The sequence below is a fragment of the Scomber scombrus genome, chromosome 24 (genome assembly GCF_963691925.1).
Source record: "Scomber scombrus chromosome 24, fScoSco1.1, whole genome shotgun sequence".
NCBI lineage: Eukaryota > Metazoa > Chordata > Actinopteri > Scombriformes > Scombridae > Scomber > Scomber scombrus.
Window position 1 is genome coordinate 7,603,681 of NC_084993.1, and position 231,204 is coordinate 7,834,884.

The following is a 231,204-nucleotide window of genomic DNA, read 5'->3' on the forward strand; positions in this document are numbered from 1 at the left end:
CAACATCAGCAGGACGCAACCAAGTGAGATGACTTCCTGTGGTCATGATACTAATATTTCAGACAGAAGAGACAGTTGGAAGCATGTTTACCTAGGTGTAAAGTTTACATGACAATAACAGAAATAACTCACAAATTTTAGGCTGCTGGCTCACGTGAACAAGATTGAAAGGATTGAAGAATGGGCTTGCCCCGATGTCCCTGATTTTAAATATGATGGCCCTGCCCGCATCCAGAATCACGATTATATTCCATCTCCTGCAAAACCACATTCGGTCGTGATCAAGGTTCGCCCTGCTGCACCGGAAAACAGGGTGGAGTTGGAAAATGAGGAGAGTGATACCAGGTGAGAAGTCCTTTTTAAAAAGCATGATGTTTCCAAAGTTAATGGGTGATCGTGTTCAATAATCCTGACCTCAGTACTGACCAAAATAATGTGTGTGTTTAGTGTGAGGTCGGGGCTGAATACAATATCAAAGCCTTCAACTAACTTTACTGAAAGTGGCACAATACCTGCAGAATCTGCCACAACTAGTAAGAAATAGTCCCCTCTGCTTGTATCTGAATTGTTCTTTAAGAGGACGGTTGAGATATTTAACATCCTTTTATTTTCAGAGAACACGGCAAACGAGGAAGAGGAGGTCGAAGAGGAGCAGCAGCAAAAGACAAACAAGAAGAGCTGGATGAAGAAGAACTTGTGCTGTTGCTGTGCCGGAAGAAGATGATTTATATTATACCACATTGTTTCATTTTTTTTTTAAACATTTAACTCCTTCCATATTTAGTATATTTTTTACATTATATTATTTATTTATACCCCCTGTTCCTGCCCCCGTCCCACTTCCTAGTCCCATCCTCTTCCCCATCTCAGTCAGTCAGTCAAATCAAATCAGAACAAATCATGCAAACCAATTGTGTTAAAATCTTCAGACAGGCCTTCATATTTTATTAAACATCTTCAATATGTGTTGAAGATAATCATGTACAGATCACTGCACTCCTACAGGTTGGTCGGGGTGTTGCATACACAAAGGCTCTATTGGAAGGTGATTTTTTAAAGTTGCATTATAGTAAATGTATAATCCAGTATTTTTGGAGCTTGACCCATGGTAGGGACTAAAAGCATGGCTCAGGATATCTCATCCTCTGCTGCTTCAATTTTAAGTACCTCTTGAATGTAACAAAAATGGTATAAAAATATCAATGAATATTTAGGGTGAAAATCAGATTTTAAAATGACTTTGGCACACTATCAGCAGCTCATTAGCATTACTTTTGGGTGTTTGGGGGATGTACAATCCAGGTTATGATTCTTTTAATGATCTGATCTGCTGCTACCATCCAATCTAGTATTGTATTTGGTGAAAATTAGTAAATAAATCTAAGAGAGTACCCCAAATTACTGTTGGAGGTTTAAAGCAGCTGTAAACATCAGTGTTGATCACAATGAAGAGGAGAAAACGTGTCGCCTCTGGTGGACTCTGGGGAGATCAGGCTGCTTACTTCCCTCCAAACGCTGCTAAATTTTTCTGTCTGAAATTTTTTGTTATGTGGAGCAACCCTCAAGCTGTAACACGTTCATCTCGGAGCCACGAAATGCGCCATCTCTAAAGCAGCAGCAGTGTACAACACTGAGGATGAGCGATCCTGCCGAATAAAGGATATACTGTGCTGTCTTTTTATCGCACACACCACTGAGTCAATTAAGGACGACAACAGTTTAAGTTATGACAAGGCCACATTACCAAATGATCCATGAGAGGCATTAACACACACACATACACACACGTAGAGGGACGAGAAAACTGGGTCAAATGGACCCCGAGAGAGAGCGAGTGCAAGTTAGAAAAGCCACAGATAGATCCAGAGCCAATCGGCACCGGATCTTTATTTTCTCTCATCTCCACATTAGATGTAGATGAGAGAAAGAGTGGTGGAGAGGGAGAGAGCGAGGTGGATGGAGAGACTGTTGTTAAAGAGGTGTAAAAATCAAAGCCCAGGAGACCGAGGTTCCAGCTCATCTGCATTTCTAATCAAGAGCGAGAGTGAAAGAGAGATCGGTGTGATGCAGAGAAGTGGCGAGAAAGAGAGAGATGCAATGAAAGAGATGGAGATGGAGAAATGGAGCAAACAGCAGAGAGATGAGTGAAAGAGAGACTGGTGACAAAAGGAGGGAGAGAGAATAAACACACAGAAAATAAATCCCATAAGGCTAACAAGAGGATGGGAAGCACAGTAAGAAAGACATGCAGGCAAAGGGAAGACACATAGCTGCAGCCCAGTGTTGAATTATAAAACATTTATTCTGCTAGAAGTTTTTGAAGTTGTGTTTTTTTTTTTTTTTTTTCAGATGTTTGGAAGCATAGAAAAACCTGATTGATGGCATGCCCCGAGACGGAAAAGAAAAACCAAATTGGCCCACATTTGTCACGAGTCTCAGAGCAGGAACTCTGATCATGACCACATCAGATCCTGCAGAAAAACTCAGCAGCTACATTTTAAAACAGAAAGAAGGGGCAAATGTGTGCCAAACCCAAGGCTGAACACGGGTTTAAAGCCCAGTTACAAAATGCCTCCCACTTCACCACATTAACTTTGATTTTGTTCCCAAAATCTTTCAGGACAATTTCCTCTGGCTCTTGGGCTGAAAGAAAGAGAGAAGCTGATAAAAAGGTGAAATGTTCATCTGAGTCGTCTTCAATTATTATCAATAAGTTTAACAAGCTTAGTAGTTTTAGACTTCTGCCCCGGGCTTCATTTATTAGGCAACATGCAGGCCGCACTGTCGTCTTAGAGGAGAAAAACCTGCAGATTTAGGGGTGAAAATGTATATCTACCATTTTTGCATGTCACAATACAAGCACTTGATTTATGTTTTTATTTACAACTAATATTCTCCTAAAAATATACTATTTAACATCAATCAAGGATAAAGTAGTAAAGCAGAGTTCTTTGTGGTTAAATTAGAAATACAGCATCAGGTCACTGAAGGTGATTTTAGGTAGATTAGAGCATCTACAAACAGAGATTTAGATACAATTTCAAAATGTTCTGTTTTGTATTTCATTTTTAATATTCACTTTTGTTGACTTCATGGTCTACCCCTCACTTCTGAAACCATACCTACACCCATGGATATTTCTTTATTCTGTACTTAAATATATTATTGAAACACCGAGCAGAAGCTCTGATTGGCCAGCTGTTGAGGTCTCAGTTGGCCAACCTGTTGCTGCTCTGTGGATTGCATTTAACTGAACTTGTTACATAGTTTTTATGTCTATAAATGTGTGGTTATGTTTAAAACAACATATCAACATTTTGAGAAAAGAAGCTTATTTGCTTGATTTCCAAGAGTGAGATAAGGTTAATTTCATGAGTTTAGACTCAGTCTTTGTGTATTTCTATGTCAAAGCACCTGTACGCTTTTAACATTCTATTAGTTTGTCTCTGCAGTACTCATCACTTTTTCAACAGTCAATCATTTTAAAGATTAAGCAGCACACAGAGTTTAGTTTTTGCTTGTTTTTCATTTCCATTTTTAGCGCATGAAATATAAAAACCGCATGATTCAAAAAGTGGAGATCCTGTTTGATACTGAAAAACCACAATAATAACCAGAATATAATAAATAATTTACAAAATGAATACATCTTACAAATCTATTTATTTAAAAAACATCATGATTCATCATACTCATTGCAGTAAAATGACAAAATAAAAAGACACAGGGGAAGTCTTGCAGTGGCATGTTCAGTAGTGTGTATCAATGCTACTTTGTGTGCGTGTGTGTGTTAATTGTTAAGAGCATTTGGCACAAAGCCCTATCAGTCACCTGTGTTGTCAAGTACGTGTGAATATGTGTATGTGTGTATGTGAGGTGGGGGGGGGGGGGGGGGGGGGGGGGGTCTATGTGTGTATTAGTTGCAAAAACTATATTTGAATATTGCAATGCACGATCACAGAGAGGCACACACACCTGTGGAGTGGGTGTATGAAGACTACGGGGAAGCTTCTGGAATAACTGTCACCATCAATCAAGCCAAAACACACATTTGTTATCAATATTTGGACCACTTGTGTCTAAGTGAAGAAAATGAACCAGCATGAATGTCCAATGTCATCAAATAAGAATTTTCCTTTGCTGGATGAAATGCGCAGTTAATTTGATTTTGGCCAAATTCGATTTAAAAAGTAGAACAGAAGTCAAAAGTGCTGTTAAGTGTTTTAAAATGAAACCCAATATAGTAGAGCCAAAAGAATCTCACTATGGACTCAATTGTACATACAAGCATGCAGCGACATTTGTACAGGTGTTTCTTGGTGTTCTCTGTAGCATAATGTGTCATAAATTTGGGTGACTACTAAATAAATCTTTAGAGTACTGTCAGTCAGAGATGCAGTATTTATGGATTTGGAGTTGCAGTGTTGGCCACATCCAATCTGGTAACTGTTTTAAACTACACTTCAACTTTGAATATTTTAGCTCTGATTGAGGGTGAAAGATACGTTATGAGCACAGCTTTACATGAGCTGTGACATGACTATATTCTGATATTGCTCATTCATTTCTTATATTTGCTTAAAATACTTGTCAAAAACATCAAACAAAGCCCAGTCAGTTAAGGAGGAGATGCAGCCTGGCACATCTTTCTACAAATCTAACAGGTCTGCTTGGATCCTGCTGGGTTTGGGGAGAAACCTCCTCACTGTGTATGTGCAGTGGCTGAAACTGTAAGTGTATGTTCACACAGCAGTCAACATGATACAACAGTCACCACAAGTTCATTCATTTGCTATAAAAACACCACAGAGACCGATAAGATGTCAGCTGATATACGTTGGGTTTGTCATTTGTCATTTTTTCTATGGATATGTTTTTCTGTGCAAGTTAAGCTTCACGGTTTTCACTGAAAGAGTAGAGAAACAAATGTCTAAAAATGTTCGGGAGAGGGCCGCATCCATTGTTTTGGGTTGAAATCTCTGAACCAAGATTTCTGTAGATAGTTAGCCGCATTAAAAGGAAGAGTTCGACATTTTGAGAAATATGCTTGTTTACCAGGGATAGCTCTGAGATGTAGCTTAACTTAGCAAAAAGAGCATAGCTAGCATGGCTCTCTCTGAAATGAAAAAAAGCCTTCTAACATCTTTTTATCTTATGAATTAACATGTTATTTCTTGCTTGTTTTTCCACTTGAAGAGACCAGGGCTAGCTGTTTCCCTCCATTACAAGTCTTAATGCTAAGCTAAGCTAACCACCTGGGCTACATGAGATTGACATTGATCTTCTCAGCAAGACAGCGAATGAGAGTATTTCCCAAAATGTTGAAATGTTCCTATAAAAAGCAAACCTGAAGCTGACAGACACGAAGCTGCAAACCATATGAGCAATGTGAGCCTCTTGCACCACCCACACTCAAGACATTTTTCTTGCACTGTGAACACATGAAAGTCTAGATTTGCGGAATCTCAACTTGGTTAAAAAAAAAAAAGTTGGATGTAGGAGAAGTTTGACACCATCAAAATGTAACCTGGAAAAGTTGTGTGTTGCTCATGGATGACATCAGTCTGGCATTATAAAACACTACATGCAACTCTTTGTCTCACATACTGTAGCACAGCACTCACACAGTGTACGAAACACACACAAGACTGTGGCAAAATAACAGCTGGGTACATTTCTGAATATTTATAAAAGAAGAGTGCTTGCTGTCACCACTTTTAGTGGCTGTTCAAGTGTTGATCTGGCAAAATGAACCAAGCACACCTCCATTAGTTCAATGATTGGCACCAAGTATTATAGTACTGTCGCACACACAAACACACTAACTGCATATCTCCTTGTAAAGCTTAAAAATGTCTCTCATATTTTTTAAAATCTCTTAATTTTCAAAAAACTAGAATTGAGAATAAAGGTAAATATTATCCTTTTGTTAAAGTAGGAATACTCTGGGTTGGTAGTTGTAGTGCAATACCTCTCGTGTGGAAAGCACGCTCCTTTTCTACGACTTCTACTGCCTGTAAGAACAGAACGTGATGGTTCCTCCACAGTCTCCACAGATATGCGGCTCAGGCTGCCTAAACAGTCAAGTCGCTGCAAATACAAAATAACATTAGCATAGGTTGGCCATGTGACTTAACAGGGATATGTCGAGGTTTGGATTTCACCTCATGCAGATACAGTGCTCAATCAAACGAGTAAAATGCAATATTCATCGCTCCAACTCCAACCATCCTTTGAATTTTCCTCCAAAACGAGGGTGGTTGTAGTTTGCAGGGAGCCTTGGCATTAAAAGAAAGCAAGAAAAAAAAAAGAAAAAAAAAGAGTCCAGCCTGAGCCCTTCATTTGTTATCCCAAGTGTTTACAGAGGCAGCAGTTCTGTTTAGTGGTCCTTTATTCCCAAGTGGCAGTGATGACTCATAAGCCTCCTGTTCCTTAAAAAGTAAACTCTGGATTATTCATAGTTTCTCGTAGTGCTGTGGTTTTAACACGGAGTAAATACATCTGTGTGAAAACCACTGGAAGCGCCACAGATTTTCATTGATCTTCGTAAAAACAAAGTCTCGAAAGGCTATTTCCCAGTCGGTGTGAGTTAAAGTCCCCTGCTCCAACACTGCAGAGCTGAAAAACATCCTGAGCACCTCTTTTAAAAGCACTGCGATCGGTCAGTTAGGCATCTATTTCCAAAAAGTCTTTCTTTTTTTTTTTTTTTACTCCCAACGTCCGTCGCCCGGAAACAACTGGCTGTCCCAGAAATCGTCTATGGGCGTGTGTCTGTTGTGTGCGTGGTGTTTCCTGTGAGCGCTGCAGTGTGTGGGTGCGGGGGAAAGTGTTTGTCAGTCCATCTCCAGGTCCATCAGTTTGTTGCGTGAGCGGGGAGTGTGTGTGGTGTTGCGGCAGCAGCACTGGGCGCAAACCAGACCCAGGACCAGAGAGAAGAGTCCCACACCTGGAGATACACGAGAAGGTTAAAAACGGAGAAGACACCAACTCATCTAATGCTACTTGTAATACTTCTACTGCTGTGATTCCCACCGTCACTACAACTACTGAAAAACAACATGTGTAACCATCTAATTCCTATTACTAGTAATGCTACTACTCTATCTGGTACTGCCAAGAGGCTTTTTCACTGCAGGAACCTTTTTAGGAAGAATCTAAATTTAGTTCCTCAGCTTTTTGGCCCTGTATAGTCCCTGCTCTGCGGGTAGTACTTCTGGATGGCTCATGAGCCATTGGGATATGTTGTTGAGTGGACAAAAACAAACCTCGCAGTTCACAGTAAAAAAAAAAAAAAGAACAAAAAAAAAAGGACTGAGTGGAGCCAGAATCAATATTAGGATGAGGGACGGACAATTCTAGTGGTTAATTAACGGTATAAACAACTCCCCTAAAAATAGCAACATTGGAAGAGAGAGCGCCTGAACAAGAGATAGCACTGATCTCTACAACAGAAAATCATTAAGAACAATTGTTGTTTCTTCATGTGTGAAAATTGTCTTTTTCAAAATGTTTTATCAGATTAATTTTTGCAGTATATTCACAGTTGTTCGGATACAGTGTAAAATATGTAAAAGGGTGTTTTAGTTCGGAGCTCACTGATTGATTTGCAGCCGTTAATAGCGCAAACAGATCAGTTCCAATCTTTTTTTCTCAAACATGTGATGTCCCTAATAACACTTGTGCTTCATAAGGTGCCTCTGCACTTCCTGTCTCAATGTCCTGTCTGTTCATACATTAGTTTTGAGCTGATGCAGAGATTCTCTCATCTTCAGTTTATGTGGCTAATTAGTAGAAAAATGACTATTTAAGGGCTGTAGTACTACTAAAGTTAGTACTACTGACACCACAGAAGCCCAAGATTTTCATTATTAATAGCAACTTGGGATGTCTCCAGCAACATCCGTCTCAGTGCCAATTAAAACATATTTTATTGATTGTCACTGGCTATAATAAGCCTGATCAAATACAGATTCTTATCTTATTTAAATCCACTGTGCATTGGCAATGCCAGCTTGTCATTCAGGTGTCCTAAATAAGCAGGAGCTCAGCACTGTCAGCCAGTGAACGTCAGATCAGCACGAAGGAGTAATTATATAGTCTTGCCAGCAGTGTCGGTGAAGATATCCTCACTGATAAGAGCATCAGAGACCCAAGTGAGAAAGGCTCTTCTTTATTTTACACAGTTTCTGTCATTGCTGTTGGCTGAGAACTGCATTTAAAACTCCATGCTCTTTCAACATTACATCAACTAGCCTGCAAAAGCAGGCGGTAATAGTTTGTCATTCCCTATCAGAAAGCAATATATGGATGAGTAAAAGAAACTGTAAAAGGAAAGCTGTTTTTTATTCTCTTAGTGCAGAGCTGCTCACCTGTCAGACATGTATAAACGCTGAATCAGACTTGTTGGTTTTTATATTATATTGAACAGGATCTGGAATTTAGATCTAATAACTGAGGGCTGTCCTGATTTAGTTTTTTTTTATAATATTCATAAATCCCTAAATAGTTAAAAAGCTAGAAGAAAAAATAATGCTTACACAAGGGCTAAAGCTACAACCTGGAAATACAAGAATCAATCAACGGCTTTCACTTGAGAGTGTATGATGGTCATATTACCTATTGAGGCTGATACACCATACAAGAGAGGTAACTTTAGGGACTCCCACACTGGAGAAGGAGAGAGAAAAAACAGAGATTTGGTGTTTAATATGAGCTAATACTGTAATACATTCAATCACGGTGCAGACACAGCACTGGATTTATGTGTCCGCCACAAGGCAGACATTAGTCATCGTCATGTTTAAGTATGTAAATGTTAAAATAATTATCACACAGAGAAACAGAGCCACACACACACACACACACACACACTTCTCACCGGCAAATCTGACAGTGAGGAAGATTCGAGATGACGTCAGCTCTCCAGCTTGAGTCCAGGCTCCCGTTGAGGCCGACAGGTACCAGGGAGTGGCGATACAGTGATACTCTCCACTGTCACTGGAAGCCACAGAACACATAAAACACACAGTCACACACTGCAGCTGAGCTTTTGGTTGTTATCATCTTTATATAATGTAAATAAAATATATCATACAATAAAAAGAAAACACATTAGTTCACAAAAGAGCAAATATGTTCACACACTCACCTGTCCTGAGTGCCGTGAATGTTCAGCATGTAGGTGTGTGTGTCATCGCGCTCTATTGAAATATCACTGGATGAGTTGCGATCTTCTTTCTTCACAACGCCAAATCGGTCCACGCTGGCCAGCTCGGTCGTCGTCGCTCCGCCACGCAGCCGGGTGAAAAACCAACGCACCTCGTACGCTAGATCATCTGAAAGAGACACACAGAACAGATGGAGATAAAGTTTAATAAGGCCGTAATATGTTTATGTTGAAAACTGCACGGTTAGCTTTGTGGTTAGTAAATGCTGCTTTATTGTGTTTGTAAGGGGGACAGACATGCAATACTTGACATTATGTACATCAAGTCAAACATGCATTTGTGTTTTATAATCTTCTACAGGTTTCAAAAGTCAAAAAAATGACTTTACAAGTGTTTTCAGAGGCAGGAAATGCATCCAACGTGTTTGTATAGAATAAACCACATTAGTGTTTAGAGTCGAGGTGCTTTCAGACAGTGCCAGGGGTCGAGGAGAGGCGGTTCGGCTGCCACTCCCGTGAACGCACGCTCTATTTTAAGTCACAACTGCTCCATTTAGCAGCGTGGTGATATTATACTCGGTTGATAGCAGCAGCCTGCGGTATAGTCTACAGGCTGGTGGGATCGAAGGTAGCTGGGTGCATCGGCGGCTGTGTTGCGCCCTGCTGTCGGTGATTCAAAATACAGAACGTTGCTGCTGCCAGACTGCGAATTCGCTGTGTGAGAAAGCTCCATCAGTGTTTCTCACAACAACATTGTAAAAGTTTGTTTACCACAAAACTCCACAGAGTACATTTAAATCTAATTTTCACATAATTTCAGAAAGTGACATAATGCAAAATAAAGTTTATAAGCTACTTTAAGTTCAGTGATCTGCTGAGTTGATGAATTGCTTATGATGATTTACACAGTATGAGCAAAGACTCTGATGCTAAATAACTGACTTTTAACAACCTCAAAACACTGTTATAGCTAAAACAAAAATGCATAATGATGCGTACATGTGGGATATTAGCATCATATATACCTCAAGTGTAACATTGACAAAAAAATGTAACCTATTATATTATGTAAAATGATGAATGGAGTGTGTTTTTTTGGCCTTAATTTCGCAATGGTGACTACAGGGAAAAAAAACAAAAAGCAGATAGAAACAGTCCAAGATCAACCCCATTATCAGCCACACACACACACACTGCTGTTTATTTGCTCATGGTAAGATAAATTAATTAATATATACAGAGATGGACGCACGTAGCATAAAAAGAAGGATTGTGATAACAAAAGGAAAGAAAACCGGGACAAGAGAGAATTTGTGATAATAGATGTAATCTTTGGAAAGGGGGGCGAGTGAGCTAATTATTTCCAAGAACAAGACGTTGATAGAGAGATAGAGAGAGAGGGAGAGAGAGAGGAAGAGAGGCAGAGAGAGAGAGAGAGAGAGAGACAGAAGCACAAACTAGTCATTAGTCTGTCAGGAAGAGAGGGACTATTAGCACTGTACCTCCTACACACACACACACACACACACACACACACACACACACACACACACACACACACACACACACACACACACACACACACACACACACACACACACACACACACACACACACACACACACACACACACACACACACACACACACACACACACACACAATAAAAACCCCATGGAGCCTTAGTCATCCTCTGTCATTTAGGAGACAAATAGAGGATAGAGATGAAAAACATAAAGAGAACATTTGCGAACGACAACGTGGAGAGAATAAGAAGAAAAAAAAAAAAGACAAATGATGATGAAAACAATTATAGAGAAAAAAAAAAAAAGCAGGCAAGAGTGAGAGATGGAGAAATGAGGAGGAGGAGGAAAGAAGAGAGTGGAGCGAATATAATGAAGAGAAAGACCGAGGAGGAGAGGAGTGAACTCACCCAGAGCAGAGTAATGAATCACATCTCAATTTCTCTCTCCCTCTCTTCCCTAATGGTTTTAATATTCAAGTGCTACATCATTAACAATCAGGGGTAGTACTAGCAGCATTGGCAGCAGTAGCCTAGTAATAAAGGCCTTTGGAGTCCCTTGGTCTTAATATTGATCATTACCTGGAAACTCCAGAGCTAGATACAGTATCTCTACACCTACTGGCCAGGTGTTCATTGAGGTTTGTGGTGGATATTCATGCACTCAAGCACTGCTTTTAGTAACCTTCCATCAAGCACTACTAACAGGTCAAAATCTCCCCTTTAAACACATTTCAGTGAAGAAGAAAAGGGTCTAGTAATTTAAAAAACAGCAAGTTATTGAGAACATTTATGCTCCCTGAAGGACAAACCTTTTTTATTTTGAACACATCAGCTTTTCTCTCTTGCTACCTCAGGGCCAAATTTGGAAGTTTTCATCCCACTACTGTAGTGGTATTATAAGTAGGGCTTCAACTAACTATTATTTTAATTATCGATTTTCTACATCGACTGATTGATTGTGCCGTCTATAAAATGTCAGAACACAGTGAAAAATACCTGTCATGATTTCTCAGAGCCAAAGATGATGGATTCATATATCATGACTTATCTGGATTACATTAGTGAATATTTGTATTAAATGCATAACTAACTATAATTACACAGTATTCAACTACACTGTCAATACTGATAAATCCTGTCAAAGACAGAAAAGAAAAATGATTAGCATACATCAGCTCCTCATCTAAAGTAGAAATCATAAAAAGTATGACAGGGAAGAATGCCTCCTCCTTCACTGATGGCTATGATGATGATGGTGATGATGAAGATGCATTAGTACAGCGTAGAAAGGGGCCACTATTTTTTTTTTTTTTGCACTAAGACAAATACAGTATAGCCGAGTGCTTCATCCAACCAGAGGGGAGGAAACAGGAAGTGACACTGAGAGAGGGGGTGAATGGGTCGAGTGACCACATATACACACACGCACACACACTACACACTCCCTCCAGACTTGCTGACCAGAATCAACTGATGAGTAAAGTTCTGACAATGAGAGAGGACCAACGTGCCCCGTTAACATCCTGAAAAAAGCCCACATGGTTCCTCACAGCAACATCAAGACTCTGAAGCTCTTTAGGGAACCCAATAAATGTCAAGCACTACAGTTATGCAGTTGTGCTATATAAGGTTTACACAAGGCTAAGGTTCGCTGATACTGATTCATGTTTTCATGCTAATGAACGTAGTAATAGTTGTGAAATGTCCAACTTCTTAAAGAAAAAAATGCACATTCAGTCTCTTTATAATAAGGTAGGGGAATTACTTAACATTAAAGGCGACACAATTATAATTTCCTGGTCTACATTTATATTGTAAAATGCTCTACTGAGGCTCTTAACAGTCATAACAGTATAAAAATAACATAAAACCACAAAAAGCATGTTATGTCCCCTTTAAAACACATCACTATTACTGAATTGAAGGTTGTTTTTTTTGCAGCCATAGCCTTAATTTGTGTTACTGTTACACTGTTTAAAGCATGTTCTGCTATTACCACCTGTGGCCACAGTGGGCGCTGCAGTAGGCTCAATTAAGAGACACAGACACAGTATGAAACACACTTTAACTTTGTTGAAAATGGTGCAAAGTAATAATAAAGTAACCTCGCTTATTAAATCAAACACTTTTCTCTATTTGAACAGGAGTAACATGATATTAGGGGGGTAAAGGTGTCATTTCTTTGCTCACAGTGATTATGGACTGTGATGAACCAAATCCACACGGAGCCATCTTCACTGCTGATGGAAACACTATGAAGAGCCATTTTTAACGACCAACTCTGACACTGCATTTAGGGTGAAAAATAAGTGTTTCGGGACGTTTTCTTGTCCAACATATTGTCCACATGAGGCTTTTTGTCAATTGAAGACAACTGTACAAGCAGTGTCCATATACTGTATGACCATGGACCAGTATCAAGCCCTAAACTTATGACATTCATCCAAAAAGTTTAAATCTAAATCCACAACACAATGGCAGATAAGTTGCTCGGTATGCTGAAAATTTGGTACGTTTCCATGTTAATAGCAACATCACTAAAAAGAGGTTTGACGAGACAAAAACAACACGAGCAGTCTGATCAGAGAGGTCATAAACCTGCTGATTAAACGGACTTATTTAGAAGAGAGAACAAACAAGCTTCTGTATTTAAGGTAGTTGTGCACACCGTTTTCTTGAGTGATGACGGATTGTTGGCAACATGTCAGGTGTGCTCACCTTCAGTTTTACCTCCAAATAAAGTTGTTTAGATAACCTGGGTGAAACTGCTTGTGTTTTATTTCTCTAATGATCCTACTGTAGATCTATGTAATTACTTTAGTGAGTACAAAATTATCATGAAAAAAAATCAAAGCCAATCTGTAATAAACTTTTAAGTGGAGTGTATAGGAATAGAGACTTACACTCTGCAAAGCTTTCCTTTGAAGGTAAAGTTGTATTCTCATTTAAATATTTCTTTGGATGTGAGTGAAAATAAATGACATTATTGTTACAACAACACATTTACATATATTTACTTGAGGGGAGATGTTTTCTGACAACAGGATGTATCAAACCTATTTAAATCCTGTATATATATATATATAAAATCACTGACTAGATTCTTATACAACCACATCAGTTAAAACGGCCCTGCTGACAGTCAAAAGATGTGCGTTTTTCTGACGTTCTGATAACACTAGGTTAGTGTCTGACATTGCCGTTAATGATCAAAGACACATTTTGCATAATTCCACAGGACTGATGTGTGAACTTGGGTTGCTCCTTTCAGCGACGACACCAATATTCGAGGAACGGAGCTATAATTAGAAAGCCTCTGCTTTCTCACAGTTAGCCTCCATCCTTTACTTTCTTTGTTCTTGACGGCGGAGAGGACGGAGAAGGAGGGAGCGCAGATGAAGGGGAAGGGAAGAGGATTTGAAATACTTAGTGACTGAGGAGATTATTTTGTTTATCACATTGCCGTAAATCAACAGCAAAAAAAAAAAAAAAGGCACTCGGCAATGTGAACACATCTCAAGCTGTGTCTTTAGAAAGCGTGTAGTATAACCAGAGACACCTCCACCTCCTCCTCATGGGAGGTTCTATACAGTATGAACCATGTGATCCCCCACCAGCAGCGTGACACACAGCCTCTTACACACAGCTGTTCCTCTGATGAATGCAGCCTCTTGACGTTGCCCGATACGGACCTTCCTTTCCTTTCTAACCCCCTATATGAACTCACTGACTCCCATCCTATGCAACATGATAAGCTATAGGCTCTTTTTACACTGCCATCCTGTATACAGTGAGAGAACAGAAAGTGTGTGTATGTGTTACTTCAACAGCAGGTGTGACAGTGATGTAACAGTCTTTCAAAAAGGCAAAATTGTATGTTTATTTTTTTATATGTAGACATGAAAAGCCTTTTAGTGAATGAATATGCTATATGAAGACTCCGGTCATAGGAATTAATCCCTTGTCTACATTATGACAGTTAACATCACCTCCTGAAAAAGGCCTCAGTATGCTGGGAAGGAAAGGAAATACTTGTCGGATCAAACAGTGTTCAAACTTTTCTTCACACAGCTACTTCCGTTTTTTTTATTTTTTTAATGCGTTCAACTGAGTACAACGCTACGAATGCCTTCAAGGAGAGACTGTGAACGTGTGCGTCGTTATCCTCATTTCTACGATTGACACACAAAAGACAGACAGTGCGTTCTTGAAGAGAGATCAGGGAGGTAGCGGGATGCATTCAGGAGGATTATGATGGAAGGCTTTTCTCCCCACAGGTGTGAACGGGAACACATTTACCTTTAATCATGGTCAGACACAAACACGTTGTTTCAAGCATACTGAACCCATGGCGTGTTGTGAATACATGGCGACTTAACAAGTTTCCAAACACACAATTAAGCACAGTCTTGCCTGTATAACAGTGGTTTCAGAGACATCAGTACAAGCTGGCAGTTAGTAGAAAATTACATTGTTTTCTGGTTTGACGAGTCCTGTTTTTAAGTATTCAGAGTAATACAACAAGGGGCCATCATGCACAGTTACGACTGAGCAGGATGGTGCAGGAGATCTATACTAATGACTTCAAGAGGAGTCAGCTGGTTTTTCTGAGTCCATTATGACTGAATGGACGCCTTGAGACCAGGCAGGCAGGTTTCAGCCACTCGAGGCCACTGATGTTCAACAAGATACAGCTTCCTGTCACTTAGGATTGGTTTGGGAAACATTAAAGTAAAATGTTGTTGATCATCTAACCACCTTCATCTTGTGGTTACTGTCCACTGGTGGTGAAAACCATCTAGAGGAAAACACGAGTTAAATTAAGTGGAAAACGCATTTGGCAATGACTTGTTAGGGAACATTGCATAAACTCGATCAAAGAATTGAGCAAATGGTCCATAAAACGCAACAAACAAACAAAAAAGAATCTCAAAAACAAGTCTTAAATGGAGAATTTCACGACAAAACTCAAAACATGCTGTTACCTGTTGAGTTGAGTGTTTTCAATGTGAGAAATCTCTGGTCATCCCCCCCTCCTCTATTTAAATAATTGTATGCCTTTTGCTCAAATAAAATATGGATTCAAGAATCTGTAACAGCTGAAATCCAATATAATGCCTCGTGATGTTGAAAAGAGACCTCAAATTAAAGGATTAGAGGATAAGGCTGGTGTTATTCTAGAATTTATTTAGAGTCAAGAAATCACAGAAACACTGGTCCGTTACTTAATGCTGTGACTCTCAGGTTCACCTACTTTTTTATTCAAAACTTAAATCTTCTAAATCAGGTCACAAATGTGTAGTTTAAATGAAACTCAAACAGGAGTAAATAGTGCATTTGTTGGGGACTATTTTCAGCAGCGGATTAATACACATTTGGTGTACTAGTGAGTGTTTACAGCTCATTCATGTATTTTTAATAGTTTGGGACATCAATGGAGGAGTATGGAGATGAAAAACACATTTTACGCTTCACTATTTGTTAGTAGCATCAATCACTTGTTCTTTTTTTTGTCTTTTTATAGGATTTGTTGCTAACGTATCAGTCAAGCTCTTAACGCTGGTTACACAGCACAGTTACGGTGAAACGAGTATGTTCAGCGACACTAACAAAATCAGCTGGCGGGCGTAATTAACTGAGCTGTCAGCTGACAGATTTAGCCTGTCAGAACTTCACCAACTATGTTAGCTTCATTATTAATAACACAGTTTTAGGCAGTGCAGCAGCTTCAATAAGCAGGAAGAGAGGGGTGGGGTGGTTGGGGGGGGGTCTATTCTGGTGATTGAGAAACTACTGTGCATCTCTAATAGAATATCTGGCTCCTGTCTGAGCTAATAAACCTAAAATGGCTGTCTGTGGAAATGAAGACAGTCTGATTGGATTTCTTTGGATTAATCCCTAGAGGAGAGTCCAAGGCTTAAAACTGCCTGAAATACACACACAGACACACAAAAGACTGACAATTACCACCAGTGCTTCTAATGAAACTGTGTGTGTTCTCTGCTCCATAAAGCAGGACAGCACTGGTAGAGTGGAATACTAAACACTATAAAAACACTATTTAGCCTCACTGAAACAAAGCTACTGGGGAGCAAACTTTCCCTCGTTACTCGCTGCATATTTAATAAGACCTCCAGTTCATAAATAGAGATTTCACTTGATATTTGGCATGTTTTACTCGCAGAAACCTTTTAAGCAAATGGTCGCTGAGATACACTGATATTTAGATTGCTGATGTGCAAATAGTAGATTTGATTTCTTTAAAAACGAACGCTTAAGCTCGTCCCCTCAGATTGAATCATTGTCAGGGTGCAATAACCACCAAAGAGAATTTCATTAGTAAGGGTTGCAGCAGAGTTCAAATGTTGTTTTAGTCTTTTCCAGAGTGTGATGATTCAAAGTGTTATTTGGGGGAGGAAGCAGTTACATTTTAGCATGTGTTGAAATGAATAAATTAAATACCATTCACTGCTACAATTTCTAAATTGTAATAGTCCTACAAATGAACATTTACATTCCCATTTTGGTTTTAAATCTTAGTAGCATGAAGAAATTCATCGACTCTGCTTGATGTAATAATTAACAGACTGTGGCGTAGTGATGAATGTTAATATGAATGCTGATTTGGCTTTGCTTTCCCTGTTTCTCACACATGTATCTGTTATTTTGTACTGTAACCTCCTACTAAACTAGATCAATTTACTATACATCATGTCACACACTGTACTTGTTGTCTATTCATATCCAATCAGTTACTTTTAAAGGTGTGTGCAAACAGACATTAAAGTGACAATCTCAAAGATCTCTTTTTTTGTCCTCTTTAGTGGCACCGTATGGCCTTAAGCAGTAACTGCAGGTGTGTTTTTTGACCTCACTTGACCTCACTCCCAGAGATCCAAACAGTGTTGCTGTGAGACGTCATGCTAGTACAAGTGAAGGGCGAGTCTGTTGCGTTAGATCTGCCTGTCCTCTCAGGTGGATCAACCACTGGGTGATAGAAAACGTGTTACTAACCGATCCGCTTGTGATTTGAACACACAGCGGGGAAGTCGCCACTGACACCTGGTTTGTAATAATCCTAATAGTGCAAATATAACAGCTGTTCTCAGCGGCCAATAGGCTCAATCACCATTATATTACCTTTAAAATTCAGTCAAACCCTGTCTTTGCAACCCGTGACACTCGGGTTTCTCCTGTTAATTGTCTCCATTGACTTCCACCATAAACCGAAACACAACAACCTCCTCCTGTGTAACATGTTTTATCTTTGCACATTGAAAACCATCATTTCTAAGGATTCCTGTGAAGCTGCTCCTGTTCCTGTTTAACTAGAGGACCTAATGTAGTGAAAATGATAGCACTTCTCTGCCATTTATGACTATCTGCTCAACATTTTCACTTTGTGTTTTACTGTCACCCTGTTGTCACACTGTTCTCTCTCCTCTTCCAATCAAATTCACACTTTTATACCCCACTTGGCTACCATTCGCTCTAGTTTTTATCTACAGTATGAATATCCAGAGTTAGATACCGTTTGATGCTTTGAGTCAAGAATCTTCTTTCTCGTTTGCAGAACACCTGAATTTCTTTGCAGCCACCCAGAGGCCATTGAATATTAAAACAGATTTTTGACAACAAATGAATAAATTACTACTGAATAACTTGAGCATGAAACTTTTATCTGGTAGCTCCTGATGCACCTGGTGGGATTTTTGGACTAATAATGTTGCTACAGTAAAGTTGTAAAAAGTTATGCTTCTTGTGGTTGTGGAGTGAAAGAATTGGCCCACTATTCACCACATATGCTGTCACAAACCTGAATTGCCAGTTATTGAATTGATTCAGTTTAAGCTGTTACTGGTTCACCAGAAACAGTTAATGGAGTGAGAATCATTTAGTCTTTTAGTCATCCTCTCTCCTCACCAATTCATATTCTGTGCTGTCAATCCACTCTTTATCGCCCCTCACCCCTCCCCCTCCTCGCTGTTCAACAACTCTCCTCATTCTTTCTCTCGCCACTTTGGGAGAATTCGCTGCCATCCTCTCCTCGTCTCTCTGTTTTGGGAACTTTGCAAGCTGTTCTCGCCCCACTCGTCCTCCATTTACTGCCTCCTCTATTCACTCCCCTTCCACTCTTGCTCATTTTAACAATCTGTTTAGCTCCCCCCCCATTCACTCCCACCTTCTCTCCATCTCGCCATCTATTCTTTCTCTACCTCGTTCTGTCTCCCCGGCCGGCTAACAGAGCGTGAGATTGGCTAATTAACGGCTGCCTGTCGGCCCGGCAAAGACAGCTGGGTAATTTGGTGAGAGTGGAGAGGAGGGAGGGAGGAGAAACTGAGGAGGAAATTAGGAGTAGAGGAGCCAAAAGAGGGGAGAAGGACATATCATTATATTTATTGAACGGAGCTATTTTTAAAGTACGATTTACTTTGCCATGTGTAAATCATCTGTTTGGCCAATACAACAAAATCCTGTGTCCATGTTTAAAAACTGATGTTCTACTCATTAAAATGCAGGAACGTTGTTTGCTTAACTTTCATTGCAGACGTTATTGAGTGACCTACTCAGGATGGGAAAGCCTGCTTGAATAAAAGATAGGATCCTGGGATATGATCATGCAGGCAAAACTGAACAAGATCCATATAAAATATCAGCTAATAATAGGATATTTAACATTAGCTTCACATGAATCAGATTAAATTGCTTAAAGCTGCATTTCCTTAGCCGCTTGGGTGCAGTGGAACAAGCCAAACACAACATTTCCATATTATGACCGTATAAACTTGTTACAGCGAATGTGTTAGCCAACTGTTCAGTCTATTTCACATCCTAAAAAAAAGGGCAGACTTTAGCCTTCATCTGGAGTCGTGTTTCTGTCCAATAGCTCTCTCTCTGTGCTCTGTTTTTGAGAAATTTCTGACTTAAGCTGCTAAATACTTCACAATGTTCACCTGCTAGTCTAATCTTTGCCCGCTGATGCTGTTCAGTTAGTGTCGAGTTTGTTTATCAGAGCTTTTTCTTCTGGGGATGAGATTAATTAGAGCACTGACACCAAACAAGTGTGCCGTAAATACATCTGACAATCAAAAATACTAGGACTAATGTTTTACTCAGAACCAAAACTGTTTTGTTTTTTTTACCAGCTGTCATTCTCTGAAAAATAGGGGAAACTTGATATATTTGTGGCAGAGGACAGTTCAGTAAAAGTAGGATTACATTTTGGGAATTGAAATGACAGAATTTACCAGTAATTCTCGCCAATTCTCCTTTATTCTGGGGAAAATGCCTGCAGGTTTTGAGCACTTGTCTGCGTCTATGTGCGCCTACAAACTGCCTGTATCAGTTTAGCTACCATTCATTTAGAGATTTTGTCAACTACTCTACATATAAATGAAATCCTTTCTATGGCAAAAAATAACTAAATTCCTAATTTACATCACACACAATATACTTATAAAGGTATTTGAGAACAGTGTGTTTTTGTAAATACAGCGTGTATTTTTTAATGTGCATTAACATGATCACTGGTTGAGTTTAGCACCATTTGTTTTTTCTACAGTGAATCTGAATCATATTATCTCAAATCGAGCTTGATTTCTCACATTTTTTATAAGCCTGATGCCTTCTTTGGAGGCTGAAAAAAGACAGTATGTGTCTGTCTGTGAACCACTGATGTACAAAGCTTGATTTTTTTCCCCAGGAGGAACAGAGTGGTATGCAGTTACTTTAACAAAAGAATTTCAGAGCAGTAAAAAACAACGATATGTTGAAAAGACCCAAACTGTCACCATTTCAGCGGCAGTGGCAGTTCAAAACGGGGAGAAAAATATCTCTAATGGTGATGTAATCTCGACACCGCTGATTTGAGGACAAGTATGCAGTATCTCGCAAACACACACACACACATCCATGACAGGAATAACATGCCAGTCATTCCAGTGGTAATGAATGCTGTGTGTCTGCATGCAGCAGCACGCTGAGATAACACATCAAAGAAAAATAGCAACACAGAGTCAAAAAGACGGAGACTCATCCATGCATCATGCCTACGTGTCTACCGTTAGCTCAAATAGTATCGATAATTAAAAGAAATTCTTCCCACACGTGTTAATTAATTTGTTAATCATACATCACAGAGGATGGTTCTCTTGTTTGATCAGGATAACAGCTTTAAATTTAACTCTGATGACATATCCAGTCATCACTAATGGAAATATTGTTGCCTTGTAGTTAAATCTGTCTGTCAAGAGATGCCCACCAATAATAGCTGAATCTCCTCATGGGCCAACACATGGACTGTTATACCCCAAACTAGTCCTGGGACCTGAGTTGAGCTGTGTTCAAACTACAGTATATTAATATCAGTATATTACAAGAGTGGATCAAAGTGAACTCCATCAGCTCTGATCAGGTGGTGTGTTATAATTATCTCAGAAAAACTACATGTATTGATGCTCTTTTTGAGCCGCTGCTGGCGTAGCATCATACTGCTGCTGCTCTCCGTTTGGGTCAAATTGGGTCAACTGCTATTTGGATTGGGTTTAATTATCCTCGGGTCTGTAAACATACCATCTTATGTTTACAGACCCGAGGATAACCCAAGGTCATGCCTTATTCTCCTGAAATCCCTTTAGGATCAGGTCGGCTTTTCAAAAAAATGTATTTATGCATGGTTTGGGTAGGCTTTTCCATGGTCTGTTTGGGATTTGTGAATACCTCTAATGCCATTTTGCGACTTAGACATTAACATGAATTTAAGTCTAAAGTCGTAAAAGAAGCTCCTGGTGGCTGCAATGTTCATGAAACCAAACAAAAAGCAAGTGCTGGAGAGAATGAAGAACATAATAATGATTTATCGGTTCTAAAAAAGGCAAAAAGGCATAAAATTGCTCAAATGTTTCATGACAATACTTGTTAGATTATGATATAAAAGTATGTGGTGGTTGCTTTTACATCCGAGCATAGGGAAAAGCTTGTCTAATGAGTATGGAAACACACTCTTAGGAGTATTAACATCCGATCCTCATTAGATTAGATAGAGTTTCCGTCATGCTCAGAAAAACCGGTGTGTTATCCTAACTATGTTGACTTACGATGACTGAACATCGTGTTGGAGATGACGTTTTGGTCTCACAGTGGCCAGGATAACCAAGATATCAGGAGTTCATGAATCATAGTTTCACAGTCATAGTCATTGGTCTTGGGTAAATAATCTACTAGTGTGTGTCAAGAGGAAAGCTTTGGCAATGGGTCACTAAAATCATTCCTATGAGGACTGTGAATATCAAGACCAAAGTTTATAGCTTTATGAACTGTAGGTGACATTGTTATCTTGTTCCAGACCAAAGTGTGAGGGGTACTTTGTGTGTGTGAGTCTTTCTTCAGGCCCATTATACAGACAAGCCGCAACAGGAGAGCCGTTCTCTGCCATCTCCGAGGAATGTACTGCGCACACACACACACACACACACACACACACACACACACACACACACACACACACACACACACACACACACACACACACACACACACACACACACACACACACACACACACACACACACACACACACACACACACACACACACACACACACACACACACACACACACACACACACACAGTTGCTCAACCCTTCCAGTAATTTCCTGATCATATTGTGTCAGAACAATGAGCTACACAGGTGAGGTAGTAACTAATTAACAAACAATTTGTTTAAGCGTGCGTACACACATACACACACAAATCTTTGAGAGCTGTATATGACACAGATAATATTACACAAGTGGAATGACTGTATTTACCTGTGAAATGAGCACCAGAGCATTCTGTCACGCCCTATGAAACAATTTTACTTGTACACCTGAGGAAGTAAAGGTTTGGCTGTTGGCCAAACTTAGCTGACGAAAGTGCCACACCTTTGTTGATACATGTCACTCGATAGCAGTTCTGCTAATTGACACTCGTGACACTGTGGGTCACTTTCTTAGCCTGAAGTAACCCAGCCCCTCTCTCTCTCTCTATCTCTCTCTCTGATGTCACTTAAAGGCTTTATGAACTGGGTGTTCATGTACGGTTAGGACTGGGAGCACAAGTTACACTTTTTAGCAAAACTGTAGCTAGTGGAACTCTATAACATGATTAGCATTAGCAATATCTACAGTAAGACAATGGTGTGTTTATGTCTAGGTATGTGAAAAAAAACATATTTATAAAAGGATAAGGCTGGTGATATTCTATATTTAATTTTTGGCAAAGACCAAAATCAACAATGAATTTTCTGTATATGATATACCTTATTCCTCTGGGCCATAGACCTTGACTGTTGTCTGAAAACAATCTAAAACAAATCTATGAGCTGCACTATTGCAATAGTTGACATGTGACTTCATTACATGAACATGGACACTGTCATTTTTGAGTCAATCCCACACACACTGTCCTGCTGCAGTAAATACTCATAAACAAACTATATGTGTATTAATCCACAACTGAAAATAGTCCCTCATATATGCAGTATGTATTCCTCTTTGAGTAACATTTGCTAAAAGCTACATGCCCAGCTGTTTAAGGAAACTACTGAGCCTTTTTTTAAACTGAAACTATATTTGTGAGACATTTTAAATCAATCAGATTAGGGTCATAGACAGGGATGGGAAATTGGAGAGTTTAGAGAGACAGACACATTGTTGTTTTTTTGTATATTCATTGGAGTTATTGACATTAAGAAAAATGTAGAATAACACCAGACTTTTCCCTTATATTTATAAGAATAATGAGCCAAAAATTGCATTCTGACATAATGCTGTAATGATTTTTTGTCTCCCTGTTATCCTTTTGTTTTTGTATCTGGGTGAATTAAACACAAATCTGATATTATAAACTTATTTTAGATGTGAAAGGAAAATAAACATGTCACTCATTGCTATTATCATCTACCACACAATAACTAACCAGCATTTCAAGCCACAAACACACACCCACAGAAGGAGGTGAAAGACTTTAGTGTTCTTTGGAGTAAAACTACAGCAGTACTCTAATCTATTGTGTTAGGGTAAACAAGAGCAAGAGGGAGTCTATTTCATCTGTAAACCCCTGTGAAATACAGAAATCATGTAATTCTTATTAACAGTCCCTTATTTTTTTAAATGAACTGTTAGACCTTTTTGTTTTTTTCTGGGGGAAAGTAGACCTTTGTTTCCTTGGTTTATACTGCTATTATCAAGGATGTACCATGGCAATTTGTAAAAGCCTATCAGGTATTGTGTGGAACACATTTTGTAAGTATTTCTCACAAGACTTTCAACAGCATGCCAATTGGAACCAGATGCTCTACTGAGATTCAGGACAGGAGGCAGGCATGTCCATCTTCTCCACAGGCTACCAACAGTCTTCATTAGTAATTCAATGCGACGTCAACAAGTGTTCCTCTTCGTCCCAAACTCACAAACATGTTGTCAAGTGACAAATGATTTGTCAGAGTGTGTTCCCGAAATTCAGACCAGTTAGTTACCTGATCACACACACACACACTCAGACCAGTTAGTTACCTTGAAACCTGAACACACACACACACACACACACACACACACACACACACACACACACACACACACACACACACACACACACACACACACACACACACACACACACACACACACACACACACACACACACACACACACACACACACACACACACACACACACACACACACACACACACACACATGGAGCAACGTGAGTCACAGTGACTGTAAGTAGCCTGATGAAGAGGCTGGAATAATACAAACACCTACCATTTATGAAACAGGTTCATTCACTCACTACACCCACAAAATATGTCTCGCCTCTAGCGCTATTTTACCACACATTTAGTTTCAGTCTCATGTAGATTTTTGAGGAACTTGTACTGCCACCACTGAAATTTTTTTTAATTACAAATAAAATTTTCAACAGCATCATGTTTTTACAAACACAATGTCCCTGTCACTATGGGTGATCAACAGACTTTACTGGGGACACTTAATAGGGACTTTAAGTAGAAAGTAGTCCCCAATGAAAACTGCTCATTGGTACAGTACGCTTTTAATGCTTTGAGCAGCACAATTAAAGTTGTATTTACCTTTTACCTACATTGTATAGGGGTTACAGACATAACTAGATTATGAGACTGTCCCTGTAAATAAGAATGCACTTTTAGCTCCTAGTTTAGTTCCTCTGGTTCACAGATCATGGACTACTTGGCTGAAAAAGGTGTAAGGTGGAAAATGTACCATTTAATTCCATAACCTCCCTTTACTGACACAACTTATAAAAACACTATATTCACTATTACATGTCTACTGCCAACAATAATAATAATAATAATAATAATAATAATAGAGTATATTTATTTATTTTCCTTTCCTTCCTCCTTCCTTCCCATAGTAAACATCCATATGTAACTTCCCTATCAGCTGTGATGCTGGGGTAGGGGATCTTCTGTCCATGGTGCAGCTGTGTGTGAGTGAACATGTGTGTTTATGGCCCCATACATCACACACACACACACACACACACACACACACACACACACACACACACACACACACACACACACACACACACACACACACACACACACACACACACACACACACACACACACACACACACACACACACACACACACACACACACACACACACACACACACACACACACACACACACACACACATTCCTTTAAGGACACAGGTGCAAAGAAACATGTTCACATATGTACAAACACTACAGGACATGCTATTCCTCTGCTTGTGTTTGCAGAGGTGCACAATCATTTCCAAAGCACACACACACACACAAGTGCTGACTAAGGAGGCCTGTAATGTCTTTTATCTGCTCACTATGAGGATTTAATATAAAAACACATGTTGGACGATGAAAGTAAGACGTTACAGAGGAAGAGATTGTGACAGATGGGTCGAGGGAGGCGCTGAGCGATGCATGACGTCATGCGATGTGTTTAAGTTAAATAGCATGGTGTGATGAGGAAGAGGAGGGAGGATAGAAAAGATGGATGCATGTTTAGAGTGAGGGGGGAAAGATAAGATAGGTTGAGACTGAAGGAGAAATAGATGAATGGAGTGAGGAGGGGATAAGTGGCGGTTACACTGCAGATGGTTGCCAAAGAAGAAAGAAGTGGTGGAGGTTACACTGCTAATAATTAATTTATTTGAACAGCATTTCTTATCTGTGGGGAATTTAATACATTTATTCAACTAGAGTGTAATTTTGATGAACTTGAATGTTTTCCAATTTATTTTATTTTTGAGGGAAACACTGTTATTTTTACTCCACTTCTTTTATATTACAGGCATACTTATTACTTTCAGATTAACAGTTAACAATTAAGGTTTTAGTAATATTGCTACTTTTCCACTTCTTTTTCCACCAGTGGAAAATGTACATGCTGATGTTGCAAGAGGAAAGGACAGGAGGACACAAACATGAATAATTATTCCTGGGAACCAAGAATATCCACAGCCAAATAAGGGCAATGTAAAACACACACAGTTTGTTGCAGTGGATCACAGCATTAGACCAACAACCTCACTACATTTGTTTTATTTTTGTCCAAAATAAACCTAAAATTGTCTTATGACATGATGCTGTATTGATTTCTTTTTCTGTTTACCTTACGTCTGGATTAATCTGATTAAAAGCTCAGTAGATCTTATTATACAAGCTAATTATGGATGTGAAAGCAAACAGTTAAATTAAACATTGCATAATACAGTAACCTGTATTTCAAGCTTCAAGCACACACCCATACAAGATAGTGTAAGAATTCGCTGCTCTTTATGAGTGTGTGTTGAAAGTTTAAATGAAAGTGGGTCTGTTTGATCTGTTCAACAATTTGAAATGCATCATTCGTATTAGCAGTGCTGTTGACAGGTTGGCAGGTGAAGAACGCCACAGAGGTACAAAGTGTTTGTGAAAGAGAGATATGGCTGTTTATGACGTGTGTGTGTGTGTATAAAAGAAAATAGCAACACAATAGAGAAACAGAATCTGATAGTGAACTATGAGTGTATGCGAGGAAACATTTAGCAGTGAGTGTGATGTACCCGAGTGTGTTGTACCAGTTTTTGGTGAAGATCCAGAGACGCTGAGCGAACACTTCATCTTGGCCGTCTGCCACGGATAAACAGTGCTGGAGTCTGATTGGATGTCGATGGCGAAGGACGGGCCTGCAACAGCAACAATACAGCTCAAACAAGCTTTATCCAAAAAAAAACATTTGACATAGACGGCAAACATCACAGAAGCCCAGCTAAGATCAAAAGGATTCATTTAAACACAGACTGTTTTTAAACCTACACGTACTATAATTCTCCATTCACGTCCCCGAGGAAGATTTGAGTTTCCTGGGAGAAAATAGAGCTCTGCTTTCAGATGGTAAATACCACTTTAAAGTCACAGGCTGAGATTTCTCTGAGACACTGAAATCAACAAGGAAGAAACAGCTGTGGCGTAGTTAAAAAGCAAAACATTGATTTCAGAGTAATTAAACCTAAACAAATGACAACATATTCATATAAAATGCATATGCAAGACTGGTTTTAAAATGTTAATGCTGTCATATTGAAGATTTTAGATCTTCAACAAAACCCAACAAAATATCTGAAGTGTCACATTTAGGTGTCACATTTTCACTGAGGTGTTAGACAAGAAGCAACTTTTGAGGGGTTTATAACAGTGGGAATTATCCTGATCTAATGTCATTTCAATCCGCCATTACTTGTATTATTTTGCTCTGAACTCAAGTTTTGATGCGTCTGTCCATCAATCAATCAGTCTCCAACTGCCATCTTTAAACCACAATACTAGTGAGGCTGACTGTTAAACATTTAAACTCTTATAAATAAACTCACGAGATCAAGTTGGTGTGTTCAAGTGTGTAAAAGTTACTTAAAGTGAGTGTAGCTGCGGTCAGTGTGGATAGTTTCAGACCGTCTCCAACAACATCCAAGATACTGCTTTACCCGTGCTGTCATGTGCAAACAAAGCCCTGTATAATACATGCACTCTGGTTGCATAAACAGCAGAGATGAAATATGCTTTTGAGTCTTGGCCCTGGAGAAGCTCAAAGAGAGTCAGTCAGTCCTTTCTAAAGTCTAACAGGAACATTCAAGAAATAGTTCAGAGGATCCAGTCTCAAATCTTCTACAAAACTGGTGTTTCATTATGATTTTTTTATGTATGCTTAAAGTGTGTTTTCTCTAAAATGTGCTCTGTACTAGCTGTGTTTTTCAGCTGTTGCCATATGGGGACCATGTTTACTGTGATGCTGTGAACATCCTCCCTCAATCCAAACTTTGGGATGTTTGAGACATTATGTCTGGGTGACAATCGTTTTAAACTATTCGTCTTCCGCTCTACAAAATAATGTCTTCAGTGTTGATAACTTGTTTTGGCATGTCATCAATTTCACTGCCGTCAAGACGGAAAAGCTTTTGAGGTAGTTTCGCTCTTTAAATAACCTTCTTTTATTTACAGCATGAATCTTACAGTATGTTTGGTTACCGGTTATAATATTTACCCGCTAATTTCAGTGCTGAGATCTGAGAATGTCAAACGGTTTCAAACAAGTCTGAAGTTTAGCCAAATGATGTAAACCATTTATTTAAGAGTGATTACAAAAAGGGAACGCACCCCAAACAACTATGGTAACAACAGTGGGTCAAACCAGACAATACAGCATGATTTAATACCATTTATGTCATACCTGCATCTTTATTCTTACTTCCAAATGAGAGCTAGCCTCTATACTGTATATTATATGATTAAACTATGGCAGCAACAGATATTTTCATTATTGATTCATCTGTACATTTTTGTTGCCAATTCATTTTCTACTGATTAATCAATGCATTATTGCTGCTTTAGATTAGAACTATGGACTTTACAGTCACTTTGTCTCCAGATCTCAGCAGTGAGATTAAAGTCATAATAACTTAAAGGAATAATGCTGTAGATGTAGAATATGGAAATGGGACCCAGGGTGTAAAAATACAGAATTTGTGCTTTTAAACAAAAGTTTAAACCCAACTTTAGAAAGAGGACACTGCTAACTCTTCAGGGATGTGTAAAGAAACATTCTTAGCTTCCATGATGCTGAAACAATTCTCAATGATACTCAACTTGACTTTTATACACTGTTAATAATTTAATGCTGACAGAACTTGACTGCATTTTGGATTTAATAACTTAATAATTAGCTTTGCAAGACAACAGGTGGGGTGTTTTGTGACTAGCTGACACGCCTTCAAATATAAGCCGACCAACCAACACAGTGCAAGACTTTACCAAACTTCTTGCAGTTAACTTTTTAAAATAATATATAATATAATAATATTGTGATCATGACACATACCATCAGAAATATTCCCACCCTTTGAGATCAATATATTGGCCTTACTCTAGTCAAAAGATGACATGTTTCTCCTGCCGCCACTTCATATTTATGTTGCCATCGGTCTACAAAATCACATAAAACGCTGAATTATTTAACAGTGAATGTGCTGGTGAGACTTCACATCCCCATATAGATCCTCATAGAAGATCCCTGTACAGGCAGAAAGACCACAACACGTCTGAAACATTTAAGATACAGCTGGAACCTTCCGTCCCCAAAGGCAAGAATAAGAGATTCTTGAAAAACTGCTCATTTTGAAGCTTGAACACTGTCAGTGTGTTCATGCATGTGCGTGTGTGCGTGGGGGGGAGGGGGGTGGGAGGGTATGTGCCCTGTGTGGGGTCAACTCAAAATGTTCGACTTGGACGCACATACTTGAAAGATTACACACACACACACACACACCCTAACACACAAGCAGAGAAAGAAAAGGAGAAGCAGCGGTGCAGATCTCTGCAGCTGGCTGATTGGCCAAAGGGCTTCACTTTGAAGATGTCCCAGAGAGAGAGGGAGGGAGGGGCGAGAGAGGTAGAGGGAGACAGTTGGGGTGAGAGAGTGAAAGGATGGTGGAGAGAACGGGGGAGGAAAAATGGCAATTGAGAGAGAAACAGAAAGTGGAAGTAATGCTCAAGGGCTCCTGTCCTCCCCAGAGAAAGATACAACAAGATATTCTTCAGTCTAGCTATTTTTTTCTTCATCTTTTCTCTCTGCTTTGCCCTCATCTTTCTGTTTTACTGCATCGTCTCTTTGCTCCCATAGCCTTTTCTTTCAAACTTCTTTCAGGTGATTTCAAAAATGCTGCATCCATCTGCTACAAAAGGATGATTAACAAAGTGGGCGAGGCACATTACTCCACAGTGTTTAGAGGCTACCAATGAATTAACCAAGTACATTCACTCCTACTTCACCGTCAAGTCCGTTCTCAGTGTTTGTGCACTGCAGGTTTCTACTTTTCACATCACACATATGAGTGTGAAAACAGCTTTCTAGTGTCAAACTCTGCTCATATGTCATACACATCGGAATGAGACTTTATTCTTTGGAGATAAGCAACAAGTCTATCATTCAAACAATTCTGCTTATAATAATTCTGTACTGAACTAACTACTGAATAAAGCCTGCATTTACTGGTTTTGTTTCTGTCTATCTGACGCCAGCAAGCCATGTCCAACAATGTTTTATGATAACAGACACGACTCCAACTAAAAACACATTTGCAAAAAACATATTTTTTGGCATTTCTGTAGTGTAAGCTCTGGTCACTTATTGGACGACGCTATCACTAATACATGTGTGCCAATCTTTATTTGCCTTCGCTGTTTTTGGCCCTGAATTCTGGAATAAACTCAATACTAAAAACTCAACACTTGATCATCTGTTTTTATCCTGACATTTTTTAAAAACTTATCTACTCTTCCTTTTCTTTCCTCTACCGTTTTGCTTAGTTACTCTTCCATGCAGGAAGCATCGTCACCTCCTCCTCTCCCTATACCTCCACCTTTTCTTTACTCACCATTTTCCACCCTTCCGCTATTCTCCTTCCCTCTCTCCCCTTCACCCTTTGCCCCTGTCATCCTTCCCACTTTCCTCTCCTCCTCGGTCCACTTCACCACCACCTCCCTTCTCTTCCTCACTGTCGCCTCCCTCGTCTTCCTCGGTTTCCTTTCTGACGCTACTGTTTCTGTTCCTCCTCCCTTCTCACACTTCCCAGTCAGATCAAAGAAAAGTTAAGTAGGCCAGTGGCAGTGGTGGGCGTCAAAAGGGCTTAAAGGTGTGTGTGTATCTTTATTTTCACACTTTGTGTTGGTTGTCATTAACACTGTGTGGGTGGAGGATGTGTGTGTAGAAATGTACAGAACAGAAGCGCATACATTTATCTATTAATAGACACTACTCCAGGATTTCCAGGATAATTGCAAGGAGGAGATTTATACTGTGGTATTTGTTCAAACTGTTATGAAAATGAATAAGTGATTGAATGTTGTTTAAATTAATGATGACTCTTACGACAGTGTTTAATCTTCTCTTTGTGCTCCGAATACACAGCCTGCTTTCAGGAAATGTTATTACACAAGCACAAAGAGCCGCTTTCACTCTAAATTTACAAGTGAGAATTATTTAAATCAATTAGCTATAGTTATATGTTTGCATGTTAGACATGTTTCAACTTATTTCTAAGAATAACATTTACTTACTCTGACTACAGTACCCATGAGCCACTTCAATCACATCAAACAGCCAGAGGCATGAAATGCTGTTGCGTGTTCACAATGCTTCAGCTTTGAAAACAGTAATAAAATATGACACTATGTTATATGCTGAACTGACTCAGAATTGATGCAAATTTCAAAAGTGAATTGATTCCAGCTGTTTTACAAACCTTGGTCCAAAAAATGTCAACATTTTACTTCATCACATCATTATTCAAAGGGGTGGGCGAACTATATGTCACATTATGTTCTTCTATATTTCAATATCAAACACATACCACTTTATGTTCGTAAAGATTTTGGATATTCATCTGTTTATATAAAACAACAACAGGGGAGTGTATGGTTTGAGTGGTTGGTTGGAGTATACAGTTTGGAATATATTGTCTTATTTTACATCACTTAGAAGTGCAGAATAACTTGTTGAAGCTCACTGATTTGATGTCTTTTTAAAGCAATGCTCTGTGGGACTTATAGTTTGTCTCTCCAAATGTTATTTATGCAGTCTTATGGGTTTTGGGGAAATGTCACGCCCATCTAAGTGTTGGAAATATAACTTTATTATCCATTTAAGTGACTGGCCAATCATTACTAACCTAAAGCAGCAGATGGTTTGTTACATAGAGCCATCTGAGAAGTCATCCTTGGAAACAGTTTTGAAAAGAGTAGATACGTTCACAAACTACTTGGCACGTGATTGGATAAACCATCTATCACTGTCTATTGATGTCTTACCTTGCGAGGCAGCTGGATTACTGAGATCATGCAAGAATCCTCAGAGGAAACTCGTGATGTCATGATCTGGCGAATCCAGCTCCCTAACAAGTTTTCATTTTTTACGACTTACTAAAACACTTTTGACAGTCAGTGTGGACAGATGAACACCAAACACACTCGTGTACTCACCATTTTCTTGAAAGTCGATCCTGACTTTGTTAGACTCGGAGCTGGTGGCTTTGGTCCATGCTTGCCCCGGCTGCTGTTTTGTCCATGCGGTGATGTCGCACCAGTAGAAACCTCGATCAGACAACTGGACGCCTGCCAGTCGAAACCGAAACTCTTTTGGACCAGACTTAGCCAGAACCAGACTGTCTCTGAGTAAACAGACAGAGAGAGATGCATATTTAATATCATGAAGACAGTGCAGCATTAAAAAGTGAGTGTGAGTGTTTGTAACCAGGTATGTACCTCCTGTTGGGGTCCGTGGCTCCTCCGTGTTGCACAACATTATCGGGGCTAAGGGTCATGATGGTTCTCGTGGTGCTCCCCAGATTGTCTTGTGATTGGATGAGCACTGAGTAGCCCGCCTCCCCGAGGTTCTCAGTGGATACAGTGCAGTTCATCTCAAAGGTAGCCCCACCCACTGAAGCTTCACGGGTGCGCTTGGCCACCACGTTTAGAGATGGACCTGGAAAGACCGCCAATCGATCGATTAATCATTCAATCAACTTCAAGAAGAACATCATTGAGCCCGCCAGAGCGAGCGAGGAGGGAAATCCCCGACAGAAAGAGATAAGCGCCATGAACTTATTCTGATTCAAAGCAGACTCACACAGGCACAGAGAGATGTAGTTACATCATGGTTCAATTAGCTAAATTGAGGGCACTAAGTTCAGCGAGTGGGACTGAAATAGAGAGGAAGTGTGTGTGTCTTGAGAATAAGAGAGAGGAGGAGACAACAAGAGGTCTGTTGTTGTATGGAGGGATTTTTCTGTGATGTCTGGAGCTTATTCATAAAACTCAACAGACTTCATGACTGGATGCCAGCATATCACAGCTTTTTTAAATTATGAACATGAGTTAATGTTTCAATTTTTCTGAATTTCTTCCCAAAATACATAATTACATTACACAATACGCCCTGGAGATAAATGTTAAGATACAGCCTGCAGCTTCTCAAATGTGACAGTTTGATAGTTTCTGTTGGCCTGTTGATAGGACAAAACAACGCATTTAAAGACCTCACCGTAAACTCTGTGAAATTACAAACGGATATTTTTCACTCCTTTCTAACATTTCTATCATTTACAGACACAGCAATTATTTGAGATTGATGGATAATAAAAATCATTGTTTGTTTAGTGCTAATCACAAACTTTTTACTCTATGCAAGCATGGGAACAGCCTGAGATCCAAGGATAGACTCATTCTTACTAACCAAAAATCCAGATTAAAAATCAATCAAGTTGTTACAAAGTGTACATTAGAGCAGATGAGTATTGATGACAGGAGGGCAGATAAATAAAGCTTTCATACGTTTGGTATCCCATCGAACAGTCAGCGGCGAACTCTCGTACTCGGCAGTCTTCACCATGTCACCCTGGCTGCTGATTGTCCACGCTGACACTGTGCAAGCATACTCGCCCATGTCGATCTCCTACAGACAGACAAAGAAAAGTGATCAACATAACGTTATTATGTTCTTATATCTATATCTATATATAATGACCATTTTGAGTAAGAATTAAAGCTCAATTCATGTTTTTTTAACTCCTGTAGCAAGAAACTGGAGCTGCTAATAGTGACTGTTTCACACTGAAGTATAACTACTGCTTGAACTTAAATTAAAAAATGACACCTTGTTCTAAAATGACTCCTGATTAAGCAAAAAAATAAATCTTCCTTGTTGCTACCTGTGAGCGCAGAAATTGCAGTTTGAATGTGTTGGGCTGAACTCTGCTCAGTGACATCACTCCGCTCTTCAGCCTATCAGAATACGTCGGCCCCGGCAACAGGTTCCCCTGGCCGTCCAAGGTACCGATGGGATTCGAGTCCTGAGGTTCATCCCCTATACCTGCAGGTGATCGGACAGATTAAACCACTATACAGTACGACAGTTTTCTGGTCTTTAAAGAACATGTTAATGACTAAAGTAAGTGTACCAGGAAGTGTGGTGTGCTGCCAGGTCACGCCCAGTCGGCCTCCAGTGGGGAGGTGCGTGATGTTGGTCACATGACAAGCCAGCTCTGTGGGTTCAGCGGTCATCTGGGGACTCAGGATGGGCTCGAGGGTCAGCGAGAAGCTCGGTTCTGTGGAGAAAAGGTGAGAGAGAATAAACTTAAACTGATTTAAGATTGTGTAGTATTCTCAACTCAAGTCATTTGGGTTTTAGTGGGTCAATATGTGCATCTTCTTTACAATACGTAGACTACAAAAACATTAAGCGTCTGTCATCTTGAAGCTTTGTATTAGTGTTCACCACTTGTCACGATCTTTGACAGCTACTGAAGCAACATAATCCTACTTTGGACAAAGAGGGTGGAGCTGAGGTGAGACAAGAAAGCATCTGAATGTGAAACCCTGACACACTTGTCAGTACTAGAAAACACGCCACAAAAACAGACGCGGCCTAAAGAAAGAGACGAAAGCCCAACCTAAAACCTTTGTGAAGCCCAACAACTGCTGCTGAAAGGCAAGGTATTGTACCTCACTGCAGAATACAACAGCTTTATAAACGTAAGGTATGGTCATTGATTCCTGAACCAAGACCATAGTCATCACACAAATTGAAACACATACTTTTAAGATTTGTGCGAAGCCAATGTTGTTTCCAATTAACTTTTTCCTCTAAAGAACATTTTTTTACTTGCTGCCAAGAAGTACATTATTTCTTGCTTCGTGCTTTGTTTGTGCAGTCTTAAATTTCACCAGATCCATGAACTTCAAAGCAGGTGACTTCAGAAACAGCTTGTTAGTGTGCAGATATCCTGCTTTGTTTACTATCCTTATGGCACTTTTTTGTAGTATGCATAATGATTGTAAGGAGCTTTTGTACATATTGCCCCACACCTCAACACAGTAAATCAAATACAAGTGAACAATACAGTGTACAGTACTTTATGATCCAGGATGTGTCTCCTTTTTCCTGAACTGCAACACTATCTTAGGAAATTTCCAGCAGATTTCCACCCCAAGAAATGTATTATCTAAATGTATTATATCTATACAAATGGTTATTTATGAATCCATCAGTGACTTGCTTGAATTAAGTCATATCAATTATGTTTTATTCTTACACTTTCTAACAATGTGGATAATTATCTTTTTCTTTTAAAGCTCTCAGAAAAAACGGAGCTTGGATTTCTAGTTCTGCAATCCTCAACAGCCTCCACACTCCATCTCCATATTCCTTTTTGCATATCCTCATAATATTAGTTCACTTATTTTTGTATCTTTTATATTTATATTCTGCCTCCATAGTTTTATATTTTACGAATTCTCTATATAGGTTATTTTTTGCAGGCATTATGTAATCCCTTTGTGATCCACAGACTATCTGGATCATTTTGCTTCCTACTGCATTGTTTTATTGGAAAGTTTTTTTTATACATAATGATTTACATTTCACAGGCTTTGTTAATATCATTTTCCCCCCAGTTTTGTGTTAATAAATTACTTCTAAATGCATTTATAGATTCTTCCCATCTCACTCTCATGTATTTAATTTTATTTGCATCCTTCTCTTTCTCCATAATCACATCATAGATCACAAAAACTGGCAAATGGTCACTGCTATCATTCATTAGAAGCCTGCTCACTATGTTGTCTTTCTCATGTTATTCATGAATATATTGTCCATTAGAGTGGCACAGTGTGATATTATCCTGCCAGGCTTTGATCAGCGGATATAGACTCACACTAAACACAGCATCAATGAACTCATCAGTCATTATGTCCTTCATAGGATTTAGGTCAACATTGAAATCCCCACCTTGAACATAACTTTCTGATTTATCTTAAACTATCCAGCATTTCAATACTGGATCCAGGTGCTCTATATACACAGCTAACAATTACATCTTTCTTTTTTTCCCTTCCATGCAGATTTCTATGGTAATGCGTTCCAGCACATCATCAATAGCAGTTGTCACGCTTTCCCACTACCTTATAATTGAGCCTTTTATCCACATGCAGACCCACACCTCCTTTTTTGTTCCCCTATTCAATTCATCTCCATTCAACTCCAAATCCACACCCTTCTCAGAGCTGAGCCAGGTCTCAAAAATACTCACTATGAAACTGAATGGTTTCTTGAATTTTAATTTTCTTAAGTATTCTTTGATATTGAAAAGTGACAGATTGCGTGTAAGATATGTCGATGCTATATAAACGCCATGTATGTAACACCTGGCAGTTAGTAGATGGAAATATAAAGTGACAACTCATTTGTATGCAAGAACTAGTTTGTGTGGTGTAACTGGTTTTAATTCAGTAATATTTAAATCTCCACTTCTCTGACGTTATAACCAGGCTGCGTTTGAATTTATGAACAGCAGGTGCAAAAGGCTCCTGTTTGAATTAAATTGGTGACCTTCAGACGCATAATCAATTTAATAATTCCCTTTTCTGCTTTCTAATAGCAGCATTACATAGAATAAGAGATGAATCAGAGCCCTGTAGATCGAACAACAACTCAAACATAATAATGTCATAATTAGAGTTACTGTGCTACCTCAAGAGAAATGAATCCCATCCCAGCGGGGCGTTACATTCATCAGTCATTGCCAGGTTTTGTCGCTTTACAACAATCCAGCAGCACCAGACAATTACAAAGTGAAAACTCTCCTTTTTTTAAAGTGGTTTGGTCCTTAAATAGAGCTGCGTGATAGAGACAGACACAGAAATAGGCCTGAAATAACACTGTTTAACTGTGTGAGATGAGGTGTGTATCACAGTGTTAAATAGTGTGTGTGTGTGTGTGTGTGTGTGTGTGTGTGTGTGTGTGTGTGTGTGTGTAGGTGGTGAGGCAGGTCCTCTCAGTCAGACATCCAGATTGAACCTTTACGCGTCGATGAACAAGAAACACACACACACAGATTTCCACCTGCCTAACTGTGAGATACCCCCTCATACTCATACACACACACAGATATATATGTTAAGATATACAGTAAGTACTCAGCAACACAAACCACACACACACGTCACAATAGAGACACTATGAATTTAAGTCCATGCAACTCTGTGTGCGCATGTATGTGTGTTTGGCAAAGGAGGGGGTTTGCATGATGTCAACTGGACGTCACACACACACACACACACCGACTCATGCACTGTCACCATCTGCTGTGACACGCACACACACACACACACACACTTTGATGGATGGGATTGTGAGAAGCTTCCCTGCCAATTAACCACGCACGGCTCTCTCTCACTGTACGTCTGTCTCTCTCACACTGAAACGATGCCTTTTTTAGTGGAGCAACACAGGCTCACGTCACCAGTTCAAGAGCTCAGTTACAGTAAAACAGCACGCTGCGTTACACACGTTCATGTATGACGAGCCAACAGTGACACTGAATTTTTTTCCACTGATATTTTGTGCCAAATTTCTATAAATACATCTGACAATTTAGTTTTTTACCCCCAGAGTGGAACATTTATTACAAGACTATTAAAATTCCAGCATAACAATAAAAAAAAGCCTGAAAGTTTAATCAAATGAGGCTTTTAGTCTTTTTAAAAAGAAAAGAAAAATGAAACACAGCTACAGTACTAGTCTAGTGATTCACAACAGCAAAAAGTTTTGAATATTTAAAATCATTAAAAGCTATAGAAATTAGCGATTTAATCTAATTTAGTGGTTTTTTTGTATTATTTAAAGAGTTAAGTACATTCTTAAATCTTACATTTTATTGGTTAATCAGCCATTGGGCAATTAACAAGCAGTGTAGAGCTTTATTGATTAGTTGAAAGAAAATTAATTAGTAGTTAATACATTATTTATGTCATACATTAAGAAAACAGTTGCTGGGTAAAGCCTCTCAAATGAGAGATTTAGCAATTTTGGAGAATCAGTCAGACAAAATAAATAAAAAGTTAGAGACATAAACATAAACAAGCACGTACATGACAGATGTTAAATAAATATCCTGAAAATGTGGCATTACAATATATCACTATCCCAAATCCTGTAGATTCCTGTCATTATTAAAAAAACCTAAATCCCAAATTTAAGAGCCACTGATGCTTCTGACCTCGCAGTCACATGTCCCCACTACTGACACTCCGCAGAGTTTAGCAGAGCAGAAATTGTGCAAAAACAAGCTTTAAAAAAGAAGAAGAAAGGCTCTATTAGAGTGTGTCTGCGAGTGGCTCGGGGAGGCAGAGGGAGGAAAAAATAGGTCAATGTCAATAACACAACAAGCTGCTTTCATCTGCATCGTACTGCATACACTATGTGGTCATTTTAAGAAGCTACTCTCAGTTAGACACTCTTAGTTGCCATTAATACAGACGGGACACATTCATTTGCTACTAAATGGTATGTTTTATATGTTATGATGTCTCGTTCATTATTTTTCTGCTTTTCAAAGTGCACAAAATTAGCAAATATGCTGCTTGTTCAATTTAGAAACAAAAAACAAAAGACTACTAACCACCAATGTTGGATTAACCCTGTGGCCCCGTCGCTTAGGGGCCATAAAAGCACCAGGTTAACTGTTAACTGGCAGTTTGATCTTCTGAGTTATTCTGGATTACTCATCTCAATTTCACAACAGTAGATGATGTATCAAATGTGATTAGGCAGTATTGTGATTAGATTGTATTCTGCATGAGCCTACTATGAGCCTACTACGGCTTTTCAAATAAACATGGCTTTTACATAAATCATAAACCATTTGTCTCTGAGCCTGAATAAAAGTTAGCGGGTTAATCCAGTCCTGAAGCGCACATACACAAAAAGTTCATAACGCCTTTAAATGTATGCTCAAAACATCCTCATCCTATGGAGTGTTTGAAATGTAAGACGTGTGACCTATAGTCCTCACATCACAGAACACACACAGACACTCGCCCCGTCTAACAGTAAAAAAGGAAGTGCAGCCTCCAGCGCTTGTGTTTCTGCAGGGGTCCAGCAGGCGTGAAGCCGGCCTTTCACTGGAACGTGTTTGGTCAGTGGTTTCTGCACCGGCTCATTTACAGGTGGGCTGCCTGCCATGTTAATGATACGGCGATAACAAGCGGAGGAGAGGGAAGTGAACCACTAACCTTGGCAGCCACCGTGCCAATGAGCCGGGCAGGGAGTTGAACTCCCAACCATAGCAGCGTCAGCCGTTTCCAGGAGCAGAAGAATGTCGGATTTTGCCAAAACAACCCAAGGCACGTGAGACGCTCTGGTTACACCGGAGTGTGCAAGCCTGTTTGTGCGGTATGTGTGAGTGTATGTGAGTGTGATAGGAAAACCAGATATGAATAAGCCACTCGAGCTGTTCCCTGTTTCTGTCAACACTCTGTGATTCCCAGGATGGAGGGGAAGCACAGGCTGACACACTGAACAGATGTACTCTCTACGTAACAGCTGAAACAACATGTAATCTGATTACTGTGAGTGCAGTCAGATTACAGTAATCTGGTACTACTCATATCATGCTTCTGTTATAATTATCATTACAATAAAGACATGATTGATTGATTGGAAAAATATCAGAGCCAGCCAACCATCCCTACACATCTATTATCAGACGTCAGTAACAGTGCAATAAAGAAAAAAGTATGTAATCCCATTGAGAGGGGTGGGGTGTATTTATTACTTACATTTAAAAATGAAATATTAATCAGTGTTATAAATCATATCGTTCATGCTACATGTTAGGCAGATGTTCAAAGTGAGAAATGAGCCACATCTGTCTAAGCATACTGTAAGACATACAAAGGCTAAATAATGAATACTCATCAAATAATAGATGAGGAAGCATCTTGAAAAATCATGCCAACATTTATTCCACACAAACCAATCACACTGGTAAGCGGGAATGAAGGTGGAGGTTCTCGCACTGAACAGTGTACAGTAGATACTAAACATCATCAAACCACAAACCGAGGCTTCACACAGCCTGTGGCTCTGCACCACCTCCTTAATTTAGCTGCTTTAAATTTCTGAAGGATGGGTTTTTGTGAGTTTAGGAAAACTGGCTGAGAGCTGCTGGAAGCATCTTAAAACGGTTTCTTTGGGGAAGAATAATTTGTGGTTTTTAACCAGTCAATCCTGCGTAAAATACTTTACAGTTAACACCGACCTAACGCCGAGAATGATTACATGCTTGTCCCACACACTCTATGTACATAATATCCTTGAACACAGTGAAGATTTTTCTAAAAAGCAGGGTTTGGTCAAGCTGCTTGGCTTCTACAGTCACCAGGTGTCTTGTTCCAAACTGAATTTTAAAGGGGGCATACAGCATCATGCACATTACCAGGTCTATATTAATATTCCGGAGCTCTGCTGGAATATATTTGCATTATTTACAGTTTCTAAAATGATTTATCTTAGTGTGTGTGGCTCTTTATGCAGCCCTTTGACCATGTTTAACACTGACATTTAACATCAAAAATAACAAAAAATAACAGATAATCACAAAAAGCATGATATGTCTTGTTTAAGCAAAACTTACAAAAGATTAAAATGTTAATTACTAGCATTACCATAGGCTAGTTGCTTACTTTGCATGTTTGCTGTTTGGTGTGCAGTAAGCATATTAATGCCTGCAGCTTCTGCTGCTGCTGCTGGAAACGAGGTTGATAGGAGTCAAATTTGCAGGATGGAAAGGAGCTAAAAGAGGCTAAAAAGCTCTTTGGAGCTTAGGGGAGCAGCATAATTATCTGTTAGTGCAACATCTGTCACCCTTTATGAGATCCATTGTTTATGAAAAAACTATTGACTAATGCAGCTTTAATGTGAGGCTGTATGAAGACCAAATCATGCTGCTCTATATCCTTCTCTCCAGCAGTTTCCTCCAGCTCCACCTGACCAGTAGAGACCCTCCCTCCAGGGTGTCTGCACTGAGAACTCGGGGTTTCATATCAGTCATGCTGGAGCCCTTCCAGAGGAGTGGGGGGTGTGACCTCTCAGTGTGGAGGAGCAGCTGAACTGTACAGAGCTCTGCTCATATCACTGAATTTGCAGCATGAGGCCAGGCCGGCTGCAGAGAAACCAGATTCAACTGTTCATTAACAATCTTTGTTTTCCCACCAAAATGATCTCAGACATGGAAATGTTGAATCTCATCGAGATCATTTCCAGTATTATCTAAGATCACTGAGGACACTGACCTCAGTCAGTCCATGATTGTAGTGTGATTCCTCTAGTGACACAAACATTTTATGATTAATGCAAATGTTACTTCTTATGACAAAATGTTCGCTGAATATTTGTAATTTCTCCATTTTCTGATGAAGTCTGGTAACAGCGGGGACTACAGATGGAAAACACGATGAAAAGAAGCAGCAGCAGAAGGCTCAAGTTAAATTATACACAAGACAAATTCATAATACAGACGGCCATCAGCTTCCTTTTATATGATACAGATACCTGGGATAAACACACACTTGTAATATGACTCAAATTTGCACCTTCGTCCAACCCTTGGTTAAAAATGAAAAACACGGAAAAAATGTTCCTAATAACTTTGGGAATCAGCAGCATTTCCCATACATAGGCTGTACTTTGACACCCCGCCTAGGTAGATTAAGACCCGCCCTGATAGATAAAATCTAGACTAGAAGCTTCTCTGTGCACAGCCGTCCACTGATAGTCTGCATGTGAGGCGTTTAAAGGACATTGGTAAATTGTAGCATCTACCAAGAGATTGCATATGGCTTTTAAGGGACATCTGTAAATTGTTGCATCTACCGATAGCTTGCATGTGAGGCCTTTAGGCGACATCTGTAAGTTGTAGCTATAAAACATAACCTTACACTGGAATCACTATTAGGATATAAGAGATACAGACTGTCACAACCATATCGCTGCAGATACTGATGGTACAATTCAGCCGTCTGACAACAGCCTGCCTCTGCTGAGTACAGAACACATTCCTAACCCATAACATGCATATTTCTGTGGAAAAGTAGTACAGGACTTTTTTCCTTCATGTTTAATACGAGTAGAGTACAAATTGGTAGACAAGACAAGATGGTAAAATGTTAGCGAACACAAACCTTTAACAAGTACAAATGTCTGTTTTTAAGATCTCTCATTAATAGTTGGTTGGTATACTAAGTAAATATGAGCAAAGAGCATTGGCTACACAATATTAAAATATAAATATTCATATATTCAGTAATATTCTGATACACTTTGAAATACATGAAACACAAGTGTCCCTTTCTTGAGTAAAGTGGCTCCATCGACAACAATCCCAGCTAACACAACAACAGGCACACAGGGGAAGTGTAGCCAAGGGTGAGAGGAATTACACCCTGTTTAAGAGTGTGTGTGAGTGTGTGTGATGTTCCTGCTGTGGGGGGCCCCTAAACAAGTTCTCCAACTGTTTTTGTGCTTCCTGGTCGGCTGTGCTTATAGTAAAGCATCGTGGGAAGAGCGGTCAAGCTCAAGGCTGGACATCAATAGAATAGGAACTGACTGGTTGACGACACACATGCACAAACACACACACACAGTTTAGTTTAAGCTCAAGAAGAACAAGGATGAAAAATATGCACTATAGTCAATTAGAAATCTTGCTTTCATGGTGTGTGCATGCGTGTGTGTGTGTGTGTGTGTGTGTGTGTGTGTGTGTGTGTGTGTGTGTGTGTGAGCAGACGCAGTATGAAGGAATGTGTACCCTCAGGCCAAAATGTAAGAGTTCCACCAGTTAGAACAGCCTCATACCCTCAGTATGTGGGACACACACACACACACACACACATACATACACAGATAAAGACAGCGTTTGAAGCATGTATGTGTGTGTAGCATTTACTCTCTGGAGAAGCCCTTCAACAACTCACACACACACCCACACATTTGTAAAATGCCCTGCAGATACACACACACACACACACACACACTTATATATAAGTATGTAGATAACATGTGCACACTATCATCCATGTAAACACACACAGAGCAGAGATTGATGAAATCCTCTTGATCATTCCTTGATATTTCAGCTGTAGCCCCTCACGAACTCGCTGTGGTGTGTGTGTGTGTGTGTGTGTGTGTGTGTGTGTGTGTGTGTGTGTGTGTGTGTGTGTGTGTGTGTGTGTGTGTGTGTGTGTGTGTGTGTGTCCACAAAGCCTGGTTGATATTTGTAAATGTAACATGGGTCCTGAAGGCTTCTGGAAATTGTGTGTGTATCTAGAAAAGATGGCTGTTATTTTAACTAAAGGCTCTAGCTGACATACAGGATGTATTTCAACCAGCACTCACACTATGCACCATCCTCTGAGACTGACTAATGTCAGTTTCAATAAAATATTTTGGTCTAATCTTTGGCTAAAAACAAGTTAGCCAATGTGAGCATCTGTTTTTTTTTTTGTTTTTTGTTTTTTACAAATGTGCATGTCAGCATGTTTCTCATGTGAAAAAAACAGCATTGTTCTCTTTCGAAACTACCCTGGTTAAAGAAATGCTCAAATTAAAAGCTAGTATCAGTTCTGCAGATCTCCTGTACTGTCAGGTGGAAATACAACAACTACACTTCCCATGATTCCAATGTATGCTGCTATTTAAGAAAAGTCCTTGAAAAAAAATCTGTATGTAAAGATGTCACATGCAATGAAGGCTAGTTGAAACAGGATGCTCTTGCAGGTAAAACTTTTTTTGACACTGTTGTAAAAATGCAAAATGTTGCTTTATACTAAATACAGCCAAAAAAAAAAAAAAAGTAGTGCATTATTGCATATTCACTCTGTACATGCACATGCTACTCTGGCCAAACTAGAGAAAGCTCCATTTATAATGCAAATAATGCCTTATACTGCTACAGTCATATATGACATACACTCTCTGTAATGAGTGGTCATTTGCCATTCATGCAAATACGTCTTTTTTTTTGCAACAGACATTTAAAATAGGGCATGCATGACCAGGAACCTGGAACTGAGGTAGCTAAATGGAATTCAGCCATCGTTAATTAACACCTGCGCTTTTCCTACTGTGACATGTCAAACAGTGTTGGATAAAGAAAGGCTTGTGCTCTCACTCCAAGCATAACAAACACAATTTAATCTGCCAATCCTCCACTTGTAAGCACTGATTCTGGGTTTCCCCGAGTACTTAAAGCCTCTCTGACTGCAGTAAACATTAACAAAACAATTCCAAAAATGTCTGAAATATTTTGAAGTATTTTGAAGTTAAATGGAGAGGAAGCTGCTGGCCACAGGACAGGGAAGTCAGAGCAACAACAATAGAGAAAAAAAGCAAGCGAGGAAGTGAAAACCAAAGCAACAAAAACACAGAATCAATAACAATCAATACCAGACATCAGTAATTATGTGGTCCTTTTTGATTTCATGAGGGTCCCTCCTCACCACAGATGTCAAATATAGTCCGCAAAGGCTGCAATGACATTTGAATCATTTTTATTCTGTAATATAATAAATTTGTACTTAACTTGATCAGCATATTTGTTAAATCATTTTAATGTTTCCCCTGCCAGTGAATGGGTGTGTTTAGTCTCTACAGTATGCTTTCATTTTATTAGTGTGACTTCAGTGGAGAGCTTAAGTGTCTCATGATGATGTAAATTCTGATTTCTCACAGACTTGTTGTGTTTTTCGACTGCATGTTGACAATAAAAACTGTCAGCAGCTTTAAAATGACAAATTGCTTATTGACCCAAACAATCAAACCCTAGAAAGAGAAAAAGGGGTGAAGAAATCTGCCCTGTCAAATAAAACTAAATGCTTTATCATTTATAATAAATCTGTTCCAATGTGCTGGATTCACGGGTTTATCTAATTTCCCTTTGACATCAGTATTATATGGCATCCATTATTTCTAAACTCCATGCAGGGAATGAAGCACTGTGAGGAGCGTTTGATCAGAGTTAACAATATTATGGCCAAAAAGCAGCAAAGCTAAGTGGACTCCATAAATATCATTAGTTCTTTTATTCTGTGCATACAAGGGTTTACCCAAAAAGAGAAAAAGAGTGGGACAAAGACGACTAATTGCCAATTCCCTGAAATAAAACGTCTCTTTGAGCTCACAGTAAACTTTCAGCAAGTCAATCTGCCAAAAACACTTCTCGGGAATTCCCAAAAGCATTAAATATAGTGCTGTAGCTGAACTGAAAGCAATTATGTAACAAGTATTTATTTATTCATTAAAAGGGTATTCCGTTCATTAAGATATGGGAATTGGGAGTTTGTCAGAAATCTAACTGCTATGGCAAAACAGCAGCTGGCTCCTTCAATCTGCTCGTCTCTGCCACTAACACCGTCAGCGTTTCTTTCTGTCAAAACTGACATGAGTCTTGAATAAAAAGGGTGTAACGCTACATAAAAGATGTGGTTGAGTTTTAGAGTCGAGGCTCGGTAGGTTTTCGGTAAACAAAAGAAATGCAGAAGGTGATATTTTTGTCATTTATGTTAAAAAACAAGCATTAAATTGTGGCTCATTGGCTTTAATTCTTACTATAAAAACAGCAACGATTAAATGTTAAGTATACGGTCAATAAGAATATAAACCTGCACAAATAAAGATGTTATTATGGAAGATTGGTTACACACCTGCACACTAAAGTTTCAGCCCATAAACTCACCATAAAACCACAATCTGACATTTTTACCCTTCTGCTTTAATACAGGTTAAGCAAATGAAAGGTGCTGGTGGGCAGATTGTATAACCTTAAGGCAGTTTCAAGTCTGTATGTTAAGCTAAGCTAATGGACTACTAGCTGTAGATTAATAAGGATAATTCAGCTGCAGTTTTTTGGTTTATAGGGTAGATCTAATGAAAGAAAGTCACATTCTAAAAGATTCAGTATGTAAACATATTGTTACACCCCTCCTTGAATAGCATTTTGTGGTTTATTGAAGCTGTGAAGCTAAATTTGCAATCAACAGACATGAAGAAAAAGTTGATCTGGGAGCTTTCAGTAAAAAATATTCAAGAACAGAAATGGTGAGTGTATTGGATCAGCTGATTGTAATCACATTAAGCCATTTAATGTGATTAAGATAAGACTGGAACATCCCTCTTATGAGTCCAAATGAACCAGAGCATTAAAAATGAAGGCATGAATGATCTAACCCTAACCCACTTTTTGTTCGCTTCGGAGGAAACAGAGAAGCTAATTCCATATCGAAATGCATATCCAACACATCACTTTGCAAGCCAACTGCAGTCAACATGATGCAAAAAGTTCAAAAACACGCTGAACGATGGAGGGAAATAGAAGAAAAGACAGACAGACAAACAAAGAGACCACCCACCATGCCAGTAATTGATTGCTGTGTCGACTATGTTTGACATCATTGCTCTTTAGAGGCAGGATCAGGACACACACACACACACACACACACACACACACACACACACACACACACACACACACACACACACACACACACACACACACACACACACACACACACACACACACACACACACACACACACACACACACACACACACACACACACACACACACACACACACACACACACACACACACACAGTAACAGCATACCCAGAGGTAGCAGAGAGCAGGACAGGCATGACTAATCAATCATCTTCGCAGCAGGAGTCGAAAGGCTGACTATGAGGACTAAAGAGTTTCCCCTTGTGACTCCAGATTCATCTGTGGCACGGCAGCACATTTACACTTTAACAACTAATGAAAGCATACAGAAACACATGCACGCTGTTCTTTACATCTGGCCTTTGATAGATGCTCATAAACATAGCCAAAAAACTCTCAGTACAGTACAGTCCAAGATGACCACTTCCAAACCCCAGTCAGCATATAATCGAATAACGTTAGACCCATTAAACGTTATTTCTTATACAATGAAGCATTAAAAGCTGTTAAAGCCATAGAAACCCAAACACTATTTAGAGGCATTTTTTGTGCATTTCAGTCAATGAAAACAGGATCCAGCGATGATGATGATAATCCAGACAATGTTTGGTTTTGTATCAGGGTGACATTTGATGCACCTCTATCCAAAGAAGAAAGAGGCTTTTTTGAATTCATATCACTGTGCAATCACATTCATACTGCACATGACAACAGTAAGGCTTTATTTGCTGCATAATGGTTTCTCTTTTCGTGCCCCAAAGCATTTCTGACCCTGTGACAGACAGTGTCAAATGTCGTGAAAAAGAAGGCAGTCAGACCAAAAAAAAAAAGATACTAAAGAGTGTTTAATCTGATCTAATTTTACATATTGTAATATTAGATTATTTTCTATACGTAAGTCTTAATGTCCCACTTATCTGATGTTAAAATGAGACACACAGAAATATAAAACATGCTGTTGTTGTACTCACTGATCTGCGACACCTTCACCGTCACAGGGCTGGACATCTTCTCAGCTGCCATGTGCCACCTCCCTCCTCCTCCCGCGCTCCTTCCTCCCTTCTCGACGAAGGCTCGGATACGGCACGCGTACGCCCCTTCGTCCTCCCCGCTCACTCCCCTCACCGCCAGCCTGTACGTCTCGGCTCCCGTTCGCTCCAGGCTCGCCTCCCCCCGCTTCGCCGGCGTTCCGCTCGAGGACGTGTTGGAGATCACCACCCCGCTGCGTTCCATGGTGATGATGTCGCGCCCGTCGGCTAGCCAGGTCACTTCCAGGGCGAGGGAGGGCAGGTTGTCGACGGCCACGGAGCAGAGGAGGGTCAGCGTGTCCCCGGGGGAAAGAAGCATAGACGTGGAGGAGGGAGAGGAGGCGGATGAAGACGTCACGCTGAGGGACTGACCTTAAGAGGACAGAGAGAGCGTTAGACATGATGATTTTAACATTTAAAATCTTTAAAAAACATTAGTGACCCTTTGACAAGAGATGTTTGAGCTTCCTTTTCACCCTTTTTATTTACAGGCAAGGTGCACAGTCACTGCTTACTAACTCAATCTGTGTCACTCCCATGTAGCAAAACAATTAAAAAAAGCTTTGGCCAAAGTGTAGACCCGTAACTCTGATGCATCGAAAAACCTCAGAAGAGCAGGAGGAGATTGTTCTGGTGAGGGGAAAACAGGAAAATGTGGGAATGCCAGTTTTCCAATGTGGGTTAAAGATGAATATGTGTTTTACCAGAAGCATTATGCCAGCTCATCAGTGTATTCTGATTGGTTGTTGTTTAAACGCAGGTCATTGCAACACTCACATTGTGACATCATTGCCATACATTGTCACAGTGTCAAGGCCTTTGTATGGCATATATTAGGGTGTATATACATTATGTGAATAACTGCTCTAATAATTGAGTTAATGAAACAAAACTATGCTCATCACAGAGGGCCAATTACATAACGGTACTTTGTAACTGATCTTTGCTTCTCTGCAAGGCATCAGAGAAACTGCCAGTCATGCTCCTGCTTCAGATTAGCTTCAACTCTCAGAAGGAGGAGTAGGATTTTTGACTTCAGTGGCATCAATCAGATCCAAAGAGTTAATGACATAATTAATCTCTGCTGGAAAAGGAAAGTTATCCTTAGTTGCAGCACTAATGCATACACATTTGAACATGCATGTGTCACTAAAGCTTCAACTATTAGTCGATCAGTGTATCCTGTGATAGAACTTGATGAGATAAAACAAGACGTCATTATGAGCTCTAAGAAATGATGACGTTACTCATCGTTTACTCAAGAAAGTAATCGGCTGGTTACTGGATAATGAAAACAATCATTGCAGCCCTACTGGAAACTGCTGTCATAGTGGTGACTAATACAGGATCTTACAGTGAGTAAAAAAGTTACTGTACTTCCACTGATTTCTACTCATTGGATACAGCAAACAGGACCTTAAAAGACAATGTAAATACTGATGTGTAAATGTCAGATTCAGAGGAATGCACGGGTGTACTTCTGCTTTCCCAGAGTCATTTTTCAGTGGTGATGTTAAAGAAGAGCATAATAAAAAGCAAATTAAAAAACAGTTTTTTTAGTTGGTATCTTCAAACCAAAGGTTGGATAAACGGTCTCCGGTAACAACCTAAACAGCAGTATGTGAAGACGAGTCTCTGTATGGTGTCTGGAGAAGGACAAAAGACACAAAGCATGCTCTGTTTGACTTTTCTCATCCTCTTTACTCAAGTCAGTAAGTCAATATGAACTGACTGGGACACAATGGACCTGAGACCGAGACCGAGGCCGAGACCGATGTGTGTGTGTGTGTGTGTGTGCCACTCATCTCTGGTTTCATTATAAACTGCTGGGTGTTTTCCAGCACTTAAGAGGATATGGTAACCCAGAAAGATATAAGATATGGTGACCACAGCAACCACAATGAATGAGTTAGAGAGAGACAGAGAGTGAGAGAGAGATTGTGTGTGTGTGTGTGTGTGTGTGTGTGTGTGTGTGTGTGTGTGTGTGTGTGTGTGTGTGTGTGTGTGTGTGTGTGTGTGTGTGTGTGTGTGTGTTGGGGCCTCTTTAAGGACAAAATAAGACAGAAAGACAGAGTGAGGGTCACCCGCCTCCTGGGACAGAGCGAGGCAGAGAGAAGAAAAGTCTCACAGAAGAGAGGATGCCATTAAAATAAAGGCAGCCACACAACAGAGACAAAACTCTCCCACGTCCCTCCCCTTCGTCCCTCTATCCTTTCTTCTTATCTATTATTTTCATCCAATCTCTCCAGACATCCAACTCAGCGGCAAAGAAAACTTCAAACACACAGTAACCTCTTTTATCAAGACAGAGATTTGAGGATTATCTATTGCTCCCTGCAGGGAAATTATCCCAAAACTCTTACTACTACTTTAGCCGTAATTACAGTCCTGCTAATCGTGTGCCAAGTTTACATTGCACAGGATCGATCACCTGGTCCGTATAGTAGATGACCCTCAGGTTTCTGAAGCCTGGATTTATCACCTGCTACCATCTCTTTCACAGCCAAGAAAAGGGCTTATGCATGGAGCTAAAGCTGGACACCCAATCAGCAGCACCTACAAATATCACCAAGCTTTTTATTTGTTTTTATTCTTCTGTATTCTTTGTATTTATCTTAATTCTACTATTATATTCTTTGTTTTTATGTCTGTGAAGCACTTTGTAAAACTAGATTCTGAAATAAGATTTATTAAAGAAAGGATATAATCATTACTATTACTTCTACTACTAGTGTTAATACTACTACTATAACTATTAATAATACTACTGATGCCACAACTACTTTTACAACTACTGCAACTGCTGCTGCTAATACTACTAATGCTAATACTACTACTAGTGTTACTAGTAGCAGCACTAATAGTAGTGGTAACTTACTACTACTATTAATACTACTACTAGTGCCACTGCTTCGTCTACTGCTACTACTAGCGCTACTGCTAATGCTACTACTCCTTTTAATACCAATACTAGTGCCACTGCTACTGCTAGCGCTACTGCTAATGCTACTACTAGTGCTACTGCTACTGCTACTACTAGCGCTACTGCTAATGCTACTACTAGTGCTACTGCTACTACTAGTGCTACTGCTAATGCTACTACTAGTGTTACTACTACTATTAATACCAATACTAGTGCCACTGCTAATTTTACTGCTAATATCAGTATTACTACTACTACTACTACTACTACTACTACTACTGGTGCCATGCACTGCGTTATCTACTGCTACTGTTAGTGTTACTACTACTAATATTAGTAACACCACTACTAGTGTTACTAATACAATCAATGCTACTACTAATAGTGCCATTACTACTACTACTACTAGTACACGTTAATCAAGCAAACATAGTATTTCCTAAATTACCAAAACAGCACACAAAGATGATCCAATTTCTTGTGGACAAAAAAAAGCATTGATATAAATGATAAGAAATTGCCTTACAAACTGCATACAAACAAACAAAAAACGTAAGGCCACTACACAGAGGCTTAGCTTCTGTGAGCATTTTGTTCCAACTTTAACTACCTGCAGTAAAAAAAATGACTCCTCCTTTTCATGAAGAACCCAAGCCATGAAAAGAAATCCAATAAAATGACTTTGCCGACATCGTCCTCCCTGTTGAATCTCCAGGGTAAACACTGCAGCAACCAGCTTTAATGAACTGCAAGCACACAATTCTGCTTGGCAAATAGAGCCATAAAATGTATGACTCTACAGTACAACTACAAGGCTGACTTATGGGAGAAAAATAGTGTCAGAAGAGAAAGGTACAGGAGTCTTACTGCCTCATCATTTTAAACCATTAGTCTTATAACCTAACCTGTGTTTATTATAATGTAGGTCACTCTCACTCTGCCTTACCTGTAGGAGTAACAGCAACTGTCCCCATCTCTCTTTTACTTTCCACGATTTTTATCCATTTTCCTCCCTTTTCATGTGTCCACTCTGTTCCGTTGCATTCATAAATTCCTTCATCAGATGTCGTCACTCTGGAAATCACCAACTCAAACACTCCGTTCTTCCCGGGAACCAATCGGATGCCTCCGTCAGTGTAGCGCCGGGTGTATTTCTGCCCAGTAACCACGCCTCCCTGAGGACCAAAAGTCAGGATCTCCTCAGATGTTCCTCCCTTCTTCAGAGACCAGGTGACAGACAGGTAGGTGGGCTGGGTGAGTTCCCGGGTGACGTTGCAGGAGAGCGTGATGTCACTTCCCTCTGGGATGACTGAGGGCGGGGTCTGCGGGGAGACCTTGAGGGTGTTGGGGATGACTGACAAGAAAAGAGACAAAAAAAACATTTTAGAATTTTATCCTATTCTTATTTTATCAATTCATCTCTCTCTGATCCCAGCTTCTCAGATGTGAATATTTTCAGGTTTCTTTAGTTGTGTGTGATAAAAAATTGAATAGCTATGGCTTGTAGACATTTGATAGTTTAAAATTGAACCATTTCTAACATAATGATAATGAAAATAATCACTGCAGCCCTAAATTATTGCCTTTACTGAAATTAATTTGCATGAGGGAGACCTGCAGTTGGTGGAAAATGAGCTGATGGAGTGTGCAGGCACAGTATGGGAAAGGGACTATTTCATTTCTTTCTGCTTGATGCGTCTGTGTACTTTGTAGAAAAATATGCCTGACGTTTGCTTTCTTTGCGAGTAGTCTGCAGAAGCAGATTCACAGTCAAAAGGCTTCCAGTGATTAGTGATGAGAATTGACGGCTTTTGCCACGAAGCAACTGCAGAAAGGGTTGAGTGACAGTCGAGTAGTCTAGCACAAGTTAGTTAGGTCACTAGTCTCATATAACTTACTTTTGGACATTTATCAAGAGGTATGTAGGTATGTTTTGTACTTTAGCAACCATAAAACCTCATGTTCATTCATTCTTTAAAATATAAATGTATTGGTATGCTGTAGTTTCACTCTTTCCTGTTCTATTAGTGGTGCAGTAATATTCAGCAGGAAGAATCAGCAGGGTTTTTGCCTTTTCTCTGCATTTTTCTCAAGTGTCTACTGGAGGCATATTGTGAACGGAGGCAGCAGGATCTTGTTTACTGCACTGTTCAGTTTTAACCGAAGCTTATTTTTGTGGCAAAATGTGTTAAAAAAGAAGAAAAAAAAACAATGACATAATGACATAATCGAGATAAGCAATGACTTCTCCTGTGCCGTTCCCCCCCTCTCCCCTCCAATCTGCCACCCCTCGGTACTTTGATGTTGAGCAGGGGGAAAACTCTGTATACATTTAGGAGATGAATGAGCCTGAGAAAGACTTCTTATTTAAAAAAAAAAAAAACAGACCTGTTAAAATGGAAGTGAGGGCACATAAAAACAAAAAATATCCTCAAAAGGAGTTTAGATGTTTAAAACACTACTAGACTTCCACTTGGAATTATCATAAGTCTGACTCCAAATGAAGGCTGAACAGTGAGGATTCAAACACTGGTTGCAGCCATTTGTTGTTCTTTAAGGGTGGAGCGACTAAACCATGAGTTGTGACTCATTATGTCACACTCAAATTAAGTTTAAAAAGGTAGGATTAAGGTTAAGATAAACTTTAAGAAATTCATGTACGTCAACAAAGAAGTTCCCATATCAAGGTCAGTGAGAGCTGGATTAACACATAAACAGCTCCAGTTAAAGCTGCGATTGGGTGTGTGAGTATATGAAACACACCCCAGAGGAGCGATAAGAAAGGTTAATGACGTTGCCGCTCAAGTAACACACTGAACTCTCTTTCGCTCTCGCACAACAACTCCCACTCGTTTACTCTGGGCTCGTTTTGCTCTGATGATAACGCTTGATTTCAATTCTTGACTCGCTTAAAACCATTTGGCTGCGAAATGTGACATTTATAAAGAGTTTGAGCAGGTGTTAACAGTGCAGCTTTGTTTTTTTTAACCACTGTTTTGCTTCTTCTTCTTCTTATGTCTCATAAAAGAAAGGCTCATGAGTCACTCTGCGACAGGAAATTTAAAAAATTGGAGAAGTCGTCACAGCTTGATATCCTGCTGAGACTTTGCTTTCCAATGCATTCACAACAACAAAAGCCTTACTGTACATGCACCTCAACACAACAGAGAAAGTAAAGGAAAAAAGACATTAGACGCTTTGATGAACTGCGTGTCGGCAGTGAAGACACGGGGGGTTAATAACAAAAACTGAGAGGCAGGCTCAAAGTGACTGGTAAACTCAAATTACAGGCTCAGTTTGATCATAATTGATGACTTGTTTTGGTGATTTGCATATGAAATTATAAGGAAGGGCACGGGCACTACACTGACATGACAAAATAAATACAAAATTAACTTTTTAAAAAGCTATCGCAGCTCAATGCTCAGTTGTAGTTTCTTCCAAAAATGCTTTACATAAAAAAGGTGATTAATCCTTTTTGGAAGCCAACTCTAGTGGTTTTACAGATGAATCCAAGAAGCGACAGATGGTTGGGAATGAGGACAGTACGTAGCTGTGCAGTATGGGAATTACATTAATGCCACATTCATGTCCTGTGGGGAACGCGGGACATTTAGGCGTTTAGAAAGAAAGCACTGTTCATCTCAGCTTTCAGGTGATAAATACAACGGAGAAGGGAAAAAAAAAGCCTGGATAATTGTGTCCAGGCTGCTCAGAAGTGTTGTTCAAAGGAAAATGGCTAATGTTTGATGCACGCAGCAGCATCTTCATCAGAGTGGTTTGTCTGATGAGCTGACGGCGAAACATCCGTTCATATACACAAGCATCTTTAATTATTAAGATGTGATTTCCCCATGAATAAATCAGCAGCAAATAAATCAACATCAACAAGAGAATAAGCAGTCTGACAGTCATGATATCTTTACATGGACTGACTGGGAGATCTCAAAACATCTTGACTTCTAAACTAAACTAAACTAAACTTTGACCCGCCTGGTTTTATAGCAGCGGTGGAATGTGACCTGTGAGCCCCCAGGTCACATTTAGTTGGAAACTTGCTGAAATTCTTTAGGAAATAACACATAATTAATCCCCACTTCATCCATGTTTACCAGCACTTTCTCTCAACATTGGCTCCTTTTATCATCTGAGGGTTGATTGAAACCAGCAGCTCCGTTTTCCAACAGAAAAGTCAGGGGCACGAAAATGAGGGAGGCCTTGAAAAATCTGGCCGAGGAAGCAGAAAAATGGAAGTTCCTGGCTGTGGCTCAGAAGAAGGCGCAAGGTGTGGAGACAGAAAAGATCCTGCAGTGTGTTCCAAGATTATAAAGGAAAGAAACACCAGTGAGGGATGGTTCTCACAGTTGGCTCAGTCACACTGTCGGAGGTGCTACACCAACCTGTTTGTTCATCTTTCAGGTTTTTGGCATAGTCACCACGTGTCTTAGCAGGTATGATATAAACGCAATTACTGTACATGTTCCAGCTCAGTTTTTATTCAACACAGCACAGTTATCATGGTATGATGATATAGAGAATATAGTCAGTGTTCCAGGATGATCTGAACCATGTTGAGTGGACCATCTGAGCACTTAGTAATATCAAAAAATGTATGGATACTGCTGAATGAAAAACTAAAATGTCTCACTCCTGTTGATTTTCTTTTTCTCACTTCTATTTGGCATAAAAAAAACAGTTTGGAATGCAGTTCCCTTCACCCTGCTAAACAACAGGGATGAAAAATTGGAATGTTCCAACACAAAGACTGTACATGGCGTCAGGGAGCCAATCTCTTCTGGCCCAGACAAAAATGAATACGCCAAACTGTGCCAAACAAAGCTAAAGTTCCCTCTATTTGGATACGATAGCGTCACTGTAGCTGAATTTTATAGCTAGGGGCAGGAACCAAAAACTAAAGAAGGAACTTATCTCTATTTTCTATAAAAACTAATCAAAAATATTTAACAAAACGGTCATTAGTATGCAGTTTTCTTTAGGCTTTACATTTTGGCTAATGTTGCATCTTGAAAGGTCATGCTGCATTAGCTACTAACAGTTCCTGTTTGCACTGTAACCATGGATGAGCAGGAAAAAATGAAGAAGACATCATGATAATAAGAAAAAAAAAACGATCTTGAATTCGGCTTGAGCTGATTGCAGGAGTGCAGGAGGTATAAAGCTGAGAAGGTGAAAAATAAATATAAAGCGTGGCTATAAAAAGCACATCACTGGACACCAATAACAAGTTGGAATCTACTAATTAATAATAATAATTGCAAGAACAGTGCATGTGTGTGTGTACTGATGAATATGGTGCACAAATTTCCACTGGTGGAGCCCCCCCAGCAACAAATCTAACTCATCGTCTTTGTTAACGAACGACTGTAACACACACACACACACACACACACACACACACACACACACACACACACACACACACACACACACACACACACACACACACACTCTCTGTTTCAAACACTACAAAACACACTACTCACTAATGCTCTACATGCACACGACACTAGCTCTCTCGCACATAAACAGTGCTGCCTAGTTAATTCAGGTCTAAGTTTAACAAGGTGTCTGGGGAGTCGTGCTGGGAAGTAGAGAGCAGCTGAACATGCATCATAGAGCCAACTAACCTGCTGTCAGACAATGCTTTTTTGTGACTTCAGCTCTCACATTTTGGGTTTCACGACCTAAAATGTTTCTGAAATACACCTCATACTGTATTCATAAAAAAAAACAAGGAATCATCATTATCTAAACATCGTGTGCAGTTGGGCTAACAGTGGATTTAGACCAATACAGTCTCCAAAATATGTGTTTAATTACTAACTGGATAACTGCGAGCGAGAAACCCAATTAAACTCAAAGGAAAATGCTAACGCGGGTTTCTCTCGTTGCCTCTGTCAGAAAATAGACTGAATTAAAAGAGGCCACAGCAAGCTTTGCAGATTAGAGCTGCAACAACTCCTCAATTAATCGATTGGTTGATCGTCAGAAAGCGGCAACAACTTTGATAAATCGATAATTGGTTTCAAGTCTCCGATTCCGGTTTCTTTAATGAGAACTGAGAATACTATGTACCCATTTTGTAGAGCAGGAAGTTGAAATGTAATACTTCTCTGTTGTGCTGAAATGCTTATCAGAGCATGCATGCAGGATAGATATTACCAGTGTACGAGGACAAATGCTGCACAGATTCTGTTTCTTATCAACATGAGCCAAAATCTTTCTTTAACCTAACCAGTATTGTTGTAACCTGAAACCAACCACACACGTAAGGCTAAACAAATGTATAAATGGTACGACGTTAGACTGCAGTATCTGATCTCATATCAGTAGAGAGGTTGTAGGCATGGTGGTACGTTATCTCCACTCGTTTGACTTGTAAATGCATGATTTGTTCAAGCAGTTCAAGGCTTGTAGAACAGGTTCTGTTTTTTTTTTTTTTGGGGGGGTAATATTATCATGATTCAATAGCTGCTCCCATTATGGCTCCCAATTTGATGTAAAATGTAATGCCGAAAAGAATAATATGATGATTATTTGACATGATGGAGGATAAAAGCTTTATTCAAATGCTGCATGTTCAGTTAACATTAAGGTCTGCTGACTCCTGTTATGGAAATAAAGTAGATATTATTACCTCAAACTGGTTAAGGTGGTAACTGAGCATATTTCCCTAAAGTTCAGACAGTTTCTTTAAAACTCAGTGGTGCATATTTCCTACAACAACACAGTAAAGAAGTAATCATTTCCTTATGTGTCTGATCTTGGATCAATTGTTGGTGCTTAGCTCTCATAGTCGTGGGATTTTTGTTCTAAAATACCACAAAATCAACAGTGAATTCAAGAGGGATGATTACATAACTACAGTACAATGGATGCTCGTAGAGAAACTGTAAGGGTTTTCTTCAATTGTCTTAATGAGTATTATGTTGCTTTAGTTGGCAAGAGCAAACCAAACATTTGTTACTATCACTGCTTCGATTTCTTTCCAAAACTTGAGCTGGACTAAAAAAAATAGAAAGAAAAAAAAAGGCTGATGTCTGCACTTCCTAGATAATTGCTGGCTGGATACCTTTACAGAAATCATCCTCTGGGTTTTGGCTGCAAATCATGTTTCATTGGTCTGCACTGAATCTTTTTTTTTTTTTTTTAAGTCGAAATAATGACTGATGAACCCAAGTAAGCAAAACCCTACCAAAATGATAAATAGCACTGTCAAACTAAATACTTCATGTGTTGTTAGAGTCTAATTTATGCTTTTATTCTGCATTTTAAAAAAGATGCACAAAAATCTGAGAAATAAAGCATTTCCACTGTGGATGTATTTTAAAAAGTTGATAATATATGTGATGTCTATTTATTTTAATAAAATCCAGCGACAACAGATTCAAATATCATAAGCACTGTTCATGAAATATAAAGATGCTATATAATGTATGTTTCTATAAGGAACTGGCTTTTTAAGGTGTTTAAATGCATTTCTTTTTCACCTCCCACATCTTGGTGAGCAAACAAATCCCTGTTTTTCTAACTGTTGGCTAACTTAGTCAACAATGATTCCACTCATTATCCAGTGTCCAACACTAAATGTACATGTAATTTAACATGTTTCCCTCTGGAGTGCCTTCATTACATCCCATGAGATGGTATTTATATACTTCTCTCAGCCTTTGTGTTTCTCTCCCCAACTTTCTGTCTCTCTAGCCCTCATTTGACACGAGCCAAGTACTCCCACCTGACATCTGCTCCCCTCCACCAGTGTGTTGAGGGGTGCGTGGCGTGTTGTGTGTCTGAGCGAAAGCCAAATTATTAGCCGGTAACTGAAACCAGCAGGAGTGTGTATGTGTGTAGCCGGATATGTACATGATCAGTAGAGCATTAGTAAGTCGTGGGGATAGCTGTTAAATGAACCAACGTAGCTTCTAACACACACACACACACACACACACACACACACACACACACACACACACACACACACACACACACACACACACACACACACACACACACACACACACACACACACACACACACACACACACACACACACACACACACACACACACACACACACACACACACACACACACACACCATGGCTGTATTAAGAGAACTGGATACAGCATTAGAGGCGGGGCCCTGTTCATTCCTATGAAATTTGCCCAGTGGTGCATGAAGACAAAAAAGTTCAATTTCCGGGTATAAATTGACCCTCATCCTCCACACAGCTTCCACATGATCTTCCGTGTTGTATTGTACTAGTGTTTCCTTTAAACCCGTCTCCCAACCGCATGAGCACCAGAAACTTCTGCTAACTTACATTAACAATAATTAAATCGTGCAGCCCTTCTACACTTTGTATAGGTTATCAGACTAAATGGTAGTGACACTAATCAAAACAAAAGAAAAAAAATGTATCCTCGTTTTTACAACCACTCCTTTTCTTATGATGGTGTGTGGGAAAATTGCTTTTTGGGCCCCTGTCAGATTCAGAAGTTGTAATTACACAGTTTGGCCAAAATGTCAAATTGGCTTCAAAGTCTGGTGCACTTCCTGGGGTCTTGACAACACACACACACACACACATGTACGTACCAATGAGCTGGACCTGAGCCTCGTAGTTGCCACTGATGACGGAGTCAGTGCTCGGCGTTTGGCAATAGAAGAAGCCGGCATCCACCGACTTCACCTCCGCTATCTTCAGCTCCACCTCGTTGTCTTTGAGCCGCACCACAGAGATGTCGCCGGACGCGACGCGCTTGCTCAGCGATGCGTGAGAGTAGCCGGAGTCAAAGGTGGAAATGATCTTTATTCTCTGCGCCTTTGCATCCCTGGACATCTCCCACTCAAAATCCTGTGGGACAGAACAGGATGGTAAAGATGGTCATGTTTTGTATACTGTTTGTATATTCATTGTCCTCTGAGGATTAATGTAAATGTTTTTGTTGACTCCCCTAAGTTTTGAGCTACAATCTGACCAAAACAACCACAATATGTAAATCTAATGACCAAGAATTCTTCAGAGGATGAACATTTCTTTTTTACAGCATTATAAGGTGTGAAACCCTCAAGTTAAACTCAAAAGTCTTAAAAATGTTGACAGATTTCTATGACAGTGAAGATACCTCCATGGTCCGGATATTAAAACATGCCACACTCTTATTCATATGACACTTAATAAAAACTTGGATTGCAGGGAACTCTGGGATATAAAAACAAGATTGGAGGTACAGAAGAGAAATTCAACAAGGGGAATTTGGCGGAAATTGGCCACAACTCATCTTGTATCTCCATCATATTTCTATCTTGTCCACAACTTAAATTTCTGATGGTAACAAACAATGCAAAACTTCAGAAATATGCATCACAAAGACTACGTGCACCCAGGTGTGATATGAACATATCAATCAAAATGACCTACCTGCTCACGAGGTCCCATGTATTCACTGACATCACATCTGATGGACACCGGCTGACCCTCCACCCGGATCAGTGGACCAGAAGACACTGTCACCACCCGGGCCAAGCACCCACCTTCAGAGACGGAGAGAACATTTTAAAAATATAAGCAAAAAGAAAGTTGGTACAGTTTTGAGTTGTTGTGACTTTACAATCAATATTTCTCCAGAAACAACCATGTGCTGAAACTGGGTGGGCGGTTCATCTTAGTGTCCAGCTGACACTTCAAAAAGCAGAAATCTTTATTCTGAAGACAGAGGAGCTTCACAAATCAATGCTCTATGCTATGATTACATCCCCATCTATATGAGGAAGAGCATACCAGTCCCATAAAAATAGAACCACTGAATGAATAGGTTGTATTCAGATATACTGGCTGGGGAAAACATTTTTTGTGTATGCTTCCTCGCAGAAAGCTTGATGACTAATAACAGTATTAAAGCAGTATCATAGCAGCAGGCTGCAGGTGCTTCATTGACCAAGTTTATTACATTGAAAGACAAAAGATAAAGTTGACAAATCTCACACAGACTATTGATCTCAATCTTAAAGGGGACGTATCATGCACATTTCCAGGTCTATATTTATATTCTGGGGCTCTACTGGAATATATTTGCATAATTTACAGTCCAAAAAAAAATCCTTATTTATCTTATACTGGCTCTTTATGCAGCCACTCAGTTCAGCTTCTGTCTGAAACAAGCCGTTTTAGCTCCTGTCTCTTTAAGGTCCCCCCTCCCAAGGAGCCTGTTCTGTTCTGAATGGAAACTTCTCAACATGTTTGAGCCGACATCAGATCTTAAACAACACGTGGAAAAATCTTATCAAACAAAGATTACGCAACGGACAGATTTTTGTGGGCATGTGCGAACAATCTGACATCATCACGACGACGCAGAAGAGCATTACAACATCACTAACGACAGATTCAGAGTCGGTCGAAACCCTGGATTTTGACTTGTAGGAAGCATTTTTACCTACGTTTTGGAACTTTGACCACCTTTATTACAGACATCCAACATTATAACCCCATAAGGATAACACAAAAATCACAAAAAAGCCACTATAAGAAAGAAGGAAAAAAAAAAACATCTAAAGTGTGGACAAAAAGGCCTCTTACAACATCTTAAGCAGAAACCAACACTCTCACAAAGGGCTTGTCGTAACTTGTGTTGAGCTGAACAGTATTGATGACGAAGCTGATTGTGCCAAAACTTGCATTGCACTCTCCACGTACGTGTATTCCTGCTTACACAAATACACATTCATGCCCACATCATTTTATTTGGCAACCACTACTTATGTCAGCACTACAGCAGATTTAAAAGATTCCCTAAAAAGTAGAAACAAAGAGTAACAGACAGAGAGAGAGAGAGATTTATGCTGCATATAAAAGTTTCTACGCCCTAATTTCGTTTCCAGTGTAATCTTATTGCCGTGTTATTTCATTGCAAGGTTCGTTTTATCTCATCAAATCATCTAGTTTGCATTCCTTGCTCGGTCAAAGTGAATGCTGAAGTCGAAAAACTGACATTCCAGCTGAATGAAGCATGTAGCAACACAGCAGAGTCTGACAGCTCAGTAGAGTCGCTTGTTCACTGACACCTTGCTTCCTGGTTGGTGAAAGTGGCTCCAAGCCTCCACAATCCACCTGACGTCTGCACTCAGCGCTAAAGGTAAAGTGCTGCTGGGTTCATATGTTAAAAAGGCAATGAAAAAGCTGTTTCTTGGCATGTTACGCGATGCAATGTTCACCGCAGAGGAAATAATACACTGAAAGTTGGGCCAAGTATTGAGCTTCAGTACATTTTTTGGTGTGAGCAGAAAACTTACCGCTGCACCGAATACTGAATCCTGTCAAGTACTGACAGTTGGCATCAGAGGCTTGCTCATATTTAAATCATTTGGACATTTGTGTACTACTATAGTTGCTTGTGTTGAGACATTGAGATCTCGTTTTGTGTAGGGTTGCAATTAAACATGATTATTTCTCAATTATTTGTTTTGAATATTAAAAAAGCCAGAAAATACTGAATAATGCTGGTTATAAATTGTTATAAACCTTGATTTCAAATGTCAAATGTCTTGCTTTTACTGATCGACATCCCAAGATCCAAATATATTCACTAAAGCTTCAAATCCTCGCATTTAAGATTCTGCAAACAGCAAATATGTGCAACTTTTCTTAAAAAGTGACTGAAACAATGATTTGATTATAGAGATTGTTGCGGTCATGCTGTTACTTACCGTCAATCAACTAAAAAGTCATCATGCAGCTGTATTTTTATTGCAAGAAGACTGTGGTCTCTTACAACACTGGTTTTACTTTTATAGCTCAGGCCATCAGTAACGATAATACAGGCTGCATCGGTCCAACTCTCTCTCTCTCCTGATAATAACTTAACCTTAACTCTGGGTGACTCCCAATACAGACGATTACTCATCCAATGCTCTGTTTTACCCCTATGTAAAACTTTTACAGCTCTCTACAATCAGGATCCTTTTTATGTAAGGTGACATGAGGCCATAGTTCACTGTAGCACAGCAAAGACTGTCAGCAGTCACACGATCAGACTTGTATGAATGAAAAAATGGTTAGAATGGGTCAAATATCACCTGATTTCAACAGTAATGTATTACAAATTAAAAACACATTTTTGTTAAGCCCGATAAACAAAAAACTGTTACTGGATCAGCTTTGGTACAAAAAAGTACTTTATAAACAAGGCCTGTGCTTATATTGCCATCAATACTTGAATTCTTGGCAGTCGGCCTGGTGTTATGTGTGTGAGCCTGCTACCTCTGAGCCTGCTGAGCGAGAGGTTTTTTTTCTGCAGCTTTTTCTGCTTCAGTAAGTAACCAGTCACAATAAAGAAAGTACTGCATAAACCAGCCTACTGTATTTTTGAGTTTTTGTTTACCATTTCTGTCAGGAGAAGTGGTAAAGAGTTTATATAATCTTCAACTTCTCATCAGATACTGTAAACCACAAGCTGACAGATGGCTGACGCGTGTGTCCCTTAGGAGAGTGACAGCTATCATGTTACTGTAACATTCAACAAATAAATTGATGTTGTTAGAAGCCACAATTAATGACCTCAAGCACACTGTGGCTTTGTCGCTGTACCTCAAGCTAAAATAAACTGAGGGATTCAACTCAGGAAAATCCACTATGAAGATTGTCAGAGGGCTGGTTCACAACCCGGAAAAAAAATCTGCAAGGGTCTCTGCGCCACTAAGTTGATGAGTAACAAAACGTTGTCAACATTCAAAACTCACATAATTTCCTTAAGCTAGTTTTTAGATGTATGTGGTAAATGCAAATGATCCTGACATCATGCAAATGCAAAAAAAGCTCTGCAATAAGATGTCTGCTCTGCAATACTAAAAAAAAAGATCATAATATACAGTATGCCTCTGTGTGTGTGTGTGTGTGTGTGTGTGTGTGTGTGTGTGTGTGTGTGTGTGTGTGTGTGTGTGTTTGTGTGTGTGTGTGTGTGTGTGTGTGTGTGTGTGTGTGTGTGTGTGTGAGAGAGAGAGAGGGGTATAGGGCCATTCATCACTAAAATGAGCGACTCAAAGTTGCTTGGCCAGGTGCTGAGATTTATGGTTTTCAAACTCAATTTCAAGCCCGTCTGTCTGCGCAGCCAGTGGAGCCTGAAGACACCCAGAAAGTGTTCTAATCAAGTTAAAAAAAATAGCAGACTGTGACATTTTTACGTCACTGTGGCATGCATAGGCACAGTCATATCTGGAGCGCCTGCTGAAGCCACAGAGGGGGACGTGGTTCCTTCCTGTCTTGCCTGCACACCTGTTCTGACACCTGCCAGCTGGATTTGGACTCCAAGGCGTTTGGATCTCAGCCAATTCCTAAATTCTTGTCATGCTCACAGGATTGAAAGATATTGTTCCATTAAAGACCAAAATAGATATGTTTTGACCATATTTGCTTGATTGACAGATCTCTGAGCCTATTAGATTTAACCATGGTGATTGCCACGTCTCTCTACCATTACAACTTCACCCTAATTTCCTCCCTTTTTTCCCCAAATTTGAATTTCCTGGTTTCAGCGGCTGCCGAGATGGTAATGAGCTGTAAAATCAATTCCAGGATGTAAATTTAAATGTGAACGGGTGCCATTCAGGTGAAAGGCTATTAAAAAATAGCACCAGTGGAAAAAGAGAAACGCCCGCACACTGACTGCAAAGTCAAAATCGACATTAAGTTAGATCATCTGCTGTTGAAACATTCTGACCTGACAAAAGATCTGACTTGGATTGAAATGTTGTCCATCGTTTGGCCTTGGAAGTGTTCAGGCATTAGAGCTGCAATGATTAGTCGATTAGCCGCCAACTATTAAATGACTCACCAGATATTATGATCATAATCAGTTAATAAAGTCATCTTTTCTTAAAAGATAATCCAAATTCTCTTATTCCAGCTTCTCAAATGGACGTCAACGTCAATGAATTGAAAATATGTGATAAATTAATCAATAATGAAAATAGTTAGCAATTCTTTTTCAATTGGTGTAGATTTAAATGTGGCATCACTAAAACTAGACTAGACTCTATGACTACAATATGTGTCGAAACATCCCAATAAGTAAAGTAGAACCAGCAAAAGCTTTCAAGAGCCTGGTTCATACAATCAGAGGCAACAGTTCAGGTCATTTAAAGATGAACTCTTACCTGATAATTAAGCCCTCATATATAATCTGTTTGGATTATGTTATGATTGATAGTCTAGACTATTTCTGTTCCTGCCTCAAATTTGAGATTGCAAAATCAGGCTGCAAACGCCCTCTTTCAATTTGATGAGAGATAGAATCGCATTGATTTCCAGTGAGTCATACTCTTTTATGAAAAGGTTCATTAAATATTTCTCGAACATAAGTGCCAAAATTGGGGATGCAAGACTTCTGCATGATAGAGGCAGACTGCATAATGAATTCAAAGCTTAATAGTAAATGTGCTTTTATGTTCTCATCATGTGTTCCAAGTGCCAAAACTGCACAGGCCATGCTAATGTCAGGCATCAGCTGACAGTAAATACATTTTGGGGTTTATGTTAATATTCATTTAGAATACTGCTGAATTTTTAAATGTAAATGAGTTACAGGACGTTAAAAGAAAGGAAAGTGAAAGTCTGGTGTTTACATGAAAGGAGAAGTCTAAACCTAAACCAAAAGACTTTGTCCTCTTGGGAGCTTAATGTCATTGAGGCCGTGATATGTCAGCGCGGCGTCTGTATGTCCTATAAGACTGTCTGCGGTGAGTGTTTGAATTTAGCTCAAGCATGACAGTTCATAACAGACCATGTTAAGGTAAGTTATTTGTCCTGTGACCACTTTCCCTTCTGCAGCGTCAGAATAAATGTGCACCTACAGAAACGCACACTGACATTTGATCATCTTACACTGCACTAATTTAAGCCAAGTGGCCCCCTCTCTCAAACAGGAGAGCCCCAATGACATTCACTGTTATGCCCAAAACATATGGCAACTTCTGCAATGGTAAGCCCTGTTTGGCCTTGTTTGGCCCTGAGGTAGAGACAAGGCCAGGAAACAAACCCTGTTCTGTAAACCAGACTTATGACTAAGTACTGTCGTTTAGTCTGATAATTAGTCAGCCTAGCTTGACTGCTATGGATACAATGCAAATAATAAGGCTGATCATGGTGACCACCCTGGTTGGGCTTCTCAGCAGGCTAATGGGACCTTGTCAAAGCTGGTCACCTCATGTTGGCTAATTGGTCTAAATGGAAGTACAATGTTCTTGGCTAATCACAGTGGACTGATGGGAGGGAACACATCCAGTCTATGAGTATAAATTCATCTCTGGATTTCTTCTCCCTGAGGCAGAACTGTTACATATACTGGCTGTTCTTCTGTTTTAATTGAATGGGAGAAAGGATGCTTTCCCTTTAATTTACCTTAATATAGGTGAATAATTAGCCATCGAATGAAATTAATTGAGACCATTAGCAAAAAACAATAGGGTATGGAGATTTTTAAATGGTGGCACAGTTAAAATGGAAACATTCCCAAAGGCTTACTGATATAGGCAGTTCGCCCCTAACAGGGAAAGACTATCATGCCAAACTCCGTTTAACAATCTGTCAATTTGAGGTGCCATTACTTGTCGTTACACGCAGACACATCTGGGAATATGGTTTATCCCTTTTTCTAATAATGGGGATTCACTCTTCAATACGGCATTGTCCAATATACCAAATAATACTTTTGCTTCACTTAAATTTAAACTTTTTTAAGTGTGTTCGCTTGTTGCACGCATGAACTTAGTATCAAACACGATGCGGATGGCTTGAGCTGGCCGTGTGAACCAAGTGAAAAGGTTTTAATATGTATTGATATTAAGTGATGCTTTACAGAGAAGTTGTATGCCGAATTGATCAGCGGACAATAATGATACAGAATATGCGCTTATAAATCCCTTGAAGGGTATTTACTTTTCCAACAAACAAGTTGATGTTAAATTGACAGTTTTCCAAACGGAGTTTGGTCGTTGCTGAAGGACGAGGGCAAGTATCGGAGTTAATTAGCTATAGACAGTCAAGCAAAGAAGCGTTTCTTACCTATCATTAAAACACTGAAAACGAGTGTGATGAGACAGTTATCCATCTTCAATCCTCTCTTCTTCCACTCGTGTGTTTTTCCTAAAATTTTCCCCCGTTTCCTTTGTCCTATGTGTGGGGTAAGACTGCTCCTCTCCCGCCGCTGCCTGTCGGGCAAATCCAATAAAACTCTGTGCAGTCAGTGAGCCTGGTGCACCGCACACCGGGCGGAGCCGCAACCCAAAACGGATGCACACCGCGACTCCTATAAAATCCAGTAAATCAGTGTCCCGACGGGGTGCCTTTACATGCTTCTTACACACTGACACTGAACCGGTTTGTACGTGTGTGCAGGAATGAAGGCTGGCTAGATAGATAGACAGATAGATAGATAGAGAAGGAGCGGGGGGAGAGTGGCTGAGAGAGAGAGAGAGAGAGAGAGAGGGAGAGAGAGAGTGGCCGGAAGTTAGGTGACGGTCTGGAGGAGGAGTGGAGGGAAACAGGGAGGTCCCAGGTGGAGAGAGAGAGGTTCCCACAGCATTCATACAGTGTCACAGGGTTTAACTGGTGGTGAGTGATATATCTTTTTAATCAGCTACATGACAGAAGTTGTCCTGGCAGTGAAGTCCAGCTCTTATATGATGGATTCCTCCCTCATAGAGTTCAAGTTACTACTGCTTGACAATACTGTCTGAATGTCTTTTAATATTTGACAGTAGTGGGAAGTACATTCAGAGTAGCTACTAGTACTATTTTCAAGTACTTCCTGTTGGCTACTTTAGTATTTTAACTTGATCCTACTTTATACTTTCTTAACTACATTTCAGAGCTAAATATTGTATTTTCTACTCCACTACATTTATTAGAGAGTAGCTACTTCTCAGATGAAGATTTTTGACACAATGGATAATATAACAACCTTTTAAAATACAACACATTGTTAAATATGAAACCAGTGGTTTCCAACCTTTTTGTCTTTTGACGTCTTACAAAAGGCAGTGTGTAGTCAGGGTCACATTTTAGATGTCTATGAATTGTTAACAATTCCACCAAATAGTGATTTTTTCCCCCTCTAAACTTCTCACATGGTTTAATTTCAATAAATGTTCAAATGATCCAATATTTCACCAAAAATCAAAGATTAAAGAAAAAGTCCAAAAACGTAGAAATCAGTACTTTGTTTTTTCTTCTTTCCTCTCCCATTATTCTGGTGACCCCTAGGTGAGAAACCACTGGACTAAACTTGCTAATTGTGTATAGTAGTATAAAGTAGTAAACTAGCTCCACCTCTAGCAGCTACAACAGTAACATGCTGCTCTAACACTGATGCTTCACTATTAATAATCTAATGATGTCATATATAATAATATATATGTCAGAGGGACCAAACCACTACATCACTCATAATACTAATATTTACATTTACTTAAGAAGAAGAGATGAAAGATTTAGGGTTTACACTTAAAATAAATAATTTACACGTACTAACTTTGGACACGTTCCCAGTAGGGTCATAACAATATTTTAGATTTTGTGTGATTATATAAACCAGAGATTACTGTACAAATTGCACAACTACACTGTAAAAGCTGAATATTTTGATTTTTTTCGGCACACAAAACAATATATCTTTCATTTCAAAACTTAAGTTGTAAAAACTGGGCTACAATAGTATTACAATGACCATATCTCTCAAATTTTCCTTTTCCCCACAGGCTGCCCTTTTAAACATGGTTGACAGATTCCTGTTGTCAGTTACCAACAGTCTCCTGGCCAGACCCATGCTGTGTATTTATTTACACAGACCCACTGGGCAGGGCAAAGTTCACCACTCAGCCAGTCACTCTGCAGGCAATGCGAAAAAGAGAGAGAGGAGGAGGAGGTTGAGAGGAGGTGAGAAGTTTGGCTTTATAACCTTGGGGTCAAAGGTGTCATCTGCTGTGATACATGTGAGTCTCCTATTTTTAAAATGTGAGTGTGGCAGAGAGGAATGAAGCCAATGTGTGTAGTCCGCAACTGTATGTGGTCTTTCAACACGGTAGCATCTGTTCCTCACACAACATCTGTTCAAACTGACACACAGACACACATATATAAATCTTATCTTACCGCCATACTACCCTATCAGTCATTAACCAGGTCACGAATTCTTGGCACCGGATCTGGTTTTAATGGACTAACACCCTTTTATTTTAAATCGGTCACTGTCAGCCGCTTCAGATATATGACACATTTTACGTGATGACAGATAACCTTCATCAGAACTTGATATATCTTGTATCCAAAAGTTTAAAGTAAGAAAGCAGCATCAAAAATTACAAAACTTCAGGCAGATGATAAAGTATAAAGTCAGAAAACTGTAATGAAATCAACAGAAAAAAAGAAGAAGCCTGCTTTCATTATTTCATAGTAGCAACACAGTAGATATGAGCCTTTTAACATTAATACCTGAACTGCACTTCAGTTTGGACTAATCTGACATTAAGAGTCAACATAGTGGCCTGGTGTTGAAAACATGGAGCTATAGTGCCATCTTCTGGCTGCATGGGGCTAAAACACCTAAAATAGATTCGAGCAGTACTGTATAAATGTATAAAACCTTCACTCTGGACTGGAGTATCTTCATTTAACAGATTGAGCTGATGAGAATCTCATATAGAAAATTTAAGTTGCACACTGGACCACAATTACCTTTTCAATGAGCTCAGATAAACTTCCCCTTCAGTACTAAAAAATGCATGACTGAGCCTTAACTGCTACACCAATTTTTAATATGATGATAGGTCACCATCTAGTGGTCGCTATGGGCCACTACAGAAAGTTCTGTAGTAATATGGATGTTTCTATTCTAAACAATGTATCTTCCCTTTTAAAAACATCCACCTATTCATTTTCCAGACTCACTGATCCTGTGCAGGGTCGTGGGGGCTAGAGGCCGAACTAAATCTAATTCCATACCCTTTCTTTCTCTAAATACGCTGAACTAGCCAGAGGTTCCCAACCTGGGGGGTTAGTCCCTCCAAATGGGCCTTAAGATAAATTTGAGAGATGATTGATGGAAAAGCAGTCCTTCTACACAAAATTGCATTGCATTTTGTAAATGAATTTGCACTAATAACCTTTATAGGTCTGTCAAATACTAGACCATTTGCCTTTTTTTTTATTTGGCAGATGCTTTTATCCAAAGTGACTTACATGCAAGGCAAAACAAGAGGTTTTAGTCTTTCAGGCCTTATACAATTATTAAAAGATCCCTTCCAGGGCATGTATTAAGGCATAAAAATAAGCCTGCCTGGGGACAATAATGTGTGTCTAACTTTTTTTTATTCCACTATATAATTATTACCACTATAAAATAATACAATGGCATCTACTCATGTTTCCTGCTTCACTGACAAGTCCAGTCTCAGTGTTTGTGCGCAGGAGGGTGCAAGTGTGAAGTTTCCACATCACACTTGTGTATGTTGCTCACTAAACCACAATTGGGCTTCCCCCAACTAGTAATGGCACAAATTATACTCATAGGCCCACCACTTATAGTCAGAGAAATTTTAAACAAGATGAATGTGAAAAACAGTTTTTTTAGTGTCAAACTTAACACAAACTGTAGGAACAAGAAGAGGGTTTGCAATGCAAACCATTTAGTTTAATATCTCACACATGGTTACTTATAAAAATGAATAACATGAAATAAATAATGGCTTTATCACCGTGTTCAGTATTTTTCATGTTGCATGCAATTAAAGTTAAGCTTCTGGATCAACATTTCAAACAACTGTTCACAGAGTGTTATCAGAGACTATGACAACATCATACTAAAATAAATGTGAAAACAAATGAATAGAAGCACAATGTGGATGATGTGTGGGTGTAAATTAAGTACAAGCAGAAAAGCAGAATGTAATTACATAGAAGATACAAGATCACTTCCGAGTAACAGCAAAAATTACACTTTTCTATTGTCTTATGCTCCATGTACAGGAAAACCTCCAGTACACACACACACACACACACACACACACACACACACACACACACACACACACACACACACACACACACACACACACACACACACACACACACACGTACGTTTCGATAAAAATCTTGCACTCAGCAGTAGTATAGCCAAAACACTCAAAACCACTAACACATTTTCAGCACGAAGAGGAAGAGGATATATGATTCTGTCTCTCGCTCTCTCTCTCTCTCTCTCTCTCTCTCTCTCTCTCTCTCTCTCTCTCTCTCTCTCTCTCTCTCTCTCTCTCTCTCTCTCTCTCCTCTCTCTCTCTCTCTCTCTCTCTCTCTCTCTCTCTCTCTCTCTCCTCTCTCTCCTCTCTCTCCCTCTCCCTCTCCCCTCCCTCTCCTCTCCCTCTCTCTCTCTCTCTCTTGCACACACACGCACACACACACAAGGACACACACACGCACAGACACACTTTGCCTGCATTGCTCTGCATAACCGAGGTGAAACTGATGTAGGTTCAAACGTTCATTTCCTTCACTCACATTTATCTGGAAAAACATGTCATACCATCATTTATATCATTTATTCAAAAACATCCCTGCATACACTTTTCACATTGAACACATAATGTACATAATATAAATGCTTTGGTACAGTGGTTTTACAGTAATACAAAAGGTAAAAGCAATTATAAAAGCAGTTATGATAATGAATCCCCTAAAGCATAAATTACATGTAGATTTCAGAGCACTGTGATAGTACTTTGTATGACTATATGTGACAAATAAACTTGATTGATTCATTGATAGTTTGTACAGTGAAGGAAATGGACCTGTTGCTATGTGATCCATTTACTTTAGATAAATACACAAAAAAAGACAACTGTGTTCAAATGTACATCTGATAATAGTTTGTATATTTGTGAAATGTAAATTAAAAGGCTGCTCGGTGAATGAAACATTATAAATCACATTATTTTCTGCAGCTTGTCAGGAAAGCAAACAGTCGGCAAAAAAAAGAAATCAAACATGAAACAAATTTTTTGAAGTTCGCATCACTAAATGCACACTCTTTGATTTTGTAACAGCACCCATATTCTGTTCTGAAAGTATTTTGTAAAGATATACTATGCAGGATTTGCTGGTTGGGGTTTGTGAGAACACAGTATTTAAAGCTGCCCCTCCTCCCCAGCTCAACTTGAGAGCCAGAGCATGAAGAAGAGTGAGAACAGCAGTGATTGAAAATAGCGAGCAGCACTGGTGAGAGCAAAGCTGGGAATATGATAAATAAAGTTATTTCTGCTTTTCACAGTGGTTATGTTCTGAATCACAAATAAACACACCACCATTGTAAAAGGGACTTGTGTAAAAGTGTTGGCCAGACACTTCAAACTACAAACAAGATCAATTTAAAATTCACTTTTTTTGGCGTGTGTGCCAGCCCAGCAATTCTTAGAAGACTGAATGTGCTCCATTTTCAGTTATCTATCCAGCTCTAATATTTAGTTAGTTAAGTGATGATTGAAAGGGATTATTTTTCATAGTATATCTTTAATTGTCATCTGTTGAAGTTTGCTCATTAGTTTTAGTTCTTTCAATATTAAACACAATACTGTAATGAGATTAGAGGGTGTGATGTTTCTTTTTTGTTGTTTTTTACAAATGTACAAGAAAAGCCCTGAGGAGTACAGAACAAAAAAAAAAAGAAAGAGGAAAAAATATACATTGTAATCCTGACATCGTGGTTAGATACACCGATAAAAAAAGTTTCTTCTAACATCATAAAACGGAAATCTTGACATCAGTTTTCATTTTAAAAATGACGATACCAGTACCAGTCCAGGTACCCTCAAAGTGATACCGATACCAACTGAGTACTTCATTCCATACCCATCATGTGAAGAGACCACTCTTCCACATCTAAATGATTTGATTTTTACACAAATGCATTTTGAAAGTCTGCAAATGATTAATATTTATGAACAACTCTTGCGTTGATTGGCTGTGAGTACGTCCATACAAAAAATTACATTTTCTAGCTCTGGGTGCAAAAAGGATGGATTACAGGTATCGTTTGATGGGAGACATTTCTATACTACTTGGAATCAATTTATTTCGGTCAATACCTTACCCATACCCAGCCCTGGTTTTCACAAGCATCTTTTAATTTGTATTTTTAGTTTGAATAAACAGTGTAATAAAAAAAGTAAAAGTTAGTTTGTACCAAATGATGTTCACCATCCCATGAATCCATAACATCAAGCAACAGAAGGAGTCTCTTTGCTCCCCCTGTATGAATTTGGAAGAATGAATCTTCTTCAGTAGAGAAGGATGAAGGAGAGACATGAAACAGCCGGTGCACGCATGAAAAAAGGAGGACTGTTTTTCTTCTCTAAACTTCAACACTCACATGGTGTCACACTCTTGGCGTTTTGGGAGCTTTCTTCCTGGGCTGAGGCAGAGGAGGAGGATGCTCGTCATCCATGTTATTGACTGGTCTGGGGGCCTGAAGAGAAGGGAGAAACAAGGCTGAGCTGAGATCTGTTGAGATGTAGTGGAGGGTGAAGTGTTTATCCTGACGTCACCTGTACAGGAGCGGATGTACTAATCTCCTACCTGTGCAGGTCTTCTCGGGCTGGGCTGAGGTTGGCCGTTTGGCGGCTCGGGGAGTTTTCCACGCGGCTCACGATGCTGTTTGGAGCGAGGTTGACGAGGACCGGTATGCCCGGCTGGCTGCTGATGGTGATGATGAGTGTGATTATGACCGGGAGGATGATCATGTTGACCATGACCATGATGATGATGATGATGTTCAGGTTTGGACCACCCCAAACGAAGCTCCTCCTCGTCTGTTGAGGAAGAAAATGAGCACGAGTTGCCTTTATCTTTATTATTTTGAGAAGAAAATAAAACCAAAGTACATTTCTTTGTCAAACTTAGCTCCTCAAATGAACATTTATATTTGTATACATATAAGTTTACTCGTTATTTGAAACTTGTCTTCTAAAATTGTGGTTGCAGACAGAAATACTCTGAGCTTCAGGGTGGATAGGGTGGTTTGCGGTCATGCTAGAGCTCACATGGTTTATGTGTGATTGTTGTTATTAACCACACATTTGAAGTCTTTAATATTGGAGACCACCATTGTTTCTGATCTCAGATACATCTCTTAGTCAGGTATGGCAGCTGATGTTCTGCTTAGATGTTGTACAATCTTGAATTAATCAGTGTTTGATCCAATGAACAAACAGAAACCCAGGGGCCAAATAGTATACAGGCATATAGAAACTGAACTTCCGAGTCAGCTCCACCAATCAAATGTTATTTTAATATTTATTTTTTGTGCACCAATCAGTTGTTGGGCTATTTGGACACCGACAATCAAACCTAATCCATCCACACCTACACAGTCCTCATGACACAGATTATCTGAGTTTATCTGCATGAACCTCGTAATAAAAAGTACCGCAAGATTTATCTTTTCATCTATTTATGAACTTGTGAATGTTACCAAGAAATACTTTTGATTTGAATCCAACATTACCTTTAACTCTCATGCTTTTTTTCCGTCCGGCCCGGCAGCAGCAAACAATGACGGTGATAATGAGCACCAGAACAAGTCCTGATGAGAAGGAACGATAAGAATGACTTCTTCATTATTTTTTTTCAGTGTAACCACATACGTATGCTGTGAGAGGAGATATATAAAAGTTAAAAAGGGTTATTAAGATTTACCTCCTCCACCAGCCAGGATCGCCACCATAAGCCAGAAATCAAGGCCAAATAATTCTTTAGGGAAGAAAATGAATAAAAAGACTTTACTGATAAAGAACTACTTCAGTGAGACAGATAATATCTTAATACAGTAACTCAGACTTTGTATATGAACTGTGCAAATATTGTGTGAAAGAACTAGGTTTGAATATACAAATTTCATTTTTCTAAAAACAAAATGTTGTTTTCGAAACATTTGATTGATGCGATTATTTCACAAAGTTATTGTGTTTCCACAGAAATGTATTCATATAGTAAATATTGGATGATACTCACTGGGCTTACAGTCATGTATAACAGGTTTACTGGTCAAAGACATGGCCTCATTGTAAACATTGCATCGGACTGAACCTTTAACCTCTTCAGGGTTTTTTTTCAGAATGTTAGTGCTCTCTTTCATCAGCTGCTTTTCCATAAGCCATGAATATTTGATATCCTTTTGTTGGTCCTGGGTAATCTAAATATGGATGGATTAGAGGGTTATCATAGGAATACTGTACAAAGACATTCAAGTACAGTCAGAGCAAACACCTTAGACAATTTCAAATTGAGAAACTCTGAACTTAAGACATATTTGGGCTGAGCTAAGTAGTTGGAAAGTTTAAATATCCAGTGAGGATACTTTGTTTTTCTCTAATCCAACTATTACAATTCACTAACTAATTACTAATGTTCAAAATATGCATTGATAAACGGGAAATTACAAGTATTTCCTAGTTATGTCAAGTCCGTATGCAGTTCAGAGGTGTCAAACGTTAAATTACATGACAAAAAATAAAGTTCTTAAAGCTTATTGTCAACCTGGGAAATACCAGTTTGATAAAAAATAAATAAATAAATAAAACAAAATGAAGAAACTAACAAAATAAGTCTCCAGGGCAACTACTGTAGCAAGTCTCAAAAAAATGTTAAAAAGTGTACCAGGAGTGTTATCCTTTCCCAAAGTGAATAATCAACTAATGCTATGACCAAAAAAAGACACATTACATTTAAAAGAGAATATTTATACCTCTTTATTATAATTTATTATATCTGATAATGGTTGTTTACAGCAGCCTAAAATGGCTAAAAATAAAGCAGGATTATTTCTAAGCAGATTCAGAAATCCAAACTTTACTTATGCAACAGCATCTGTATGTGAATACTTTACAGATTCTACAAATACTTCTTTATGATGAATAACTTGGACAATACTCAATTTAAAACGTGTACAGTTGTTCTCACCTTGACTTTGCAGGTGAATATGACAAAGTCTTCGGAACATGTAAACCCCAATGAAGGCTCCGGGACACGCTCTGATCAGAGTAGAATAATGCATTGTAAAAACACTGTAATTATTAGTATCTCAACAAACAAGATATAAAAACATCTTGTGATGATAATGCATCACAACACACTCTTAGGATTTCACATTAATATCAATGTGAACTTATTCAACAGATGAGGTTACATAGTTTTTAAGGGAATCCAGACATTTATATTTTATGATGCAGGGAAGACATAAAAAGGGACACACAGTAATGGAGAGTTCATTACTTTACCATCTTTTTTAGGCCAAGATTTTTCTTGAATAAACAGAGGTAATATATACTCATAATTTGTTGTTACCTACCTATTACACATAAATTGAAGGGCTTCGTAGTTGTTACTGCTCTTCCAATGGCATCGTTAACCTCTGCAGTGTATTTCCCTGCTTTTCCTTTCTGAAGATGTGTCAGTTTAAGGGATCCTTTTTTATCAATATCATCCGCCTTCCCAGCATGTATTCCTTTTGTATTTTGACGAAAGATTACTCTATCCCCATGTTTCCATTGCAAGCTCTCTGTGTCTTTCAGTTGGTGGTCAAAGGGCACAGTAAAGTCTTGGCCTACAGCAACAGTTTCGTCACACTCTGGCTCTGGAACAGAGAGGAAGGTAAAGAAATAAAAAGGAAAGTTAGATGGCATTCAGCAAACTCAGTAGTGAGTTATGAATGTCCTGAACAATCACATTTATCAAAAATCATATGCAGAATAGATGCAGGGATAATCTTATGCATGGAGTTTTAGCACTACTTATGTTGGTGTTTTCAAAAGGAGCATAAAAATGTCTAGTGTCCTCTAGTGTAGTCTTCAACATATAGACACTACATATATTTATAATTGAATGTCATGATTACAGCATAATGTTGATGAAAATATGCACTTTTATCAGAATAAATTGACTTTTGATTGCAGTTACTAATAGGGATTTATTCATCCTCATCATAAGGACTCAGTGATACTAAATGAACACACTTTCTAGAGAAAGAATTGATAGATCAGAGTCTGTAAATAACCGTTTATGCACAGACTTTTTCTAACATGCTTGCACTGTGCTGTGTCTGTTTGCAACGTTCACACGCGAAATCTGAAACTGACAGTCTGCTCCGCAGCCGTCCTGCACAGACCATTTCACTGTGTCGCAAAGCCTGAGCGCACTGAGGATGGGTGATGTATTATATCCTGTTGTCAGACCACAGCTTGCTGAGTGCATGCACAGCAAAACACACCCCCACATGAACTGAGTCTGCCTTAACTTTTAACCTTTGTTTTCAATGCACTGAGGTGAAGATTATGTTAGTGTTTGCTGCTGATTTGAGACTAAACTTATTTTTTAGAGCTTGTTTCTTTGATTTGCTTTGATAGAGTTTCATTATCTGTGAAGGTAACCCACAGGAAATGAATGGTTAGTCATCATCTGATAAGGGCTGAACATTCAAAGTTTCCCATATGATAATAATATATATATATATATATATATATATTGGTGGTTGGACACTTATTTGAGTCAGTATGCTATATAGGGTAACGTCTTCACCTCAGTGGCACTAACAAAAATGTGACTGCTAGTGGGAAACTTCAGTGCTAAAGTGCAATCAGGACGTGTTAGTGCTATAAAAGGATACTTCCATGCATCATTTTATCCCCCCTGCTCAACTTCCCACAGGTTTTGTAAGACCAACATTTATATGAGCAAAATGTCCGACTGAAATAAATCAATGTCAGTGCAGTTGCCACAATCATAAATTCTCCCACAGAAGAGATGCAGCATGGTTTGCAGTGACAGCAGTCAACCACACATGTATTTGTGAGTTAAATGTGCTAATTAAACTGCCACTTAGCAACTGAGAGCACGTAGACACTTATTTCACAAAGACTATACACAAAACCGTCCCCTAAAATTATATATGACTAAATGCAATTCTGCCTGGAGTTCAGATTTAATCCCTAATGAATGTTGTTTTAAAGCTTTACTGTTATTTCACTTATATAATATCCATTATCTATATTTTACTGTTGTACTATTTTACTTGTATTATGTTCAAGCAACTCAAAGGACCTGATTAAAGTTTGCCTTGGTTAAAAAAAGAAAAGTGACATGAGACAGGATGTGATAACTTTTTTCTATATTTATGCACCACCACAGGATACGAACTCCAAGCCCCTGTACGTCTATAACCACCACCTTGCAAGTGAACATCGATTTTCACCAATATAGTAGATTGTAATTTTCTTTTGTTAGGAAATATGTTTTTTTTATTTTTTAACTAATTGTATTGCTATGATGATTCTAATACTGACGAGTTTGCAATAATGCAATGATCAGCAAACTTCAGCATGATTCACTGTGTAAACCAGACTTCTCAGAAAAGATGCTACATCCTGTTTCTGTGAAACACCTAAGTTACTGTATGTTTATGAGGCTTTTTCCTTAAATTTGTTCCATTTAACCAAAGGTGGTGTTTTTAGGGATCTTTACTGCTGTATAACTATAGCTGGTACTGGTACTATTACTAGCATTACTTCATCCTTTGACATACCACATCTGAAGATCACATATAGCAGTGTATCAAACCATCAAAACCCGATATAGAAAAGTTAGCTACAGTACTAGACATCGTTATTTTTCCAGTCGTGACAACTTGAAAGGCAGTTCAGACTGGTTTGTTGAAATTATGCAATCCATGATATCTAAAACAAGCAACTGCTTCATACTTCAACAGAACCTGAGTCATTTAAGTTTTCCACTTCAACCTGCTCACATTAAGATTTTTAAGCCTATTTTTAACTATTACGTTGCTCAAGATATCATAGTCTGTTTTGTTGTTACAACTACTTGAATCATTTCATCTCAGAGTCCAGTCTTTAAAGGATAGGTGGGTTATTCTTGCTGTAATCATTCCTCCTGTTCATACTGACCATTAGAAGATCCCTTCATAATACACTTACAATAGGGGGACAAAATCCACAAGCTTCCTTTTGTGAAAAATTGTGAAACTAATATGAAGTTTCAGCCATCCAAATGAGTCAAATCAAGTAGATATCTTCAATGTTACAGTCTTTTTAGTGCCAAAGTCTTTTTGTTACTATACTACCACTGCAGCTCAACAGGGAAACACAAAGAATGAATTTGATGTGTAAAAAGACTGTAAGTATGGCAGATATCCACTTGATTGATTCATGATCAAGAATTTTACAGTTTAAAATGCATTGAAAAAAAAGGATACATAAACTGTAAACTTCTTGATCATGAAATGACGAGGCTTTTACACGTTATACCCACTGAGCAGTAATTCCAGGAAGCCAATGAATGTGTGAGGGGTTCACGTAGTTACCACAGCTTCACACATTTATAGCTTCGACTCATCCAGGAAGCTGGCAAAATACCACCGTTGACATTTACAAGTCTGAAGCGATTCAACAGTTTGTCTTAAACACATAAGACAGCTTTTTGCTAGTTGTACTTTTTTACAATTTATTCATTTGAGCATATAAGAATGCAAAAAAAGTAATAAAGTGATAACCTGCTGATTCAATTGTGAATTGTGAAAAAAATTGTATTTTATTAATTTCTGCTCTCTGTGTTTTGTATTTAACAACAAACTGTATTATCACTAACTATATAACTGTCCCAAATATGGATAATGTTGCTCTAATTTTATGTAACCTTTTCTCAAATATATTTAGGTCAACTGCACTGTAGCATTTCCTGTTTATCCTCTGTAACCTCACTTCTGACCAAAGTAAAGCCAAAGCAGTGTAGGTAACATTGCTTTAGCTGATTCTGACATATTTCTGGCATAGATTTAAACTCACAGTCACCAACAATCATTCTACACACACACATATGATCTCACTCTAATCGTTTCATATTGTAGTTATTTTAGGTGATTTAAGGGCACCTTCAGTAGCAAATTCAGTAATAAAATAGTCAAAATGAATTGTTCTCTCCTGTTTTTATCTCATTTACTACTCACATACTTTTACATTTTGCATCATTGCAAAAAAAAAGGCAGTTTTTTAGATTTTAAATGCATTTCAGATTTTCCACGAATTGAAATTGCAATCTGATTTTGACACAGTACTAAAATAAATGTAAATAAAGAAGCCAAAATAAGGGAAAATACATACATGCATTATGAAATGATTGGAATTAATATATTGTTTTTTTAGAAAAGCAACAAGACAACAAATATTTGGGTTTAAACATGTTAAAAAACTTCATTCTGCTCATCTGAAACTGTAGCACAACTAAAAAGCGGGAGTAAAACATTTGAAAACAGCTTAGAGTGATGAGTTATTGAAGTAGGAAGTATTTTAAATTAAGAATCAGCAAATTTGGTATCTGAGGCTAATAGAGGACACAAGAATATCATTTATTCAGATTTATACTTTGCTGGTTCTGAGTGAAGTGAAATTTTGAAGTCAAATTCTTCATATCTGAATACACTACAAATTAGTGAGAGTGAAGAGTTTAATTATTCAGTACCTGTGACGACAAAGCCGCAGAGCAGGAGCATGAGCAGGGCGACAGCAGCCATCTTCATCATCATCCTCATTGTATCTAGCTAAAAAGAAGAACAGCCGCTTTCCATTATCAGGTTTATTTCCTGTCAGAGCAGCTACGTCACCATCTTTGTGTGTGTGCATGTGTGTCACCGAACACACACACACGCACACACATGTATATCTTTATGGTTTCTAAAGGAAGTGATCCAGGAGGCCCTCCACTTTCATTGTCAAGTACAAAGCGAGCAAAGCAAGTGTCATATTTAGAACAAACACAGAGAAGTGTGCTTCTTATTCTACTTTTACTAATTCTGTAACTAAAAATACAACATTTGACCTCACGTAAAAAGTGAATCAAAATACAAACAATACAAACACCAAACGTTTTGTGTTTTTAAGTGAGCATTACCTTTTATGCCTCTAAGCAAAAGTTGTCAGTTTGAAAGTTTCCGGCCTTGTCTGATCTTCATGCTGAGTGATTCATAAGAAACCATAATCTTAACAGGATTTTGACTTGAAAATACAATTTTTATTAGTTTGTTACGATTGAAAACAGATGAACATTTATAGTCTTGCAAATCACCTAGGAAAAAGGTGCAGTTTTGTAGTCTGAATTCAAGCCCTAAGTTCCTCTTAAAGCCACAAAAATATCACAAGAAAAGAAAGTAAATTGCTTAAATGTTACATTTTGTTCATCTGACTGATCTATCATGAGTTTATACCATTTTATAAAGACATTTTAGGAAAGATTTTACAGTTTTAAAACACATAAACTTTTCATGTCTGTGAAGACTTGAGCACTCTTGAGTTTAAAATGGTCTTTTCTGGGAGCTTTAGAAATGTTCCACAATATTAATTTAAGAAAAGTTAAAAGTTTTCTCATTTAAAACTACAATCTGACAAATGTAGCCAAAGCAAGGACATGCACATGAAAGAAATAAAATAAAATACATAAATAAATAAAATTAACATGCTATAAAACAGCATCCAAACCAGGTGACATTTTTGAAGCGTAAACAAGTTCGGAATTGATGGGCTGTACAATTTTTTTTTTAAAATATACCTGCATTTACAGGATCAGAAAGGACCAAATATCACCCATGAAGAAGATTAAATATCTTACTGTACCTTGAAGGGGTTGACAGGGCGCAATGTCAGAACACCAGCATCCCCACACACACACACACCTTCTCCCTCTAACTCTAACTGTAAAAGTGGCAGATGTTGTGCCAAAATGTAAGTCACCTAGAAATGACGTTCAAGACAGTGTCATGTCCTAGTTTTCTCTGAAATGTGCATCGCTGTTGTGCAATCGCAAATTGAAGAAACAATGTCTTTCGCAAGGCTGGCTGTATTTTTTAGATGTAGATTCTTGGAGATGACAACACAAACATCTGACAATGAAATAGAAAGTAAAACAAGTAGGAACAAGTTGTGTTCATCCATGTGTTGTCCCTGTTGTTGTCTAGTTTTCATAAGCTTCAGACTCTTCATTCCTCACTATCATGTCTTCAGGGAAGTCTGCAGTAAATATTCTTGGTAAATGCCCACTTTCTTTTCAAACTTAGTCTTTTTCTTATAAATGTGTTTTGATGCCTTGACCCAACGTAACCCAAATGACTCACTGTGACATCACCAGGACCAACTAAAGACATCCATTTTTAAATATAGGGTTTTTTTTTTTCACTGTAGTCTGTAGTCTTGTACTCTAGAAAATGCTCCTCAAGAACAAACAAATGCATTTGTTGGGGACTACTTTCAGCAGTGGATGAATACATATTTGCTGCTCTGATGAGGATTTACTGTACAGCAACAGCAAGGTGTATGAAGGATTAGTGCAACAATGTGCTTCATAGATGTGTTTTTAATAGTTTTTGGGACAATAAAGCTGTGACTAAAAGGATATAAGAAACATCAGGCTCTCGAAACATAAAAAATAACTAATCTTCCTTCCCTTTCACACATCTATAAGGCAGCATCTGGGTTTGTTTTTAGCACATTGTAGTCACGATCAATGACAACAACAAACTGAATGAGCACACTTTGAGCAACGATCTGAAAGCCAACATTTGAGAGAGCGCAGTGTCAAATTTGCACCATAGAGGTGAGCAGAGACAGAATTGTGAGTGTGGTTGAGGTGAATCATGAGCCTTGAGAGGAACTGTAACTCTGGATCTGTGAGAACAGTAGGACTTGCTTTTCCTGTTCCCAGGTTTGGTGCTTTGAATCATACTACTCATTAGTAACAGTTGGTCCCATGTGTTAACTATCCTGTGCTCTCTAAGACTATATAGTCAGAATCCTAATTGCAAGTTTATCTTTGAAGAGAAATGATAAACTGGACACTTCTCATGTGTAATTAAACACATTACTATAGGTACAGGTTACACTAATATAGGCAATTCCTCACTGTTGGTCTCTATTAGGTTTTACATCCTCTCTAACAGGCTTATTCTCTTTCACTTTCATTTTGAGTACCCTTGACTTGTCTGTTGGGTGTGGCTGTTTGTTTGTATGCATATGTGAAAGTTCATCTTTGTTGTGTTTTCCTTTGCAAAGTCAGAAATCAGATGCTAAAAGTCCAGCTCCTTCACAAACTCAAACTCGAGCGTTGAAAGCCTCTTACTGATTTAAAAAAAATTGTTTTTATTGCAGCCGCTTCTTTCTCTTCCTTTTTTCCCTCTTGGCTTCCTCACTAGGCTTTAGGTTACAGCCCATTACACTGTCCATTTTCCGCAAAGTTATCATTTTTCCCTCACACTAGTTGATACAAACAACCCACAGTTCATTGTGACCTGCTGACCGATTGTTACTTGCCAAGCCGTCAAAATGAGAAATGGAACAATCAAAGAGTATATGACTTGGGCCCTTGATCTGGGCCAGGTCATATAATATCCTGCTAAAGTTAGAGGGCTGTCTGCAGAAGAAAGAGGCCTCTGTGCCCAAAGAGATGCCTCACAGGAGCCTTCAATCACACACATTGTACACATGTACACAATACAATGAAAAACATTCTTCTTTACCACACACACACAAACCACTGTAAACAGCACTGCCTTACATTTACACTGACAACACAAAGAACCATGACAATATTTGCTATTACTTTTCACTGCAGTTGTCCACAGGAGGGCACCCTTCATTACAAGTGCATGTAGTTAGAGGCATCGCTGGCATACAGCCATCCACTATTACTAATATAGTGTTATATGAAACATCAGCGTATACAATCAGGCACCAATGTGTAAGTAATGCTGAGTATTGAGTCATTTTTGGATCATATAAATGACACATAATGGAATAGTTTGCATTAACAGACATTACAAATGAAAAGGACCTTTAACTGACTAATATTGTGTCTTATGTTCAAACAGCTGTCATACACATGTCATCATTTTTGGTTGTTTCAGTCATGTGATTGAGACCATGAGGTTTCTAGTTTTAGTATTTTGATAACAGATTATACCTTTAAATGCTCGAAAACTTAAAGATACACTTCTACAACAAGTAAACATTTAGATACGCTGTAAGTTTACAAAGTCATTTATATTTGCTTCCCTATGTTTCCCAGTTTTCCCAGTATTTATCTACAGCTGTACTGTAGTAACTGTCAGAAATAGAAACACTACTGCATTTACTTATATTTTCTTGTATTTCTGGAAACCTCATATACTTTCTATAAATCAGCATTATATATCATAAAAATGATTATGACACACAAACTCATATTTTCGAGATAAAGAATTCATAATAATCCTTTTTTTTGCTTTTGCTTTGTAGAAAAACAAATAAGATGATGTTTACAATTTTGGAGCATTACAGCATATGAAAACTTTTAGATCAGGGCCACGTAATTCATCATTGTCGAGCTTAATATTCTTTTTTTTTTAAATTTCCACACAAGTTGTGATATAGATAAAGCACAGGGGTTTAGATGAAAGCAGCACAGCTTGGTTTATGTACATCAATTCTATAAACTTGTGGATAATTTCATAAAGAGAGATGTAAGACTTTTTAAAATTTGATTTATGGCAACTCTGCTTCATATGACAGTATGCAGAGGGGAGAAAACAGGTAGTAATGAGTCCAGATCTGATCTTGTGATAGAGTGAATTTCATGGTAGCAGCAGGACAGGCTGACTGTTTGTGTTCCTGTGAGGGACACAGATGACCCTGTTCTGTTAAATGGGCCTTTATAAATAGAGCAGTTATTTTTCCACTGCTCTGGTCCAACATCAAGCAAAAGCCACCACACAAGCCCTTTAGATACCCTGAGCATCCAATCACTATTGCCCGTGTTAACCTCAGCAGCCAATCAGTGCCCTTCAGATGACTTCAACATCATATCAAAATGTTTTAAATAACTGTGGCCAATCAGATAGTTCAACAAGACTGCGTCAAACCAAATGTTTCTCGCACTTGGATCAGTTGAGAGTGATGAGCATGGTGACTGTCCTTCAACAAGAGAGCATTCAAACATCTGCTTAAGTACTTTAGCCAGATACTGAAGCACTACAGGCTGCTGACGTTCTTTCCTGACATTGTTTTAATTTCAGAAAGAAGACCATGTAACTAATCTGTAAGACTCATGAGTAACAGAAATAGAAAAACGTAATCTTTCTGGGGAACTTCAACTCAAGTATTGTGGATGTGTTTATAAACTGTTTCTAAGAAGCATCATTTGCTGAGTTCTGCAAAAAAAGACCCCCACCACAATGAGGCAACTTAAGTGTTGAAAATGTCTTCCCACCCTTCTGCAAATGCAAACAAACCCAAAAAAACATCAGCTATAATATTTCAGGAGAGCCCTGACATCACCATGACACTGAGGTCACAACCTCCATGTTTTCTTGGAATTGGTGGATATTAGGGAACTGGGGGAGATTATGTGCTACAATTAAAAACTGGTTGGGTGTTTTATCAGCTTATTCCAGTATTTCTATACTCAATATAATTAAATTTAGGGGACGTTAGACTCATGGCTAAAACCATGTCAGCATATTTCAGTGAGCTCAGCTTTTTTACAATTCAAATAACTTGCAATAAGTGGAAAGGTCTATAGTTAAAGGGTGTCCTGGTGGCATAGGGGGTTTAAGATACTGATCATGCTATTGCAATATCACCGGTCTGAGTCAGTCCAATGATCTCAGCTGCATGTCATACCTGAAAAATAAAAATATGTTCTTGTTCTACTAAAGACAAAAACAGTGAAGTTTGAATTTTTAAAAAGCACATTTTTATAGTGCTAATAGAGCTGTTTCAGGGTTTCCATCAAACTATAGGTGGCTGTTATTGACCTGCACTGCTACACTTAAATGATCCTGAATTGTTTTTAATGATAATACTAATAATAATAATCATGGATTACATGTATATAGTGCTTGATCTTGATACACTTCACAGTGACAAGGTAGAAACTCACTTCAACCACCGCCAGTGTGTAGCATCTACCTGGACAATGCATGGCAGCCATTTTGCACCAAAATGCTCACCACACATCAGCTCAAAGAGGAAAAGGAGGGAATCTTTGAGTCAGTTAGAGTGGGGGATGATAACGTGGCCAGATTTTTTTTCTTTTTTTCTTTCCCAGGACACCAGGGAACCCACTACCCTTTGCAGGATCTCCTACATCACACTGTCCCCATCACTGCAATGGGGCATTTGGGATTTATTAGGCCCAGAGGATAGACTTTCCCCTTCTGGCCCAACAATACCACTTCCAGCAGCAACTCAGTTTTCCCAGGAGGTCTTCCATCCATGTACAAGTAGCCAAAGCCACACCTGCTTAGCTTCAGTCATTCAGCAGAAACACTGCACAGTACATGCTTTTGCAGGACTCCCAGCAGAGATCAGTTCAGTACAGCCTGTTGTACTCTTGAAGCGGCCTTTGTGAATAGAGAATCTTTTTATAGACTCACTTGTGCGATGATCCAATATTGTATCAATGGAAAGAATGCCCACTGTGCTCTAATGACGGCCAGTGATAAGCACATTCAGTTATGCATTTAGTAGCTTGTACTATCTGCAACGTTCCTTTTGTAATCCTTGCTGGACTTCACAGCAGAAACAAAGTAACTCTTCACTGATACTCTATTCAGTAATGCTCAAATGTATTTAGGATATATTGATATACTGAGGCAACCAATTTGAAAATCCATTATTTTTCCCTCTTGGAATCATTTTCATTCCATCTTATCTGTACCTTTCTATCCCCTGCAGGGTTTTGGGGGGGATGTAGATTCTCCCATCTCACACTGAGCAAGAGACACAGTACAGCCTGTATAGATTGTAAGTCTATCACAGGGCTGACAAATATCGACAAACTACCATTCTCATCCCTGGCTAAATTAGAGTTGCCAGTTAACCAGACAGCATGTCTTTGAATGGAGGGAAGGTGACAGTACAAAGCCTTGATCCACTATGCCGCCTTAAACCAATGATATGCCAGAATAAGTAAAGGCTAGTAATAAATTATTTCCTTTTGAGCTACTTTAGAGTGCCTAAAGTACATATCTATCATCAATTTTTCAAAAACCACTCAAACTGAATAAAAAAAAAAAAATGTTCACCCTATTTTTTCTAGATATAAGCAGTAAACCAACAACATAGTATTATATTGTTGAGTAAAATTATGTTCCAAAGTTTTATTTTTGCCTTTTTTTATTGTTAAAAAAGTCAATGTGATCTTGAATGAGGTTTCATTTCTTCTTGGAACCTGGCAGTTGCAGTTTCACTCTCACTCTCTGTATAATATTGTAAACAAACACACCAACAGTAACACTAATTAACAGTAACAGATATTAAGAGATGAGTTTCGAGACAATCATCTGTGTTTGTAGGAGGATGAACAGAGAGACTGATGAAGAATAAAAGAGAAATGTTTCACTGCTGCTTTCACTTTTGTTTTGTTATTATGCACTCCGGTCCCAAACCAGTCTATTTGTTTTTTCAGTACATGGCCCAAAAACTGAAAACAGATCTCAAATAGCTTCATATTCAGTAACCTAATCATTATGGAGTGAAAGTATTGTTTACAAAACCACAACTGAGACATATAGCGACTGTAGCAACATGCAGCAACATGTCTCTGATCTCACGGTAGATAGGCCTCAGTTGATTTGGCTTTCTATTTTCAGAACAATGACAAGGATATCCAAAAATCCAATGAGCTGAATTTGTGTTATTTTTAGCGGCTGAGTGTCCCGAGGCATTCCGAATTTGAGTGATTGCTGCTGGGTATCTCTGGGGAATGCCGTCCTTTGTGAGACAAAGGATTTGAGTGATTACTCTGGAGATGTGACAGGGGATGACACCCATCAGGTGCAGCGGATTTGTGTGGTTTTGTTTCAGGACGCCTGCTGTGTTTGTTTAATGTGGTTTTACTGAATACATATGATGCACATGCCGGGATTAAATCCACTGGATTAGTGTCACAACAGTAGCGTGCTGTGGTTTCTTTTTGGCTATTGTGGTACATCAGTAGAGTCAGAAAGTCATTTGAGTCACGTTATTTTTAACATCAGGTGTGTTGGATTTGAACTGACGGAAGGATGCCAACTATTTTGCATGTTGGGTTTCTTGTGTTTCATATTTAGTACGTTGGGTGTGTTTGATTTATCTTCGTCAGACAGATGAGGTGTGCTGGCTTTGAGATGTGACAGGTGGATGCATCAGACTGGGTGTGCTGCACTTTTGATATTAGACCAGAATGACAGAGGATGGCTGCTCTGGATTTGAAGCGTTTATTTTAGCTGACTGGTTTTGGATTGTGTTATTTTACATTGGGAGCACTTGCAGCTGCAGTGATCAGTAACTGGGGATAATTTCTTTGGTTTTCTGTGAAGTTTTTGATCCTTTAGGGGGAGAAAACTCTTTATCACTTTCTGAGCAGAACAGAGCAGAGCGGCTAGGAGCAGTTCAGCGTCTTGCTTGAAGACACCTCAGCAGGCTGGATGCAAAGAGTTATGGGATGGATGTCTCCAGGATGTATGGTGCGACTTCTCAAACCACCATGTTAGCCTACAGCCTAAAAAAGGCAATATTAACGATTAAGATAAGAAATAAAGAACCATTCAATAAATATGAACTGCTTCAAATGTGTCTGAAATTGTCAAGAACTCTTTAAATCTTAAATCAATATCAAATCAATGCTTTCGGCAGCAGAACACCAAGTGTGCAGGATATAAAAAGACACCATGTGGAGATTTTGACCGCCAGTGGCACAGTGGTTAAATGTTTTGATGAGCAGCTTCCCCTTTTGGCTTTTGCTCTACAAGCATGAGGAAGTACATGGAAGCCTATTCACAGTAGAAAGTGGGTAATGTGATCCAAATTTTCCTGGTAATGTAAAAATGCCCAACAAGCCATATTCATTTGCCTGCTGGCTGTAATGTGAAGAAATGTAGGGGCAGGGTAAGGTGAGCAGAGAAATGCAGTTTAAAAGTGTAGCATAAGTGAAGAGACATTTAAGTGACTCTATAAAGTTAGTTGTACAGCAATATCCACCTCAGGTTTGTTTACTTTAGTTAACATTAGCCACCATACACTGCTAAAGGCTCTATACTGGTGTTTTGCTGCTTATGAAGTTAGCTTTTAATTTGTAAGCGGACAAATTAAAGAAAGCTTTAAGGATGAATAATATGGTCAGGGCCTTAGGATTTTATCTTGACCTCATAAAAACAGCTTTCTCACAAGATAATTTATCTTCATGAAAACAAAAATGCTAAAATTGAGAATAAAATTAAGCAAAATAAATGCTAATAGTTGCATAAGGATGTAATTCATAGAAGAAGCAACTATGAAACAACCCTCTGAGATTCCTTATATATACAGTAATACATTAGAGGGTTGGTTGAGTCATTATAGCTGCACACAGAGCCTCTACGCAAACCAAAGAGCCTTTGAAGCATCAACCCATATCTCTATGTGTGTGTGTGTAAGATGTAGATCAGTCAGAGTGACATGTGTCTGCTCCCCTACAGGCTGTAAACTCTGTCAGTCACTTCCTTCACATCACTCAGGTTGTATTTCTGCTGCTGCTGTGGAACAACCTGGAGTAATCAACTGGATACAAATAAAGAAAGTGTCTCAAAAAATGTTAAACTGACAGCATGATGTGTCCTCCGCCCCTCAAGACACACACACACACACACACACACACACACACACACACACACACACACACACACACACACACACACACACACACACACACACACACACACACACACACACACACACACACACACACACACACACACACACACACACACACCTCAGGCTGATTTATAATGATTAATTCTCCACGTCTCAATTGCCGACATCCAAATTACTCATTAAAATTAGATAACCAGATTAAGGTGTATGTGATCTGAGTTTCAATTGCAGTACTCCTGTAATCACATTAGGTTCAGTGTGTTAGCGTGCATACTGATGCAGCTGTCGCTGTGTCAGACACATCAGGGGATTTTTTGTCAGTCTGCTCAATTATATATTAATTATTTGTTTTACAGAGCAAAAACCAGAGCTTTGTGTATCATATTTAGATTTAAGGCTCAACATGGTTATCCTGATGAAGAATAATATACTGTATTTTAGTTGCAGGAGGAACATTTAGCCCCACTACCGTTAAAGCTCTACATTGTACAATAAATCATGTCCAGTGCTTTCTAAAGGAACCTTTGACCCATCTGAGTTTCTAAATCTAATTTTTTTTAAATCAAATCTTTATCAAATTCTTTTCAGAAATACTTTAATATAATTAGAGTGGGTTTCAGAGGACTTGGTTGGTTGTGGGCTTCAAAAGCCCATATCAGACAAATCCTGCTCTTGGACCGAGGCCTCTGGAGAAAAGCTAGTCGTAGGCTTCTCCACATAGCTGGCTATATCTGGAGAACAGAGTGAGAGAGAAAGAGAGGGGAGAGAATGTGTGTGAGGCTGCCAACAGCAGCAGTAAGTCTTCCAGAGTAAACACAGCTGATGGGGTAAACCCTCCCTCCATCCTTTTTCACCCATAAAATGCCCTTTCTCTCCCTCTCTCTCATCCTCTATCCATCTTTCTCTTTCCCATGTGTTACATGCAGTGTACATCATTAAGAGAATTATATCAACACAGCCATGAACGAACGAACGCTGGTGTCAGTTGTAATATAATCAATTAATACTCAATTTTAGTTTACATATAGGATGAAAAAGAAGGAGGAGAACACTCTCAGCACTTCCTTCTGTCTCGTAACTGCTGATACGTACTGTCAAACATTCCTGATTCATGTTCACTATTATAACACATTCATAATGTACAGTTTTCCTGAACATTTACTCCCTTGCAAGATTCCAGCTCAAATTTGACTTTCCCGTGAGGTTCCGATTGTCGTAAATTTAAACTTCTGCCCATGTCCGACCAAACATCTGTGCGCAGTTTGAAATGCAGGCTGTATTATCAGGAACAAGAGCTAACTGCTGTTCATAACATATGTAGACAAACAGCTATGACACAAGTAGGCATTGTTTGGATACTTGCCAGCGTCCTTTGTTTGTACTTTGAGGATTATAAAATATATCCACTGGGGTGACTGAATCATCCCCCAACCAATGCTAAACTTTCCTTCCTTGAGAACAAAACTTACTATATTATTTTATCATTTTGGTAATATTGACATCAGAGTAGAAAAAAGCAGCAGCACTGACACGCTCTATGGTTCCTCTTCAAAATGTTCCCCCCATTGCTGTTGACTTCTGTTTGCTCTCTGTACAGCTCCATTGTTTTTATATTGTTATTTCTTCTAACTCTAACTTTCTATTTTTAAAATGTTCAATTGTTTGTATTGTACAGCACCTTACAACTCTGGTTTTGAAAGGTGCTATATGAATGAAGTTAACTTAATCCTACAGTGGTTTGTTCCTCTCTAAACCGTCATCTACATAACCGATGTGTGTAGAAACAACTGACCATTTGGAGATTTGGATTGGAGAAACAAAACAGCAATCCTATCTGTTTATCAGGCTAAATCTGCTGATGATGTGATGAGACTGATGCATTGTAATCTTGCACACCTGACTGCATATTCAAAGACAAGACCACGAGTGTTGTCAAAGGCTAAAAGTAGCAAGTGTATTCATCATTCAATAGAAAAAAGTTCATTCTGGGGTCGTGAAAAACTGTCCCTTGGGAGCATTAGTTTGGATGCTTTTGGCATGAGGATGGCACTAGGGGGAATGCTGAAGGAGAGTTCAAAATGGACAGTGTTCATCCTCTGGAGAGCATGAGTGTCTTCAGTAAATATAACAGCAATGTGTTTAGTAGATTAAATGTTTCTTTGGTGCAAGTGAGTAATCCTCTGGGGTTTGTTTCATGGGAATGTGGTCAGGGGAAGTCAAAAATGTCATATGTCAGTTGAAAGTGAAGTTTTTGCTTTTCATGTAGGTTTTCTGTTCTTACCTCGCTCTCATCTCCGACTGTCTGTTTTCTCTGGCCTGCTGCGGTTTTCTGTATCAGTCAAGTTGTTTCTCTCTCGCTCTGCATCTTCCTCTCTTTCTGGTTTTAGGTTGGAGCGGTCTGGCATTTCACCATGTAAGGCTGCAGAGCTGAACTGCTCCTGAGACAAACCCCCCCCCCCCAAAAAAAAAACCCCAGAGAAAAGTATTTTTTGGTGAAACAGTTTCTATTATTATTATTAGTATTATTCTGCTGGAAATAAAAGCAGAGTGCTTGTGCAGATGAGGAAGAAGATGTTATTAAATCTGATGAGACACTTGTAGTCCCGCAGATATTTAACAGCAGCTGAAAAAGACTACATAGCTGGACATTGCCAACAGATTTTTTTTAACCTTCCTGGGAAGTTTCATCTAAAGTAATACCGGTACTTTCTTAGCTGGAGGCCACACAGTACAGCCACATTGATTTGTTGGCTGCCCAACAGGCTCCCCAAGGGCTGGTGATAATGAGGGAGGGACAATTGCTAATTAATTTCCCCTTTCCCCATCCTTAAACACCTGAGGCTTGTAGAATCAGAGGCATCTTCACTTCTAAAAACATGTCTTTTTCCACACAAAACAACCTGTCTTATTAATATTATTATTGATTTAATTGTATCTCAGACTATTGTTGGATATTTTAGAGTTGTCTTATTCTATAGGCCTCATTATGGTACTAAAATGTTACAACCATGTAACAGGTCATCCTATATATGTAAAAACATACAACAGAGACCATCATTCAGACCGTCATTTAACATCTCACAGTTCTGACTTCTTAAAGCTACCAAGGAAGAAAAGCTTTCAGAGTCACACGTGGAGAAGAATTTTACCTTTTAAAAAAGCAAACAAAGAAACCTTTGCTAAAACCTTCATCCCTTTGGAAAACCATGACCTTTGAAACCGTCTATTACATTTTTTTGATACTGTGCTGCATCTTTTATATCATTGCATCAACTCCTGTTTTTGAAAAGACTATTTTACAACTTCTGGGACAAAACCTAAATTTAGTGTTTTAAAGGCCAAAGTTAAGTATGAGTAGCAGTACAAAATTTTACTTTCTGTGCCAGTATTGTGCCTTTAAAGAGCAACTTTTAGAAACTAAAATGTCATAAATAAAGCATCAGATTACAGGGTTTTGATTCAGTTTTGGCATGTTTGATTATTGTACTGACCTAAATCTTTCTTTGTCTCTGCGTCTTTGACAGCTTATTTTCCGCACCTTCTAACAGCCCATTTTCATTACTTTTAATTCACACTGCACATGTTGGAACAGTGGAACAGTTTGTCATCTTCAATACATATTTACCTCATGCTGGAGCAGCCCAGCTTTCCCAAAGGGAGGATCAAACTTTCATCTTATCTTTGGAGAAATACAGTTGTCATAAAATACGATGATAGAAACATTTGCTTGTCCGTGTACTCAAAGACTGTCTGAGATGTGTTTCCACGGCAATAACAACAAAGCGGACTGCCCAGTACATGAGTCTCTGACTGACAACCTGTTTACATGCAGATTCTCCTTATAAGGCAGATGCAGTGCTTTCTGGGCCACTACAGGGGGGTTATTTTTACTTTTTCCGGATTTTTTTTGAAGTCGTTGTCTCTTTTGATTTCTCCCAAGTGGAGGATGCTGTCCAGGACTTCACACACATGCAAACACATACACACACACTTTGCCAAAACCACAGAACTTGTTTATCTCCAAAACATGTTGTCATAACCAATATTCATAGCATGTCAGTAGGAGTATGACGTAAAATCATATTTCAGATATTTAATGTATTGTACATGTTTGAATCTGAATTTGAAAACCTTAATATTCATAGATGTGACAGTTATTCATTCAGAAAATCAATTATTTATTCTCCAACATCAGCAAAAGGAAAAAAAAAAGGTTTTTGGATAGATGGGTGAAATAGTGTCAGTTACAGTGATACGACGATCAGACAAACTTAGAAATGATCAATTCCCAGAGGCCTCATTGTTGTGGTCATGGCCAAACATTATATTTAGAGGTACGACCAGCTGTTCACAGGCACAACGCTTTTGCCAAGTGTCTATCAGCCTGTCGGATAATGATGACAATAGAGCGGTCCAGCCTTGATGTTTTATTGTTGGCCAAACGGCGGTGATGTGTTGTCTGTTCCCAGATGACACTTCATTGATGTATCCATCCAAACATCGTGACCTATCTGTTCCATTGAGGATGTTTACCAAAGACGTTCACCAAGGATAGATGGATGTTGTATTGCTGTACAGACTGTAAAAAACCTTGAGACAAATTTGTAACATTCGGCTATACATATACAATTGACATGACTTGGAAATGCACAAAAAATCTTTACATTTCCAGCTATTTAAAAAAAATGTCACCTGCATGCTATCGTAACCTCTGTAACTCCATGCTCACATTAAGGGTTTCCTGCATTGGTCTCTAAAAAATTGATCATCTCTCATAATATGAGAGAAATAAGTATCACATACAAGACTTAATGCTTTCTTTGAAAATTTGAAAACTACCGACCAAAGCTTCTTTCCAACGTTTAGCTTTAATCTCTGCTATATAAAAAATGTTAAACTGATCTTAAATAAGGTTATTTTTACTTTTAAAGCAGATTGTGGATGTTTTGGTTTCATGGGCTCTCTGTAGTTGTGTGTGGGACGTTTTTTAGGTCACATGACATACAATTCCAATTTTGGCCACTATGCTAAAACTCTTAAAATAAACTCTTAATATTACAAACATGTAACAATTAATATTATTGTGAACAGTATGTTAATTTTCTTCAATTTAACCAGTATACATAATTTCAAGTGCATTCAGATTTATTATGGGAACCATATTTAAAAACTTTTAAACACTTTCAATCTAAACTGCTGAATTCTAACCTGTGGGTTTCTGAATGTATAATTCACCAGAGCTGGTGCAACCTTGGTATCCCCACTCTCTTAAAATCTTTTCTGGGATGTCCTGCCTCACTCTCTCTCTCTCTCTCTCTCTCTCTCTCTCTCTCTCTCTCTCTCTCTCTCTCTCTCTCTCTCTCTCTCTCTCTCTCTCTCTCTCTCTCTCTCTCTCTCTCTCTCTCTCTCTCTCTCTCTCTCTCTCTCTCTCTCTCTCTCTCTCTCTCTCTCTCTCTCTCTCACATTATGTTAACAGCCTTGCAGAGCGTTGCATATCTAACATTTCTCTCTCAAACCCCAACCAGCTCTGTTCTCATCTACAAGGTAAGAACCAGCATCCTCTACAGCTGTTTTTTTTTTACATTTTCATTTAACTGTAATACTGCAGATGATGAGACAACTTTTCTTAGTATGAATCATAAATCTGATAAAGAGCCATTACAATACATTAAGCATTATTATTTCTATTGGATTCAATGACGCAGATTTCTTTTTGAGCCCCTAAAGGCTTCATGAGGTTTTACTGCAGTTACTCAGTTATTGAACTAATAAGGAAGTTAGTTGGGGACTCTGAAACAGCACGGTGAGAATAAGAGGAGGCTTTATTTTATGTGAGGATACAGAGAAGCACTGTGTGTATTACTGCCTCTTATAAAAAGTTGTTGTTCACATACAGTAAACAAAGCTCTGAACAGAGGAGCAAGAGGGGGGAATGGAAACTGGACTGAATCTCCTAGAGAGATAAACACTCATCCCCACTTCTTACATACCAATCTAAAACCGCATGCTTTTATTTCTGTACACAGAGGAGACAAACTGACCCAGTCTAAATACTGATTTCATAGTTTCAGCTTATAATAATGAGTTTGCTGATATTGGCATTTAGTTTTGTGTCTTACATGTCTGCTATAATAGATATGATGTAGTTTGTTTTATAGAGTTGATGATATTGGTTGTATGGAAAGCTAAAGTTAAGAAAATGGGTTAAATGTTTGAGCTTTAGTGTCCTGTGGTCATCTAAATGCGTTTTAAGAAGTTCTTCAACCCTGACCTTTTAGATGACCTTTCAAAGAGAAATATCCACATAGCTACGTCTAATAAAAAATCATTAATATGATTACAATATAATAAGGAGTAATGTATATGTAAAAATGTACAATACACAAATGAGCAAACAAGCAACATCTGGAACATTTTCAACAACTATTTTTAAGTAGTCATTATTATTTTAACGAACTCAATGGGATCGTTTCCCTCTTTTATGTTCTTGGTGTAGTTTACAAAAATACTATGTTAAGACTAATCCCACATGGTCATTTAACAAATCTGTTTGGACCATCATCAAAGTAAGCACAAACTATTATATAAAGATACTTATCACCTTGATCTCCAGTCTTGGAACAAACAGTAGTCACAGAAATATCTCTTCTTTGAAACTGTCAGATTATGACTACCACAGCTACATTAGACAGACTATTTCTGAGATCATAAACAACCTGTTATGGCACTGAAGGTTATATTGTTACACCTCAGGTCTTACTGTAGGTTTACCTGAAATGTACTACTGGATTGATATCGCCATGATTGTACCATAAATATGATAACCAACATTCACTGAGAATGTTTTTAACCTTACAAATGAATTTTGAATGCTCTCATACTGTTTTTATAGCAAGTAAAATGTGTTTTTTTTGGCAGAAATGATGTACGTCTTTAGGTTTTAGTTTGGAATGCAAGCTTTGAGATATTTAATGTATAATTAATTAAAAGTACTGGCATCCAACAGCTGTTACCAGTGGGTGGGTGACACTGACCATGCCCCACTTAGAATAATAGGTCAACATCAGCAAACCCATGTCTTCTGTGTAACCTACATTTTACTTCTCAACAGCTGTCATACTTTGCTTCCCAATCATTTCTAAGAGGATGTGTCAAGATATGCTGTAGCCATTTAGCTCTAAAAAATCTATTTGTCTTCTTCAGTGTCAGTAATGAATGCGTTACCTCAGTTGTTAATATTCCATAATACAAATGAGTTGAATACTAAGTGGTGAATTCACATGGGAGCATGGGAATGTATGTGTTTATGTGTACCTGTATGTCTGTTTGTGTGTGTGTGTGTGTGTGTGTGTGTGTGTGTGTGTGTGTGTGTGTGTGTGTGTGTGTGTGTGTGTGTGTGTGGCTTCATCTGCAGCTCTCGACAACAGCGAGTGGTGCTGACAAACACTGATAAAACTCACACCCGTGGAATGACTGGCATCCAAAAGTCTCCATAACACACACACGCACACACACACGCACACACACACACACAGACACACACACACACACACACACACACACACACACACACACACACACACACACACACACACACACACACACACACACACACACACAAACACAGACACACACACACACACACACACACACACACAGAGAGGGAGTTCTGCAAATGTAATGCTGTTTTTTTAATGTTTTTTTTACTTTTGAACTAAAACTAAAAAACACTTTTGTTCCAAGTAACCTTCATATCCAACCTTGCCTGGTTCCAGATCTTTGAGTCCACCCAATCCACCGTGTTCAGAGAACAAGATACATCACATCCAGAGTGTTGGTCACACTGGAGAGATTCAGCTCTCGGCTACAACGACTAACAATATCTGATTGTGTTCTAAATAAAGCACAACACTGTCATTTCAAAAGAAGAGTTATCCATTCTTCAACAGTAACAACCATTGAAACACATGATTTACACACATGTTTACAAGTGTCACACAAAAACAAACAAGGAGTACTGCTCCATTAAATTAAAGTAAATTACCAGTGAATGACTATGACATAAAGGAAAAAGTAAATACAATGCAAAATACTGTTAAAAAACTGTTAATACTTAAAGATACAACTACAACTAATATTGTCTGTTTTCTTATTAACTAAGATAAAGTAGGATAGAGTAATATATTGTAAACAGAAAATATGTCATTGTTGTGAGTTCAGCTTGTTGTGGAGTTCCTCTTCCCCCGAAATGACCAAACACAGAACAAGAAAAGAAGAAGCTTTAAGCTGCAGAAGCAGCTTAAACCCTTACGTACTGTTCATATTCTGATTTCATTCATAAATTCAGTCATTAATAAATATTTGATTAATCTTTAATAAAAGGTGAATCCTGTTGATTTATGGAGGGAAAGCATTCACAACCATTATATTGTGGCCCAGGAGAACATTTGATAGATTATGAAGAATACAACATTTTTTGAATGGTGATTTTGAATTTTAAAAAACCCGTCAAATTTGCCTCTACAAAAATGTGTATCAGCTGCACACACACAACAAAAATATGACGCAATGTGTTTCCATTTTTGTATATTCAGGGTCACATTAGGAAAAGTCCACCTAGAATAAAGTTGTGCAGGGTGATTTTACAACCTCAGTTTTAACTGAGTGGTTAATTAACATGCCAACAGGGACATTGTCTTTCATCTGACACAGTGAGATTGAAGCTCTTCACCAGCCTCTCTGACTCCTGCAGTTGTTGTCCAGTTGCATGCTTTTATGTTAATTACATAACATTGTTTAACCAATCACCGCACACCGCTGACAGCACCAGCTGTGTTGGAGCCAGATGAAATGAACTTTAATAGCTTGTTGAAAATGAAGAAAATTTGATCTTTGAAGCAGGGGCTAAATTTGGCAGGAGATATGTGTGCTATGTGTGTCATAGACTCACAAACTTCTCAATGTCATTAGACAGAGCTAAACTCAGGTGTATTTACTGTCAACATTTAATTTTTCACTCATTTTCCTAATGTGGAAATGAGGATTGCTTGCACACTGGTCACAAAAATGAACAGCTGTCTCTCTTCCAGCATCAAATGTTTGACAGTCAGCACTCACAATAATGTGGACCCTAATTTGTGCACATGAGTGGAGGATAACGTGGAACACCAGTCACTCACTTGTTGTCAGTCACACAGTGTCAGTGTTGAGCTTAACTGTAGAGGCCCACACACAAGATGATCCCAATTTAACCCTAAGGTCAAACTACCGCCAGGACAAAAATCTGATGTCGCTTACTGAATGGAAGAACAAACTTGTGATGTTGAATGATTCAGGGACCCAGAGCGCCTTAGGAGCCTCACAGTGTGCCAAGGATTGTGGATATTTATTGTTTTAAGTCTGTTGTGAGCTGCTCTGAAAAAATCTCAGGGGAATTGAAGTCACTGCCTTCAGTTGCAGTTCCTCTAATGGACACTAGAGGATGGATCCAGGAAAATATCTGACTGCACAAGACTAGATTTTAAAAGTTACTGATTTCAGAATTTAATATTGCTTCCTCTCTCTTTGGTAGAGGTTTAAAGAAAAGTTCAATAAAATTTGCATTTAATTGATTTTTTGGAGCGTCTGTGGAACAAACTGAATACACAACAGTGATATGAACTTCATATCGAACAGTTGCCTACTCATCAGAGCTTACTCGTTGAAAATGTACCTGCTGATGTTGATGAGAAATGTGAGGCAGGACTAAAACAGTAGACAATGAGCTAAAAGATAATGTGCCGTGCAGCTGAAGAAAACAGTATAGTGTGGTGATAATTCTCTGTGAGTTTGTCTCTATGAGCGACACATTTCATATCATACATAGTTAAGTTTTTGTTGTGTTTCCTCAACTTCTTATTGTTTTGTTTTGCTTTTAGTAACTTTCAAAGATGATTGTGAACAGTTAAACTTAAATGAAGCTGAAGGTGCCAAACATATGGTTGGCACCACAAATCTAATTTGCTAGCCTGTAGCAGACTAATTTTATCATGTAGCAGTAGAGTATTGTATTTTGAAAAGTCAACAGAAGACACTTTGATTCACAGCAAACAGTCCTTAAATGGGACTCTGTTTGTCTGGTTTATTCTGTGTGTCTTTGCTAAAGCTATTTTTCAAATTCAAACACAACCAAGTCTCTAAATACAGGTCATTTAAGGTGAGCCACTACTTGAAACTACATAATATTTTAGTGCATAGTACATGCATAGGGGTTGTGCAGGTTTCAAGGGCTTGGAAATCAAAGCCCCCCCCCCCCCAAAAAAAACATCTCCTATCAGAGCAGACACTTCAGTAAGGTCAGAAATCAGAGGTCTAAGAGCAGACTGACGCTCTTATAGGGTTATCCCATGAGTCATGAGAAAGTGCGTGTGTGTGAGTGTGTAAAGGTGTTAAAATGTCAAGTGATAATGGGTGACTCAGAGACAGATTAAGGGTGGAAGTAACAAAAGTGAAATGATAAATATAGACGTGTTGAAAAGCCTGCAAAAGGCATCAAAAGCCAAAATGACTCCTGTTATCTGTACTGATCCCACCCTCCCCAACAAAGAAAAATGAAGGATCCATAGTTAGAAAGTGCAATTTTAAGATCATAAGCACCTTTAAAAGACACTTTGCTTTAGTGCAACCCTCGGGACGACATGCCTGCTTTGCACACAGGATATCTAATGCCTGGATTACTACCCTAACATCAGCCTTTAGGAATCCAAAGCTGTCTGTTCATTGTTCGCTCCTTTTGTTTTGAAGTGTGTTATGAACTCTGCGGCCAGCAGGGCTCGCTAGCGGGACTTTTAATCTTGTTAAAAATAGCAAAGAACTTGGCAGAGCTCGTGTACAAGTGGTAAGATGTCGACCGTTTGTGAGAGCCACTAATGCAAATACAAACACGGTCACCTTGTCACAGTGACTCTAATCTCAGGAAAGTCCCAGAACAGATGACAAATGGGATTTAGTGTGGAGGAGAAAGCCTGCAGCCAGATTGTGAAGCTTATTTAGTATTTCTGACCACGTTTTGTTTTTTTGTTTTTTTTTACCAGCTAGTTTTTTAATCTCACATTCAGTAAAACATTCAGTTCATGACTTGTTTCAACGTGTCCTATTTTTAGAGTACCTTTTAAAGTCGATAATCACCTCTAGCTGTAGTAGTGTTCAACTATACTCTAAAATAGGCTTGCTTTATATGATGTAATTTATAGATTTACTGGCCAGTCACTTCAAAATGTCTTCTCATAATTCAGTTTTTCTGTTGACATGCATTTTCTCATTCACGTTGTTATCTTGACATTTGTGTTGTTGCCACTTCTACTACAGTCTGGCTTAACATGTCATCAGACCTCAGCTGGCGCCTCTGAGCAGCTTTCTTATCATCACACCATGTAATTGATACAGGAGAGTCACAAGATCACAACCAAGAGACATTACTCAGAGGAGGGTGCTCATGTGTGAAACACTGCAGACTATTTCTTTAACAACTTTTTCTTACTGCCCTTGTTTTTCTCTCTCTCTTTATCACCAGCAGAGAGAATTAAAGAAAAGAGAAGAGAAGCAGTCCACTCCAGGCCAGGCTGCCTCAAACACCTGACCTGAGCTCATTTCCACACAACCAGCTGCAGTTTGAATCCCAGATTTCACCTCCTCAAATCTGCCTGAGCAGCTCAGTCCAGCTCCACTCAGTCCAAACAGGCCAAGCAGCCTGCCTGAACAGTCTCCTCTCCTAACCAAACCAATCAAAATCTAACCACTCCACTGTCACCATGGAGCGCGTTCAGCACATGGCCAAGTCGGCCGTCCGCCGGGCGTCCATGATCGAAGTGAATCCTCAAGCCAAGAGGAACCTGCAAGAGCTCTTCGTCAACTTCACCCTCATCCTCATCTGCCTGCTGCTCATTTACATCATCGTCCTGCTGAGCAGCTGAGAGCAGCAGAGACTCGGCTGTACTTTGGACGAAGCTCCCCTGCCCCCCTCTTTCCCAAGGGAATGATCGAAAGTGACCCATCTTCAACAGTTTAAACTTCACTGATACTGTATGTATGTATGTATGTATATCTGCCAGCTGCTCATTCAGATTAACACCCTGCTTACTTTACAATGATTTAAGGTGATGTACAAATGACACTGGCTTCCTCCATTCAAGACATACTGTAGGACAATGTCCGCTGCTTTAGCAATGATAGGTGCAATGTGTACAACACTGAAATAAACACGTCACTGTTGTTTAACTTCCATTTCCCATGAGCCACGCTGCTTCCTGTATCCCCACCCCACGCAGCAGAAAGCAAAACATGTTGGAAAAGATTTTATTTCTATTAGTATACACTTCCTCATATGACGTGATGTGAATCGCTTTCTGTGGATGGAAGCTAAAGATTACACTATTTAAAAAAAAAACTGATAATACAATCTGCAGCTTAAACTTACATTTATGGGTAAATTATGGATTAATTCAGTAACTATAATGTAGTGTTTTGGTCACAACTGCAACAAGAAAGTATTTAGAAATCAATACATCTCAGATTCAGTTTCTCCATAGCAACGGTAATCAAAGCTCATGGGTGTTGTAGTATTCAGAGTCATCTGCCATGTCAAACTGAACACATAAAACATAATTGAAACAAAGCTAAAACAATGAGAACCGATGGCCATAATATAAACCTATGGGATTGTTACATTATGCAGATGACAAACAGATTTCCATGTTGAGTAACATTGAGGATATCATTAGAATAAAAAGCTGAAATGTGAATTCTGAGTGGGCAAACTTTCCAACTATTTAAAACTACTTAAGGGAACAGGGAATTGGAAAGTCAAATTGGACCCATCTGTTTAATCTACAATGTGTAATTTATGAGAATAGGACATATTTTGATCTAATTACTGTCAAGCTAGTTGATCATGTGACAACCTGTGAAGCCAATCATCTTGTGTTACACTCAGTGTTCCTTGGACTTATTCTTGCTTTTTATAAAAACATATTACTTGATAAAAAAAACACTTGGAGATCATTCTAAGTACTATAGGTCTATAAAGTGCATATTCAACTTTTAGGCAGCTTCCTTGCAGGTGTTTCTGAAGTTATACATAAACATTTCAGCCTTATAATGATGTAAAGTATGGACTGTTTTTGCTTTACTTTGAGGTTCAGGGGTAAAAATACATCTGTTTAGAGCGTTAAGTGAAAATAGAGAGCTTCAAACACACACCACAGATATAAGCCTGACATATACTGTGTACAATACATGCAGTTTATCATTTGTGAAGGAAAGCTTACTTTGCATGGTGTGATATCACTTAATGACCTTTTCTGTCTAAGCCATGTATGTTTTGACTAATGCTGACATTTTTTGGGTTTATGAACAATGGTGTACAAAATAAACTGTAGTCATGTTTTGAAAAGGGAATTTCAAGCCCACAATAATAATTATTAATATTATTATTACAAAACTTTAGAAAATACAATTTGCCAGCCAAAAAATGTCCAATGCTGCACATTTTAATACCTTCACTGTAAAAACAAACAAACATTGGATTATGAGTTATTGAGAGAAATTGTTTTGTCCTCTCCATGTATGTTTGGAAATTTGTACCACGTGACTTTTAAACTGTGGAACACCAAATACACTGCATGTCCATGCATAAAATAAAATAAACTGTTTTCTCGTGATGTAGATGTTGAAGAATCATTTCTGTTATTGCACATCTTTATTATGCATTTTTGGGAAACCACTGATAGTCAGTGGCTTGTACCTTTACTATACTAATTAAAATGTATCAGAAGAAAAACAACAACAAACAATCTGAACATTTGACAATTCAGCCATACAGGAGCTTAGCCAGTCTTAATGATGACAGAATATTTAAATCTATAAAGAAACACACCATAAAACTATCACCATTAACCAGGAGACCAATGAAATGCTTCAATTAAGACAACTGACTCACCTGTGCGGCTTGATGGGAGAAGAGACAACAAAGACCACAAACTCTTCAGAACTCAGAAGTCAAAAATCTCCCATTCTTCACCAGTTCAACATATTTCTTAGTTTAGTTCAGTCATAAAAATAATGTTGTCGACAATATCCCCAGTTTCTTGGCTTGTAGCAGCCCTTTACTGTGACTATTTGGTTACTTTTGCAATCTTGGAGGTGAAATGTGATTGGTTCATTTCTAAGAATTATTGGCCCACCAATCACAGAGCTCTGACATATTTTTACCTAGCAACCAGCCAATATATGATGCTGATAGGATGGGATCCAGGTGTATTTGTCCTCTTTTCTGTATCAGATTTTTCCAATACAGGTGAAAGAAGTCTTAGAAAGGTTCATTTTGAAGTTGAAACATTTAGATGAACAAAAACGTATAAGTGATACCTTTTACAAATAGATTAGATGTTAAATGTATTGTATGGAGGCTCAGAAGAGACAAATGCCACACACATGACTCTCTGAGTACATAAATCAATAAAAATGCAAGGTCAGTAATTTAAGTTAGTAACTAAAAAGCTTTATATTTGCTTCTTATCTTCCCTTGTCAGTTAACATTGGCACCAACTCTGTGATAAATGTCTAATGGATCCCAAAACATTAAATTCCCAAATTGTATAAATGCAAATCATATAATGATTATGACCATCATTCAAATGTATTATTAAACTGTGACTGCTTTTAACAATGGAGGTTTAGGATGTTCCTCTTTCTCTCTCACACACACACACGCTCGCACACAAGCATGTTGTCCTTGATCACTTTTGGGGATATGGGTTTGTTCAAGTTATTCCCAATGAACTGGTCTTAAATCTGAAATTTGTCCCCAAAAGTCGCCTATGATAGACACACACACACACACACACGCACCCACACACACTAAAAAGAGGACAACAGTTGGCAAAATCTCACAATCATAATTTTACTGTTCCATAACATACAACAGAAATTATATAAATATAAATAAATATTGTTATTGTTATAATTGTTATATATTTACCTCAAAAATGGCAAGACAGACATCATTAAATGATAAGTCACAAGGGTGATATCAATCCACTTTCAACTCAGTTCACAATACAAGCTGCAGCATGCTTATCAGCGACACATGTCCAGTTTATTTATCAAAATAGATGGGTACAGCCCAACTTATCTTTACATTTCTCTCCAGTTTGGGAAAAACTGAGTTGAAAGTGAAATGACCTGAGCCCTGGTCTGTATATCCCAACATCAAAAAACTAAAAAGACATTGAATGTTTTATGAGCTGCAGTTTCTATGGTTCACTGATGGTCAGCTGATGACAGTGTTGGAAAAAAAAAACTCCATAAGTTTCCTCTGTCAGTTTGAAACATCAGTTGATATTCCCATGAGCCTCTGTTCATGTATACATTTTGAAATGACTTTCATGAACCTTGGGGTAACGGTAGACAACTGTCATGTGATGGCAATGCCACATTCTGCTGAGACATGAAAGGAAAATATCACTCAATTTAAAAAGTCTAATTGCTTTAGGATGACTGTAATGGTGAAGGTCTCTTGCCAAGCCAGAACGCTAAAGCAAGGGCTTAAGGGGTACATACATTTCCTTATATGTGATATCTATGAGGTTAACTAAACTTATGTCACTTAAATAACAGTGGACATCACCGAGGCCAATCCAAAACAGTTTCAAAGTTATCATAAACATTATTGACTACAAACATTATAGCTGCAGATTGAAAACCCTGCGATGAAGTAAATGCTCAAGTGTCTCAAGCTGCAGTTCAGAAAATGGCCACAAGAGGCAGACAATTCTTTAATTGAGTGATATTCTCCTTTAAAACAACACTCTGGTCAGATGTGGGACAGATAAACAAATACATCAAATCAATCTACAAGTAAGCTCTGTGCAAATACATAAATTACACAACAATAAACTTTTTGACAAAAACAAATACAGGAAGACGTAATAAAAATAAACAGATAAATAAATAAATATTCTTCACTTTTGCCATTTCAAACAAGTAAACACAACTCAACTTAAAGGACCATATCAGTGTTTTTACATGTTTATTCATCCCTTTACTGAAACTTTCTCACAATAAAGTGCTTTTAATAGCTGTTTTCAAGCTTTCTCTCCTATCTCATGATCTTCCTTAGCAGATGGAGTTTGCCCAGTTGTTGGGCTGTAATCAAATGATTAAACTTCAACAGCTGGAGAAGATCATGTAATATGATGATGAAAAATGCGCCAGAACAGCTACTAAATGGACCTTGCAGTAAGCTTGTATTTCTCAACTGCTGTTTTGTTTCCAAGATAAAAAAATAAATTTTGAATGCCAACATGGACAAAAAGTGCCTTAAAGTGCTCAGAACAAATAACCATGACAACTGGGGAAAATGCATCTACAAACAAAGATCATGTGATACAACTGAAAGCTCCAGAACGCCAACTAAATTAATTTTGGTCAAGAATGGATGTTTTACATTACAGCTAGCTAACAGAAACTTTAAAGTCTCCTCAGTTTGAAAATCCATCACAGTGAATATCATTCATGCTTTTATTGCTTTCAAAACTGAGTTGAATATAATCTTGAATAAAATAAAAAAAGACATACTGTTCCCAATAATGGATTATCTATCACAAGTCACAACTAGCCGTTGCTGTCTGTATGGTAGAAAATACATTAAAAACTCTAAAACACAATAGAAAGTTTTGCATTACATTGATTTCACATGTGCAAAAACATTGGAATGGTCCTTTAAATATCACTACTGGAAAGGGCAGTCCCTCGGGATGTGCTTGGAAAACAGTTTCACGCTCGTGTCGGATCTTTTGTCCCAAACAGCATCAAGTCTTCAAAAGATAATACGAGATTGTAGAAATAATACGAAGGGGGAAATAAAAGTAGCAGTAAAATTGGATGTGATTGTGAGAGAAAATCTATTATTAAGAAATAAATAAAAAGAAACAAAAGACATTTGCATTGTCTGTTGCAGATGTCTAAGCTAAAATGTCAATATTTAACAAAGTTGAATAAATCTAATCTTCACAGTGTGCAATCAGGAACCAACTAGCTGTGGTTCAGTGTCAGGGCTTCGATCCCAGAGAGGATACCGTCATCTGTATTTATTGGTCCATTTTCCTTGCTGGGATTTTTTTGTTTTTTACATTAAAGGTTAAATATTTACAAGTAAACCATCAAATATATTGTATTGGCACTGATGACAGCCAGTAAACAGTAACTGAATCATCAATCACTAGATGTTGTATTCATGTCATAAGGAACAGGTGTTAGGACCTTTCTGTGTACTTTCATAAATCTACAGATGAAAATTGTTAATTTAGTTATTTTTTAGAGAGAGTTCAACCAATTAAGAAGTATTTACTGTCTTTCCCATGACACACATATGTCTGCTCCTGGTTTAAGGAAGTGTTTCACTCTTTGCTTTGACAAAACAGTTTGGTTCATTTTGAGAAACATGATGGATTTTCATTTTTACCCAGAGTCAAATAAGAAGATTGATATCAGTTTCACTTCTGTTCAGTCCAGTGTAGAGATAGGTTAGCGTAGTATAAAGACTGAAATCACAGGAAGATGTTAGCTTCTTTCTATCCTCTGAAAAAAAGGGACTCAGTGTTGGAAGGACAATTAAATATAAATAAAAAAACATCTACACAGCTTTCAGACTTTCCTCAGGCACACAAGGCAAACAGAACACAAGTAGACACCCCAGTACTTAAAAGGAAACATAAAATAGTCACAAAACTGTCCAATGCAAAAAGTCAGGTAACATTAGAAAAGATCTTCTTCATCCTGTTTCTCATCCGTTTCCTAAGTATTCACATCTTATTTCTTCCCTCAGATATCAGATTTATTTCCCTTCCCACATTTTCAGAAATAAGCTCATTCACTTTCTTGCCAGGAAGTGAAGATTGATGCTAAGGTAAGCTGACTGGCTGCTGGCTGTAGTTTCCCATTCACTGTCCAACATGAGAGCTGTATCAAACTTCTCATTTAACTCTCAGTAAGAAAGGAAATAAGTGTATTTCCCAAAATGTTAAGAATTCTTTAAACATATATATTTCCTCTTGCATCCCTTATCCTCCATCTTTGTAGTTCATAGATATCAAAAGACTATAATATACTTTAGTATAATTTTTTGTGAGGCCCTTTCTGGCGTTTCTATGTAGTGAAAAAGTAATCAGTTTTCTCATGAGATTCTGGGTAAGAAAGGCAAAGATGAAAGAAAAATGCACATTGTTTTGGTTCCAAAATAAGAAAATTGCACCCAAATGTAAAAATGAAGACTTTTAGTAAGTATTGAGTATGATATACCACTTAAAATGTGATATTATGAAATATCTACAGGGCTTAACAGTCTAATGCAATCCAATACAAGAGCGCAGAGGTGTTCAATATTTTTTAAGACTTTGTCAGAGAGGTGTTGATTAAATTCTTTGTGGTTTGATTGGATTGTTTAATATAACCCATGAGCAGAGTATAAACACTTCCTGAACCATTTGGGGCCTCAGTTGATTCAGAAGACGAGCATCCATTCATGCTGAAGTGCATCTGAATGTGTTTGCGGTGTTGAATGTCAGTGTCAGTGTGAGAGGAATCAAACTCTCAAACCTCATGTCCCTCTATCCACGTTTCAATAAGAAAGAAACAGAGCCTCTTTCAGGCTGATGACAACCATGCAGTTTGGAAACTGTACAGGTTACTGAATGGACTTAGTTAAAAAAATGGACAGTACACCAAAAACTGGAGATATGAGGATTTCAAGTGAGTGACAGCAGCATTATGATAGTGTTTCTGTTTTCACATGCTCTATGGTCTGCCCCACACGCAGAGACACTTAGCAAAAGAGTTCAGATACCGACATGAACTCCTACAGGTAGCTCGTAATGAAATAAAGTGTGAAGCGTTGACTAAACACTCCTTGGCATTAAAAAAAGTTCCTAGGAGTCAATGAACGTCTACATGCCACTGACAGAACTCTTTCTCTACATGTCTCCGGTCCACCGGCATCACAAACAGACCGTAGAAAAACAGTAGCTTGTTACATTATAAATACTGGAATAATAAAAATATGAGGGGTGCTTGATTCAGTTTGTCTTGATGGTTCCCCTCCTGAGACTGTTGAGGCGTCTGGAATAATAAATCAAGCGCCCCTCAGCTAGCTCAGAGATTTGAAAATGACTTTCAAACGTATACTGTATGTACACAGTCAAAGCATTGGGACAGCAAGCTAAAGTCGTTCTTCTTTTTGTTGCTGGTGTCGTTATTGTGGTGATCTGTACTGTAGTTTATTGTACTGTAGAGGCCAAAACCCAACCAGAATCAACAGCTAGGTCTATCCTTTTTTTTCCTGAATACATTATTGGTACTGCAGATGAGCCCTCAGGATGAAAGACTAAAGGCGAGTATCAAGGCAAAAGTCACTTTGTAGCACTTCCAGTCAGATTACGACTTGTAAGACACATGATGATGTATAAAGAAAGAGAAACTCATCTTATGTGGAGCTCTTAATCTACAGTATGTCAACTTTTCTTCAACACATTTACAGTACACTCGTTGAACATAGCAGTTTGTGATGTGTGAGTTAAAAAATGTTGCTGTGATCTTATGTCAAGGAAGTTTGGGAGTATTAAGACACAGTAGACTTTCTGACTAAAGGATAATGCTTAGTCTCTCCAACTTGCATCTTTTTGTGGTTCTATTGATAATCTATAATAACAATGCTAAGATCTGGGATCATGGGGACACTGCCAAGTCAGATGAGGCAAGAAACCAAGTTACTTTCCCAGTTTAATCTAGTTCAACCACATTGTCTGTAATAGCTTTTTATTTGGTGGTAAAATTGACAGTAAGCACACCCAAAATGTTGCTACTAACGGCCTCATTGAACAGGAAAACTGTGCGTGCAGTACAGGTCACAGTTCAATCAGGGAGTCTTTAAAATGCGATGAATGTTGACAACAAGGGTTTGGGTAATCATTTTACCGTTCCTCTTCATTTACTCTCCCAAATAAGTTGGACTGTTTTGTCATTAAACTGCCTGCCTGATTAAGCAATGGGAACACTGTTGTTTATATTGAGAGGAATGATGGTCAAAGCAAGTAAGACTCAAGTTGTAATAAGCTTATTTATCCTTGTATTCTGCAATTAGACAGACTAACATCTGAAATCTCTATTGGGAGTATTCTCACTCTGAATTTAAACTTCAGACTGAGGTTGAAATATAATGTTTTAACACTGCTTTAAAAGCACTGTGAAAGACAGTACTTCACAGGATTTCTAACAACTTCAATGGCTAGCGTTAGAGCTCATACAGAATGAATGTATTTCAGAACTGTAGATGATAAAAAAATATAGTGGAATGAAGAGGCAAATGAACTTTTACCATGCCATACACTATGCACACTTTCATGATGACGCACTGACAAATCAAGATTCGTACAATGCTCACCATGTAGCCCTAAGGTTGCAATCACATTAAAGTCCCATTTCTGCACATGACTGTTGGGAGTGTGGTGATTAGAAATGCACGTTTGAAATATAAGTCACCCAAATTGCTTTCAAAACCTGCAGTTTGATCGCTGTCCAACTTTAGCTCTCTGTCCCATTACTTGATTTTTTGACAGAATTGGGGTATTTTTTGCCAGTCAGAAAGAGAAGTACTGAGCGTACAGCTCCTCTTCTTTTTCTACATATTCTCTGCTTTGTCGTGTCTCCGTCCCCCTCGGGTCTGACGGTGTTCTGGCGTTTGCCTCAGGAAGGCTGAGAGGGAAGAAAAACAAAACATCTGTTAAAATGACTCTGAGGGAAACACATATAGATGCTGTGCCACATATGAACAGACATACAGACACTATGTACAATCAGATACACGTTTTTTTTTCAGAAAAAAAGATAACAAAGAACTTGTATATCGTGATTGTGGGTAGTACCAGTGTCAAAGTGTAATCAGGGAAACAGACTGTGCTCAAGGCAGTACATGCCAAACAAGCGTTACAGGACAGATACATATACACATATATATATTTGTTGTTTTCAGGGGGTTCTACATGCCGGATCCCCTCAGACTGCCTGCACTTTGCTCAAAAGATGGTGAATTGTGAGGGTATATGTGAAGGTATGTGTGGGTGGTTGGATATAACAAGATTACTGTAATTTAAACATAAAGTGCCATCCAGTGTAGCACTGAAAAAAACAGCATACTAATATATACATTTGTACAAACATAAAAATAAGTTAAATTATTAATAAATAATGCAAGATGTGCTGTGCTTTAAAGATTGGAACGGACAAAAACAGATAGAAAACTTGAACCTGAATTGAAAATAACACAAAAAACTGAACCAAAAAGCAACTAACAAAGTGTTTCTCCTCTTGAAATCAGTATTTCTGAACAAACACTCGGATTTTAAACAATTCCTTCATTCAGCTGATTTACAGCTTGCGCTCTCCAGCGGCATGACTCCCAGTGTTTTCATAATCAGCCAGCAGAACTCCTTTATCTCCTCGTATACTGTGTGTTCACTGCCCTTTTTTTAGTAGTAGAGTAGAGTATAAAAGCACAACACTGTTATCTCACACGTTTCACATTATCAATTTGCAATTTTGAGTTGCTGAATTGCTTTTAAATCAGTAATGTCTTTTCGTTGCTTCACTCGAGTCCCATTGAGACTGATTTGTGAGTGCGATGTTTCAGGGTTGACTTCTTTTACAAGCAGCAAAAAGCAGATAGAGATGACAGTGAGCACTTGCTGTATATTTCAAAGAAAATTCTGTCTGTGGTATTGCTATGATTGGAAAATGGGAAAATGTGATGGTGAGGCATAATGAATCAAAAATGGATTATATCCTCATTATTTTTCTCTGTTGACCCAGGACTAATGGCTAGACTGCAGCGTTGTGTGATACAAAATATTGGCTACAGCCTGCATTAAAATTCAAAGAGTCACAGAACAATTTCAGCCTTTAAATCATCTACTGGAATATAGTTTTGTCTTACACTAAAACATGGCAAAAAGATGAAACAGAAGAAACTACAAAGTAAAGGAAAAACAGCTACAAGTTAGAGTTGAACTTGAAGCGAAACTTTTCCCCAGAGTGCTAACAATGTGTGGGTGCATCCAAGTAAACATCACACACACACACACACACACACACACACACACACACACATACACATGGCTCTATTTCAAATCCATTTTCTAAGCTCAGTATGTCTAAACACTTCCAACTGCATTTGCATCTCACAACCAAACACAACTCAAGTCCAACTGGTGTTAAAGTCTTATTTGATTTTGTTGAGTTAATTATGCAAAGTTTGCGACTTGAAGCCTGGCTTAAGTCCAAGTCATGCAACTGATAAAGAAGAGTCAAAGTTGGCTCTTACTCTACAGGGATATAAGAACACATGCTGTGCCTTTTGAAAAGCAAAGGTAACCACCCTTAGTACATCTAACAGTCTGCGTACATCAAAGCATGGTCGCATTTATTAGCAGCTCTGGGAAAAAGGCTCCAGCAGTGGTGTTGAATCACTTTTTTCAGTCACACTTTATCTCGAAGGCAAAAAAAAAAAAAAAAGACAGACTACTGCTACTAGACTTGTCCTTTCTGTTATGCAGATGTTGTGCTTCTTTTCTCTCTACATATTGATCAGACTAGTGTCATGCATGTTGGAGCTTAAATGACGTTCATTCCCATGCAATACAGCATCAGTTCCCAAGTCTAAATGGGAAGTTTGTGTGCCATTAAAAGATAAAAAATAATTATTGAGGAGATACATTTTACAGTAGAAGCTATGTTTTGGTAATATATGCAACACACTGTAAAGAGTATCTTCTTCAGGTGGTGGCAGTTGTTCATGATTGGTTTTCATAGCAGTATTAAAAGTAAAGTAAAACTCTCCACTGAAACCCCTGGAGACAGTTTTGGTTGATGATAAGATGCTTATTGTAGAGTGAGTCTGGTTTTATAGTGGCTCCAGTGATTACATAGACAACATGATAAATTGGATGTGGCTGTAAAATCTATGCAAAATGTAACTAAGACCTCAGGACAAGTATACACAGAAGTTGAGGACATTAAAGCTACAATATTTAAGGTTTTCATGAAAAAGGTCAATACCTGCCTTTAAAAAGCCCTCCTTCAGGTTTGGGGGAGACGGGTGAGGAAAGACGGGAGGAAAAGCAAAAAGTGAGGTGAGAGATAAAGACAGTGAGGGCAGCAAACATGGCTGGGGTCAAGTTTACTCCTTTGAATTATGTAAAGTGTATGTGGACTGAAGGCAGCAGTCACATTAGTTCTCACCTCCTAAAGCTTTGAAGGCCCTGATGCTGCACCTGAGGTTCCTGGGGATGACGAGCATGAGGAAGAGCAAGGCTCGGCAAGGGATGATGTGGAGGATGAGGAGAAGAAGGAAGAGGAGGAGGAGGAGGATGGTGAGGTAGAGGAAGAGGAGAAGGAAGAGGGCTGAACAGTGGTAGGGATTTCTTAAGCCGGGGGAGGGACCTCTGGAGGGGGGAGTGAGGAGGCACAAAGCGGCCTCCTGGTCCTACCTCCTCCACCTCCCGTCCCTCCTCTTCCTCTCCTTCATGACTCGCGGTGGGAGGGCTGACGAATCGGAGAGCTGACTGGCTAGGAAAGCTGGTGAAGCGGTGACCTGATTGGCTGCCTGTTTTTAACTATGGACAAACATAGAAAGGCAGGGTTGGGGGAGGATGATTCTGTATTACAGGAATGCACTTTTTTAGCAAATTCTCTCTTCATCAACTGTGTATTGAGATATTTAGCAGATGTTAACAATGGAAATCATAATAAATAGCAAAAAAGCAGAGGTCCTACTGCCTGACCAACACTGCAAGACAAGAGCTCTAATGCTCTATCTAAAAACAGCTAAACGGGGCAATTGGGTTATAAAGTTGCACTTCATCATTAAGAGTTTACGGTAAAAATAACAACTCTGTCTGACAAAGAAGACTTTTATGTACAAACAAATGATCTGAGGATCAATTGTACTTTTAAAGTCACTCAGACTGGCACCCTACACACCACCATATTAGCTTGAAATATTGTGACTTGTCCTAAAGTGACCCAGAATATACAAAAATGGAAATATTTTGTAAATGTTTGGCAGCTGATACCGATTCTTGTACATTAGAAGGTTAAATTTGACCTTTATTTATAAAGAAAAAAGCTGTTATAAATGAAAACATAGTATTTCAGATGTTAAGTATTTTGAGGGGATAATGTGAGGAGTCAGAATATGAACACTATGTAAGGATTGCGTAGATTTCTTCCTGTTGCTATTGAACCATTTCGAGGCAAAAGATTTAGTGATTTTGCAGAACTGCACAGGGTATGTGCACAGTTCATCTGTATTTGGCTGCAGTTGCACAATGCGTTCAAGAATTACAGGAACTGATGACAAAATGCAGATGAATTCTGTAGAAGGATGTTGCAAAAAAAAAAAAACTGAATAGTGGAAAATAAATAAGTGCAGAAATTAGCCTAAAACTTCTAATTGTCCCCAGAGTGGATCTCTAAGAGGAGGGGTTTCTTTTGCTGGATTCACTAAAGTTAGACATTTTTTTATCCTACATGTAGTGGCTTGTAAGTGAGAGAATCGTGAACTCAAATGTAATCAAGACAACCCACAGTGAGCAATACAGACATGAAGAGGAGGAGGAGCAAGAGGAGGGGACCATGCTCAAATCAAGCATTATTGTTTCTGAATGACTCCAGGCTTGAAACACTACATATGACAGATGTGTACACAGAAGAATGAGGATGATGAGCAGCTTTGTATACAGAGATCGGTCTTTGTGACATTGACGTGAAAGAGTGTGTAATGATCTCACACGCGGCAGATTTGTAGGAAGAATGGGATGATCTTGTGCTTTGTAGTTCCATAAACTATAACATTATAAATTATATAAAAAACAACCTAACAGTACTGTGTATAGTGGTAGATGATGTTTAAGTTGGTGCAGTTTCAGTTTATGTTTGAACTGTTCTGGTTCCTCTGTTATAGATCAATTTCAATACAATACAGACAAATATAAAGCTATATGCCAGCTACCCTTATTACTTATGTTATTATTATGTGTATGTGTGTGTGTGTGTGTGTGTGTGTGTGTGTGTGTGTGTGTGTGTGTGTTTGGTGCTTCAGAGAGTACCAATGAGGTTGTGTCACGTTTTTCTTTGAAGTAAAATGGTTATTGATTAGAGGTAGATTCTGTTTTTTAAATTAAAATATCCTTTGTGGGTTTAGTCTTACCTACATGACCCAACATTTGGCAACATGTGTGTGGTCTGTCATAGGCTACTTTCAGGGACAAATGTCAGACTTAAGACCAGTTAATTGGGGACGGTTTGTCCAAGTGGGGATAAAAGCTGTGTCCTCAATTAGAAAAAAGCAGATTTTGGGGTCAGTGGATATAGTTAGGGTTAGGATAAGTCTCCAGGAAATTAATGTAAGTCTATGTAATGTCCCCAAAAATGACCTACGACACTGTGTGTGTATGTGTGTGTGTGTGTGGTTAGACATCATTTGACCTTAAAACTTTTATATGGAGTGTGTTTTAACAACTGAAGTGTGCGCACAACCAATCCTGTGCATGCACTGTGAGCTAGAAGTGTGGTGTTTGGGACAGAGTCAAATTATAACACTCAGTCACACACACAACAAACCCAAGGGGATGTACTGTGGTATCTATGATGTTGAGAACACACATTTTTCTCACGGATCTTGTGATTTCACTTATCTGAGGCTTGTGGTGTGGAAGCCAACTCAAAGATGATGGTGACCTCACAAACACCCAAAGGACCCTAAACATCCATCCCTCTCACACTCACCTCACAGGGATTTTGAGTACGACAACACTCACCTTGATTAGTGGGTTGATGACACCTACATTGGCACTGGAATTGAAGACCTTGCTGAAGCCAGTCTCTCTGTTGACCAACTCTAACTGGTAGAACTTCTTGTCGTCCTATAAAAAAAGGACAAGATGTTTCAAACTCTCACCCTGTGCATGCTTAAAATATGGCTGCAAATTGTTTTTACAGTGTGGAAAAGAATCACAACACCCAAACAAACTACTTGAGGCACTCTTGCAATGTAATCCAGTTATCTGCTGAGTTATGTAGCAAACGCACTGAAGGGCTTCATGAGGCCAGTGAGTGAGTGAGGAGCAGGAAGCAGTCGCTCTTGGATGAGAGCACTTTGTGTAATCATGTCACCTGGAAAGATGTTTTTTTTCTGTGTACTGCAAAGTGTGAGGTTGTTATTTTATGCAGTTAGTAGTTTAATGGATGTAAGTGTTTATAAGTGAAACTGTGCTGTTGGAATATATAAACATATCTGGAAGTCACCATGATATCAAAATACATGTGTTATAATTAAAAAGAAAATGTCCTCTTGCTGACTGTTATGACTGTAGTCGTAATTAGTTTTAAAGGTTCTTTTTTTGTTGTCCCATATGCAAATGAGGGCCAGGGGATGATTGGTTGATTGCAGGATTGGCTGCTGCGCACCGATTGGGGGACTGGTTTCCAGGCTGGCGGTGGATTGGCTCTCCCTGTGTTTTAGTCCCAAACTCCGACAACACCCCTGTTTCTGTAATGATTACAAGAAAGTTAATGCCATCACCGAACCTGACTCGTTTCCTCTCCCTAGGATGGAGGACTGTATTGACAGAGTAGGCTCAGCCAAATTTTTAACCAAGCTGTTCCATATACAAATGAGTGTGTGCCAGAGCCGGAGGGTGATTGGTTGACTGTGGGTATGGCTGCAGCGCACTGATGGCTGGCTCAGCAGGACCCAAACTATAAGACCTCTCAGGATGGCAGCGGTGCGGGGGCAGAGGGGCATTTCCCATCTCCTCCTTCTACCAACCAGCCACATTAGTTTGTGTTTATCTTTAGTTTATTAGTTCTGTTGTTTTAGTAGGGGTGGACCGCCAGTTTTTGTTAGTCACGGAGGTTAGAGTATGTGTGTGCATAATGCTGCATTTACATACTATCATTCAGACAGTAATCTTAAGCAACGGAGTTAGAAAAAACCTTCACTGTTTCATCTCTCTCCTAATTGTTATTCTGAGACAGCGATATCAGGAATTTCTGGCAGTGAAGATATGTCCCTCTCTACAGTGGTATCAAAACAAAGGTTGCAAGATGGCTGCAAAATCACCATCAAAACCACAATCTAAATAAAATCCAATATTAATTAACTAATCTTACACCTTCTCCACCATGAAGCTGTCACATCTACTCACCACCAGCTTCTTGACCAGAGCCTCTCTTTCGGTGACCATCTCTCTAAGCTCTGCTATGATCTGCAGGTCTTCTGGTCGGCTTTCTCTGTTCCTTAATTTCTCTTCTGTCCCCTCCAACCTGGACACATAGACGTGACACATGAAGGAGCAAGCAAAGTAGAACGGAAGGAAGGTTTAATACAAAATTACAAAGTGTCTTATGAATGAGAAAGAAATGCTACTGCCAGCAAAAGCAGGGAAACTATAAGAGGCTCTAAGAAAGCCCAAAAGAACAACATAAGAAACTTAAAGACACATTTATTTGACTTACAGTATTTGTAAAGCAGATATCTTGTCTTTGAGCACCTCCTGGGCTTTGTTGAAGTCAGCCAGCATGATTTGCGTTTCTCTATGATGGGACATACTCAGCTCCCCCATGTCTCTTTCACGTCTCTTTGCCAAGTCTTGTTCATGGGCCCTGCAGCAGAGATAGACAAAACTCATAAATAAATCCAAAGATAAAATAACCTAACATGTAACATGTGCTGAATGCATCAATTTCAAACTAGCAGCAATTACAGCAGGAATATAACTAGTAACCATGGCGGTGGTGCCTTACTTTACCCACAGAGAGTAATCACTTTTACTGCATAAAAAGCTCATTGTGGATATTGCTCACACACACACACACACACACACACACACACACACACACACACACACACACACACACACACACACACACACACACACACACACACACACACACACACACACACACACACACACACACACACACACACACACACTTCATTTCCTGGTTTGGAAGCAAGAGATTGTGCAGCTGCAAACTGAACTCAGCTGGGGCCCAAAGACCAGAGCTGATGTACTGTAGAGAACTGACTGTGTTAAAGCCGGAGTCTTGATTTATCCGTCTGCAATCTAAGTGGAAGGAAGTAACAAAAAGTGTGATGCATCCAAGTTCCCTTTAGAAAAAATACTGTTGATATTTGCTTGCGGATAAGCATGACCACAATCACAACAAACATGGTTAAGAGCACAGGATGCTAGAGATTGCATGATTAGCTAATACATATTAGTATTGCACAAGTGACAACAACAAATGTTTTGTTGTGTTATTATCTTTAAGTGACTGTGTTTTCCCACTCTTTTCAATACAACATATTTGCTAGCCAGTATTGAGAACTTTCCCAGGGATTTTGCTGCATACACACCATAAAAAACAGGGCATTAAAGGGGCACTCCACTAATTTTTACATATCTAGGTCAGTTTGTGTCATGGGAAGCACTTTTCAGCCTGTGAAAACAGTTGTGTAATGTGTTGTGTGGCTCTCAAGGAGCTTTTTAAATTGAGGAAATAACCCTGATACCCTTATCTCAGTTTGGGCTTGTAGACAACAATCATAGTCTGTGTTCGAGGTGTGGAGTTTATGGTGCGTGGGTGTTTACCTTACAGAGACAATCTAATAAAAGTTACCATAGAGCTGCATTATGGGAAATGTAGGATCCACCATTTTTGACCAATAGTAGAGACTAAAAAACAGGATATCCTGACCGCTGCTGCTTTGATTTTGACACTCTTTTTAAAAATGTGTTTATTGCAAGTGCATCTATGATCAAATGATTATTACTCTCAAGATGACTCTTCTGTACTTACTGTAATTTGGTGTAAATCATGTGAATTAAAGGTCACAAAGTTGTTTGGAAACTGTACAGAAACTAAGTCTTGGCACAAATGAGTTTCAATGCATGAAAATTGCTGCATTTAATCATAAGCTGTTCAGATAGTTATTCCCATTTAACATGAGTGCAGGATTAGTCATCTGCAAACTGGGTCAGTTACTGTTGAGTCATGGTTTAATTTTGCATCCCCTAATGATATAAAGAAGATAAAACAATACATGTTTCACATATAATATATAGCTCATTCTCACATCCACTTTTGAAAGTAGAGGGGGGTATTTGAGGATAGTGAGTACTACCTTATCTGATGGTTAGCTTCACTGCGGACCCGCAGCACCTCTTTGCCCTTCAACTCCAGCTCTCTGGTCAGAGTGTCAATGGTCTCATTCAAAGAGTGGATCTCATGGTCCAGATCGGTGATGCGGTTGCTACGGGAACACACCTCTGACTCCAGGTCGGAGATACGGACCAGTAGCTCTTGTTCCTGGATGATTTACGCATTAACAGAGAAAAACACAACAGAGAATAATAAGTTGTTAGTTAGAAGGCTGTTAGAGGACTGAAAATGTAAGTTAATCACAAATGCACAGAAAGAAGAGGAGAATAAATAAAAAAGAGGTAAAGAAAAAGAAGTTGGAGAACAATTATCACAGTTACCTGCTGGTGGCTGTGCTCCATCGCTTTCTCTAGCTCCCGTTTGACGGCAGTGTTGTCTTTAAGGTGGATCTGCTTTAGATGTTCTATAGCTGCAGCATGGAGGTGGTTCAGCTCTGCACGGAGGGAGGCTGCCAGACAGAGACAGTGGCATTAAAGTGAGGGAATATCAGAAGTAAGAGCATCACCTGAGGGTAGAAACATCATAACAAATGTGTACAAGTGTTATCATGGTATCATATATCAGAAAACTATTGTTATTACATAATATGAATTTCAGCTCATCTAGCTCTATAGCCAGGTGTCAGGAGGATTCCCTGTGATCTCAGGTTGGGATCCTCTTTGTTCTTAGCAAATCCTTCCCCACCAAGAGTAGGGCTTTGGTGTTTTGTGGTTATCTCAGTCCCCTTTGAAATGTCTTCATTTTAACTGATAACATCTCTGTCTCAAGATCAGCTTAATATCAGACTGCTCATGTAAGATATTTCAACAAAAAGTTATTGTCTGTTCACAGATCACAGAGGATTATCAGTGAAACTAAACCCAGGAATCTTTTTTTTAAATTTGACCCTGTTTAACACAGATAACCTTTATATCTTGTAAAAGAGAGGGAGGAAGCCTTGCGGGAGCTGCTTATTGCTTATTAGTTAATTGCCTGGATGTGAGATGTGAATAAGCTTCTTTTTTGAATGCAATCTGTTGACTAACCCCCATTTAGATGGAGATGGAGAATAGAGACGAAACAGGTGCCTAGAGACTACATCTCTACAGACATAAACATCAACCCAGCAGGCAGAAAATTCATCACAGTGGGTAGAAACATCTTCACTGTGGGCAGGAAAGTCATTGCTGCTGTATAAAACCGTGCCACAGGGAGAGAGAGGTTGTTATCTCGGATAGAAACCAGGAAACAAAGACCTATGCAGGTGTATGTGTGTTTATTATTATTTACCCAGCTTTGCTTTCCCCTCGTCCTCCAGTTCAAATCTCAGCGTCTGCAGCTCCTGGTCTGACTGCTGTCTCAAGATATCGAAGGTCCTCCTGTGGGCTTCTTTCAAGGCATGAACCTCCTCCCTCTGCTCCTGTTTAAGACGCTCCTCCAGGGCCTGGGAGAGGACAGAGGAGGACAAGATAAGGACAGTTATGCAATGTGAAAAAATGCTTAATAAAACAAAAAACACAGTGATGCAGTGAGTAGTTTAAAAACACCCTTGGTATGTGACTTTGAGGATGCTCTGATTGAAAAACATTGCATTTATCAGACAATTCAGATGTATAGTGCACATTTAATGGTGAAATGTGGGAGAAAAAACTTCTTTCACTCTTTTAGGATAATTGGCTTACTAGTCAAATTAGCAAAATTCTGGGTTCATCAGCAAAGCCATTCCTAATTTTAGGGTATTTCATGATCTATTGAACATTCTGATTTCCACAGAGGTATTTTATTTGATATATGACTTCAATCAGCAGTAAATGAAACAACATCTCCTCACAGACACAGTATCATTGTGTTCAGTGAGGCAGTAAAAATCTTATTCATGCAATGTAATTATAAGAGAGCTTCAACCATAAACTCTCCAATAAGCCATTACCATCCTGGCTCGTTTTCAATATCATTTAACAGGGAAATGAGGGGAATGAAAGTAGATGAACTTAATGAATTGTTTAACAATGCTAGGACTTTCTCAGCTGATTTGATTGCTTTATGAATCTTTTACCTGCAATTAACTCGGCAGCAGGAATAAGGATCATTTGTGTCCTCCCTTTTTTGTTTGTTCATCGCTTAGAAAGTTGCAACTAATACTGTGGTTTATTTCTCTTCTACACACACTCGGAGAAATAATTTGTGTGCTTTAGAATAAATTGATTTAGAAAAGAAAAAAGAACCCTCCAAATTGCAAAAGTGACGACCGCACTTTCCAAACTGTAAAAGGCTATAATTTCCTCTCGGGAAGGGAATTACTTCAGGATAATGTTGTGCATTAGAGAATCCCCAGACAACAAATCAGGTTACATGACAGAGAAAATCCTCCATTTATCAGAGCTCATAATGAGGATCCCATCCTCCACCAGAAACACCATTTTTACAACTTTTGCTCAGTAAGGTGCATTGTAGTAGACTGCTACAGAGAAAAAAGAAGGTAATGTGAACACAGTGTGATGATCCTCTCTGTGCAGACTCCCCGTCCTCTATCTGCAGGATCCTGGTGGGAAGAGTTGGGTCATCAGGGAGAGTCAGCTGGTGCCCGCTCTCCTCTGGCTTCCACCAAGTTTGGTTTTGGTTGTTAGTTTCTTTTATCTTTTAGTTATGCCTAAATAGAGATATCTGCACCACTGTACTGCAAAAACACTTTTGTATCAACATAGTGCAGCCTTAAAGAGTTTACTGTGTAGCGTACACACAGTAAACATGACAAATCCCAAATCCCTGCATGCAAGTATGATTGATGTGTGTGTGTGTGTGTGTGTGTGTGTGTGTGTGTGTGTGTGTGTGTGTGTGTGTGTGTGTGTGTGTGTGTGTGTGTGTGCTCTACCCTGATCTGGTGTTGTCTGGCCTCCTCCATGGTGCTCAGGGCGCAGCAGTGTGCCTCCTGTAATCGATGCTCTCTCCTCTGATGTTCTCTCTGCATCTCTGGAAACAAACACACACACACACGAACAGACAGCGCTGTAAAGATACACACTGCGAAACGTCGCTGCGTCTTCAAAAGCACACAGTTTCCATTCTGTTTGACAAGACGCGAGACATGACAGTCTGCTTCACTCACACTGTGACATGAAACATACTGCGAACAATGACAGAAGAGAACTTGACAAGACAACTTTGATGCACGGCATAACATTTTATTTCATGTTTCTTTCATTTTTGTTATGTATCTGTATTTTTGACTGGTATAGTACAAGCACAACAGTCTGATCTTTGAATGTACACTTGAAATACGGTGGGAACATGTCATATAACTTCCCTTACACTTTTTAGACACAAATACACCTAAAACACAAGTGACGCATTATTGTTTCATACCACCCCTACGTTTTTCCATCAGTCACACGCACCTCTCATTGAGTACATGGAGCCGTATGTGGGTATGTCAATCAAAGCAGTCCTTTGGAACAAAAATGTGATCTATAGCTGCCCGATTAATCCAAAATTGAACCAGAATCTGAAGGTGAACTGACCTCAAATGGCTAAATGTATCAATGTGTTTCAAAGCTTTGTGACTGGATGTTTCATACAGTTGACTTTCCTCATGTTTTGTGTAGATTCAGACCCATCCAAGTCACACAAATGCTCCAACTGTCATGTCTGGTTCCTAGTAACAACCTCTTCCACTTTACAAATCCCTAAGCATGTTGACATAAGTGAGTCAACAGATTGGCTGCGATTTGGAGAGTGGAGTTAAAAGCTGCTGTTTCCTCTGTCTCAGTGTGATACAGGCAGATGTCAGCTTACCTTTCAGCTGTTGGCTCAGCAGCTCTCTCTCCTGGTTGAACTGAGACTGCAGCTGCTGGAGAGCTGACTGCGACTGAGACAACTGCAGCTCCAGAGACTGTTTCAATAATGAGATCTGGACAAAGAGGAGAAAAAGGAAAAGAGAGAAACAAGGACAAGGGCCAGATATAAGTATTGGTGTTGTATCAGAATGTAAAGAAATATACATGCAAGTAGGGTGCAATGGTCTATATATCACTGCCTCTGCTGAGTTATTTTTATCCTTGGTGGGGACAAAAATGTATCCTATTATTCTGCTTCACCCACTATATGAAATGGAAAATAGGCTATTAAGAATAAAGTGTGGCAGTGTGAGAATCTATAGTGCAAACAACAGTAAAATCAGAAATGAAATGTCAGCACTTGTGTGACACATGACAGAAACTGTGACTTAGTTTCTGTGTAGCAACATCACATTTCATTTCCCCCATAGAGCATGTGGCCTCAGTTGTTTAAGAAATATGTTTCTCCAGTAAATGAGCAATTCACTCAACTGAATGCACACATTTAATTAGGTCAACACTGAGACACAGAACATCATTGCTATTCCCTCCTAAATAATACATGTTTCAGAGAATTGTTTTTCTTATTTGTGCCAAAATATTGTTTAAAATGTAAAGAGATAGTCTCAAGCACTCACTGACAGCGATATCGACATATGGATATGAGCCAAACCCTGTGCTGGAGTTGAGAGATCTCCCTGCTTATCTCAGTGAGCTGACAGCTTGTCAGACAGAAAGTGTCAACACACACAGCCAAATAGCACGAAGCCAACTAGCATAAGCCCCATCACAGCACACAAAACAGTTTTGTTTCGAGGAGATATGGGAACTATTAGAGGCCTAAGAGACTGTGAATGGCAGAACTCTCTCAGACAGACGGCTCTGGTCCTCCACAAGCCACTCTTCCTCAAGCTCCGGCGGTTAAATCCCCGGCAGGATTTAGTGCTGCAGGAGTACTACGTTAGGAAAATGTAAGGTAAGATGGATTTAAAAAGAGAGGATGAGGAGCAGGGCAGGGATGAAGTTCATGGGGTCCTACACTGGATATGGATTTAAAAAGACAGACAGATGACATGTATGGTACAATATATCCTCCCTTCCTGTGTCCCCTAACTGTCTGTTGCAATTAATCAGTCTTATATTTACAGATTCATTAAAGGACATGCTGCAAAATATTAATGAGGTAGAAATACCTAAAATAGCCAGTGTGTGTCAAACCCCCAGTGTTTTAATTAAACACACACTCATGCACACTGTCACGCACAAACAGAAAATACAAGCCTGAGGCTGGATCCTTGTAATGAAAACATCTTAATGAAAAAAAAAAAGTAATTATAGATAACGACGACACAGACACTTCACTCAGTTAGAAATTTCATGTCAAGTAAATCATTTAAAACAGCACATGTGGTTTCCATGCCTTGGCCATTAAATCTAGATAATGCTTAGTTTGACCTCCTACTGACAAACTCAACAGTCCTAACTTTAGCTAACACTTGGATTTTGTCCTGTTAACATAACATCATAACTGTGTCATACCAAACTGTGACTTCAAGTTTATCTTTTAAAAAACAACAACATATATACAGTTTACATTCACTAATTATTGTAAATTGCTTCTACTTTGCATTTTGATCATTGTTACTTGCAGTGAAAGTTGCTGCATATGTTTCACATGTATGGCTTAGCTCTAAAGAGAGGTATTATGTCATTTAAGCTGCTGCAAGGCTTTTAATAAGGAAGATCTGCACAGAAAGTGTTGAGTTGTATTAACGGTAGAAGCAGTAAAGAAACAATTAATTAACAACAATAAGAAGAACTCCTGCACATTGAGTAAGATCAAGGTGTTCATCAGACATACTAGTCTCTGTAGTCCTCTGATAGGATGATTGAGGTAGCTTTTACATCTGTATATATATAGTATGGACGTGTTGTGATGCTGCCCATACATACCTGTTGAAGTTCAGACAGACAGAAATGTTGTAATCTAATAAATATTTCAGCAGTGAGCCAGATGGTGTGCAGGAGTTCTTCTCATTGTTTTCAACTTGTAATTTCCTCTGGTGCACCTATCATACACTCACTTAATGAAAACTGTGTTTCTGTTTAAAAGAGAAACCAAGTATGACATGACTCTGTTACTGTAATGATGAAAGAATTGATGAAAGAAGTGTGATGTGCATTTTCAGCTACACTAAAGCTACACTAGCAGAATGGCTGCTGTCCATTCCAAAAAATCATCTATTATGTATACGTGCTTCTATGTTTGAACATACTGTATGCACATAAATATTTATACTGTAAGTTTGAATGTACCCCAGTGTTAAGGTTTGGTATGTGTCTGCATAAGGTGCAGCCATGATAAGAGCTGCTGGTGTTCTTCCAAAATGCTTTAACTATTGCTCATTTATCAAAATAGTTGTCAATAAATTTTCTGCTGATTGATTAATCAGCTAATCAACTAATCCTCTCAACTCATATCTTGCACACTGCCTCTTATAGTTATTATTAGATGTTATTATAGGCACTTTTTGTTATATATGCAATCAATATATACTTACGTTCTATATTTGCATAACATATGTAGGTGAGAACATGTCTCTCTTTCTTACTTTATATGCTTTATATAATATGTTTAACATCTTGATATATCCTTAAAGTATTTACTGTCCTAAGAGTTTGAATGAAGTTTGATATAATGTGGTTGTGTTTTCCTAAATTGAATTAATTCTAGGTATAGTGGTATCGTATCTTATAACAAACAAAGTCCACTATAAAATATAAATGTATACATTTACTTACATGCATGTGTGCTAAAATGGGGCCATCCATATATTGAAATTACTGCATACCATAGTATGTATGCATAAATATACCAATAATGAAGCTTTGACATATTTATCCTTCAAGTGATCTGGCACATGTACATGTAAATTACATATTGAGAGTTCACAGAGGGCTGTGTCTTTATGCAACTGATATTAAAGAAAAAGCACAATTCACCAAAACCCTTTGATGTGACAACACACGCACGCACGCACGCACGCACGCGCGCGCGCGCACACACACACACACACACACACACACACACACACACACACACACACACACACACACACACACACACACACACACACACACACACACACACACACACACTGTAAGCTCCTTAGGTATTTGGTCTGTGACATTGTTTGATGTTTATTTTCAACCACTTCGCCTGATCAGTGTAAAACGTAACATTTTGTACGATGACTCATATTTACACTGTTCCCGAACCTAATGTGGCAGATTTAGATAACGCTCAGTATTTTGGAATTATTGTTATAAGTCTTAGTTTCTGTTTCCGTGCTTCAAAAATGGTATTGTCTTAGCACATGAGCTGTTTAGGAGCCTATCACAGCATGCAGGGCAGTAATCCATGGCAGAGGTAACACATATAAAAGCTTTTCCTCAGGACACATTCAACTTAGGAAACTTAAGATTTCTCAGAAGTAAATATTAGTATGGTAGGAAAGCTGTAGAGGCATAAAAAATTGAGGATTTGGTTAATTAAGTTGAAACTGATAATGTGCATCTTGTGTGGAGAAAATATCTTACAAATTCAGACTGCTCCTTTACCTTTGTGCGTAAAAGCAGTGTTGTGAGTTACTTTCATCACATATTTGTTGATGGGGAGGAGGAAAGGAGAGGGGGGGGGGCGTTCAAAAATTTGCCAAGCTGGCATCGGTGGTTGTTGGCTTCAGCTTGTCAGAAAATGTTTATCTGAGACCACCGGCGTCTTGGCAAAATCAGGACGAGCCTCTTTGACATTTCAGATGTGACTCAGCTGAGCTCTGAAATACCCAGAGGCAGTATGCTCAGTGCGGACGGCTACATGAGTATAAGTAGACAAGCGTCTGAGCTTTCAGCCTGGCGTCAAATGGTTCTCTCTCTCTCTCTCTCTCTCTCTCTCTCTTTCTCTCTCTCTCTCTCTCTCTCTCTCGCAGAGCTTAAACTCTGACCGGATCAGCTCTGCTCATTTCCATTTTTATTCTCATTAGGAAAATTCTCTATTAATTGTTGCTATAAGGAAAAGTGTGTTTCAGAGCAAAGGAAAGAAATAACTCTTTCTACTGTGTGTGTGTGGGTATAAAGTTATTATGTATGTGCATGTACAGCATACATATGTATATGAGGATCACATGGCTGAGGGATATGGCTTTGGGAAAAACTAATTAAAAACAGAAGGTGTTCTGCATTGCTGTTGGTGAAGAACGGTGAAATCGGACTAAAATAGCACAGCAAGAGAAGTAAAATCCTTTGCTCTTCCCTGGCTGATTTACTGTTGTGGGAATTATGTGAATAGTAAAGCAGGTAAAGTAGTTTTTTTGTTTCTTTTTTATGGCTTCACTGTTAATCACATTCACAGAGACACAGTGAGAGGGAACAAAGCCTGTGAGATTATCTGTCTTCTTGGACGCACATTATTTTTGCTGTAGTTCTGTTTCCAGGCTTCAACATTGAGTGGAGCTGTCAATCTAAGCGGTTCCCAAAGTGGGTGGGGGCAGGAGGTGAAGGTCAGCCTCGAGTGTGACCCTATAGTATTTACTGAAGCTAGGGAACAGCTGCTTTCAGCTACACTCATCCTTGTTATCCTTGATTTACATTGGACATTTTGTGGTTCAAATTCCAGTTTTAACTGTTGATCAGTAAAATGGTTAAATTGTATCTGCATGCGGCGGATTGTGCGTCTGCCAGTGCCACATGTGTGTGAGGTGAATAATTGAGCGTGTGTAGCAAGGTGTGCTGGTTGCAGCATGACGTGCATGTGATCCATATTTCACACTGTGACTTTTTGGAGCCAAGCAGCAGGATTTAGAAAATATGAAACATCAAACAGACTACATGTAACCAGACATCTGCATAGATCAGTGTCTTTATCTGAATTCAGCACCTAACCTCAGCTAATACCTTTTGCTGTTGTGACTGTAAGGCCACAGTGTATTGATTCATCTGATAATTAGACTGTGTTGCCATTTTTCCCAATTCTCTGTCGCTGTTTTTTTCTGGTTCTGGCACAAACCGATGTCCCAATTCTTAATGCTTTATTGGTTAACATGAGGATAGCAATTAGAGGGCTTAAACCAGGCTGTGTCTTCATAACACTACCTTCACTAATGCCCCATTTATTAGTGATGATTAACTGTAAAAGAGTATAACTTAGTTGAACTCTCTGTTGGTTTCATGCGACCAAGATGTCAGAAACAGACTTGAAACTGAAAAAAAGAGAAAACATTCACTTATCTAACATTCAAGCTGCTGCAAATACTTCCTAATATTTCTGACCTCATTGCCTTGAGCTGACTCATAATATAATTCGTTTCTGAAAGACATTTCCATATTAATTTACAGTGCGGTTTCAATCAGTTCAACAAAAGACGAGATAAAATAGCTTGTGGCAGCACGGCTTGATGTTTTTCTTGTCGAGATCTGCTGAATTTGTAATTGAAGGAAATGACTGTACTTGAAAACATGAAGTTGATTATTTGGTGATAAAGTTATCATTTGCATGGTTGAGATACAGTATAAGCTGATAATTAACAATAACTCAGAGGCAGATATGTTATGTTTCATCTAGTGGAGAGATCTCAGGCTTGACTTAGACTTTATTAAACATGCAACATTATAAACAGACATTTGGTACCTTTAAGACTTTTTAAAACCAGTATAGTTGCCACCCTTACTGTATGTGTCTCTACCTGTTCCAGCAGGTCTTCCACCTTCCTCTGCCAGCCTTCCCTCGCAGCCATCAACTCCAGTTCTTTCTGCTGGGAGAGCTGAGTCAGCGCTGCCTGTTTGTCTGCTTCATACTCCTCTGTCAGCTCCTCCTTTAACAAGCGCACTTCTTCACTACAGAGAGAAGCAGAGAAAAAAAGTATTATATTTCATTTGTCCTGCAAAAGGATGTCTATAAATATTGTATGCCTCTATGCTTCGGATTGTGTTTGTTTACTTTTCATTCTCATTAATATCCATGAATTCTTTGGCAAAACAAGTCAACTTGTTGTGCCAATTACAAGTGTGATTGTGGAGGAGAGGAAGGCGAGATGACGGCGATAAAACAAATGCAAAGAGAATGAGACTGACAGGCTAAAAGAGAGACAAATGAAGGCAGAAAATGAGTTTTCTTTTGTTTTGTGTTTTGTTACCGCAGTGCGTCTCTCCATTTCTGGTCCAAGTCGTCTGCCATCTTGTCCATCTTCTGTTTCTCTTCTGTTCTGATGGACATCACTCTGGCCTCATGCTGCTGTTTCTGGGTCTCGATCTCCTCCTACGAACACAAAAAGGTGTTTTGTACTTGTTATGTCTAAGAATTGTGCATATTAGACAAAATCCTGTTTTACTGAGCTGTTACCACACATAATACCACTCAGGCCCATACAGTGACAGGCTTTTCTTTATATTTTATGAGGCATTTTATATATTTATTATAGCAACGCTGGAGAGATTTGATGGGAAATGAAGGGGAGAGAGAGATTGAGAGATGCATTCAAGGTCCGCTGGAATTGAAGTGCGTCATTGCAGTAACGTGGCACACATTTTAAACAGGAAACTACCAGGACCTGACTAAATTCACTTTTTACACTTTAATTTCACATATCCTCCAGAATTTGACTTCTTTCTGTTGCTCAAGATTTTTTACAGTTGTTATGACAAGATTTGACTCTAATCTGAAATTATCTCAACATATCACATATCGGTTTTTATGCTCAGTACTTTAATGTCTCAATATTATCTCAGAACAGTTTTACATACTTCATGGTCTATCAGAGTCCACTGATCTCACACATAATATATCAAGAATATGATAGTGAAGTGTCAAATTCTGATCAGATAGTATAACATAATGGTTTGAAATCATGAGATTATTTAATTATTTTCTTTGTTAGAATAAAGGACTCAAAGTTTAATATGTACTTGAAAATCTGTTATAATTCGGGGTAAAAAAAGTTTCGGTTATGTTATGAAGAGCTGCTGAATTGCTGTTTTCTTGGACAGTAGGAAAAAACAACAACAACAACAATGCAAAGCTATTTAAAGCAATGAAATGTCCTTAAAGTATCTCTCACCAGATTCAGCATTACTGTACAATAGCCGACGGCTGGATGAGTCATAACGCCCACCTACGCATCTATTTATAATGCCACAGCTACTGATCATTTCTAACACGCTTGTTTGTAGGCAGAAACTAACCTCATAAGGTCAGCTCTGTATACTGTTTACTGTACTTTACAGGAGAATTATTCAAGAGGCTAAATCCAAACTCACAGAAATTGTACTAATATAATCAAAATTTCAGCACTTGATTACTTTCCATCATTGCCTAATAGTAAGTATAGTACACTGTAAATGAATGTGGCATAGAAATCTAACTATCAGTGTCGGATTACGCTATTTCAGAGACACATTACTATAAACTGACCCGTTTTGAAACATTTTGGGTTCTTTTTACTGTACTTCTATGAAAGTGACGAGCTACTCGAGGGTTCATATCACGTTAGACAAAAGCTGGTCTAAATTCACTGTGAAGCACAGCTCGGCTGGCTTAGCGCTAGTGTCTACCCTGCAATAAGCTCAGTGTGAATACAAGATACAATCCTGTGTTAGCCTTTTTTACAGTCCAAATCCCCTTCTTTATATAGCAGCCGGGCTCTGGTGGGAAAGCGAAGAGCACCACTCTGCAATTTCATCGTATTGTCGATCGTTATTCAGTCTCTCTGTCCTGTCTGTCTTACCGCTGCGCTTTCTGTGTGTTATTGTTTATTCACAGTTTTTCATGTTTCACTCATTCATATTTTTCTCACAGCTCCATCTTTGTGCACATTGCTCTTATTGGATGTGTTAGGAAGCTCCTTACTAAAAGACTTATCTTATTAATAATAGTATTGGTAATTACAATCTCTCTCACACACCATATTCTCTATCACCCTCATACTTTCTCTCTCCCCTCTTTCCTCCTACCAGCAGGGTTCTTTTCAAGCACAGGGCCACTCAACTCATAATAGCCTCATCATCATTATCTCACAGCTGGCCTCCAGTCCTGCACTCATTTCTCAATTGACACTCATTTCCTGATTCCCTCTTTTCAAAAATGTATTTCCCCTCTCTCATTTCCCCCTTCCCCAATCTTTCTCACTCCTTCTCCTTCTTTCTCTTCTGTCATCCCTAAAATGTAGCTTGAGTTACGCCTCTATTTTCTGCAAAACCATCAGCAAACTTGACCAACTGACATCACATCACTGTATCTGACAGAAGACAAAACAAATGACTGGTTGCACAATCAGCTACCCAGCTTCTTGAATGATATGTTTATGCAAGAGCCTTACATCCTAATTAAAACACTCTTAGATTATACATATTCTCCATTTACATCTAAGAAGCATGAGAGACAGATTGAATTAAGAGTGCACAAACTACATCCTGATGTAGTATGAGACGCATTCAAGCCAAATGTTAAAAAAGATTTCAATGCATCCGTCTCTCCAAAACACATAATTAATCTTCTCTCCTCCCAAGTGTGACTATGTTAATAGTGGTCTGCTCTGTCCCCTTGCGATAATCAAATTAAACTAAAATGAAAAAAAAAGCTCTTATCACACAGTCAGTGCAACAAGCTCTTTTAGCATTTATCTAATCTTTGACCAGTTGGAGTGGTGATTGAGCATGAATGAGAGCCATGTGAAGAAGAGAGAAACACTAACGTCTTGCTCATTATTCATGTATGTGAGTCATTCATGTACAGAAGCGTATTGCTGCCATTCCAGAAAAAAAAACAAACGGATCAGTATCACGTTATAACGTGATAGTTTCTTTTTATAACATAAAACTTTTCACGTTATAACGTTATAATTTATATTGTTATAACATAAAACTTTTCACGTTATAACATTATAATTTATATTGTTATAACATGAAACGTTTCACGTTATATTGTGATAAATTGGTCTCAGGCGGAGGTGGACCCCGGTTAATCAGGTTGTGAACTGGCACTTGGGCTTTTGCAGTGAACAGGCATCACCAAGGCCCAAAACACGGATTGTTGTTTACAGCCTTTCTCTTTTAATTTGTGTCAAAGCAAAACGTCAAAATCATCTTTATGCTTCTGCAGCATTGTGATGGTGATTCAGTGACAATCTCACCATGATTTAGGCTAGCTAAAATATGTACCAACAAAGCCGGCATGTGCCGGTCGGGTTTCGGGGAACACCTATTTTTGTAGGCTGTACTTAGTTTGCCCGGGCCTGCGCCACAAGGGGCCCCTAACCCGTCAGTTGTATTTTTCCCCCTACTGTTTAAGATTTATATATCTATAGAAAAATAACAATTTAGCAAATTTTTTTGGTTGTTTTTAAACAACCAAATTATTGGCCGAACTACATGTGACTATCGCTTAGCTGTTGTTTCAGAACAATGGATAGCGCCGCTGTTGTTTCAGAACAATGGATAGCGCTGTTTGTTGTTTCAGAACAATGGATAGCGCTGTTTGTTGTTTCAGAACAATGGATAGCGCCGCTGATGTTTCAGAACAATGGATAGCGCCGCTGATGTTTCAGAACAATGGATAGCGCTGTATGTTGTTTCAGAACAATGGATAGCGCCGCTGTTGTTTCAGAACAATGGATAGCGCTGTTTGTTGTTTCAGAACAATGGATAGCGCTGTTTGTTGTTTCAGAACAATGGATAGCGCCGCTGATGTTTCAGAACAATGGATAGCGCTGTATGTTGTTTCAGAACAATGGATAGCGCCGCTGTTGTTTCAGAACAATGGATAGCGCTGTTTGTTGTTTCAGAACAATGGATAGCGCTGTTTGTTATTTCAGAACAATGGATAGCGCCGCTGTTGTTTCAGAACAATGGATAGCGCTGTTTGTTGTTTCAGAACAATGGATAGCGCCGCTGATGTTTCAGAACAATGGATAGCGCCGCTGATGTTTCAGAACAATGGATAGCGCTGTATGTTGTTTCAGAACAATGGATAGCGCTGTTTGTTTTTTCAGAACAATGGATAGCGCCGCTGTTGTTTCAGAACAATGGATAGCGCCGCTGATGTTTCAGAACAATGGATAGCGCTGTTTGTTGTTTCAGAACAATGGATAGCGCCGCTGATGTTTCAGAACAATGGATAGCGCTGTTTGTTGTTTCAGAACAATGGATAGCGCCGCTGATGTTTCAGAACAATGGATAGCGCTGTTTGTTGTTTCAGAACAATGGATAGCGCCGCTGATGTTTCAGAACAATGGATAGCGCCGCTGATGTTTCAGAACAATGGATAGCGCTGTTTGTTGTTTCAGAACAATGGATAGCGCCGCTGATGTTTCAGAACAATGGATAGCGCCGCTGTTGTTTCAGAACAATGGATAGCGCCGCTGATGTTTCAGAACAATGGATAGCGCCGCTGATTTTTCAGAACAATGGATAGCGCCGCTGATGTTTCAGAACAATGGATAGCGCCGCTGTTGTTTCAGAACAATGGATAGCGCCGCTGATGTTTCAGAACAATGGATAGCGCCGCTGTTGTTTCAGAACAATGGATAGCGCTGTTTGTTGTTTCAGAACAATGGATAGCGCCGCTGTTGTTTCAGAACAATGGATAGCGCCGCTGTTGTTTCAGAACAATGGATAGCGCCGCTGATTTTTCAGAACAATGGATAGCGCCGCTGATGTTTCAGAACAATGGATAGCGCCGCTGTTGTTTCAGAACAATGGATAGCGCTGTTTGTTGTTTCAGAACAATGGATAGCGCCGCTGTTGTTTCAGAACAATGGATAGCGCCGCTGTTGTTTCAGAACAATGGATAGCGCCGCTGATGTTTCAGAACAATGGATAGCGCTGTTTGTTGTTTCAGAACAATGGATAGCGCTGTTTGTTGTTTCAGAACAATGGATAGCGCCGCTGTTGTTTCAGAACAATGGATAACGCTGTTTGTTGTTTCAGAACAATGGATAGCGCCGCTGTTGTTTCAGAACAATGGATAGCGCCGCTGATGTTTCAGAACAATGGATAGCGCCGCTGATGTTTCAGAACAATGGATAGCGCTGTTTGTTGTTTCAGAACAATGGATAGCGCCACTGTTGTTTCAGAACAATCGATAGCGCCGCTGTTGTTTCAGCGGGAAAGCTAAACGTTTCACGTCATAACATGATACTGATCCGTTTTTTTTTTCCTGGCGTGGCAGCAATACGCTGCCGTAATTTATGTGGATGTGTCAGTTTATGTTTGAACTGCTAGTGCATTTTTAGGTTTTGCTAGCACATTCAGGGTATTACAGCCATCAACTGGGCTGGGGTGGAGCTTACCCTAATTTGCATGTAGCCAAAAAAATACCCAAGACAGATACAATCAGATTTGGATCTTACTCTTACAACACTTGGATTGATAAAATGTGCGATGTAGTCAGATGCAGTGGGTGAAAACGTACTCTGTTCAGTTCAATTCAATTCAATTTTACTCTATGAGGATCAAACTACAGTGTGTGGTAAACAGTTTGTTGCATAAGGAGCGCTGGAGACAACCTGGGTAAAAATCCTCCCTATGAGATTCAACAAAAGACTCTTAATATATGAAAATGTCAACACAGTTACAATTCCCCTTGTTCTTTTTCCTGTACAATTGTTCTTAGTGTCTGTGCGAGTCAGCAGGTTATTAGTTTCTCAGCCTCTGTTAAAGGCTAGACAACAAACATGAAACAGGCTCGTAACAAGATAAACACTGAACATTGCAATTTGCTTATCACGCTGGCAGGAAACTGAAAAAATATACATATTAGAGGAATTATATTAAAGCTCTGGCTATTTATTTATTTATTTGCGCTGTAAAACAAAGCAGCAGAAAACACAACAGGAAAAAAGAGGCAAGTTCAGAAAACCCTTACAGGCTTATAGGAGGAATCTCACCTTAATATGCACTATAAAAAAAAATACTAAAGTCTAGATCCCAACATCTGAGAAAACACTTGTTTAGTTCATCAGTCCTGACTCATGCTTTTTGGTTTTATTCCTCACCTGTAGGTCCGTCAGCAGGTTGCTTGTCTCTCGGACTCGGGCTCTAGTTGCGTCTAGTTCAATCTTGAGCTTCTCCTGAGTGTCCTTCAGACAGTTGATCTGTGTCTGAGCCGAACCCATATTCTGCTCCCCCTCCCTCACCAGCTCCTGGAGGTGGGACACCTGGAAAGATCACCACAGGGGTTATCATCATGCCATCATAGGAAATGAGAGCGGTCACTTTCGTACCCTCTTGAGATTGATCTTTTCGTACCTCCTGGTTGGCCATGTTGACTTTGGCCGAGAGCTCCTCTTTCAAGTTGTCCAGTTGCTGCTGAAGTCGGTCTCTCTGCTCCTCTAACGAAAGACGCTTTATCTCAAACTCCTGACTCATTTTCTGGAGACAAGAAAGAAGAAGAGGAGGAGGAAAGTTCATTAGTGTTGGGACTATCCATAAAACAAGAGATGTCTACAAAGAGCTTTTAATTTAAATACAATCATTATCACAAATTATGAGTGCACCTCTGGTTGAAATATAGTCTATATTTACCCCTGTTTCTGCAGCATTCCTACTAAAATACCCTACAAGTATAATCTCTACAAAAAGAGGAGAGCTAACAAGCCACTGTAAATCCCATTTGTGCTTTAATATGATGTTGTGGCAGTTGTTGAGAGTGAGAGCAAGGCTACTGAATGAAGGACGGACACATGAGTTGTCATAGAAACTTAAAAGGCCATCTCGTCAAACCAACCCGTTCCTATAATCCTTCAAACCACAGCACCAAATCCTCTCTGGGCCACTATGAATTCCTCTTATAAAATTCCCTCTTTTTCATCTATTCTGTCATATTCCGTCTGTTATCCATTCCTACCACTGATATTTATACCAGATATGTTTTGTGCTCTGTTTGTATTAAAATAGTGGTTTATTATAATACTTCTGGATACACAGCACTACCGTATTAGAGACAGATTTCTGGAGCTCATTCTTTGTTAAATTTATTTTACTTTGCTTTCCTAGCAAATGCGGAATCTGAACAGTATTTCATCAACTCTGATTGTCATGCAACCTTAGATCAATGCGGGCAGGCTTGGAAAATATGATAATATATACAGAAATATGTCCATACTGTTAATGTGTCTGGATCTATCTGATCATTGCAGCATGATGTATGGACATATTGTATGTATGTATGCATATTTCCAGGTCTATATTTACACCTGGGGACTGATGGGAATATCTTTGCATGATTTACAGTAGATATATACTTATAATAGCTCTTTATGCAGCCCCTCCGTTCAGCCTCTGTCTGAAACAGGCCATTTTAGCTGCTGTCTCTTTAAGGCTTTGACCATGTTTAACATCTGACATCATAACAGTATGACTATAACAGAAAATCACACTTTGAATGAACCGAATGAGACAAAAACTGTCATCTGGTTATCTTATTTATAATTACTTCACTGTATCATAATTATATTGATATGGCCATAAAAAATATCTATGCACTGCAATAATAGATTTAATCTATATTGCCCACTAGATAAATATTGGCTCAGTGAGTAAATTACATTCCTTAATCGCCATCCTGAGCCGTTGTCACCATGGGAATCTTTCCAATCTCCTGCTTCCATCCCATAAGATGTGAACAAACTATAAAGCAACCGCCCATCTTTATCTAATCCACATGGGAGCCAGCCAGTAATCCACATCTTCTTTCTTATAACCCACTTAGCTTCACCTTTATCATGCTGCTTCCAGGTTTCCAACTTCAGTTTATTCATTAATTAAAACACTGGAAATAGTTAGAAAAAATGCTAAAAAATGACCCCGGATAAGCGGTAGAAGATGGATGGATGGATGGCTTAAAAAATGGCATAAAATCGATGATTTAAACACAGTTTCAGTTGGAGTTTACATCCTGTGAGTCCTTACACATTTCTGGTTGTACTTTTGTTTCCCCTGTGGGATCAAAGATGATCAAATTCAGTTTAGTGTGTATGACAGGTGGTGTTTGCCTGCTGCTGCATTCAATAAGAAAATCTATACTGTTGACAATGATGTTAGCATCCTATTACCGACATCAAGACCTGCAGATCGGTATGCCACTAGACTGAAAATAGCTCTTCCACAGCTAAAGACAGTGAACAGGAATCTACGTCCACAGCAGAGCACCCAGCTGCAGGCAGATTAGAGATTGTATTGCTTCAGTTTGGAGACTCATTAATATCTTTCTGGCAGATAAAAGTTGAAAGTTAAAGGAAAGATGAAGATTGATTCTGCTGTTGTAAAATTGACCACTTGTGTCTCCTTTCTACATCTCCACCCTCTTCCTCCTTGTTTCACGCACTCTGTCTTCCCGGATTCCCCTTTAATTTCACTCCAAATAAAAACATACATTAATCTAAAGACGACGAGGCACAGCGCAGCTCCGGCTTACGTAATATTTCCCTCTTTTTCATCATTTCTCTCTCCATCGCTCCCTTTTCTTTCAGGGAATCTATAAACACACGCCCACATGCTCGCGCAACGCTCTCACCCTGCTCGGAGGCAAAATTTAATGTCAATGAAAATCAACCAATTAGCAGTCAGCTTCAAACAGCATTGGAAGTATGAGCTCACGAGGATGGGTGGGGGGGGGGGGGGAAGGGGCGTTATGAAAGAGCAGAGATATGGGAAGAGGCAGAGAGAGAACATGGAGTTCACAATAGTTTAAAACTCAGAAGTGTGTAATCATTTAAGAAGCATAAAATATGTCTTCTTTTTTTAAAAAGCTGAAATTTTAAAGGTTTTTTGAGACAAGGTGCTGTGAGTTCCTCTATGGTAGTTATATATAATGATGTCTTTGTGCCTGTAAGATAATTCGCTTTAACTGGATGTCAACAAGCTTCAGTATGAATGATTTTCTTCCCCTAAATTCACCGGATGCAGGTGGAGCCACATGAGCGAGAATAAATGGGGTAAATGTACTGTAAGGGCTGCACATAGGAGAAAAACAAGCGCTCCCCCTTGCCTGCCATCCTAAAAGGACATAAAATGACTGACCAATCAGGTGATGGCTACCTCTCTTTAGAGCCATCCATCACCATGTGGGATTAAGTTTAATCCAGAAAAAAAGATGCTTGCTGTCTTTTAGTTGTTGTCTGTTTCATGTTCACATTTGACTTTTAACAAATGAGCCATAAGCTGCAAAAATGAGGTCATCCATACTGATAGGAAATCTAACTGATTGATTGACAGTTTTGGTGACGTCATCCTACATCATCAGCGCTACACAGACTCACATGGGGGAAATCTAATTCGTTGAGAGTGACAGACCGACTGTCATTCAGCGCTTCTTAATGTGTGTGCTCACCAGTGGAGACTGTAATGAGACGTCATATCTCATAAGTGATGACACATTTATGAGTAATCTCATATCGTTTAGCTATTTCAACTATTTTATGCTGCCATTTTAATGAGAAAAGGTATCGAAACTTACGACCAATAGACACATCTACTATAAGAAAATCCTGTGGTGGGAGATGAATTGGAGACTTTTTTAGGTGAGACTCAGCCTCTCTCAGTCCACACCAGCGTTTGATTGACAGCTTTCACATGTTTTAACTGAATTGAACTGGTTAGCTGTGCAGTGCATGATGATGCCCTCATTTGTGTGGGTGAAATACATGTATTATTACATGATTAATATGAAGTTAATGAAAAATATATTAATATATCCGTCTGTGTGGAAGAGAGCAATGAAAAATTTAAAATCATATTTTTAACATGGTTGAAGAAGCTCTCCTTTTTGCCACACTGTCTAGTTTCAACTGCTTCTTTTGCTTATTTAATTACAGAGAGATGTCAGAATAAATAGAGGCTGGTAATAAACAGAAAAGTAGTCCTAGCTGCTTCAGACCATTTGCTGTTCTTAATGTTATGTTGTTGTGGTCAATAAATGAATCGGGTTAAATTAATTCAACCTGTGTAATTTGATCCGTTGTGTTGCTCCTGCGACAATATGGACATTTGTATTCTCTTCATGCGGCCCCTTTGAACTCAGAGAGGATGAAGAGTGAAAAAAGGAAAAACTGGTGGATGAAAGAAAAAAAGAACGAAGCCAATGTCAGAATGAGGGACACGGAGGGAAATACAGCGAGACAGTGATGTTGTTTTCACATCTTAGTCTTAATGTTGACCTAATTATCAAACGTGTGCAGCTCGTGGAGTGGGCGGCTCACTTCTTAGAGATACACATTTCTTAAACGACTGAAGCCATTTGCTCTGAAGAAAATAATTAATTGCTGCACAGAAAAGCTCGAGAGCAACACTCCAGAGTGGCAGCTGTGCATGTTGTAATTACTGTTTTTATATGGAAACTGCTGTGGCCATTTGCATGTTTTATAACTGAAAGAATCATAAATAAGGCTAGTGGAGATAATACATATTTTTTAGGGTAAACAAACAATAAATAGTCAAGAGAAATAACTCCAGAGCTGTTTTTCCTCGGTTCATGTGAAATGATGTCCAAATATATTAAAACAGTCAAACCACAAGAGAGCAACATTCTAGCTGAGCTCCAGTTTTCTGACAGCTGGTTTGATGCACTGACAGCAGTATGTAAATGTAAAATTCAGCCATATGGTAACATACTGTAGAGAAACTAATAAATTATGTTGTCACTTCTACATAATTCATTCAAACCAATCTGTGGATCTTATGTATATACACCATTTTAAAACACAGATAAAATAAAACAGGTAAATATATTTTTTGTTACATGACATGATTCATTACATAAATATGTCCTGGTTTGATGGTAATCTATGTATTTAAAAATAGTTTCTTTATTAGTATCTATACTGTAGGTAGCGTCAATATTGAAAGTTGAAAACAGCAAAAAACTAGAAAAAGAACCTTGATCTAATATTGTTTTGTGACTCATTTCTATATCAAAGAATAAATACTTAATTTGTGTCTTCTCCACATAAACCTGAACACACACAGCTAAACACTCAATGCCAACAGTGCACTCACCATCATAAGGAGTTTCTTCTCCTCCTCTTTCTCCTGTTGGGCCTCCTCTCTCATGGACCGATGCTTGTCCTCCATTTCTTCCAGCGCCATGACCTGCGCCTCCTTGAAGCGATGCGTTTCCTCCTCATAGTGTTCCCTCAACCTGGACAGCTCCTTCTCATACCCCTGGTGCTCCTCACGCAGAGACTGAGGATAAGATTAGCGGTTAGCTTTATGATTCACGGCCTGTGTTTCCCGTCAGATTGGACTGGGATCAATGAAAGGGTTCAAATCACCTGTTCTAGTTTGAGCACTTGTTGTCTGTGCTGCTCATTGGAGGTCTGGCTCTGGTTGAGAAGACCCTCCCTCTCCTCCTCAAGCCTGCAGATCTTCTCCTTCAGCCGGTTCTGCTCCAGGTCCAGGTTCCTGATGGTCGCCTCGTGGGACATCTGGGTGGCCTGCAGGGAGCCAATCTGACCTGGAAACAGTCCATCAACAAAACTTCAGCGATCAACTCACTGAACTCCACAGGTACGCCTTTAAATCTGACAACGCTGGGTAGAGAATTTGACATTACTGTTGTGTTTCTGCTGAGGCAACGGTTTCATCAACCTAGACTGCAGCTTTCTGAGCTTTCTCATTATCCTGAGAACATCCCGCTGCTCGTAAAACTGATAGAGGACGGGTAAAATAATGTTTATCTTTGATGTGCAGAAAGAGAGCAGATGTTCCAAAGAGAGAACAAAGTCAAAAGAGAGTTTCCATGTCAAATGTTGAATTATTAAAGGTTTAATCCAGAGCTTTCAAACTGAATTCAATTTCTTTTCAAACAAATCAGTCAGGATTTTTGTCAGATTGTCAGATTTGATTATTTGTGGCATAAAAGCTCCAAGTTGAAGGAGTTTTATAGAGATGTGTTTGTCTGGGGCCAAATTTGCAACATCCAACCTGTGATTTGCAACATGACATTATTTCCTGTTTTGTTACTTCTGACACATGTCACCAGAGAAAGCAAATGCCATGCCTGCATAACCATAGGATAGCACTGTTGGACTTACACACTTACAAAGAAATGATGAAAAATGTGACTAAAATGTTATAAAGACCAATGATTCAAATGGGCACAAACATGAGAATAAGATGTTTTCCTTTAAAACAACTGTGCACGATATATGTAGAAGCACATCTCACTGGCTTTATGGAGGATTTCAGTTGCCTGTTGTTGAACTCTTTCTCTGCTGCCCTCCAGTTCATACTCAGTGTCTTTCAGCTGCATCACCCAGATCTCTCCGTCCTGGATGGCTTCTTCCAGCTGCTTGTGCAGATTCTGCAGCACACACAGAAACATACAATTACACCACAGCAATGCAGCATTCAGTATTTTAAAACCAAGTCATATCTTTCCCACTGCAGCCTCGAGTCCCATAAAGCAAGTAATTCCTGCTCCACAGATTTGCCTACAGGACCATCAGTGCACACCACATTAGATTTCCCAGCATTTTGAGATTCTTGAAAATCTTTTTTGCCCTGAGGCATTTACTTTTGTCTTAGTTTTCAGCAACTGTTTTTACATCCAATTCAACCCACTTTCCTACACAAATGTAACTAAAAGAAGACTCTCATAGCATTTGTGTTTTTTTTGTCTGAGAACTGTTCAGCAAATATAAGAGAAAATGGGCCAGTGCAGTGTAAGCAGCAAAAGCTATCGTGCTTTAGCAATGTTTCATCTTCACACAAACCTTGATGGTTCCCTCTGCGTTGGCCAGTGACGTCTGCAGTCTGTTGGTCTTGTCTCGGTTCTCCCGGGCCTCCTCCTGAGCTTTCTGAAGCTCACTCCTCAGCTTGGACAGCGAGCGCTGGAGCGCCGCTTCCTGAGCCTGGAACTCCTTACGAAGTTCAACCTTAACACGAGGAGAGGTAGATCATTCAGTCTGAGACGTGAACACATCCCAGGGAGCAGGCGTCAAAAAAAACTCTGATACACCTACTCTATGTTATCTGTCCAGCACTAAACGGCAGAGAGACTACCTAAGCAACTAGCTGGTAATCATGGTGAAACATTTAGCAGCTATTGGACTTATATTAATAAGGTGCACAACTCTAAATGAATGCTAATTACTACTTTTGCTGCTAAATGTGAAAGTAAACAGATGTTGGCTATTTTTTATTGGTTTTATCACATATTTTTTAAATTTCTCATGTGCATTATTAATTTGTTTGCATTGGTTCTGTCTACTATCGGCTGCTCAGTCATCTATAAAACACTTTCTTGTATGAAAGGTGAAACAAATATCGTTTAATTGATTGGGAAGTGTTTTGTATAGATAATTAGGAAAGGTCAGGTTGTAAAACAGCGCAGTATTCCTTTTACAGAGACAGCTGTTATCTGTTATGTGTGTCTATGTAATGAATTCACCTCAGTCCTTTTCCAGGCCAGCAGATTCTCAGTGGTGAGCTGGTGCGTTCTCCTCATGGCCTCCAGCTCCCTCTCATAATACTCCTGAGCTTTCCCCAGCTTCGCCTCGTACTCTTCCACCAGACGGACTTTATCCTTCGTTAGCTCCTCCACCCTCTCCATCAGTGCCTCCACCTACAATTATAGAAGGATAAAAAAGTAAGTAAGTGTTTTGGTTTTGTCTCCCAGATTTGAATGTTAGTCATATTGCCCAAAGGCTGCCAGAATACACTCAGAATATTTTGGAATTAAACTGCCATCTGGACTGCAGATGAATATTAACTATAAACTAACTTTGTCAAATGGTAACATTTATTCTTAACACTGTATATGGTCCCAATAAACACATTTTTAGAGTAGTCTTTGGTTAATCTTCTAAATTGGAAAGTTGATACGAAAGGAAAAATGGGAATAAAAGAAAGGGATGACATGCAACAAAGGTCAACAACCAGATTATAACCACTGCAGGTTTATATTATACTCATAAGCCGACTACACCAACAACACAACCTTAAATAAACACTTAATAAGCCTCTAGTACAGCAATTACCCAGTCAAGTAACTTGCTGCATAAACTCTCCACAAAATCCAAAGATAAAATGCTTCAATCCAGATATTTTTGCCTTCCAGAAGACACATCTATCTCCCACTCTTAGCCCACCTCTTGTCTATGCAGCTCGGCCAGTTTCTCCTGGTCTTCGGTGGAGGTGGCGCTCTGGTTCTGCTGGTTCGTGAGGAGTTCCTCCACCTCCTGGCGGTGGGTGGTCCTCAGATCTTCCAGCGCTCGCCGCTTATCCGCCTCAAACTGGGCCTGAGTGTGGGTGAATGCCCGCAGCTTCTCCTCAAAATCCCGACGCATCTCCTCCACCTATTGAAACCACGGGAAATATTCTATTCTGTTTGAATCATTTTATGTGTAATTGCCAACCCAGTCTCAACCAGTGCCAAGCTGAATGCCCACAGCATCTATTCAGAAAATGCAATATATTTTATTCTATATTGTCAGTATACTTATTTGGGATTTCTCTCAGTGCCAAAACAAATGCTCGTAGCTTCTCAACTCCTCCACTTGTTAAAATGCAGCAGCGTTACATCAAACGATCAGACGCACATGAGGTTGAAAAAATATATAAAAATGTAACATGTAATGTGATGTCATCAGAAGCCAGCTGATGAGCAAGAGCTGCCTCTTTGGGTCAAGCTGGAGCTGGACAGTCTGGAGGCAGTGGCAAAAAAAGGGAAGACAAGAGGGACAAGACCAACGCTAACATATTGAAGACCAATCCAAACATAGATGAACTGATGATGAACTGAGCTCGTTCCGCCACAAGCTCATCACATCGAAATACACTTCAAGTGTTCATTTATGCCTTCTGCCGTCAGACTCCACAAAAGCAGGCGTGTATGATATTGTGTCATACGATGGCATGAGATGGTATATGACATGATCTGACATAATATGATATATGCAGTTCTATTGGATTATATTAAATCAGTATTTCTTACATTTCTTTACATTATATATGGTTTAATTGTGACTTACTATAATGTCTGCGACCAATCACTGGCTTACTTTATAGCTACTCAAAATGCAACACCTCCACTCAGCCTTGCAAGCAATGTTTAAATGCAACCTACCGCTTTCTCCATCAATTTACGTGATTGTGTGCCAACTTCATTTACATGTGAACCTGTAATCCTGGAAGCAAGGGTCATACAAACAGAGGAATCCAGCAGCACAGAGGTCCAAACTCGCTGATGGTTGCCACTTCCTGTTCTAGTGGCAGATACCACTCACCACAAGCATTTACAGATTCTTATCAACATGCTGCATGACACTGCATAAACAGCTCGTAATTAATGTTTCAATGGCAAATATCACTTAACTCTGCAATCCTGGATTCTTAGTGTTATGCCACTTTGAATTTTGCTCTTGTTCTACTGGTGTATTTAATGTTAACACCACTGGTACATACAACTCTCAATACAACTCACCTACATGTGCAGCGGCTGGCTATTATGGGTCTATTATGCGTATGTTCCTGCTGTGTGCCACATGAAAACAGTACTCCACTTACGATTCACCAGCTGCTACTGTGTAAAACTGACAGCTTGTGCTATAACATTACATAAGGCGACTGTAGTCTAACCATTAACACTAGCTACTGTATATGCCAGTTAGCATTTATGTCAAAGTTATTGATGTTTATTTAATTAACTGAAAAAAGTGGTGTATGTTTGTGGAGCTGCAGTGATATTCTGTATATTAGGCAAAGTGTCACACTTGCATTACTTTAATTGAATATTTGCACCATGTCTGTTTTGAGTCACCGTCCACTAATACTTGTCTTGCCATGCTTGTAAGTCACTTCAGATAAGCTGTAAATGTTTAATGTAAATGTAAAGCTGGTGGACTTCTAGTGAAACAACTAGTATATACTTTATGTTTAGTGTTACCTTAAAAGTGTTGCATACTAGTACTTCATAGTGTAGCATGACTTATATGGTTCAAGTATAAGTCAGAACTGAGTATAGTCGACAATATTTCATGAGCAATCGTTTCTTTTTTAATGTCTTTTTTAATGTTTTTTGCAGCTTGCAACTGACACTGCATCTTCATCTTCCCAGCACGAAATAGTATAACATAGTCTTTTACCAGGACGTGATTATTTGTGTGTGTGGTTTGTGTATGTGTGTGTGTAAAGTCGTACCTCTCTGCTCATTGAAACCACTCTCTGTGTGTGCTGGGCCTCGGTGCAGAGCTGCGAATCCTCCATTCTCTGTCTGTACATCTCAAACTCTGCTAGAGCCTGCGAGAAGCAAAACATTAGAGCAGCCGCATTACATTATTTTACATTATAACCGCAATACATTACACAAATGGTTATTGGATACCATGCAGCTCAACTCAGATTTAAATAATTCATCAAAGGCTACTGCAGGACTACTACACACAATATGACGTGAAGAGAATGACATTGAAAAAGAAATGGATTAAACTAAGCCACGCTAAACACAACCAAGCTGAATGAATTCCCTTTGGTGCCCAGCAGCAGTGAGTGACCTGTCTCTTCATGTGTTCGTGGAGTTCGACAGATTCCTCCAGACTGGCCAGCCGCCGCCTCAGGTCAGCTTCGTCCGCCATTTTACTCTTGTACTGCATGATTTTGTCTCTGGTTTCTGTCACAATGTGTTGGACCTGAGAAGCGAGGAAAACAAAAACAGTCAACATCTTGAAAGCTGTGGAAGAAACTCAAAACTCGGTCTCATAAATGACGCCTGGGATGATGCATATAGTCAGTATATACAATACACTATAAAGTGACATGAAGAACTCACAGTATGACTTTTATTCCATTATAACATGTAAAGAATCTCTGCAAACCCACAGAGAGTGTAGGTGAAAATAAGCACTTAAGGGTAAAATGTGTAAATAAATAAAGTGCTACGCTGCTGCCTCTAAGAAAAGCTGCTTGGCAGGGGAGAAAAAATTCCCACTTTGAAAATTTGACACTTGAAAGCAACACTAATTAAATCAACAACTCAGACCACAGTACACTAGAGCTTCTCTCTGAAAGCAGTAAGAAAGAAATTAACAACATCCAAACCCGAAGGCTTAGGGTCTTGTTCTTAAATAAACCGAGTCTCTCATTGGAGATCATTGTTTTTGATCTGGAGCCAGATTTATTATACATCTGTGAAACCAGTCCAGAAAATCCACAGTAGAATAAATTAAAATCGTGTGGAACATGGACACTGATAACTGTGTTTTGAAACCATTTGTTGGCTAGAAACAATCATGACTAATCAAACAACTAATATTCTCATACGGGAATCAAATATGCTGCTCCTCTGAGCTTCTTGTACACTTTTTTCTCTTTTTTTGCAGCTGCTCGGTGGTGTTTTAACAAGATTTATTCAAGGTAACAACCAATATGAGTCATAATCACACTTTGATAATGTGTTTCACTCAGATTAAAGACTGCAGATGGAGCACCTACTCTACATACGGGTGGCAAATTCAAGCAAAAAGCTGAATAAATGATCAGAGAATCAATGAAAGCAGATGTTGTCGAGCAGGTTATGAGGTGTCACTGGATGATTCACAGTCACCAAATCTCATTAAACAGCTATGGGCGGTTTTGGAGTTACATAAAACTCTAAATGAGGGAATATCTTTTGGACTAATAATGGTGTTCATTACTGTCTGAAGCTGTTGTGGACACTTGTGGTGGAGAGATGCCTCATTAAAGACTCTGCGATAACTACACTTGCGTCAAGTTAATTGCATGTCACATTGTTAGAGATGCCTATGATTAAAATCTTGGTTGCAATCTGTGTCAGACTGGACAATATCAATATGAAGGGCTTCACATTGTATGATTGTGCTGGATGTATGGAGAATTTTAGAGCTGTGTGTAAATACTTAGCTCACTTAGAACGAGTGTGTTTTCTCCGCATCGGTCACTGGTGCACGTGTCTCACAGTGCAATCTAGGAACGCTGTTTTGAATTGACGACTAAAGATTTTAACACATTTTTCTCACTTCCAGCCCAAAATTCACATAGTGTAAAAGGGAATCAACACACTTGATGTCGTTCTTTCCTTTAATTAGGCAGCCATCAGTACCTGCTGCTGTCAAATGAGTTAATCAGCAGAAAGGGGAGGGCTTCACACCCACAAAGTGTTACAGATGACAGACACTGGAAAGACATTAATTAATCTCTACCTTAATGCCATAATCAAGATGACAACTGAGGCAGATAAGTTGAAGTGGTATGTGTGATTTTGGAGAGGTCTGCACAGTGAGGTGTTAACACTCTTCCTGCAGGTTGGGGGCAGACAGCTAAAATATGGTGAGCCGACGCTAAAATTGCATCGTGCCAGTGGATCTCTGACTCTCCTCTCACTCCCACTGCAGCAACCTAAAATACTCAACAGATAAAACCTCCAAAATTCTCCACTGAAATGAAAGAAATAACAGCATTTCAATGCTAAAACATACTCTCATTCCCATGACAGCGAGACTGTCTGCTGCTGGGATCGTCCTTTTGAATTTTGTGTTAACCACGTTATCAGCTCAATGACACTCTACAGTGATGTCTGGTGCTTTGTGGTGTCCGTACCTCATCCTCATGGGCATCTTTCAGAGACTCGATTTCCTCTTCATGTTCGTCGTTCTTGGTGTTGAGAGCATAAATTACCTGGAGACGGGAAGAGAATGGGACGACAGAATGAGAATAAAGGAGAGAAAGCTTTTATTAACTGATTCAATATCAGATCAATAGTTCTGCATTAAAGCTCAGTTCTGCATTCAGGGTGCGACAAAGCGATCAATAGCAATAACATCAGAAAACAGAGAGAAATAAGTCTCGCAGTCTGATTAAAGACGGCCTTATTCGCAGACAAGAGTTGTTATTTCACTGCGGCTGCTCTAAAATATATTCACCTCCTTATTTGGAAGTGTTTTCTGTCTCTCTGAACTGTTTGTCAGCCATTTTTCTTCCCCAAAGCTGAGGAAAACTGTGCTTGATTTAAGTTAAACTACCAAACAGATCCAAGACCAACAAAGAGGATGGAGATTAAAACAGAAAGCACACATTAAACAGAAATTATAGAGAGGAAAACGCACCATAAAAAAGCTGTTTTTCGTCTGTCTACACTTGGACAAAAATACCTTTAAATCCTACATGGCCCTCAAATATGGTCACCCAAAAGCCCTCTGCTGGCTGTGGTACTCGCCACACACAAGCCTAAGTGTGTAACATCTTGTCAGTCATGCTCTCTCTCCCCCAGAAACCTAAGTAGGTTTTATAAGCGCTGGAGGTAAATAATATGCAGGTCCTGTAAATTCAGGAGATTTAAAAAAAATAAAAATAAAAAATTTAAGCTTCAGCAAATTGAGGCCTCCAGTGAGCAGCTAATATTCAGTCATGGTCAGCTGAATCGAAGCCCCGCTGGCGTCAGAACCAGCGAAGCACCAACATTAAATCCCCCTAACAGGTGAGGTGAAAAGTTTACACACAACAAACGTAATGGGTGTATACATGATTATTATCCTCTGTAAGGAATAATGGCACTCTCACATAATTACAACTTTCGATTTAAATACCACTTAGATCAAAATCCAAGTAATAATACTACTTACAACCAACTCTGCCTGTACTACACATCTGTAGTTTAACCAGGCAGTTATTAAGTATATAAACTGCAATTGTAAGATTCTTTCCAGTACTTTTAATTAAATTAATAGCCTCTCAGCTTCACTGTTGACAGCATGTTCTGTGGATTATCCAGAGTATGTGGAGTTTCTGGGATGAGATGTTGTAAATGTAATCTTTCAGTGCTTTAAGCTAAACAAACAATATTCACTTTAAGTGAAATGTATTGGTAAAGAGGCAGAAATCTAGATAGATGTCTCAAACTATCTGCATGCATACAGTAGAGTTGACAGAGTGTATTTGGAGTCAGCTGATGTGTTAACCTTAATATCTATGACTCTGCCTGACAGTATTTAGCATCAAACTTGCTTTCATCAAACTGCTAAAACATTTTTGCTCCTTCAAATCGCTTCCTGGATGTTTTTATTTACTCCATCACTAGTATTACTGTACCACTACAGCATGTTTCAGCTGGTAGTGAAAGAAGTCACAGAAAGGTAGATTGTTGCCTTCTGTTCAGCTAGAGTGTGAGCTTCTGATTCCCAGCAGCAAGCCAGCCATGGAACTGTTCCTTCAATTATACATGATTATTTTACTGACGCTGGTGAGCCTGCTGCTTTCATCTCCCTCTCCTCTTCCTTTGCTTTCATCCTTTTCATCTCTCTCCCTTTTGTCTTCTTCTCCTCTCCTCTCTCTTTTCTTCGCTGTCTCTCCATCTCCCAGGAATAAAGATACCTCGGAACATTATTTGTGTCTCCAGTCTAACACAAAAGCTGGTTTTCCATAAATAATGTCAGCTGGAAAAGAAAGTCAGTGAAGAAAACATGTTATTTATACACTGATCAAATAATATTGCAGGCTCGGACTGATAAATTCATTTAAATCTAATAGATTACAACCCCTAACATGGCTTGGCACTTTTTGAATTGTGGGCTTTTAATTTGTGAGCTGAAATCTACAGACCTAGGGGTTAATGTGAGAACGACGGTATTGATTAAATGATTAATGAAAGAAAATCGTTGAACTTTCTCTAACTTGTGCATTTGCAGCTCAACTGAACATATTTTGGTTTTTAGCTGTTGGCTGGACAACATTAGCAATTTGAAGACATCACCTAAGGCTTTGGGAAACTGTAATAATCAGTTTGTTGCTATTTTCAGATTTTCTCCTGAGATAATTGAATAAAGAAAATAAACCTTGCCGGTATGATATATTTAGTCAGTGCTTTGTCATTTCATACCTGCGACAAGAATGACGAGAAGCTGTGAAAAGAGGCTGAGATTCTGAACTTCAACCTACTGAGCACATCCCCCAGTGAGCAAACTCATGAAAGTGAAGCAGAGAATGCATAAGTCCGTCCCTGGATAGGAGTGACATTAAAAACCCTCCTTCTCTCCGTCTCTGTTGGAGGTTTCACAGCCAAGTTTTCAGGCCTGAGGCTCCAATCAAACCAGGCCCAAAGGCAGCATAACAGCCTGCAGCTACAGGAGTCACAGTCAGTCCTTTAATGCTGTAAAACCAGCAGTAGAACATCTCCCACTATGTTTCTTTTTTTTCCTCCCATCATGAATCCCCTCTGGGACCCACAGTCCCTGTTGCTGCTGACCTCTTTACAGGCAGGAGGTGAGTGAAAACAGCCAATATGTGCTACCTCAGAAACATATGATTTCATGAGCTGCTTGTTTTCACGCTTAGAATAGACACACATAAACTGTCCAAACCAGAGAAATGACAGTATTGATCATGTGTATAAATGCTTAACTGACAAGTAACCTCTATTTTAATGATTGATTTTATTGTTAAGGCAAGAGGGAATGTGAACAGAGACCTGAAATGTAATTTACTGTATGGATTCTTTTTTTTCCAATGTTGAGCCATTGTGCAGATATGTAAGTTTTAATTAGCTTAATTTAAAACAGGTGATAAAAATGCATGTTGGCATAATTACCCCATCTTCTTATGCAAAGTAATGCAGCGGAGTCTTTTCTCGGCACTTCAACACATTTACATTGAATGTGATGTTTTATTCTATTTAACTCCTTTCAGATGGACAAGGATAATCCCAAGCAGAACTGATGCAGAGAAACTAATTACATACAGAATATTAAAAAATGGGCATCCATGAGTTATGATATGAGGCAACTCTGGTCACTAAAATGAGGCAAATTCTTTAAACTTGATTAAATAATGTTTAAATTTACGCCTTTCTTGCTTAGAATATAAACATTTTAAAAAACCATTACACAGATTCTGACTGGATCGTTTTATTTCTGTCAGACTGAAAAGAAGTTTAGACTCAGATGAATCTCGTTAAAATGTATCATTAGAGTCAATTCAGCTTGAGGTCTCTCCAGCTAGCGAGGAACTGATCAATTCTACATGTGTAATCAATCAAACTGCACTGTATCTACCATTATAGAGGCGGACGGATGACTGCTCAATAGCATGCTGTTATCAAAAGGCCAATTATGAAGCAGATGTACACTCTGGCTAGTCTATCACTAAGAAGTCAAATAGGTATGGAGCTGCTCTGTGTAGACTGAATGAGGAACGATGGCACGGCTGACAATAGGGCACCCAGGAGGGATGATTCTGGGGCTAAAGGACATTTTCCACACTAGATCGCTATTGATTGAACCGCAGAATAAAAGGTCATTAACGTCTGCAGTAGAACAACTGCAGCATTTTGCTCAAACAACACTTCCAAAGAATGATTTTGTTGCTTTGCTCTCATCATTTTCAGAGGATTACCATCATATTCACTAATTAAAGGATTAACGAGAGCCTTATTCTCCTAGGTGCTGTAGTCTTAACAGGATCCCTCGACGTTTGAGCTTTTAGTCCACTGTTTTCCGCCATCAGACGCACCAGGAAGTGGCAGCACAGCCTCTGTATCCAATTAGCTGAAGCACACAGTGCATTTAGTTTGTCCTCCCGGTCCTGGTGTGACAGCTCTTTGCATCTGTTACTTCTTTTGTCTTTGTGCTGCTCTGAGGATCCAAGGACACTCAGTCTGCATTGTGCACACTCTCCTCCCTGAGCATCACTACAACTCATCACAAACACAGCAGGCAAGTGCAAGGACACAATGAGTCTCTCTGATAAAGGAAATATACGTAGTGGGTTCTGTGATATTCAGAAAAGAGTAGAAATGGAAAACCTAACCGTAAGAAGAACTGGAGTTTCCCAAATCTGCAGTATGTTGCACCCAGGACTGTATGACTCTTCCTCTATCCTCTTGCGTGTAGTTGTGACATCGTGGACTCGTGAAACCTCGTCAGCCACTGTGTAAGTGCTGCCCCAGTTCCAAAACCCATGAGCGTTCCTGCTCATCCAGAATGATTTGGGAACTGACTTGTGTGAACTTGTGTGGACGAGTATCCAAGCATGCATTTTTAACCTCAACCAATGCTTACAGCAGAGGGATTTCCAGGGTTAGGTTTGAGACTGAATAAAGCAAAAAATGTAAACATTTGAGAAACTAAAAAACTAAGAATTTGAACATTATTCTTAAAAATGACTTAAAAAAGATTGGATCAAAATAGCTGATGATTCATTTTCTGCCTACTCATCAATTACTCGACTTGGTTACCAGTTAGTTTGATAGTTTAAGATTTTCAAATTGTAGTGCAGAATTTTGTTAATTTTGTTTTCCATTGTAAAATTTTCACACAAAAACTTCATTTTGAAAATTATTTAGCTGGTTTCTGTCAGCATCCCAGCACACAGACTGTCCTTAAAGTCACAAATGACCTTTTAATGACCGGCAATGCTGGCATGCCCTCCGTTCTGCTACTGCTTGATTTGAGTGCAGCTTTTAACACGATGGATCAGCATTTAGTAGACAGACTGATGCAATGTTGGGTTAAACACTGAGTTCTGTGTGTCCATTAACAACGGTATGTCATTGCTACAGTCAAATATGGGATACCTCAAGGGTCTGTTACTGTAATGTTTTTGTTTTTATGTGAAGCATAAAAATACTAGCCTTCTTTCCTTCTTAAATGCAACGTTCAGTCCAGCTATGAAGCCACAGATGTCACTATAATACATAATCAGTGCATCCTGCATTTGAACCATAACCACACAAAGGCCATGATTTTAAATTTCAGCCCTTCCTTATTTTGCATCTGATGCGTCCTACTTCAACAAACAATAGTTCCACCTGGTGAGTGTAAAATAGCTGAGATGTTGATTACAGCTATTCAAGCCTTCCCAGGTGTGTGTTTATGAAAAAGCAATGCATTTTAAAATATGCTTGGTGGTATCTACAGTATGTGGCACTGTATCAACTCCTCAAAATGATGTAATGGCATGAAAGGCAAAACCCAGGATGTCTCATTTAAATCTCTGCAGCTGCAAACCCCGACACAGATTACATGAGAGCAGAGCCGGCCATTCTGCACCATATATTCCTACTCCTCATTATTTCCTCTGTTGCTTGCAGGAAGCAAATTATTATTTTTTATTTTTTATCTTTTGAAGGATTTGGGATTTATTTATCTCCTTTGCTGATGTTACAAGGTAAAGTGGGATGTCCTTCTTTGTGTTTCCTTTGAACAAAACAAGATTCTCCTGTGTACAACAGCTGGAAAATGTCCTACTTTCTGCCTGCTGCAGGAACATTACTAAAGCAAGCACTGCCTCAACAAACAAGTTCAAGTTAAGTTGCAAAAAGTGCTCACACGCGGCGCTGTAAACACAGAGTTGTAGCTATCAACCAGATTGAATGCAGAATGAATGACACACGCACAACAGCTTTAGAGAGTCGTAACCCAAAACACAAGAATAGCATTGCAGCGATGTCTGAATCACTCATTTGAAATGAAACTGTTTGCATGAAAGAGTAACATGCGCCACATTGAGCATGGCTGGTAAACAGATAGCTGGAGCCTGCAGATACACACACAATGGCAAAACACAGACGCATAAATCTGCCATAACACATTAAATTTTTTGAAAAGACATCTGGATGCGGAACATGGAGAAGCTTTGCTTTGCTTTTACAGAAGCTGGAGCAGAAATGCAATAAAATACACTTGAATTCTTGAAATGACCTCAGAAATCCTTTTTTAATTGCCTCTTCTAAACCACGGATTTATTTCACTGTAAAATTATTTTTTATAATTGATTTATCTGCTGATTATTTACATATAACAGCTCAAAACCCTTGAAATATGCTGTTGTCTAGGATATGAAAAAGAAAACACCACCTTTCTAAGCATGAATTGGCCAAGAAACACCCTGAACAGGTTGTCTATGACAGACAGACAGTCGTATGAACACCATGACACACTATTTAGAGTGAATATACAGACTCCATTTAGAAAACACTGCCTTCCAGTAAGCGTTAAGTGTTAAATCTATTGTTTGTGGACGTTAATTCCAATTCTCATTATCCAGACTATCTCTCCACCACTGCAAATTTAATTATTAACCACTGGAGCCACTGTATTATAATCCTGGATAGCCCATTGCCCATCTATTTGCAATGCTGTGCATGTTTGTTCAGGTTATCTTACTCCTACTGTACTCTAATTCTGTACTGGGATAGAATCACCATGCCTGTTATGTAAAATCTTCTGTCCTCTCTACACAAAGCATGGTTGTACAAATTGCCTTGCACTGTATCCTCCTTTCCTCTCAGACAAAAGCCTCGATGCTGCAAATGTAGCTGCCACCTTAAATCCTCCACTACAGAGCGACATAGTATCGCTACACTGGATTCAGGTGGACTACAAAAGAAGCAGCTCTGCCAAAACCCCTGCATCCCTCCAAGATTACATAACTTCCCCTCGTCCCTTGGGTGGCAATGGCAGTCAGAGATGGCAGAGGAAACATGCACAGGTTACACAGTGATGTGGCAGAGGGTAAATGCACAGCAGCACAGTCCTCTGGGCATTTGGCAAGCTCTCAGCTATCAGTGTAATCACTCATGAAATACAGTCTTGTTGTCAGTTGTTTTTTTTGCAGGCAGAGGACAGCAGTTGGATCACAGGGGAAACTCTTTCTAGGTAAGACTTGTATGAAAGCACATGAATAAGTAAATTAATGAATAAATAACTGCACAAACCTTTCATGGGTATTTAATGTTGACCTATGAACCCTTAAAGGATGCAGAGCAGTTAAATATAATCAAACCTGCTCCTAAATATAAACACATGTAACTTAAGCATCACACCTGCTGCCCTGCACGGCACTTAATGTATAAGATACAATAAAATAACACCACTTCCTCTCACAGCAGCACGTTTACAAATGACATCCCACATCGACCCCTCTCCACGGTACTACTCCATCTACATCCCAACCTGCTCCAAATAATTTAATCACTTCATCTGCGCCATTCATTCATTCACGCACACACTCACCTTGGTCAGCTGTGCAATCTTCTTGCTCATCTTCAAATGCAGATCTTTCGTGTATTCCAGCGTTAAACCCGCGTCGTAAAACATGCTGGATGTTGGAGATTGGGTATATTTGGTGGTGCTGCTTGTCGAGGAGATGTACGGAGGCTGCCAGCCAGCTCCCGTCGCCATTTTCACCGGGAATAAACCAAAACACGACGTGTTAAATTCTAATAAAATGGAGAACAGGCTGTTACCCGTCAAATCCCCCCCATTGTTGTGTTTGGAGTTAATCTTCAGCTTCAGTGAGGGAGAAAGATGGGGAGCAGGGCGCGAGACCGTCCCATCATCGTACGCATCCTCAGCGGGGGCGAGCGCTCGGAAGGATGGGATAGAGGCGGAGACGCGCTCCAGATGTTCATCCAGCAGCGCGCGTGCAGGTTCACTTGGTTTGGGCTTTAACGCAGCTCTCTGTGGCGGGGTTTATCTGGCTTTTGAAGTGCTTAAAGACAGATAGCAGATAACAGCGGGCGTGCTGGTGGCGGAATGCCCAGCTTGTGTGTCATGCTGTCAGCCTCGGAGACTCAGCAGCGCACAAGCTGCATGATGCTGCGTTCACGGCTGTCGGACGTGTAGGAGTTTTGAGCGCACAGGAATGTCCCGCAGCTGGGATATTTATATACAAAAATTTCACGTGAAAATATAGCTTGTTCCATTATAAACTGAGAAATATGTCAAGAAGAATTATAAGACGGTTCTCAGTAGGCTATAAATGATTCAATATTTCGTGGAAAATATTCAGACATATATCAGCTGCAGAGGCAATGCTGTAGTTTCCCCCTTTTATTCATTATAATTTAATAGTTTATCAATTTTGCATGTGTCAATTTCCTCTGTAACCTTTAAAACTTTATTGGCTTATAAATATAGCTGTCCGACAGTTCAACACCTTATATCCACTAATATAAACATGCATAAACCATATTCGTCAATTCGATTTCTTCTGTTTCTACATTGCACTTGTAAAGGCTAATCTGCTGCAGTATAAAACAAATACGACAAATGATGTTTTTACACTTTGACCATTGTTTCCCACCAAAAAAACCCTTACTAAATGCTGTAATAGCTCTTATTTGTGTTTGGAAAACGCGGTATTAGGAATTTAATCGGTGATATGTTCAAATAAATTACAAAGAAATGTGTCTTAAATAATGAGGAAATGCTCCTTTATCAGGTGTAAACGTTGTTTTCATTCTGGCTTCACTGCATTACATCAGGCTTTAGATGATAAAGCTGTGACTGATCCTGCACTGACATCTGTTGGTGATGTACATGCACTGCAAAAAGATGCTTTAAAGGGTCAGTTCATCTAATTACAAACAAAAAAGCGCCATCAACAATAAATGGAGTTTTATAACAAAGTTCAGGAACAGAGACCACGCCTCATACCCTCTCAATTTCCTCTCAAGCAGTACTTAAGTCACACCCTATCAGCTCTATCCCCCTTCGTCTCACTCCGAATACCCCTCCCCCCTCACCCTCTTTCTAATGTTCTCTCATTCTGTTTTATTACAGGAACTGGGGATCTGCACCACGGACCAGACGCAGAGACAGCTCCCCCACCCAGAGTCTCATCCTTCCCCGGTTCCCTTCCTACACTCACCTAGGAGACGGGAACAGCATCCTGCGCCTCCTCATCAACCTGGCACCCGGCTCCAACTCGCACCCACACTACATCCTAAACCTCTATTCTTTTATTCTCCCCCTCCCCTACATCCCATCCCTTCCCCCATCCCCACGACCCTCACTTCTCCCTTCATACCCTACGACCCCTCGACCCTAACCCCAATACATCCAACCGACCCTCACCCCCCATCCCACCTCTTCGACCTTTCGACCTTCATCCCTTTTGACCCTTATCCCCTCATCCCTACCCACCTACCCTCACCCCCCATCCCTACCCCTCAACCCTCACCCCCCATCCTTCCTTCCCTATCCCTCAACCCTTTTTCTAATTCACACAATAAATACTTAAACTCATATCTCAGTTGGCGTGGTCTTTGTTAGTGAAATAGCCAAAGAAATCTCAGCTCAGGACCAACCTAAAAGTTCTGGTGGACCTAGAGGACCCATAATCACATTGCATACAGAAAATAACTCACTTTATTTTAGTTTGGAGATTTTAGATGAGTCTCTGAGAGCTCTGCCTTCACCCTAACACCATTGAATAAAAAACTGTAAAAGAATACTTAGTGTGGAGATCAGTAGGGTAAGTAGTGTAGGGAGCGCATGGAAGTGGAGATAGTGTGTGAATGTTGTGACGTGTGAGTAAAGAGAGAGAGAGTTAGTACTGGGCACACAGGTGATCCAGTAAGCACTGATGACACACCTGTGGACCAAATCTAACAGTGAGGTGAATCATAAGAGCACTGCTGACCACAAAACAGCAGGGGTCGCCACAATACTGTTTACCACCAAACCTACTTTAGCACGTTAGCATGATATATATCTAGTAAATAGCACACACAAAAATAGAGCTGGGATTCATTTGGATGTCATTAGTTTTTGTCTGGTCATATTGGACATTGACACATGATGATGGAGCTAAATGAAAATGTTTTATTCAGCCTGAGATTTCAATTAAATCCATCTAATATTTATTAAGACATGTCAGTATGGAGTAAAGTGGTGGACTGACATCACCACGACTAGAGTCACATCACTAGCATTGCTAAAAAGTTGAGTCGGAAAATCTTGCTTTTACCAGTAGAAACTCCAGCTTATGACTAGAAGGTGGACAGAATAGGCCATTTCTTATAAATGTCATAATGAGTTTTAGGGATGTGAAAATACTGTAGGCTCATTAATTCAGGCTGTTATTAGTTCTAAAGCACTAATTTGCACTTGTCTTGATTTATAACTGAGTATTTCAACATAATCACCTCATAATGAAAGCACACTTTCATTTAGACAAAATAGATTGTGTTAAGTATATGTATGGACTGATGTATGAATATATTTTGTGACAATGTTATAAAACTTTTCCCGACATTCCACTATGAAGCTTAAAATTTAAGGTTGATTTAGATGAGTTATGGCCAATAGTAGACTCGTACTGAATCACTACAGTGCTTTAAAGGGTCAAATGCGGTCTCACTTTCTAGTCATGCCACCATTTATGTTTAAAGTGCTCAGATTTTGAAGTATGACCAGTAAAACATTTTCCAACCTAAGATGAACAGTTTTTCATTTGTGCTGGTCAAAGTACTGAAACATTACATTTTCCACATAAAATGTCAGGGTTGTTAAGAACAAATTTCACAAGTTAGTTCAAAGACTGTTTTTTAGTCTCGTCATGATTCTGATACAGTCCTCTCCACAAGTCCGCCTCAGACTTTTCCCCTTGTTTGTTTGGACTGGCCTGTGTGGGATATTACATCAGTTGCCTTCATTAATTTTTTTTTTTTTTTTTTCTGTTGGCCTGTCTTGTCATCATGTCTTTCTTCCATGTTATTTTTGTTCTTATCAGTCTTGTCATCAATGTTTCTGTGTAACATGTCTATTTGTTGCCCCAGGTTTCCTTTGTAAAAGAGATTTTAATATCTCAATGGGACTTCGCCTGGTTAAATAAAGGATAAATAAAAAATAAATAAAATAAAAAAATTAATTAGTCCGTCTTTGTTTTTATTCTAGCATGTACTCACGCAGCTTTTACTCAGCCTAAATTATTAAGACGTTCTTTCTGTTTAGTATGGATAAGAGAGGTTGTAGTGTTGCTTGTGTATTCTGTGGCGCTTCTGTGCATGTCTGTTTATCATGAGGAAGATTGTGTTCGTGGGGTTTTTTAGTGTTCCTGTGCTCCTCCCCAGCCTGCTGTTTCCTCTGCCCTTCTACACACCTGCCCTGCATGAAGCCTCGTTAGCCCTGCCCCCGCTCTGTGTTCTCCCCACCTGCACCTCATCTCCTCGTTAGTTCAGTAAGTATCCAAGTCCCATTTTTCAGTTCAGTCTTTGTTGAGTCACCTGCTTATTTTGCCAGTACCTGTGTCACAGTTTCTTTTGATCCTGTTTGCATGTCGTTTCATGCTTTTAGGTCCACCTGTTCTGCTCTACTTGTGACAATTTTGTAATCTGATCAAAAAGACAAGCAGTGGTCGTGGTCTGTGCTGTGTAATGCTGAACAGATGGAAGAAATAACATCTGCCAAAACATTATGCGCTCCCTGAAAATTCAGCAGTAATATCAAAAACTAGTAATGACAGAGGAATGCTGATTAGATTGGAGGTGAGCAAACAGTTCACACCAAACTATTGTGATAAAGCTCCTCATATTTAATACCTAGAGCATCATAATGTTTTACTGCAGCATGTGTCATATTGAACAGTATAGTGCCTTGCAAAAAGTCCAGTATAATCACAAAGCATCACCAATTCATTACACAAGATATTTGATTTATTCCAACATCAGCACTCGATACAAAGATTTCTCACTCGTTATTATTATATACTTATCAACAGTCAAATCCATCTATTCAGTATAAAGTCTGTCTCCAGGATAATGTGTTATTTACAGTATGGGGCTGATGTCTGCACTGGTAATTATTTGGCTCCTGGTGTTATTTAGTTTATGAGCTGCAGCAGCTGTTTGAGGAAGCTGCCAAATGCTCATCTAATCTCAGATTTTGTGGAGTTTTCCTCTGAGGCTGGAAACAAAGTCAGTGACCACTCTGATTAATCCACCTCCTACAGAAACTGACAGTTACTTCACGATTTTCACAATTTTCTGTTCATGTTATTCATCTCTCGTCCTCCTTACAGCGCTCTCTCAGCTTCCTCCAGTGAGTTCTTGCCAAATTTGATCTTTTCATACATTGCTCTGCATCCTTTGTTACAGTTTGAACTGCTACACTGATCTTATGGCTGGATGCCTGATAAATTGAACACTTTGTCTTGAAAGCAGTCTTCGTTATGGTAAATTATGGAAGGTAACACTTTTTTAGTACTGAAAATGATAAAAGTAAACACTAGACTAATATTAAGACCTGTGATGATCTGACATGAATATTTATGACGCATATGTTCACATACTACACCAATATAGTATTTTAAAGGTGCAGTGTGTAGAATTTAGTGGCTTCTAGTGAAACTAACTTGGTAGAAATACAATATAACATTCATGAGTATGTTATTATTAGTATATAGAATAAGAATAGTTGTGTTTTCGTTACCTTTATAGCCCTTCATGTTTACATATTTTTATTTGCGCATTATAACCTGTAGATGGTACTGTTTCCTTACTCCTAAAGCAGCCTAAACTTTGATGGTAGACAGGAGATCATGGTGTATTTTTTTTTTTACATCAGGATCATAATTGGATTGGATAAATACGCTGATATTATTTAAACCTACTTGGAACTGATTTCTCCTGAGAAAACTGGACATTTCCACCTCCATCAGCCTCCTCCCGCCATCTTCCAATTCCTTATTTGATTGACACCATTCTGCTGCAGCAGTTTAATGAGGAGTTCACCTCTTCTTCTTCTTCTTCTTCTTCTTCTTCTTCTTCTTCTTCTTCTTCTTCTTCTTCTTCTTCTTCTTCTTCTTCTTCTTCTTCTTCTTCTTCTTCTTCTTCTTCTTCTTCTTCTTCTTCTTCTCCTTCTTCTTCTTTTTCTTGTTCTTCTTATCTGCACATGTCTTTGTGCACCAGCAACTTCTGCATCTTTCCTTTGTCTGTGCAGCAATTCCAGACAATGGCAGGCGTAGACGGCTTAACTTAGCTTAGTTTTATCTGCAGACACAAGCTCTCTGGGCTTTCAGTACATTCTGCAAACTGTACAGTGATATTCTGTAACACAGGCTTGAATGAATTAACTACACTTTGTTCCTACTTACTAACTTAAACACAACTACCAACAGTGATTCTGGTGACAATAATGTTAAATCTCATGTAAACCAGAGGTCAGTACAGAAAATAGCTCAATAAAACTGAAATTGTTATAGTTATTATTATTGAAAAATGTTAGTTTAGTAAAATGATGCAATTCAGTGTAAACAACTCTAGTACTGCTAATACTTGCACTTTTATCAGCAACATGTTGTACTTAAAGTATCCACATTAAAGTACTGTATAGGCAGCAGAACAGCCTTTTACTGAATTATTATTAATGAATCATTTTAATGTTCCTGCTTTGTATTCTTTTGGGTACTTCTATCGAACGATCATGTTTTGTATGTAAACCTTGATGTGCAGGTTAAGTACTGTTTTAATTTAAATGTAGTGGAGGGCAAAGTACAACAGTCGCCTTAAGAAATATAGTGAAGAAAGGGTATAGGCTACTTTCTTTCCACAGCAAGCAATAGCCTAACAAGACCTTTGGGAAACTTGAGGCAAAGTTAGTGCAACTAAGTGTGAAAATATCCAACATCAAGCTTTCCTGTTCCGACCAAAACAGTAAATGCAGGATAATTTGAGGTGACACCCAAAGGTACACTTGCAGAATAAAAATCCTTGAACATAGACTTTTAAAACCTATAGGTTCTGAATGTTTTTAAGTATAACACTAAATCAGAAAATAAATGTGTAGTTCGGTCTGCAGTCCGCATAATGTCATCATCAATGTGTCAAAATTGTATTTATATTTCAATTTCATTTCCTTTCAATCAAAAGAGAAGAGCGATTTCTCAAAGACAACTGAACCCTGGGATGTTGATCACTATAGTCTCTACAGGACATATAGCTGGCAATTTTACACATATCAAATTATAAATAAATAATAAAAAATAATATAAATAATAAATATAAACCTTTCAGAATTGTGTGGCTCTATTCACAGATGTGGGGAAATGAATAATAAGAGGAAATGCATTGTTAGAGAAGCTTGATTGAGGCCACTTTACTATCAGCAATGCTAAATAGCATTTTGCACAGTATATGCATTTGACATGTGGATTTCCCCCATGTGAGCCATCATTTCACATGTGAGAAATTACCATAGGCACATGTGGAATATAACATTATATGTGTGACATGATATTTATCACAATGCGAATCATAATTCCACAAAGAGTGATGTTTTCATCTTTAGTACATTCTGATTGTATATTATTCATTTTGTTCTTTGACTGACACATTTTCCAGCTTCACGTGTGAAACATGGCAGGCAGTGCTGGAGATATATGAATTCATGAGCAAAACCCGAAATAAAAGACAATATAACACTTTCATTTGCCCCCCTTTAAACAGGCATTCATCAGAACATCAAAGGGTGAGAGGTGAAGATAGATTTCAAAGAGACAGAGAGGAGAGAAAGCACTGGCGCAGAGGGAAAGGGCGAAAAAAGGAAGAACCATTGGGGAAAACAAACGTGGTTTGCCTACACTGCTGAAAGGGGAGAGTGTTAAGAGAGAAAAAAAAGTGTTTGTGCAAGAGGGGAAGAGAGAAAGAGAGAGGGAAGGGGAGGAGGAAAGAGGGATTGCATTGCAGCACATTCGTGCGTAAATGTGACCATCCTCTCCGCGGTTCCTCCATCCCTCCATCCCTCTATCCTCTCCCCTCCAGCCTCCAGCAGCTCCTCTCTCCTCCTCTTAGCCTGGATCACCTGCTCGGTGGTCGTTGGTCAGTTTTGGACCGTGGAGTCCCGGGTATCTCGGCTTGGCGCCCTCCTCCAGGGGTTAGGGGGGGCGCCAGGGGCCACGTCCAAGTTCCTGCCGGGCTTCGTGACAACCGCCTCCGAGAACCATGGCTCGGAGCGCCGGGAGAGACGCGGCTCCACCCGGTCTCGGATGCCGGTGATGCGGGGTCTGATCGCGCCACAGAACACCTTCTTGGATACCATCGCCACTCGTTTCGATGGGACCCGTGAGTGCAGTTGTTATCTGTGAATTATCTTTAAATTTAAGCTGCGCAATGGATGTTTTTAAATGTTTTTATTTACTCGTTAGACTCTTTGATGAAATAGAGCATTATTTGAACTAATCTAACAAAATGCAAAGTCCTCCTCCAGAGAGACTGAGGACACCTGAAAACATTTGCAGGCAATGGGTGGCGCTGATACTTCGACTGATGAATGAATTATGATGAATGAAAGCACAAACAATGTTTAACACATTAAGGATTCATGAGGCGCCAACCTGAGCTCCCATGCATTTAAAAGATGAACAGAGCCTGATGCAAAAGTAAATGACATACTTGTGCCACTGTATGCACACACATTGAGATGATGGAGTTAGATTTATTTAGATTTGGGTTTTTTTTTTACATTAAAGTTGGTTGCAAAATGCTTAAACCACATCCAATGGCAACAGACTGCAAAAACCAATGAAAACAATTTCATGGTATTAATTTTCTAATGCAAATATGTGGTTTCCTGACTGTATGGTGGTAATATTTTGAGCTGCAGGGCATTGGGACCTTGTTAATTTGCATGTGTTCATTAATGCTCAGCCTATTCATTACCATTCAAAAGCAATGGCAGGGGTCACCAACTTTATGCAACAGGGAATCGTCAATCAATTAATGAAGGCTCCATTTCAAATTGATTTTTTGCGGATTCAATACCCTGTAGCCTTTACTGCACGCTCATACTTCACTTGTCATGGCCGGATTAACCTGCTAACGAGACCCAGGGTAGAGAAAAATCTGCTGCAGGCCCCCCCCTCTTTGCACCGTTAACAGTTTTGATGTGCTGGGATACTACCTGGCCCCAGATTTACTATGTGGTAATTAGATTAAACCCAATTTAAAAAGGCACTTGTAGTTTTTGGGACAAGGACCCACATTAAGCCCCTTATCGTAAGCTGATATTGCATGCTTTAATGGTTTCCTACACAAAATTCCAATTAAATTCACATAAACCAGTTGACACAAAGGAAGTTCGGAGTTTTCAGTTGCCCCGTTTGCTCATTCCTGACAGTGCTGTTCGGGAATGGCATATTCTTTACCATTTAAAACTATCCCGAGAGGAACGAAACATTTCAAACTGTTACATCAGCTAAAGGCAACACAGATTAATCCATCAAAATACACGAATGACACCTGAGTTCCTTTTAAGAACTCAGAGATTCACTTTTAATTAGAGTCATCACAGTAACACACAATTCTCAGGAGTGGAAGAAACAGAAGGCAGTCAGAGCACATTATTTAACAGGACTGTCACAGTTAAACAGACTCTTACCCAACCTACACTATATTTATTATTTACCTGTTTTCACTCAAAAAGCATCGCAAATCACAGTAAACACATGCAGAAATGACAGTTAATCAATATGCAAACTGTAGCTTAACAGTTACATAACACAGTCCTGAAGGTGCAAACTAACAGGCAGCAGGGTGTGTGAGGGATAAATCAACAAACAGGATCTGTGTATTTTCTGACACAAAGCTGCACATTCAGTTTAAACCATATTTGGACTGTGGCATTTACTCCAAAATGCTAAATAATGAGAGGGTGCTGTGGAGTAATCAGTCATCAGTGTGTAATAATATTTAGCGGCATCTTTATGTTTTCTGTATGACCCCTGAAGGCAAATTTCATGACAGAGCTTTAATTCAATTAGATATTTTCATTTTGTGTCAACAGCAATCAGTTTTAATACCAGAGTGGAACAGATTGCACTTCCCCCGAATCTGATCACTACAAAGCAGCTGCATGAGGCTGGATCATGGAGATGCATTAGACACACAGGACTCTCTTGGTCGAGCAGGGATTTCACCCACTTCATCAAGAGTTGGAGAGTTCTTCTCCTCCTGCTCATCCTGTGTCACAGATCCAACGCCTCCAGTACTATAGCACAACAATATCCCTGCTCCAATTCAAAATATGGGACAGTGTCCACTCCTCAGCTGAGCCTGCAGAGTCAGTCCAGTGGAATAAAAAACAGATTTGGTGGCAAGCCTTGGTAGAGCCCGACATCCTAATGACATTTCATGCATTTAAAGATATGTTTCCTTCTCCAAGAGGACACAGATCACAGCAGCATTATGTTTGGGTTAAATTTTTAAAACAGCAAGATGTTCCAGGACTTGTTTTTACAATAATTGTAATAATCTGTGCAGCTGGAACACTTTCTTCAAAGGGTTATGTAATTTGGTAGTTTCTGGGGAATTCGCTCATTAGAATCTATTAGGCTAAAATGTTTGACACACACTGAAAACTAAAATATTTGTCTGTTACAGAATCATTAAAAATATGTAATATCAGCTAAACCAACTGCATTTAAAAAAAAATCTAATATTTCATTAGCAAGTTGCACCACTCTTTCTGTAGAATGAACCATTAAATACATGCAAATTACTCCCAGTAAAGTAACTTAAGGAACTGTAAAAACAAAGTGTTGCCCAAAGATTCCAGTGTTGAAAAAATGACAGAAAGTATTAAACCCTTATAAATATGAATACATGACATATATACATATATTAACATCAATTGCTCATTCATCAGTTAGAGTGTTAGCATTATGCCTGTTTGTCTGTTGTAAAGTGTTGTTATCCATAATCTAAACTAACTTCAGTGAATGAAACTTTTGCTGGTATAAAGAGATGAATGGTGACATCTGGAAAGCAGCAGTTTCTCACAGTTGGACAACCAAGAGAATGAAAATAAAGTCTGGAGTGACACTCACATTGAGCTCTTTTCTTCATGATTATGCTCTTGCTGCTGACCTCTGGCAGGCCTGCAGTAACAGTACACAGTAGGGGAATTTTAATGAGGGGCTTCTCTAACCAAATAACTGTATAACTCTAGATAGCTGTCTAAGGGGTGCTGCCAAGAAAGTGTGAACGCTGAGGGGTCGAAAAGAGTCTTTGTTTCAGTTTAGACAAGGCATCCATGAGCCAAAACACACCAAACAAAATAGACTGGGAGAGACTTGTGATGCCATCTGAAACCATCACACTAATGACTTACAGAAATACCAGAAAAAAACATAAAGACAAAACGTCCACTCTGGAGCACCAAGGACAGCTCTTAAAGGAGCAGAGCTTAGGATTTAGTGGCATCTAGTGGTGAGGTTGCACATTGCTCGTTGTTCTGTGCAACTGTAGAAACATTGCAATGCAGCAGGTGGGCTCCATGGAAGAGGAAGGAGAAGGGTCCATCAACTACATGACACACCAGACACCTTACTTACACATTTATTACATGACACGCCCACTTTACTGCGTGATACACCCACGCAGCATGCTACACAACACACCCTCCTGACCCTTAACCATAACCATAACCATCTCACTGCTAATACTTACCAATAAGGTGTTGAAGTAACATTGGTGTGTCATGTAGATACTGCGAGTAAATAGACCTACTTGGGAAGAGGATCTGCTTCCTATGTGGATATAAAGGGCTCATTCTAAGCTGACAAAAATACAATGATTCTCAGTTTGTGGTAATTATACACAAATGAAAACATACTTATGAACATAATGATTCACTTTTGCCACTAAATCCGCCCAAATTTGAAACACTCCTCTAAAGTTTCATAATGAACAAAACTTGCGTTAGTTTGTTCCAAAATGAACTATGAATTAAATATTAGGAATAAGAATATAATAAAACATGAGCTGCAAACATTGTTCAACGTTGTTTTTGTTGCAGGTGTCCATTGTGAATGATATTAAGTTTTAAAAACCAGCTGAGCACAACAGTATATTCAGGTCAGAAGCTGGGATCCTCCATCTACACCATACAAAATTAATGCAGCATGATAACTAGGGAGACTCCAGGGAATTTCCTTCTTTTTTTTCCTTTTTTTTTTTTTTTTTAACTTTGCGGTAGAAAGCTAGATGCCTTTTTTTCCTCCAGTGATATCTCAATCCATACATAAATATATAAGTACAGAGGTCACTGAGTTTAATGAATCACCTTTTAAATATTAGAGGTGGTGGCAGCATTTTCATGTAATTAAACTGCTGAGACTTGATGCCTGCATGTCATGTTATGGTGATCTCTCCTTTTGGGCATATCTGATTCTCATTAAAAACATTTTAAATATATGCATATTTCCATGTAATACAGTGTTAAATTCCAAGGCGTCTTGCAAACCGTAACTAGCCATCTGGGGACACAAATGTAAAAACTAGCTCAATTCAAAACATGATCCTCTTATTCACGCATCAATAAAACATCTGGGTGATACGTAACCAGTGCTGGAACCATATTTTATCACGTTAATGTACTGAGTTTTAATTAACTGATTGTTAAGCCTGTAAAAAGATAATTTTTTTGCTTGCAAAATGAGCTAAATCATAAATCACTCATTAAAAATATCAATCAAAAAAATCTCAGATAGTCAGAACTTTATCATATGAAAATGCATGCCAGCAGAAAACATATAAATGCAGTATATAATGTGTTTATATTGATGGTTTGTGTCCTGGCTGCTTCTTTACTTACTGGGGGTCATACAGCACTTTTGGTTGGACTGGGACACATTGTCACGCTTCTATAAGAAATAAAAAGTGTCCAAAGTAAACAAATGGGACAAAGCAGTGACTTGAGAGTGACAGATGTTTGGGGTTTTATCAGGGGAGAGCTGGCAAAGAGCCGCGAGCTGCAAAGTTTCGTGTTTTCAGTTAAGGTTTAGGACACACTTCAGAGAGCTGGTGCAACACATAATCCTTCATACAGGAATCATCTGTTTGTCAGAGTCCATCTCTTATTGTTTGCCAGCAGCAGCTTTGGCATGGTTTATTTATGGAGAACCATATACAACCGATCTGGCCTGCAAACTTGCACTGCCATTTGATATCACATCAACTTTCTAAGAAATATATCACTATTTTTAAGGTAAAGGGAGAATTTTGGCAAGCATACAGTTTAAAATACCTTATTTAGATACTTTATTCAATTATGGTCCAATTTAGGGTATAAACATCCTGGGAATGAGTGCAAGTCAATTCAGCTCCCTTAAAAAGTGCCATAAGCAAACTTGTATGTGCATGTGTGTTGGGCTTACATTGCCTGTGGTGGTGAATGTATTGTGGCGGGCTGTCGTTGTGAGTGTTATCAGTACCAAGGTTTATCAGGGTTCTCCTAAGCCGCTCAGAGGCTGAGTCTGAGTGGTTTTGTAGTTCTGCTCGTGTGTTATTACACCTGGGTTGTAGTGTGAATGTGACAGGCCTGCCTTGTGCCTGGGGAATGTTCAGAAATTGAATACACCAAGAGAAAATAGGATCACAGCAAAAGGCCAGAGTAGAAAGAAAATGAAGGGAGCACAGGAACTGTTTCTCTGAAACCAGATCATTTTTTTGTGGGGAAATGGTCGTGGAAGTATTAAGCTGACCATTACATTCATATAATGAACACTATTAAACTTGCACATGGAGGCAGATACCATCACAAATCCAATTGCAAAGATATGGTTTAAGCCTTGTAGGAGGCTCTTGCTACTGCATCATGTCCACACAGCTCTCTGATAAGAGTCTGTGCTGCTGTTATACAGACATACTCAGTTTTATAGTTGCATTGTACTTGTACTGTACTGTACTTATATATTTGCTCTACATAATGTACCTATCCATCAATACAACTATAAGTAAAGCTAAAGTACAATTTGTGGACCAGTCCTTATACTTGTATTATATTATGCTTTTACTACTTGGGCTGATTTTCATGGTCCCCTTTGTGACCATTAAGGAAACCTCTTAATGCTACATATTTTATACAATAGTATGCTTCCACTGTGTGTCAGGTTTTTGTGGAAGGCCCTTTTTTGACTTTTTTCTATGGTGGGAAAACATCCAAGCCAATCCAGTCTTCCAAAGCCAGAGAAATAGCTACATCAATGAAAAATAGTGACAGCATTTTCCACAAATATGGCTAAAAGTGTGGATGAGATTTACTGTGAATAACAACTCTTAAATCTTCATATTTCTTCATGAAAAATGGTAGAGGTGAAGTTTTTGATCACTATTAACACTAAGGAGAAAAAAAAAGAAAAATGCCAAACTGGTTCCAGCTTCTCAAATGTGAATATTTTCTGGTTTCTTTCCTCTTTGATTGTAAACAGAATATATCTGGTTTGTTGACCGTTGCTCAGTACATAACAAGACATTTGAGGATGTCACTGTCAACTGTCAACATTTTTCAACATTTCAACATTTTCTGACATCTCATACCAAACGATTTATTGAGGAAATAAGCATCCCTGAACACTATAGACTGAACAATGAAGTGAAACGAAATGACAATTCATTAGGATTTTGAGGTTATCTTAATGATGTTTCAACATGAGAGTGACTCTGTGTCATAAAGAAATGGTTTCCTGCTTTGCTGTGGAAGAACTTGACTGGCCTGCACAGAGCCATGACTTCACCCTTATCCCAACAGCGTCAGAATGAAGTGGCATCCTTACCGAATGTAAGGCAGGCCCTATCACCCAAAATCAACGACCTACCTCCAGAAGTCTGATTCTGTGTGGTGACAATAGTTCTGTGTGTTCAAGAAAATCAAGAAAATGGTTGCTTCTCTTTAATATTAAAAGCTCTGATGTAAGAAGCCCAGTAAAAGCTACTACTTTTACCTCGTGTACGCTATTTTCCGAAATGGGCTCACTGCTCTCTCTTAAATATTAATATATTCCTCTTTTTCTTTTTTCATTTTTTACCAGTTAATCATTTCAAAAGTACAAGGCCATGTTTTTCTAGGAGAAATGATTCATCAAATCCTATTTTATGCTGTCACACTCTTCAAATTTGCCGGCTGCATCAATCTGGTGTTCAAAATCTCGGACTCCCTGCGCTGCCTCGCCGAGCAGTCTGAATGATCAGATGTTATTACGGCCATTTCTACATCTTTTTAGCACACCTGGTGCAACTGACATCAAAAGATGTGACACTGCCGCTGCTGTTGTCAGTACAAATCCTTTTGGCTTGGTGTGAGCAACGCAGCTTCACACTTGTTGCATCTCGAGTCCCACGGTGGTGTGTTGTTCCTGTGTCTGCACATTTGGATAGGTAGCTGAGCAGGAAAAAAACAGCTGCCTCTGACAGACAGTTGAGACTTTTAAAGTGGTATTTACTTCATTATTTTGTTTTATTTTGATCAGTGGGGACACAGTTCTCACATACATACATGCATGTATCACTGGATATGCCTTTGTCTTTTAAAATCCATTTGCACAATGCATGTACATGTGGAAAAGGAAAAATTACAAGTTTGGGTAAAAGTGACACACTAGTCAAGCAGACACACATATTGACCAAACTTAAATACATCCTCAATGTTCTTTAAAACTATACAATGAGAATGAATTATTCATTATTATTTTTTATTACAATCACAATTTCTCAATATGTGAATTAGCTTCCTCAATTACTTTTAAAGGTTTTATTGGTTAAGTGCCAGACTATTACTCCAGTAACTTCCTGGAGTGTATTGTCATCATGTTGGAAAGTCACTGCCAAGAAATAGTCCACACCATAACTTCCTCCATAAAACCACTTCAGTTATAGTATTATTGGATTATGTTTTGTGGCATTCAGTAAAGCTGTTTCCTCTCACCTGCTTCCAGACTGCTGGTTGTAGCCTATATCTAATGTTTTATATCTAAAGGACAGACATGATAATGATTTAATGATAATAATAATAATAAGAAGAAGAAGAAGAAGAAGAAGAAGAAGAAGAAGAAGAAGAAGAAGAAGAAGAAGAAGAAGAAGAAGAAGAAGAAGAAGAAGAAGAAGAAGAAGAAGAAGAAGAAGAAGAAGAAGAAGAAGAAGAAGAAGAAGTTATTTTTGTATGTTTTTAAGGACTTCTTCTTTGCTGCTGAAATTTGCAATGATGCCAACTCGCGCTTAAAAAAACACTGTGGCAATTAAACCACACCCACAGAGATTTATGTCTACCAATGAGATCATTTCTGCCTCACAGAAACATTGTGAGTGGTATAAATGCGATCTGTAAGTATGAAAGTGTGTTAACAAGAAATTCCTCTCGAGCTTTAATGAGCAAATGCATCTTTTCAAACATGTGTTGGAGGACTTAATTTTTCGCAGTTGTTCTCGCTGTGATTTGTAACTTGCGCTGCCTCAGAGGAAATGCATTACTTCCCATGTGCCTCCTGCACTGAAAGGCAGTTTGTAGTTTTTGTCTGAGTGGTGCTACAATGAGGTTTGGCAAGAGCGTTTACATTGGACATGCTTTATTAACACATGAATTATTAAATTTCATTGTTCCCAGTTCATTTCCATGCAATCTCACTCTCTCTGTGTGTGTCTACTAATTCATCTATCTCTCTCCGTCTCATTCAATCATTTACTCGCCTTCTCTCTTGTCCTATATTGCTCACATTCTTCAAAGAGAGTGCTCCGGTCCTCCAGATTCATTTATGTATGGAATTAAATGATCTCAGTGGAATAAATGTCTTGGCTGTGCGAGTCACCTATCATACCTAACTCAGCTTCGTAATGAATTGAGTAGATTGTCCCCATAACTCAAGCCGTCAAACCATTAGTCAGAGACCCTTCTTATATCACAGCCCGGCTATCGACTTACATATTCTCACATGCACATTTTTCTTTTGTATTTTGTACTCCATATCCATGAATAGATTGGAATATTGTCAGTCAATCCATACATGAATCCTATTATTTCTCTCCATTTTCAGTTTTCTCTCGTTTTAAATTGCTCATTTTGTGCCTCTGCAGTGCTGCTCATGTTAACAATGTATTCACCAAGTTAGCTGCTGAAATCTGAGCCAGACTCCCTGGTTTGACTTGCACTTCAAACCTTTCAGTTTTGCCTCCAAATAAAGTGGTTTCGATAATCTGGCTGCAAAAGTAAGTTGCAATAAACCAGAATGATCCTTTAAATTGTTCAACTAATATCTGATTTTGGAGGCAGATTAAAATACGTTAAACAGCATGCAGTCGTTGGTTAACATTAATATAATAGTGTGCATATAGTAAAGATTATTAAAGCCATTATATATGTGTAGAATTTGAATATTTCCATGTTTGTTACCCTTCAGCGGTTGCATAAAAAGACACTTTGCATTACAAAAGGTGCATCAGACTGGTCTCATTTTCTCAACAGAGACATATGCCTTCAGAATTTAAAAGACACTATAACTGCATGAGAATTATACACATAGGGGGTTTTACATGAGCTGATTTCACTCTTATGAGGGTAAAAGAACCATTCAAGAGACATCTTAGACACCACAGGACACTAAAACTCTGCAGAAACCCCAAATATACTGAGTGGCTCTTTAAAGAAGAGTGCCTGTCATAGCTGGCCAGCCTGTTTATAATGTAGGAGTCATAAATGTATCATATTACATCAATCTTCATGTCCACACATATGTCACAATTGGTAATATGAGAATATAGGAAGGGTTAAGTGATTCTGAAAGGGAATATCCCAAAGGAACCCACTGATATACAGTATGCCACAGGTTTCTTTTGTTTCTGTTCTGCACAGTAAAATAACTGTGAGCAATGTTAAGTATTGCCCAAGGCTGTGAATATTAAGAAGCGTCTATGCTGCCTTTGTAATCTAACTCTAACAAGTCAAAGCTCTACAAAAAGTTTATTTGTTTAGCCAAATTTTAAACAAGTGTGTTTTCTTTTTTGTATTTTTCTTAAAAATCTGTTAAGGAATAAAACATCACAGAGGGCAAAGAGGCAGAGAGAGGTGGAGAAGATGCATGGGGTGAAAGAAGAAAAGGAAAAGATTATTTCAAGAGAACAATGGCGTGCAATGAAGAAAGGGAAATGATATGAAGTTCATTGAAAAGCAGCAGGCACGTTAAATTCTCCCGGCGGAGAACTCTTCAAAGTGAGCAGAATTACTCCGCAGCCTTCTCTGAATGCAGAAGCGAATACGGAGCGAGAGCGAATGCTGCAAAAGAAAGGAGCTATGCATAAAATTTTAATCGTGTTTTTCTTTGAATCAACATGACATCTTAGGGAAATTGTAGGTGATGACCGCACTGTTGAGTAAAGCATGTAGCGTAGATGTGCGTGGAGGTGTAATAAAACAACTCAAACAAAGTGCCTGCGTACATGTCTCATTGCAGTTTTAGTTGTTGCATGCAATCAAAACAAAGTCATCTGCCACGACTCCAGCTTTGTATTCATATTAGAACACATTAACCTGGCAAGAGATGATGATGAAATCATTTCCTGCATTTTCTATTATGGTGGTAGTCTATCTAAGCATTTAGAAAATCTATGTGAGTCCCTGTATTATTTATTCACATTTAGTTACACTGGTTGTTAGATAATATCAATTTTGTATCTCTACTGAGAAGAACATTGTCCTTTGTTACTGTATCTGTGACCAATTTTCAATTTTATGGTTTGTTACTACTAGAAATATTGATGATATTATTAGTTGTTTTTTTTTAAATATGAAAACAGGATGTGGTAATAAAGATGTGTCTGCAGATGTTCTATTGAATGGATCATTTCCTTGAAATTTGATATATTTATGTTCCACGCAGATAATTGGTCAATTCCTGAATTCATCAGATCAAAAGTTGAATTCCTCCTATACTTCAACACATGACCAAAGCCTCATGCCTTACCTGCTAAACATGCTAATGACCCTTAAACATCAACTAACATGTGGCCCCTGAGAGAAACATGGGCAGAATGTAATTGTTGATTTTAGAGCTGCAATGATTAGTCAAGTAATCTTCTGATTCATGACAGGAAATTAATTGGCAGCTATTTATAATCTATTTGAGTTTGGGTTTTTTTATAAGTAAAAAATCTGGTCGATCAATTTTCTGTTTTTCTGTATTAGGCAAATCAAAGACAATGGATTTTTCAGTATTTTCTGATGTTTTGAAGATTAAACCAATTAATTGAGAAAACAATCGACAGATGACTTGATAACGAAAATAATAACTTGTTGCAGGTCTAATTGATTTTTATTGCAGAGCCACAAGTTAAATGATCCCCATTCTGTTTCTTTGTTTTTGTCTCTGGTGCCATTCCCTTTATTACCATCCCAACTTACCTCCCCCCAGACAGTAACTTTGTCCTGGGGAATGCCCAGGTCCAGTCCCTCTATCCCATAGTCTACTGCTCCGATGGCTTCTGTGAGCTGACCGGCTTTGCCCGTGGCGAGCTGATGCAGAAGAGCTGCATGTGTCACTTCCTGTATGGCAGCGAGACCAGTGACCGCCTCACCTCACAGATGCAGAAAACTCTGGATGAACGTCGCGAGTTCAAAACTGAGATCATCCTGTACAAGAAGTGTGGTAAGACTGGAAGGCTGGAGGGTATTGTCTGATTTAATCATGTTTTATGCTGTCAAGATACACTATGTTTCAGTCAACCTGACATGTTTGTAGTATGCAGGGAGGATGTCTCTTCAGGCTGGAATATTCTCATCTGTTTTGTTTGGACAGGTTCAAAGTTCTGGTGTCTGTTGGATATCGTGCCCATAAAGAATGAGAAGAGTGAGGTGGTTCTGTTCCTGGTCTCCCATAAGGACATCACAGAAAATAAGGACCAAGACCACAGCAATGAATCTGACGCTGGTGAGAAAATGATAAAAGAAAAAAAGAAAGAGAGTGAGGCATGGTTCAATTTTACGGTAATTCACATGAAATGATCCAATCAAGGCTTTGCAGCTGGGTCACAAATCTACAGCACCAGCAGACATGATATTGCTGCTGGTAGTAATATTGAGGAAGGGGTTTGGGAGAACAAAATTGTGCATGACAAGCATACAAGCACAATTGTGTTTTAGGCACAAAAAAAAGGCATTTATAGTCCACATTATTATATTTTGGTGAGGCTTCTCTTAATAAAAGTCATTTAGGTTTTATATTATGGGGTAAAGAAATTAAATAAATATCTGTATTTAAAGTGTAAATCAAAGAAACTTTAGTACACTTTACAAGAAGGTTGTACACATTACAGATTAAACATATGACACAGTACAATACAATAAATAAAATAAAAATAAACATTCAAGACAAAACAGAAACCAGTACTAAAGAAAGTACAGATTTTGCAGGCTTTAATTATTTAACTCTAGGTTGGGCTTTAGTCTTCATTTAAAGGCCTAAGTGGTTTTTGCATATCTGATTGAGCGTGGTAAATTATTCCACAGTAGTGAAGCTCAGTATGAAAATGCTCAGCTGCCAGCGGACTGCTTGTTAATCTTTGGGACGGTTAGGTAAGATAAATAAGGTCAGTACCAAAACCACTGTTCAAAATAACTACATTTACAATTCATCCTTTTGGGGATTAAGTCACAGAGGCAAACTCGTCCCCCCCCACCCCCACCCCCCTCTGAGACATCACTGCTGACTCTGCAATCTCTATACTGACATGCCCTTAAAAAACTTCCTGTTACAATTCATTTACTGTTTGAATATAAGCATCGTTCATAACACTGTAGTGTCCTTAACCACAACATGTACATGTAGTGTAGATACATAATGTCAATTTTTTCTGCAGCAGTCTCACGTTTCAATAAGTGAAAGAGATAGATTATTATATATTATGTATGTTTTTCTATTCAATTTTGTTTGCTTTTCTGGGAAGGTCAAGTTGTGATAAAATGCTGAGCAAACATCTCCCCTGTGTATATCTAAATTATGAATGAGTACATCAGAAGGTTGTACATCAAGGTGAGTTGAGGTTTCAGTGATGAATGTTTGCTTTCAGCAGAAGATTTTGTCAATTAATTTCCAATAATATGATGAGTTTAGAGGTTTTGAAGCATTATACATTACACAACGCATGCTGTAAGACCTTTGATATGTTGCCATGACTCACCAGGGCAGTCAGCAGGAACAAATACAGTATACAGCATGGCTTCAACAACCTACTGTAATGCCTTCATAACCTCAAAAGTTGTGCACTTTATTAAATCGGCTTTTAAATCTGGATTATGATTTAAGGTCAAAATCAAAAAAGTGACCATAAACATGCACTAGTAAGATTAGATACTAGAGCCCGCTTTGTCTGTTACAGACTTGTGTACAACATTTAAAAAGTATTGACATTGTTGCTTGGAGGGTAAATTGGAACCATTAAACCAATAAGAAAAAAATATTCCTTCTGTCATTTTGCACCGCCTCTGGACACGAGCTTAGGAACCACAGATTTGTAAAGTTTCTACCAAATTTCTGCATGTCTATTTAGTTTAGTGTCGTTGTTTTCAGATGAGGAAACCGGTCTGGAGGTCCATCAGGTCAGCCGACCTCGAGGCTTCAACATGGAGCGCCGCCGCAGCCGGGCAGTCCTCTACCAGCTGTCTGGACATCTACAGAAACAGGACAAGACCAAGAGCAAGCTCAAGATCAACAATGTGAGACATGCTTTGACTTTTGTCTAGTATCTTCTGTTCTAAATATTCACTCCAATTTGAAGTCCACATGCACTTTCTAATCTTATTTTATCTGAGATGTATTACTGTATGCACTGTCCTTTCATTGATAAGTAATGTGTCTGAGTGTGTTTCTATACACCAAAACAAGAATGTTCTCGGAGCCAATGCTAACCCGGTCCCTGAGTACAAAGTGGCAGATGTCCAGAGGTCCCGTTTCATCCTTCTCCACTACGGTGCGTTCAAGGCCGGCTGGGATTGGCTGATCTTGTTAGCCACCTTCTACGTTGCCGTCACTGTACCCTATAATGTCTGCTTCACTGCGGCGGAGGTACGAGAGGACGGCGGCTCAGGAGCACGAAACCCCCCCAGCGTCAGCGATATCTTGGTGGAGATATTATTTATTATAGGTAAGGCTGGTTTAAAGAAGCAGTTTTGGTTAATACGTTTTATTTGCTTTCTTTTCCTAAGACTTGAAATATGAAAGGATTGACACCACTCTCACATCTGTATGGTAAATATGAAACAGTTAGCTTAACTGATCATAAAGACTGGAAACAGGGAGAAACAGCTGGCCTGGTCCAGCTGGTCTGTCTACATGATCCTAAGTGCTAACCAATTAGAACAGAGTGGGCTCATCAGGAGGCGGGCAAAAGAGACATGAATTAAAACAGCCTGTTTCAGACAGAGGCTGAACTGAGGAGCTACATAAAGGGCCAGTATAAGATAAATAAAGAGTTTTTTTAACTGTAAATCATGCAAATATATTCCAGGAAAGCCCCAGAATAGAAATATATATCCCCTTTAATAGTTGTCACGAAAGCAAGTGAGCATATTCTATTGAAATATTTTTCCATTACCACCAAACTGACTATAATTATGCAGGATGCATGTTGGCACAGATGCACGGAGAGTCAGTTACGCTTAAAAATTCAAGCACCGGCACAGTTAAACAGCATGCAAGCCACCACTGATGCTGATGTGCGCTGTGTGTTATGTGCCCAGATATTGTGCTTAACTTTCGAACCACCTACGTGAGCACGTCTGGTCAGGTCGTGTATGACTCCAGCTCCATCTGCATCCATTACGTCACATCCTGGCTGTTTGTGGATCTCATCGCAGCCTTACCCTTTGACCTGCTCTATGCCTTCAATATCAGTGTGGTGAGTCTCACAGACACACACACACACAGACAGACAGACACACACACACACACACACACACACACACACACACACACACACACACACACACACACACGCACACACACACACACACACACACACACACACACACACACACACACACACACACTGTCCTCACATACACAGCTATACAACGAAGCTTTTAGTTTGTTATATAACCTGTGTTCATTTGTGTATACTTGAGAGTGGGGAAAGTCCATTAATTGTACATGTGGTGCTTGTACTTCTGTGTGTCTGTATGTGTGATTTATGTGTGTCTTTGCACAGTTGTGTATATGTGTGTACTGTATGTGAGAAGCATATGTGCAGGCTCCACAGCTGCTGCCAGCTATAATAGACTTCAGTCTTTTATCAATAGCACTCTCCTACTGTTCGACTCTCACTCACCATTGATTAAACAAGACCACGAAAGAGGCTGCAAATGTATATTGAGCACGCCAAGGCACAACACACCACACATGCACATACACAGATATCTGTTAATGCTACAAAGCCAGGGCAAAGGAAATAAGGAGCAAACGAAACCTTGTTTTTTATTTGTAAAAGGGAAAACTTTCACCCGATATTTTCTTTGAATCCTTTTTCTGCTCTCACTGTTTGCTATAGTCGCTTTAAGGGAGAATTGAAGGTTTGAGCTTCGAGAAGAAAGTCATCATTAAGTAACTGGTAATCAAGCTGATAAATGAATATGCTGAAGACAAATTGCACATAGAAGGCATGTATTAGCCAGATGATGTTGTGTGCAGAGCCTGCTAGCTGTTAAGTAGGTGAAGTAGATACTGAATCTCTGTGCTATAGAGGGAGGGAAATGAAGCTGGAGGGTCAAAAATTGATTCAATTGCTATAATAAGGAGGAAAATGTTGGGCAATATTATAATACAATTTCAGCAAAACTGTATAGAGGGTGGATCATAACTGAAAATCATACATCTTTCTTTTGTGTTATGTTGCTGCATGTTGGTGTAATTGGTTTAACATGAAGCAGACCGCTTCACAGCATTATATTTGGAGCACACACTTAACTGGAGTAAAGCAGAGTTATAATTTAGTGGCAGCTAGCAGAACAGACTTGACAGTAATTAAATATGATAGTATGTCTAAATTAGTGTATAATCACCATTTTGGTTTCTTAGATTAGAATGAGTGCGGGTGTGGGTGGGGGTGGGGGGGGTATTAAGTTGGTTGTAACTTGCAGCCTCACCACTACATGCCTCTAAATCCTATACGCTGGCCCTTTAAATCCAGTCTGAGTGTGGTGTAATTTATCCACAGCTGTATTGAAGTAAGAGTGACTTCAATTAATGGGCCAATTATGGGGCAGTAAAATAAGAAGGGAATTGCATCTGAAGTGCACAGGTGTTAGGAAGAAAATCAATAAAGGGACGATGCAGTCCTGGAAGATTGTAGCAAGTGATGTCCTATAAATATCTTAACTGGTAAAAGCAACAACTGAAATTAGAATAACTACTAGGGTGCTTTTTCTTTATTTTTTATCCCATCTGAGGTTCAAGGTCTTCAAAGCCACTTGGGGTTTTGAGTGTTTTCCTGCACCGTGAATGCAACTGTTGAGCAGGTCCCCTGGCATCATAGCTCACTATCAAAGTAACTGATTAAAATTCTCAGTGTGCATGGGTAATTTCTAATTATAAACCTTGCCTGTGCTCTTGATGGGAAACATTTAAATGATTAAGCCTGATCAATCTCTTATTCAGGTCACAGGAAATAGCCTGCCAACTCTGGAGTAACTAATCCCATCCCAGTGAGCTGCACCTTTTCATATTTTGTGTAAAATGTGTCCCTCAAAAGTCTTCTTCTCTTCTTCCACAGAACTTTGGGGTTCACCTTCTGAAGACGGTGCGCCTGCTGCGCCTCTTGCGCCTCCTACAGAAGCTGGATCGTTACTCCCAGTACAGCGCTGTGGTTCTCACCCTGCTCATGTCCACCTTCGCCCTGCTGGCCCACTGGATGGCTTGCGTCTGGTACTACATTGGACGTAGTGAGATTGAAAGTAATAGCCCTGTCTCCTGGGACGTAGGTAAGTGTCACTGTGTATGTGTTGCAACTTCATGGGAGGATTTAGGTGGTTTTATTTGATGATAAAAACTAAGGGGCGGTATTGTTACGCTAAAATACTCTAATGGTGCATTTTTATGCAATGAGATAACATTAAATATGCAGTTTTCCAAAGTGAAAGTAGGAGTTAATTATTTTAATAAGCCCTCACTGTGCTTTCACAAAATTACAGTAAACCCAGTCTATTAAGCTTTTGCTCATTAAATTGACAAACCTTAAACCCCATGACTCACTAATCTCCTGCAGGCAGTGCAGTTAAATATCAGGAAAATAAACTATGTTGAAGATGATGTGGCTTAAAACACTTTGGTTAATGTTAGGATTGTGGTGTTTACCTCAAATGCAAGCATAGCATTTTTAATATGAAGGCAGATTATGTCTGAAATGTGTTAAGATAGTTAAGTCATGTCACTAAAGTCAGTAGGATTCATTCTCAGGGGACCATGACTGTCTGTGGAATATTTCATGGCAATCTGAGCCATTCCGCTAGTGTGGCTAAAAATAAGGGCTTTCACAAGCCCATACTTCTTTAACAGAAAATTAGATGAAAAGTGTTTTAAGTGTGGCCTCTGGGAAGTGGCCTACAAAAACACCACAACACTAAGTGCTCAACACCAAAGATAGACACTAAAACAAAGATTGTGTGAATCTTTCTTACCAATCCAGAGCAGAGGATGAATATATATGCTCAGCGTGAAGTGTGCGTGTGTCCTTTTTACTTAGAAAATACTTCTAATTATGGCGATCTGTCTCCCCTCCTACTGTGCTCACCGGTAACAACAACAATACTGTGAGGTGCATGTGGTGTCGGCGTGTTAAAGTGATTTAAATCAGCAAAGTGGAGTGAGACAGTAAGAGACAACAGAGCAGGAATGAGGGATGAAAAGGGTTGATTAATATACAGAAAAGGTATCCACAAAAGTCACTGAACCCCAAATTTGCCACTGATTATGGCAGCTCCACCGAAGTTAAGTTAGTGTGTGAGTGTGTGCATGGGTGGATGCCCTCAGCTTGACAAGTGCCTTATAAATGCAATCATTTTATTATTTAGCATTTCACAAAATAACCTAACTGTGTGAATACCAAAACCTTTGAAGTTCATGAGAATACTTTGACCCTTCAACCAAACCTTCAGCTTACAGTTTACATCCTATTATTGCATAACGGTACATTTTAATGTCTTTAGAATAACACAGACTGGTAGACAAATGTAGTCAAATTTGCACCTTGTGTAAGATGACATTATCAGAAATGCTAGCGTGCAGTGTCTGACCTGTAAGACAAACGCCAGCATTGAAATAATTACTCTGCCCTTCCAGCCTTGTTACCATGGCTAATGAAGCTTTCCAGTAAAGGTCATCCAACAAGCATGGATGCTTTCTCATTAAACTGACAAACTCCTCTTGTCCGCCCCTCTTCCCCCACCAGGCTGGCTCCATGAACTTGCCAAACGCTTGGGAACGCCGTACTTCCTGGCACCACTGACCTCCCTGTTGGGTGTTTCTGATTCACCTCAAGGCACTGTGACAGCAGGACTGACCAATTACAGCCAGTGGAACAGCTCAGGGTTGGAGCCCCTGAATGGAGCGGGTTTGTTTGGCTCAGGTCAATGGAACGGCAGCAGGACCAGAGCTAGGACGCCAAACGGCTCGGGGACGACGCTGAGTGGCGGTCCATCTGTCCGTAGCTCCTACGTGACATCACTGTACTTCGCTCTGAGCAGTCTGACCAGTGTGGGCTTTGGAAATGTTTCAGCCAACACGGACTCCGAGAAGATCTTCTCCATCTGCACCATGCTGATTGGAGGTGTGCTAAACCATAGCCAGCTAAAACCACATTATCACAATACATTTCACATGCTTTGGAGGAATGTAAGCTTACCTGACTCTGTGTTATGGTGGGTACCAGTCGTTTGTTGATACTAGAGGACTCCATTTGTAAGCTAACATTAACTACTGTTGCACCCTTTTGGCACTGGAGAGAGGCAAGCCACTCGGGAGTGTGCATAAATGTCACATCCTCTGGATCCTTGCACAAAAACCGAGTTTTACACTTCGAAATAAGTCCACATGCTGTTATAGGCAACCGTGAAAGACAGGCGAGGTCAAGTTATGTTACAAACTGTTCACTCATTGTCAAAGAAAGTGATAACTACATGTAATTTGCTGCACAATACTGTTTCAATCTCACCAGAACCTTTCCTCCAAAAATAAAGCATTTCTATTCTCTCATCTCTTTCTCTGTCTCCTCTGCAGCATTAATGCATGCTGTGGTGTTTGGTAATGTGACTGCCATCATCCAGCGCATGTACTCACGACGTTCCCTCTACCAAACCCGCACAAAGGATCTGAAGGATTTCATCCGAGTGCACCGGCTACCGAAAGCCCTTGAGCAACGCATGATGGAGTGTTTCCAGACGACCTGGTCTGTCAACAATGGTATTGACGTCAGTGAGGTAAGAGGGACTCACTGCACCATTAAAATTGCCACTTGACATGAATTCAAAGCTTAGTCAGTGTTCCCTGGTTACAAAAATGAAGAAAATTTGATAAGACAGTTTGAATTGTTTCCCTCAGTTACTGTGCAATAATGTTTAACATTGATGAAAATGTTAAACTTTAAATTTCTGAGATTGGTGTATGACATCTGTGGCTTGGATTGACCTTGGCAGTTACAATGGCATCGACTGGATTGGCTTCTAAAATTGAAAGTGCAAATCCGGCGACTTGCCCTCCAGGCAGACTGAAATGGCTCAAAGTCATTGAGAGGATTTGGGTTTTGTTTTGGGTTCAATCGCTGTGGGGCAGCTATCTTAATTTAAAGGATTAATGGTCTCATAGACACTAAACTCACTCTTGGTGTGTTTTACCATGGCTCCAAATGTAGATAATCCTTTTTTAAAGAGATAATGGTGGACAGACGGTAATGCTGCACGCTCATAATCTTTCCTAAAGATTTTTCCTCTTGCTACAGTTAACCTCATATAGTTAATTTGCCTTCATGAGTATAATGTGAGTAAATGTACAAAGATAGAATCTTAATCTTAAAACTTGTAAAAAGTACTTCAGGGACTTTATCAGTTGGTTGTGACAATGTGGAAAGGTAAAATACTTATTGTATATCTTATCATCACATTCCCACACAATCACTTTCAAATGGTGACATAAAAGGGAATAAAGCTTCTTAAATCCGCTAAAGCTAAAAGACAGATAGGGATTTATCTGTAGTTTGCAGCCATAAAAGTCCAATTGTTCTTCTTTGTGCCTTTGTTTCACTGCCGAGTTAATATATTTCATTCTTGTCCCCTCCACAGCTGCTGAAGGACTTCCCGGATGAGCTGAGGGCCGACATTGCCATGCACCTGAATAAAGAGCTTCTGGAGCTGCCTCTTTTTGAATCGGCCAGCAGGGGTTGTCTGCGCTCCCTCTCCCTCATCATCAAGACCTCCTTCTGTGCTCCGGGGGAGTTCCTCATCCGCCAGGGCGACGCTCTCCAGGCCATCTACTTTGTATGCTGCGGATCCATGGAGGTGCTGAAGGACAACACTGTGCTAGCCATTCTGGGTAAAGAACAAAAGAGTTCAACTGATATTTTGTCGCAAAATATGTGTTAATACTTCATCATCATGTTCATTACAATTCATAACATGAGAAATGTAGGATTTCCATTATGGGGAAATATATGAATAATAAAATAAGCAATAGCTGCTCTCTAAAACCAACCAAATTTTTTTTTTAATTTAACATTTTAGTTTCTAAAAGTGATAATATGATATACATATATTTTAGTTAATGCTGATACACTGACATTTGAAATGTAAATATTAGACCATAAAAAAGTAATATTATGTGATACAATAAATGCCAAACAGCCAACACTGCTGTGGTTCAGCACCATGGAAAGCACCAGTCTGTTCATCGATCCTCACTTGTTCTTGCTTTTGAGTGACTTTCCAAAAGCAGGGTTAGAGACCTCGAAAGTGGCCTATGATTCCAAATGGAGCCAACTATTGATAAATAAAGTTTGGGGGTTTGAGTCGAGACTACTGTTTGTGCCTGCAGTCTGAATGAGCATGAGTCATTTTGCTACCTGAATCTAGACGGGCTTCTCTGTCTTGGACTCCAAACCATAGAAGCCCTCCTAGATTCCGGCAGCAAAGTGACTCAGAAACCAGCGTTGACGACCGAGTGCAGCAGGAAGAAGATGGAGCAGAGGAAGGGCAACCTGTGCCACAGCCACTCCAGAAATAAGTCATGAAGTTCATACAGCTTCAGAAAGAAAACAGCACTGAGTGCAGAAGCAGAGGAAGGACTTTTACCATCGAGGAAGTTATTAGACATTCAACATTTAATATTAGCCAGACATCCTTTATGAAGAGGAACACAATGAAGAAGAACGACCTGGTGCTGATATAAACTGCAATCATCCCCATATTAAACTGTCCCCTGAGGACAAACAATTCACACCCCATCAGATGAAAGATGGAGTGTGACCCAGGAATTGATGGAACAGTTTGGGGAGCGGCCTGAAGCTCTACAGGAAATCCATAAGCAGTGTTAATTGAATTTTTTTTTGGCCACTTAGAGGCAGTGGAACAAGCTATAAACACGACAATGACATATTAGCTTATAAAGTTGTTATTGTTAAAATGCCTGCAAACTGTTGCTGTTATTGGCATTCATTTCTGACCACCTGATGAATATAAGACTAAGTTCTCTCTCCTTTTACCTCTGGTTTTCACTAACTCTTGAGAAACGTATCTCTTTAGCTGCTTAAGTAAATTCTCCCCTATGTTCACCAGCTAGTCGCTATCTTTGTCTGTCTGCTGTTTGGGGCTGGACATGCATCGTACATACTATGAATTTATCAAAACTTTCCCACTGGAAACAGCTGCCTGCTCTGTCTAGAAATGAGGTGGATGTAAGAAGAGCTGTGGGCCCAAAAACCAAAACAAAGAGGGCAATTGATGAGTTCAGGGAGGGGGATAACTGTGTGTTTGGCACATCAAGCCACATCTTTCAGATTACACCTATAGGCATGCTGATGAATGCAGCTTTAAGTTACCATTTTGTGTGATGTTGTTTTTTCATACTAATAATAAAAAAGAGGGGGGGGGGGTTTCTATCAGAAATATGTGGACATGGTGATCAAACAAGGAAAGAAAACAACAGAATAAATAAAAAACATGACTCAAGACTGAGAAATAACAACATCCACCCCTCCAGCCCCATATCTCCACCATCAATATTACAGTACCTAATGCATAAAACACCCTTTTTCATTGTACACGAATACAATAGGTGAGCTGATAGAGCAGTGAGAAGCAGATCTTCCTCAGTGTCCTCTTCCAGAATAAGAACCTCTCCAGAGCTGTGTCCTACAACACAGACACTCCTCCCATTCTGCGTAACATGGATGAAACAGAATAGAGAAACACAAATAGACTCACAAACAGCACATGAATCAGCGCAGGATCATTTAAAGCGGAGGGAGCAAATTGGCAACACTGTTTTTCATATTAATGATCGTACTGGTGTAAATAATGAAATGACTGCAGCCTACAGAGGAAAGTAAACACATTTGCATGTTGGACCTAGTGTGTATGCACATGCATGTGGATACAGAACACTGGGAAACACACACATAGAGGCTCCTCTTCTCCCTGCTGTGTGTCTTAGTGTTATTGTTGTTCTCTTAGAAACAAAGCTGCACACATTCACATATCTCTCTGATAGACATCCTAACAGTCTAGTTTTCTCTCCTGTGCAAAACGAAACACACAGTGCACACACATTTTATTTTTATTTGTTTAGGGTTTCCTACAGTACCTGCACACACACTCAAATTGTTTTGGCATTGCCACTTTGGATTTGCAGCTTTGGAGAAGGTAGTGGGGTACAGAGAGGAAAACTCAGAAATCCAAACCATCTTTTGTAATCTACAGGTCCATCTGTATCCCAAAGTCTAGACTATAACACTAATATGAAATAGTCTACTCTTCATTTCAACCTCTCTGCTTTAGCGTTATTTTAATAATTTATGATAACATATACCATAATTAATATATATATATATATATATATATATATATATATATATATATATATATATATATATATATATATATATATATATATATATATATATATATATATATATATATATATATATATATATATATATATATATATATATAATTATACATAATAATTTACACTATGGCCATTTGCCAGTATTTCAACTGTAAGCATATTCATGCTTTGGGGAATTGTGCTCTTTAAGGGGAACAGTCTGTTCTTATAATGGAAGCTAATTAACCTCTGTTATGTTCAGTAACCCCTCATTACGTATTATCTCTTATGTTGGCATGTCTCGTGCATTGTAGCCTAGCTACTTTAGGTTTACAGTGAACATAACAACATAATACTAATAAATTAAGAAACTGGATAATCAAAGAGAGTAACCACTTCAGTCAAAGATTAATATGTTCACTTTTTTCTTTTTGGTTTATTTTCTGTGTAGCCATTGTATAAGCACAATAATGCACTCCCTGGTAGGCTGATGTGAAAAATATTGGTCTTCCTCTTCACTGTAAATGTATCATCAGAGATCAGAATAGCGTGTTTATACAGTAGCTTCCTTGTGTGTTAGAGGGAACCAAACACAATTGGGACTTGCACATAAAACCCATTGCTCTATAGCACTATTAATGGTCAAAAACTATGCAGGGTACTTTTAAGGAAACACCAAGACATGCAACATGAAATTAATGTCTTAGAATGCTATATAGCTCATATATAAGCTTGTAAATCCACTGAAGCCAGTATAGTCCATGCTATACAATGGGTATAATGCAGTGTGACTTGGATACACTATTATAAAGCTGATTTATACTACACTAGCTCTTTAAGGTCCCATTAAGTTCGGAAAAACAAATTACTCTGGCTGAGAAAAAAATATGTTCCATTAAAGTCAATACAATCCATGTAATTTCGCTTCGGTCTCCCCTTTCCAGGTCGAGGCGACCTGATTGGTTCTGACTATCTGACACAAGAGGAAGTGATTAAAACCAACGCCTGTGTGAAGGCACTGACGTACTGTGACCTGCAGTACATCAGCCTCAAAGGTCTGCGTGAGGTGCTCTGCCTGTATTCTGACTACGCCCAGAAGTTCATCACTGAGATCCAGCACGATCTGACATATAACCTCCGGGAAGGACACACCATGGAGGTACAGTGATGATTCATACTTTACCAACACTATTAAAACCATGTGATGATTGAAGCTATATTGTTTTTTAAACAATGTAAGTCAACAAAAACTATTAATTGAAATTATTGTTGCCAAAAATCAATAAATCAGCATTTTCTGGCATGTAATGGGAAACGTCAGCAGGGTAAGCAGAGTAGTCCAGATGTTCTTCTCCCTAGCCACAAACTAGCAGGATGTCAAGATGTTCTCCAGCCAGATGGGATATACTATCCCTCCAGCGTGTTCTGTGTCTGCCCCTGGGTCTCCATCTCTAAAAAATCATCCAGGGGGCATGCTATCTTCTCCACCCTACCTCAAAAAATGAGCCCAGCCAACCTATGAAATAAGACACATTTTTCATTGCCTGTATCTGTGATCTAATTCTTCTGGTCTATAGCTGAGAGTTGGAACGTTCATCGACCGGTGAATTGAGAGATTTGTCTTCAGGTTCAGCCCCCTCCTCATCACGACAGTCCGATACAAATTACCGCTGACACACCACCTTAAGTGCTTTAACTCACCCACGTTGGCTGCCTGCAATCAACTCACAAGCCGATACCAAGAAACAAATAGCAACAAACAACAGTTTAATTAATTAAGAGCATGTTAGAGCCAACATTTCACCAATTTCATTTGTATACAAACTAAGGTGATCTTATTTGTCTTTACACCTCTATCCGCCTTTCACTATTTTCCAACTGCTAGGAACTTGCAGAACATGCAGTCAATTGGGGAAGGCTACCTGTCTTCTTGTCAATGAGCTTTTTATGTCTTAAAAACGGTCTCATGTTTTTTAATCGCTGAGAAAGCTGTGATTCATGACACATCTTTAGGTTCTTTTACAGGTGTTAAACCAACAGAGATAATCCTGATTACAGAGCTGATTATCCTTCCGACTGTGAATAATAATTAGGGATGGTGATGAGGATGCTGCATCAATGTGCTCATTTGAAAATAATGCACATAAAAGTCAGTTATTGTCTGTGGCCTGACCTGATAGTGCAGGCAGAGGTGTCCCTTTCAAAACACATTAGTGGAGAGGGCACTAATTAAATTCTGAGAAGTTAACGTGCCGTTAACAATCAATTTTATAGATAGATAATAAGGTTTTGTAACAAGTAGTTACTTCCTCTGTTTTCAAGCACATTAGGTCCAGGTGATGTGTATTTAAGTAGCATATCACCTCTATTTGAATGCACTTGGAACAATATTAAAATTTGATTCATATTCATGTATTCGTAACTGGTGTCTAGACCTTTATGTTTCTGGTAAACAAAATGTTCCAGTTTGTTATAATTATCATAAATGCTATTAGAAGTATATTCAAGATGAATCATCTCATGTTCTAAATGCCTTTAAGAAAAAGTCTGGTATAAAGACCACAAGTATAGTCCTTCTGTTTTTTAGATTAGTCTCAGCTGTGCAGTGACCTCCTCCGCCCAACATTTTACGCAATGCTGGAGTGATGGCTTTCCACTTGAAAAAGGATTAGCCATCTGGGCTGGGAGTGAGGAGGAAGCCACGGCTTCTGCTTGAGATGCAGCCAACAGATAAAGACATGAGCTAAACATGGACGATTCAGATGCCAGGGATTTACAGATGGATCTCAGCTGTTGCGTAGCCTACACATGAATAACCAGCATTATACTGGAAATAACTAAGTCACATTTTCACTGTGAGTAAGCTTGTTAATTAGAGCAGAGATCCATAAGAAATACCAAGGGACGGGATATTATATCAGCATGACAAATATCTAAACAATACTAGATTGACTTGTGTTTTTCTGGCACGAGTTTGTGATGTGTGACATGAGTTAGCGCACGCACACGTTAATGAGTCGAAACCACAATGTGATTGCGGGAAAGTCATTCAATTTTACTTGATGGACAAATGTGAGAGTGGTGTCTATCTTTTCATCACACTCTCAGCAAAAAAGCAAATGAGCATGGTTCCTCCCCAAAAAATTAAACTATATTGGAAAATAAACTTTCTCTCTCAAGCACAGAAGCAATTCAAAAGTTTTATGACGGAAAGAAATCCAGTAAAACAGTAAATATTTGACTAGAGTTTTCATTGTAAGGTGATTTTCAGCTTCCCAATAAGCTTCCCTGTTTCAGCCTGAACTGTCCCACATTAGGAAATTAACATAATCTATGACAGTTTGGCACAAGGATACGTTTCCATTTTCCATTCCTTCTCTGAGTGTAATAATTGCATTCTGTTTTCTGATTTGATTAGAAAAGACTTTGGGGATTTGAGAATGGTATTGGGTGCAGATATAATGTATTGGCTCCATAAACAAAATATACTACTGAAGTGTCAATTGCAGAAATTGTCCCACATTACTTTAATTCACTTGACAGTGTAAGTGCAGATATAAATAACTTCAACTTCAACAAGGAAAGTGCAGCAGAGAAAATAAATAATTCACAAAGACGAAAAAAAGTGTTTAATATAGATTCGAAAGCCCCTTAAATTATGATGCATATGGTATAAAATCAACATAGTTTTGCTTTATGTAAAAATAAATTGAACTAAACTTTGATTCTCATCTGTAATGATTGCAAGCAATTATGCAGCTGATTCTTGACAGCACTAGAGAAATATAACTCCACCTTCCTCTCTCACAAACACACACACACACACACACATATGTTCATGTATAGTCGACGTGGAACTAAAAATATTGCTGTCAGATGTGTGGGGGAGGGGAGGGGTCATCCCTGGGTGGATAAATATAGAGCAACAACCAGATGGAGACGAGACGAGAAAACATCAGGATGGAAGGAAGCTGCAGGGGGAAGTAAGAGGAAGCACTACGCTGGTATTTGCATTCACGTGCCGACACACAGACAGCACACACACACACAAACACACATACACACAGACACACACACACAGACACTTAGACTTTCTGCAGACATTTACATATGTAGCCTCAGACTCTCACACCAAACATACCATCACACAGCATGACAATGACACAGAAGGAACTTCAGGCTCAAACACACACATGTTCACACACATAAAATAACATTCTGCATGCATTGTCGTCCATATGCATAACGCACACACAGACACACACAGGTAAAGTTACCACAATAAAAATGCAGCATCCCTCACATGCAAACATATATATATATTTCTGCATTTATACACCCATAAACACACTCACATAATTGTCTGATGCCCTTACTGTGGCATATCAAGGGTGGCACGTGCTGCTCTCTCACACACACACTGAAATTCCAAACAGTCCCCTCCACGCTCTGGTTCCCTCCAGGCAAACCTCTGCTAAAATTAAACCTCTACGATCTAAAAATACCAGCCAGGCATGTGATCCAGAAAAGACAACAAATGTAGAGGAGAGAAGGGGAAGGGGATGGGTGATGGTGACAAGGGAAAAGAGGAGAAGAAGAGTAAAAAAAAAAAAAAAAAAGGTGGAAGAGAGAAAATAGGATTTGTTGGCCTGTGTTTTAATCAGCTTTAGAATCACTGAGGAAGAAGATGCAGGAAAACAGTCTCTAAATACAGGAATCAGCCACCAGTAGCAACATGGTGACTGTAGGCATTTTAGTTAAAAGAACAATCTGTTTAGATATGACCTGATAAGACTGAAAAGGTCATCAGTATTTTTCATAGAAAACCTCCAGAAGGGCTTCAAGAATGAATGGTTCTGGTTTTGAATGAGAACACTCCTTTGCAGCGCTGCTGATATACTGAATGGATATCAGCGCCATTGCTGCTATTGTGAATGGCACCTATTCGCTCCCAATGATGCGTTCAATGGCTCAGCAGCCCCTCCATCTGGTCAGAGAGCGTAGTGACGCTTGGCTCATATTTTCCTGACCTCTCATTAATTCACAAGCTTTGTCCCAGTTCCATACTACACACATTAATTCTAGGCATGTGGTATTTGCTGTGTTTTCAAACAGGAAAAAAACAAAAATAGTGAAAAATGTAACAGTAAACATACACAAAATCTGATTTTTGAGTGCCTGTGTTCTGCAAAGCAATACACAGTGGAAATGGAGGTGGCTTCCGTTGCTGAAAAAAAACAACTAATACATTGCAGATGGTGGTGACCGTGTCAGAAAGATATTTGGACATCAATTTTGCTATTCTTTGTGAAATTGGCATTTTAACATCACAGTATAATAGATACATGTATTGCATTGTTTCCTATTTGTGTGGGTATCTTATATATTAACTGAAAAAAACTGTGTGACAAATACAACATTTAGAATATAAAATAGACAATAAGTGCACTGGGTCAAAACCACACATCTGATTGATATACATGAGTGCTGCTGTTTGTTCAGAATGGGTCAGTACCACATTGACTGACTTTGGGAGGACATTGACCTGAATTCAAGTGACAAACAGTATTTTAATCATATATTAATACCTATGCAATATCCCAACTGCACCATTCTAAGAGACATCTGCAGTTTTAGATGATTTACACTAATCTGTGAGCAGTTATGACTATCTACTGTAAAACCTCCAGGTATGAGGTTGTAACAATGGATTGCCCTCTTCGTCCTGGGAGTGAATTGGGAGCATTTTAGGGACTTTTTTGTGGGTGAAGGTGAGCCATATTATGAGACTGACTGGTGTAGTGTTTGCAGTAAAAGCCATGTTGTACTGGACTGTTGAGGTGAAGGTGGAGCTTAGGGATGAAATTCTCAGTCAATCTATGCTCCAAGACTCACCGATGGTCAAGACTTTTGGCAAAGACCAAAAGAGGATTAACTTCGCTGGGTTTCTGGCCTCACCCTATGGGACAGGATAAGGAGTTCAGACAGAATAGCCAAGTGTACTGTTTTGGATGTCTTATCTCTGCTGGACGCTTGTGGAGGTATTCCAGCTGTGTCCAGTTGGCAGAAAACCCCGGGGCAGACAGGGAGCACTGAAAGAATTACATATCTATCCCATCTGTCTTGGAGCTGGATGAAGTTGCTATGGGCAAGACTTTTCTCAGCCTGCTACCACTGTGACCCAGACCCAGATCTCTGCTGCTTTCTATCTTTTTGTGCTTGTTCCAAACAAATGATTAAATATCCTGCCATGTCTTTCACACTTCAGGCTGACTGCGAGAGCAACGGAGGAATCATGAAAAAGCTTCCCTCCATCAAGGAAGATGAGGAGGCATCAGGGTCCGAGGGGGAACACTCACCTATCCCCAAGATACCACCCCTGAGCAGGCTGGGCCGAGGTCTGCGCTCCCCCCTGCGTTCCCCTCTGCGCTCTCCGCTGCTGCCGCCAAGACCTTTCAGACCAGCGAGCACTCTCTCTCGGTCCCCCGGCCTGCAGATCCCTGTGGTGAGCTTCAGCTGCCTGCAGCCCGACCTCAGCCCTCGGTAAGAAACCATTCATTGATTTATCAACTGAGTACTTAGTGTCAGCTCCACTGTAGGAGTCTATTGAGTGGTAGCAAGGCACCCTTAGTGGGACTCTGATTTGCATTCTTTGTGACTTTTGACATTAATCATAAATACAAACCGTCTACAGGCTAATTTGCTTGGAGTCCCTGGAGAGGTGGCAACAGACTCTGGGCTGGAGGAATACATTTATTGTTGGTTCGGCTGTGAGAGGCTGCACAGATGAATAAATTGTACTATTGTGTCAGCATTTGAGATTTCTTTTTAAGGAACACATGCAATCAACTATCTGCAAGATAATCACACTAGTACACCTGTATGAAAAAAATACAAGCGCCACAAGACCAACAACTAAATAAGACACAGGAAACAAACAAATATTATAAAAGAAAAAAAGGAAAAGAAACAACACAAGAAAGAATTTATTTTTTGTCTTGTATATTTTAGTTTTTTAGTTTTTCAGCATCCAATTGCCTGGCTGGAAAAAAAGGGCTCAGTGGTTTTAATGGTTGACTTTGACAGATTTCACCAAAGGTGCCTGGAGGGCTCCTTACTTCCTTACTTTACCTTACACTGCATTTTTGCTAAAAAGAAAAAATCTCGCTATGCAATATTTTGCTTTTGCTCCTGAGATGACTGGCATGTAAAATATGCTGTGTGGAGGGAACAGGGAAAGAACGAATGAAGGAGAGATTAGTCCGACACAGCTTTGGTCTCATTTCTGTATCAGAGTCTGATGGGTAATTAGTATGCAGGTGTGTGCAGCTTCTTCTGAACATACTATGCTCTCACTGCTGACTGTGGACAGCTGGATGACATTTCCATAAGTGCTCTTTGTAATGATCCACTCACAGCCAGGTGCGTTAGTCGAGTCGAGTCGTGGGCCTGAATTTGACATATGGGTGAACTTTGTAAAGCTTATAGAGAGCAGATGCAGGTCACTATGAGACATGTTCCTTTGCTGAAATGAAAAATATTTGTTTTGGCTGAGATTTTGATAATCTTGATGTCCTGGTAAAGTAAATGCCACAATACAAGTTCATATATAAAAAGATCAGTACCCACGAAAGGATGCAACCACAGAAAATAAAGTTAGCAAGTTCTTAAGTAAATTATTAACATATACAAATGTTTACATATTTGCCTGTTTGAAACACTACATCATTAGCTGGTTTGTTGGTTTCTCAAGATATTTTAACAGCTACTTGTCAGATTGATTAAATATGCATCCTGAGAGAATGAACCCTATGATTTTGATCCCCACATTTTGTCTTAGCTCCCCCATTAGGGCAAAACTGCCACTTATAGAAATAATGAATAGCTAAATTTAATGGTCAGATTGTAATAGAGCTCAATTAGCACTAAATGGCCGTAGCACGGTGAACCATTAACATACTGGATATTTCCTCAATCATTATTCTAACATGCCAACGTGTCAGCTTTCGGTACACAATATCTCATAAGATAATAGGAATATGCTGAGCACATTCATGCCCCCAAAGGGATGAAACCTGCTTATTTCTCCACTGGCAGGAATTACTTAACATTTGAAATTCCTTTGCCAATTCTAAATATCTATATGTAGATTTAAGTGTGGATTTCAGCAGTTAAAATCAGCCAGGTTATGTACGTTAGGTTATTATCAGCTTTTCAGCCCTCTGACATACCACTGAAAAAGAGACTTAATATGATATACTGCACTTGATCCTGGATTCAGTGAATACATGAATAAAGTTTTTTTCTTGCTGTGGTGATTAAAACATGTCCCCTTTGTGTTTATAAATAATATAAAGTCACAAGGGGTATGAGGGATATTGTTGGTTGTCTTAAACAAGGAAAAGCCATTTGTACTTGCCTGAATGTGTAATGAACCAGCTCAGTGTACTAAAGCATACAGCTTAGTTATAGGTTGCTCTTATGCACAGTATCTACAGCTTGGCATCGTTGGATTTATAAGGTAGAAATGCTTTACAGTTTGCTGCCATCATGTGGAGGTTCTGCCTTATTGCCTCACAATATTCTCACTCTTGAACTAGCAAATATGCAGACTGCTCAGATTTTGTTCCTTGTCAAAGAAGACATTTTATGTTCAATTAAATATCTCCCTATAAGTGTCTCCTTTCTTGGAAATCTTTCAGTTTGACTATATGGGACAGTGCAGTATAAATGATCTGTGATTAAAGTCATTACTTTATTCCCTTATTCTAACTCTACAAACCAGAGTTGTTACTTTTAATACCTTATTATCTTTTCCTCAGGTTCGTGGATGGGATTGAAACAGAAACCCAGAGTGGTTCAGCTCAGAAGTTTGATTTTCCTCCCTGTGCAACTTTACTATCCAGCCCTGTTTCACCTACCTCAGGTGAACACACACACAAACACACACACCTACACACACGCAGACACACAACACATTACATGCAGTATTATGTATCACAGTGGACCAGATCCCATTAAAAACGACGCCCACTATCAACCTCAGTCTGCAGAGTTGTAAAGAAACATAGCGTAATGAATCACTAATCTTCTTAACAGCTGTTGAAGTCCTCAGTCACTTAGCATGTGTGTATAAATGTGTGTCATTCTGTGTTTGTCCACAGGAGCCCATGATGAGGGTGACACCATGCAGGCTGTTGCTAAGCTAAAGCATGAGGTAAGGCAGGTAATACCATGCTGATGCATAGACTGTGATATTGGGAATACTCTTCAGATTCAACAAAGTGTCTGTGATCCATTATAATTCCATTAGATATTTCTAATATTGTAAGTTAACTCATACATTAGAGTTCAAGTTCACTCATAAACTTTTTTTTTAAAGATTTATTGAATGTTTTTGTTTGTATATACAACCAAAAGCACTGTCTGTCTTTTTTTTTTTTTTACAATCAAAATAAAGCAAAAGAAGACAAAAGGAAACTAAATAAACATGCAACTAAAATAAACGAGCCATGATTACAAATGTCCATTGTTGAAGAAGGGTGTAAGCAAAACCAGTATCTTGTATTTTATATATCACTTAGTCCATGAGCAGTTTCCACTGTGTCATAAATCATCAATTTCTTACATGTATGTACACAAACATGTTTTCATAGTATAAATCTCTCTTCCTAACCATTGTTCTGTAGTTGGGGGCTCAGACTTTTACCAATTTCTTCTTGCTTATGATCAATAATATCTTTATATTTCCCAGATACATAACTTTGCATTTCTTAGGTATTGCAGAATGTAGCATTCCCAAAATGTCTTTAATTTTAACGTGCACATTCTCCCAAAATGAGTATAATTTGTGGCACTCCCAAAAAAATGTGTGTGTGGTTTGTGTCTCTATTCTCTCATACCCGCCATCATGATTGTTGTGAACCAGCTTGTTTACTCTTTATTTGAGGTGTAATGAAGTAGTGGGTGAGGTTTTTCCATCCAAGTATTGGTCAAATGTCTTTAAGATTTATGGCAAATGAATGCAGTTTTTATTGTCAGTCATCCTGTTTAGTGATGTTTTAGGCTATACAGGGTAATACATTTATTTAGTTTTTATCTTTTTCATAATAATTTACTGTTGAATGAGATTTGCGTGTCATTCAGAGAGGAGAAAAAAGAGGGTCAATGAAAGCGCATTTTCTGCACTGTTAATCTAATGTGCTGGTTTCTACCAATAGAAGTGCAGCATTTATTATTTAACTGATGATGCTGAGGAGATAATCTACTTAAATAACAATATGAAACACAGAAATTCTGTTTCTAGTCCTACATTTCGGGGAAAACATATCAGACTACTTTTACATAAGGCCCACTCTCAGAGGACTCTTCTTTTTTACTCCTCTCTTTGGACCAGATGAGCGTCCTCTCCCGCCAGGTAACCGCTGTGAGTCAGGAGCTGCAGGAAATGACGCGCCTCCTCAAACCTCTCTTCCACAACCCCTCCGTGCTGCTGATACCCAACACCATTACTCCACCTCCCAGCGTCTCTTCAGACAGCTGCTCCCCGGCCCCGCCGCTTTTTACCCAACATGCACCTGTGGACTGTTCAGAAGACGAACATTCTCCAAGCGTCCTGGTACCTGAACCATCCTCTCCTCAGCTGAAGGTGTTAGAAGGTCGCAGTAGTAGAGAGGAAGTAGAGTTTGATCCACTTCAGTGTTCCCGAACCTTCGCCTCCTACGATCCTTCAGCTCCTCAGCAGACCTCTCATTGTTCAGCTCCCCCGTCACTCAACAGCTCCCCCCATGAGCACACCATTATACCACATCCATACTCATCCTCTTCCATCATTTCTCTGCCATCATCAAGCTGCATCTCATCCATCACTCCCCTTCTGGTAGACATATCGGGACCTGGTAGTGAGCCTCAAATGCAGTCCCACCCTCGGTCCCACCTCGTGCTCCAATCACAGTCCGAATCCCAGCTTTCCCATCATCAGGTCCCCCCTTGCCACCAGCTCCAGTCCCAGCTCATGTCACAGTCTCTTTCCCAACCTCACCTCCAGCCCTCCAGCATGGCCCCACATCCCCAGGAACCCCTCCTTGACCTGCAGGAGATGGAGTGGGGGGAGCACACGCCTCAGCTCAGCTACATTGATGAAAGACCAGTGTGAATCGGTGTGAACGAACGAGGGGACCCACACATTAGAACCAGCATGCCATACAACTTACTGCATGACAAACATTCGCCTCAAGTTTGGCATGTGAGTTACAATGTAAATACATTTGAAACTATTATAAACTATGATCATGAGCACCAGTTGTAAGCAGCTGTAAACAGATCTGATAATAAAAGAGTTTGTTTTACAGTTTCAGTTTGATTTGTTTGACAGCATAATACTCCTGCATATAAAAGCAAGAAGACTGATCTTTTAATAATCAAAAACTCTCTGTATTGATAATTATGCATATGAAATGTGTAATTTTATGTCATTATATTTACTTAGTCTAAAGTAAGCAGCCAAAAATGGTACCAGCCCAGAGGGATTTCTCCTTTATCTCCAAGTATAAGAACAAGCTTAAAGGAGCAGAATTTTTCAAGCGTTACAATCTAGCTGTGAATGTGTGTGCTATGTAATATAAATATTACATATATGGGGGTTTATGTGTGCCCATTTGTGCCCGTATTCCCTTCTATACATGCCCAGCCCTGTATAAATGAGATATTTGCTTAGTCTTGAGAATGAGATCCAAACTCTGCGTCAGTGGTTCCATTGTTAGTCATGTTTTCCAGAGAGAGGCGGTGATTATACTGCATAAAGACCCAGAAAACTGTAAACACACAACTCACAATTCACTCAAATGAGAACGTGTGTCCAAACATTATCTTGATTATTGTATAAATGTAACATTGTAGTGGTTGTTTAACCCGCTTCGGGGCTGTGACACAAACTTGTGACATAGTGGGAATTTGTTGGCATCCTGCCTTCTCATGCACGAATGCACCAATAATCTTTGATCATCAATCCCAGCACTTAGACAAACTCACCTACTTGAACCTACCTGATTTGAAATGCATTTAACAGCTGCCAGTCAGAGTGACAGCAATATTATCCAATCACTGCACTCCTCATTAAGGACAACAATGCTGCCTCTTTATCCTGCCTGTAACAACATGCATACAGTACTGAGACACAGATGGTGATTTGTAATGGTTTGAAGCTGCAGTTCCAATCGTGGCCACTAGATATCGGTGTTGTTTCATAATCTGTCTCCCCTCACCAATCCCCTTTATAAGGCTGTAATTAAATGTTACAGAAAATGTCTCAGGAACATATTTTTTTCTAATAACAACACACACAGTCTGCATACTTTGATATAATATAATAGAATAATTTATGAATGAAAATAATATGTCTGTCTGTCTGTCTGTCTGTACTTAAGGTTAGATTTAAGGACAGGTGATGTGAGGCCATTAACACTGTGAAAAGACAACAAGCTCACAGGTGCAGTTTTTCTAGTTTGCTGTGAAATGTTAAAGCAATGAAGGATTTCTAGTTGATGTAAATAGTTGATGAATAATTTGGAAGAAAATATATTGATTGATTTGATCACTTCAGTCATTTTTCAAGGAGGAATTTGATGGTTTAAGTTCCTCGAATGTCAGAATTTGTTGCTTTTCATATTTTAACATTATAGTTGTATATTTTTGGTAGGACAAAACAAGACATTTGATGACATCCCCAGTAAAGTGCATATCAATTGATAGGGAAATCATTAATTGTAGCTCTGTGAGATAGCAGTTAAGTTAAATCTAGTTAATGTGACACTTTTATTACAAACAGACTAAACATGTTTCACAAAAAAATCTGTTGAAGTAATTTAACATCATTTTGGCTCATTTGACAGTACAAAGGTCTTGAAATCAAAGCAGTGATTGTTCACTAGTGTACTCCACCACACATCCTGCCGGCTTCCACCACACTGACGCTTTAGTAAGAACATATAAAGCTTCACAAGGCCATTTGAGACCATGCAAAACATCAATATTTGCAGCTACAGGTAATAAGAGCTGCCTTGTTTTCATTGTGAAAGCACTCTCTAATTGCAATGCATACCATCACACACACACACACACGCACACACACCTCTTTCTCATGGTGAGCGACTTGTGGTGAGCTGTCAAAGATACTTAAGATGATGTAGGACAGACAAGTGTTGGCAGTACGCACACACGCACGTACGCATGCACGCACGCACACACACACATGCACACAAACCACAGAGGAGGAGCGACAGGAAGGCAGACATACTGAGTAGTAATGATAGGTGACTATTCTTCCATCTAAAATAAATCATGAGACGCTGACCACACTGTTGGTGAACACCAGGCCTGCTATTTGGAAAGACACACAAACAAACATATAAGTGATGGATAGACTGAAAGTATGAAATCAATTCTCAGAAACTTTTATCTCACCATTATTTAGGTTAAGTTGGTTTATTTTAAATCAGACAATTAAAGCTGCATTGGTCGTCTCAATGAAAAGAGAAGCTTTACAATCATACTGTACAATGCCTCATTATAAGTTGTCTAAACAGTTTGAATCCAACTCAAAAGGGAAACATTAAATAGGAAAACCTTCTTTTCCTCTAGTGCGAGCTTTTGTTTAATTGTCTCAATGACTGACATCACATCACAGTTTCAAGCTTAATCATAGAATTTAAAATGAACAGGTTACAGGTCACACTGCCCATATCAAAACAAGTCAAATGAAAAATGATTTAGCTTGGTAAAGTGCATTATTCTGCATTATTCTCCAGTCTACTCTATTAGAAATATCATAATATCATAACTAAAACCTCAGAAATACTTTATAGTAAGCTATCATTTCTGTCAGAAAGATATTATTCTACTTGGAAATCATCAGAGAGCCTCTGTGTAAAACTATTAATACAGAGAACAATTAATTATCCAGATTATCCAATTAATTATGGCACGAAATCTTCTGTTTGTTTTTTGTTTTTTTTTCATTTCTGAAAGTAATACAACATGTTTTAACACAAAGTAAATAGGATAGAACTCTATTTGACTACTTGCTATACATCCCACTTTTATTCGTGATTTAATGGATGAGTTCTTCAGTGATTTCTTTTCTCCATTATTTAAGAGATGAATTTTTATATTGAGCTATCGTATGTGTTAAACAAGCTTTGAGTTATCTTAACACATTTTTTATGTTATGCTAATATGGCATGTATTTATTTTACAAGTTAAATAATCCTCATTTACACTTCGAGAGTCTTTCAGGCCATTTATAGAAATAAACAATTCTTAACTGTTACAGTACTAATAAGATTTAACGCCCACTGAGAGCACCTCATTCGTTTGCATTGATTCTGTGTGTACAGAACAATAAACACAAAACTGCAGAAAAATAAGACACAGATGGCAGGAAATGCATCACACCAGAAATAGCTACATTTGAACTCAACAATATGAAATGAAGGCCTGGTTGAAGATTAATAATCTACTCAATCAGAAGTTTGGACAATGGAAGAAATCAGGTGATTTACAGTTTATTCACATCATGCTGCAGTTTATTCCAGCTGAAAACAACATTTTTATCAGGCTCTATTTTATTTAAGAACCTCCAGAACTCCTGATATCTTAATAAATTACAAGTTCATTTATGGAACCAGAAACCCTTGGAGAAAAAAATACTTTTTAAGCTTCCAGATTCTTTTAGGTGATACACCCAAAATCAGTTAATATTAAGAGGGAAATGTTAGAGATGTTACAGTCAGGGCCTTGGTTAATTCAAGCGAAGGAAGGAGCATATTTTTGTCCCTTCCAATCCTTTAATTTGATTAATTTCCACCAGTAGAGGGCAGACAATCAGTTTCTCAATTCTGTGCTGTCTGAAGATCATATTCTGATAACGTGCAACTTTTAAAATGTTTCTCTGTATCTCTTCAGTGCAATTTACGATCCACACACATCTTTAATCTACTATTTAAGAAAGCACTGGAGTATCTTCTTCTATTTAAGACTCATGGCTTTGTTACCGAGATGAACTTCTGACATAAATCACTTTTCTTCTCTTCTACGTCACACTCTTTCTACTTTTCCTTCCCCCTCTTGTTCTCCTGAATCACAGCATCTGCGTAATTAATTGTCTTTTCTAAATCTGTGAGCACATTATTCATTTGGCTTCCTCCTGTGGAAAAAAGAACTTCTTTATTTTATCCTCATGCAACTTCTTCTAACCTCTACTGTGTTCAATGTGTCCTGCAGAGCTTTACATCTGTTAAGGATAAAGGTTATTATTTAAAGACAGTAATAAATGTAACTATTTTTAATGCATGTCATTCTGTGTCCGGGTCTCCCTCCCAAACCCTATCTACCCCCTCCCTCCCTCCTTCTCTCTCTCTCTCTCTCTCTCTCTCTCTCTCTCTCTCTCTCTCTCTCTCTCTCTCTCTCTCTCTCTACCTCCCTCCCTCTTTCTCTACATGTGTCATTTTATTGCTCTTTACTCAGCCAGCAGCAGCAGTCTCTCCTGATCACTCCTTGTCTTTCTATCTCCTCCACGATCTCCTCGTTTGGCTTTTTTGTTTTTATGAAGGAAAACATTGGAAAAATCATATTCTCTCACGCTGGATTCACTCATTTTCACCAATGGATGGAGTTTATTCCCCAACAAGCACGGTGACATCTTAAAAAGTGAGTGATCATTTACTTAAAACTTGAAACTTTCTTCATTTGCAGATATGTAACAACTGACTGAAAACTACATATAAAAACTGATTTTAAAAAAAGTCCTCCTTAAATAGTTTTAATTCAGTCTAGTTTCATGGAAGATTCATACATATGTATGCCACTATGTTTTTTACATTAACCTAACCATAACCAAATGTGACCACAAAAAACTGTCATTCACAGTCATTTGTCATTATTTGACAGAAATTAGATATTCATAGCATTGATACAAAAAAAGAGCTGTCACTTTTCATTGGATGTGATGTTAAATCTGAATATTTCCCTTTAGAAAAGCAGATAATGATCATTACAAAGCAATTGTTGCATTATTACACTTGATGTAGATATTTCAAGCAAAGCTAAATGGCCATTAACTGTTACAGATATTTAAACTAGATTTTTATTCTGTTTTTAATTTGAAAAAACTATTTCACCAGATTTCACCCCATTTTACAAAAAGTTAGTTTAAAAAAAATCAATTTCATACAGTTTTGGTTATTTTTGACAGCTGATACATCACAACTAAGTTCTAATATATTTATTTTACAGTGTACAAACACAGTTATTGTTGATGTGGTTTTCAGATAAGGGTTAGTGTTAGGGTTAGCTTGTATGTGATGGAAGCTTAATATTAACTCTTCATGTCACATCCTTTCTTGTTTACACACTCTTTGCATTGGCACGAGAGGTCACAAGTCATTAAAAATCAATACAACTGTTTATTTATGTTCACATGTGCTACACTTTGTTTTTCTGATGGACATTTTAAAATCTGTGAAAAGAATAAAAGTTTTATATTGTTTAGTTCTCCAAACAGAGAAATTAAAAGACTACGGTTGAAAAAGAAAAAGAGCTGGTCGTGAATAAGAGATTCATATTTAACTATTCAATTGTTTATTTACTAAAGAGATAGAGGTAAAACATAAAGCTTTATGGTTTTACAATTCATTTAAATCACTTCATTTTTCATAACTAACATTTATGTATTCAAGATTTTGACAGATGATCTTTCAGTGGCATTTGTTGCTTCTGGGATTCTTAAGATTTCTATCATCTATTTTAAAGCTATACAACAAGTATTAAAAGCATAAAGATACACTGTAATGGTCATGCATTGTTCTGTTAATTGGAGAGAATATCACTGATCATAACTTTATTGGTCTGAAGCTTCTGTAAGTGTTAAAAAGTCTGTCTATCCAAGCCTGCACAGATAGAAAATAAACAATACAATAAGTCTTTAAAATATAATTATGTATGTGTAAGTACTATTAGGAATTTAAACTACTTATTGTACTTTTACCACGACCCTAAAGCAACCAGCAGGAAGCTGATAAAAAAGAAAAAAGACATCAAACAATTTTCTTCTCTTTAAACTACATTAAAAATTCTTCAAAATGATTATTGTCTTCCTTTAAAACCTTGCTCCGTTTGATAAGTTGTCATTTATTTCTATATCCTGCAGTTTAACTGACACTTCTCTCACAGATGTTACTGCACATTAAACACAGCTGCACCTAATAAAATGATAAATGAGTAAACCTACGTATGATTTGGGTTGGTCATTGTGCATTAACAGTGGCACACTGTTTCATCAGTGCTCATTGGTGTATATTGTCAGAAGCTGTTCACTGGCACACCTGAATCAAATGGGCCCATTATTAGCCTAATGTTTATTAGCTCCAGCTGTGTTTGTCCTGCTGAGACCCATCAGGTGAAAACACTATTTGTAGAGCTAATAACTCCATAACTGCTGCTGATAGGAACAAGTATAGAGAATCATTTCTAAAGACTTAACCACTGTAAAGTAAGTGATCATTTGTATGTTGAGTTTACCAGAATGTCCTAAAGATAAAGATATTTGTATATTTACAGATAGTGATCAATGAATAATTAAATAACACATTACACAGATACTTTAATGAAATCTGCCACCTACATCATAGGACCATGTATTGGCTGTTGACATAAGTTGTAATCTGTCTGTCTTAGCATCAATTAAGACATTTAATGATAAAGATAATAAAAGTATGACATAATGATGATTTCAGGAACACATACATATTCATACACAGTCCGACAGGTGACTGTTTTATATAGCAGGAGACAGAAATGACAGAAAATAGACTTTTCAATTGAATTCAGTGGAATAAAAAGGAAAGAAACAATAAAGTTTACATCTTGACTTAACAGTTTAAGATGTTTGCACATGTAGAAAACTACTACTCATGAGTGATAGAGGAGTCGTCCTTTCCATTTTTTCCTTCATTGCCTGTTTGACACCTTTCCTAAGAAAAGAGCATGAGCTGGGTTTTGAGGGCATGAGAATACATGATGATGTTTAATACGCTGCAATACGTCTGAGCATGATCCCCAAAATAGAGATGATCTTGATGGGACAGATGCCAATTGTCTCAAAGTATTGTCGATAGTGGCCTTAAATAATCTGATGTCTGGTTACTATTTTGTATGCAACATTTACCTCTTTGCTCGCGTCGATTGTTACATTCGATTAAATGTCTGTTTTTACCTGTTTAAGAGCTCATCAGCTACTAATTTAAGCAATTTAGTGCAAGTTTATGGCGTCTCATTGCGTAGTAATGGCTCACTGTGAGGCAGCTTTAACGCACAGTGAACAAGAATGTCAACAAAGCACTGCAGTTTGGCTCTGCCGTCTATTTAAAAATGATGTTTGTTCCCGTTTTTAAACTGATCTCATTTGACCAGACTGAGATTAGTCTCTCCACATATTTGTGTGATTTGTTTGAACCCACTCAAGGACCCCTTGAACCTACTAAAACCTCCTCAAGAGCACTCAGGTGTCATCAAACCCCACTTTAATATCTCCACTTAGAGAATTAACAGTTAATACAATTAGGATGCTTTCGAGAGACTCCTTTTTAAATTAGACCCGCTTTAATGAATCCACTGTTTAGCAGCCAGTGGAGGTTTTTTCTTTGTGTTTCTCTGTGATTTGTCAGTCGGAGGCTACTGAGTGTGACTGTACATTTGGTCTCCATGTGTGCTAGTAAAGTGAGCAGAGTCTGCGCTGGGAGTGTGTGGTCTCCTGCTGTATATCCTCTGAATGTGTTACTTGAAGTGGTTTTGTGTTTGTGAGTGAGTGAAAGACACTTTTGACATATCAAGCAAGATCTTAATCCTTTTTTCAACACACTTTTTTATACTGTATAGATTACATGAGAGGATTTTTATCATTTTCTGTAACAGTTTGGCATGAAAATAAAACAATTATCTCTGAAAATGAATACATTTAAATGTCCAGTCAAGAAGAAGAAATATACAGAATGAGACGATAATACATTAATTAATTCTATTCAACTGACAGACAAGATGCATTACCATACAGTGAGCTCATTTATTTAGCACTTTATTACACACAAGTCTTAATTCAGTTCAAAGAGACACAAAACAACAGAATGAAAAGTTTTATTTTAAAAGCTTTAATGAAATAAATCGAAGCATCTCAGCCATCCAGGTATGATGCCAGGTGATAATAGAAAGACTTACATGTTAAGGTTGTAGCCTAAATTCAACTAAATTTAACAAAACTGGATAACTTGATTGAGTAAAACCTGTGCACAGTATCAGGACACTGACAATGCAGCACATTGGATTTCAAATGAAACAATTATTATGAGGTTGAGTGCTGACTTACAGCTCCAAATTGAGGGTGATTATATCTACATCAAATGAACAGTGTACAATTTGTCACATAGATCCTCGTTTATTAAATATGTAACCTCAATTTTTTGGAATTTTATGACATCAGCATAACTTTGTATGCTCCCTTGTGATGCAGCTATCTTGACTTTTTTTGCTTAGACTTTTCTCATTCAGTCTGGTCTTCATCAGTGAGACATGTGATCAGTTAGTTTGAGGTCAGGTGACTTACCGCAGTTAGGAATATTCCACTGTTTGGCCTAGAACCTCCTGCGTTACTTTGTGTGCATGTCTGTGTTGGAGTAGATCAGTGTTCTTGAGTAACTAAAAGGGCTACAAGTCCTACACGAGCGCTTCCCAACCTGCTGGTTGGAACCTTTTTAAAAAGGGTATTAAGACAAGGAATAACTAGTTACACCACTATATTACTTTAAAAATAAACATGTTCATCTAATCTTTGCTTCTTGTGAATTACGTTTTTAGCAATCAGGGATTATTTTGATTTTAATTGTTTGTACTTTATAATTGTGTCATTTTTAGAGCAATAAAACCAACTATTCTCTGGTTACAGCTTCTAAAATGTGAAGAGTTGATGCCTTTCTTTGTCACAAATGATAGCAAACTGATATCTTGCTGGACTCTTGGAAATTATAATCCTCTTTTCTATCTGACATTTTGTTGACAAATCAATCAGGAAAATAATTGTTAATCATTACTTGCTGCACTATATGGAAAGTAGACAATGATTTGTTTTAAGGGGTAGTAAACCAACAAGGTATGAAACCTTTGTCCTACACGGTTCCCCCAATATGGACTAAAACAACCTTTAAAAGCACTTTAATCTCAGTCAGTTAATTTGAAACTGAAGGTGCTGCAATGGAGAGACAAACTAAACAAATACTTGACTTGTGGCACCAGAGTGTAGCAGGGCGAGTACCTGGTGAGCCTCAATCGCCAAAGATCAGACACTGTAGTCCAGAAAGAAAAAAGTCGCACCATGTTGTTGTGCATAATTACACTGTCTGCACATTTCTCTGTGTTTCTTTCAAACACCACAACCATCTCTTTTTTCCCCCCTTCCCCTTCACATTTTATGTCTCCTCATTAATTGGCTTTAAATATTGCTCCAGTTAGAGGAAAAAATATGAAGGAGGGCAGGGGGGGCAATTATAATCCATTACCCCCCACAAATATTACAAAAATGTGTTTATTAGAAGCAGACCGAACACAAACTGAAGGAGAAAGGAAAAAGAGCAGTTTACAGATCCAGTTTATTCTATCAGTGATGATATGATACAGTATGTGAGGTTAGACCAAATCAGTTGCGTGCAAAAATTAATAAAAAGAATGTAACTAATCTGGATCGTGTCTTTGTTTTGTTGCTGTGTGTTGATATGAGAAAATGACTGTGTGGGAAATTAAGCACGTAGTTATTTTCCTCCCTGGAGTGAAATTAAGCCCTACTAGGGGAAGCAGATTTTTTTTTTTTTAGAGAACTTTTTTTGGTTTTGGTGGACCGGAGAATGCTCAGTAATCATTAAATCTGTTTTACGATAAAGGACTGATGGGTAAATTATCAAAGGCAGTATTGGTTGAGCAGCTGCACCCAGAGGGACAGCATCAGCAGCAGGATCAACATGGTGGTGTTTTTAGAAATAAAACCGCTTTTTTAATCGCATACTGTAGAAAAACATTCGACATAGTGTCTCCTACGGGTTTCCGAAGGATGTTTTTTAAAGGCTTGAGTTTGGATTTACTGCTTGTTACTATCTTGATCACTTCCATTGGAGCTAGAAAATCCTAATTTGGGTGTAGGGGATGAAAACCTGGGTGCAGCTGAGTTAGGACCGCTGAGGGATCAGTCACACAAAACAGCACAGTTCATTCACTCCAATCTTTGTGACTATGACTGCAAACATAATGTCTTGTGTACTGAATTGTGCTGCTGGTAATTGTTGGTACTTAAGTTCTAAATGTGCGTCAAGGGTGAGTAAAATTCACTGAGTTTGACTTCTGATAGTACTGCTTCTGGCTTTGTTTTACATTTTCAGTAACAGGATTGGTCGTGTTTTCTAGAAGTGGAGATCATGTTTTTGGTTAAGGGGATCCTTCTCCTTGTTGCTGCCCTCGACTTTGCTGCAGAAGTACAATCTGGATGGACATCGATGAGAAATTTTCCCATGTTTACAACCTGTGAGCGTCACACTATTGGATGACTCAAGACAGCTTTATGATTGCTGTTGGTCATGTGAGGTTTATAAAAAAAAGGGGGCCATTGATAATGTAGCAATATAACCATAAAAGTGAGTTTAATTACCTCAAACGGCAGTCTTTGGCTGACGTGATGCATTGATGTTTGTTTTTTCAGGCACTCCTGTATTACTCAGCAATGACATCAAGTCAGATATATATTTAAGCTTTCGGAAACATCACTTTCTCAGTCATAATTACGACTTGGATGTCGATATTACAAAACAGGAAAAAGTATGCCAGGTGTTTTCCATGGTGCTCAAGACAAGTGTGTTGGGGAAAATCCAGTTTTCTTAGCATCACCATTTATCTGTGCTGCTTGTTCTAAAGTCAAAGATTAGAAATTAATTTTAGTCTATACTGTGGATCTTCCATGTCCAATAGGATAAGACAGCTTGTTGGTAGACATATTTCTTGCACTTTTCACGAAGCTATGCTAGCAGTTTCCCTCTTCTTCCATTGTTTGTGCTAAGCTAGGCTAAACACATCTTGATACCTCTGTGAAATAAATATAAAAGATGAAAAGAGTTTTAAATTAAGGAAATTCGTGACAAAACATATCAAATACAGAAAAGTGAAGCAGGAAAATTGAGCACTTTGCAGGATCATTTTCCTGCTAGTTTATTTTATCCAGAGCTACATCATTTCACAGTTACATGGAATCTGAGTGCAAATTTTCAAATATTTAAATAGCATAAAGATAGATTGCAGCTGGTGTTTTCTCCCTCTCTCTTTTAAGCAAAGTGAGGGAGCGCCTCATTGCGCTCCATATTGTGTTAATTTTATTTTTTTCTTGTTTGTGTTGGACTCGCTTTTTTATCAGCAGCTATTAATTTTGCATGTGCATTTTATTATAATCATCTGTCGCTTTTGGATTGAGACTCATGTGTCGCTGCCGACTTTACGGTCATACCAATGGAAACCACACTGAGGCAAGGGGGAAAAAAACACAAAGTAGAGAGGGCAGACAGCTTTCCCAAAGCTTGTTTAGTTGTGCATGATGCTGCAGATTTTGGGCTTACTGTTCGTATTTTTGTAGGCTTTGCTGTATTTTAAACATAGAACAAATACTGTTTTTCATCAGACTGTAAAGCAGTGAAGAAACCTTTTTTTTTTTTTAATCTTTTTTTTCTTTTTATTTGCTCCTCTGTTTTTTCTCTTTGAAATTTTCCATCATATTAGGAGAAGTAAAAATAGAAAAGCAGAAACTGGGTAGCTCTGTTAATTAGTTAGTTGTTTTCAGCCTTCTTGCGTAGTTTCTTGTGACATCACCTCTCCTTCTGTGTGATGATGTGTATCATGTCCTGCCAAAGGTGTATATGACGTCATGTATGTAATATAATGCAATAAAGTGTTGTGTCATACTGTCAGGTCATATTTTATGACCGCTCATGTTCTTTTATGTCAGTTTATACAGCAATAAATACAATAGTCATATCCTTGTCACTATCGTCATGGTAGCTCAGTGACAGGAACGTTGTACTCGCACCACAGGTTCCTCATGTTAATATTATTTGATTAGTGTATACTGAGGCACCTTGCTGCATATCTTTGCATATTAATAAGGAAAAATGAATTTTCTTCTATAATGTGTCTTGATGGTTGTATGTTATGTAGAGACCAGTATGTTGATATTTCTCAGAACTGTTTGCTAAATACGGTTTTCATTAGCATAAATAATGACCACATTAACATATGTAAGTGTGACATTGAACACAACATAAGGCAAACATTTGATAATTGTCATACCTCACCTACAGTAAGGATAGTTCATTGTCGCCTGTCATTATAACGTGTTGTGTACTCCAGTGTGTCTAAACAAGGATAATATACATGTCTGTATTTAGTCTATGAGTGAAACACACTTGTCAACCATCGTGATTCGTCCCAGATGCTTCTGACTGTCTGTTGTGGTTGTCTCTGCCTTCCCTGTATGTAAATAACAAAGAAATGTGTTTAATATTGGCTGAAGAGGGAAAGACCAAAGTCTGTCAACATTGGCAAAGTATGACAAATTATATACTTTGTGTACAGTGTGTAGCTACACTGCAGGAAGACTGTTTTTTAGTTATTTGAGAGGCTTACTGATTTAGTGTGGGAGCTGCATATACTATATAACTCAAACCTTAAACAAAAAGGTAAAATATGCATGTAAACATCTGTCCTTTAGTGATGGACATGGCAGTTTTCTTTTGATTGGTATAGTAAAACAACATTTGATGTGAACTGAATGTTCTTCCATTTTTCTCCCAGATTCACACACTGTGCTGGGTGCTCCTCCTGGAGTTTGCAGGGAGATGGATCAGCGAGGAGGTGTGGGAGGGGGAACAGAGAGCCCCAGCCTCCGGGACAGCGTCAGCCCAGAGGAGAGGGGGGAGAGTCCCGCCTTCAGCTGCCCCCCGCCATGCAAGTTGAACCGTCTGGAGGTCAACGGCAGCCCGGCAGCCCCACGAAGCCGACAGAATGGCACACCGCTGAGACCGCTCGGAGGTGGGGTGTAAACACACAAACACACACACACACACACACATACTGCTTACTTACACTGAGTTAAGTAATGTCTCACCACTTCTATCAGTATCACTTTCATGTGCAATAAATCATGTGGCTATTTCCTGCAAAAAACAAAAAAAGCAGACAATACAATTTATCTTTTGATTTACCCTTGATTCCTTGATTTGGCTTGAACAAAGCCATATAGCAGACTTGCTGATTACATTTGACCTCTTTGATTTTTCTTGATATTCCTAGCTGTCCATCAAGCCCAGACCATCACTGTTGTATTTGTGTGACTTGTTTTGTCCCTATAGATATTACATTTACAGTTAATGAAACTGAGAAAAATACAAGCAGAGAATAGACGCAGAGAATTTTTCTTTTTTGTTTTTGATGACAATGGTTTTTATCATCTATAGGTGGGGTCGCCACACATATACACACATGCGCGCGCACACACACACAAACATAAACACACATTCTACATTGATATTACAGAGCAGCATGCACACTCCAAAATACCTACACAGGAAACACACACGCACAGATGCCCATTATTCTCTCATGCAGTTGAAAACATCATCATGCATCATCACACAAACATTGCAACAGTATATACACACACACACACACACACTCCCACACAAACACATAGACATTCAGCTGGGTTGCCTCCCTCCACCCTTGCACTGAGCGGTTAGGTTATTGGCCGATAGCGTGCCTGATGCTGCTGTGGTTTGGCTCTGGCTGATCTGTCACTGCTTCATAAGGAGAAGGATTGATAGCTCGTTAATTAGCAGTTCCTCCGGGACAGAGCAGTGGACTAAATGGGTGTGAAGGGTTCCAGGCTTGGATGAGCTCTCGGTACTTGCCCAATAGTGAGCCTAGACCAACTCACAGGGATCAGTTTCACTGTTATGGCATTATTCCTCCTTAGGGCTTAATGATATAGATATTATGTCCAGCAGCGCTTTAAGAGCAGCTCTGGAAACAAGTCGGATTCCTTGTGGGTTTTAATATGTGGTGTAAACACAAATATAGTTGTACAATCTTACACTGACTTACACTCATACTGGCAGCTGCCCAGTTTAACCAGAGTCTTCTACTGGGACCACCAAGGAGCTATACTGCAGCAGTGAGGGTGAAGTCACACTACGTCACTGAACAGACAAAATTAGTTGAAAAATGTTGCTGTGAGGATCAGTTTCTGTAGGAAATGCTTTCCCACAGATGTTGCTCACGATGCAGAAACATAGATGACAAAAAAGAAACTCAAAAATCCTGCAAAGTGTTTAGACAGATAGAAATTCAGATGGGAAACAGTTCAAACTAAATGTAAACAGACAACAAACTACCTTCACGGGGGCTGCCAAAAGACTATCTCACCTTTTTCTCTTTCCAACCATTTTCCAAACTGATGCAGAGATTCATATCAGCAATTTCTCAATCAAACGACTGGATCTTCTCATCAGTAAACGTTTCTGGCGAGGCCGTGCTTTACTTGCATGGAAAATAGGAACTTCCTTGAAAGAAAAGTTCCATTTAAACCAAAAATGATGTCGAACTGTGTGCTTGCCTGTAGACAATCTTTAAATTTTAACGTGCTGTGCACTGAGTAAAAGACTCTCGAGGTTACACAAGCATTGTTTTGGAATTAACTCCTGATTAATTAATTAGAAGTGCACCAGTTGAACTCTGTCTCTTCATTGCTCTTCCCAGGAAGCTTTATAGAAATGATGTGGAAATAATGCTATTCCCCCACTATTTAATTTTGTGTGAAAAGGGTTTTGATTGGTCTGCACTAACCAACACCTCCACTGTGATTCCTTGCTGCCATGATGAACAGCTGTAATAAGTCTATTTTAATTCTGCTTGTTTGGTATCGGAGGCAACTTACAGGGTTTACATCTCCTCTCCTCTGACTCTTCTCTCCCTCCCAGGTTTGATGATCCCAGTCTACTGCGTGGTGGAGCATGCAGACATGAGCATGGCTGGCGACTGCGAGGGGCGTGGCGACCGTCACGCTGAGTTTGTGTTGGTTCGTAAGGACGTCCTCTTCACGCAACTTGTAGAGACAGTGCTGGTTGCCCTGGGATACTCACACAACTCAGCTGTTCAAGCACGTGGTAAGTTGTGTGTGTATACTCCCATTTCTGACATATGAGCAGTTCTTGCACTTTAAATATATTAATTTCAATTCCTTTAAACCACTTTTGATCTTTTTCTCATGACCAATTGATAATGAGCATCAGTCAGCAAAGAAGATGGGGAACATCTCTAAGGATTTTAATATTTTCTTGTGTCTGTTCCTTTTAATGGTCACTGAATAATGAAATGAAGAATATTCTTACTGTGTCAAGGTGGATAACAATCCTCAATATTTGTCTAGAAATACAAAAGTTTTAACCACAGACAGGGGTTTAGGGGTTTGAATTGCTTTGAGATCAGTGCTGCATTATAAGAGAAGGTTTACTAAGAGTAAGAACTGTGTTTTAAGGTATTTGTTTAATTGATTGATTGATTTCTTCATCCCCATCTCAGCTCCACCCAAACTCAAACAATACTAACTATTCATAAGGTTTGATGAAGCCAAACTCATTTGTTCATCAGTGCCACATCTTTTCCATTATTACACGCTAATGGAAAACATTGCATGTTTCAGTTTCTTACGACTTTCTTTGGTAATTTATGAGTAATTAATTATTTCCAGCAGCAGCTGAATAGAGCGTAACCAGTTTCTAGATGGGCGGGGTTAGCCACACAAGTGCAGACAGTACCAAAGAAAGATATTTACCAATAAGGTATTTTAAAGATAAATCTGTCTGCCTTCTCTAACTCCTATCTCTTGATGTGGTTCAGCCCATGCCACTAGCAGCATGATGGGGATACTAGGAATGATTTGGAGTAGGTTTGGTGCAAGACTGAGATCAAAACAGGAGGGCAGACAACATCCAGTCAACCATGAAACAACAGCCTTTACACACACACACACACACACACACACTCACAAACACACACACACAGAGCAGGGCAGTTTGACATTCCTGGTGTCCCGTAAACACAGGGCACACAGGGCTCTCTAACCAAGTGGCCGACGCCCTGGGACCCCCCCTCGCCACTGCCAAATGGCTAGGTTTTGTTCAGTGAAACAAGTCTTTTCTTTTCAAATAAATATTTTTTGGCTGGAGTCATGCATTTTTCCCCCGGTGTGGTCACAACCAAAATTATACAGTCTCTTCTATTTTCTTCTGCAATTGAATTGCATCTTGCATAACTTTGGCTTGCAGGAGTATTTTTAAACTCTTAACTGGCACAGGGGTTTTTCTTTAATTAAGTTTTGCATTATGGCTAATTAAAAAGAAGCTATTTCTGATTTGGAGTATATGGTTACTGCTCTTATGGTCTTAGGTGAAAGGGCAAAAGGATCAACCTCAATTTAACTTAAGTCTGTGTTTTGGGTAGCATTCACTGATATTGCTCACTTTAAAAATAACCATTTACTATATATTTTAAGGCTTTCAAACCACTTTTCAGAAACCACAATTCCATAAACAGCCCATTCCTTAATTTAAGAGACATACTGCACTCAGGACAATTTATCTCAGCTAACTTATTTTAAATTTTTGAATTTTACAGCAGCTTCAAATGCCCTCCAAGTCACTGTGGATGTTTTGAAACTAGTTTACAGGCAGCCCTGTCTCCTAGAAATTATGTTTATATGCTACTAATTTGTTTTGGCCAATACATTTTGAAACACAATTGCTATGTGGATTATTATGTTCACTGGAAACAATTTTTGAAAAAGTCAAGTAGGACACAGATTGGTCTGAGTGGATGGTGGATGTAAAAAGTGCAGGCCTTGGACATCAGAGATCAGGGTGTGGTTCGATTTAAGCTATTAAAGCCCCTTTTGATTAGGAAAGTTAGTGAAAAAGCATGATTTTTGTTAAATATTGTAATTGTAAACACTTGACTCATGCTTCGAGTCAAATATTTAACTAAGGCAATGATTATTCCCTCGCCTCAACCAAGTGCTTTGATTTGTCCAAACACACGAAAAAACGTTTATCATGGTTTAGTTGCTATGAGCAGACACACTAGAAAACCAATAAAATACTGTCACATGCTGTAAGGCCACACACATTCTCATGTAGTTTGTAGACATAACACAAGCAGTCTTCAGCAACTAGTACAATTTCAGTCCCAAATGTATTAGACATCTTCTTAAAGGAGTGCAACTGGGTGCCATTTTTTAAGACCATATCTTAATATATTACGTCATTGTGATGTAATTGGCTGAACAGCTCACATTACAATACCGTCTTCCCCTATATGTTTGTGAGATGTTAAGGATGAACATATTGCAACGTTTCCTCATTTTGCTGCTAGAAAACAAAGGTCATGCACCTCTGAAACACAAAAATACTAAGTGGTTTTATTTCTCTCTGCAGAATAAGTTTAATTTGTCGCACCTCAGTTTTTATTTTATGCTTTGGTGCATCATCCATACATGAGAGGCCACCTTCTTAGAGGCTTTAATATATACAGATGATGGAAGCAAGGCTATGTACTAACCAGGTAAATGTGACAAAGTGATTTAATTCTATGTTTCCTGTTTAATCATAAAATATCCATCAGTGCTGCCAATATCCATTTCAAAGGAAAAGTTTAAAGTATGGCTGTAAATTCATGAATCAGTAACGGAGGATGATAGGTCAAAGTATTAACAATTATCTCGAAAGCAAAGGCAGCTGCAGGACGCTCAATGACTGCCAGTTATGAGAAGAAATGGAGTCAGACAGGAGAACAATGACCTCACAGTGTTTATTCAGCACATCAACATCAAAACGCTGCTCTCATTCACAGCCTGCTTCAGTCTTTAATGTTGGGGCTGATTTTACATTTCTCCTCTAATTAATCAACTGTGGAGTCCAAAGAGAACAGCCTTTGTTCTTTTGCCCCTATCACCACCATCCTCATGTGATGAAGACATACACACACACACACACACACACAATTGAGGCTGGCAAGCCAAGGCCAGGCAGGGTCTGCGTTTGATTTAGCAGATCCTAACGCGATTAGGCCTGTTTAGATTTGCACTTCCAGTCATGGTTTAAGGAAGACTAGGGGAATGTTGAACCCATATGATGCTGCAAGAGCTTCACAGACGGGTCACACGACACAAGCAGGTTTACATCAGTGATAAGAAAACACAACAACGTGAAAACTCATTTCAAATCAAGTCTTTCAAACAGCCATTGAGCAGCATGCTTCCTATGTTATATATATGTGTGTGTGTGTGTGTTCTCCAGGCATCATTAAAGTGGGACGGTGGAAGCCGATGCCCATCCACTGCCTGACAGATGCTCCAGAGGCAACAGTGGCTGACATGCTGCTGGATGTTTACCACATGGTTACACTGCGGATCCTATTGCACAGGTCAGCCGGGTGTGTGTGTGTGTGTGTGTGTGTGTGTGTGTGTGTGTGTGTGTGTGTGTGTTTGTGTGTGTGGTTTATCTGGTTCAAATTATGAGGTTATGAGCAATATTAACCTGTTTGGGGTGATGCTTAATTTGAATTTCCATCCTAAAGGAATCACCCAAAATGGTAAAAATGACTGTTTAAGGTTTGTCATAGACAAGCAGTGTAATTGTATAGATTAATAAAAGTAATAAGTAATTACCAATACCAAGAGGAGGACAATCATGCAGCAAGTCCAACTTGTGTATCAGCACTGACAGAAACGACAGGAGAGCTGAGATATCTTATGTTTCAGAAATAAGACAGGAAAAGGAGTGTTTGAGGTGTGGTCCTGCTCCTGAACTACAATTTAAAAAGAATCAAAGAAAAAACACTTTATGAGCAGTGACAGAGGAAAACAAGGTGTTAAAAGGGATTAAATTGGATATAAAATGACTGTACTGTAAGTGATAAGACTGTGATGCTGTGTATTATAATGAAGCCTTTCACACATGCAGCTTTGCACGGCTGGAGGAGCTGCCGTCAGAGCAGTGGACCCACGCCACGGTGAGGAACGCCCTCAAAGAGCTGCTCCGAGAGACCAACCAGAGCGCTCTGGCCAAAGAGTGTCCTCTCTCCCAGGTGAATACTCAACGGCACTGCAGCAGCTACATCGTGTCTCCAATTCAAACACTTGTTGTATTCACTCACATTGTCTGAAAGGTCTTGGAAGAAACAAAGGGAGGTGAAACAACAGAATATTTCCAAAGAGAGGCTGTGATGCTACCTGACATTTTAATATTTCCAACAAACAACTCAACACAAAAAATATCTATAAAGTCAAGTTTTTTGGCCACTAACAATTATTTTCTTTACAACATTTGTGCAAGAAGCGATTGAGGAGATATTAGATTAACTTAATTCTCTCAATGTAAATATTTGACTGGATTTGATTCAGTTTGTCACGCATACACACACACAAACACTCAAACACACACACACACTGATATCCGAAATGCTGCTAAGCATTTTCTCTAAACACATGTGGTTTCATCATCAGTTCACCACACACTTAGTGCACTTTGTAATTTTTTTTTTCTCTCGCTCGCACAAACACACACACACACACACACACACACACACACACACACACACACACACAAATATTGATACCGTCCCATGGGAAAGGATGCAAACACGCACACCTCAATTATCCCGCTCACACACACCCTGCAGTCATTAGGCATACTGCGAGTGTGTCATTTCGACTTGTGATTTATACACACGACTTAGTCATGATGTAATTAGTGATTAGGGGAAGTGTGTGGGTGGTGTATGTTTGCAGCCTGACTCATGTGAGTTTTAATCCGTAGTGTTTCCCATGTAGAGCTTTCGCTGCTCACTTAGAGCTGCCTTTGTGCATCTTGGACTCTGTGTGAGTGATCATAGTGCATGATGGGAAAGGGAGTGGGCGTGAAGAGTTTTCAGAAATCAGCAATGATGGTCAGCTGCTGAGATTTCTAATTTTTAGCCTGTCTCAAGGCACTGCCACTCCCAAGACTACACAAGCTTTTGATGAACCGAGGAGAAAATGTTTGCATAAGGAGTTTTTAGTGTTCGGGGTGCAGAAAAGTCAGAACTCTTGAGATTTATAATTAACATGAGTAATGCAGACTTTTCTTCAAATTCTGGCAAAATCCTCTTTTCTGACATGTGGTTCTAATCCTCTTCCAAAGAATATCAGCTGCTAATGAAAAGATGAAAAACGCTACAGTATCATGACCACTTTTTTCCTGGTAATTACGTTTTGCATTTGAAACCTGTCAAATATGATATTTCTAAAACATGCCCTTTGTCTGTCTCTCTCTGTCAGAGTATGATCTCAGCAATAGTAAACAGTTCCTACTATGCCAACGTCTCCACCTCGAAATGCCAGGAGTTTGGACGCTGGTACAAGAGGTACAAGCGCATCAAAGGTAACTCATACAAGCTCTGTTTCATTCAAGGAATCTGTAAGGTGTCCAAAAAAACTACCCCTGAGCAAGGCACTGGCTCTCCAATCCCTCCCTAGACTGTTAAAGTAAAGCTGTCTGACCTGGGGACAAAAACGAGGAGTGAAACTAAGTTGAACTGACCTGTTTTACATCAAACATTTAGACTTGTCAAACACAGGTGTGACTAATAACATTATTAATCACTGGATTGCATTGCTGTAACTGATGGAGCAGAGCCGTCGTTAATGTTATTAGTTCCACCTGTGATATTTCCTGCCATGACACGTTAAAATGTTGCATGCATGTGCAGGAAAAGAACCAATGAGATAAAAACAAATCTCCTTTAGAAAATATCTACATAATATAAAAGTCAGTCTGTTAAACGCAGGCAGATTTCTGATGGAGAAAGCTAAAACCTTTTTGAAATGTCACAGCAGGAAAAGCACAGGTGTCAATATTAGCATAAATGATGACTGATAGCTGCTTTAGTTTCAGACTGCTGGTATTGTGCATGCTGCCTCCCAAGCAACAGAACAGAGTAATCATCACTGATGTGATTAGTAACACCTGTGCTTTTCCTGCTATGATAAGTCAACATATCTACAGTGAAGAAGGCATATTACGATGTTATGACTATGTATGTTATGATTAATCAGAGATCTTCAGTGTTATTTATAAGAGAATGCCAGCACCAAGAAAGGAATAGACTGAATGTAAAAAAAATACTTAGCCCTTCATTGCTGTATCTAAATAAGTCCACATTTACTTGAATGGTTGAATACCAGAAAACATATTTTCTGACTTAGTTTTAGTTTTATTTGCCCATAATTTGAGGAATCTGTCTCTGACTATTCTGCCTCTTCTTGCATTTGTGAAACTTCCTTCTGAAGAATAGTCCCATATGAAAACTTTCGATTAAGTGGGGCGTTCTCAGCGTAATTTCTCAAAGCTGTAAGCACCATAAAATAAGTCACCTTCACTGGAGAAAGAAGTGCAGATATATCCTAAATCTCAGCAGTTAAACCCCAAACTGTCTAGATACAACTAGAAACAAGTGAAGAATATTTAATAGATTTAAAAAGCATGCACACAGGGATGAAAAACTGTTGTAGTCACACTATTGTGATGCATGTCAACACATTATACTGATTTTTCACAGTAATCTGGGTTCGTGTGTGCGTGCAGTTTGTCACAGGTGTTGCATCACTTCTGTGGTTTTAGTTTTTTTTCAGTCTGTATGAATATGATGTTCAGTAAACCTCAGTTAAGTGTCGGTCCATCTGTGAGCGTCACTTCATCACCACTGATGCAGTTTGGTGGCGTGCTTTTCCTTGTTAAATTCTCCTGCCTTGTTAAAAACTTTTACAGTTTTTGTGACGGACTCTCCTGCACTTGAACCATCAACTGTTCAGCTGTTAACACTTTATTTGCCTCATGTTGCTTTGAAAACTCTTAAAGGTAGAGACTGTCAGAGCTCTTTAAAAACCGACACTCACCGCTAATCACCGACTCGACTTAATACGGCTCACCTGCCTCGCCGCCATTGTTTTTGTGACTTTAGTTGCTACAAATGTGATCCTTCTTTAATGAAGTTTTTCCATTCTTCTGGCCGCCCCCCCGCATGTGCACGAGCACACGTGTCAGCCTGCATGTGTCTAATCTGCTGCATGAGACGGCTGCCAGTGACAGCTCTCAGTAGGAAGGAACTGTCACACATGGTTCACATTAATGTCACCCTTAATACACATGACAAAACTAAATGCTCTTAACTCCTAATGGAAAACAGCAGCAGCTCCCCGACACACACACATACACACACACACACACACTCTCCACCACCACCAAAACCCAGAAATGAGAGCTCCTCTTGCACACACAGAAGGTAAAAATCTGATGCCCTGCCAAACCTCACTTCAACTTTTATTCCCCTAATAACCTAAAATGTGACTCCCAAAGCAGCCCAGTAGAAGCATAATCAGAAGCAGATTTGTGAGGAGACGGTTAAAATCCAGGAAAACAGAGAGAGTTCAAAAAGAGGAGCGTTCTTCAGTTATTTGATAATCTTATCTAAGTGAAAATAGGACTTCAGTGTGATGCTAAACCAAAGATGTAGTCCTTGTGAGATCATCTCTTGTACAACTGGAGCTATCCATCATTTTGAATGGAAGACTTTATTGAATGAAGTCTGTTTTTAGCTCATAATTACATAGCTAATTTCCTCATTTAGATCATTTATGCTATAGCAGCCTACATAAATGTTGGTAGGTGTGTGTAAATGGGAATTTTGAATGTATCAGTGATGAATAGAGATGACTGAATATGCTTAATGGTCTGATATTTTCCTTTCAGGTGAATACATTGAGAAGATGTGGTCAGCGCAGGACAAATCAGACATAAAAGGTACAGATTGTAGTAATATTCCAGATATTCTAGTGAAATGATGTACTCATGTTTGAGGGTCAGCTGTGGACCTTTAGTGACGAAATGGCAGAGCTGAACACTTTCTCACTAACAAATGTGTTTAGATATTTGCTCACTGTGTTATAATGATGTAAAGCTGACATTATTTTCAAGAAATTTAGATTTTAAACTGATTTTACTGAATTGTTATGCATTTATACACTCATGTTTCTGGGGCATATGACTCCAACATGGAGACGAACTGGAAAAGGCAAAGCTTTTGTAGCTGTTTGACACCAGTTAGTAACTGCTGTATGTTCAACTCAATATCAACTATCTAAGATCTGTCAGCTGTCTTAGATGTGATTCAAATCTTCAGGGACATTATGCTGCTTTCAGAGTTGAGAGAACATAGCTTTTATTCTTCCACTCTACGCTGTATGATGTTGAATGAAACAATAAAACCCAAGCGGAGCCGTGACATCAAATGGAAATATTTTGGTTGTCTTGCACATTGTTTCCCAAAGGTTCAGAAACCTGGGGAACTCAACTATAAATTTGAAGTTCTGTGACATAAAGGCTCAATCTGCATGACCATGAACCATGACTCCAGTCACAGACTGAGGCTTTAATGTTGAGATTTGGTTTATTGTATTATTAGTGGATGAAAGCTCTTCACATGTACAATAACACAAACCTGCATGTGTTGACACAGTGGAGAGAGATTTGGACCTGAGCATCTTCAGCCAGCGTCTTCCCTCTCTCTTACCCTCCCCCACCCATTTGGGCAGCCTGGGCGGCCATGGAGCTCTTCCCATCAAGAGTAGCCTTGGAGACACCCCAACCTCCACCCAGCCTCATTGTCTGCCTCACCCTGCCGGCCAGCACCACCCCAGTCCTCCAATGCGCCCCCAGGGTCCACCGCTCCTGAGCCACAGCGGGCTCCTGTCCCCCCAGCTCTCCCCTCAGCTCGTGCGCCAACAGCTCGCCATGGCCCACCTCATCAACCAGCAGCTGGCCGTCAGTCGCCTGCTCGCCCACCAGCACCCACAGGGAGTCAACCAGCAGTTCCTCAACCACCCGCCTATTCCACGGACCTGCAAGGGCCCCGGGGCCACGAATGAGCCCGGCTTCAACTGCTCAGGGGCCGAAGTCTCCTCTGACATTTACCAGCATGTCAGGAACGAGCTGAAGAGAGCCAGCGTTTCCCAGGCTGTGTTTGCTCGGGTGGCTTTTAATCGTACACAGGTAAACTGAAATAAATGATCTTAATGTTTATCAAAGATCCCCATAACATATTATTTTCTTATGTTATTAACTCTGTTTGTGTGTGTGTGTGTGGCTGCAGGGTTTGCTGTCAGAGATCCTTCGTAAGGAGGAGGATCCTCGCTCGGCGTCACAGTCCCTGCTGGTCAACCTGAAGGCCATGCAAAACTTCCTCAACCTGCAGGAGGGTGAGCGAGATCGCATCTACCAGGAGGAGAGGGAGAGGACCACCAACACCAACCACAACCACACCACCAACCACATCCCCAGCCCCAGCCCCAACACACAGAGACACATACAGGTATGACAAAAAAGACAATTGAGCCGCCAAACTAATTGTCTGACGAAGTGCAAGTTTTATTTGTTTGTCTGAACTTTATTTTACCAGGAAAGCCTCCATTGAGTCTCAATTTTTGTGTGTGTGTGTGTGTGTTGCTCTTTATAGACTAAGTGCAGCATGCCTGGTGCAGAGCTGCCGCTGAAGCTGGACTCCCTGGTGAACATCACATCAGGGATCTATGAGGAGATCCAGCAGGAGATGAAGAGGGCAAAGGTCTCCCAAGCTCTGTTTGCTAAAGTGGCTGCCAATAAAAGTCAGGTGAGAAAAGAAATAACTATTTCTAAGAGCTTAAAGATGCACTACTTGGTTTTTGTTATGACTATGTCTACACACTCAAATCCAAAAATGTGATCTCAGCTCACTGTTGAGAAAATGAAAAGTACACATTGCTCTGTGGGTGGGCTGCAAAAAAACACACAAGCCTAAACTTGCTTTTAGATAAGAGGTAACGCATACAAATATGATGTTTTTTGATGCCGCAGATTGAATGTACACGACAAGAGCTAAAGCAACCTTAAGGACATAATGTTTTTTAGTTGATGTTGATCTGAAAGTGCACAAAAAAACACGAAATAATCACAATATGCAACAAGAGCAAACAAAAAGTCACCGCACCCTGTTTGTGTCTGCTGCCTCCCTTGTTTCCTGTTGCACTCTCATCACATACTGCTCATCTCCTGTCTCAGACTTGTCTCCAAGGTGCTTTGACTTTAAGCACTTCTTTCTTTACTGCGATAAAATCATCTAAACTGTCCAGAACTGCTCAGGACTAGGTTGAGATCTGTGCAACGCTCAAACTAGACAACCTATCTTGACAGGCACAAAGCCAGATACTGTGTTGACTCAAGTTGTGCCGACCAGATCTCAAATTGTGCAAAAGACATGTAGTTCGTACTAGGGATTCAGGGATTTTAGGACATTTAACTATGCCTCCAGGGGGAAAAAAGTACTAGATACTCATCTTTCCAGTTAAGGATTAAATAAAAGATGCGGCATAATAAATGGCCTGAATTAAAGTGATCATCTAAGGGAAACCATGTCTGCTGTACATAAAACCTTCTCCCAAAATGTCTCTTTTTTAACTACTTCCTTCATCACCTTAAGAACTGAACATCATGTTGTTGTCTATGGTCTCGCTGACATGCTGAACAATGTTTTAAAAATAAGTTTGCACACATGCAACTCTTGTAATACATACTTGTACACACAGTCACTTCCTAGCTGAGATTGATGATGTTTGAAGGAGCTGATGAGTGTGTAGCGGGGAGGTGTGTGACTGTGTGTGGGCATGTTGGATATCTGATTACCCGCTGTGGCATACCATCATGTCTCCATCCTCGGATAAACAATGCGGGTGATGGAGGGCGAGATCAAAGCAGAGGTTGTACTGGAGGGAGAGAGAGAGAGGTAGAGAGAGAGGTAGAAGACGGTTTTCAAGTTAAAATGCCTTAAAAACATCATGCAACTAATTTATCACTAAATACAGACAGAGTGTAGACATGCCAAATCTGCTATGATAAAGCAGGAAACTGAGCGAGGGATGAGCAGAGGAACAGAAGGATGCAAGACGGAGGAAAAGACAGACAAGATGATGGAGGGATGATCATATTATTACCATTAATTTCCAGGCTGAAGACTGTGCATAAACAACAGCTGGTGGCAGATCCTGGGTCAGCCTAGCAGAGATAATCCAATCTTCACACACACACACACACACACACACACACACTCACACACACACTCACACACTCACACACACTGAGACACTCAATGCTCCCCTTCTTCCCTCTGCTTTTTTTTGTTTTCCCCTTTCAGGAAGCAACTTATATTATGTTCTGCTCAACTATAAAACTAAATAAACATTGTTTTCATGTAAAATCTCAAATAATTATGTTGTAAATAAAAGAACAATGAAACTAGCTATGTTTAGTAGTTTTGGGCTTTCATCAGGAGAACTTTTAATACGTTTCGCTGCTGACAAAGCGTATTTTTCAGTACTTGGAGTAGTCTTCTTGCCAAACTCCTTCAGTTTCATGGATGAACTGTGTCACCCTCAATGTACTCCTCTCCCAGGGTTGGCTATGCGAGCTGCTCAGGTGGAAAGAGAGCCCAAGCCCTGAGAACCGCACGCTGTGGGAGAACCTGTCCACCATCCGCAGGTTCCTGGCCTTACCGCAGACCGAACGAGACCAGGTTTATGAAGACGAGTCAAGACAGCAGCACAACGAAAGGCTCCACACCATCCTGCACATCCCTGACCAGCAGGTACAGACATGCAGCCAGCGCCCAGGGTTTGGTGCTCTTGTAGAATATACTCAGAAAGTTTAGCTTTTTTGTCCTTCTATGATAAAAATACACAAACACACTCAACCACAGTGCAGCCATGTGTAAGCAAAAGACACAAATCAAAGTGTTTTTACAAGTGAGAGAATGTGAAAACCAGCGTGTGATTCTTTGGTGTACAGAAAGAAGGAGAAAAAAAAGTTTCCTCTGTCTCCCTCAGCCTGTCTGATCCCACCACCTGCTCCTCTCAGCAGCCTTCGTCTTTGTCATGTTTGTGCCCCATAAGTCATTGAAAATAGAAGTGGTAAATGACCAACCCACACATTTCCTGCTAAACACTCCTCCATCCCACCCTCTCCCCGAAACCAAAATGCTCAGCAGTCTGGCCTAACCTCAATATTATTCAGAACATACCCTGTAATTATTGAAGCAGAGAAAAAGGAATTGCCATTATCTTTATTTAGGTCCTTTAATTTTGATGGAGCATAGATTTATAGCGTTGGATTCCTGTGTTTGGGTGTTCTGGCCACCCCGCCCTGTTAATAAGCTCTAGTAGTGTGGTTGTTTGTGTGATGAACTTGGGAGTTCAGCGTTCATGGAGGCTGGTCAATCACACTTCCGCTTGTACTACATTTCCTTTTAATGACTTTGCAGAAGGACAGTGACAGAGGAGCTGAGTGGTTCGCTTATTACTGCGGTGATGAGAGTTTGATGTCTAAATTATAATTACACACAATTCACATGGACTGTGACCGAAATGCTCGATTGAACTGTTGCATCTCTATTGTTGAATCTTCAGCTCCGAGGTGTCTGTACCAGTGCTTTCCAAACTATTTTAACAGAGTGATTTTTCTTTTTCCTGCTCCCACACCACATGCCCACCCACACAACACATATACACAACCTTCTCTGCTTGAGAGCAATGTCTTGTTTTTTTTTGTTCTAGATGAACTGACAAAGCAAACAACACTGATGTAAACATGTGACAAAGATGTCACAAATCCAGCAGCCCTTGTAGTTTAAAGAGCAACTTTATAATGAGACCAGCACATATCAGCTTGTGGCCTTCATCAGTGTCATTACTAACAGTACCTCTCCAAAAAAAACATTTAACCTTTTAACAGTTCAGCACTCTTTCCTACTTTCTTAATAAGTGCAACAACAACAAAAGTTTATAATAAAAAATACAATAGTAATGATAGTTGAAGAATTAATTACAAAGCAAAATGTTACAGAGGTGGAATGTGTTTTTTGTTGTTCACAGATGGAAAATGTGATTCCATTTTTTTTTAGGTCCCCATGGTGGCCCCAACTGATCATTTAGTTTGTTGTGCGACAAGCCAGCTAAGCCACATTCCTTTTGAAACATCGCTATAAATATCCAACAAACAAGACTGTTACCAAGAAGAATGAAGGCTTATACCAACCTCACCAGTATGTTTTAAACTGTGTACAAAACAGAGGTGCTGTGGGAATATCTGGGTAAACATCACATCCAACGTAGTTATCATCTTGACTGAGGCAAAGACAGCAGGGAGGGGCAGAGGGACAGGAAGCAGGAAGGAAACATTTGATCAGATATACAGCACTTCACATTATTCTGAGGTATCATTATTTGGCACTGATAATGAATGTTTGGCAAAAAGTGAAAAAAAATCTAAACACAAGTCCATCTTATAGTCTTCATCAGCAGATTAATTTGAGTATGGAAATTTCGGGCAAAGACCATGAGATGAGGATAAAAGCCCTGGAAAAAACTAGTACAGTAAGGGGAGGGGGGGGGGGCGTTTCGGGTTTTTTTCTCAATCCATTTCCAAGTTTAAGAGTGAGCTTTACTTACTTTGCAGTAAACAGTAACAAAAATCTATTATTCATATATAAATGTATTTTATTTTTCTAACAGGTTCTCCACAGACAGCCCCTACCACCTATGTCAACCCCATCCCCGATTCACGAGGACCCAAAGCCTGTCCCCATGCCAGTCTTACAAGGCTCAGAGGACGGTTCTCAGCGTGGGATGAGCCCTGGCCTTGGAGGACCAAAGAAAGCCCGCTCACGGACACGGATTTCCCTGGAGGCGCTGGGCATCCTGCAGAGCTTCATTGGTGACGTGGGGCTTTACCCAGACCAGGAGGCCATCCACACTCTGTCAGCCCAGCTGGATCTGCCCAAGCACACCATCGTCAAGTTCTTCCAGAACCAGCGCTACAATGTAAAGCATCACAGCCAGGCCAGAGAGCCCGGCCCAGGAGAGGATGACCAGGAGAGCCTGAGTCCCAGCGAGGGAGGCGTCAGCACAGCGGAGCACCAAGGAGAAGAGGGCCTCTCTGCCTCCGAGGAGTCGAGTGATGACGGGAGAGGATCAGTGGGGGTGTTCAGAACAGAGGGAGGAGACAAAGAAGGAGGGAGAGAGGTGGAAATGGAGGTAGAGAAGGAAGAAGGGGATGATGGGAAAGCCTCAGCACCAGCAACTTCCTCCCTGTCCCCGTACAGCAGTCTGGACAGCCCCCACTCTGCAGAGCAGCAGAGATAACAACAGAGAAACAAGATAGCAAAAACAGAGAACATGATTTGACGGAAGCAAAAGACACAATCAAACTGTGAAGCCCACACACAGATAACCTGTGTGTCACCCTATGTGAATAAACACCCACATTATCATCACTATTGTCATCATCACCTTTACCAGAGCTGATGATCAGAGCTCGTTAATATCTGAAGAACTGTGGAAAACGTATTTGTTAGATTTGACTGAAAATGGATCTGAAGGTGCTATCTTCAGATAATGCCAGTATTTTTTGGTTTGTTGCTGCCTCTAGACAGTATTTTAGGATATTGACTACCACTTCTAAGTTGTTTTCTGGATATGATGAAAAGGCATTTCAAATAGCATTAAAATGAGTTGAAGTAATCCCACTAAAACCCTCCAAATAGTTAATAACAGGCTTTAAAGGTAACTTTAAAAAAAAGTCATTCTGAAACCACTCCTGCAGCATGATCCACTGTGCTGCAACAGGTTTAAGTACAACTAAATACAATGTTACACACAGCTGTGTATTTAGCTTTTCAGGACTCTGACAAAATGATGCATATCCATACTGATTATATGTATGGACAGAGGACAGTAGATCATGTTGCAGGAGAGATTTAAGAATTTTTTGAAGAGGTTTGTTGCTTTGTCTCCACCATGAAAACCTTCAATGTTGGAATCCATTCTGACTAAAATAAGGCTCATCATAGCTTTAGTCACCTTTTTATTTATATATGTTTTTGTTTATTATGTTTAGAGTGTATGATACTCAAAAGATAGATTTTGGGTGGAGTTTCTCTTTAACACAGGGTGCGGCATGTTACACTGTAGGAGTTACAGTAAGCTGGCAGTATTGAATTTGACATGTTTTCACAAAAAATCTGCATTTGTGATGCATTTGGCTACTTTTGGGCTTATTTTTGTGGTTTTATGTAGAGATATACACTCTTTTTGTGGAACATTTGAGTCATCTGACCTCCCAGCATGACTCACAAGATGTGACATGAAGGCCATTAAACAAACAAACCTGGAATTGCCTTTGCCCACATTTACAGTAACAACAGCCTGAGAACACGCCAAATAACCCTAACCCTAACCCAAACTGTTTGGACTCTACTGTCGACGGTACAAACTCACCCTACTGCAGCTGCTGAGTTAAATCCTCCCAAACCACACTGAAAAGAGGGTCAGATATTAGAATTAGATACAGATACGTGAATAAAAACACACTGAAAGCTGCAGCCTGAAAAGAATTTCCATCAAATCAGAGGTGCCCTCTTGTTGTGATGCGATGCAACTTTATTGGGACCAAGTACAAACATGCTGACACTGGGCAGTAGTACCTCATGAGAAGGGTGTTCACCTTTTGTGGAAATAAAGGCATGCAGGGCAATAACACTAGAACCTCCATCCAAACTAAAGCCAATTTTACATTCTGTGTTTTATTAATACATAATTTATTGTCCCAGTGTCCTTCCCATGATGCTTTAGGAGGTTCCTCCACCATCTGAGGTCTATGTGAAACTCAGACACTTAAGCCTTTACGGACAATAAATCAGCTCAATAATACCCTCCCATTAGTATTTATTACTAACTTTATATTTACTGAAATCTAAGTATTATTGTAATTATAGTTTTTCTATCATTTTCTTTGATATGACGACATATGTCTTTGTAAATGTGACAAAAAAAGAGGACGAGTGAGTCTGAACTCAGTGTTACACATCTTAAGTTTTAAAGAATGGCTCTTATATTTACTATTTCTAAAACATTTTTTTAAAAAGACTGGCGGAGAAATGATCCAACATGCAACAGTTTTGATGTAAATGTTGACAATCCACCTGCAAAAGTGAATCTGTCATCATATGTGGGAAGTAACCACTGTCACCTACACTGTTTTTGTGTAATTATTTTGTTTCACAAAGGAACAGGGTATGAAAGTTGATTATTTGCATTTACGGTCTCATTTCAGTTTGACAGTCTTCTGTCCTGGATAGAGCGCACAAGGTTTGTTTCTGATGTGTTCCACCTTGATGTTTAACCATTGTTGTTTGATTCTGTTGTGGGCAGGACATGAAAGTCTGATAAAGATTTTTCAAAGCATTTGTGTGGAAAGTTTGCCCTCTTTGCCTTTTAGAAAATCTCTCAAAGTGCATCATAGCCACAGATATGAGGAAAGCTAAATCTGATCATGTAACTGAATACTTGTCATTCCATGAATGATCTTTAGCCCTAACATACCTAAACTCCAACCACAAACTTTATAAAAAGAACAGCTGTCATATGCAAAGTCCTTACCAGCTTAACCACACACATATAATGTAAAAACAGTAGCTGTAAAATGCAAAATGCACAGTGCAATTACATGGGTGGGGGATACAGACTTGTTTTAGGCTATTTAAATCTCCTGTACAACACATAATGAAACTCCTGAGCACTGTGCATGACATCGAAATGTATGAAGAAATGCACTCAATATGGCTGTTACACTTCATGTACACTAAAACCTAATATTGGTGACAGAAGTTACTGATACAAAGTAAGTGCAATGTGTAATCAATTAAACTACCACATATCTGTTATATACTGGCTGCTGATAGTGTCCTCTTTGCCCTGGGAATCATTTGAAGCATTAATTTACGAGTCCTGCTGACAATGTGCAGCTTCACGTCGTCTTCACTCCGCCAGGGCACCTGATAACGATTTGGAAACAATTTAGCAACTGCCATGTGTGAAAGGCAAACTAATGGGGCTCCTTTTTTCTGTTTGTATCTCCATCTGTCAACAACTTTTCTACAAGACAGCGAACATTTGCAGACTCTGTGTAAAAAAAGTGAGAAAAATCCACATTGTTTGGTTTTTAAGAGGAACCTTGTTGAACAGCGGTTTGTGAGGTTTTAAAACCATCACCTAACCTCAAGAATGGCTCTAAGCTTTACCTTAACATCTATGACCTGTGAGGTATATGATTAGTAGAGTTTCGGGGGGGGCATAACTAGAGTTAATCAAAGGTCAATTTACAATAGTAAAACATAGGCTGAGTTGTGAAAAGTTAAGGAAAAGTACTTGAATACTGATGGGAACTGACACAACTACTTGTGTTGAAGGCAAAATATCCTTTTGGTGTGTGTGTGAGTTTTTCCATGTTCATCGGGTTGTTTGAAGTGTGCTGAAAACTAATTGGAGATCATAGTTTACTCACATCTAATTTTACAACTGCATCAGTGGCTGTTGGTACGGTCCACTGGATTTCTGCTCACACAGCTGGCTATTAGAGCCGTATGGCAGGCTGATAAAGGGCCATTAGAGGTGTGTGTGTGTGTGTGTGTGTTGTTGTGGGATAGGGACGCAGGTGCTCCATGGGCTGATATTACCCAGGATGCTCAGGATGGGGGCGTAGGGGTTATGGAAGAGGGTAGGAGGCTCTCTGTGGAGCTCGCAAACACACCTGTGATCCCATGTTAGCACGCTCACACACACTCACACACACTCACACACACCGTGTCACCCCCCCCCAGCCCCTGCGCTGCAGCACGTTAATACACACTCTGATAAACAGGCTAATACTCGCAGCGGCAGCACTTTACACACCATTGAACACAACACACGGTAATCAGTGAAGCCAACACGTGGCACGGTGTGTGTCTGTGTGTGATGTTTTAGAGACCTCTGTGTGTGTGCTTTGCCATATATGCAACAAACAGTACCGTGAAGCATTGCAACCTCATTAAGCAAAGCTATGGGTGTGTGTGTTTTTAACACACAGGGAAAACCTAAGCATTTTTATATATATATATATATTTTTAGTGTTACTTTATATATAGTTTAAAGGAAAAGTCTGTCTTTTTTTCAAATGTTGTTTTTATTTCCAATGTTTCAGACGACTTGTCTTGGACTGATCAGATCTCAAAAAACTTAAGCTGTATTATTACTTAAGTATCTAAGGTGCCACATATTATCATCAGCTACAAATGAAAACGCTAAACATCCCAACTCCATGACACACACACACACACACACAGATGGCCCAAACACCCCTAAAACACCCAAAGATGAAACGAGTCAGAAAATAACCACATCACATCTCCTTCAAAAACAAACATTTAATTATGGTGGCTCTGTTGAATTAGTGGTGGACCGGCGGGTTTTGATGTACGCCTCTAAATAGCGTAACATTGAGCCAGTAACATTTTTATACAAAAAGACATTCAAAGCAAATCTCTTTAAGAGGGAAATGAAAAACAAAGACTAATAGGGCTTTAACTTCTAAAAGTCTGGAAACGGATAATTTTATGTTCCATTTATAAAGTAAAAATTTATACTTGTTGTAAATATTTTTTTTTTAAAAGCCACCCAGCAAATAAATTTAAAACTAAATTAGAGTGTTCAGTCTGGAACAACTTTAAGAATGGGCATCTTACTTTTGGTTGGCTCATTGATGCATGCGGTTTCTCTACGGCTGATACATTTCTCTTAAGCTCCATCATGAGAGAAGCTTTTCATTTTTTCATTGTTCCTTTCTGTAGACTTGTTAATCACACTTAATAGATTAGTAACCTATTCCAAACAGTTTAAGGTCATTTAAACATGTGGAGTTCCACAGGGGAGTGTCTTGGATCCCTTGGTGTTTTTATTGTATGCACTCTGCGCACATACAGCTCTTTGAAATGCCTGCATTCAGCGCACCATATTATGTGGTGTGGTTTGAACTGGGAGGTGAGCAGGAGATAAAAGAAGAAGACGGTATTATAGGGTCCATTGTAGAAAGAGCAGAAAGGCAGACAACACATGAAAGAACCTCATTTCACCTGCTTGTGAAAAACTGCTCATGTTGTAAGAAAGACATACAAAGGCAGCTAAATAACGCAGAAAGTAGTGTCATTTTACAGTGCAGACAAAAGGAGGCCAGTGCATGCGGTCAACATTGTTTTTCCTTAAATATTTAATCACTACAATGCTGATTCTTCAACCTTAACTAAGCACTATTAGTTGCCCAAACTTAACCAGACCATCTCTTGACAGCTGTTCATTAAAATTGCATAATCGAACACCCCAAACACAGTTCTGTCAAAAGTATATCACTCATTCACAGGGCTCAGTCAGATCAAAAAGTGACACAGAAAAATGTTCATCATGAAAAATGCTAATTTAGACTCCCATGTTCACCAAAGTTAAACACTAAGTGAAAGCACAGAACAGATATGTTTTTGCTTGAGCATTCGCTTGAGTGTATGTATTGCAACATTGTTCCTCTTAATGCATCCCTGAGCTTTGTCCACGGAGCAGGCCTACTGATAGTCAATGAGCTATTAAGGCAATATGTGGTTATGTAAGACAACAGTGGCTTAATTCACGCTCTGTAAATAATTGTGTCATTGCACAGTGAGCTCGCTTCACCACTCTGGATTTCACACCATTTCCACCACTTCAAGCTTTGGTAACTTCCAAAAAACCTTCTCAACACACAGGCTGTGATGAAACCATCTTATTGGAAGAGTCCAATTGGGAGATAATATTTTACAATGTTATGTAGTTTTTGCAAATTTGTACAATTTTCTCCTAAAAATGGCATAAACATATTAATATTAAACATAAATCTCATCAGTATTTGAATTATTGCATGTTGGGAGCATTTTGTAAACAATCAACAACACAGAAGAGATTATTTTCACAAAAGG

At 39.1% G+C, this 231,204-nt stretch overlaps 6 protein-coding genes across 8 annotated transcripts; 3 read left to right on the forward strand and 3 right to left on the reverse strand.

Annotated features, from left to right (window-relative positions):
• Nucleotides 1-3,713: 3,713 nt before the first annotated feature.
• On the reverse strand, nucleotides 3,714-67,024 carry ptgfrnb (prostaglandin F2 receptor inhibitor b). 2 transcript variants are annotated; one of them, XM_062414409.1, is made up of 15 exons: nucleotides 66,660-67,024; nucleotides 60,024-60,136; nucleotides 59,198-59,456; nucleotides 51,525-51,932; nucleotides 47,599-48,027; nucleotides 34,253-34,399; nucleotides 34,004-34,164; nucleotides 33,627-33,747; nucleotides 32,559-32,778; nucleotides 32,277-32,464; nucleotides 26,825-26,932; nucleotides 9,149-9,335; nucleotides 8,879-8,997; nucleotides 8,617-8,667; nucleotides 3,714-6,946 (listed from the first exon to the last, which is right to left on the reverse strand). In XM_062414409.1, exons 1-15 carry the CDS (start codon nucleotides 66,703-66,705, stop codon nucleotides 6,834-6,836), a joined length of 2,670 nt encoding a protein of 889 aa, XP_062270393.1. In that variant the 5' UTR covers nucleotides 66,706-67,024; the 3' UTR covers nucleotides 3,714-6,833. The 2 variants fall into 2 exon arrangements, with proteins under 2 accessions (XP_062270393.1, XP_062270392.1); XM_062414408.1 differs by having other exon boundaries at nucleotides 26,810-26,932.
• A 4,008-nt stretch (nucleotides 67,025-71,032) lies between these two features.
• On the reverse strand, nucleotides 71,033-81,345 carry LOC134006557 (T-cell surface antigen CD2-like). The gene is made up of 10 exons (XM_062445473.1): nucleotides 81,317-81,345; nucleotides 80,598-80,659; nucleotides 80,169-80,247; nucleotides 75,991-76,275; nucleotides 75,603-75,673; nucleotides 74,655-74,835; nucleotides 74,340-74,393; nucleotides 74,149-74,226; nucleotides 73,221-73,453; nucleotides 71,033-73,110 (listed from the first exon to the last, which is right to left on the reverse strand). The coding sequence occupies exons 3-10, from the start codon at nucleotides 80,236-80,238 to the stop codon at nucleotides 73,021-73,023; spliced, it is 1,062 nt and encodes a 353-aa protein (XP_062301457.1). The 5' UTR covers nucleotides 80,239-80,247; nucleotides 80,598-80,659; nucleotides 81,317-81,345; the 3' UTR covers nucleotides 71,033-73,020.
• Nucleotides 81,346-94,831: 13,486 nt separating this feature from the next.
• pln (phospholamban) lies at nucleotides 94,832-103,045 on the forward strand. 2 transcript variants are annotated; one of them, XM_062414723.1, is made up of 2 exons: nucleotides 94,832-94,888; nucleotides 100,899-103,045. In XM_062414723.1, the coding sequence occupies exon 2, from the start codon at nucleotides 101,134-101,136 to the stop codon at nucleotides 101,293-101,295; it is 162 nt and encodes a 53-aa protein (XP_062270707.1). In that variant the 5' UTR covers nucleotides 94,832-94,888; nucleotides 100,899-101,133; the 3' UTR covers nucleotides 101,296-103,045. The 2 variants fall into 2 exon arrangements, with proteins under 2 accessions (XP_062270707.1, XP_062270706.1); XM_062414722.1 differs by having other exon boundaries at nucleotides 94,863-94,888; nucleotides 100,896-103,045.
• Nucleotides 103,046-110,013: 6,968 nt separating this feature from the next.
• On the reverse strand, nucleotides 110,014-154,646 carry LOC133976433 (protein FAM184A-like). Its single transcript, XM_062414644.1, has 24 exons — nucleotides 154,479-154,646; nucleotides 147,073-147,150; nucleotides 145,011-145,145; nucleotides 144,658-144,756; nucleotides 142,608-142,814; nucleotides 141,908-142,081; nucleotides 141,231-141,392; nucleotides 140,683-140,818; nucleotides 139,788-139,969; nucleotides 139,513-139,698; nucleotides 134,767-134,889; nucleotides 134,514-134,675; nucleotides 128,661-128,782; nucleotides 128,211-128,361; nucleotides 122,429-122,543; nucleotides 121,509-121,606; nucleotides 119,927-120,080; nucleotides 118,978-119,105; nucleotides 118,620-118,804; nucleotides 116,948-117,094; nucleotides 116,638-116,755; nucleotides 115,249-115,353; nucleotides 112,670-113,043; nucleotides 110,014-110,128 (listed from the first exon to the last, which is right to left on the reverse strand). Exons 1-24 carry the CDS (start codon nucleotides 154,644-154,646, stop codon nucleotides 110,014-110,016), a joined length of 3,624 nt encoding a protein of 1,207 aa, XP_062270628.1.
• Nucleotides 154,647-162,234: 7,588 nt separating this feature from the next.
• On the forward strand, nucleotides 162,235-196,243 carry LOC134006558 (potassium voltage-gated channel subfamily H member 3-like). Its single transcript, XM_062445474.1, has 15 exons — nucleotides 162,235-162,310; nucleotides 173,422-173,655; nucleotides 173,806-173,937; nucleotides 175,576-175,721; nucleotides 175,891-176,149; nucleotides 176,745-176,902; nucleotides 178,772-178,979; nucleotides 180,446-180,823; nucleotides 181,273-181,472; nucleotides 182,331-182,580; nucleotides 186,033-186,247; nucleotides 191,357-191,631; nucleotides 193,911-194,014; nucleotides 194,253-194,305; nucleotides 195,485-196,243. Exons 1-15 carry the CDS (start codon nucleotides 162,235-162,237, stop codon nucleotides 196,241-196,243), a joined length of 3,447 nt encoding a protein of 1,148 aa, XP_062301458.1.
• Nucleotides 196,244-209,054: 12,811 nt separating this feature from the next.
• LOC133976428 (DNA-binding protein SATB2-like) lies at nucleotides 209,055-225,529 on the forward strand. The gene is made up of 11 exons (XM_062414638.1): nucleotides 209,055-209,247; nucleotides 211,194-211,379; nucleotides 214,566-214,692; nucleotides 215,232-215,355; nucleotides 216,587-216,689; nucleotides 219,057-219,107; nucleotides 219,823-220,355; nucleotides 220,456-220,674; nucleotides 220,819-220,971; nucleotides 222,787-222,978; nucleotides 224,900-225,529. The coding sequence occupies exons 1-11, from the start codon at nucleotides 209,055-209,057 to the stop codon at nucleotides 225,527-225,529; spliced, it is 2,511 nt and encodes an 836-aa protein (XP_062270622.1).
• The last annotated feature ends 5,675 nt before the right edge of the window (nucleotides 225,530-231,204 follow it).

Excerpts from the sequence above, each read along its gene's own strand:
- LOC133976433 (XM_062414644.1), bottom strand. The coding sequence starts at position 154,646 with ATGGCGACGGGAGCTGGCTGGCAGCCTCCGTACATCTCCTCGACAAGC. Across the intron at positions 144,757-145,010 it reads ACGAACACATGAAGAGACAG|GCTCTAGCAGAGTTTGAGAT; the intron begins GTCACTCACTGC and ends TGCTTCTCGCAG. Across the intron at positions 120,081-121,508 it reads CCAGACAACACCAGATCAGG|GCCCTGGAGGAGCGTCTTAA; the intron begins GTAGAGCACACA and ends GTCCTCTCCCAG.
- LOC134006558 (XM_062445474.1), top strand. The coding sequence starts at position 162,235 with ATGCCGGTGATGCGGGGTCTGATCGCGCCACAGAACACCTTCTTGGAT. Across the intron at positions 175,722-175,890 it reads GCAAGCTCAAGATCAACAAT|AATGTTCTCGGAGCCAATGC; the intron begins GTGAGACATGCT and ends CACCAAAACAAG. Across the intron at positions 180,824-181,272 it reads CTGCACCATGCTGATTGGAG|CATTAATGCATGCTGTGGTG; the intron begins GTGTGCTAAACC and ends TCTCCTCTGCAG.
- pln (XM_062414723.1), top strand. The coding sequence starts at position 101,134 with ATGGAGCGCGTTCAGCACATGGCCAAGTCGGCCGTCCGCCGGGCGTCC.
- LOC134006557 (XM_062445473.1), bottom strand. The coding sequence starts at position 80,238 with ATGAGGATGATGATGAAGATGGCTGCTGTCGCCCTGCTCATGCTCCTG. Across the intron at positions 76,276-80,168 it reads CTGCGGCTTTGTCGTCACAG|AGCCAGAGTGTGACGAAACT; the intron begins GTACTGAATAAT and ends TCTCTGTTCCAG. Across the intron at positions 75,674-75,990 it reads CTTCAATTTATGTGTAATAG|AGCGTGTCCCGGAGCCTTCA; the intron begins GTAGGTAACAAC and ends TACTCTGATCAG.
- LOC133976428 (XM_062414638.1), top strand. The coding sequence starts at position 209,055 with ATGGATCAGCGAGGAGGTGTGGGAGGGGGAACAGAGAGCCCCAGCCTC. Across the intron at positions 216,690-219,056 it reads GAGGTACAAGCGCATCAAAG|GTGAATACATTGAGAAGATG; the intron begins GTAACTCATACA and ends TTTTCCTTTCAG. Across the intron at positions 220,972-222,786 it reads TGGCTGCCAATAAAAGTCAG|GGTTGGCTATGCGAGCTGCT; the intron begins GTGAGAAAAGAA and ends CTCCTCTCCCAG.
- ptgfrnb (XM_062414408.1), bottom strand. The coding sequence starts at position 66,705 with ATGGATAACTGTCTCATCACACTCGTTTTCAGTGTTTTAATGATAG. Across the intron at positions 59,457-60,023 it reads ACATGGGACCTCGTGAGCAG|GATTTTGAGTGGGAGATGTC; the intron begins GTAGGTCATTTT and ends TCTGTCCCACAG. Across the intron at positions 32,465-32,558 it reads GCCACGGACCCCAACAGGAG|AGACAGTCTGGTTCTGGCTA; the intron begins GTACATACCTGG and ends CTGTTTACTCAG.